Here is a 242,500-nt window from a genome sequence, read left to right as displayed (position 1 = left end):
GACGCCTGCTGGGTGTGGGGTCTCAGCCCGGGCAGGGGCGGGCTGCGCGTGCTCCTCTCGCGGCCGGGGTGCAGTGTGGGTTGTGAGCTGCCTCGGAGCTGCCGCAGGCCTGGCTGTGTAGCTTCCACGCTCAGCCACCTGGGTGAGGAGCTGGCCCCGCCCTGCCCTGGCCGCGGCTGCCCAGACACAGGAGTGGCCTCTGGCTCCTCGCTTCCCCGGCTCCCTGACGCTGGGGCCCTCTCTCTCTCTCCCTGGGGCTCTCTCTCTCTCTCTCTCTCCCTGGGGCTCTCTCTCTCTCTCTCTCCCTGACCCTGGGGCTCTCTCTCTCTCTCTCTCCCTGACCCTGGGGCTCTCTCTGACCCTGGGGCTCTCTCCCACCCTGACCCTGGGGCTCTCTCTCTCTCTCTCCCTGACCCTGGGGCTCTCTCTCTCTCTCTCTCCCCCTGACCCTGGGGCTCTCTCTCTCTCTCTCTCCCTGACCCTGGGGCTCGCTCTCTCTGACCCTGGGGCTCTCTCTCTCTCCCCCTGACCCTGGGGCTCTCTCTCTCTCTCTCCCTGACCCTGGGGCTCTCTCTCTCTCTCTCTCCCTGACCCTGGGGCTCTCTCTCTCTCCCCCTGACCCTGGGGCTCTCTCTCTCTCTCTCTCCCTGACCCTGGGGCTCTCTCTCTCTCTCTGACCCTGGGGCTCTCTCTCTCTTTCTCCCTGACCCTGGGGCCCTCTCTCCCCCTGACCCTGGGGCTCTCTCTCTCTCTCTCCCTGACCCTGGGGCTCTCTCTCTCTCTCTCTCCCTGACCCTGGGGCTCTCTCTCTCTCCCCCTGACCCTGGGGCTCTCTCTCTCTCTCTCTCCCTGACCCTGGGGCTCTCTCTCTCTCTCTGACCCTGGGGCTCTCTCTCTCTTTCTCCCTGACCCTGGGGCCCTCTCTCCCCCTGACCCTGGGGCTCTCTCTCTCTCTCTGACCCTGGGGCTCTCTCTCTCTCTCTCCCTGACCCTGGGGCTCTCTCTCTCTCTCTGACCCTGGGGCTCTCTCTCTCTTTCTCCCTGACCCTGGGGCCCTCTCTCCCCCTGACCCTGGGGCTCTCTCTCTCTCTCTGACCCTGGGGCTCTCTCTCTCTCTCTCCCTGACCCTGGGGCTCTCTCTCTCTCTCTCCCCCTGACCCTGGGGCTCTCTCTCTCTCCCCCTGACCCTGGGGCTCTCTCTCTCTCTCTCCCCCTGACCCTGGGGCTCTCTCTCTCTCTCTCTCTGACCCTGGGGCTCTCTCTCTCTCTCTCCCTGACCCTGGGGCCCTCTCTCCCCCTGACCCTGGGGCTCTCTCTCTCTCTCTCCCTGACCCTGGGGCCCTCTCTCCCCCTGACCCTGGGGCTCTCTCTCTCTCTCTCTGACCCTGGGGCTCTCTCTCTCTCCCCCTGACCCTGGGGCTCTCTCTCTCTCTCTCCCTGACCCTGGGGCTCTCTCTCTCTCCCCCTGACCCTGGGGCTCTCTCTCTCTCTCTCCCTGACCCTGGGGCTCTCTCTCTCTCCCCCTGACCCTGGGGCTCTCTCTCTCTCTCCCTGACCCTGGGGCTCTCTCTCTCTCCCTGACCCTGGGGCTCTCTCTCTCTCTCTCTCCCTGGGGCTCTCTCTCTCTCTCTCTCCCTGGGGCTCTCTCTCTCTGTCTCTCCCTGACCCTGGGGCTCTCTCTCTCTGACCCTGGGGCTCTCTCTCTCTCCCCCTGACCCTGGGGCTCTCTCTCTCTCTCTCCCTGACCCTGGGGCTCTCTCTCCCCCTGACCCTGGGGCTGGCGCGCTCTCTCTCTCTCTCTCTCTCTCTCTCTCTCTCCCTGACCCTGGGTCGCTCTCTCTTTCTCTCTCTCTCTCTCTCCCTGACCCTGGGGCTGGCTCTCTCTCTCTCTCTCTCCCCCTGACCCTGGGGCTCTCTCTCTCCCCCTGACCCTGGGGCTCTCTCTCTCTCCCCCTGACCCTGGGGCTCTCTCTCCCCCTGACGCTGGGGCTCTCTCTCTCTCTCTCTCTCTCTCTCTCTCTCTCTCCCCCCCCCGACCCTGGGGCTCTCTCTCTCCCCCTGACCCTGGGGCTCTCTTTCTCTCTCCCTGACCCTGGGGCTCTCTCTCCCCCTGACCCTGGGGCGCTCTCTCTCTCTCTCTCTCCCTGACCCCGGGGCTCGCTCTCTCTCTCTCTCTCTCTCTCCCTGACCCTGGGGCTCTCTCTCTCTCCCTGACCCTGGGGCTCTCTCTCTCTCTCCCCCTGACCCTGGGGCTCTCTCTCTCTCTCTCTCTCTCTCTCCCTGACCCTGGGGCTCTCTCTCTCTCTCTCCCTGACCCTGGGGCTCTCTCTCTCTCTCTCTCTCTCTCTCTCTCTCTCCCTGACCCTGGGGCTCTCTCTCTCTCTCCCCCTGACCCTGGGGCTCTCTCTCTCTCTCTCTCTCTCTCTCCCCCTGACGCTGGGGCTCGCTCTCTCTCTCTCTCTCTCTCTCTCTCCCCTCCCCTGACCCTGGGGCTCTCTCTCTCTCTCTCTCTCTCTCTCCCTCCCTCTCTCCCTCCCCCTGACCCTGGGGCTCGCTCTCTCTCTCTCTCTCTCTCTCTCTCTCCCTCTCTCCCCCTGACGCTGGGGCTCTCTCTCTCTCTCTCTCTCTCTCTCTCCCCCCCCCTGACCCTGGGGCTCTCTCTCTCTCTCTCTCTCTCTCCCTCCCTCCCTCCCTCCCTGACCCTGGGGCTCTTTCTCTTTCTCTCTCTCTCCCTCCCTCCCTGACCCTGGGGCTCTTTCTCTCTCTCTCTCTCTCTCTCTCTCTCTCTCTCTCTCTCCCCCTGACGCTGGGGCTCTCTCCTCCTCAGAGCACCTGTTCCTGCAGACGTTCTGGCAGACCATGAACCGTGAGTGGCCGGGCATCGACAGGCTGCGCCTGGACAAGTTCTACATGGTACGGCCACAGCGCAGGCTCAGGAGCCGTCCTGGGCGGAGAGGCCGCAGTGGGGTCCCTGGGAGCGGGCCCAGGCGCTGCCTGGGGTTCTGTGACGCCCCTGTCTCCGGGTTATGGAGTGTGCGGTGAATTCTGTCCTCAGGACGCCCCCTCCCCCACTTCCTGTGCTGCAGTGGGAAGTCCCGGGGAAGCCTCGGCGACTCTGCCCCCGAGACACAGCAGGGGAGCTGGCGCCCGTGGGAGCCCCGTCTGCCTGGGCGTGGGGGGCACTTCCTCTGTTTTCCTCCTCCCCACGATGTCCACAGAGGTTACTGCTGGGCCCGGACAGACCTGGGCTTCCCTCCTGTTGCCCTTGTCACGAAGGCAGTGGCCGCTGTGGCGTTGGTGCCGGCCCCAGGTGAAGGTGTTGCCGTGGCCCGGTGGGGACCCTGAATGGGGACTGGGGCCTTGTGGGGACAGATCGTGGTCTGCCTGTGGCTCCACTGCCAGCTCCCTGGGGCGGGATTCCACACGCAGTGTGTCCTGTCTCAGCCTGCGGCCCAGCCTGCCTGGTGAGGAGAGATGGGCGCAGAGGCGAAGGGCGTGCGTGGGCGCAGAGGCGATGGGTGTGCGTGGGTGATGGGTGTGCGTGGGCGCAGAGGCGATGGGTGTGCGTGGGTGATGGGTGTGTGTGGGTGATGGGTGTGCGTGGGTGCAGAGGCAATGGGTGTTCTTGGGTGATGGCTGCTCCCCAGGGCGTTTCCCTGCCGCCCTGCTCTGAGGGCTGGCCCTGGCTCTGCCTCGGGTGCTGCAGGAGCCCCTGGCCGCCGGGCCACTGGAGAGGCTCCCGGGGTCCTGTGGCCTCCGCCGTTGCGTTTTCCTGGGACTTGGCTCCCCCGGGGTCTCCGCCAGGAGCCCGCCGTCTCTTGCTCCGACACCTGGGCGTCTCATGCTGGGCGGGGGCGTCTCTCCAGGCCCAGGACCTGAGGGCTGGGTGTTGCGTCCACCAGCATGGCTTCTGGCAGCCGCCGCCGGGCCTGCTGTGCCCTGGGCAGGGGATGGGCAGGGCGCGCGGTCTGGGCTGGGCGCCCTCGGACGCTCTCCTCCTCCTGCACAGCTCATGCGGATGGTTCTGAACGAGTCCCTGAAGGCCGTGAAGGCGCGCGCGTGGGAAGAGAGGTGGGTGCCCCCCGCGTCCGGGTGCTGCAGGGCTGTCTTCTGAAAGGTGTTCCTGGGGCCGGCGCCGCGGCTCACTAGGCTAATCTTCCGCCTGCAGCACTGGCACACCGGGTTCTAGTCCCGGTTGCCCCTCTTCCAGGCCAGCTCTCTGCTGTGGCCCGGGAGTGCAGTGGAGGATGGCCCAAGTGCTTGGGCCCTGCACCCCATGGGAGACCAGGAGAAGCACCTGGCTCCTGCCTTCGGATCAGCGCGGTGTGCTGGCCACGGCGGCCATTGGAGGGTGAACCAATGGGAAAGGAAGACCTTTCTCTCTGTCTCTCTCACTGTCCACTCTGCCTGTCAAAAAATAAAAAATAAATAAATAAATAAATAAATAAATAAAATTAAAAAAAAATGAAAGGTGTTCCTGGGCCTGTTTTGCTCATTTCCAAGGCAGAGACAGTTCTTTGTCAGCTTATTTGCTCCCCAAATGCCTGTAACAGTTCCAGACGGCACTGTAACTACCTGCCCTGTGCCCTGGGTGGTGACAGGTGGCAGGGGTGTCCGTTCCTCACTGCGACGCGGCCCTGTGCTCCCGGGAACGCTGCCCTGGCCGCGAGTCCTGCGCAGCGCTGTCAGCCCCGGGCCCCCTCCCGAGGCAGGTTTTCCCGAGCACCCTCGCTTCGTGAGCTGTCCCTTGGTCTTGAAGCCAACTGTTTTTCTTTGTTTGTTTTTTGTTTAAGAAAAGGCATTTTATTTTTGTTTTTAAGATTTTTTAAAAATTTATTTGAGAGGCAGAGTGGTCATCCATCTGCTGGTTCACTCCCCAAATGGCCACAATGGCTGGAGCTGGGCCATTCCAAAGCCGGGAGCCAGGAGCTTTGTCCAGGTCACCCACGTGGGTGCAGGGGCCCAAGGACTTGGGCCATCTTCTGCTTTCCCAGGCACATTAGTAGGGAGCTGGATTGGAAGTGGAGCGGGACTTGAACTGGCGCCCACATGAGATGCCGGCACTGAGGCGTGGCTTCACCCACTGCACCACAGCACCCCCCCCCTTTTTTTTTCAGGAGGGAGAGGGTGTGGGGAAGGTTATATTTGGAATTACTTTGTTTTGAAAGCACAGGTTGAGGGGCTGGTGCTGTGGTGTTTCTGTCCTTGGGTTCCTACGCTGGACAGTGAGGCCAGCAGGGTCTTCCCCCTTCCGGGAGGTGGTGTCCCATGTCCCCTGTCTTGGGCTGATTTGATGTCGCTGTGGTTGCTTTCCCTGGCTTGTTGTCACGGAAGCACTGCCATCCGCGGTGTGCCCAGTGACTGAGGCAGACCCTCCCGGGCTGCCTGTGCCCCGCACCCCTCAGTCCTGCATGGCAGCTGGCTCTCGCCTCGGATTCCTTCTCTTGACGTTGCTCCTGGTCTGCTCTCCGTCTCGTCTCCGTCTCCTGAGCTCCGTGGAGCCCCCTTCCTCCCTGTAACTGGTGACTCAGACCGTGCTGTGCTGCGGCACCACCTGGGGGGTGACCTTCGGGCTGTGGGCCGTGTTGCCAGCTCCCGGCGTCTCCGTGCGGCCAGAGCTCCGATGCACAGCTCACAGCGTGCGGGGAGCCTGCCGCCCTCGGTCGCCTCCTGGACGCCACCTTCTCTCTGCCTCTGCTCTGTCCCGATGTGGCTTCTGTGTGGTCCCCAGGGTGGCAGAGGAACGCTGGGCAAGGGGACAGTCGCAGTGTCCCCCACTCACGGCTGGGGGCAGAGGGAGGAGTTGCTTGAGTGTAGGCCCACACTGCACGCAGCTGAGACCAGGCTCCGCCACCCGCTGGTGCCGGCTCCTCCGTGCTGGGCCGTGTGGCAGACGTGGCGCAGCAGAGCCCGTCACGCCTGTGTGGCCTGTGACTCGGAGCGAGCACGCCGCCCCCCAGTGCCCACGCGTGGCTGCCACGTCCTTGTTCTCTCAGACAGATCAAGCGGCTGCTGGAGCTGCTGACCACTGAGATCCTGCACCCCGACAGCCAGGCCCCCAACGGCGTGAAGAGCCACTTCACTGAGATCTTCCTGGAGGAGCTGGCCAAAGTGGGCGCCCAGGAGGTGAGCAGGCTCAGGTGGGCGGCGGCTGGGCCGGGGGGTGCGCTGAGGCTGAGCCGGCTCCTCCCGTGCCCTGCAGCTCACCGCGGACCAGACCCTGCTGTTCGTCGAGCCCTTCTGCGGGATTGCTGCCTCCACCAAGGAGTGAGTGCGCGGCCCTGCTGGGCCCTGGCGCACCCCCTGACCCCGGGGCGCTGGGGGGCCGTGCGGGGTGGGGCGGGCGCGGGGCTCAGGCCCACCGTGCTGCCTCTGACCCCGCTCCGCCCCTCAGCTCCCTGGTGTTGCATAACATCACTCGTGGCATCTTCGAGACGATTGTGGAGCAGGCCCCGCTTGCCATCGAAGACCTGGAGAACGACCTGGACATGCAGGGGGAGGATGAGGAGGAGGGGGAGGACGAGGAGGAGGAAGACGAGGAGGAGGAAGACGAGGACGAGGAGGACGAGGCGGAGGACGAGGACGAGGGGGAGGACGAGGACGAGGAGGGCGAGAGCCAGCAGGACCTGCCGTCAGAGCGGCCGCCCGCAGGTGAGCAGCTTCCTGCCCCGTCCCGTCCTGGCCGGCCTGGGTGGGCCAGCCGCCACCTCTGCTCCCCGTTTCTGCCCTTGCCCCAGAGCACAGTTGGCAGCACGTCAGCCGGAGACCTGGGAGGCCACGAGGCACGTGTGTCGTGGGGCCCGCCCCCTGGACCTGCCACAGCCTGCACTCCCCGCCCCATGCTGCTGACCCACGGCCGCCCCACGCACTGGACGTGCTGCTGCCGTGGGCTGGGGCCTCTGCCACCTGTCTGAGCGGCCCTCACCCTCTGCCCTACCTGTGCCCGCACGGCTCCTCCGCCTCCGTCAGTTTCTGCTTCCGGACGCTGTGTCCCTGCACCGTGAAGACGGGCGCTGGGTGGATCGTGGCCGGCTGCCCCCACGAAGCGTGGGCAGATGAGTGAGCAGAGGGAGCGTCCACTCAGTGGTGGCCCTGCCTGTGGTGCCCTGGCGGGGATGGCGTTTGGCTCTGTTTTCTGTCTTTGTTTTGTTTTAGGCTTATTTTATTTATTCGAAAGAGTTACAGAGAGAGGTAGAGACAGAGAGACGTCTTCCATCTGCTGGTTCACTCCCCTGATGCCGCAACGGCCGGGGCTGTGCCGATCAGGACCCAGGAGCCTCCTTGGGGGTCTCTCACGTGGGTGCAGGGGTCCAAGGGCTTGGACCATCCTGTACTGCCCTCCCAGGCCACAGCAGAGAGCTGGACCAGAAGAGGAGCAGCTGGGACTAGAACCGGTGCCCGTATGGGATGCCGGCACTGCAGGCCAGGGTGTTAACCCGCCGCGCCAAGCACCGGCCCTGTCTTTGTTTTGTGATCTGAGAGGCAGAGCGTGCCCCAGTGTCCTGGATGGCCAGGCTGTGCCAGGCCGAGCCCGGCCTAAGAACTTGATCCAGTTCTCCCACGTGGATGCGCCGGCACCGCTGCCTCCCAGAAGGCTCACTAGTAGGAAGTTTTAATTAGGGGCTGGCTGGAGCTGGCGTTGAACCCAGATATCTCATCTTTTTTTGTTTTAAGATTTATTTATCGGAGGGGCAGAGTTACAGAGAGTGACAGAGGGATCCTCCATCCACTGTTCACTCCCCAAATGGCTGCAGTGGCCAGGACTGGGCCAGGCCAGAGCCAGGAGCTTCCTCCAGGCCTCCCACGTGGGCGCAGGGGCCCAAGGAGTTGGCCATCTTCTACTGCTTTCCCAGGAGCATTAGCAGGCAGCCGAGACTGCCACCAGATGGGATGCAGTGCTGTAGGCTGCGGCTTAACCCATTACACCCAACACTAGCCCCGAACCCAGGCGTTCTGCCCGGAACGTGGGCTTCGTAACCGCTAGGGTGCACAGCCACTCCTGGTCTGCACCCCACGGATGCTGCGGTCACCGCCCACCTCTGCTGGGCGCTCGTGTCCTGCTGGTGAGAGGCCGTGTCCCCCAGCACCTGTGGGCTCTCACCTGACTCCAGGTGCCAGCTCCGTGCCCTTGTGCTTGCCCATTGGTCAGCAGACCCCACAGCACTTCACCTGGCCGTCTCGCAGGCCTCTGCACCGACCCCTGAGGCCCTGCTGACACCGTTCTGGTCACCCCCGACCCTCACACATCACAGCGACCTGCTCAGTCCAGAACCCTGGCTTTTGTAGGCATTGGGTCAGCACTGCAGGCCCAGCCGGCGTGGAGAACCCGCCTGTGGCAGGGCTCGGCTGCCCCTTCGTCACTTTGGAGCTGTGACACCGCCTTTGCTCCCCGAAATGCCCATCCGTGCCTCTCTGCAGGGCCCCCTGGGCACCTCCCTCGTCTGCAGGCCGTGGGGGGCCGGCTCCCCTCCACGAGGCCGCCTGGTGCCCAGAGCCCCCTTCTCAGCAGTGCTGTGCCGTGACCTGGTGTGGGCAGACGCGGCGCCGTGTGGCAGCGTGGGCCTCCTGAGCTGGCCCAGTCTTGGCCTCATGGGGTCCTTCTCATTCTAGGCTCCACCCGCGGGGCTGACCCTGGGGCAGGCCAGGAACCGGCAGGAGACAGCGGGGACAGCGAGGGCCCTGTCCTCCAGGTAGGCGGCCCGGACTGCTGACTGGGGGACCGACCTTCCCAAAGTTTGGCTCTGGAGTCCGGGGCTCTGTGTGTCTGCAGCGGGTGGGGCTGTTGACAGTGGGGCCGATGGCGTGGGCTGGGGGAGGGTGGGCTCTGGGTTCCCCCACACGGTCCTTTCGCCTCAGCCCAGGCGACCCCCCCAGTCCACTGCAGTCGCATCCCGCGAGGCTCTGAGTGGGCGGGGTTTGGATCTCAGCGCGGTCACAGCCCAGCCAGGGGAGCAGCTCGTCCTGAGCCTCAGTGGGCTTGGACAGCGGCGCCCGGGTTTCCCGCTGCGGGCCGCGGGTGGACGTCACAGCCCAGGCTGTGGGGGCGGATGGCCTCAGCGGCACTCCTGTGTCTCTCTCTGGAACAGTTTGACTACGAGGCCGTTGCGAACAGACTGTTTGAGATGGCCAGTCGCGAGAGCACCCCTTCTCTGAACAGGAAGCGGCTCTACAAGGTGGTCCGGAAGTAAGTGTCTCCAGGTGGCTGCAGGTGCCTCTCCCGGCCCCGCCTCTCTGAAGCAGCCTCAAGGTGGAGGGAGGCGTCCCCGGGGGCCGCGCGGGCTCAGGGTGGCCGCTTGCTGGGACGCTGCGGGCTTCCCGGCGCGGCTGTGACGATGGCGTCTGTTCTTTCAGGTTGCAGGACCTGGCCGGAGGTGAGCCCTGGGCCTGGCCCCGAGTGGCCCCTGACTCAGGAGACTTGCTTGGTGTGGGAGTGGACCGAGGGACCCCACACACTCCACTTGGCTGGGTTTCGCAGGTCTCCCAGAGCCCCGAGGTTTGGGAGCCGCGTGGGGAGGGCAGTGGCGCTGCCCGTGTGCTGGGTAGGAGCCCCCAGCGTCGCCTCACCGGGAGTGTGGGCGCCACCCTGACCCCAGCGTTCGCGCGTACTGTCCTGTGGGACCTGTGCTCCAGGCCGTGCCCTGACCGCTGAGCGGGCACCTGGAGCTGCGTCCCCCGTGTGTGTGCTGGGGCTGTGTGCAGCCGTGCGAGCCTTGTGCACACCTGGCGGGCTGGGAACATCACTCTCTCCGTCACGGCGTGAGCCTGAGAGGGCTGGGCCCGCCGCGGCTGTGAGAGCCGCCGCTCACCCTGGCCCCCTGACCGAGTGCCCCCTCAGGCATCTTCCCCGAGGACGACGTCCCAGAGGAGGCCTACTGGAAGCTTCTGGAAGGGAAGCGGGAGAGGAAGAGGAAGAAGCAGCAGCGGCGTCAGCCCAGGTCCCCGCTGCAGCAGCAGAAAGGTGGGAGGCTGGGGGCGTGAGCCACGGCCCGGGACGTCTGTCGTGAGGCTGCCTGTGCCATGGCCCCGGGGCTCTGGCATCCCCCCCCCACCCCCCGCCGTGTGCACTGCCCTGCCAGACTGTGGGGACTGCTCTCCCTGACCCTCCTCGGCCTGCGCCCTGGGGCTGCCTTGCCTCCCGGCCCTGCGTGGCCACATGGGCGTGGGGGTGTGGGCGCCCTGGACCTGCTGCAGACCGCCCGGGGCTGGGGCGTGCCTGCTTGTGGGTGGGGGTGGGCTGTGCACGTAGTCCAGGGGACAGGTGGCCGCCCCACCCCGTCGGAAGCCCTGCCTTCCATCCTGTCTGCGCCAAGCCAGCACCAGGCCTGGGCACCGGCCTCGGAGGGCGGCTGTTTGGGCGCTGCGCTGCCCTGCCGCTCACACCAGGGCGCCTGATCCCGGCTTTCCCTGACTCCACCCTCCGCACTGGCCTTTTGGAGGCCCGAGCTCCAGGCCAGACTTCCTGGAGTCGTGAGCCGGTGCAGGTGGGCCCGGGAGCCTGCTGTGCACGCTGGCTGGTGCAGGCTGCCCTGGGTGGTGGCTGTGGCTGGTGGCTCCGTGTGGCTGCGCACTCGGAATCGGCTCACACGGCCTTGCTGTTTCCACAGGGAAGGAGGCGGCGGCCTCGGACCCGGACCTGAGCCCCCGAGTTGGGAGGAAGAGGAGCAGGAGGAAGGGCAGGGGGGCCGAGCCCACGGTGCGCAGAGGAGGGCGGCCCGGCAGAGTCGGGGGCGCTACGTCCCGAGAGCAGCCCTCGGGCCCCCGTCAGGGAGGGGCGCACAAGAGAAGGCGGCGGCCCCGGCAGGCGGCCGGTGCCGGAGCTCAGGTGGCCGGTGTGCAGGAGCCGAAGAAGAAGAAGAAACGGACGCTGGCGAGCGGGGAGTGAGGCCGGGACGGGCGGCGGTGCCGGCTGCCAGCTCCGCGTAGACTGGCGCCTGCCCGGAGCGGGGCCGCCGATGGGCCTGGACTTCCGGGGCTTGTCGGGCAGGCAGGGGTGGAGTGAGAGCAGGCAGGGCTGTGGTGGCCACGGGCAGCCCTGGGCCACGGGCTGTGTGGTCGTTGGCGGAGCGGAGTTGCTGCCTGTGTGGACATGGCTGACTGCTGTGTGGGAGCGCGCAGAGCGACGCCCGGCGCTGTGAGACCCGTGGTCAGCCTGTGCCGGCGGCCCACGCCCTGCAGTACAGGGCACGGCGTCCTGACCGCGAGCCCGAGTCCCCCGCCCACTCAGTCTTTGGAAAATAAGCTTTACAGCGCGCAGTCCTGTGCCGTCCTGCTCACCTGCGAGAGCCGAGGGTTCGGGGGTTGTGTGGGGCGTGCAGCCACACGGTGTTCCGGTCCAGAACATTCTCGATCTCAGGGAGGCAGCCCTTGATCAGGGCAGGGACAGGTTCCCATGCACCGGGAGTTTACCGGAGCCGCTGGGCAGCGGAGGTGTCGGCAGCGGTGCTCCCGGGGGGGCAGCAGCTCGGGTTGTGGGGCTGTGGGGCGTCCGCTCCGTGTGCTGCCTGGGGCTGCCTGTGTCCCCGGTGGGTCTGCTGCTCGCCCGGCGGAGTGGGTGGTGCTGGGCCCTGGCTTTGCCGGGGATACCACCCGCCTGGTTTACCCCGTGTTGGGGACAGGCTCCATTCACTCCCCAGTGGGCCCGGAGCCGGTATCCCCCACGGAGCCTGGGGCCCGCGGGTGGCAGCAGGCACAGTGGGGCTGGAGCTGCTCACAGCCACGCATGGGGGTGGCCTGGACAGGGCAGCTTGGGGGCACTTCCTGGTTGTGGGACAGTGTCAGGGTTAGTGTCCGTGTGGTGGCAGAAGGTACCCAGATGGGCACGAGACCATGGACCAGGCCTGGACTCTATGCTGGGCCCACGCTGGTGGGGCCAGAGGTGGGCTGGGCAGGGAGCAGACCCCTGCGGAGTCGTGTGTCCCACAGGTGGTGGGGAGGTCCCAGGGGGGGCACCTGGGTGCCCCAGCAGCCTGGGGGGCCCCCTGTGGCCTGCAGCAGGGGGCTGAGGCCCTGGGGGCTGGGCTGGCGTTTCCACACCCGGTGCTAAGGCAGGTGGCTTCTGGAGGAGAGTCCACTTGCACGGTTGGAGATGCACCGGTTGTCACTGGTGAGAGCTGGAGGCTGGCAGAGGAGGAGCGGCTGTCCCTCATCACTGCCCCCCCCACTGGTCACTCCCTGGGCCTTGCCGCCACCCGCACCGGCAGGTCCTGCCATTGGGTGGACTGACTCCGAGCAGAGCACCACTGCCGGGCCGCGTGGCTGCTGTGAGCCCGTGGTGGGCCTCTGTGCCCGCCCTGCCTCGTCTGTGTGCGCCAGCTCCTTCATCACCCATGGGTCATCTGCCTGTCAGCCCCCCCACACACACACACGTCAAAGTGCAGGAACTGAGGCTGGACACAGGTGTCCTGGGTAGGGGGGTGGTCAGAGGTGCCTGCCCACAGCGCTCGGCGTGGCTCGGCTGGGGGTGCCCTCGGCCAGCCCATCAGTGCAGGCTCCCCACTGAGGTCCCAGCCCAGCCAGCCACCTGCGCGAGGTCCCGCATAGACCCACAGTGTGCTTGTGGGTATCTGTAGGTGGCACTGTCACCATCCCTCCATGTTCCTCTGCCCGCCTCCATCCTTGTGTCCCCTCACCTTCCTGCTGTCCATGGCCTTGGGGGACAGTGAGGGGGGGAAGCCTTGGTTCCTGTGGAGCGAGCAGCCCGTTGCCCACAGCAGTGGCATCGCCCGTGGGGCCCCTGGCTCAGTGGGGCGGGGCAGGGCACTAGGCGGACAGGCACCCATGCCCATGTCACCGCTATCCCACGTCACTTTCCTGTGCCATTTCATGCCTGTCACCTCCCACATTCTGCATCACCTGTGTTGCCCATTCCATGTCCCCTCGCCTGTCCCCCACCTCCTCCTGACCCTGTTACAGCCCCTCCTGCCCGTGCAGATCCCACCTGCCACCTCTAGGGGGGGCGCCATTGACATGCCCACCCTCCAAGGCTCTGTAGCTTCCAGGCCACCCCAGGAGCCTCTGGGGGGCGCCATTGAGGCAGACACACCCGCCCGCCGCTGTCGCTCCTTGGCCCCTCCAGGTCAGGTGGGGGCACCGCGGTGGGCCTCCCAGGCTACCCGGCAGCAAAGCAGCTTCTGTTCTCTCCCAAGGGAACTGCCCTTTTCCTGTCTCCTGCCCCTGCCAGGCCCAGCCCCTGGTAGCCCTGTGGTTTCCAAGGGAACGGATGCCCGGCCCCCTCTGAGACGCTGGTTCACGCGTGGGGCCCACAGCTTTTCGGGCCAAAGAGCTGGCAGCGGCACCACGGAGCTCGTGCTGCTGCTGTTAGGGGGCGGCCGCACCGCTGCGCCCCGCCAGGCGTGTGCGTGGGCCCTGCACAGTGGCCAGTCCTTTAGTTACTAGGACAACTGCAGTAAGTCCCGCCTGGTCGCAGGTCAAAGGGGACATCGGTCGTTTCTGGGCCAGAGCGCCACCTGCTGGTTCTCCCAGAGCCTGCAGCAGCCAGGGCTGGGCTGGAGCCAGGATCTGGGAGCTCCGACCTGGGTGGCCCTCACCCCGCCTCCGGGGGTGTGCGTCGGCAGGACATGGGTCAGGGGCTGCAGCTGGGTGCTGAGTCCCGGTACTCTGATGGAGCATGTGGGTGTCTTAACTGCTAGCCAGGTGAGGGTCTCGTCGAGTGATTGATGGCCGTCCTGTCTGGAGGAGGAAGGAGGTGTGTGCAGGTGGGGGCTGAGCCTGTTCCCACCAGGAGCTGCACAGCACGGGCTGGACCCGTGGGAGGCGGGGCCCTCTGCACCCTGACCTCTACCCAGGCCTGCTCACAGCCACTGGACGCCCCCTCCCTCTGCCCACCACCTCCAGGGTGAGCCACCACCCCTCCAATGGGCTTGGATGCCCAGCGCCCGCTGTACTCCCTGGGACCTCGCTCCAGCCCCACTGCAGAGCCGGCGTCTCGATGCCCCTCTGACCACGCCTGTGGCCGGCCAGCGTCCCTGGGGGTCGGGGCAGGACAGCCACTGGCTGCAGGTGACGGCTCACTGACCACCAGGCATTGTGAGTGCGCGTCTCCCTGAGACGGCGCAGGAGAGGATCGGTGGCCGTGTGTGGCTCCGGTGACTCGGCCCTTAGATTTGTCTTCGTTCTGTGCTGGCTGGGGCGGGCGGCCGAGGGAAAGCTCCGGAGCACGGCGGGGAGCCCGAGTGTGCAGAGCCCGCCATACCTTCCCGCCGACAGGGGCGCTGGAGGGCGGGACAGCTGCGGTTTCCTGAAAGGAAGCTGCGTGTTTTGGGAGAGGCCCCGCCCACTCAGCGTCTGCTGATTGGCCGGCTGTCTTCCGACCGCTGTCTACACCCCGCACACAGTATGAACAGCGCGGCAAGCGGGGCTGGAAGCCGCTGGTGCAGGCGCTCGGAATAGCAGCGAACCCCGAAAGCAGGGAACGCAGTGGGTCCCCTGGCCTCGGGCGCTTGAGCTGCAGGAGGGAAGGGCAGGACCGCTCCTGCACGCAGCCGGTGGCCCTGCTGGGTGACCACCGCGTCCCTGTGGCCACATCAGCCTGCCCGTCCACAGCGCCTGCTGCTACCCGGCTCCACTGGCTGGCCAGGGGTGAGTTCCAGCCCTGGAGCCCACCCACCCTCCCCGTAGTCCTGAAGGTCCACGCGGGTGTCACATGGCCATGTCGAGCCGGACCAACTGGAACCCGCCGTGCCGAGGCCTCACCAAGCTGGGATGGCGCGGGAGAGGGGCGCCCCCTGTCGAGAGCCTCCCACCCGAGCTCTCACAGACCCCTGCGTGTGTCCCCGGCGCCAGGCCCTGCACCGTGGACAGCTGGGGGGCGGGGGCAGTCGGTGACAACGCGGCGCAGGTAAAGCAGCAGGTGCAGTCAGGTGCGCGGTGCTGCGGGATCGCACCCGCACGGCCTCAGCTCAGCCCGCTGGGGCTTTGGCTTCTGGGGCACAGCGGCTGTGGAGGGGACCTGCGCGGACCCGACTCCCACAGCCGCTCTGCCTCCTGCAGGGGCGCCTCCACGCCTCACCCCTCCGCAGCCTCTGCAAGGGAGGGGGGAGTGGGGTGAACCCGAGTCACCCTGGGGATCCAGCCCAGTGGGGGCCCCGCCCTGCTGAGCTCCCCACCACCCATGCTCCCTGCTCTGCCCTGGATACGGGGCTGCGCCCTCCCACCAGGCCCCTGTCCTCGGCCCTCCACGGCGTCCTGCCAAGGCCGGAATCCCCACGGGACGCCTCCCAGGCTCTACCCTGAGTCTCCGTGTCGTCCATGTGTGGACCTGGCTCTCGGTGTCCCCGCTGATGGCCACTGGCAGTGCCCTGTACCTGCAATGCCCCCGAGCTGGACCCTCCCCGGCGGCACCGGCTCCCCACTGTGGGCCCCACCCCCAGCCCCTGTCCATCTCCTATTGGGTGTCACCCTGTCAGTCCAGTGCTGACCCGGGGCCCCACCCCCAGCCCCTGTCCGTCTCCTATTGGCTGTCACCCTGTCAGTCCAGTGCTGACTCGTCACCAGCCCGGGACACCGCGTCCCCTCTGTGCCCTGAGCCAGGATGCTCTCTGGACAGGGCTGTAGGCGGAGCCCTGCCTCCGCCTCCGGACAGGAAAGGCTGCCCTACCGTCCAGCGGTGACCACCCGGGAGCAGCCGCCTCCCACTGTTCACCACCTTTCCCCACGAAAGCAGGGCACCCCAGGAAGCCGCTGCGGGTCCTCGGGGCCCAGGCAGGAGCTGGCTAACGTCTCAGTGGCCCCCACCCCACCCTCCGTAGGCCCTGGACAGCGTCTGACCACACGGAGGCTCTGACCCGAGCTGGCCACAGTGCCCCCAGGGCCATCTGGAGCTGAGGGCGGAGGAATGGTGACCTGGGCAGGAAGGGGCAGGTGCTGCGCAGCTGTGAGTGGTGTTTTTTGTTTTGTAAGATTTACTTATTTGGAGCTGGCGCTGTGGCGCAGCGGGTTAACGCCCTGGCCTGCAGTGCTGGCATTCCATGTGGGTGCCAGTTCGAGACCCAGCTTCTCCACTTACGATCCAGCTCTCTGCTATGGCCTGGGAAAGCAGTGGAAGATGGACAAGTGCTTGGGCCCCTGCACCCACGTGGGAGACCCAGAAGAAGCTCCTGGCTCCTGGCTTCAGTTAGCACAGCTCCGGCCATTGTGGCCCACTGGGGAGTGAACCAGTGGATGGAAGACCTCTCTCTCTCTCTCTCTCTCTCTCTCTCTCTCTCCTTCTCTCTCTGTGTAACTTTGACTCTCCAATAAAATAAATAAATCTTTTTTTTTTAATTTATTTTATTTGAAAGGCAGAGCTACAGAGAGGCAGCGGCAGAGAGAGTGGGTGGGACTTGGGCCATTCTCCACGGCTTTCCCAGGAGCACTAGCAGGGAGCTGGATCGGAAGTGGAGCAGCCAGGACTCGAACCAGTGCCCATATGGGCTGCCGGCAGTGCAGGCTGCGGCTTTACCTGTGATGCCACAACTTTTCCACACTTTATAGAGTGCCCGCCTTTATCCCAGGGCAAACCGTGCAGGGGTCTGGTGATTTAGGTGATTTAGTTTACGAGTTCTGAAAGTCTGCCCTGCGGGCCACGCCCCACAGGATGCGCTGCAGTGTCAGCTCTGGGGCTGTGTGTGTGAGGCTGTGACAGTGACAGTGTCAGCGTGTGAGTGTGTGTGTCAGGCTCTGCTCCCCTTCCATCGACACCAGGGAGCCGTGCGGGGAATGTGCCGGCTCCGTTCCCTGTGACGCGGGGAGGTCGCCCTCCTGACTGTGGAAAGCTGAGGGGCCGCCACACCTGCCCTCTTGTGAGCAGGCAGAGACGCACCTGCTGGTGCAGCAGCCGGGAGCAGCCGGGAGCGGCCGGGAGCAGGCAGGAGCAGCCGGGAGCAGCCGGGAGCAGGCAGGAGCGGCTGGGAACAGCCGGGAGCGGCCCCAGCACACTCTGCTTGAGTGGCCGTGCCCCTGCTGTCCACTGTCAGTGCGGCCGTGCAGGTCTGGGCTCGTTTGCCCAGGGTTAGCGCCCAACTGGGGTGACGAGGGTTTCGAGCAGATGACCTGGGCTTCCCTCACTGGGAGTCCCAGGGCCCCCGAGAGCGGTAGGAGAGCCTGCAGAGACCGTGTGGACCCCCCACAAAGCGAGTGTTGGAAACTCGGTCCATGCAGCAGCGTGGCCAGGCTGTGAGGGCTGCTGGGCCGCACCCAGCTCCTGCTCCAGCCCCGTGCTCCTCGGTGCCCGAGAGCGTCCAGGCAGACGCCGCCTCTCAGCCCCGGCCTTCGCGCTCCGGAGCTCGGCCATCACCTCGGTTCTCTGCAGGTCACCCCGTCTCTGTCGTAGGAGCAGAAGCTGGACTGAGCCACTCCTTAGAAGAAATCCACTTATTTTTGGTTGTGGTAAGATACACTGAGGCCGGCCAGCGGGGCTGGGGTCCGTGGGCCCCTCAGACGGAGGAGGACTGTCCGTCACCACCGGGCTGCTCTGTGGCTGGAAAGCCTGGCTCAGCCCGGCCGGCGTCTCCCCACGGCAGCTTCCTGTGCTGCGTGTGTGACCCTGCAGCCTTAAATCTCACCTCCGGGGGCTGCGGGTCTTCCAGCCAGAGCTGGCGGGGGGGGGGGGGGGGGGCTGAGCCCCTGGGGAGACAGTCGGGCTGTCTCCAGGAGACCCCCCCTTCATGAGCCCCGAGCCAATCAGCACACGGATGTGAGACCCCGCCCAGTGGGCGCCCCCACAGAATGACCCGGTGGACGGACAGTGACGCCTTAGACCCGGACGCTGCCTCGGAGCCGGCGTCCCGCCCGGGCTCTCCCGCTCTCCTCTCCACCAGACGCCTTCTCTGCCGCCTGCCAAGCATCAAAAGTTTCTTTGTGGGGCCGGCCGTGGCTCACTTGGTTAATCCTCCGCCTGCAGCGCCGGCATCCCATATGGGCGCTGGGTTCTCGTCCCGGTCGCTCCTCTTCCAGGCCAGCTCTCTGCTGTGGCCCGGGAAGGCAGTGGAGGATGGCCCAAGTGCTTGGGCCCTGCACCCACGTGGGAGACCAGGAGAAGCTCCTGGCTTCAGATCGGCGCAGTGCCGGCCATAGCGGCCATTTGGGGGGTGAACCAACGGAAGGAAGACCTTTCTCTCTGTCTCTCTCTCTCACTGTCTACTCTGTCAAAAAAAAAAAAAAAAGTTTCTTTGTCAAATAAAAGTTTCTGCCTCTTTGCTAATTGTTTCCCGGCTTTTCATTTCTGTACTGAGCAGAGGAAGATTCCACCAGACTCGCTCCGGCCGCCGCCCTCCCCTCCACGACCAGTGACGTCACAGCACAAGATCTACAATTTTCACCTAATTATTTTTTAAAATATTTATTTACTTATTTGAAAGGCAGTTGGGCCGGCGCCGCGGCTCCCTAGGCTAATCCTCCACCCTGCGGCGCCGGCACACCGGGTTCTAGTCCCGGTCGGGGTGCCGGATTCTGTCCCGGTTGCCCCTCTTCCAGGCCAGCTCTCTGCTGTGGCCAGGGAGTGCAGTGGAGGATGGCCCAGGTGCTTGGGCCCTGCACCCCATGGGAGACCAGGAGAAGCACCTGGCTCCTGGCTTCGGATCAGCGCGGTGTGCCGGCCGCGGCGGCCATTGGAGGGTGAACCAACGGCAAAGGAAGACCTTTCTCTCTGTCTCTCTCTCTCACTGTCCCCTCTGCCTGTAAAAAAAAAAAAAAGAAAAGAAAAAAGAAAGGCAGTGACAGAGAGCGAGATCGTCTTCCATCTGCTGGGCGTGCCCCAAGTGCCTACCACAGCCAGGGCTGGGCAGGCGCGGGCCAGGGGCCAGGAGCTCCGCCCGGTGCCCCACACGGGTGCAGGGCCGTCGCCTGCTTCCTCCCAGGGTGCACGTGAGCAGGAAGCTGCATGGGAACTCCCAGGCCCTCTGATGAGGGACTCGGGCACCCAGAGCTCGCCGGCTGCCCCAGTGCCACCCCAGAGGGGACTCCAGGGCCCAGGGCCCAGGGCCGGGGAAGCGGAGGTGCTGCCAGCGACCAGGCTGTGGGTGGGCGTGGCCGGGCCCAGCGTGGCCACTTCTGCAGAACGTGGCACCGAGTGCCCGCCCCTGCCAACATGGCCGATCAGGACGCCGGAGTGGCTTGCACGTGGCAGGCACGCGGTTGTAGGGACTTCAGCCGGAGATGGGGGTTCGGCCCGGCCCGCCCTGCTGCTGAAGAGGCACAGCACACAGGGGGGAGGCGGGGCCAGGCGGCAGCCCGCGGCACGGGCACGCATCCAGCTCCAGCCCTGGTTTCACCGGCGAGAGCCAGGCGCCAGCGCCGTGGGGGCAGCTGAGGGAGCAGGCAGCAGCGCTGGCGCGGCCGGGGCTGGGCCTTCCCGGGCTGCTCTGGGCAAGCTGAGGGAGGGGCCCGAGCCAGCCCTGCCCCCGGTCTCCCTCCTGTCTCTGCGCTGCCGGACCCTGAATCCCCTCCGTGCTCCCTCCCCGGACGAGGGGAGCAGCTGCAGCGGCGGAGCCCTGGCGGCCCTCGACATCCTGGCGGCTCCGGTCACAGCGCCTCCCCCCGGCACCTCGGCACCTGCCGGGCCTGCGTCCTGGCCTTACACAGCAGCGCACATGCCCAGGGCTTGGTGGGCGGCAACGCCGGGCTCAGGTGCCGGAGCCCCTGGGACCTCAGAACGTGGTCCTCCGTGGGGACGGGGTCTCCACAGGAGTAATCAAGTGAAGGCGAGCACAGGAGTGCGGCAAGGACACACAGGAGGGACGGCCACGCGGGGACGCAGGGGGGGACATGTCCACCAGCCTGGGAGGGGCCGGCCCTGGACCTGCAGCCCCAGGGCTGAGCAGAGGGACGCCCACCGAGGGCCGAGAAGGCCTGACCCCACCTGTCCCCCTGACCCCGCCTGTCCCCCTGTCCCCATCTGTCCCCTGTCCCCCTGTCCCCGCCTGTCCCCCGTCCCCACCTGTCCCCTGTCCCCCTGTCCCCTGTCCCCGCCTGTCCCCCTGTCCCCACCTGTCCCCCGTCCCCGCCTGTCCCCTGTCCCCCTGTCCCCTGTCCCCGCCTGTCCCCCTGTCCCCACCTGTCCCCCTGTCCCCACCTGTCCCCTGTCCCCCTGTCCCCTGTCCCCGCCTGTCCTCCTGTCCCCACCTGTCCCCTGTCCCCCTGTCCCCGCCTGTCCCCCTGTCCCCACCTCTCCCCTTGTCCCCCTGTCCCCGCCTGTCCCCGCCTGTCCCTTCTCCCCGCCTGTCCCCCTGTCCCCACCTGTTCCCTGTCCCCGCCTGTCCCCCTGTCCCCCAGTCCCCTTGTCCCCCCTGTCCCCCGTCCCCACCTGTCCCCGCCTGTCCCCCATCCCCACCTGTCCCCCTGTCCCCCTCTCCCCGCCTGTCCCCCATCCCCGCCTGTCCCCCTGTCCCCGCCTGTCCCCGTCCCCGCCTGTCCCCTGTCCCCCTGTCCCCGCCTGTCCCCTCTCCCCGCCTGTCCCCCGTCCCCTGTCCCCGCCTGTCCCCTGTCCCCGCCTGTCCCCCATCCCCACCCGTCCAGCCGGCTGGCAGGAGCACCAGCCTGCAGGGCCCTCAGCTGCCTCAGGCAGCAGCTGCTGGGAGCTTCCTAGGAGCCAGGGGGCCAGGGGAGGGCGGGGCCAGGGAGGCACAGTTCTAGCGGGTGTGGCTTCGGGCAGGCAGGACCTGCTCAGACAGGCTGGGGTACGTGGAGGGGGATGTTGAGGGTGGGAGGGGCTGGGCGGTGGGCCGGGAAGGGCCCCCAGGAGGAGCCTTGTGGGTGACGTGGGGACAGGCCTTTGGAAACAGCTCTGATGTGGTCCTGCCTGTGGCCTACTTGATCTCCCAGAGCCTTGTGGGACATGGCAGCACCCAGTGTCCCCGCAGTGTCCATGTTTTAAAGAAATACTTTGGGTGTAGTGGGCCAAGCCTCTGCCTGTGGCACCAGCATCCCATATGGGCACCGGTCCTGGCTGCTCCTCTTCATGTCCAGCTCCCTGCTGAAGGCCTGGGAAAGCAGCAGAAGATGCCCAAGTCCTTGGGCCCTGCACCCATGTGGGAGACCCGGAAGAAGCTCCTGGCTTCAGATCGGCCCAGCTCCGGCCATTGTGGCCAACTGGGGAGTGAACCAGTGGATGGAAGACCTCTCTCTCTCTCTCTCTCTGCTTCTCCTTCTCTCTTTGTGTACTCTGACTTTCAAATAAATAAATAAATACTTCATTTGGAAGGCAGAGACAGACAGACACATCCTCCCTCTGCTGGTTCACCCCCTAGATGCCGGAGGCCTGTGGGCCTGGGCCAGGTCAGTCAGGAGCAGGGGCCTCCCTCCAGGTGCCCCTGTGGGTGGCAGGGAGCCAACCACTGGAGCCATCGCTGCCGCCTCAGGAAGCTGGCGTCAGGAGCTGAGCTGGGACTCGAACCCGGGCCCTCCGTATGGGGGAGGGTTGTCCCAGTGGCATCTTGGCCACTGCTCCAAACAAGCCTGACCATTGCTTCCTGTTGACCACACAGGAAACAGGGGCTCAGGATGATGTCTGTGTGTGTGTGTGTGTGTGTGTGTGTGAACACCTGCCTGGGAATACCCCCCACAGGGATGCCCACTGCCAGCGCCCTCACCCCGCCCCACCCCCTCGGTCCACTGCCAGCACCCTCACCCCGCCCCACCCCCCAGGGACACCCACTGCCAGTGCCCTCACCCCGCCCCACCCCCCAGGGACACCCACTGCCAGTGCCCTCACCCCGCCCCACCCCCCAGGGACACCCACTGCCAGTGCCCTCACCCCGCCCCACCCCCCAGGGACACCCACTGCCAGCGCCCTCACCCCGCCCCACCCCCCAGGGACACCCACTGCCAGTGCCCTCACCCCGCCCCACCCCCCCAGGGACGCCCACTGCCAGCACCCTCACCCCGCCCCACCCCCCAGGGACACCCACTGCCAGTGCCCTCACCCCGCCCCACCCCCACAGGGACACCCAATGCCAGTGCCGCCCCTCCTGACCAGAGGCAGAGGGGCTCTGATGCCCCTTCCCTGCCCCCACCCCTGGCTCTCTATGTGGGGAGCAGCCCTTCACCCCGACATGCCCTGGGGAAAAGAGCAGGAGGGAGGAGAATTTGGGGGCGAGGGGCAGATGAGACCGGGCTCGAGAGGAGAGCAGAGACGGAGGAGCAAGGCCCGCGCCCCCCAGTGCCCCCGGGATATGGCGGGGAGCCGGTGCTCCGTGGCCTGGCAGGGCGAGAGGGCCCAGGTGGGCTCTGAATGGCTTTTGCTTTCGCAGAGGGAACCCTTCCCTGGTGCAGAGTGGCTGGGGCTGGAGGCCACTCCCCGAGAAACCCCGTCGGGGTCTCCAGGCTGTGTCCAAGGCATCCAGGGTGGGAAAGCTCATCCGCAAGGGCACAGGGGGCAGAGCCGGGCCGCCGCCACCCCTGCACCGCGCTGACCCCCAGGTCTGCCCCAGGCTCCTCCAGTGACCTTGACGTTGACCTGCAGGCTGCTAGTCCCTCCTGTGTTCTCAAGGGACCACGTGGGCTGTGGGGCTGACTCAGCACCTGCCCCAGGACTCCGCCCCTCCAGAGTCCTTCCCGTGGGCGGGGTGCAGCCGGGGTTGCCCACGTGTTCAGGAGTCTGTTTAAAGTGGCCTGGGGCCGGCGCCACGGCTCACTAGGCTAATCCTCCGCCTAGCGGCGCCGGCACACCGGGTTCTAGTCCCGGTCGGGGCGCCGGATTCTGTCCCGGTTGCCCCTCTTCCAGGCCAGCTCTCTGCTGTGGCCCGGGAGTGCAGTGGAGAATGGCCCAGGTGCTTGGGCCCTGCACCCCATGGGAGACCAGGAAAAGCACCTGGCTCCTGGCTCCTGCCATCGGATCAGCGCGGTGCGCCGGCCGCAGCGCGCCGGCCGCGGCGGCCATTGGAGGGTGAACCAACGGCAAAGGAAGACCTTTCTCTCTGTCTCTCTCTCTCACTGTCCACTCTGCCTGTCAAAAAAAATAAAATAAATAAAGTGGCCTGGTCACCATCACCTTCCCCTTATGCCTTCCTCAAGCCGTGTCCATGTGCCGGCCAGTTCCTGCGTTTCCAGCAAAGCCTTCTTCAGTTTCAGCGAGCTCTTTGTAGACTTTGCTTTTTTTTTATTTTTTTATTTTTATTTTTTGACAGGCAGAGTGGACAGTGAGAGAGACAGAGAGAAAGGTCTTCCTTTGCCGTTGGTTCACCCTCCAATGGTCGCCGTGGCCGGTGCGCTGCGGCCGGCCCACTGCGCTGATCCGATGGCAGGAGCCAGGTGCTTCTCCTGGTCTCCCATGGGGTGCAGGGCCCAAGCCCTTGGGCCATCCTCCACTGCACTCCCGGGCCACAGCAGAGAGCTGGCCTGGAAGAGGAGCAACCGGGACAGAATTCGGCGCCCCGACCGGGACTAGAACCCGGTGTGCCGGCGCCGAAAGGCGGAGGATTAGCCTAGTGAGCCACGGCACGGGCCGTAGACTTTGCTTTTTAAAATACTCCTGGCGGGCTGGCGCTGTGGCACAGCTGGAAAATCTGCTGCCCGCGGCCTGCACCCCTGTGGGAGTGGGTTCGTGTCCCGGCTACTCCCCTTTCAATCCAGCTCCTTGGCTAATGTGCCTGGGAAGGCAGCAGAGGATGGTCCAAGTGCCTGGGCCCCTGCACCCACATGGCTTCTGCGTGGCCCAGCTCCAGCCGTTGCCTCGTTGGGGGAGCGAAGCCAAGGATGAAAGTCCTGTCTCTCCTCTCTGTAACGCTGCCTCTCACACAAACACATCTTCTAAGCAAAGGCGGCTGACGTACCCTGGGCCCAGGGCTGTGCTGGCCGCTCTGAGGCGGCGCTCCTCCACTGTAACCCAGGGCACTCCAGATGCCACGGGTGACGCTTCGGCACGGAGACAGCCGCACGGTTCTGTGCCGACTGGGATGCTCAAAGCTGTGAGCAAAGGGCCAGCAAGTGTCTACATAAGGAGGTGCATTTTAGCTTGTTTTTAACCTTACAAAATGTGCACTCACAGGAACTAAGACCCACTGGGCAGTGACCTTGTCCAAGGTCATGGCTGGGCCTTGGGGCTCAGTCCACCTGGTGTCTGTGTCCCTGAGGCTGGTCTCTGCCCAGCGGCTCCTGGAACCTGGGGCCTGATGGGAAAGTTCCCCAGTGAGGCCATCTCAGGAACGCCCCTTCTGGGCGGGCCGGGGAGGGGGAGGGGCAGCAGTCACCTGCTTGACCTTGGGTCAGTTCTCCCTGGTGGCTTTACTCCTCTGTCTTGAGGGACCCTGGTAGGTTCACGGAGAGTTCAACCAGCGAGTGAGGGAGCGGGAGCCCCTCTCCCGGCCTGGCCCGCGCACACAGCCGCCTGTCAAATGCCACTCTCCATTGGGACACCCCCTCTGGCATGAGCAGCGCCCCCCCCCCCCCCCCCGGCTCAGGAGGGCAACACTGCTCCCGGTCAGAGGACGTCCGAGTCGCCCAGCTCTGCTGCCTGTCGCGTCCCGTGCCTCAGTTTCCTTAGACGCACAACCTTGTGTTGCTAGGAGAAACGGTTAGTAGAGTCCACCAGCACAGCGCCCACCAGTCTGAGCACGCACAGAGCACAGCACAGCAGACGCGAGGGGGCTGGGGAAGGGTCCGCTCCGCGCCCACCCTCAGCCGCGTCTTCCCGGGGCTCGGCCGGCGCTGACGCAGGTGCACTGCTCCGTGCTGATCTGGATGCTCATGGCAATGGCTGGGCCCATCCAGTGTCTACACAGCCAGGTGCATTTTAATTGATGTTTAAACAGTAGTCATAAAGCCATGCTTATGAGAAACCTAAACACTCCTCCTGGCACAGGACAGCGTGCTTCCTTCTAGAACGTTCTGGACATGTTCATGTGCAGATTTCTTTTAGACAGTGGATGACGTCTGCCCACTGCTTTTTGACTTGGGGTCACAGCGTGTACACAGAACGGCCAACATCACGCTTTTGGAAAACGTCACTAAACGAGTGTTCTGGAGTGGCCTGAGCAGGCGTCTCCTGGACTTGGGGCCTGGCACAGCGCCCTGCTGTGCACGGCGGGTGCAGCGGGTGGGTGCGGGGTTGGGGTTTCACAAACATCACACTGCAAGGCCAGGGCACCGTGAGGACAGGCGCGGGCACTTCTGTTTTATCCCAAGTAACTGAGGCGGCCTCGGAGGCGCTGCAGACACATCAGCGCCCGGATTTCAGCGACATCTGCCCACGCCCAGGATGGCCACTGTGCCCCGAGTGCCCCAGGCCGGAGTCGCAGAGGCACTACAAGAGAGGTCGTGGCCCGGCCCCTCCTGGCGCTGCACCTGCTCCCTGGCAGGGTCAGGTGTGTGGGAAGCCGCCTGGGAAGCCACAGTGGTCACTTCCCGCATGTGTGGGCGGGGCTTCAGGGGGCAGCTCTGGGGTGAGGCCCCGTCCCTGCCCTCCTCAGGGCACTTCGTCCACGATCAAATATCTATACAATGCTGCCAGCCGGGCTAACCATAAATAAGTCACAGGGCCCAGCACGGGCCTGAAACTCGATCCGGGCGCGCCCGGGACTGTCCCCACTGCGGGAGCCCGGCCCAGGAGCTGACCCCAGGCTGGGGACCAGCTCAGACAGCCCCCGGGGAGGTGGGCGTCTGGGCAGGGCCCCGCCGCGCAGGACCCCTCCCCGCCTCGAGTCCCCTCCGCGCCCGGGGCCCGTCCCACCCGCCGGCTGCCCACCCGCCCGCTGGCCGGTCCCGCCTCTTGCCCCGCGGGCGGCCGCTCTCCTGCCCTGTGTGTCCCCGCGTGTCCCCCGCCCCGCACGCCTCCGCTCGCTGCGCGCCCCTCCTCGCCCCCGCCCCGCGCGCCGGCGGAACTGTGGGATCGCCGCGCACAGGAAGTGGCGGCGGCGCGGCCGAGGGCGGCGGGCGGGCGGCGGGATGGGGGCCGGGGGCGGCGGGCGCCGCACTCGCTGAGCCCGACGCGGGGCCGCCGGCCCAGGCCGAGCAGCGCAGCGGCGGCGGAGGCGACGCCGGGACGCTCGCGACGAGCAGGTGGCGGCGGCGGCGGCTGCAGGTGAGTGGCGAGGCCCCCGCCGGCGGCCTCCCCCGGTGCCGGCCGCCGGAGGTCTCCCCCAACCCCCGGCCGCCCGAGGTCGCCCCCGGCCCCGCCGCCCGCGTCTGGGCGCCCCAGGCCCGCGCCGCAGTGGCTGGCTGCGCTCCGCGGGCGCGGGCCTGGGGCGCGGGGCTGGGAGGGGTCCGCAGCCGGGGCTCCCGGCGGCCTGCTCCGGCCCGAGGCCTGGCCGCCTCCCGGCCTGCAGCCCGGGCCGCGCTGGGCCCGCGGGGGGCGGCGGGACCTCAGGCGGGGCGAGCCTGGCTCCGCCGCGCCGGGGTCCCGGGGACGCGACGCCGCCGCCCGGCTGGTGGCGCCGGGTCGCCCCCGGCCGGGCTCCCGGGGCCGCTCTCGCTTGTGGCGGTCGCGCTGAGCAGGGCCGCAGGTGGGCCTGCGCCGGCCGACGCGCGGGGACCCGGGAGTGCGCCCCGCCGGGGCCGCGATGCGGTCAGACGAGGACCGGGGGACCCTGGCCGCTCCGCAAGGCAGTGTTGTGAGCGTGGAGCTACACCGAAAAACGGTGCAGCCTTCCTAACTTTCAGAGAAGTTCAGTAGAATAAAGGGCTTCTCCAGACTTTTATTTATTTTTTTAATACAAATTGAAGCCGGCATTAAAAGTCCTGTCTGAAAATACTTGAGCAGTTGGCGTCTTCTTCCTGGGAAATATTCTGAGTTTAGGAGCGGGGACACCCGTGCTGTGGCCTTGAGATGCTGGTGGGACTCCTCGGTCCCCCCGTTGCTGGATCCAAACTCTGGGTTTCCAGTGTTTGAAAGCCTGGCCTGGCAGGCCGCTGATGGGCGCTCTCAGCTTCAGAGCCTCCCAGGGGTCCAGCGGGTGTGGGCATCCTGGTTGGATCATCTGTTCCCCTCCCCTTCTGCTGGGTTTCGGCCCCAGCCCCAGCCCCAGCCCCAGCCCCAGGGCTCTCCTGGCCCAGAGGTCCTAGCGGTTAACCTGTTACCAGTCCTGTATCCATTTCTCTGCACCCAGAGATGCGCTCCGTTACATTGTTACACAGAGCGGCTGTGCCTGATTGGCAGTCTCTGGGCAGGTAACGCGGGTTCTGAAGCAGACTTGACCAAGTGGCTGTGTGGCTGTGTGGCTGTGTCTGCCGAGGCGGGGGTCCACCAGGCCCTGTTGCCGGATGGCGAGGGAAGGGGCAAGGTGACGCTGGGTGCATCTAGACCCAGCCTGGGCCCTGCCCGCCTGGCCCACACCACAGGCTCAGCTCTGGCCCGGGTACACTGCGGGCCTGTGCGCCAGGGCTGTTTTATTTGGGGAGTTGGAGGAGGAGATCCAGCGAGGGCACCGTTGGGCCCATGGCTTCTGCCCTGTGTCGGAATCGGCAGTTAGCGGCCTCGGCACCGTCCGTGTGCATCCGTGTGTGTCTGGGACCTGCGCCCGTCTGGCACAGAGGCTGTCTGAGGAAGCACAGGGCTTGCCCAGGGCTGCATCCCAGATCGGCACGGCCCGAGGGCACACGTCTGGCTCCCAGACCCAGCCCGGCCGGTGCTGAAAGGCCTCGGTTTATGTTCTGATCAGAGGAGGTCGAAAATGTTGAATTCCTCGTAAGCAGGGAAAGGAGCAAACAGTGGTGTTTAGGAGCTTCGTCTCTGGTCTTTTGGGAGTGGAGGGGGGGCCGGTCAGCTCTGGTTGACCGGTCCTGTCCACTGCGCGCCTTCAGGCCGAGGTGACGGCCCCGTCGGCCTCTGAGCCTCCCGCTGGCAGAAGCCGGTCCTGGGCGCCCGACTGTTCCCTGTTTGGTCCGCTCAGAACCTCTGTGGCTTTGGTGCTGGGCATTTATCTGACCGATTATCTCTGAGCAGAGTGCTGGGCTGGGCTGGGCTGGGCCGGGCTGGGCTGGGCTGGGCTGAGCTGGGCCGGGCTGGGCTGGGCCAGGCCGGGCTGGGCCGGGCCGGGCCAGGCCAGGCCAGGCCAGGCCGGGCCAGGCTGGGCCGGCCAATTCCTTTCCAGTGACTCGCGCGAGAGCCCCAGGTGCTCAGTGTTGAGACATTCACTTGGGCTGCACCGTGTAGAACAGCTCAGAATTTCGGGGGCTTGTTGTTGGTTGGCCAGGGCATGGTTGGGGTCTCAGATCAGTGAAGTGGCCGAGTTAGTGTGTCGTCCCCAGAACAGCTTTGTGGTAGCTTCGCGGCGCGTTCCCAGTTACTGATTTCAGAGAGCACTTGCAGGTCAGCTCCCGCCAGCTGTTTAGGAAGTCGCCATGTTCTGGTGATCTTTGTCCGGTGGTGTTGGGAGGTGGGCCTCGGCCTTCCTGCCGCTCAGGTCGCCTGCTGGCCGTGGTTTCTGCGGCCCAGCCCAGACAGGGCCTGTCTTGGTGACAGGCCTCCCCCAGTCCCGGCCGCTGGAGGTCTCCCCCAACACAGGTGTGCGGCTGGCAAGTCTTCCTCCTGGCTGGGGCATTTGGGGTCACTTAGGACTAAGAGCCGGAGCGGAGCGGCTGCTGGCAGAGGGAGCCGGGCGCCTGCAGCCTGCATCCGGGTGACTGTTGGACGGCGGCTCCATCCTTTTCTGAGAGGGGAGGGGTGGGAATGGGGCCGTGACGGACAGCGGCGGTCAGGAGCCAGAAGCCGCAGAGGGTCCAGGGTTTCCTCTGGACTCAGGTGCGTTGCTCAGCCCCTCCTCCCCCCCGGCTCTGAGCAGGTGGCCGAGTGGCAGGCTGGGGCTCTTGCCCGGCCTGTCTGTGCCCTGGGCTGTGCGACCTGCCCTGTTGGCGCCTCTGTTTCATCTGCTTTCTGCTGCTTGGTTCTGAAAGGTGGTGCCGCCCATTTCCTGGGTGGAGACACTGAGGCCGGCTCAGCCTTGATGACTGCATTAAAGAGAAGTTCAGTCGCAGCCACCGTGTTTCTCTTTCTCTTTCTGCTTTCTGCCAGACCCCACCGGGGAGTCTGTGTTCCTGAAACAGAAACTAAGTGACTGGCGGCCGCGCTGTCCGTTCAGAGACGTCACTCGCAGCAGGTGCCGCCGACCGGCGGGCTCGGAAGTCCCTGTGGACTCAGCCCTGCTGGTGCCCGGCTTTCGCCTCTTGCAGGGCCCTTTCTGATTCAGGCCTGTGCCGTCAGTGAGCGAGTGATCGGGCGCATGCAGGGACCCAGTTGTCCCACAGTGGATTTCTCCTCCGCTCGCTTGCGATGCCGGCACCCCTGTCGGGCACTGGCTGCTCTGCTTCTGATCCAGCTCCCTGCTAATGTGCCTGGGAAAGCAGAAGACGGCACAGGTGGGCCCCTGCACCCACGTGGGAGACCCGGATGGAGCTCCTGGCTCCAGGCTTCAACCTGGCCCGGCCCTGGCTGTTTCGGCCATCTGGGGAGTGAACCAGCAGATGGAAGATCTCTCTCTGCCTCTCTGACTCTACCTTTCAAACAGATAAAACAGATGTACCCTTTGTTGGGGAGACACTCCCGTGTGCAGAGGCGCCAGCTAGGAGCTGCACACTGACGCTGGTGCTGCAGCAGCCACTTTTGCCACAGTGTGACAGAAGTTGGCCTGGGAAGCGATGACCGTGTCGGGCTGGGTTCTGTGGGGAGCAGAAGAGCTGACTGGGGATGCTGGAGGTGGGGCAGGCGCCGGGCAGGTGTGACCCTGTGTGAGGAGAGCCCCCGTCAGGCTCATCCCCAGAGGAGCTCCATATCCCTCAGGGCAGTCCTGCGCCCCCTCGGAGCTGCCCGGCCCAGGGCATCCTGGCTCAGCCCTGTGCAGGGCCCCAGGGTGCCCAGCTGGGGGCTCCTTGTCACCTCGAAGCCCAGGAGTGGCAAAGCGGCCCGGCCGCCTCGGGGCGAATTGAGACCGTCAGTCTTCCCACAGTGTGCGGTGCTTTGGTTTTTAGGTTTCATTTCTTAGAAAGGGAGAGCTACAGAGAGAGAAAGAGAGGGAGGGAGGGATGGTGGCAGGTGTCCGCCACCCGCTGCCCGCTCCCCCAGCGGCTGTCCCGGCCGAGGCTCAGGAGCCCAGAATTCTGTCCAGGTCCCCCCTGGGTGACTGGGACCCAGGAACTTACAGCAGCTCCTGGCGCCTCCCAGGCTGTAGCATCAGCAGGAAGCTGAATTGGAAGTGGAGCTGGGACTTCGGCCCGGGCACCCGTGACACAGGATTGCGGTGTCCCAAGTGGCGGCTTCACTGCTGTTCCGCGACACCTGCCCTACTTTGGTTTGGTTCCAGGAGGCACCCGGGCCGCGGCAGGCTCCCTGGGCTGCTTGGGCACCTTTGCCATCCCCGGCAGTGAGCGGTGCACAGCACGGCTGGCCGAACCGCAGAACCTGAGGCCCAGTGCCTGCAGCTGGTCCCGGAGCACAGAGGCCCTCTGGTTTCTAAGCTGGGAGCCGGCTGCTGTACCCTGAGCGCTGGATTGGTGGGAGATGTGCCTGCGGCTGGGGGTCGGTGTACCCCGAGTTCTGGACTGAGTGTGGGGAGGTGTGCCTGTACCGGGGGTCGGTGTACCCCAGGTTCCTGGTCAGCGTGGGATGAGCTCCTGTGGCCGGGGGTCGGTGTACCCCGGGTTCCAGGTCAGTGTGGGATGAGCTCCTGTGGCCGGGGGTCTGTGTACCCCAGGTTCCGGGTCAGCGTGGGATGAGCTCCTGAAGCCGGGGGTCGGTGTACCCTGGGTTCCGGGTCAGTGTGGGGAGGTGTGCCTGTACTGGGGGTCGGGGTACCCCAGGTTCCGGGTCAGCGTGGGATGAGCTCCTGTGGCCGGGGGTTGGTGTACCCCGTGTTCCGGGTCAGCGTGGGATGAGCTCCTGAAGCCGGGGGTCGGTGTACCCCCGGTTCCGGGTCAATGTGGGATGAGCTCCTGCTGCTAGGGGTCGGTGTACCCTGGGTTCTGGGTCAGTGTGGGGAGATGTGCCTGTACTGGGGGTTGGTGTACCCCGGGTTCTGGGTCAGTGTGGGGAGATGTGCCTGTACTGGGGGTTGGTGTACCCTGGGTTCCGGGTCAGCATGGGACGAGCTCCTGCGGCCCGGGCGGCGTGGGCTCAAGGCTGGCGCTGGGTTTTCCTGGAGCCCCAGCTGCACTGCGCCTTTCACGTTGAGTTTGTTGGGTCACAGCGTTTCCCTCTGCGCGCAGAGCTGTGATCCCCACGGGGGAGGCCGGAGGGTGTGAGTGGCGGGAGGGCGGGCTCAGCTGTGGCCAGTGCGGACGGGACTGGAGTTCCTGGACCTTTGGTTTTTCAAGAGGCCAGAACCTGGCTCTTTATATGCACCCTGCCCGGGCCAAATTAAAACTGTCGCCACCTGAATTCCGCCCTGGGCCACGGTCTGTCTCTCTGGTGTGGTGAAGCAGCGCTGGCGATGACGTGAGGCAGGACGAGCCCACCCAGTGCGGTGCGGGGCAGCCTGCACACGGGAACCCCCGGGATCCCCGTCCTGTGTCAGCAGGTGGGCGTGGCCGTGGCCGAGCAGCCATGGGGACACGTGAGGTCCGCGCCGCCGTGCGCGCCCCCCCACCCCGCGTTCCCCGGTGCGTGTATGTGCCGTGGCCTCGGGGCCAGTGGACCAGACGGTGGCACCGAGTTACGTGGCCTCTGACGTGGAGTGGGCCTGCTGTGTGCTCGGCGCTCGGCCGTCACTGGTGGCTGCGTCCGAGCCCTGCCGGGGTCCTCGCTCGGCGAGGTCGGTGCCCTGGGCTCCTGGGCGCCTTGGCCCACTGGGCTGTTCTCCGTTTTCCTTACATAGACGGTGCTCGGCAGCGGGTTTCTCCGACGCCTTGGGTCTGGGAGGGGCTCCCAGGGCGTGGCCCACTTCAGGGCGTGGCCCCTCTGCGTGGCATCTGTGGTGTGCGTTCAGGAAGTTAACTCTTTCCTGCCATGGGCGTGTCCGGCCCCTGTGCCCGTCGGGTCTTCCTGTGTGTCTGGACACGCTCGCCCATGGCTCCCACAGCCTCTGGATCGATGGTGGGGGTGCCTGCTGGGGTGGGGGCCTGCTGGGGTGGGGGCGCCTGCTGGGGTGGGGGCGCCTGCTGGGGTGGGGGCCTGCTGTGTGCCCTGGGACGCCCTGAACGGCAGCAGAGACGGTTAACCCTGAGGGGAGCCACCGGTGAACAGCTGAACAGCCGTGCCCGGCCAAGGGGGGACGTCCTGGCCCCAGCCCCAGATGGAGAGCACAGCGGGGTCACTCGCACGCGCCCCTCTGGGACGGGGACTAAAGGGTGAGGCCGGGAAATGCGGCCGGGGCAGGGTCAGCACCCGGGGGCTGTGACGGGGGAGCCGCGGCGAGGGTGGGCCTGAAGGTGGAGGGTACCTGCACCTGCAGAGGGCACAGCTGATGGGGCCGGGGAGGGGAGGGGGGCAGGGGCGGGGGGGGGGCAGGGGCAGGAGAGGGGCTGGGGCAGGGGAGGGGCAGGAGCAGGGGTGGGGCAGGGCAGGAGCAGGGGAGGGGCCGGGAGGGGAGGGGCCAGGGCCGTTGCAATGAGGTCTGGGGCAGCCGGTCGCGGGAATCGGGAGCGCAGGGGCTGGCCTGGTACCCTGACTCAGGTGCCGTGGCAGGGGCAGGGCGTGTGCCGGAAACGGTGAAGTCGTGGAACCGGAGCCCTGTGGTCTGGGGTCTGTGGGGGCCTCCGGTTGGCCCTCGGGTCTGTGGGTCCCAAGAGCGCTTTCCCGGGTCACCTGCGGCCCCCCGCGTGTGTGGAGTGGGCCTGGGGTCTCACACGGGAGCGCGTCTGCTTGTCTGGACCGTGGGCCGCGGCCTGTGTTGTCCTCGCGTGCCTGGGCCGCGGCGTGACCGTGACCGTGGGCCCGGCTGTGGTGCTCGCCCGAGCTCGGCGGGCCCTTGTCCCAGGTGTTTAGTCTGGCCTGGCCTGTCTGCGGGTTTCACGAGGATTCACTGATTTATCCGAGAGGCAGAGTTGGGGTAGCGAGGTCCTCCCTCCGCTGGGTCACTCCCAGAGGCCACAGCGGCCCTGCTGGGCCAGGGGTTCCATCCCCTCGCGGGCGCAGGCCCAGGCACCGGGTCTTCCCCTGCCGGCCCAGACGGGCGCCTCCCCGTGCGAGCCGTGTGGGGTGCTGACCCGGGGGCTCCGTGGCCCTGCCCCATGGCCTCATCGCTCACTCCCCAGCCCGTCCTCAGCTCTGTGGATGCCCCTGGCCCGGCGCGGGCCCCTCGGCCGTCAGTGTGCCAGGAGCCCGGGTCGGAGCTAGGATTCCCCGCACCGGCCTCCGTCCTGGGGGCCGCCGGCGACCCGCCCTGCGTGACCGGACCCTGCGTGACTGGGGCGGAGGGCTCGGCCCTGCTGCGCTTGTCCTGGGCTTTTCTAGAATTCTCTGGTGGGCCCGGTGTTGGCTGTCGCCACAGCTCCCGCCGCCCTGTGCGAGTCGTCTCATGACTCAGCAGATGTGAGGGGCGTGACCCTCATGACTCAGCAGATCTGAGGAGTGCGTGGCTGCGTGGCACTCATGACTCAGCAGATCTAAGGGGCTCGTGGTGCTCATGACTCAGCAGATCTGAGGGGTGCGACGCTCATGACTCCGCAGATCTGAGGGGCGCGTGGCGCTCATGACTCAGCAGCTGTGAGGGGCGCGTGGTGCTCATGACTCAGCAGCTGTGAGGGGCGCGTGGTGCTCCTGACTTAACAGCTGCGAGGGGTGCATGGCGCCCATGACTCAGCAGATGTGAGGGGCTCGTGGCGCCCATGACTCAGCAGATCTGAGGGGTGCGACGCTCATGACTCAGCAGCTGTGAGGGGAGCCACGCTCTGCAGCTGTGTGGCGGGAACCGGGCAGGTGCCCTCCGCAGGTTCTCCTGCGGCCTCCGGGGTGCGCGGTCCCGGTCCCACTGAGGATCTGAGGAGAGCCCGGATGAGGCAGGACTGGGGGCTCAGGGGTAGCGTCCCCTGCCACTGTGCCTCGGCCACGCCCCTCCTGTGGTGCACCGTGCCTCGGCCACGCCCCCCGTGGTGCCCTGTGCCTCGGTCACGCCCTCCCGTGGCGCACCGCGCCTTGGCCACGCCCCTCCGTGGCCCGCCTGGGCCTGTGCCCTGGCCTCGTGGGGGCGCCCGCGAGCGCGCGTGTTGGGCGGGTTCCTGGTGGGGGTTTGGCTGCTGCAGGTTGCCTGCGCGCCCCCGGGAGCCGAACCCGGCCCCGCCGTCTGCCCGGTTCCACGCGTGAGCGCGGCAGCCTGGGCTGTGCCGTCGCGGCATCTCCTCTCCAACTTCACGGAGAAGAGAAAATTGGAAGAAAAACTTTTTTTTTATGTTAAGATTTTAGTTTTACTTATTTGAGAGGCGGAGTTATAGAGACAGAGAGGGGGAGAGAGAGACAGAGAGAGAGACAAGGGGGGGAGAGAGACAGAGAGAGGGGGAGAGAGAGAGAGAGGGAGGGAGAGAGAGAGACAAGGGGGGGAGAGAGACAGAGAGAGGGGGAGAGAGAGTCAAGGGGTGAGAGAGACAGAGAGAGAGACAAAAGGAGGGAGGGGGGAGAGAGACGGGGGGAGGGGGGAGAGAGAGAGGGGGAGAGAGAGACAAAGGGGGGAGAGAGAGGGAGAGAGAGAGACAAAAGGAGGGAGAGAGAGAGGGGGAGAGAGAGAGAGACAAAGGGGGGAGAGAGACAGAGAGAAGGGGAGAGAGAGGGAGGGAGGGAGGGAGACAGAGGGGGGAGAGAAACAGAGACAGAGAAAGAGAGGGAGGGAGAGAGAGAGAGACAAGGGGGGGAGAGAGAGAGAGGGAGGGAGAGAGAGAGAGAAAAGGGGGGAGAGACAGAGAGAGAGGGAGAGAGACGGGGGGGAAAAGGGGGGAGAGAGAGACAAAGACAAAGGGGGGGAGAGAGAGACAAGGGGGGGGAGAGACAGAGAGGTGGGGGAGAGAGATACAAGGAGGGGGAGAGAGAGACAGAGAGAGAGACAAGGGGGGGAAGAGAGACGGGGGGGAGAGAGAGGGAAACAGAGACGGGGGAGGGAGAGAGAGAGACAGAGAGGGGGGAGGGAGAGAGAGAGAGAGGAAGGGGGGGAGACGGGGGGGGGGGCTTCTATCCCTGGTTCACTCCCGGGTTGGCCGCCTGGCTGAAGCCAGGAGCCAGGGGCTTCTTCCCAGTCTCCCACACGCGTGCAGGGGCCCGAGCACTGGGCCATCGTCCACTGCCTCCCAGGCCACAGCAGAGCTGGGTGGGAGGTGCAGCAGCCGCAGCCCAGCTCCCTGGGACTTCTGTTTTGCAGCCCTGAGGAAGCCGTGTTTTTAGGGGAGATGGGTTCTCTTTTAGATGCTCCGGCCCCTCCCATCCACCCTGCCTCGTGCCGACGCCGAGGGGCCAAGGCCCTGCCCAGCGGGGGCTCGGCAGATGCTGGCGCCCGGCTCCGTCCTGTGTGGTCCCTGGAGGAAGTGATGCTGGCTGGGAAACGCGTTGTTGCCATTGCCCGTTTGGCTTAGCTTCACCCTGAGAGTGGACAGTGGTGCTGGGGCTCGAGTCCCGTCGGGTGTGTCGGGCGCTGGCTGGGAGGCAGAGTGGCTGCTGCTTCGGAGAGGGGGTCCCTGGCCGGCGGCCTGAGCAGCGGTCAGTGCAGTCACGCGTGTCCTGCTGGCACACAGCCCTGAGCAGGAGGCGCTGCGGGAAGCCCGTGGGCGGGGTCGGGCGGTCACTCCTTTGCTGGCTCCCACAGGGAGGGAGCGGTTCCCAGGTCGTCTCTGGCCCGGGTTTGGAAATGCTGTGGCCTCTCGCCGGCAAGCACGTGGTTGGTCACCCCCCAGGGCCTGGGGCCCGGCCATTCCCTTAGGTCAGCTTGGCGGGGCAGTGGGGGCTGGGCCCCAGGAGGGTTCACCTCCCTCCCAGGGTGTGTGCAGGGCACGCAGTCACTCAGCCATGGAGTCTGGTGGGACCGGGGAGGAGTGCGGCTCAGCCCAGCCGAGGCCCCGTTCAAGGCCATGGTGCCTTGAACCACAGTGCGCCGAGCCACTCTTGTCTGCTGCTCTGAGCAGGCGCTGCCTGTGTGGCTGGACCAGGGCAGACCTGTCCACCCGACTGTGTGACCGCGGGGCCCAGCTCACGGGCAGACCCGTCCCCCCGACTGTGTGACCGCGGGGCCCAGCTCACGGGTAGACCCGTCCACCCGACTGTGTGACCGCGGGGCCCAGCTCACGGGCAGACCCGTCCCCCCGACTGTGTGACCGCGGGGCCCAGCTCACGGGCAGACCCGTCCACCCGACTGTGTGACCGCGGGGCCCAGCTCACGGGCAGGCACCTTTTATTCTGGAGTCGTCCTCAGGGTGGGACAGGGGCCGGGTCTCACGTCCAGACCTGCCCCGCCCACCCTCTGTCCCCCTGCCTCCCTCTCTCACGGAGGCAGTGGCTGCAGTGACACGGGAGCCCCAGGGCAGCTCCTCAGGCCCCAGCCTCCGGCCGCCCTCCCGTGGCTGGGCATCCCCCACCCCGCCTTTGTGGTGGAGGATCAGCCTCGTGGCTCGCTGCCCTGGGGGAGCCCTGCGGCCACCTGCGCTGTCCAGCCGGTACCGCCCGATGGCCACTGTCGGCCCGGGGCTGTCCTGAGCCAAAAGTGTCTGCCCCAGACCGGAGCCCACGGGGCTCCCTGAGGAGCACGGCATCACCAGCCAATCAGGGGAAGGCCCCGCCCCCGGGGAGCAGCTCCCAGATCCCAGCTCGGGGAGACGCCGCCCTCCTCCCATCACCCCCGCCGTGGCTCCCACAGCAGCCCCTCCAGCCTCCCCAGGGATGCTTGCAGACTCTCAGGTTTCCCTGCGATCTCCCCACCTGAGCCGAGGTCGGGGCAGGCATTCCCCGGCGGCCCCCGGCCTCCCGCGCCTCTCCAGGCTCTGGCTGTAGCACCGTGACCATGCTGCCAACAGAACTGCTTCTCAAAGCGTGTCGGGAAGTGAGTGTTCTCTGTGTGGGGAAGACGAGGCTCCTGGTCAGTTCTGGACTATTCAGGGTGGTGGAGGGAGGCGGGAGAGGAAGCAGCAGACCCCCCCCCCCCAGCATCGCCTGAGGTCTCCAGCATGCCAAGCGTCGCACCCAGTCTGGGGAGGGGGCGCGTCCATCTGGGGCTGCTGGGGGAGCGCTGCATTGGCCGCCCCGCAGGGTAACCTGTTTTGGATCGGAGAAAATGGAATTCAGAAAGGCAGGGTTCGCGGTGGCTGGCGGGGACCAGACGTCCACGCGCACCTCAGCCAGGAGCAAGGAGCGGGGGTGGGGCGCTCAGGAGGCGCAGGGCGGCTGGCAGCGCAGGGTGGTGGCCCCCACACCAGGGAAGCAGGCCTGGGTCTCCCACTGTGGCGCTGGAGACCTGGAGGGGCCAGCATGCGGTGAAGGGGCCCCAGGAAGGCTGGCGTGAGAGGAGCGAGCTGCACGGGCGCAGCCCTGGCCCTGCGTGCGCCTGTGATGGCCGCCGGGCGCTGAGAGGCCAGGAAGGGGTGGGGAGCAGTGGCCGCTCCCGCACGCAGCACAGCCTGGCCCGAGACCCTGCCTCTGACCGAGCAGTCGCACGGCCAGTGCCGGCCGGAAGTTCCTTGCTGCACAAGGGCACCGCAGAGGGGAGCAGCCCACAGCTGGTGCAGGGCACGAGGCGCTGGGCGCAGGGCCCTCGTCCTGAGAGTGGGGTGGCAGATGGGAGGTGGGACAGGCCCCCGCTTCAGCAATGGAAGATGGAAGGTGCCAGAAAGACCCGGGGGTCTCTGGAGGCGGGCACAGCGGGCGTCGCGGCAGAGTGTCAGTGGCACCTGTCCCCAGGGAGGAGCCCTAGAGACACTGTGGCTGCGGCTCCCGGCCAATGCAGATGCCGTGTCCAGGAGGTTCCGCCAGCCCCAGGCAGGAGCGGTGGGGCCAGAGGTGCAGACACCGAGCTGGACACTGGCTTCTTGCCAGCACCTGCGGTTGGGACAGGGGCCGTGGCAGGAGACACCTCCACGCGGCCACCGTGAGCGAAGTCGGCCCCCGAGGGAACCCCAGTCCATGGTGAGAGCCCCAAGCCCTGAGCTGCACGGGAGGAACACGGGCACCTGCTGTGATGAGATGCCACACGCCAGCCCCACGTGTGGGCCTCCTGTGAGATGCCACACCCCAGCCCCACCCGAGGGTGTGAGGAGATGCCACACACCAGCCCCACCCAAGGGTGTGAGGAGGTGCCATGTGCCAGTCCCATGCATGGGCCTGTGAGGAGAAGCCACACGCCAGCCCCACATGGTGCCTGCTGTGGGAGACTGCACACCGTGGGCACACGCCAGCCCCACATGGTGCCTGCTGTGGGAGACTGCACACTGTGGGCACACGGGGAGGCCACACAAGAGTGCACAGTGGGGGCACGGGGGAGGATGTGCACAGTGGGCGCACACTCAGAGCCCTGAGCCTGGTGGCCCAAACCTGGTTAGACTGGCGAGTGCTGTGTCGGGTGTGTTTTCCTGCCTTTTGTCGGAGCAGACCGAGGAGGGCGGCCCCGGGAGTGGGTGGTGCCGCGGGCAGTGGGGGGCCTGGGGGTGTGGGAGGCCCAGGGGAGGCCAGAAGCCTGCAGGCCCCGTCCTGCGGTGTAGCCGCCGAGTGGGGCTGGCTCACATGTGGGCTGTGATCCTGGCGTTTGCTTCAGGGCATGGGGGCAGCAGCAGGTTTCCCTCGTCCCTGCCCTGTGTGAGTGACCACGCGTGTCCCCACCCCGTGTCCCTGCCCTGTGAGAGTGACCACGCGTGTCCCCACCCCGTGTCCCTGTCCTGTGTGAGTGACCACGCGTGTCCCCACCCCGTGTCCCTGCCCTGTGAGAGTGACCACGCGTGTCCCCACCCCGTGTCCCTGTCCTGTGTGAGTGACCACGCGTGTCCCCACCCCGTGAGAGTGAACGCGCGGCGGGTGTCCCTCTTGTCGCCTTCCTGCTTCTGCAATAGCTGCCTGCACTTGCATCATGGTGTGTCCCCGTTCACATGTGTCCCCACCCCGTGTCCCCGCCCTGTGAGAGTGAACAAGCGTGTTCCCACCCCGTCCCTGCCCTGAGTATGATCATGTGTGCTTCTGCCCTGAGTGAACATGTTCACACATGTCCCTGTCCTGTGCATGTTCATTTGTGTCCCTGTTAATGTGCTCATGCGTGTCTGCCCTGAGTGTGTTCACACGTGTCCTTGTCCTGTGTCCCTGTGCTTTGTGAGCATGGTCACACATGCCCCGTCCTGTGGCTGTTCATGCGTGTCCCCATCCTGTGTCCCCACCCTGTGTGTGATCACACGTGTCTGAGTGTGCGTGTTCATGCATGTCCCCGTCCTGTGCATTTTCACACATGTCTCTGCCCTTTGTGAGCGTGTCCACACATGTCCCCATCCTGTGTGTTCACACGTGTCTCTACCCTATGTGATGAGCGTGTTCACACATGTCCTTGGCCTGTGTGAGTGATCACATGTGTTCCCACCTGTGTGTCTGCCCTGTGTGTGATCACACATGTCTGAGTGAGCATGTTCATGTATGTCCCTGTCCTGTGTGTGTTCATGCATGTCTCTGCCCTTTGTGTGTCCACACATGTCCCCATCCTTAGTGTGTTCACATGTGTCCCCACCCTGTGTTAGTGTGATCACATGTGTCCCCACCCTGTGTGAGCGTGTTCACACATGTCCTCGGCCTGTGTCCCCACCCTGTGTGAGCGTGTCCACACGTGTCCTCAGCCTGTTCACCCTGTGGCTTTGGCAAAGCTGAGCTGCCTGTGTCACCTGAGCTCACCCACGTGTCCAGGGTACAGCGCGGTGGGGACCCCTCAGGCATGTCCTGGAGCCTGGCTATAGCTGTCCTGCAGGGCCGAGGTGGCCCTGGGGTTGGCCTGCGCGTTCATTCGGCACAGGAAGCACAGCCTCCCATGGCCTCTCCTCGTGTGTCCGCCTCTGCGGGGAGCCCCGGGCTGGACGGGGTCGGAGCTCCCGGGGCCGGTGCCCGTCCTGACGTGCACTGGGGCTGCACGTGCACATGGGGCCTGCGGGGGCGGGGGACCGAGCCGCAGGCCCCTCTGTGGTCATCAGCTCAGCCAGATGTCCCCTGTCTGCCCCGGGGGCGCCCGGTCGTGCCGGCTGACCGTCCAGTACGCATGTGTGGAAGCTCACAGGCGTGACGCACGGTTCCTGCTGGCAGGCGGGTCTGCCCCCGTGCTCCAGGACCCACGGGTAGCACCCTGCAGCCTTTCCTCTGCCGCCGCGGCGCATCTGAAATAAGCTTGCTTAGATCTGCGGCTCCCACAGGAAGATGGCCGGGCAGTGCTGCGCGTCAGTTTAGTCGCGGGTTTGTTCCTCCTTGATGTCCAGCTCTGCCTGGGGCTTCAGCTGTCCCAGTGTTGCAAGCTACTTATTTTGTACCGTGAAGTTCAGCTCTGGCTCGTTCCTTTTCTCTTAATTGTCCTGGTGGTCTTTGCACCATGCACAGGGCTGGGAGCCGGGGCAGCAGCGGGCGCCCTGCACCTGGTGGGCTCGCTTCTAGGGAGAAAGCGGCTGAGCTTTGCTGGTCACGGCCGTGCTCTGGAGGGGAGAGGGGAGTCACTGAGTTCTGGGCCCCTTCCCAGGGCAGGGCGCCGGTCTGTCCTAATGGAGAGCTAGCTGTGGGAGACTGGAAACACTGTGGCTGCAGGACAGCCCTGGCTGGGGGGCTGTTCTGGGTCAGGCCTGAAACCCAGTGTCCAGCTCCTGGGACACTTGAAACAAAGTAGCCCATTCTCCACCCAACTTACACTTTGAAGAGGCAAAAAGATACAGCAAAGCCTGGCTCTGAGCTCTGCTGCAAGCCGGCACCTGTCCAAGTATCTGATAAACAGCTGCGGGGCCACAGCTGAACCACTTAAAAGGAAAACAAAGTTGCAACCCAAGTGTGGCCACCGCCTTGCCTGGAGGGGCTGGGATGAACAGGAGGGGAACGCCAGGGTCCAGGCGTGGGCAGCTTGGTCTCCTGCGTTAGAAAACCAAGCAAACCCGACTCGACTCCTGCTGTGAACCCACAGACCACTGCCCCTCAGGGCCCCGGCTGGTCGAGCCCACACACCTGCCCAGGAGGAGAGGGAGAAGGGCCCGCGGCCCGTGCTCCCCACAGGGACGTGGGCAGCACCACCGCCCCCTGTGGGTGATTGGCGATGTGGTGCCAGCTGGGCGAGGCCTGGAGCCGGGAGTGCCTGCCGTGCGGTCCCATTTCTGTGACCCTCCAAGGCAGCGAGCCTGGGTGTGCTGGGCGGGCCAGATGGAGGCCCGACTGCTCCGGGCGCTGGTCGGCTGTGATTCCCGCTGGGGAGGCCTCTCGCCCGCGCGTTTGTCCTGCACAGTAACCGGGGATCCCTGGAAGATGTGTCGTGTGAGCGTGTGTGACCGCGTGCTCTCCCCGAGACGCGTGAGCCCCTGCTCCATGGCCGGCCGAAAGGAAGACCTGCTTACAAGAATTAAACTCAGAGCCAAATCTAATAGTAATGGACTCTGAAAATTCAGGTTTTCAAATAAAAAATGCTCACCTCCGTGTAAACCCTGGATGTGTTTCTGGAGCACTCTGCGGTGTTTTGGTGCACACGTGACCTGGATGATGTCCAGTGAGGGTAAACACGTCTAGTTCTTAGGACATGAGACCTTCCTTCCTTCCTTTCTTTCTTTCTTTCTTTCTTTTTTTTTAATATTTATTTATTTTACTTGAAAGTCACAGAGAGAGAAGGAGAGGCAGAGCGAGAGCGAGAGCGAGAGAGAGAGAGAGAGAGAGAGGTCTTCCATCTGCTGGTTCACTCCCCAGATGGCCACAATGGCTGGAGCTGTGCTGATCTGAAGCCAGGAACTTCTTCAGGAGTGGCCGGGACTTGAACTGGTGCCCGCATGGGATGCTGGCACTGCAGGCGGTGGCTTTACCTGCTACACACAGTGCCGGCCCCGGGACATTTATGGTGAAAATATCCGGGGGCCGGCGCTGTGGTATGGCGGGTAAAGCCGCTGCCTGTGGTGCCAGCATCCCATATGAGCACCAGTTCCAGTCCCGGCTGCTCCACTTCCCATCCAGCTCTCTGCTGTGGCCTGGGAAAGCAGTGGAAGATGGCCCGAGTGCTTGGGTCTCCCTGCACCCATGTGGGAGACCTGGAAGAAGCTCCTGGCTCCTGGCTTCGGATCGGCGCAGCTCCAGCCATTGTGGCCATCTGGGGAGTGAACCAGCAGATGGAAGACCTCTCTCTCTTTCTCTCTCTCCCTCTCTGCCTCTCCTTCTCTCTGTGTAACTCTTACAAATAAATAAAAATCTTAAAAAATATATACAAAGCCCTGTTTTCATGTTCTTGTGTGTGTGTGTGTGAGAGAGAGAAGAGGAATTCAGGGTGCACCAGCGCCCGTGATCTCCCCGCTGTGCGGTGTGACCCGGGCTCCTCACTCCTCTCCGCTCCGGCTCCAGCTCCGCACCCTGCAGTCAGACCCCCCCTCCCTGCCCCCCATGCTGGACCCCACGCTGCCCCTGGAGGGAGCCACTGTGGGGGGAGGAGCCACTGTGGGGGGAGGGAGCTGCTGCAGAGGGAGGGAGCCTCTGCGGGGGGGGCCTTTGTGGGGGGGCCACTGGGGGGAGGAGCCGCTGTGGTGGTTCGAGGTTTATCCTTTCAGAGCTTGTAGAAATGCACGCCTGAGCACGCGTGTGCACACAGGGGTTCTGACTTCCTGTACACGCACAGCCGAGCATGTGCACACACACGGGTTCTGACTGTTTCTGTACGGGCTCGGCTGAGCACGCGTGCGCACACACGGGTTCTGACTGTGTCTCTGTACGGGCTCGGCCTAACACATGTGCGCACACACGGGTTCTGTTTCTGTACGGGCTTGGCCGAGCACGCGTGTGCACACATGGGTTCTGACTGTGTCTCTGTACGGGCTTGGCCTAACACATGCGTGCACACACAGGTTCTGTTTCTGTACGGGCTCGGCCGAGCACGTGTGTGCACACACGGGTTCTGACTGTGTCTCTGTACGGGCTCGGCCTAACACATGTGCACACACACGGGTTCTGACTGTGTCTCTGTACGGGCTCGGCCGAGCACGCGTGCGCACACACGGGTTCTGACTGTGTCTCTGTACGGGCTCGGCCGAGCACGCGTGCGCATACACGGGTTCTGACTTTCTGTACACGCACAGCCGAGCATGTGCACACACACGGGTTCTGACTGTTTCTGTACGGGCTCGGCCGAGCACGTGTGTGCACACACGGGTTCTGACTGTGTTTCTTACGGGCTCGGCCTAACACATGTGCGCACACACGGATTCTGACTGTCTCTGTACGGGCTCGGCCGAGCATGCGTGCGCACGCACGGGTTCTGACTGTGTCTCTGTACGGGCTTGGCCTAACACATGCGCACACACACGGGTTCTGACTGTTTCTGTACGGGCTCGGCCGAGCACGCGTGTGCACACACGGATTCTGTGTCTCTGTACGGGCTCGGCCGAGCACACGTGCGCACACACGGGTTCTGTCTCTGTACAGGCTCGGCCGAGCACGCGTGCGCACACACGGGTTCTGTTTCTGTACGGGCTCAGCCGAGCACGTGTGCGCACACACGGGTTCTGTTTCTGTACGGGCTCGGCCGAGCACACGTGCGCACACAGGGGTTCTGTTTCGGTGCCGTCACACGTGCCTGCCCTGCTCAGGGAAGCTGCTGCTTCCTGGTTTTTGTGTGTTGAGGAGCGTGTGTATGTAGACGCGCATGCACACGTGTGCTTCATAGGCACCGCGTGTGTTCGTGTCAGAGCTCAGTTAGCTCGGCTGCCTGTTGATGAGTTTACATGACGCTGGGTGTCCCTTGCAGGCCTGAACCGAGCTCCTGAGGTTGGTGCCGCGGGGCTGGGATGGGGCGCGGCTCCCCTGCCCTGAGCCGTGAGCCCTGAGCCCGCCTGGCCAGGCGCCCGCCTTGTTGGAAGGTGGACTTTGCTCTCTGGTGCTGCTGGTGGTGAGTGGTGAGGCTCTCGGGGGCTCCCGTGGACGGAGGCCGGGCCACGGGTTCCTTCCCCACTGAGCTGGCAGGTGAGGCTGTGCGTGCACAGCTCTGCGTGTCCCGTTGGCGCGGTCGGCGCCAGGCGGGGGCAGGGGCGGGGACCAGCTGCGGGCTCTGGCTGGCTGTGCTCAGTGCCAGTGCCCTGGGGCTGCTGGTGTGGCCCGGGGGGAGGGGCGCTCGGCCAGGTGTTGCCTGGGACAGTCGGAGTCCAGGTGAGTCCCTGGATCCCCGGGGGCCCCGTCTGTCCTCTCTGCCACCTCCTCCGAAGTCAAGTGCGCCCGTCTCCGGAGCAGGGCCTGGGCGTGGGGTGGGGTGCTGTAGTGTGGAAGCCGGGGGTCTCCGCTGCTCCCCCTTCCTCGGATTCCCTCTCTGCCTCCCCGTTGTTCTCCTTCCCCTCACTGTCAGAAGTTACACCCAGGGCTGGTGGGCTTTCCACAGCGAGCTGCGCCCGTGTTCTGGGACAGCCACGTGTGGGCACGGCGTCTCATTCTGTGTGCGTGGCCGCGTGGCTGGAGCCTGCTCGCTCACTCTCGGAGACTCAGCACGGCGGGCCGTCCGCGTGCCTGTGCGGCTCTGCCGGTCTCCTCCGTGAAATGCCGACTTCCCGGCCGCGGACGCGTGTGCCGAGGACGCGTGTGCCGAGTGCACGTGATGTCAAGTGTGTTTGCGGGAAGCGGGCTCAGTTCTGTGAGTCACTGCCTGGCCTCCTCTTTGAAGGGACAGCGTGGCTTCCCTCACAGCCCCACCTGTGTGCCCTGCCCCCAGCCCCTCCTCTCCTGGGCGACAGGGTGGACCCCGCTGTCCGTGCGTCATTGTCCTGTGTCCCTCTGGGTGTATCGTCTCAGCCTCCCTCCCCCGCTGGCCAGCCCTGCTGCCTCGGCTGCCGCCCCCTGCCCCGCTCAGTCTCTGTCCAGTGCCTGTGCTCAGCGTGTTGGGTGCACGGCCCAGGCTGCCTTCTGGCCCCACCAGCCCTCCCGCCTCCAGGAGGGCAGGCTCCCCGGCTGGGGGGATGGAGTCGCTTCGTCAGCTACTCCCCATGCCGGCGCCCCTCAGCGTGGGGCGAGCAGGACAAGCTGCGGCCTCGGAGCTCGTGGAGGGCTGGGCTGTGCTCCCCAGGGCAAGGCACTCATGTTGTGTGCTCACACTTGTGGTTACGTGCACACACGCATGAACACACATGCACTCACACCCATATATGCAGTCATATGTCCACACACATACACTCACACATGTGCACGCACTGGTACAGTACACTCGGGCATATGCCTGCACTCACACATGTGACATGCTCACACGTGTACACACCCGCACAGGACCCTTGTCACGCACATGTACGTGTGCTCACACACTTGTACAGTACTTGTCCATGCACACAACACACGTGTGCTTGCATTCCCGTGCACACAGACTCATACATATAACACACGTGCCCGTGCGCGTGGGCACACACGGGCTCTTATTTCTTTTGGAAACAGGTATGCAGTCGTTGGGGCGAACCTCGTGTTGGCAGCATGTGTGAGGTTCCTTTTGTACTTGAATTGCAAGAAACTTGTGTGTCACTGCCAGGACAGGGCCCTGTGGCAGGCGTGGCTGTGTCGGGGCAGAGCCCTGCGGGCGACAGGGCTGGTGAAACCAGGGGTGGTGAAACCAGGTGAGGATGGCAGTGCTGGGGCCCCTGCTGCGCTCGTTCCGTGGGACCAGCCCGTGGGCGGAGGACCCGCTCGGGCCAGCTCTGCAGTGGGTGCTCCCTGGCAGGGCCCTGCTTCCCTCCCAGCCCCCAGGATGGGCGTCCACACCTCGCGAGCGGTGTGCACACCTCTGGGGGCTCCGCTGGTGTGAGGGGGAGAGAAAGCAGAGGCTCCCGGGGCATTTGAGGGGGGCTGGCTGACGCGTGGGGTGCAGCCCTCGAAGGCGGGGGACCGTCCCTGTGCTGGGGTGGACACGGGGGACCTGTTCCTGGCTGGGGTGGGGGTGGGGATCCGTCCCTGTGCTGGGGTGGGTGGGGGGATCATCCCTGTGCTGGGGTGGGACAGTCTGGAGCCGTGTGCCACGTGTCCATGTGCTCATGAGCTCGGAACTCGGAACAGCCGGGACATCTGGGAAGTCAGGCCCTGCAGTTTAATGTGTGGCAGGGCACCTGATTAAAAAAAAAAACCCGCAACCATTCCTCCCCGATCGGCACTCTCCCTGGATGCCAGACAGGCAGGGCTGGCTTCCCACAAGGAGCTGCCCCCAGTGGCACCGGCAGGGCCCTGAGCCAGTCTGCGCCCACGTCAGTGCCCCAGGAGCCCCGGCGGTGGTGAGAAGTGCGCGCCTTTTAGCCTTGGTGCCTGGTTCCTCACGCCCTCGCAGCTGCACCTCTGACGCCATTGGCAGTGAGCTCCCGCCAGCACCTGTCACTCATGTCACGCCCTGGGTGGGTGGGATACAAGGAGGAGGTCACTCCTGCCCGGTGGGAGTCAGCGTTAGTGCTCCCATGTACCCAGCAGTGCTGTGTCCACTCCAGGCCCTCTGGCCGCACCTGGCCCCCGGACCCAGCACCTCCAGCGGGCCCCGGCTCCTCCGGCCACACCCGCCTCTGGGCCTGGCGTCCGTTCTGTGTCCTTGTCCCAGCCCCCACAATGCGCCGTTGAACGCAGTGTCCCTTGCGCTCCGAGAGACGTCCCAGCAGAGGGCTGGGCCCAGGGAGGAGGTTGTGGGGTCTCGTGACTGCCACCCCCATCCGCGAGTGTCCACAGGACTGGCCCTAAGCTGCCCCCTTTCCTGGCGACTGACAGGTGGGGCCAGAAGTCCAGCCCCGTCCAGGGCTGTTGGGGCCTCGCCCTGGGTCAGCTCCTCATTGAAGTCTCCCAGGAGGCCTGCGAGGGTGTGTCATGAGTGACAGGCGCTGCCCCCACTCGGGGGATGAGAGGGGTTGGAGCTCCCTGGCAGGACCCAGGAGCCAAGGCAGGAAACCCGCGCTGCTCATCTCTCCGCCTGCCTGCGTGTGACCCCTGCCCCACCCCTGGTGTCTGGCCTCCTGATTCTGGCTTGCTGACCTCAGGGCACCCCACATTTCTTTCTTTTTTTAAAAATATTTATTTTTATTTACTTGAAAGAGTTACAGAGAGAGGCGGAGACAGACAGACAGGTCTCCCATCCGCTGGTCACTCCCCAGATGGCCGCAGTGGCTGGAGTTGTGCCAATCCGAAGCCAGGAGCTTCTTCCAGGTCTCCCATGTGGGTGCAGGGGCCCAAGGACTTGGGCCATCTTCTACTGCTTTCCCAGGCCATAATAGAGAGCTGAATTGGAAGTGGAGCAGCCAGGACTTGAACCAGCGTCCATATGGGATGCTGGCACTGCAGGCAACAGCTTTACCTGCTACGCCACAGCACCAGCCCTCTGGACCCATTTTTGCAAGCAGCACACAGAACCGTTAGCAACGTAGCCAAAGCACAGATTGTATGAGAGCCAGGAGGGAGCACCATCCTAACAGCCAGAGCCGCTCCCTCGAGCCCAGCTGCCTGCCTGTGCCAGCTCCCGGCTGTGGCCCCCCGGCTGCCCTCCTGTGCCGGCTCCTGGCTGTGGCTCCCTGCTGTGTGGCTCCTGGCTGTGGCTTCCAGCCGAGGCTCCCCGGCTGCCCACCTGTGCTGGCTCCTGGCTGTGGCTCCCCGGCTGCCCACCTGTGCCGGCTCCTGGCTGTGGCTCCCGGCTGCCCACCTGTGCCGGCTCCTGGCTGTGGCTCCCGGCCTTGGCCCCCAGACTCTGAGCTTCCGTCCCAGGTCTGTAGCTTTCTTCAGGCCAGGCCCTCTCCACTGGGATTGTGTGGTGGGGAGGGACGGGGTAGACAGCGGGTGGGACAGGGTGGCGACCAGCTGAGGCTCCAACACAGCCCTAATCGCGTCCTGACGGAGTGGCAGCACAGCCCGAGGCCGAGGCCCAGTGCCCGGGCAGCTGCTCCTCACAGGAGCCCGCCCCTGGGGAGGTGTGGTGCGGTGCAAGGTGGGTCCACGGCGAAGCAAATCCTGGGGTTAATTTGGGTCGTTTTGTGTAACTGAAGCTGGGCTCTGACGATGGCTTCAGAAGTGGCTGGGAGGCCCAGCGGTCACCACAGTGCCGAGGGGCCCTGTCAGGCTGCAGGGAGTCTAACTGAGGTCACTCCTGGACACAGGTGCCTCAGGTCGTGGATGCCCCGTCCTGGGAGCTCACTGCGGAAGACGAGATTACGAGTCGCCACGGCTTTGCTCCACTCAGAAGCCTGCTGTGGTCTGTGTGCTTGCAAAGGTCACCATCATCAAGGAGGGGCCTGGGGCTGCCGGGCCCGGCTGGGGGCTCAGGGCCTGGCTGGGGGCTTAGGGCCCAGTGTGGGCTTAGGGCCCCAGTGTTGGCTTAGGGCCTGGCTGTGGCCTCAGGGCCCGGGTGTGGGCTCAGGGCCTGGTGTGGCCTCAGGGCCTGGTGTGGGCTCAGGGCCCGGGTGTGGGCTCAGGGCCTGGTGTGGCCTCAGGGCCTGGTGTGGGCTCAGGGCCCGGGTGTGGGCTCAGGGCCTGGTGTGGCCTCAGGGCCCGGGTGTGGCCTCAGGGCCCGGGTGTGGGCTCAGGGCCTGGTGTGGCCTCAGGGCTCGGGTGTGGGCTCAGGACCCGGCTGTGGCCTCAGGGCCCGGGTGTGGGCTCAGGGCCCGGCTGTGGCCTCAGGGCCTGGCTGGGGGCTCAGGGCCGGCTGTGGGCCCAGGGGCCGGCTGTGGCCTCAGGGCCCGGCTGTGGGCTTAGGGCCTGGTGTGGGCTCAGGGCCCCGGTGTGGGCTCAGGGCCGGCTGTGGCCTCAGGGCCTGGCTGGGGGCTCAGGGCCTGGCTGTGGGCTCAGGGCCCGGCTGTGGCCTCAGGGCCTGGTGTGGCCTCAGGGCCCGGCTGTGGCCTCAGGGCCCGGGTGTGGGCTCAGGGCCCGGCTGTGGTCTCAGGGCCTGGTGTGGGCTCGGGGCCTGGCTGTGGGCTCGGGGCCTGGCTGGGGGCTCAGGGCCAGGCTGTGGCCTCAGGGCCTGGCTGTGGGCTCAGGGCCCGGCTGTGGTCTCAGGGCCTGGTGTGGGCTCAGGGCCCGGCTGTGGCCTCAGGGCCTGGCTGTGGGCTCAGGCACTGACAGGCCTGGCCAGCTGTGTCCTAGGGTGGGGGCCTCTTTTGCTTGTTTTGGGCTCTGCAGGGGCTGGGGCAGGTTTGTTCCCAGAGCCTCAGGTCTCAGGAGCACCGTCGGGTGTCAGGTGAGCGAGTGTCACCCTGGACTGTAGTAAGGGGGCCCTGGGTGTTGTTCCCCGCTGGGAAGCTGGAAGATGGAGACCCCACCCTGGAAGTCCTTTCTGCAGGGCGGGGGGCTGTCCTGGGCCCTCCGCAGGGCAGGGAGAACAGCGTTGGGGCCGTCCCTTTATAGAGCAGGGCTGCTGCTGCCCTGATTGAAATCCAGTGGGGCAGAGGGTGACCTCTCACTTCCATGCCCCCCCCCCATCTTGGAGGTGCCAGGGTGCCGTGTGCACACTGGGGAACAGGCGTGCCAACCCGGCAGCCATGTTGAGTCAGCATGCTGGCGGAGGTGCCTGGACAGGCTCTGGTCTTTGCACAGAAGGAACTCAGGCGTGAGCGGAGGAGTGGACGGCGAGGCAGCCAGGTGTGGTGGGCGGGGCGCCCCTCAGGACCCAAGGCAGTGCCCAGCACCCAGGCGGGGGGAGCACGGTTTAGTGGAGAGAGCGCACCTGCTGGGCAGACGGGGGCTCAGCTCAGGGCTGGGAGTGTGGCTGTGGTCAGCCTGGGGCTCCTACGGGGAGGGGTCCAGCTCTTCCCGCCCCACCCCCTTCCCCTGGACAGTGTCTGCTGGGTGTGGAATGGGGAAAATCCCCCCCACAGTTTCAGTGCCCAGTGCCCCCCGGGCAGGGAGGACTCTCCTGGGTGCCTTCTTAGGGGAGGCTGGGACCTCCTGGAGGTTGTCAGGCTGGGCGGGGCCTTGTGGTGGGAACTGGGCTGCCCGCGTGGTGCCGCCTCCCTTTGCCAGGTACTCGGCACCCACAGAGCTGGTTCTGACTTCCCACCTGCCGGGTGCAGACGAGGATTGGCGCAGGGGCTGCTGGCCCTGTCAGCCAGCTCTGCTCGCGAGCTCCCTGCGGTCCGTGTCCCAGCGGCCAGAGTGGGGCTCCCTGGTGTAGTGCAGGGCACCCAGGTCACAGGTGCGGAGCGGAGCTGGGGAGCCCTCTGGGTGGTCTGCTTGGGGTTCCGTGAGGGGCTCCTGCACCCCCGCCCCCACCTGCAGGAGCTGGAACCCAGCCCCTCAGGGTTCACGCACCCGGCACAGGGGGACGTCTGAGCTTTGTGCTGGCCTAGTAACAGCTAGTTGTGGGGGAGGAGAAGACCCCGTAGACCGCCGACCGCGTGAGCCCTGGGCCTCCTCAGGGGTCCTGCGTCTCCTCTGAGCCCCAGGCCAGCTGCCAGGGCATGATTGATCGATGGACGTGAACGGGTTCCGGGAACAGGTTCACTCGGGCTGTGCAGGCTGCGTGTGCGTGACCCGGGCCGTGCTCCCGGGTCAGACCTGGGGTCAGAGTCTGAGTGCCACTGCGGGGAGTGGGGCTTCCTGCTACTCTAGGAAGATGGTCAGACAGGGAGGGTCTCTGGGACAGAGCCAGGTGTGTGAGGACCCAGCCAGGGGTCGACTGCCCCAGGGTGAGGCTGAATGTCCCCAGGTGTGCACAGTGGGTCTCCCCCGAGTGCCCACAGGCATTGGGGCAGTGCGTTCTCAGCTGTCCCCTCAGCCACGTGTGGCCTCCTGCTCACCTCGGTGGCTGGGCCCGGGTTGTGGGTTAGGCCGGCAGCAGCTCCCCCAGCACGTGGCGGTTTGTCAGGACAGACGCCCGGGGTTCCCCCTCTGCCCCGCCTCTCCAGTGGTGCCTGGTGAAGCTTGGGTCTCCGAGCAGGTGCCGGCCAGGTCCTGTGTGCAGACTCGGTGAAGGTCGGGACGGGAACCGGAGGACGCGCGGCGCCTTCTCAGGCCTCTCATCCCGGGCTGGGTGCTAGCCCAGCGGGTGTGGGCGGTCAGGGCCCTGGGCGCCACAGGCACTGCCGGGCACCTGCAGGTTGCTCCAGGCCATGCCGGCACCGTGTGGGACAGAAGGCAGGCGTAGTCAGCGGGGTGCCTGCCTCCTGCGCCTCCCAGCCTGGGAGGGGCCAGGAGGAATAAAAGCTGCCCGGCCTCTGTCCCTCCGCCGTCGCTGGCTGCCCTGCTGGGACGCACCTGCTCTTCAGGTCTGGGGCGGCAACCGGTAAGGGTGGAGCCGTTGTCCACAGAGCCTGGTGCTTTCCTGGTGGGTCCGGGGCATCCGTGTCCGCAGGTCCTGCCTGTTCTGTGGCTCGAACTCCCCCGAGCTTCCGGCCGCGTGAGAGCCCGGTGTCAGCTCTCAGCTGGGTCTGTTCCCGGAGCGCTTCGACGCTCTGTCAGCCCTGTCCTCCCCGGGTGGTCCCCAGGGCCGTGGTGTCCAGCCACACAGAGCAGGGGACCCCACACCGAGAAGAGCGGCGTGGGCGTCTGGTCGTGGCTGGCGTTGTGGCTGGCATCGTGGCGCGATGCGAGCAGTTCCACCCACTTGGCGTGTGCGGGTCGGGTGGAGGCGGCGTCACGTGAGTGCCATCTTCTCCGGGTCGGCCGTGCCGTGGGAGGCTGGTGCTGGCGGCTGCTGCCCATGCGCGGTGCTGCTGCCTGCAGTGTCCCCGGGGACGCCCACTTGTGACACAGTTGCCTTTCGCTGTGTTCCCTGCTGGTTGTGAAACCTGGCCGCATGCTGGAGCCAGCTGGCAGATGCCGAGTCGGTGGGCCGGCTCTCCTGCTGGCTGTGCTGAGTGTGCGCTTCCTCCTGGGCCCCCCCGGGGCACCGTCTCCAGCCTCTGTGGCAAGAGACTTCCTGTGGGCGGGCTTCTTCCACAGGAGGTGGAGCTGGGCTGAAGGCGTTGTGGGGCTCGCCCGTGGTTCTCTCTGGCCCTGTCTCCTGGTCAGTTATAAAGTTACGGTTTAGGCGCAGGAAGAGATTAATAGCAACAGCTAATAAGGAAGAACAGCTAAGCAATGCGATACGGTAAGACCTCTTTAAAACTTCGGCATTGTTTCTAGAATTTTCACTGAGGATTTCAGACTGAGGTGGATCTCCGGTTACTGAGACCTTGCAGGAGACGCCGCTGCCGGGGGCCTGCCCAGCGGTCATCCCCAGCAGACGTGGGGACCTGTCCCTTCCACCTCAGATGCTGCATCGCCGTCTCCTGGGAGCCGTCGTGGGGACGGGGCTGCAGAAACCCACCGTGTCGGCCTGCCCCAGTGTCGGGGAGCAGGCGTGGCGGTGGTGCAGGGGCCAAGCTGTGCCTCAGCCCTGTGTGAGCGCCCATGGGGGTGCACTGGGGAGGGGGTGCCTGGGTGGGGCTCCGGGGAAGCTGATGCCAGCAGGAGCCTTGGGGACCAGCCTGCACCTGGCACTGCACCCTCGGAGTGTGCGTCCGGCGGTCAGTAGGCGGGAGAGCCGGGAGGCTCAGGATGCAGCCCCCCCCCACCTGTCCGAGCTCGCAGCGGCTCTGGTGCAGCGAGCAAGACGTGGGCTCCGGGACCCCTGGGCGTGCCCCGTGCCCCCGCTCGCCTGCGCTTGTTTTCTGCGCAGTCCCAAGCTACCCCTGCCCTTGTGGGCTTTCCCCGGCTTCCTGTGTCCACCAGACAGCCCCGAGGCGTCAGCCCGTGGAGGGGGTGCTGCCTCACTCTCGGTGCGCTCCAGGCTCTCGGCGGCTTTGGCTTGGCCAGGGGCCCCTTCCTGCCGCTGTTGGTGCTCATGTTCTTTGTACTTTTTAAATAGATTATTTATTTACTTACAAGGCAGAGTGACAGAGGAAGCGAGACAGAGAGAGACCTTCCATCTGCTGGTTCACTCCCCAGCTGACCGCGGCAGCCAGAGCTGGGCCAGGTTAGAACCAGGAGCCAGGAGCTCCATCTGGGTGACCCCTGCGGGCAGCGGGGACCCAGGCGCTGCAGCCAGGTGTGCGTCAGCAGGGAGCGCGCTCAGGAGCACCGGGCAGCCAGGACTGGGCCTGTGCCGGCACCGCCCTGGCCTCCATCCTGGGTTCCTGGCCGTCAGCTTGGGTGGTTTTAAAATTTAATGTTGCTGTCCTCTGGCTGCTTCTGTGCTTAGTTTTAAGAACATTTTGTTTCTGCTGTACTCTGGTCGCTCAGGCCTCGCCGCGAGGGCCTGTTCCTGGCCCTGGGCAGGGCACTGGCTTTGCATACTCTGGGTGGACTTGGTCCTTACAGGGGTTTGCCTTTAAAGGCTATGAAAAGACTTAGGCCCATTTTCAAAAACGGGATTTTACACTTACTTCTGTATGTTCCCAGGCAGCGTTTCAGGTTCTGAGCCGTGTGATTCCCGGACAAGGAAGGGTGCATGCCCAGGGACACGGACGGGGCACAGGTGGAGGAGGTACAGGTTGGGCACAGGCAGCGCACAGGTGGGGCACAGGTGGGGCACAGGCGGCGCACAGGTGGGGCACAGGCGGGGCACAGGTGGGCCACAGGTGGGACACAGGCGGCGCACAGGTGGGCGTGTGGCTCGAGGCTGCAGGGGCAGGTGCAGAGCTGAGTGCCCGCTCTCAGGAAGCCCTTGGCCATGCCGGGGTTCTCGGTCCTGCTTTGGCGGCCGTGGTGGTCACCGTGAGGGCAGGGGCTGTTCTGTGGCGCAGGGAGTGTGGCTGGGAGAGGCAGTGCCGGCTCTGCTGGCAGAGGTTGGCCGCGAGGCGGGGAGGGGCTGGAGCGCGCCTGCATCCAGACTCCGTGGACTGAGTGGGGCTCTGCTGCTGCTGCTGGGGGGGGGGGTGGAGTCCCGAAAACCCCAGGACCTGGTCAGCTGGGCATGCTGGGCCTGGTGTCCCCTCGGTGCCGGGCGGGGAGAGGGTGGGCGGCAGGTTGCAGGGGTCACGGCCATGCTGCTTTCTCCATGGCCCTGCGGCACACACGGGCTGACCTCCTCGCTACCCGAACAACGTGGTGTTTTTGAGGACGGCCAGTGGCTTTTTGTTTTGTTCTGTTTTGCTTTCTGTATTTTTATTTGAAAGGCAGAGCAACAGAGAGAAACAGATCAAGAGACGGAGAGAGAGCTTTTTTTTTTTTTTTTGACAGAGTTAGTGAGAGAGACAGAAAGGTCTACCCTCTGTTGGTTCACCCCCCAAATGGCCGCTACAGCCGGCGCTGTGCCTATCTGAAGCCAGGAGCCAGGAGCTTCTTCCTGGTCTCCCATGGGTTGCAGAGCCCAAGCACTTGGGCCATCCTCCACTGCCCCCCCCCCAGGCCACAGCAGAGAGCTGGACTGGAAGAGGGGCAACCGGGAACAGAACCCAGTGCCCATATGGGATGCCGGTGCCTCGGGTGGAGGATTAACCCAGTGAGCCACAGCGCCGGCCCCTGAGAGAGAGCGTCTATCCATGGGTCAGTCCTCAAGTGCCCACAACGGCCAAGGCAGGGCCAGGCCACAGCCGAGAGCCAGGAACTCCATCCAGGGCCTTGCACGGGAGCTGTCGGCAGGAAGCGCCTAAGCAGCGGTGTCCCCAACAGAAGCAGCCGGCGGGGGCAGGGGCCGGGGGTCTGGGTCACCTGCTGTGGCAGTGTGTGTGACGGGTGTGTGGTTCCACGCCAGGGCCACAGCACCTCCCACAGTTCCTGGGAAGCCGACCTCATCCTGGTGGGAGACTCGCTGGGGCCTTGGCTGGGGTGCCATAGCGCTTCTCTACACTGTTCCCGTAAGGACGGAGGCAAGCGTGTGTGTGAGGACGGACGGACAGACGCCCTGCTCGGTTCTCCCCAGCGGCCACGTCCTCCGAGGGTCCCTTCAGTGTCGCGCTGCTTCTGCCGCCTGGTGCTCTTGGAGACGCCATGTGGATAAACCCCAAAAATGCCCTTTTAACAAATGTCTTTTGAAATCCATGCATTTGAGGCGTTTTAAAAAAGCTCATGAAAGAAGGGGCTGGAGCTGTGACATAACCAGCAAAGCTACCACCTAGGACCCCGGCATCCCATATGGGTGCTGGTTCGAGTCCCAGCTGCTCCGCATCCGATCCAGCTCCCTGCTAATGTGCCTGGGAAAGCAGTGGAAGATGCCCAGGTGCTTGGGTCCCTGCACCCACGTGGAAGACCTGGAGGAGGCTCTTGGCTCTTGGGTTCAGCCTGGCCATTTGAGGAGTGAACCAGGAGATGGAAGATTTCTCTCCCTATAACTCTCATGGGTTAAGCTCGCCTCCCACATCAGAGGGCCTGGGAGTGACACCTGTCCATGTTTCCAGTCCAGCTCCTTGCTGATGTGTGCCCTGGGGACAGTGGGGACTGCCCGTCACCCACCCTGGCTCCTGGCCTGGGCCTGGCCCAGCCCTGGCTGTTGGAGGCATTTGGGGATAGAACCAGCAGGTGGAAGATGTGTGTGGGTGCTGGCGGAGAGGTGGGCCTGTTGCTAGGATACGGTTGCTGTTATGGGTGCCCATGGCCTGGGTACTCTGCTGATTGACTGAACCTCTGTGCGCCTCAGTCTGAAACGGAGCCCGCAGGCGTGCGGGTGCCCAGCGTGCCACCGTGGACAGCTGGGGCAGGCCCCCGGCCCGGCCTCCTGCTGCTGCTTGCGACAGCCTAGAGTGGGCGCAGGGGGCCGGTGCGCGTGGTGCCTGCCTGGGCCTGCTGCTGCTGGGCGGGGCCGCTGCCGGGGCCACTGGACGCAGCAGGAGCAAACAGGACCCCCTCGCTGACGGGCAGGGAGGGGTTCAGGTTCGAGCTGACCATGAAGGGGCTGGGCCACGCCACGAGGGTCCACGCCTAGGAAGGGAGAAGGCCACGCCCGTGGGCTCCGTGCTCCTCCCAGGAAGGATGTTGTGCGTGGCGGCCCCGTTAGGAGAATCGCAAGAGCAGGTAGTAGAGCTCTCGGCGCTGCTGCCCGGGCGGAGCCCCGCCCTGCTGCGCTGGCCCCGCCCTGCTGTGCTGGCCCCGCCCTGCTGTGCTGGCCCCGCCCTGCTGCGCTGGCCCCGCCCTGCTGTGCTGACCCCGCCCTGCTGTGCGTGGCCCCGCCCTGCTGTGCGCTGGCCCCGCCCTGCCGTGCTGGCCCCGCCCTGCTGTGCGTGGCCCCGCCCTGCTGTGCTGGCCCCGCCCTGCTGTGCGTGGCCCCGCCCTGCCGTGCTGGCCCCGCCCTGCTGTGCGTGGCCCCGCCCTGCTGTGCTGGCCCCGCCCTGCTGTGCGTGGCCCCGCCCTGCTGTGCGTGGCCCCGCCCTGCTGTGCTGGCCCCGCCCTGCTGTGCTGGCCCCGCCCTGCTGTGCGTGGCCCCGCCCTGCTGCGCTGGCCCCGCCCTGCTGCGCTGGCCCCGCCCTGCTGCGCTGGCCTCACTCGAGGCTCCGTGGGAGTTTCAGAGCGGCTTCCTGTTGACGCCAGGAGCAGGGCACGCGGATTCCCGTGGATTCCCGTGGATTTCACGAGTCCACGTGGCTGTTACCGCAGCGTCTGAAGCTCTGCTTTCCGTGTAGGATTTTCCCCCTGGGGTGTTTCCAGCTGGGGGTCCTCACTCCCGGGAGCCGGCCAGCAGCGGCACACAGAGCGTGCCCACGGCGCCCGCCATCCTCGCCTCCGTGGCGGCCGCGTGACCGAGGAAACAGCCCCCAGCCAGGCAGCACTGAGAACACGTGTGCTCGCAGGCCCCAGGGCAGGGGGCCATGCCGCTGGCCCCGCGTCTTTCCCCTGGAGCCCCGTCCTCGGCGGGCGCCCGGGGTGCCAGGGCGCGTCCTCCTGCAGCCTTCGCAGGCGCCATGGGAAGCAAAGCTGTACACAAGGCGGCAGGTTTGGCCGGGCCTGGGCCCGCGCCGTGGCTGTTTATGCTGTGTTTGGTTTGCATAGTAACCCCGTCCCGTGTCCCCTGTGGACTGGAAGGACATTGTGCCAGCGTCCCCGAGACGCCGGCTCCCCTGGCCTCTCCACCACGTCCGCGCCTGCTCCGGAGTGCGTTTTGCTTTCCTTGTGTTACTCGCTCCTTAAAGACGTGGGAGAGGAGCAGACGTCGCCGGAGCCGGGGCCGCAGCGCTGAGCCGTGCCAGCATGGACGGCACACAGGGGACGCGTGAGAACCTCCTGGTGTCATAGGAGCCGTCGCCGGGACCCAGGTGCGGAGCCAGGTTCTAGGGCTGGCCCCTGGCCGACCCTGCCCCTGCAGCCGGCCTTGTGACCGTCTGAGCTAAATCTGGATAAACAGCTGGCGCACGGGGTGTTCCCAGGGGGCTTGTCAGCCTCCTCCGTGCACAGACCTGGGCTGTGGGTGACGGAGGCGCCAGCCGTGCACAGGTGCAGAATGGTCTGTGGGCACAGCCGAGGTGCAGGGTGTCGGGGAGACTTGGGAACGCCGTTACCCATGGCAGCTTTGCTGCAGAGGCTGCAGCAGGGAGAAGCTGGGACCAGCTCCAGGGCGTGCTGCCTGGGACCCTCAGCCTGGCGGGGGCGGAGCCAGGGGCCCTGGGGCTGCCAGGGGTCCTCTGAGGTGGGCAGGGCGTGGGGAGCTGTCACCAGAGATGGGTGGGGCAGGTGCTTGTCTTCGCGAGAGAAAGAATTCAGTCGTGAGACAGGGAGCAGTGGTCAGCGAGGTCGTGAGGTTTATCGGGGTGGGGGCATCGTGAGAACAGATGGAACGGGGGGTGGGGAGAGAGAGAGAGAGAGAGGGAGGGAGGGAGGGGCTGAAGTCCTGACCGGGAGAGGTCGGGGGCTGGGCTGGCAGGGAGGGTGGGCTGTGGCCTCTGTGTGGGGTGAGGGGAAGGCAGGGGGACCTGCGCACACCTGGGCCAGGTGAGCAGTGAGAACAGGCTGCCGGGAGGCTGGGAGAGAGGAGCTCTGGGGAGGGAGCGTGCGAGGCCAGCGCAGGGGCCAGGTGGGCCGGGGTGGCCTGGGCGCTATGGTTCTCTGGAGGCTGCAGGGGGCTCATCTCCGTGGGCACCCAGGCTGTCCCTGGAGACCACAGTGCAGCCTCCCCTCCCCCACCCACCCCCATGTTTCACTTCACACTCTAGGGCCCGCTCCACTCGACTTCTTTTCCCGGCCCCCGTGTGAGTTGCACAGGCGGGGGTTGGGGTGAGTGAGTGACGCCCGCCCGTCGGGGCCTGAGGTCGGCTCACCGTCGTCCCCTCTGGTGGTGGCGCGCACACAGGGCCCCAGGCCCCCGACTCTGTCCTGGGTTTGATGGAGCCGAGCGCCTGCCCCAAGGGCACTCTGATTCCCTGACCGCTCGGTGTCCTGGTGTGGCCGGGCCCCACCCGCTCACCAGAAGCATCGTTGCAAGGGGATTTTGGCAAAATGCGCTGACTACCATCATTTCCGACTGCGTAGCAGCAAGATCCCGAACGCCCCGGTTTGCGTGGCGGGGGTTGGGTGGTCGCAGCCCCTGCGCCCCCGTGGGCTCCTCCGGCCTGGGGAGGACTGGCAGGTCTCCATTACTTGCCTTTGATGGGCAGGCCATGCTCGGTGCATCTGTGGGGTTGAGCTGAGCCCCTTAACGCCCACCAGCTCAGCCGCCTGGCGGTGTTCTTGTGGTGAGCACGTTAAACGCGGACTCTGAGCGGCTGTTGCCATCACCGGCTCCAGGCCAACTCGGATGGGTGTCTCCTCCGAGCCACGGCCCTGCGCCCACACATGTAGGAGGGCCCGGGCTGTGTGTGCGAGTGCCCAGCTGACCTCACTTCGTGCCGGCTGGGTCCGTCCATGGTGCCGTGGTGCCGTGGTGCCGTGGTCACAGGTAAGCGGGTGGGCACGTGGTTGCTTCCAGGCCGGAGTTGCTGTGCGTGGCAGGGAGTCAGCTCGGTGCCTCCCGGGAGGCGGGTGTGCCACGGTGGCCTCGCGGGCCGTGGGGGGCTCTGTCTCCGGTTCTCCCAGGACCCTCCACGCCCATCCCCACGGTGGCTGCGCTGACGTCCTCCCCTCCGTGTGGGCAGGGTTCCCGGTTGTCCGCGTCCTCGCCAGCACCTGGTATCCTTTATTTTTCTCAACAGCCAATCTTTTTTTTTTTTTTTTTTTGACAGGCAGAGTGGACAGTGAGAGAGACAGAGAGAAAGGTCTTCCTTTTTGCCGTTGGTTCACCCTCCAATGGCCGCTGTGGCTGGCGCGCTGCAGCCGGCGCACCGCGCTGATCCGATGGCAGGAGCCAGGAGCCAGGTGCTTTTCCTGGTCTCCCATGGGGTGCAGGGCCCAAGCACCTGGGCCATCCTCCACTGCACTCCCTGGCCACAGCAGAGAGCTGGCCTGGAAGAGGGGCAACCGGGACGGAATCCGGCGCCCTAACCGGGACTAGAACCCGGTGTGCCAGCGCCGCTAGGCGGAGGATTAGCCTAGTGAGCCGTGGCACCGGCCGCTCAACAGCCATTCTAACAGGAGCCAGGAGACGTCTTACTGTGGGACTTTCATTTAAAAAGCATTTTTTTTTCTTATTTGAAAGAGAGAGAGAGAGATTGGCTGATTGATCTCCCATCTGCTGATTCACTCCCCAAATGCCCGCAACAGCCAGGACTGGGCCAAGCCGAAGCCAGGACCCTGAGACCCCATCCGGGTCTCCCACGTGGGAGTCAGGGACCCAAGGCACCCACTGCCCCCCAGGTGCACGGCAGGGAGCTGGATCAGAAGCGGAGCAGGACTGGCATGCGGGTGCTGGCTCCACCCACTGCCCTCGCTCTGGTTTTGATCTGCGCTTTGCCAGTGGTGTGAGCGTTGTTCTCCCTGCTGCCTGTTGAGACCCCGTGTGTGCTTTGTCGTGAGCAGCCCTGCTGCCGTCCGGTCCTCGAGTGCTTTGGGGGTCAGCCCGGCTCGGACGCGCGGCCCGCAGACACCTCCTGTTTCTTCGTTCTGTGGTTTCCTCTGCGGAGCGGAAACTTTCAAAGCCAAGAACCCGTTCGTCTCCGTTTGCTGCCCGTCGAGCGCTGGTTTCGGGAGTCGCACTGTCGGCTGCTGTCCTGGGCCCCTCACCGCAGTGCCCTCTCGGCTGCGCCGTGACCTGTTGGCCCAGGTGCATCGTTGTGCCTAGCTCAGAGGCAGGGGGAGCTGGAGGGGACGCCAGCAACCAGGACACTGCCCGGGCCGCCCTGCCGGTTACAGTGAGCCACGGCAGGTGTGCAGAAAACAAGAGAAAGCGAGGGGCCGTAGCCTCAGGTGCTGAGCCACGTGGGGGGTCTGTGCCCCTGAGACTGGAGGGGGCCGCCCAGGCTGGGAGGCCACAGACAGCTCCCGCTGTGTGGACAGGGTCCTGGGCTGTGGCCGAGAGGTGACGTGCACAGCGGGAAGCAGGTGGGGGGGCCAAGGCCACTGACCCACACCACGGAGCCAGGGCGCCCGGGTCAAAGGGGACCTCTGCTGCCCTCTGCTGCTGGAGTCCCTCCCTGCACACGGCTGGGAGGGGGCACTTCCTGTTCATCGCGGGAACCAGCAGGGAGGGTCTCAGAATGGGGGCCCTCGGGCCTCTCCAGACACCACTGAGGTCAGGGCAGGGAGGGTAGAAGAGACTGGCCCAGTCTTTGTTTTATTTATTTAAAAGATAGAGTTACAGAGAAAGAGGGAGGGAGGGAGAGAGAGAGAGAGAGAGAGAGAGATCTTCCATCTACTAAGTCTCTCCCAGATGGCCACAACACCGGCCCTGAGAGAGAGAGAGAGAGAGAGAGAGAGAGAGAGATCTTCCATCTACTAAGTCTCTCCCAGATGGCCACAACACCGGCCCTGGCCCAGTTTTAAGCTTTTACTCCCCAAATGCTGGGTTTGCGAGGGAGGAGGAATGGACCTGCTGGCCACAAGGAGCCAGGCCACGGGGAGCCAGGCCAACACAGGCCACAGGGAGCCAGGCCACGGGGAGCCAGGCCACGGGGAGCCAGGCCAGCACAGCAGGGCTTTCTCGTCCCATGAGCAGTGCCCCCTGCTGCGCACCACAGGCAGCTAAAAGACCACCTGGGCATCGGGATGAGGTCCCCACAGGGCAGCACTTGCCAGGGGGCACCTGGGGCTCTGCAGAGTGGCTGAGCCAGGATCGAAGGGAGTGGCGGGGCTCACGGGCCCCGGGCCCTGGTGCAGCAACACCAGCCTCTGTCCTCCTCACGGCGTCTCCTGGTTGTGACGCAGGCCTCGCTACAGAGGCTGAGCCCGGAGTGCAGCCCCACGGGGACCCCAGAGACGCTGGCTGTGCCCTGGGTCAGGATCCGGGTCGGCATGCTCATGCCAGCTCCCCCGGACGTGGGGCACTGGCCGCTCTCAGGGCTCACGGGTGGTGCCACATGGTTCTCAGGTTCTCCTGCTGAGCCTCCTCCCTGGAGGTGCCGTCCAGTCAGCCAGTGCCCGCGGCCGTGCCGGGGGTTTGTTGTTTCTGAGATTATTTTATGTAATAAAATGCTGGCTCACTTCCTGGATGGCTGCATGGCCAGGCCGAAGCCAGGAGCCTGGAACTCCGTCTGGGGCTCCTACAAGGGTGCTGGGTGCTGGGCTCCGGCACTTGGGCCATCCTCCACTGCTTTCCCAAGTGCCATAGCAGGGAGCTGGGTGGGAACCGGAGCAGCCGGGACTTGAACTGGTGCCCATGTGGGATGCTGGCACCGTAAGCAAGGAGAAGCTTAACCCGCCGGGCATTGGGTCCCCCGCCGACGTGTGTGAGGCCACGCGGCTCCCGGTGCAGGATCCGATTGGAGCTGACTGGGCCGGGCAGCGCTCGGGCTCTGCCAGCCCTGCTGTCGGCCCGTGCTGGGCCAGGCTGGACCAGGCCCCCTCTGCCCTGCCGCCCTTGTCTCACCGCTGGCCTGGTGGCCGTCGCGATGTCTCCATGTGGGGAAGGCTGATGGCAGGGCGGGGGTGGGGACTTCTGCAGCCCGCCTGGGTCTGATGGGCCAGCGCCGTGAGCGGAGATGAGTGGTGTGGGGTTCTCGTCTTCACGCAAGACGTGGGACTGAGCAGTGGAAGCCAGGCGGCAGGGCTGCTGGGGGCAGGGCCTCCGGTGGCGCGGCCCCTCTCCAGACAGGACTGAGAGTGCCCGGGGTTCCTGTTCAAGTGAACGGGTCTCATCCTTCCGGGACGAGGGTTTGCCGAGCGTCCATCAGGAAATGCCTCCCTGGGGTTTGCAGCTGTGCTGTCCGACTCTGCCCTGGCGCGTCTCGCTGCCCCAGGCTGTGCTGAGGAGAGAATTCTCCCCGGAGCTTTCCTTGGGGGCGGGGCAGCCCGGAAGGTAGCAGGGTCTGGGCTGGACTTTGGGCTGCTCCTGAGGCCCCTCTCGCGCACACAGGCTGATCCCTAACTCCCTGCCCAACAGCGGCTGTGCCCACTCAGGGCCCTGGCGCTGCACCTGCCGGGGCTCCTGGCCGCCCGACACTGCGTGTGGGGTGCTCGTGGGGGCTGAGTTCCCGCCCCGCGTCGCACGGGGCTCTGGCAGGGCTGGGAGGCTGCCGTGTGCCGACCCGGGGTCCATCCCCGTGTGGCAGCTCACGCCTGCTTCACGGCTGATGACGGAGCCGAGGGCCAGGGCTTGGGAGTGGCCGCACAGCGTCTGCCCTTGCCAGGAGCTACCAGGTCCCCGGTCCTTGGCAGGTGTGTGGTGGGGGAGGGGACGTGAGCAGGGCCCTGCGGTCCACAGCTCTTCGGGCAGCCGTGCCCAGGCAGCGCGGGTGGACACCGTGGGGAGCGGCCTGCAGCTGAGACCCGGGCCTTGTCCTGGCCTCATCCCCTGGAGGAGAAGGCACTGACCCGCGAGCCCCTGTTCCCGGCTGGCCGAGTGACCCCACAGGTTCAGCCTGTTTTCCCTGTGCCTTTGAACCCACGCACTTCAGATGCACAGTTTCCGGCTGGGGAGATGCGGGGGCGTCCTCGGTGCGCTGGGCTGGGCGTCTGGGCTCTCCTCGGGGAGGGGCGAGGGGTGCAGGGCCCCTGGGGCCTGGGTACCTCCTGCCGGAGTCTGTGCCTCCCCCAGGGCCTCGGGGTCTTTCCAGCCCGGGCTGAGCGTGGGGTCTGCCTCCTGGGGTCCTCTGGGCGGGGCCCGCTGCCCTGCGCCCTGGCCCGCCCCGCCCCGTGACTGCCTGTTGGTAGCGGCTCTGGAAAAGCCGCTTACTGGCTTAGCAGCTCAGTGGGTGCCCGGGAGCGGCGCCCGCGGGGTGGCGGGGCGGGCTGGCCGGCTCCGTCGGTGCACTGGCCCGGCCACCCGGCTCCTACTCTGCTGAGCAGGTGCTTTTTCTTTTAGCCGAGGCGCCCGCCAGGGTGGGGGTGCGGGCCTGGGCTAATCCCTGTCCTTGAACTGTCTTCCGATCCTTCTGGCCGGAGGCTGGCGCCTGCTCGTCCACCAGGCTGCTCCCCGCGACTCCGAGAAGCCTCTGGGACAGAGGGCGAGATGCTGGCCGGCTCCTCCACCTGCCTCTTCGCCGGGCTCTGCTCGGCCCTGCTGGCCGCGGCCCTGGCCTACTACTTCTACTGGTGAGCCGGGCGGGCTGGGGGCGGGGCTTGGCCTCTGCCCTCGCTGCGTCTGCCCCCTCATCTCTGTGCTCCGTCCCTCGGGGGTGCTGCGGGGTGGGGCTGCAGATGGAGGGTCTGAAAGTGGGGGGTCCCCGTCAGAGCGATGCCTCCTGCTGTGCCCGTGAGCCGAGGCGCCCGCACCCGGGGGACCTTAGTGGGGTCCGTGTGACTGTTACTGCTGAGTGCTGGGAGGGTCACAGGCCAGCCTGGCCCTGGCGCCATGTTTGCACCTCTGCCTGTCTGTGTACGGATCCAAGGACACACGCAGGGCGACCTCCTGGACACGGGTGTGGGAGGGAATAAAGGTGGGAGTGGGCGGGGTCAGCCCCCACCCCGTGATGGGAGCGAGCAGTCAGAGCCAGCCCCACCCCGTGAGCAGTGGGGTCCAGTTTAGATCCAGGCCTTCGAAAGCTCTGTCAGCACGGGCACACGGGGGTGCACACAGAGATGGCGTGTATTTAAAAGGTGAGACACACACGTGTGTGCACACATGTGCACACGCGTGTGGGTGTGGGTGTGGTTAGAGCACATGGCCCAGAGAGAGAAGGGAGGCAGCGGGAGGAGCACCCTCGGCCTCCTCTCGTCCTCGGCTCCCGGGGGAGCGCAGGCGCCTCCCGCACCGCCTTCTGTGAGGTGGCGTGGCCACTGGGAGCTTTATGACACGTTCCTGTGCACACTCATAGACACGTGTGCATCTGTGACACCACAGTCACATAAAGTCATTTACACACTCACATGTATTCACACACACATTTATGTGGCATATTCACACACGTATGTCCACACACATGTTCACACATGTGTTTGCGTGGCGACCCTCCCCAGGTCCCAGCACATAACATGGCATCCTGGGAGAGGACAGATCGACACGGGCAGGGCCTGGGGCTTTGTGACCTCCGGCTCAGCCAGCTGCCCCTCCATGTCACCTGCACGTGTGCACGTGCACACGCGTGTCAGCTATCGAGACCTCCCGGACGTCGGCTGCTCGGAAGAGTGAGTCCGAGGGAGAGGAAGGTGGGGGGAGGGCCTGGGGGGGCAGTGTTCCACTGAGACGGGCAGGTGGGTCCTGCGGGGCTTAGTGGCTTAATTATGCAGCGTTAATCGCTCAGCTTGAAAACCCTTGGGTTAATCAAAGACCTCTTGTTTGTTGAGGAAACAGCACCTTTGTGTGCTGGCCTGGGAGCCGAGTAACAGGTGGGAACTGGTGGGCTGGGAGGGGGGTCCTCAGCTCAGGTGGGGCAGGGCTGTCGGGACCTCCTGCCCCTGGGGCTCTGATGGGGAGGAGTGGCTGCCCTCCTCAGACAGGCAGCCCCCCCCCCGCCCCCATACTGAGCACCTGTGCCCTGCCGGCTGCCCGTGCACGCCACGCTGAGGGATGGCCCGGTGGAACCAGGGGCCCTGTGGGCGCCTTTGGTGTGGGCGACTCACAGAACGGCGTTCGCTTCCTCAGAGACGCTGCCCGCTCGCGGGCCACGTGTGGCCCACATGTTGCGGGGTCAGGACGGCGAGGGGGTGGGGCTGGGAGCTCCGGACCATGCAGTGGGGGCTTCCCCGCAGGTGGGGCCCCTGCCAGGCCGTCTGCTGAGGGGACACGGCTTCCTGGTGCCCGGCCCTGCTGCGCCGTTTTAGGTCATCAGCGGATAAGACAGACGGAGCCCTCGGCCCCGCAGAGGCCCTGGCGCCGCTCCTGGCACCGCCCGGCTTGTGGGGGGCGTCTGTCGTGTTGCCGTCTCACGTCAGCTTCCTGACCACGTTCCTTAGACTCTGTTGCCCCAGCGTGGACAGAAGCCACGTGACTGGCGTGACGTGGCGTGACGTGGAGTGACGCGGGCTGACAGTGCGCAACTTGTGCTGTGCAGAATCAGGCTCCTGAAAGCCCAGGGACGTTTGGGCGTTTTCATTTAATGGGAAAGGCTGGCAGCCGGGAGCCGTCCCGGTCTCCCTGGGGGGTGGCGGGGCCCAGCAGCGCCCGGCCGGGCCGCTCAGCCGCGCGTTAATCTGGCTTGCATTTGGATCATGATTTATTTGCATAGCCTGTTTATTTGATGATCCTCATTTCTTTGCTTTTAAGTATTTGGAGAAGAAACGTACGCCTTCTTCAATACTGACGCCCGCCCCGTCGTTTGCTGTCCCTTGTTCCTGACAGTGCCGGGCTGGCTTCCCGTCGTCCCGTGCACTGTCCCGGCTGGGGCTCCGCTGGGCTCCTCGCTGCGGGCCGGGCTGCGTCCTCTCTGTTGGCCCACTCTGCTGGGCTGTGTTTGTCCTCGGGGTCGTGCGGTGAGGAGGATGGGCCGGGGCCGTCCCGGGAGGCTGGGCAGGGGTCAGGGACAGTGCTGAGGATGGAGCGCTGGGGGACAGGCAGCCACAGCCTCCTGGAGTCGGAGTCGATTTCTCTCAGCCCTGGGCCCAAGTCCTGTGACCGGGCCTGGCTCGTGGGCGTCCCGGCTTCCACGGGGCCCCGCCAGGCCCTGGGAGTGCGGTTGGGAGGGCCTCCCAGGAGACCTCCCAGGCGATAACAGTTCGTTCTGGGACGAGGGGTCTCGAAATCCAGGCGGCCTTTAAGTCACAGCAGCTGTGCTGACTTTGCGGGGCCCTCTCTCTCGTGGGGAGAACGCGGAGCCTCGTGGTGGGGGAGGGGCGGCTGTGCTGGGTGTGGACCAGCAGGAGGCCCGCGGGCCACGTGCCAGTTGGAAGGCAGCGGCAGCTCCAGCAGCTTAGGCGTGGAGTGCTGGCATGTTTTAGGCATGTTTTAGGCGTGTTTCGGGTCAGAGCTGCTGGCACTTCTGAAAGACGGGTTCAGGCGGTGGAGCACATGGGCAGGGCTCCCGAATGTTCCGGAACCCGAGTGTCCTTGCCGGCCACGAGCTCTCCCCGACTGTGTCTCCTTCCGTCCGAGGAGAGCCCCAGTGTGAGAGCAGCCGCCGTGGCTCCCCGGGGCTCCGTGGCCACGAGGGCCAGCTGGGTGCTCGCCGTGGGCATGGAGCTGCGTGTCGGCGGGGGGCGGCCCCTCGTGACGCGTGTGTCACCGCCAGGGACCCGTGAAGCATTGGCGGGCGGCGTTTCCACCTCCGCCTGCCGCGAAGGCCCCAGCTGCCTGCACTCCCGTGACTGTGTAAGCCGGGGACATGGGCGCAGGACGCGCCGCCGAGCCCTGAGCCCCCGCTGTTCACAGCAGGCGACCTCTGTGAGGATGCCTCGCGGCCGCCCCTCACCCGGCCTCGGGGGCCTGAGCCGGGGCCCCAGCCCGCCTGGCAGCAGGGGGGTGTGGCCTTTGGCTTCCTCGGTAGCTGGCAGAAGTGAACTTCCAGGGCTGGATCTCAACGTGGGTGACGGGGGAGGGGCGTCTTCAGATGATGGACATGTCCCCCCACAGGGCCTTCAGCCGTGCGGCGACATGGACTGGAAGGTTCTAGAAGCTGAGCTTCATGCAGTCTGTGCCCATCCAGTTTTGTCTGGAGGGCCGTGGTGGGGGTGACAGAGACACTGGGCGCCTGGCTGGCTGCTGGGCCCAGGGTGGAGACCACCGAGGCTAGTGGGGCCTCTGTCCAGCGCTCACGGGCAGCCGCAGCGGGGAGAGGCAGGGCAGCCCCTTCCGTCTGCCCTCGTCCTGGTTCTGGTGCTGACCTGGGGGCGTAGGGAGGCCGTGGTGGCTCCGTGGTCCTGCCTGGCAGGTGTCAGTTGGCTGGCAGATGGGAGCCAGCACCAGCCAGGCTCTGTGCACCTACAAAGACTGCCCGAGAGGGGCCCAGCCCTGTGGCCACGGCTGCCCACCGTCCCCCTGGGGTGCGGGGATTGGGGTTGGGCAGTCCCTGGAGCTGTTAGGGCACTCTCCCTGCCCTGCAGCCTTCATTGAGCGCCTGCTGTATGCGGGGCGGGGCGGGGCGGGGCGGGGCGCAGCTCCAGCCTCGTCCTCCGCTCAGAGCCCCTCCCCATCTGTGTGCCGCTTCTGTCCCGTGTGTGCGGCCAGCTGTGGGCTCTCGGTGCAGGGGAGCTTTGTAGAACTCGGTGTCCCAGCCGCCGTGGCGCTGCGCTGCGCTCCCCCTGCCTCCCCTGACCCTCCCTGGGGGCCCTGCATGGAAACACGCGTGGCCAGGACATGGTGCTGGGGCGGCTGAGGGCCGGCGAGATTCTGTGTGAAGGGGGCGAGGGTGATGTCTGGCGTGGCGCTGTGTCTGAGAGGCCGGAACTGGCACTGCCGGTCGAGGCTCGGCCCCAGGGTGTCGCAGCAGGGGGTCTGGGGGCTGTCTGGGCCGGGTCTCCATGGTGTCGGGATTTCCTGCCTTTGCCCTGCTGTGCCTGCTGTGGACGTGAGCCCGCAGCAGGAGGCGCCCGGGCCCCTGACCTTCCACCTGCTTGGCAGTGTGGCCGCTAGGTCCTGGCTGGTGCCGGCTGAGCGGGAGCAGGGGAGAGGAGTGAGAAAGGCAGGGTCGCGGGTGTAGACCACGCGAGCTCTCACTGTGTGGGGAGACCGGAGGAGGCTCATTCCCCACAAAGACACAGAGGGCCGGGCTTGGCCGGGCAAACAGCCCAGAGGTCGGTGCCACCCTGCACCCCCTCCAGGGCCGAGGGCCTGGCTGCAGAGGACGGATCGCAGACGGACTTTGGGAAGTGGGGAATGCGGAAGAAAAGGGCACGGGAGAGAGACGGGCAGCGTGGGGCGGCTCAGGAGCCACGGACCCAGTGTCCACTCCAGGCCCGGGACTTCCTCGCTGACCCCTCGTGGAGGAGCCGTCCCTGCCACACGGTCAGCACCTCCCCCGGAGGCTGGGGGTCCTAGGCTGGGAGCTGTATGGGGTGTCTGTGGACATGTCCCCAGCCTGGACCCCAGGGAGACCACGGCCCACACCCTGCCCTCACCTTGATCGTCCGCCCCTGCTGCCCCATCGGCCGGCCACCCCAGGGGAGGCAAGGCCCCATCACCAGGAAGGTCAGGAGCCTGAGGCTTTGTTCCTGTTGCTGTGGGGGGCACTGAGCACCCCCCAACTGGGACAGTGGCGAGATGTGTGGGTGGCAGTGTGATGAGTGATTGGCGGCTGGCAGCACCCCTAAGAGTGACACGTCCTTAGCACAAGGCTCAGGAGAAGTCACACGCAAACAGTGCAGCAGGCCACAGAGCCGTTGCTGTGTGTATGTGCATGTGTGCAGGTGGACTCTACACGCGTGTACAACACCTGTGTGCATGCACGTGTACGTGTGTAGGTGCGTCTGCACATGTGTGCATGTGTATAGGTGGGTCTCTGCATTTGTGCAGCACGTGTGTGCATTTGTGCACATCGGTCTCCTCACATGTACAACATGTGTATGTGTGTAGGTGGGTCTCTGCACATATATGCAGCACATGCGTGTGTGCATGTGAATATTCAAGAATCTAAGTGAGCAGCTGAGTGTACGTGGGTCTTTGTGCATGTGCGGCACATGTGTTCATGCGTGTAGGTGGGTCTCTGCACAAGTGTACAGCGTGTGCGTATGCATGTGCATGTGTGCACATGGGTCTTTGTGCATGTGTGCATGTGTGTGCACATGTGTGGGTGGATCTGCACAAGTGTGCAACATGTGTGTGCATGCACGTGCATGTGTATGCCTGAGTCTCTGCATGTGTGCAACATATGTATGTGCGTGCATCTGTGTATATTCACGTGTATACATGAGTCTGCATGTATATGGACGTGTGCGTGGGGGGGTCTCTGCACGTGTGTGTATAGGTGGGTCTGAATGTGTGTATGTGCGTGTGTGTAGGTGGGTCTCTGCACATGTGTGCGTGTGTGTAGGTGGATCTCTGCACATGTGTGTGCATGTGTATATGTGAGCCTGCATGTGTGTGGTCGTGTGTGTAGGTGGGTCTCTGTGCGTGTGTGTGTATAGGGGGGTCTGAACGTGTGTGTACGCATGTGCATTGTATGGTTTGAGCGTGTTCCCCTGCCCCTGCTGTCAGCCCTGCTTGGTGGTGCCCGGGTGTGAGGGGCCCTGCCGTGCCCACAGCCCCAGGGACCTGTCACTGGCCTATTGTGCAGTCACCGGCCGGGGCTTTCCGGACCCTGCAGCTCCCACGCCAACACCACACTGCTCGGGCCGGCAGAACCTCCAGAACACCCAGGAGGGGACAGAGTCCAGAGCTGGAGACGCGGGCTAGGTGGGTGCCTTGGCGGTCGGGGCTGCCGCGGCCCCGCTGCCTGCCCAGCCCGCCTCCCGTCCCCCTGCTGCCAGGGTTCGCTCTGTGAGGAAGACCGGGGGCCTCACTCCATGCCCCCTGTGCCCTCCAGGGCCCCTCCCCCAGTGGCCTCTGACCCGTGGTGCCCAGCAGCCACGAGTGTGGTGGGAGCGGGAGCCCGGCGGTGCTGGTGCCGCTTGGTCAGCTGCCTGGGGAGGTGGGGACATGGCGGCCATCGCCGTCCTGCCTGCCCAGGGTCAGCCCTGCCCCTCGGCTCCCTGTGCGCGGCTCCTGCCGGAACGTTTTGGGATGAGTGTTGTGTGGGCCGAGCGCATGCGTGTTTTGGGCGGGACCCGAGTGCCGAGGGCGGGCCCTCAAGCCGCAGATTGTGGTCCAGCTCCATCCACCTCACTCCCTGCTCCCTGGGGTGGGACGTGGCCTGCATTGTGGCTTCACACGTGATGTCACTGAGAGGCCTGGGGCTGGAGCCTGCTCCCCCAGCCCACACGCACAGGCTCCGAGGGCGCCCTCCCAGCCTGCCCCCTGCCCTGCCCCCACAGTGCTGCCCCCCAGCCCTGCCCCCCCAGCCCTGCTCCCCCAGCCCTGCCCCCAGCCCTGCCCCCTGCTCCCCCAGCCCTGACCCCCTGCTCCCCCAGCCCTGCCCCCAGCCCTGCCCCCAGCCCTGCCCCCTGCTCCCCCAGCCCTGCGCCCCCAGTGCTGCTCCCCCAGCCCTGACCCCCTGCTCCCCCAGCCCTGCCCCCAGCCCTGCCCCCAGCCCTGCTCCTGCACCCCTCATGCACAGGCTCTGAGGGTGCCCTCGCAGCCCTGCTCGCTGTGTGGCTATGCCTGCCCCCCTCAGCCCCTCGGGCACCTCAGAGGAGCTGGGTGCACACATGTGTCCTAGGGGTGGCAGAGGTGGGAAGAGGCAGAGCCAGTGAGGGTGCCGAGGGTCAGCTGACCTCAGGCCACCTGCCGGGACCCCCTGGGGTCGCTGCCCTGTCTCTCCTGTGTCCTGGCTGTGGACCTGGGTCACCTGTGTGCCCCGTCTCTCCTGTGTCCTGGCTGTGGGCTGGAGTCGCTGCCCCGTCTCTCCTGTGTCCTGGCTGTGGACCGGGGTCACTGCCCCATCTCTCCTGTGTCCTGGCTGTGGGCCAGGGTCACCTGTGTGCCCCGTCTCTCCTGTGTCCTGGCTGTGGGCTGGGGTCACCTGTGTGCCCCGTCTCTCCTGTGTCCTGGCTGTGGACCTGCGTCACCTGAGTACCCCGTCTCTCCTGTGTCCTGGCTGTGGATGCCACCTCCTAAATCAGGCGCTTTGAGGCACCACTGTCTCCACTGCCTTTTGTTGTCAGAGCCAGGGCCATCAGTCAGCTCCCTGCTCCGGTGTTTTCTGGCTCTGCAGAGGCAGAGCTGTCCGCATGGGAGTCCCAAGCCAGGCCTCATCCTTGTCCCTGCCTGGCCGGTCAGCCAGCACAGCCTTTCCCGTCTGCACACCGGGGCTTCAGCCAAGGTGCCAAGGACCGGTTAGTGGTGGGGAGGGTGGGTGGATGTGTAGACAGATGGGTGGATGAGTGAGTAGATGTGTAGACAGACAGGTAGATGGGTGGATGGGCGTGTAGACAGATGGGTAGCTGGGTGGGTGGATATGTAGACAGATGCATAGATGGGTAGTTAGGTAGATGGGTGGGTAGGTGTGTAGATAGATGGGTAGACGGATGGGTGAGTAGATGTGTAGACAGATGGGTAGACAAGTGGGTAGATGTGTAGATGGATGGGTAGACGGATGGGTGAGTAGATGTGTAGACAAATGGGTAGACAAGTGGGTAGATGTGTAGACGGATGGGTAGACGAGTGGGTGGGTAGCTGGTAGGTGGATGTGTAGATAGATGGGTGGGTGGGTGTGTAGACAGATGGGTATCTGGGTGGGTGGATGTGTGACAGTTGGATAGATGGGTATCTGGGTGGGTGGATGTGTAGACAGATGGGTAGACTAGGGGGGTAGATGTGTAGATGGATGGGTAGATGAGTGGGTGGGTGGCTGGTAGGTGGATGTGTAGATAGATGGGTGGGTGAGTGGGTAGATGGGTGTGAAGATGTGTAGACAGACAGGTAGATGGGTAGGTGGATGTGTAAACAGATGGGTAGCTGGGTGGGTGGATATGGATAGATGGTAGATGGTAGGTGTGTAGACAGATGCATAGATGGGTAGATGGGCGGGTAGGTGTGTAGACAGATGGGTAGACAAGGGGGTGGGTAGCTGGTAGGTGGATGTGTAGACAGATGGTAGATGGTAAGTGTGTAGACAGATGGTAGATGGGCGGGTAGGTGTGTAGATGGATGGGTAGAATGTGGGTGGGTATCTGGTAGGTGGATGTGTAGACAGATGGTAGATGGTAGGTGTGTAGACAGGTGGGTAGATGGTGGTAGGTGTGTAGATGGATGGGTAGACAAGGGGGTGGGTAGCTGGGTGGGTGGATGTGTAGACAGATGGTAGATGGTAAGTGTGTAGACAGATGGGTAGATGGGCGGGTAGGTGTGTAGACAGATGGGTAGACAAGGGGGTGGGTAGCTGGTAGGTGGATGTGTAGACAGATGGTAGATGGTAGATGTGTAGACAGATGGTAGATGGTAGGTGTGTAGACAGGTGGGTAGATGGGCGGGTAGGTGTGTAGATGGATGGGTAGACGGTGGGTGGGTAGATGGTAGGTGGGAGTGTGAGAGAGGGATGGGTGGACGCAGGAGGGCCAGAGTAGGGAGGGTGGGAGCCACTGTGGGTTCTCGTCATGGACTGGGATCTGGGGCGTGGCGGTCCACGTGGAACTGGGAGGTCTCCGTTCTGTGGCGTTGGACGTGGCCCTTCAAGGGCATCTCAGTCTTTACCGGCAGCTGCCTGCTGAGGGCTGGCCCTGCTCTCCCGCAGGCCACTGGGGCGGGGCCGTGGGAGGCCATGGGGTGGGTGCACCTGCTCCCTGGACGTCGTGCCCCTTCCCTGTGCAGGGCAAACCTGCTGTGGGCACGCGTGGTGAGGGGATGATGCCGACCACAAGGAGAGCACAGGCGCCTCTGTCTGCAGCGGGAAGCCAGGGCCCGGTGGGGGCTTTGCCAGTGCCCCCCACTTCCACCTCTGTGGGAGGCAGTGCCGGGACAGCCTGCAGGTCAGACCCTCCACCCGGCCAGGCCTAAGAAAGCAGAGCCGAAGCACCAAGCATGGCGTCTGCAGTGGGCACAGGGTAGGGGGTGACCCGGGGGGTTGGCATGCAGAGGAGGCCTGGGCTACTGGGGGAGCAGGGCCACCTGGCAGAGGACTTGGGAGGGGCCTGACTGCTGTGAGCGTGCTGGGTTCCCAGATCAGAGTGCACCCTGGGAGGCTGTGGATGGCGGAGGTCCTGGGGCCGCAGTCCCAGGAGAAGGTGGGGACTTGACGGGCTCCTCCTCGGTCCTCTCGTGGGCCGTGTCCTGTGTGGGCTGTGTGCTTATGTGTGTTGTATCCTGCATGGGCTGTGTCGTCTCATGTGCTGTGTCCTCATATGTGCCGTGTCCTCATTAGGGCCATGTCCTCGTGGCCTGTGTCCTGTGTGGGCCGTGTCCTCACATGTGCTGTGTCCTGCATGGGCCATGTCTGTGTTCTCACGTGTGCTGTGTCCTACATGGGCCATGTCCTTGTGTAGGTCCCGTCACGTGGGCCATGGGCTGTGTCCTGCGTGGGCCATGTCCTCACGTGGGTCCTGTCACGTGGGCCGTGTCCCCATGTGGGCCGTGGGCTGTGTCCCCACGTGGGTCCTGTCATGTGGGCCGTGGGCTGTGGGCTGTGTCCCCATGTGGGTCCTGTCACGTGGGCCCTGGGCTGTGTCCCCATGTGGGTCCTGTCACGTGGGCTGTGTCCCCATGTGGGTCCTGTCACATGGGCCGTGGGCTGTGTCCTGCGTGGGCCATACATGGGCATGTTCCCAGTGCTCCTCACTCCCTGTCTTTAACTTCCTGTTGCCGTGGTCCCATTCCAAGGGTGCTCACTCTCCTGTGACCAGGGGTGACCCAGGCAGGACAGGCGGCCCAGTGCCTGTGCTGGGCGCTGCTGGTGCCTGCCTGGCCTGAGCCCTCACCTGAGGCCTCACCTGGAGGCCTCGCTTCTGGGCCGGGGCGAAAGGCGAGCGTGGCCTCAGTGGGTAGGGTCGGCCCGCGGCGAGGGCGCCAGGGCGGCTTGGGTCCCCGCGGCTCCGCTCGTGAAGCTGTCCGGTGTGCAGCGTGTCGGGACACGTGTGACCTCGGGCGCAAGATGCAGGCGTCAGCTTGAAACTGGGGACGCATTGGGCTTTCGAACTTGCCTTAGGTGGCGCGTGAGCGGTGCCTGTGGAGGCTGCCGAGTCTGGCCCCTCCTGACGCTGTCCTGCCCGAGGCTGTGTGGCGGCGAGTTAGCATGTGGCCGGCAGCCTACTGCTCTCCAACCACGGGGCTCAGAGCGTGGGTGTGGCGCGGCGGCAGCAGAGCCCTGGCTGGGTGGGCACTGCGGGTGTCCAGGCAAATGGTCCATGGCACCGGGAAGTGGATCGGGGTGGCCGGGGCGCGGGTGGGACTGGCCGGGACAGGCGCGTCTCCTGCTGTGCCGGCCGTGCCCTGTGACCTCAGCGTGTGCAGCCGGGCTGCGTGTGAGCTGTGCCTCAGTGATGGTGGCTTCAGAGGCCTGTGCTCGCTCCCCCCCCCCCCGGTGGACCTGGCGCCTCTGGGGCACGGGGTCACAGTTGATGCGCTGTGCGTGAGCCTTAGGGGCCCTGATGCTTCTGGGCTGGCCTCATGCCCCGACCCTGGGCTCCGGGGGGCTGGGGCAGCCCTGCCCTCCTGGGTCTCCTGGTCAGAGCCGGCTGTGGCCGGGACAGCCGCCTGGTGCCCACACCTAGGCCTCAGGAAGGGGAGACTGAGACTGCCCGTGAAGGGGCCGCCGGCGCCCCGGCTCCCCGAGCTCACCTGGAGGCACAGAGCTGAGCTCTGCGTGCAGTGGCGACTCCGGCCTGGGGAGTCCAGAGACTGGCAGGACGTCGCTGGCCTCAGTGGCCCCCGGGGACAGGCAGCAGCAGCTCCGTAGGCCCGGGCAGGCTGGCGGCTGGGGGCGGCCAGCTTCTGCCGGACAGGTGGGGGCAGCGAGTGTCCACCCAGGGTCTTCCTTCAGCTCAGGAACCGTGGGCGCTGTCGTCCTGGTCATGGCCTGTTCCTGTCCCCCACCGAGGGGCTGGCGGGGAATCGTGCGGCCCGAGGTTAGGGTCCCTCCCTCAACCTGTGGCTTCTCACGGGACCCCAAGCCAGCTGCCCGGAGGTGGAGGGGAGTGAGGGGCTCCCGAGAGCAGCCCCTGCCGGCGGATAGTGATGAGCGCCCCAGCTCAGGGAGGCACAGCCAATAGGACGGACGTCACTCCTGTCCCCTCGCCTGCCTCGTGTGCCCCATGGGGTGTGTGTGTGTGCGTGCTGTGCAAGGGGGTGTGGCACATATGTGCTATGCGTGTTTGAGTGTATACATGTGGGATTGCAGCGGTATGCATGTTTGGGGTGTGGTTCACGGGTGTGTGCTTGGTATGCATGATGCATGTATGATGTGCGGTACATGTGTGTGCATGTGGTATGCATGTTTGGGGGTATCTATGTGGTGTGTGAGTGACATGCGTGTTTGGGTTTGTGGTGCATGTGTCATGCATGTTTGGGGTGTGTATGTGGTACATGTGTGAGTGCTGTGGTAAGCGTGTTTGGGTGTGTGTGGTGCATGTGGTATGCATGTTTGGGGTGTGTATGTGGTACATGTGTGAGTGCCGTGGTAAGCGTGTTTGGGTGTGTGTGGTGGGAGTGGGAGTGCTGTGGTATGTGTGTTTGGGTGTGTGTGGTGCATGTGTTATGCATGTTCGGGGTATGTACGTGGTACATGTGAGTGCCGTGGTAAGCGTGTTGGGGTGTGTGTGGTGGGAGTGGGAGCGCTGTGGTATGCGTGTTTGGGTGTGTGTGGTGCATGTGTTATGCATGTTCGGGGTATGTACGTGGTACATGTGAGTGCCGTGGTAAGCGTGTTGGGGTGTGTGTGGTGGGAGTGGGAGCGCTGTGGTAAGCGTGTTGGGGTGTGTGTGGTGCATGTGGTATACATGTTTGGGGTGTGTATGTGGTACATGTGTGAGTGCCGTGGTAAGCGTGTTGGGGCATGTATGTGGTAGCTGGGGGTGTGCTTGGTGTGTGTGGTATGTGTGTGGCAGGTGTGAGAAGCGCAGGTGGGTGCCGCGTGTCTGGCGCGTCACAGGTCTGGTTACGGCAGGTGGAGTGGCTGCCGCAGCGGAGGCACAGGGACCTCCCGTGGCACTCGGGCACCCCAGCCCCCGCCCGCCCGCCCGCTGACCGCTGTGCCTCTCCCTGCCCCTGTGCCTGCAGGACGGCTGTTCTCAGCGAGGGGCCCTGCACGCGCTCCTGAGTGGCGACCATGGGCCTGCTCGCCTACCTGAAGACCCAGTTCGTGGTGCACCTGCTCATCGGGTTCGTGTTCGTGGTGAGCGGGCTGGTCATCAACTTCACCCAGCTGTGCACGCTGGCCCTCTGGCCCGTCAACAAGCAGCTGTACCGCCGCCTGAACTGCCGCCTCGCCTACTCGCTTTGGAGCCGTGAGTGTCCCCCACCCCGTGCCGGGCGGCTCCCCTGGGCGGGGCTCCTGAGACAGGAGGGGCCCGAGCCGGTGGAGCCCGACTCTGGCGCTGGCAGAATTGGAGACATGGGCACCGTGGGCTTGGCAGGGCTCTGCAGCTGGGAGAATAAAGAACTCGACATCCAGCGCCCACAGCCCTGGTCCATGGCCGGCCCGGCCCGGCCTGGGCACCTGGCACGTGTCTGAATGAACGCGTGCGGGTGCGTGTGTCTGCACCTGCTGCACACATGCACCTGAGGCTCGATGGCCACGCCCACGGCAGCAGAGGCCACCAGGGCTTTGCAGCGTGCCTTCGGCTCGTGGCTCAGTGACCGGGGGCCGTCACCTCTGGAGGTGTGGGGAGGTTGCCTCATTTTGTTGTCTTCTACGTTAGCACGGGACTGGCAGCAACGCATGTGCTGTCTGTGGACACCCCCGTGGCTTGTCTGCGGCACAGCAGGGTCCTGGGCAGCCTTGATCTGCCCCGAGTCCGCACAACAAAGCGTATGGCGTGCCGCCATCTTGTGCCGTGGCTGTAGCGGGTGTGTGTGGCGTGGGACGGGGTGACGGGAGCCTGCGCCTGCCTCCCCCCATCCTGGAGCCCACTCACCTGGAGCGCTCAAGGTAAAGGTCGCTCCTTTCCTTGGGAAGAGAGCGTTAGAGACCCTGCGGCCAGAGCTGGGCCAGAGCGGGCGGCCGTGCCCCCAGGCCGCAGCCGGACAGCTGAGACCAGAGACCCCCAGAGCAGGCCCTGGCGCCCCAGGGATCCGGCACCAGCACATTCACACAGGGCCACCAAGGCGACCACACCCAAGAGGAGCCGAGGAGAGCTCTGCAGGAAACTTCTAGAAGTTTTCACTACAGTCCTACTGGACGTAGTTGATTAGCCCAGCGAGTGGGTGCACCGGGTGCAGACGTGGGGGAGGCAGGACAGAGAAGGCCCTGGAGGCTGAGCAGGTGGGGGCGGGAGCCACGGGAGCCACGCCGAGGCCCACGGCGGGGCACCTGCCAGAGTTTCAGGCGGTAGTGGCTGGGTGGGCACATCCTCAGCCAGGCTGCGCCAGCGAGGGGAGGCTGGGGGCCACCCGGAGGTGCCCACGGGAGCTGCTTTTTGGTGCTTGATTGTGGGGATTTAGAATTTCAGTAAGAAGAGGAGCTGTAGAAGTGGGGTCTGAGTTCCCTGGGGCCACAGACCTCCGTGGGTCACCTCCGATGGCCACCGCCCATCCCAAGCCCCGCTGTTGAGGCTGAGATGGGGGCCACTGCGCTGTGGTAGTTAGGCCCCACTTGGGATCCGGGCACCCCAAATCTGCCTCTGACTCGGCTCCCTGCTGACTCCCCCCGGGGGCAGCGGTGGTGGCCACAGTGCTGGGGTCCCTGCACCGTGCGGGAGACCCTGTGGCCTGGCTCAGCACTGGCCGCTGTGGCGTCTGGGGGTGACCCTGTGTCCCCTGCCTCTTAGAGGAGAGAAATCACTGAGTGAAGTCACAGACGCCCGCCGCGCTGGGGTGGATTCAGTTGCGTTTTTTTTAAACAGACCAGGCTGTCAGGAGCGAGGGTCTCAGAGTCGGGCGTCGTGGACTGGCGTCCATTGGGAAGGGGCGAGGCCCCACCTGCAGGCAGAGGGCGCAGGGGCCGGACGCCCAGGGACCAGGGCAAGGGGAGAAAGCAGAGGAGAGGAGGGGGCCAATGCCCACGCCCCACGTCGGAATGCAGAGGCCCACGGGAAGCCACAGTTATCCCCTCACCCTGAGCCAGGAAGTGGAGGCCGAGATGGGAGATCTGCCTGGGACGGGGGCGCCCTGCCCCACGGGAGCACCCAGGAGTGACGGGCTGGTGTCCAGCACCAGAGGAGAGGCCAGGAGCCGCGTCCTGGTTTGTGAGGCGCCAGCCAGTGGGGGGTGGCGCTGGCTGCCTGTCTCACGCGTGCTGGGCTGGCCAGGTGCACACAACTCCGCGGCCTCTGCAAGGGACTCGCTCCCGCTGGGGCCTGTGCTGGGCAGACCCAGAGCCGGGCCCCTTGGGAAGGCGGCCGGGCGAGGGCTTCGGAGCAGTGGACAGGGGCTCTCTGGCAGTGGCTCCTCCTGCTCATGGCCCAGGGGTGCGGGGGTCCCCAAGTGCTCATCACCTGTCTCTGGGCACCGGCGGCTTTGGGCCTTGCAGCAGGTGTGCTGGGGCGGGCTGTCGGGGACCCCGGGCTGTGCGCCTGCCCACACCTGCCTGTCTGCAGAGCTGGTCATGCTGCTGGAGTGGTGGTCGTGCACCGAGTGCACCCTCTTCACCGACGAGGACACCCTGGGCCACTTCGGGAAGGAGCACGTGGTCGTCATCCTCAACCACAACTTCGAAATCGACTTCCTCTGTGGGTGGACGATGTGCGAGCGGTTTGGCGTGTTGGGGGTGAGCCAGGGTGCCCTGGGTGCAGGGGTGAGGGATGGGGCCCCGGGGTGCAGGGGTGAGCCATGGGGGGCCAGGGATGCAGGGGGTGAGATGGGGTGCAGGGGTGAGGGGTGGGGGTAGGGATGAGCCATGGGGGTCTTGGGTGCAGGAGTGAGCCATGGGGGGCTGAGGTTCAGGGGGTGCAGAGGTGAGGGATGGGGGTTCAGGGGTGAGCCATGGGGGCCAGGGGTGCCGGGGGTGAGGGTTGGGATGCAGGGGCAGGGGATGGGGCAGAGGGCCGGGGTGGGGGAGCCCGGGGCTGGGGTCTCCAGGCCTCTGGCTGTCCCCTCCTGGGAGGGTCCCTAGTTGGTGGCTTTGTGCCGGGCGCTGAGTGTGGATCTGCGGGCCCCGTCCCAGGCTGGTTCTCAGGACAGCGGGGATCTGCTGCCCCCAGTGAGTCCTGCAGACAGGCTGGGGCCTTGCACCGCACAGCAGCTGGCCCTCGGCGGGAAGCCTGGGGGTCACAGCGGGGACCTCTGAGCCCGGCACCGTCCCCTCCTGGCCTGGGCCCTGCCTCGTTTCTGGCGGTGCTGACCTGAGCGTCACCTGGCTCAGAAGCCAGGGTCCCGTCCGCCGCACTCGCTCAGAGCCGCCAGCCCTGACCTCGCCCCCCGCCCCCCGCCCCCCGCAGAGCTCCAAAGTCCTGGCTAAGAAGGAGCTGCTGTACGTGCCCCTCATCGGCTGGACCTGGTACTTCCTGGAGGTGGTATTCTGCAAACGCAAGTGGGAGGAGGACCGCGACACGGTCGTGCGGGGGCTGAAGCGCCTATGCGACTACCCGGAGTACATGTGGGTGAGTGTGCCCCCAGGCCCCGCCCCGCCCACCACCCAGGCCCCGCCCCACGGGCCAAGGCCCTGCCCCGCAGGCCCCGCCCCGCCCACCACCCAGGCCCTGCCCCACGGGGCAAGGCCCTGCCCCGCAGGCCCCGCCCCGTAGGCCCCGCCCCACGGGGCAAGGCCCTGCCCTGCAGGCCCCGCCCCTCAGGCCCCGCCCCGCCCACCACCCAGGCCCCGCCCCACGGGCCAAGGCCCTGCCCTGCAGGCCCCGCCCCAGCATGTCCCCATGGCCCCCAGGCCACACCCCAGGCCCCCACCCTGGGCTGAGGCACACCCCACCGGCCTCTATGGGTCACAGGCCACGCCCCAACACGCCCACCGGTTCAGGCCACGCCCCTTCCCCTCCGTCCCCTCTGCCCCCTCCGCCCCCTCTCCCTTCTCCCTTGTGGTCTGTTGGGTGAAAACTGGCTGCATCCGTGCATCCCTGACAACACCTGTGTGATCAGACACCCTCTTGCCTCCCTTCCTTCTGGAACATTCTAGCTGCAAAGCTGCTCTGTGTGGCTGACAAGCAGATTGCTGCCCTAAAATAAAGTGGGTCCCCCCATGCCCATGTCTCCCCAGCCTGGCAGCCCCCGCCCGGGTCACCCCGTGTCCCCCATGCCCGTGTCCCCAGCCTGGCAGCCCTCACCCCGCCCTGCCGGGTGCCCAGGTCACCCCATGTCCCCAGCCTGGCAGCCCTTTCCCCTCCCCACCAGGTGCCCTGGTCACCCGTGTCCCCCATGCCCGTGTCCCCAGCCTGGCAGCCCTCCCCCCACCCTGCCAGGCGCCTGGGTCACCCCGTGTCCCCGCAGCCTGGCAGCCCTCCCCCCGCCCCGCCGGGTGCCTGGGTCACCCCGTGTCCCCCATATCCTGTCCCCCCCAGCCTGGCAGCCCTCCCCCCGCCCCGCCGGGCACCCTGGTCACCCTGGGTCCCCCATGTCCTGTCCCCCAGTTCCTGCTGTACTGCGAAGGCACGCGCTTCACGGAGACCAAGCACCGGGTCAGCATGGAGGTGGCCGCCTCCAAGGGGCTGCCCCCGCTCAAGTACCACCTGCTCCCACGCACCAAGGGCTTCACCACGGCCGTGCAGTGTCTGCAGGGGACAGGTGCGAGTGGGCGGGGGGCGCAGGGCGCGGGGCATGGGCGGGTGGGGGTGCCGAGGCGCAAGGCGGGGGCACGCAGTTAGCCCACTGAGGGTGAAGCGCCTGGCAGGAAACCACGTCATGCCACGGTCACTCGGGGCGGGCGGGCCCCAGGCGTGCGCCAGGGCGCGAAGGCCGGCGAGCCGTGGTCACTCGGGGCAGTCGGGCCCCAGGCGTGCGCCCAGGGCAGGAAGGCTGTGAGCCGCGGTCACTCGGGGTGGTCGGGCTCCAGGCGTGCGCCCAGGGCGGGAAGGCTGTGAGCCGCGGTCACTCAGGGTGGGCGGGCTCCAGGCGTGTGCCCAGGGCAGGAAGGCCGGCGAGCTGCGGTCACTCGGGGTGGTCGGGCCCCAGGCATGCGCCCAGGGCGGGAAGGCTGTGAGCCGCGGTCACTCGGGGTGGTCGGGCCCCAGGCATGCGCCCAGGGCGGGAAGGCTGTGAGCCGCGGTCACTCGGGGTGGTCGGGCCCCAGGCGTGCGCCCAGGGCGGGAAGGCCGGCGAGCCGCGGTCACTCGGGGCGGGCGGGCCCCAGGCGTGCGCCCAGGGCGGGAAGGCTGCGAGCCGCGGTCACTCGGGGCGGGCGGGCCCCAGGCGTGCGCCCAGGGCGGGAAGGCCGGCGAGACGCACCCCTACCCTCCCTGCCCCGCAGTCGCCGCCATCTATGACGTCACGCTGAACTTCCGCGGAAACAAGAACCCGTCGCTGCTCGGGATCCTCTACGGGAAGAAGTACGAGGCGGACATGTGCGTGAGGTGCGTGCCCTCCGGTGCCACCAGGGCCCCAGCCGCCTGGCCCTGCTGACCTCTGCCTTCACCCTGGGGGGTAGCCACCCACATCTCTCCAGGGCAGGCAGCAGGCAGCCGGTTCCAGTGCGTGGCATTGTGTCTTTGGAGTGGGCTGGACCCCTGCGGCGTGGGGTCTCTGTCCACCCCAGTGGAGGGCGGTGGGCCGAGGTCCTCTCCCAGTGTCTCTAAAACCCCAGCCGGGGCTGCAGCGCGGCTGGGGGGGGAGGTGGTCCCCGGGCCCACGGGTGCCGTGGCCAGGCCAGCACATGGCAGGTGGGGTGTGCAGAGGGTGGCCTAGTCCGGGTAGACAGGTGGGGTGGGTTCTCGACTGCGTGAGAATCCAGATGGGAGATGGATCCGTGGTCAGCAGGGTAGCACGTGTGATGGGGGGTGTCCATCAGAGCGAATGGACAGCTCTCCTGACAGAATCAGAGGCCTTGATCACCTTCAGACAGGAGCGTGTAAGGGCATGGGGTCCAGTTCTTCCTCCAGAAACGAATATTTTGTAACACAAGTGCACCAGGGAGCCTATGTGTGGCATGTGATGTATGTGTGCATAAGTGCACACGTGTGTCAGGTCTGTGCACCTGCAGGGCGCCCCTCACTACAGGAGACGGCCTCGGAGGAGGCTGTGCACACACCGCTCCTGGGTGTAGCCTCAAGGAGGCTGTGCACACACCGCTCCTGGGTGTGATCTTGGAGGAGGCTGTGCACACACCGCTCCTGGGTGTGGCCTCGGAGGAGGCTGTGCACACACCGCTCCTGGGTGTAGCCTCGGAGGAGACTGTGCACACACCGCTCCCGGGTGTGATCTTGGAGGAGGCTGTGCACACACGGCTCCTGGGTGTGATCTTGGAGGAGGCTGTGCACACACCACTCCCGGGTGTGATCTTGGAGGAGGCTGTGCACACTCTGGGACCTCTGGGGCCTCATTTTCACCCCAATGTGTGAGACGCGACGGCCATGAGGGTGGCAGCCAGGCCCCTGATGGTGGCCCCCGGTCCGTATTTGTTACCCGAGGTCAGCCATTGTCCACAGTCATGGGTCTTACACCGTGCGCCGTGCTGAGCGGTGAGTGCAGCCTCACGCTGCCGCACCCCTGTGTCCGGTGCAGCCACGCTGTGCTGGTCAGCCTGCAGCTGCCCCCTCCCAGAGCCGCTGTCTGTCACAGGTGACCCAGTGATGGCCCGGAGGCAGACAGCATGAGGGTTGGGAGGAGCTGGGAAGGGGCAGGGTGCTCCTAGACCCTGCCAGTGTCACTGCTGTGTGTGCTCTGCGCCCCCTCCTGGGCATCCTGGGGTACTGCGGTTGCCCGTGGCCAGCAAGTTCTCCCCTCTGATGGCTTTAGCTCTGGTGCCCCTCCGCACCCCCGCCCTGCACGTGGGGGTGGGCGTGGGGGCGGTGCCTGCCTGTCCCAGAGATGTCCCTCTAGAAGACTAGCTGACTGCGTTTTCCTGTAACCCGTGAGCTGTTGGCAAGGTTCTGCTGTGACTTCCGTGAGTGGCAGAGCTCAGCTCCACAGCGGGAGCTGCCACGGCACCGGCCAACCTTGGCAGGCTGCGGTCGCCAGGCCTCCTCTGCCCCACCAGGGTGCTGGCGAGGCAGGGGGTGAACCTGTATCCTGGCCATGCCTCCTGTCTGAGGCCCGGGGGCTGGATTTGTGAGATGCGTAGTGGTCTTAGCCTGGTGATGGACGCCTGCAGTGCTGGTCATTCCTGGAGTGGACGTGGTCACTGCGGGAGGTGCTGTGTGACTGCCCTTGGCAGTGGCGCCGGAGGCCCGTGGGCTCATGGGGTGGCGGGCGGGCATCACTGTGTGGAACGTGTGGCCGTCTCCTCTCGGGGTGCCTCTCGGCCCCTCGGTCTCGGAGCCCCCCCGGAGCACCGGGGCTGGTTCTGTGGGCTCGGAGCAGATGCCAGCAGCCCCAGTGCCCCTCCCCGGCGTGTGCCGGCGCCGGGAGCTCACCCCCGCCGCGCTCACCCCCACCTCGCTCACCCCCACCTCGCTCACCCCCACCTCGCTCACCCCCGCCTCGCTCACCCCCACCTCGCTCACCCCCACCTCGCTCACCCCCGCCGCGCTCACCCCCACCTCGCTCACCCCCGCCTCGCTCACCCCCGCCTCGCTCACCCCCACCTCGCTCACCCCCACCTCGCTCACCCCCGCCTCGCTCACCCCCGCCTCGCTCACCCCCGCCTCGCTCACCCCCGCCTCGCTCACCCCCGCCTCGCTCACCACCGCCGCTCTTCTCCCGAACAGGAGATTTCCTCTAGAAGAGATCCCGCTGGATGAGAAGGAAGCGGCCCAGTGGCTCCACAAACTGTACCAGGAGAAGGTGAGGGCGGGGCGGGGCAGGGGCGGGGCCTCCCCTGGGGCGGGGCGGGGGCTCCATAAACTGTACCAGGAGAAGGTGAGGGCGGGGCGGGGCAGGGGCGGGGCCTCCCCTGGGGCGGGGCAGGGGCTCCATAAACTGTACCAGGAGAAGGTGAGGGTGGGGTGGGGCAAGGGCGGGGCCTCCCCTCCGCACCTGCAGCCCCCAGGCTCCCTGTCCTTCCCGTTTTTTCCCACCCCTGACCTCAGCGCAGGAGGAGTAAACACAGTGAGGCAAGCGTGAGGGCCAGGGTGCTCATGTGACCTCAGCTGGTGACGTCACACCACGCCTGCCGTGTGACCTCGGCTGGTGACGTCACACCACGCCTGTCCTGTGACCTCGGCTGGTGACGTCACACCACACCTGCCGTGTGACCTCGGCTGGTGACGTCATACCACACCTGCCGTGTGACCTCAGCTGGTGACGTCACACCACGTGTGACCTCAGCTGGTGACGTCACACCACGCCTGCCGTGTGACCTCAGCTGGTGACATCACACCACGCCTGCCGTGTGACCTCGGCTGGTGACGTCACACCACACCTGCCGTGTGACCTCAGCTGGTGACATCACACCACGCCTGCCATGTGACCTCGGCTGGTGACGTCACACCACGCCTGCCGTGTGACCTCAGCTGGTGACGTCACACCACGCCTGCCGTGTAACCTTGGCTGGTGACGTCACACCACGCCTGTCCTGTGACCCCTGCCGAGGATGTCACCCCACACCTGTCTAGGTCTGTGAGAGCAGGCTGTAGCTGCCAGCCGACGTCTCGTGGGCAGCACAGGAAGGCCAGGAGCCCCTTCCTGCCCCAGCCTGCCTGGCGCAGCACTGGTGCTTCCACAGCCCCTCAGGGCGCCTCGTGGGACCTGGGTAGCCAGGGGCCCCCCAGGGCAGAGCCTGCACCTTCTCAGTGCATTGCAGGGCTCCGGGAACAGCAGGGAGTTCTCGCTGAACCCCAGGCTGGCACTGCCGGCCCCGCTGACGCCCGAGTCTCGGAGCCCTCCGGGGAACAGAGCAGGAGGCTCTCGCCTCATTCCAGGCAGGAGGTCAGGCGTGGCCCCACTGTGGAACAGCGGGCTGTGCGCATGTGGCCTGGGAAGGACTGCAGGGCGGTGACCGATGGCACCTGCCCCCCTGGGCTCAGGGCGGTCTGCCCGGTGATCCATAGTTGTGTGGTCCACTCCATGGTCACGTGGTCCACCTGGTGACATGTGGGGATGTGGTCTGCCCCGCATGACCCATGGTCACATTGTCCACACAGTGATCTGTGGTCACATGATCTGCCCGGTGTGATCCGTGGTCATGTGGTCTGCCCGGTGTGACCCGTGGGCACGTGGTCCGCCCGGTGACCCGTGGGCACAGTCTGCCCGCAGCTGGGCTGGGTTTGAGTTGACGTGAGCACAGAGCGAGCGCGTCAGCCTGGCCGTAGATGAGCCGCTCCAGGGCTCCCGGGAGGAGCAGAGCAGCGCTGGGGGCCTGTGAAGCTGCGCTCTCGGCCACGGCACCGTCCTGGCGCTGAGGGTCAGGGCGGCACACACAGGCGGGGACTCGGACCCTCCCAGCGCAGCCTGAGCACCCTGACGGGGCCGTGGAAAGGCGAGGAAGGCGAGGGAGAGTTGAGGGAGCCCAGCCCGAGGGCGGAGTCCTGGTTCAGCAGTGGGCGGGTGCAGCTGCAGGGAGGTCGTCCACAGGCAGCCCCGGGGGGAAGCACTGGAAGCTTCTAGGAGGGAGGTGACACAGCCCTCAGGTGTGGAGGCACGTGTCCCGGGGGCGGACAAGCTGCCAAGGACGAGGGGAGGGCCTGGGGTGACGAACCAGGTGCCCCTCACGCAGGCACCCGCACACCTGCCGTGCACAGGGTCCGCCCACACGTCCTGCTCACAGCGTCACGGCACATAGGGACGCCCAGAGAACACGGACGAGCCAGCAGCCTAGACAGCGGCAGAGGGTGACAAATCCGAGCCGCAGAAGAGCAAGCCCACTGCCCTGAAGGCACCCTTTAAAAGTGCCGATAAGACGGCGACCTCGCGTAAAACTGGCGTGCACTTAGACAGGGATAGAGTAGGCCCAGCGGCGAGCGGCCAGTGAGCTGTTGCCCGGACGCCGTGAGCCGAGTCCCCATGGCACCGGCCCAGCTGGGGCTCCAGGGCTGCAGGGAGCGGGGCCGGGGGCTCCCGAGTGCGGCCTGGCCGGGGCTAGGGCGCGCGGGAGGAGCACACAGGCCTCTGTCCAGCTCTGGGGGCCTGCTCTCCAGATGTGTCTATCCTGCCATCTCTCCTGTCCTTGCTTTGTCACTGACACGAAGGCTCCACGTGCACGCAGCCTGGCCCTGGGCGGGCTGCCCGGGAGGCAGGTGTCCAGGAGGCAGGTGTCCGGGAGGCAGGCGCCCCCAGTTTCACAGCGGCAGAAGAGAAAAGCAGCCGAGGGAAAGCCGCGGCTTCTCTCCCCGGCTGTGGGTCTTTCCAGGCCCGGTACCGGGCGCGCCCGCACACTTGGGCCGGTCTGGTGCCGTAGCCTCTTCCGGCTCCTTGTCCCCAGCGCTCACCCCCCGCCCCATTCCCCCAGGACGCGCTGCAGGAGGCCTACAGGCTGCAGGGCACCTTCCCGGGGCAGCAGTTCAGACCCGCCCGGCGGCCCTGGACGCTGCTCAACTTCCTGTGCTGGGCCACCGTCCTCCTGTCGCCCCTCTTCAGCTTCGTCCTGGGCGTCTTCGCCAGCGGCTCCCCCCTCCTGATCCTCACCTTCCTGGGGTTTGTGGGAGCAGGTAACGAGCCGCCCTGCACACTGCTCACGGGGCCCCGCACCGGCCCTGGGCGGCACGGCCCGGGCGCCGTCCAGGGGTCCTGGGGTGGCACAGCCGCCGTGGGCAGGGAGGGTGGCTCTGGAGATGCAGCCAGGACCCCATGCTGGCCCCCTGACCTGTGTGCCCAGTCCTGAGCCGGGAGCCGTGCACCTGCGAGGCTCCTGGGACAGCTGGGGAGGGGTGGCCGCTGTGGGTGTTCCCTGTAAGTGGGCGGGGCCTGTGGGGGCTGGGGGAGGGGCCGTCTATGTGTGTTGTCCCCAGGCGGCTGCGGTGGTCATCACAGGACGAGGCCTCCTGCTGGGGCTTTCTGAGGCCACCGAGCCTGGTCATCTGGGCCCTCCCTGCCCACGTGGGCCCAGGCGCTGGGTGCGGGCGGTCGGCCCAGCCGGTCTGAGACCGCAGCCCCGTGGCCCAGCCCCCGTCTGACCTCCCCTCTTCTCTTCCCGTTCCCAAAGCGTCCTTTGGAGTCCGCAGACTGATAGGAGTGACGGAAATAGAAAAAGGCTCCAACTACGGCAACCAAGAATTTAAGAAAAAGGAATAATTAATGGATGTGATCGAACACGCGTTCCTCGACGGTGGTATCCAATTAACTCAATTAAAACAGCAGCAGAGCGAGGGGAGAGAGACACTTAGAAACTATTTTTCTTATTAACTGGTGACTAATATTAACAAATAAAACTTGAGCCAAGAGAAAAGAAACTCAGACGGCCTGCCAGACACACGGTCAGCGGCTGGGGCCGGGGCCCCGGCCACCGCCCCCCCAACCACCACCCCCCGCCCCCGGCGCCGCTTCCTCCTCTTAAACTCGATCGGGTCCCTGGGCACCTGGTTCAGGGGCTTCCCCCAGCCCCGGCCCTGTCTCTGCTGTCCTCCTGGGGGTGAGCGGGCTGGGGCCTGCCCTACCAAATGTAAGTGAGCCGTGGGCCTGGTGGGTCCTGGGGCCACCTCCGCCCGCCCGGGAGTGTGCAGTGCTCCTGGGTGTCAGGCAGAGACCCCCGGGGCCACCTGCACGGTTCCGCCGTGTGCAGGAGCTGGGTGCTGTGCCCTGAGAAGTGTCCCCCCAGGCCCCTTTCTCTCCAGGTAGTGGGGGCCGCTGCTGGCCACTCGCTGTCCCTGAGAGCTGCTGTGCCCATGGCTCCTCGCGCTGCGGCGGGACGGCGCCGGCCAGGGGCCCCAGCAGAGAGCAGCGCCCAGCCCCAGCCGCCCCCGGTGCCCTGCCCTTGCTGTGGAGTCACAGGTCTTCGAGAAGGGACACATGGTGTCCCCTCTCTGTATCGTGACCAGCGCCTGAGTAACAGCTGGTTGCTTGTGTTCTAGAGGAAAACGGGGGACAGAGGTGCGGAGAAAATAAGAATTTTAATCAGAAAGCTGTGTCTGGGGAGAGTCCGTGGAGACAGCACATTGGCCGGGGGGCAGGAGGGAGGGCCCGGCTGGCTCCCCGCTGCTTGCCCCTGCACGGTGCAGGCCTGCAGGCCGAGTGGACGGCCAAGCCGGGCGCCAGGATGCAGAAGCGTGGCCCTCCCACCCGGGGAGCCAGGCACGGAGGCTTCATCCCAGAACCCCCTGCTGCTCGGCCTCATCAGAGCATCAGGCCCGGGTCCTCTGCTCATGGCTAACCCTAAAAGTCTTACGGAAGCTGAAGGGCACAGCCCAGCACCCACATGGCCTGGGATCAGGAGCTCCTACCTCCCAGAGAGAACCCCCCACCCCGGCAATCGGCCCCTGCCACGTGAGCCCCGCACCGAACCAGGGACCGCGGCCCAGCCAGGGCGCCCCCAGTTCTGCGGCTCCTGACTGCGGCTCAGCCCCCGCGCCTGCGCACCACGCACTCGAGCAATAAAAATGCACCACGAATGTTCCGGGCTTCTTGCTTTTCCCGAGGGGCCGGCTTCACTCTGCCCTAGCAGGAGCGGGGCAGGGGAGCCCCTTGGATTCCTAAAGCCGCAGTGATGGGCTCCCAGGCAGGGCAGCGCCCTTGTCCCCCCCACCCCCCATCGTCGCCCTGTTGTATCCAGATCCAGACCGAGGTGGCCCAGGGAGTCTGTGCTGGTCATGGTGGGGGCTGGGGTGGGACAGCTCAGGCCTACGCTTGCTGGCCCCGTTGTCCCTGGGTCCTGGGGCGTGGTCCTGGCTGCTGGGCTGGCCCCCCCAGACGCTCCCAAGGGAACCTGGCGTGCTGGGTCCCGGGCCAGGGGCCAGGCCTCCCAGGGGCCACTGGGTGGCGGGTGTCTCAGCTCAGGCCCAGGCACCAGGTGGGGGTGGGGTCTGCGCCCACCTGCCTGGGGCCTCTGTCCTCTGCCTCCATGTCTTCGCGGTGCAAGCCCTGGCCCTGCCCAGGGAGGATGCTCGGCCTCTGGGCACCCCTGCCCTGCCCCCCCAGGCAGCTGACGGGCTGGAGCTGGGGCGGGGATCACAGCTCTCTGGGCCCTCGGTGGAGTCCCAGGGCCTTCCAAGGTGTGTATGGCATCGCACAGTGCCTTTACGGGGCTGCCCACGGTCGGCACCGCAAGCAGTGAGCAGCCCCTGGAAGAGCCTAGCTGGGGAGGGGAGGGCACCCCCACCTTCCTCTCCGAGCTGAGGCCTTAAGGAGGGACGGCGCCCGAGGCTCTCCGAGGTCCCTGTTCCACCGCGAGAGTCCGGCCGAGCTGAGGTCTGTGTAGACCGCCCGCAGCCCCCGATGAGCAGGGGCTGTTTCTGGTGTGGAAAACACCGCCGGTGTTGCCTCTCCCTGCCGGTCCCCACCTCGGCCCCGTGCCACCCACCCCAGGGGTCCTCGCTGGCCCTGCGGGACCTGGAGAGCGAGCCGGGGGCTGGGCGGAGCCGCCGCGCCCGCCGTGGCCGCTGGTCTGTGTCACGCGTGAAGGCTGAGCCTTCCTGCACGTTGCTCAGCCGTGGGCTGTGCGCCCCCTGCAGTCTCGCCCGGGAACTCGCGCATCTGCACGCTGGCTGGCTGCATGCGTTCCCGGCATGTGACGCTGGTGACACCGACCCTCCTGCCGTGGATCCAGGCTCAGGGGGGAAACAGGGAGCAGGGCCCGCCCGGCTGCCTGCCTGCCCGCCCTCCGGAAGCCGCTGTCCCTCGTAAGCCGGCCCCCAGACCAGAGAGGCAAGACGCTTGGAGCACCTCCGGCCGGCAGGCGTGGGCACTGCTGCGGGGACGCCGGTTTTGTCCGCTGGGTACCTCTGCCGTGAGCCGTCGGTGCCGTGGACACCCGGGCTCTGTGCTGCTGGCGTCGGGGCCAGGTTGCACGCAGACACTGCTTTGGGACGAGAGGTCTCCCACTGACCTGGCGCGAGCGGGGCACACACCGAGCTCTGGCGTGGCGAGCCTCTGCCGTGCGGTAATTCAGGGAAGATGGCGGCGTCCCAGGCTGCTGGGGGATTCGTGAGGGGACAAGCACTTCTAAGAGCGCCCAGGGAGTGGCCCGGGCGGTGGCGTCATCCAGCCGCAGCCACGGCCATCTCGGAGACGATCAGTGGCTTTGAAGTGTTGAACTTGGTGATGACAAAGCCCGCCTGGAGTTCTCAGCCCTCGCTCGCGTCTCCCTTTCTTGGGCTTTTATTTTTTGAGAGCATTTGGACAGAAGTCGAGTTCTGACGAGACAAATGCGCTGAGTTGTGTTCAGTTAAACTGGAGCTACTTGATACGACGGAGACCTGCGTCCGGCTCGCTCCTGTTCCTGTCTCCGACCTGTACCTTGTGACAATCAGACGTTTCTTGCCATGTGCCGGGGATCTGCCGGCTCCTCCGGCACAGCTCGCCCGCGAGTGCCGCGTGTGCAGAGACCTCCCTGACGGGCAGGTGCCTGGGCGCTCGGGTCCTGTCCCTGAGACTCGGGATCTGCCACCCCCGACTGTCGCCTGTTCCCGAGGGCGCGGCGCACACAGGGCGCGGCCGTGCCGTGTGGATGCTTCCTTTTGTACCCGTTATTTTTACGAGTTTTGCTACTCACAGCTTTGTGTCTTCGGGCTCAGAGGTATTTTTGGTCTGAAGAGTTGCCGGGGTGGGGGGGCTGTGCCAGGCCCGCGTCCCCTGGCGTCCCCGAGCCCTGGCCGTGTTGGAGGCCTGTCCTCAGGGCGGCCAGCTCGGTGTGGTTTCCGGTAGAGCTGCTGTGAGGAGGATGGAGCAGCCAGGATGCAAGGGTGGGTGCGGCTCCGCCCCCGTGCCCGCGCCCCCAGCCTGCTCTGCCCGCGCCCCCGGCCCTCTCCCTGCGCCCCGAGAGGCCCTCTGCAGGTGAAGCCGGGCGGAAGGGGCTCTGCTGGCCACGCCTGCACGCAGGCTGGACGGGGCTCCCGAGAGTCGGCCTGGAGAGCCCCAAAACTATTTTTCTTGAAAAATCACCTTTGTTCTGTGGAAAAAGCCAAGGAACCCCTTTTTCTTCTTTATTAAAAACAAACAAACTCTTGTTAGAACCAACAGATGTCCAGGTTCCGGTTTGTCTTCTGGAAATAAACGCGCTGAAAGAACCTTTGCCTCCTCCTGCTGCTGGGACACGCCCCCGGCCGCGGACCGCCAGGGGGAGGGGGCCTGGCCGCTGCCGCCCCTGCGCCGTGCGCAGCCGGGAGCCCGCAGGTGTGTGCGCGTGCCCGCAGAGGTGCACACGGGCACACGCAGATGCACAAGGGCACGTGTGCCCCAGGCCTGCACGCCCCACACACGGCCTGCACCGCCGGGGGGAGCTGGGGGGCCTCCAAGCACAGCTGGGTCAGGACGCGGACTGCCTTGTCCTCCCGGCACACGCCTTGCAGCCCTGGCCGACCCTGGGAGGCCTCAGCCGCAGGACTGGTGCGGACGGAGCTTGTCCAGAAAGGGCTCCCCAGAGCCCGAGGAACTCCACGTAGGAAGGGACGGCTCCCGTGACAGCCGGGGGTGACGTCACCGGCCCCTGTGCACACGGCTGGGCGGGTCTTGTTAGCATACAGACACCTGCACACATGCGTGTGCACACATGTACACACATGTGTGTACACACCAGCAGGGGCTTGTGCTGTCGCTGAACCCCCGAGGGGGTGACAACAATGGGTAGAGGACGGGTGTAGCTGGGAGGGACGGAGTCTCAGGGAGGGAGGGGGCCGGATGCACAGCAGCCTGTGGGGCCTCTGTGGACTCTGGGTGCTGGGGTCCCCTAGGGAGGGGCAGGCAGCTTGCCCGGTCGGTCGAGGGAGAGGAGAGGGGAGGCTTCTGGCGTCTGAGGCCTCCGGGCTGAGCCCGGGTTGGGCAGCCCAGGGCGCTCTGCCCGGCAGCGGCACGTCTGCGAGCCGGGTGGTGATGATGGGTGACGCACGGGTGCCAGTGCCCCCGCACAGACCTGGGAGGCTCCTGGCCGCTGCCCCGGGGAGGGGTCCTCACGGCAGCTCGTGTCCTCTCCTCCCACGTTTCTCACGGCTGCTCTGCTCTGGCAGAACCTCTCGTGGATTTCGCGAGTCTCAGGTTTAGGCCCCCCGAGAGTCCATCCCGACTGCCCGGGGCCTGGTGACGGACAGGCCTCTCTCGGGCCCGTGAGGAGGGTGGGCACCCAGCAAGCACGGCGAGGCTGTGCCCCTGCAGCGAGGACTCTGGCTCCTCGGGCCACAGGAGGCCGCTATCCTCAGGAGGACCTCACAGCGCGAGCAAGTGTTCCGTGCAGCGGATCAGAAGGAACACTTCCGGGAATGCCAGGCCAGCAGCCCGGGGAGCCACCAGGGACAAACCGGGAATCAGCCGTGCAGAGCTGCCAGGGATGGCCCTGTGCGTAGCTGAAGGAATCCCCCACCAGGGTTCCCTCCTCCCCGGAGGAGCCCAGGAGGGCGGGGTGTGACCCTGGGGCCAGTGGCAGCAGCTCTGTCTAGGAGGAGCCAGACCCAGAGCTGGGCTCGTTCTGCCCCTAACCTGTTCTCGTGCAGCCCACAGCCTGCAATGCCCAGCACATGGCATGCGACACGCAACATGCAACCTGTTAGGAAACTGGCGCAGTTTTAGCCAGGTGGCCACATGGCCCAACCTCTGTGGTCAAGCTCCACCCCCATCCTAGTGGGATTCGCTGCTCTTGCTTCCCTGCCCGCCCTCGGGCAAAGTTTTGAAAGGGCCTGTTGGCTCTCTCTTGGCTCCTCTCCTCCTCTCGTCTCTCTGCTCTGCTCTATCTTCTCTCCTCACTGGCTCCTCTCCTCTCTCTCTTATACTTTCTTTTTCCTTCGCCGCCCCTTCCCTCCAGCCTGCTGGGTTTTCCCCAATAAACCCTTTCCCTTACTCCGGTGTTTGGTTTGTTTTGCGACGGCTAACATTAATATATAGCACAACCCATAGCACACGCCATGCAACACACAACCGCGTCACACAAGCCCCAGCACGCAGCGTGCGCTCAAAGCCCGTGGTGGGGTTACTTCCGTACCCAGCGTACCCGAGGTGCCGCAGGCTCAGCTCCCCAGGGCCCTGTGGGCCAGTTGTGTGTGGGCCTGAGGGGTCCTTGGAGACAAGCAGGGCTCAGCGCTCGGCGAGCAGGACGGGGAGAGGCGCGCCCCGCCTGTCCGCACAGACACTGCCGGCTGCTTCCTGGTCTACTCAAGGCAGGAGGTCCAGAAGGCGGCTTCCCCACAAACTGTAGCACCTGTCGCCTTCTCCCGACACCCAGCGGGGTGTCTGTGGGCGCCTGGAGAGAAGCCTGGGCCACAGGACGCCCCTCCCCCTGTCCCGGCCGTGCCCGGGGGCAGCACCGGTCCCACTGCCGCTTCATTGAGCAGAGATGCCGGCTGCAGACCTGCCCGCCTGCCTCCCCGGCCAGCGACAGAGCACCCGGTGCTGTCCGTGCACTGGGCCCAGCAGTGCCTGGCCCGTCTCTGGGTCGCGCCCTCTCTGGTCTTCGGTGTCCTGGCTGCAACCTGCAGTGTCAGGTGCCGTCGTGCAGGGCCTTCCAGGGCGCATGTGGTCTCCCCGAGCTGGCCCCTGTCTCCAGCCCCGCCCTGAGCACCTCCAGTGCCCTGGGGTGAGGAGGGACACTTCCTGGTGTGGAAATGGCCTGTGTGTCCTGAGAGGCCAGGCGGTGACAGCCCAGGGCGCCAGCCCTGAGATCCCCCCCGCCAGAGGTCTCCGGGGGGTCACCTGTGAGCCCCCCCCCCCCACGGAGCCGCGTCGCCCTGCCCTCCCGCATGGTTCCCGGGAGCTGCTCTGGGATCTGAGGCTGTCCCGCTCTGGGGGCTCTGACAAGGGACTGGGAACCCGCCATGCGTCTCTCTGCTGGGCCACAGCCCAGGGAACAGCCGCAGGCCTCAGCTGCCTGTGGGCCCGCCTCGCTGGCTGCACCTGCTGTCTCTCACATCCTCCTCATCCCAAACACTGCTCCTGCCCGAGGGTGGCCCCCTGCCCTGACAGGCCTTGTCCATTGTCCTGACACACAGGGTCCGGGTGCTCTGTTCACAGTCACGGTGGTCAGACCGAGGCGTGGCTCCTGCCCGGGACGGCCCAGGAGGCCTTGCTCATGGGGAGGTGTGAGCCGCCCAGGGCTCTTGCTGTGTGACCCGGAATGCAAATGCTTCCCCCGCCCACAGCCTGCCCTGGAGAGAGCTCTGGGGTCCGCGGAGCCAGCAGGGCCAGGCCACTGGGCCATCTGGGTTTGCAGGAACAGAGCCGTGGGAGGTGACCCATCGGCCCCAGTCCCACAGAGCCTGGCTGTGGCCTGCTCCCCGCCCCCCAGCACCCCAGTCCCACAGAGCCTGGCTGTGGCCTGCTCCCCGCCCCCAGGCACCCCAGTCCCACAGAGCCTGGCTGTGGCCTGCTCCCCGCCCCCAGGCACCCCAGTCTCACAGAGCCTGGCTGTGGCCTGCTCCCCGCCCCCCAGCACCCCAGTCCCACAGAGCCTGGCTGTGGCCTGCTCCCCGCCCCCCAGCACCCCAGTCCCACAGAGCCTGGCTGAGGCCTGCTCCCCGCCCCCCAGCACCCCAGTCCCACAGAGCCTGGCTGAGGCCTGCTCCCCGCCCCCCAGCACCCCAGTCCCACAGAGCCTGGCTGAGGCCTGCTCCCCACCCCCCAGCACCCCAGTCCCACAGAGCCTGGCTGAGGCCTGCTCCCCACCCCCCAGCACCCAGTGTACGGGGCGGCCACCCGAGAGCCGCAGGGGGCTTTGCCCGGCATGGAGACCCGGCCCACTCCCCTTTGTTACCAGTCGTGGAGGGGAGGGCGGTGGCCGGAGCGAGTCTGGTGGAATCTTCCTCTGCTCAGTACAGAAATGAAAAGCCGGGAAACAATTAGCAAAGAGGCAGAAAATGTATTTGATTGGCAGGCGGCAGAGAAGGCGTCTGGTGGAGAGGAGAGCGGGAGAGCCCGAGCGGGACGCGGGACGCCGGCTCCGAGGCAGCGTCCGGGTCTAAGGCGTCACTGTCCGTCCACCGGGTCATTCTGTGGGGGCGCCCACTGGGCGGGGTCTCACATCCGTGTGCTGATTGGCTCGGGGCTCATGGGGGGGGTCTCCTGGAGACGGCCGACTGTCTCCCCAGGGGCTCAGCCCCCCCCCCCCCCCCCCCCGCCAGCTGTGGCTGGAAGACCCGCAGCCCCCGGAGGTGAGATTTAAGGCCGCAGGGTCACACACGCCCAGCACAGGAAGCTGCCGTGCGGAGACGCCGGCCGGGCTGAGCCAGGCTTTCCAGCCACGGAGCAGCCCGGTGGTGACGGACAGTCCTCCTCCATCTGAGGGGCCCACGGACCCCAGCCCCGCTGGCCGGCCTCACCATTGGCACCCCCTTTTCTGGGTTTGTGCAGCGTTACAGAGAGAGAGAGAGAGAGAGAGAGAGAGAGAGAGAGAGAGAGAGAGAGAGACGGAAATTCCAATCTTCCATCTGCTGGTTCACTCCTCAAATGACCCCAAAGGCCAGGGCTGGGCCAGGCCAAAGCCGGGAGCCAGGAGCTCCATCCGGGTCTCCCACGTGGGTGCTCTTTCTTAAGCACATTAGCAGGGAGCTGGGCTGGACGTGGAGCAGCTGGGACTGCGAGCCCACATGGGATGCGGGGGCCCAGGAGGCGCCGGCCCCGCTTTTGCCCCTGTCCCAGCGTTTCCGCCTGCCTTTCTCCGCCTTCTCGGTCCCCATTCTGTTCTCCCGCTGCCCGCTGCCCGGCGGCTTCGCCTCAGCTCGCCCCAGTCTTTGGCTCCGCCCACACTGCCAGGGGCTGGGGTCGAGGCACCCCCATGTGAACAGCCAGAGGCTGCCGGGACATTCTCCCGCCCGTCTCCCAGGCCCCTGGCTGCTGCACATCCCGCCCAGGAGTCGGCAGGTGTTTTATTCCTTGGTGGCTGAAGGGTCCTCTCTCTGACTCTGAGTTCTGCCTCCTCCGGGTCTTCCAGGCTCTGGCTACAACGTGTCAGAGTCCAAGTTCACTTCCTCCTGGCTGGAAAAGTGACTGCTCTCCTGACCCTGCGCACAGCGGCTCTGCGCGCCCCGCCCCCTTCCCCGGGCTCTGCCCCTGCCTCTCGGAGCTGCATCTCAGGTGACTCTCGGTCATTTCTTCTCTCCCGGGAGCTGCCAAGAGCTGCCTTCAACCGCCTGCGGAGGCTGCATCTCCGTGTTTCCGGCTTTATTACCACGTGCTGTAGCACCTCTTCTTTCCACGGTGCCGTGTTCCCTGCTCCTGCATTCGATCATTTAAAGCCTGGTTACCGCTAAGCGGCGAGGCCCGAGTGTCCCCCGCGTGCGGGCACGCCCTCCCAACCATACTGTGCTTCTTTATTTTGATTTTTATTTATTTAACAGGCAGAGAGACGGGGAGACACACAGAGAGCTTCCACCTGCTGGCTCACTCTCAAATGCCTGCAACAGCAGGGGCTGGGCCAGGCTGAAGCCAGGAGTGCAGTTTCCCGCATGGGCAGCTGGGACAGGACTCCTTGAGCCTGCTGCTGCCTCCCAGGGTGTGCAGGAAGCCGGGGTCTGGAGGGAGCCAGGACTCGAACCCAGGCGCTCTGCTTTGGGCTGTGGGTGTCTCAAGTGGCACCTTGGCTGCCACCCCCTTTGGTCCACGTCCTCGACCTGTGTGAGACCCTGCGCTTACTGCGCGCTGTGTGTGGTTTAGAACAGCAGGTGCCTGCCACCCAGAACACACAGCAAACAGCAGCACTGCTTCGGAACCCGACAAAAACGCATTTTTTTCTTTTGAGAGGCAGAGTTAGAACAGTGAGAGAGAGAGAGAGAGAGAGAGAGAGAGAGAGAGTTATAGACAGTGAAAGAGAGACAGAGAGAAAGGTCTTCCTTTGCCGTTGGTTCACTCCCCTAATGGCCACTACGGCCGATGCTGCGCTGATCCGAAGCCAGGAGCCAGGTGCTTCTCCTGGTCTCCCATGGGGTTCAGGGCCCAAGGACTTGGGCCATCCTCCACTGCACTCCCTGGCCACAGCAGAGAGCTGGCCTGGAAGAGGAGCAACCGGGACTGTTAGGTAGGAAGTCAGATATGAGCTTATGTGTGTGTGACAAAGGCCTAAAGAGAGGACATCTATGTCCAGCATCTGCATCTGCATCTCAAAGTCATCCCGATAATGTTTCAGGGGCAGCCCGGCCTTCTCATCCTGCCCTGCCCCCTTCTACCTGATAACCTGCCAGGTGGGGGCCCCGCCCCTTCTACCTGACAAATCTTTCACAGTCTCCCAGATGCAGCCCAGTATCTGCATTTCAAACACCCTGCTCCAGATCCCCATTCTCCAGGGGGTCCTGCTCACCCTTCCTCTGAACCCAGGATGGCGCCAGCTAGGCTCCTCCTGTCTGATACCTTCAAGGGAAAACTCAGATAGGAGTTTCTAGTATTTACACCCATAAAGTCTTTTGTTTCGGGAGATGTGTGAAGACAAAGACCCATCCCCTTAAAAACCCCCGGCCTCAACCAGACCGCACGCTCAGCCCTCTGCCTCTCTGCTGAGCTGCCCACCTGGCCTGTCCAGGTGTACTCTCTCCACTCAGCCATGTAACCTCACTCCCCCTGCCCCAGTCCAAGCGACTGGGCACTCTCTCTCAGGTCCTTTCTGGAGAGGTGCCCATCCATCCTTACGGATGTCCCTACCCTAATAAACCTTGCTATTTTACCTCCCACTACTATCTGTCTCACGCCTGAATTCTTTCTTGCTCGAAGACAAGAACCCTGCCATTCACCGGTAACAGGACTAGCACCTGGCGCCCCAACCAGGACTAGAACCTGGGGTGCCGGTGCCGCAGGCAGAGGATTAGCCTAGTGAGCCATGGTGCTGGCCTACAAAAACGCATTTAACCATCACTTCTCCAACACTTGACAGAGCAGGGAAAGGCAGGTGTGGCTGTTTGATTGGCGGCTGTCGGCCCTCCCTCTGCCTCAGCGCCGCACATGTGCTGGCTGCAGGGGCTCGGGGTCAGGCCCAGGCGTCCACCTGTCTCTGAGCTACCTGGTGCACCTGACCCAGGGGATCCCAGAACAGACTCTGGGAACCCTCCCGGTGCCCTGCCTGAACGCTGCCGCCTGAGCTCAGTGCCATGTGAATCCCAGGAACACCTTGACCCCAAGCGCAAGCTAGGGGTGGCTCCAGTTATTTTACAAACACAGAATTGGGAGCAGAGAGCATCAGGGGGAGATTTGCTCTCCCAGAGACCAAGGCCGTGATGCTGCCGGGACACGGCCACTGCCCGGCTGGTGCTGCCGGGGCCCTCCTGGGGGGCTGACCTGCCCCGTGGGGACCGAGAGGCCCCTGGGCAGGATGTAAGGAGGGCCTGTTCCTGGCAGACACGCGGGGATCCTGGCGGAGGCTGTGGCGCCCGGAGCTGCCGGCCCCCCTGCCGCCCAGCTGGAGCCTCTGCAGCCCAGCAGCCCATTTAGAGGGCTGACCCCGACTAATGGCCACTTAGAAATGCACGCCAGCGCTGCTGCCCGCCGGGTCTTTGGCTTCGGGAATCGATTGTGGACTCCAAGGCAGGCCCAGGCTCCCTGGAGTCAGCAACCGCTCTGCCCGCCGCCCGCCTTCCCCGGGCCTCCCGGGGCAGAAGCCTCCATCCTGAGCCTGGTCTCAGGTTTTACGGACGTCAGGATTTTTTGCCCAGTGGGACTCAGGACGTCCCGTGTCCTCCGGGCACAAGGACTGACCCGGGGCTGTGAGTGCCACGGCTGCCGTTGGCTGCTTTCCTGCTGCAAATGCTGGGCGTGCAGTCGTCTCCGCGCTGACTGGCCTCCGTGTGGGCTGCAGCTTTTGTCCAGGTCTCCCACGTGGATGCAGGGGCCCAGGCACTTGGGCCATCTTCCGCTGCTTTCCCAGGCTGCTAGCAGGGAGCTGGGTTGGAAGTGGAGCAGCCGGGACTCGAACCAGTGCCCATATGGGATGCTGGCGCTGCAGGTGGAGGCCCAGCCCACCACACCATAGCAATTGCCCTAATATGTGACATTCAAAAACATTAGTGTACTGAGTCAGAGTCACTCTGCTACACAGATTCACAATATAAGCATGGGTGGTGGTGGTGGTGGTGATGGAGGTGATGATGGTGGTGATGGTGATGTTCATGGTGGAGGTGAAGGTGATGGAGGTGATGATGGTGGTGATGGAGGTGATGATGGAGGTGATGATGGTGGTGATGGAGGTGATGGAGGTGATGATGGTGGTGGTGGTGATGGAGGTGATGATGGTGGTGATGGTGATGTTCATAGTGGTGGTGCTGGTGGTGGAGATGGTGGTGGTGGTGGTGATGGTGGTGATGGTGGTGGTGGTGGTGGCAGTGCTGGTGGTGGTGGTGGTGGTGGTGATGGTGATGGTGGTGATGGTTATGGAGGTGATGATGGTGGTGATGGTGGTGATGGAGGTGATGGTGTTGGTGATGGTGGTGGTGGTGGTGACAGTGCTGGTGCTGGTGGTGATGTTGGTGCTGGTGGCGGCGGTGGTGGTGATGGTGGTGTTGGTGATGGTAGTGACAGTGGTGGTGCTAGTGCTGGTGGTAGTGATGGTTGTGGTGCTGGTGCTGGTGGTGATGGTGGTGGTGGTGGTGGTGATGGTGGTGGTGGTGGTGATGGTGGAAGTGATGGTGGTGATGGTGGTGATGTTGGTGGTGGTGATGGTGGTAGTGGCAGTGCTGCTGGTGGTGGTGGTGATGGTGTGGTGGTGGTGATGGTGTGATGGTGATGATGGTGGTGGTGATGGTGGTGGTGATGGTGGTGGTGGTGGTGATGGTGGTGGTGGTGGTGGTGATGATGGTGATGGTGGTGGTGGTGGTGGTAGTGGTAGAGCACAAACTGATAGGAGTGTTTTCTTGTCTGGCTAGACTAGCTCAGCTCTGCTCCTGGAAGCAGTGATGAAGGAACGTAAGTGTAACTCTACACTTCATCAACGTTCCTCATCCTGCGCTCGCCTAATGCGTGCAAACAACTCTCTCACATCCATTTCACACCCCTGGATTTGGAATTCCAACTTTATCGCACACCAAACTCCAGTGTGTCCTTGGAATGACTTTGAGTTTGTGCCCCGTGGGTGCCGCGCTGCCTGAGGCTAAGGGCTCATGGGTGCTTTTCTACCTGAAGGCAGAAAGCCCGTCCACAGGTTGCCTGCAGACTCCTGTCTGCACCCGCCTTTGCACACGGCTTGGCGGTCAGTTTCTCTGGCTACAGAAAAACAGTTTGGTCCCCTTCATCCGAGGACTGCACTGTGTCCCGGACCCCGCCTTCGGAAGAGGGCGCATCCCCGGGGTTCCGCCTCGCAGCCTCCGGAGGTGCATCTCACTTCGTCAGCGGCACCGTGCGTCCCTTCATGGGCCGCCTCCTGTGTGTCCTGTGTTTCTAGGTGGCTCACCGTCGTGGTTGGGGTCGGGTCCTCTGTTCCTCCATTTCTTGTACATCCGCCCCCCACAGTCTGTCTCCTCCCGATTGTCGATAGACAGCCACGGGTAGACACTGACTGACAGGCGCACGGATAGATTCGTGACGGACCTAGTGAGCGCTTGCTTTAACACTGACCTGACCCCTGCGTCACACAGTCCTCCGGTCCCCAGAGCAGTGGTCGCCTCTGTGCCTCCGATGCCGGCTGCGGCGGCCCCGGCACGCCTGTCTCGTTTCCGATTTCAGTGGGAGTAACTCGAGTGTCCAGAGCATCTCTCCCTTGGCACGAGGGCGCCCGTGGGACCTGGACGCCTGCAGCTCCCGCGCTGCTGCCCTGGGGAGCAGGTTTCCAGCACTTGCCCTCTGGGGACACTCCCCACCAGGTAATAATCAAAGGGGTTCTCTCCTTAAGTCTGTCAGCAGGAGGCTTCCTTCAACACATCTGTCAGTGTTTGCTCACCTCTGCTTGTTGCAACAAATCCTGCTTGGCCTAAGGGATTCTGCTTCTCTCAATCAAGTCATTGGATCTGTTTTCCAGTAACTTACCTGGGAGTCGTGCACTGATATTTGTAGGTTGTGCTGGTGTCTACCTCTCTTTGTGTTCAGTCTTTACCAGGTTTGGGCGTCCACACTGCGCTTCTCTGGTGAAAAGAAGCAATAGGGGTTGGTGTTTGTGCAGGGCGGAGCCACTGCCGAGACCATCCCGTGTCAATGCCTGACTTTGAGTCCTGGCTCCACTTCCAGGCCAGCTCCCTGCTAACGTGCACCCCAGGAAGCCGCAGCTGGCGGCCCAGGCACCTGGGTCCCTCCCACCCACGTGGGAGACACAGATGGAGCTCCTGGTCCAGGCCTTGGCCGTGCCCGGCTCTGGCTGTTGCGGACGTTTGGAGACTGAATCAGGGGTGGCTTAACCCCGCTAGGCCACAACACCGGCCCCTTTGGCTCTGTCTTTATTAGCTCCTTCCTTTTGCTTGCATCCTTATCATCTGTTCTTGTTTCTAACTTTCTGACCTTTAAAGTCAGCGCAGAATTCGCTTTCTCTGATTCTTCCTCCTTAAAAGAGCTGAGAAGGGCAGGAATCTGGCACAGCAGTTAAGACGCCACTCGGGACGCCACGTCCCATGTGGGGTACTGGAGACGCCATTGGGGTGGCCACGCCCCACATGGGAGCCTGGAGACTCCATCGGGACGGCCGCGCCCCACGTGAGGTGCTGGAGACACCATCCGGGATGACCATGCCCCATGTGGGGTCCTGGAGACTCCATCCGGGACAGCCACGCCCCACGTGGGAGCCTGGAGACTCCATCGGGATGGCCACGCCCCATGTGGGGGGCCTGGGGTCCCACCTCTGCTTTGCATTCCAGATTCCTTTTTTTTTTCTCCCAAAGATTGATTTACTCATTCAAAAGGAAGAGCCAGAGAGGCCCAGGCAGAGAGAGAGAGAGAGAGAGAGAGGTCCTCCACTCACTGGTTCACTCCCCCAAATGGCCACAATGGCTGGAGCTGAGCTGATCTGAAGCCAGGAGCCAGGAGCTTCTTCCAGGTCTCCCACGCGGGTGCAGGGGCCCAAGCACTTGGGCCATCTTCTACTGCTTTCCCAGGCCATAGCAGAGCTGGATCGGAAGTGGAGCAGCCGGGTTTCGAACTGGCGCCCACATGGGATGCTGGCTCTGCAGGTGTTGGCTTTGCCTGCTACACCACAGCGCCGCCCCAGCTTCCTTTCAATGCTGACTCTGACAGGCAGCCGTGATGGCGCACGTGGTTGGGTTCCTGTGAGGAGATCTGGGTGGAGTTTCTAGCTCCTTGCTTTGGCCTGACCTGGCCCAGCTCTGGCTGTCATGGGCATTTGAGTGTGAACCTGTGGTTGGGAGATCTCCTCCCCTCGCCTTTCTCTCTGCCTTTCAAATATATAAATTAAAAAAAAAAATAAGTTGATGGACTGTTGTGGGGTCATTTAGCTACTTCCTGGGGTGCCGGCATCCCGAACGGGCACTGGTTCATGTCCCGGCTGCTCCTCTTCCAATCCAGCTCCCTGCTAATGTGCCTGGGAAAGCTGTGGAAGACGCCAAGTGCTTTGGTTCCTGCCACCCATGTGGGAGACCCGGATGGAGCTCCTGGCTCCTGGCCCAGCCCTAGCTATTGTAGTCATTTGGGGAATGAACCAGTGTATGAAAGATCTCTCTCTGTCTCTCCCTCTCCCTCTCCCTCTGTGACTCTGCCTTTCAAATAAAAAAATATTTTTTAAAGATGTATTTATTATTTGAAAGGCAGAGTTACAGAGAGACAGAGCAGAGAGAGAGAGAGAGAGAGAGAGAGAGAGAGGTCTTCTGCTCACTGGTTCACTCTCCAAATGGCTGAAATGGCCAGAGCTGACCTAAAGCCAGGAGCCAGGAGCTTCCTCCAGGTCTCCCACGTGGGTGCAGGGACCAAAGCACTTGGCATCCTCCACTGCTCTCTCAGGCCACAGCAGAGAGCGGGATTGGAAGTGGAGCAGCCGGGACTCGAGCTGGCGCCCATGTGGGATCCTGGCACTGCAGGCAGCAGGTTTACTCACTATAACACAGTGCCAGCCCCAACAAATAATCTTAAAAAATAAAAATAAGTTGACGTATTTAGATTTAAGGGTGTCTGTTTTCACCCAAGCACCGCTCACAGGCCTTGCAGAGGTTTTCAGGAATTGTGCACTTTTGGTCTATATTTATCTTTTTAACAATCTTTTTTTTTTAAGGATTTATTTATTTGAGAGGTAGAGTCACCGAGAGGAGAGGCACAGAGAGAGAGAGGTCTTCCATCTGCTGGTTCACTCCCCAGATGGCCACAACGGCTGGGGCTGGACCAGGCTGAAGCCAGGAGCCAGGAGCTTCTTCCGGGTCTCCCATGTGGGTGCAGGGGCCCAAGCACTTGGGACGTCTTCCACTGCTCTCCCAGGCCACAGCAGGGAGCTGGATCAGAAGTGGAGCAGCCGGGACTTGAACCAGCGCCCATATGGGATGCCACAGCTGCAAGCGGAGGCTTAGCTGCCTATGCCACAGCACCAGCCCAGCATCTTTAAGATGTTTCTTTACTTTATTCATTTGGAAGAGAGCAGCCTGGGCCAGAGGAGGACGGACTTGTGTCCCAGGGACACCTGCCCCCAGCTCCACCACCGGCCGTCCCTTTGGTATGGAGCTGCTGACCTGCCCGGCCGAGACCACGGGCTGCTTGCGTCGAGGGGGCTTCTGGTTCCCAGCAGCCCTGGGCCGAGGTCCGGCCGAGGCAACCCTGGGTCCCTCTGGGCCCGCGGGCTCCAAACGCTGCTTCCCCATTTGCTGGAAGGACACACGTTTGATGTCCAAAAGCCCTTTGTCCAGCAGCTTTGGAGCCAGCAGAGCTGCAGGGCGGCAGTGACACTGCCGGTGCCGTCCCTGGTGCCCCTCCCAGGGCGGGCGCTGGACGGCAGCGGGGACCAGGACACCCTTTATGGTGCAAGGTGCGGCTTGTAGGGGGTCCCAGAGAGAGGAGAGGGTGGGGGCGGAGGCAAAGCACAAGGGGCCGCCCGGGGACTGTCCCTGAGCAGGTTGCCTGGGCTCAGCCCTCCATGGCCCCCGAGAAGCTGAGCACGGTGTGGCTGTGAGCGAGGGAGGATTGGGCCTTGGCCCCGCTGTCGAGGGAAGGCCCTCAGTGTCTGTTTCTGGCACTCCCTGGCTCAGCTGGCTTCTGGGCTCTGCGGGAAGGTCCTGGGCCTAGGGCAGAAAAATGGGGTCCCCAGCAGGTGCCAGTGGGACCCCAGCCATGCCCGACAGCAGCTGAGGTGGGGGCACGTGGCCTGGCACGCCGATGCATCTGCTTGGGTTGCTTACTTGTCGCCGAGCAGGCCGCCGTGGCTGGACGAGTTTCCACTGTCCCAGTTACATAGGAAGATGTGCAGAGACCCGAGTTGGCTGACTCCTGGTTCCGGCCTCTGGCATCATGCTTTTGTCCCCTGGAGGTGAGCGCGCTGCGTGGCTGGGCCCTCCCTGGGTGCCCCCTCCACCCTCCCGGCCCCCATCACTCCAATATGAGATGTGCCAGGAGCTGGCGTGACAGCTGTTGGCGAAGCCAGCCACGGGTTCTGCCACCAGGGCTGCAGGCAGCTCCCTGGGCCTGTGGGGAGCTGGGGAAAGGAGCGTGGTGAGGCCTCCCAAGGGGCAGGCCTGTCCCCTCCCTGCCCCGACGGTGCAGACTCAAGTGAGGACCCGCGAACTCTCAGGGTGTAACCTTGCTTGGAGTGAGGGAGCGAGAACCCAGACTGCCTGGGAGCCAAGAAAAAAGGCCAGCGAGTTAAAAATAGGAGCATGAGCACAGTGCCCGGAAAGCCGTGCACGGCGCCAGGGCTGGTTTCATTCCTGCTGTCTTCCTTAAATTGCACCGTGCAGGCTCGGACCCGGGCCCAGGGCATCGGCTCCGCGCCCCGCCACAGCAGCAGTGTGCGTGGGGGACTGGGCGGGAGTGGGCGCAGGAGAAAACAGCCACGGAACCCCGGTGGGACAGCCGCACGGGAGACCTGCTGCCACCGCGGTCCCTGCTCTCAGCCGAGGGAGCAGACTTGGGAGCCGTGGACACACACGTCCCTGCCCTGCTGCAGACCCTGCCCCTGCCCACGCTGTGGCTCCATTCTGACGTCAGTGGGGAAAGGGGAGGGGGCTGTCTGCAGCCTGTGAGCCATTCCTGTTTTCCCCGATTTATTTATTTGAAAGAGTTACAGGGAAAGAGAGAGAGAGAATCTTCCATTCCCTGGTTCACTCCCCACATGGCCGCCATGGCCAGGCAGAAGCCAGGAGCCGGGGGCTTCGTCTGGGTCTGTGCAGGTGGGCAGAGCGCTTGCCCAATCCCTTCACCATCTGGGCTTTTCTCTTCCCGTCCAGTAAGTTTTTGTTAGTTATCAGGAAAGAGAGCGTTCCCCTGGCAATCCACGGTTGCTCGCCAGGCCGGCTGTTTCTGTCTTATTCCCCCTCTGTGGACCACTGCTCCCCGAGGGTGTTGTTCGTGGAAGTGCCGGCTCAGTGCACGGCAGAAACGCACATGAGGAGAGGCGGGGCCCAGCGGGCCCGGCTCCCGTGTGTCTTGTCCGGCCCAGTGCCAGGCACACAGGTGCTCCCGAGACACCAGGGGAGGGAACGTGGGGAGGAAGCGCGGGTGACGTGCTGGAGCACCCACCGCGCACTCACCTGCGGCTTATCTGAAAACTCGTCCTTACAAAGTAACCTTTTCCCTGTGCGCTCCACGTGCAGGCGAGAAATGCTGCGGCTGGCGCTGAGGCCGCGTGCCGACCAGCTCCCCGGGGGAGCAGGGGAAGAGGGCCGAAGTAGCTAGGCCCCCGCCACCCACGAGGGAGACCCAGAGGGAGTTCCTGGCTCCTGAGTTCCGCCTGATCCAGCTCTGGCTGTTGTGGCCACTTGGAGAGTGAACCGGCAATGGAAGCTCGCTCTCTCTCGCTCGCTCTCTCTAACTCTGCGTTTCAAATAAAGAATAAATCTTTCAGAGACAGAGGAGTTGCCATCCCCCAGGGGTGACACCATGTAAAACCGTGGCAATACCACCACCAGATACTGCCACCAATCCCATCCAGTCCCAGGGTCCCTCCTGCCACCCCCCTCCCTCCCCACCCCATACCCTGCGCTCCCAGCACACACCGCTCTTGGATCCACACCGACAGTTCTGTTATTTCAAGAATGTCCTGCAGGCGGACCCACGAGATCCGGGAGCTTTGGGCTTGGGGTTCCTTGGAGAGCTGTCCCACGGCACGTGCTGACCAAGCTGCGGCCCGTGGCCCTCGTCCTGTGGAAGGTGCTGGGCGGACGTGAACGTGCCTGCTGGGGAGGGGCCCCACTGGGGCTCCCTTCGTGTCCAGCCTCTGCAGAACCCGATGCATAACGCAGCAGGCTCTCGCCGCCTGCAGACAACGCGGTGGGCGCCAGGAAAGGCCCCGCGAGTTCAAGCTCCATCAGCTTCCAAACAGGAGCGCGAGACGGAGTCCCACGTGCCGCCTCCTGAGGAAGGGTCGGCGTGCAGGCGCGGCCCGGCACGGCCGCCTCCTCGCCTGGAACGTTGGCCCTTTCTCCGCGGCTTTCAGCCTTGGGCTGTGCTGTGTCGGCTTCATTTCCTCTGCAAGGATCCCCCTCAAGTCTGGCTACGTTTCTTATTTGTACATAAGTTTCTCACCAAGCGTCTGGATTTTTGGGCATTATTTTTCAACTGCCCCCTCCCGGCCTATCTCTTCTTCTCCAGGTACTGGTACTCCATGTGTGTGAGGCCGCCAAGGCCTTTTCCTCTGTCTCTCTCTTTTAAAAGTGCATTTGTAGGCCGGCGCCGCGGCTCACTAGGCTAATCCTCCGCCTTGAGGCGCTGGCACCCGGGTTCTAGTCCCGGTCGGGGCGCCGGATTCTGTCCCGGTTGCCCCTCTTCCAGGCCAGCTCTCTGCTGTGGCCAGGGAGTGCAGTGGAGGATGACCCAAGTGCTTGGGCCCTGCACCCCATGGGAGACCAGAAGCACTTGGCTCCTGCCATCGGATCAGCGCGGTGCGCCGGCCGCGGCAGCCATTGGAGGGTGAACCAACAGCAAAGGAAGACCTTTCTCTCTGTCTCTCTCTCACTGTCCACTCTGTCAAAAAAAAAAAAAAAGAAAAGAAAAGAAAAAAGTGTATTTGTAAGGCTGAGAGAGGGAAGGGGGGGGGGAGAAGCAACTCCCACCTGCTGGTTCACTCCCCACGCGGTCACAACAGCTGGGACCACTCCAGGAGGCTGGAACTGCACTCGGGCCGTCCACGTGGTGCTTGGGCCACCATCCACGGCTTCCTGGGGGCGGCATCAGCAGAGTGCTGCACCGGCAGCTGACGTGGGAGGCCGGCGTCGCGAGCAGGGCCGGGGCGGCTCCACACCCGCCCGCTCCCCCCAGCCCGTCCTGGTCTCCCACGCTGGGTCAGTTCTCCTCCTCCGTCCTCAAGATCGCGGGCTCCTTTCGTTTCCACTCAGCCACGGGGACACACTGGCCACGGCTGCACCGGCCTCTGTAAGTGTCACAGCCGGGCCCCGGCTGTTGGTGTCTACTGGCCGCTGTCACCTTGAGGACGGTCTACGTTTCCCGGTCTCTCATGTCCGGAGGGCCTGAGGTCATCTCCCCCGCAGTCCTGGGCTTTGCCGCAGCTCACGGCTCAGCCGCCCTCGGGTCTCCCAGGCTTGCGTGGGTGTGGCTTCTGCTCTGTCCAGCTGGGCTGTTTCCCTCCCTCCTGCCGGTCGTGTCAAGCTTTGCTTGACCAGGCCTTCTTTTAGGGCAGGGGTTGATAACCATGGCTCCCGGGCCACATCTAGCCCGTCCCTGTGTAGCCGTGAGCTAACAACTGCTTTCTTTAAAGAGTTGTCCCTGGGGCCGGCGCCGGGGCGCAGCGGGCATCCCATATGGGCGCCGGTTCCAGTCCCGGCTGCTCCTCTTCCGATCCAGCTCTCTGCTGTGGCCTGGGAAACAGCGGAGGATGGCGCAAGTCCTTGGGCCCCTGCACCTGCGTGGGAGACCCGGAAGAAGCTCCTGGCTTTGGACTGGCCCAGCTCCAGCCGTTAGGGGAGTGAACCAGCAGGTGGAAGACCTCTCTCTCCGCCTCTACCTCTCAAACAAATAAAGTCTTTAAAAAGAGTTGCTAACGTAATACCGGACGAGTCTCTGGGCCTTTGCAGGGAAAGCCTGCTGAACCCGAGGCTCCAGACCGGCCTGGGGCTGGGCCCCGCCTCGCTGCCTGAACTCTGGCCTCCAGCGGCCACTTCCGGGGCCCAGCTGCGGCCGAGGCCCCTCAGGAAGCGCCCAGGACCTCGGCCTTCCCCTCCCTGGGCTCCGGCCACGGCTGCAGGTGTCACTGCCCGCGCCGGCGCGCACCCCGCTGCACCTGCGGGCGGCTCAGTCTCGCCCGTGGGAGCCCCGTGGGGCAGGGCGCGGCCAGGGGCCCCAGCCGCCCAGGCCCGGGTGGGGTGCACGGAGCGAAGCCCGCCCGGTCGTGCTCCTTGGAGGGCGGGTGGCCACGAGCCGAGCCGAGCAGGCCGCTCTCGGCGACCCACGAGCCCCCGAGGAGCCGCGCCCGCGTCGCGCGGGGTCGCCCGCAACCCTCGCCCGCCGCCCTCCTCGGCCCGCCCCGCGGCGACGTCGGCCTTCCAGTCGGAGGACACGAGGCGCCAGGGCCCTCCCCTTTAAGCCGCGCGCCCCGGAAGTGGTCCTGCGGCGGCCCCGAGGCCGGAAGTGGAGCGGCCAGCGGCCGGCGGCGGGCGGCATCGGCTGCGCTGCCGGCTCCGGAGCTGCCTCGCGCGGCCGGGCGGGCGTCGCGGTCCTGGCGGGCGGCGTCGCGCGGGCGCGGGCTCGGGCTGGGCGCGGCGCGGCCTCGGGGCCGCCCATGGGGCGCGGGGGGCCGGGCCGGTGACGCCGGACGCCCATGGACGCCGCTGAGGAGCCGCAGCCGCCGGTGATCTACACCATGGAGAACAAGCCCATCGTCACCTGTGAGTGCCGGCGGGGAGGGCGCGGCCGCGGCGGGGCCCCCGGCCTCCCGGAGGCGTGGCCGGGGCGGCGGCGAGCGCACAGGTGGCCCGGGCCGGTGCGGGGCGAGGGGGCGCGGGGGCCGCACGCGGGGCGCCGCCGGGCGCTTCGGCGGCTCGAGGGCGGCGTTCTGCCTTTCCGCGCATTTGTGCGGCTTCGGGAGGAGGCGCGCGTTCGGTTGCGGGTCCGGGCGCCGGGCGGCGGAAGCGGCGGCCGTGCAGGCCCGGGGCGCGCGCGTCTCCCTCGTCCCGGGCTCCCCGGCGAGGTCGGGAGCGCATTTTCCCCGGGGCCGCTGCGCCTTCGCGCGATGGACCTCGCGGGAGCCTGGCGAGGTCCGGCCCTGTGCCCCGCCGCTGCGGGCCCTGCCCCCTCGGCCGCCGGGGACACGTGCGGGTGCTCTGGGCTGCAGCCGGGCTCCGTGCCGGTTGGGTTTCCGCGTCTCCGGTGCGGTCCGCGTGTCGGCGCGGGATGGAGCGCTCTGCGTGGCCCCCACCTGTCAGCTCGCCTCGGTTCGCGCAGCAGCAGTGTCCGCGGGCGCCGTGCGAGTGTGTGTCCGAAGGGAGAGCGGGGCGCTCCGCTGGACTCTGCCAGGCTGGGAGGCAGCGGGCAGGTCCGTGGGGTGCGCTCCGCTGGACTCTGCCGGCCCGGGCAGGCCCGTGGGGTGCGCTCCGCTGGACTCTGCTAGCCCGGGCAGGCCCGTGGGGTGCGCTCCGCTGGACTCTGCTGGCCCGGGAGGCAGCGGGCAGGCCCATGGGGTGCGCTCCGCTGGACTCTGCTGGCCCGGGAGGCAGCGGGCAGGCCCGTGGGGTGCGCTCCGCTGGACTCTGCCGGCCCGGGCAGGCCCGTGGGGTGCGCTCCGCTGGACTCTGCTGGCCCGGGCAGGCCCGTGGGGTGCGCTCCGCTGGACTCTGCCGGCCCGGGCAGGCCCGTGGGGTGCGCTCCGCTGGACTCTGCCGGCCGGGGCAGGCCCGTGGGCGCAGCTGGCTTCCCTGCAGGCGAGCCCGGGGAGTGACAGGAGCTTGGTGTGCACTGCTCGCCGCTCCCCTGGAAGCCCAGTCTTGCCACCTTTGGACTCAGAAGAGGCCTTGGCGTCAGTAAACGCTGAGAGCTGACCTAAAGAACGCAGAAGGATCACTGCTCCTGAAAGCTGTTTTACTTTTCTACGTTGAGAGCCTGGCTTGACAGTTCGGTTCTCTTGGACTCAGCTGAAGCTGTGGCAGCGCTGGTGCCCCGGCTCCCGGCACCCCGTCCTTATCGCGCGCCCCTCCTGGAGCTGTGGTCTGGGGGGGGGCGCCCTCCAGTTCCTGCAGCCGCGTCCTCGGCCAGCATCTGGGCACTGGGTCCAGGTCTCCGGCAGGGGACCTGCTGGGGTCTGGAGCCCCACGCCCTTTGTTCTGGGCGTGGTTCTCTTGTTTGGAGGCTGCCCCCCACACTGTCCTGGCGCCCGCTCAGCCTGCTGCTCGTTTGTGTTACCACTTCCCCGCAGAAGTCAGAGCGTTTGCTTTGGTGGGAACTGCGCTTCGACCGCTCTGAGAGAGGCACAGGTGTGGCTGGCAGGTTAGGAGGACCCGGCGCACGGAGGAGTCTGTGCCCGGAGGAGAATGACAGGTTCCCATGGATTACGGGAAACACAATAGATTGTTTAAAAAGTTGTTTGCTGAGTTATTTATTTTTTTTTTTGACAGGCCGAGTTAGAGAGACAGAGAGAAAGGTCTTCCTTCTGTTGGTTCACTCCCCAAATGGCCACCATGGCCGGTGCGCTGCACCAATCCGAAGCCAGGAGCCGGGTTCTTCCTCCTGGTCTCCCATGCAGGTGCAGGGCCCAGGGACTTGGGCCATCCTTCACTGCACTCCCGGGCCACAGCAGAGAGCTGGACTGGAAGAGGAGCAACCAGGACAGAATCCGGCACCCTGACCAGGACTAGAACCCGGGGTGCTGGCACCGCAGGCGGAGGATTAGCCTAGTGAGCCGTGGTGCTGAGTTTTTTTTTTTTTTTAAGATTCATTTATTTATTTGAAAGGCAGAGTTAGACTCCCCAGACGGCTGCAGCCGCCAGGGCTGGGCCAGGCCAAAGCCAGGAGCTCCGTCCCCATCTTCCCCGTAGCTGGCAGGAACTCCAGCACCAGGACCACCACCCGCTGCTTCCCAGGTGGCGTTGGCAGGGAGCTGCATGGGAAGTGGCACAGCCGGGATTGAACCCGTGTCCTGAAGTGGGATGTGGGGGTCCCACATGGCAGCTTAACCTGCTGCGCCACAGCGCCGGCCCTGCGACCTAGCGTGTCACTGGACTTTAGCCTTGGTGCGAAGTCCCTTACCCTCCTGCCTGGTGGCCCCTGGTGCGGGGGACTGTCTTGGGACGGAGCTGCCGCAGTGCGCAGCTGGCCAGCGCTGACGTGGGCTTGGGTGAGTGGTTTCTTGGTCATAGCAGTGTAAAAACCTGCCGTGTGGTTGACTGATCCTGAGAAGTGCCCAGTAAGTTTTAACAGTTTCTCCCTCAGTCCCGGCGTTGTGTTGAGAATGAAGATGTCCGTTTCCAGGCGAGGCTGTGTGCGGGAGTTCAGGGGGCGACAGTGGTCCTTTGTGGGCTGGCGGAGACGGCATCTGGAGAGTGGCCGTGCCCGCTGCCCGGCGCCTCCTCACTGGCCACGTCTTGCTGTCCCTGTGGGCGGGGTTCCAGATCTGACCTTGTCCTCTGGGAAGGGGCCGGCGACAGAAGCAGCAGGTGGTTAGAGGGTCACCAGTTGCATCAGGCCTGAAACTGGTGCTTGTTGCTGGACCTCTGTCCGTTTGATGACCAGAAAAGGAATGTCAGGCATGGGCAAGCGCAGGTGCAGTGCGGGTCCCCGCCGCGTTCTCAGGCCGGTAGGGAGCTGTGGCTGCGGGCGCGGTAGCTCCCTGGAGGCCCGTTGTCCTGCGAGAGTACAGGTGCGGGGGTGAGGCCGCACACTCCCCCGACCTGCCTGTCTCCTGATGTGGTGGTGTGGAGACCCGAGGGTTGGGTGTGTGTTGGGGGGCGAGGTCGCTGGGAGCCCGCCCTCTGACCCACTTGAGTTAGGTTGGGTCTGGGTTCTCCGTTTCCTGGCTCACTGTGCTACTGTGCCCAGACAAGGGGCTGCCGCATCCCGACCTGTACCCTGCGAGCCGTAGGCCGAAACACACCGGTTTCCTCTGAAGCAGTACCGTTTCCACCACAGCTGCGCCTTACACGCGTGACCTGGGGCGTTCCGCCGTCTCTGCACCTCACGTGCAAACACAGGGAGGTACGGCGCCCGTCTGGGGATCGTGTGTGGAAGAGTGGTGTGTGAGCCCTGGGAGGCCTGGGCTGCTCAGTGCTGAGGACGGACCCTGGATCGTCTCTGCTCAGCGGGCTGAGGCGTCCCAGTGACTTCACGCCGCCCCGGCCACGGGGAGCACCTGCTGTCCCGCTGACCAAGCGCGCAGTTCTCAGACTTGGTGAGTCTGTGAGGAATAAAACGCTGGAAGGAAAGCAATACTGGGATTTCCACGGGGAGCCTCTAACAGGCCCTGGCCGACTTCCTCGAGGTGGGACCAGTTGGACGCCGCTGCCGTCTGGGTGGGTGTGGCACTGGCCTGTTAGCAGTCGCCCCATTTGGTGGCCGTGGTGATGTCACTGACAGGTACAGAGGTGGAGCGTGGAGTGGTGAATTGTGAACACCTCAGGTGGGGTCTGTGCACCTCAAGCTTGCTGGTTCCCTCTCAGACTTAAAATGTTTCTTGGCGGACCGGTGCTGGGGCGCAACAGATTAAGCCACTGTCTGCATCCCATGTGGGTGCCAGCTGAGTCCTGGCTGCCCCGGTTCCAGTCCAGCTCCCTGCTGATGCACCTGGGAGGGCAGCAGAGGCTGGCCCGAGTGCTTGGGCCCCTGCACCCACGTGGGAGACCCGGGTGAAGCTCCTGGCTCCTGGCTTAGCCCTGGCCCTTGTGGCGATTTGGGGAGTGAACCAGTGGATGGAAGATCTCTCTGTCTCTGTCTCTTTCAATAAGTAAATTTAAAAAACTGTTTCTTGGTGTGTCTGGGCTTCGCTGAGGTCCCCTGATGAGCCTAGGAGCACAGTTTGGGAACTTACGCTGAAAGTGGATTAGCCCAACTTCAGACTGGATTTTTTTTTAAGATTTATTTATTTGAAAGGCAGAGTTAACAGAGAGGCAGAGGCAGAGTGAGGGAGAGAGAAAGAGGTCTTTCATCTGCTGGTTCACTTCCCAGATGGCCATGACGCGGGAGCTGCACCGATTTGAATCCAGGAGCCAGGAGCTTCTTCCAGGTCTCCCACGTGGGTGTAGGGCCCAAGGACTTGGGCATCGTCCACTGCTTTCCCAGGCCACAGCAGAGAGCTGGATGGGAAGAGGAGCAGCTGGGTTTTGAACTGGTGCTCACATGGGATGCCGGCACTGCAGACAGTCGCTGTACCTGCTATGCCACAGCGCCAGCCCTGTTCAGGCTGGATTTGAACTGATAATTACTGTACAGACTTTAGCTCACATGGCTAATTTAAGATGTGTTTTGAAGAGTAGCACAGTGAATTCTGGTTTATGCAGATTAAACGAGAGGGTCTGATTTTTAAAAATTTTAAAAATGTTTGTTTATTTGAAAGGCAGAGCGACCTTTCGTGTGCTGGTTCACTCTCCAGATGGCTGCAGTGGCCCGAGGCCAGGTGGAAGCCAGGAGCCTGGACTTCCATCCACGTCTCCATGTGCGTGTCAGGAGTCCAAGTGCCTGGGCCATCTCCCACTGCCTCCTCAGGCGCATCGCAGGGAGCTGGGTTGGAAGCAGCACAGCTGGGACGAGAACTCGTGCCCACGTGGGATGCGGCTTTGCAGGCCAGGGCTTAGCCTGCTGCTCCACAGCACCGCTCCCATTTTTAAAAGCTACTCCTGAGCTATCTGAGATGGGTGTGATGGACGTAGCCGTGAGCAGGCTCCCCTAGAGAGGAGTTTTATAAAGTGTTTCCACCAAAGGCCCGCCAGCTGCCATGTGGTCCTGTCCACGGTGGCGAGACAAGAAAGGCTGGGGTGGACACGCACGTGGCTGAGTGAGGATTCTTGTACTGGGAAAGGGTTTTGGCAGTTGACAGTGTCTTCACGGAATTGCGTGATGTAACCTGGTGTGTGGCCTCACCGCAGGTGCTGCTGGTGTCCAGGGGCCCCTCCCCCATTCTGTGCCCCGTCCCTAGAGCTGGTGCCTGCGCGGCTGCGGCTCCAGAGCAGGTCTTGGGGAGCGTCCCGCACGCCGCTGTGTCCACGTGCTCCGCGCCCGCCCGTGCCTGCCCCGTCCTCTGGCCTCCCCGCTCTGTCGTAATTGGCGGGGTTCTGTGACCCCCGCGCTGTGTCGTCTGTCAGCAGCTCCTTTTCATCGCCGAGTAGCGCTGTCCGGCTGTAGCGCGGGGAGAGTGAGGATGCTGGGAGGCCTCCACTTGGTGGCTCCTGCGGGTGAAGCGGCCTTGAGCAGTGGCTAGCGTGTCTGTGTGGACGCGTTACTGTTTTCCACGGGGAGGAATGGGGGGGGTCTCACAGGATAAACTGATGCCTAACTTTGTAAGAAACTGTCGGCTTGTTTTCCAGAGTGGCTGTGCCGTCCGCCCCCCCCCCCCCCCCCCGGCGGTGTGGGAGAGTTCCAGGTGTTCTGCAGCCCTGCCAGCCGGGTGTGTGTGTGTGTGTGTGTGTGTGTGTGTGTGTGTGAGAAGTGCTGTCTGCTGCTGGCTGAGGCTGGGGGTATGCAGCGTCGCTGCCTGTTCTTACCAGCTGGCTCGTGTCTTCCTCAGGGAGATGTTTATTCCCGCCTTTGCCTGTTCTGTGGGTGCACTCTTACCGAGTAAGGAGTGCATCTTGTTTTCTGTATGGGTGTTCTCTAACAGGTATGCGATCTGCAGGTATTTTCGCCCAGCCCTTGGTTTGTCTTGTTTTTCTTAGGATGTCTTTTGAATTGTGGCCGAGTTAAAATTTGATGATTTAATTACCATTTTTCCTCATTGAGTGTGCCTTTGGCGTTCAATGTAAAAGTTGTTTGTCCAACTCAGGGTTATGGCAATTGTTTTAGTGTGCATAGTCGTGGAGCTTTAAAAATATATCTGTTGGTAATTTGACCTGTTCCAAAATGCTTGTGCATTTGTGCTTACACTGGCCTGTATGAAGTACAGCCAAGAATGTGTCTAAACGATGTTTGCATTAGCAGTAGGTAGGAGGATACACATTTTATCCTTGTGTTCTGCGCCACGTTCATTGGTTTCCTAGGGTGGCTGTACAGAATCACAGGTTCTGCAGGCCGGGAGTGTGAAGTCGCGGTGTCGGCAGGCGGCCCTGCTCACGTCCCCAGAGAAGCCCGCCCTGTCCTTGCAGCTCCAGCGGCCCCACCTTGGGCATTTCTGCACTGCGGCCGGTCCCTCTGGCCTCTCCCCTCTGTTTTGTGGCTCCTACAAGGACACTTGTCATTGGATTTAGGTCCCTCCTGGATAATCCAGGTTGACTGCGTCTTGAGAGCCTGAGCTTAATTATGTCTTCAGAGATCCTCTTTCAAACAGGTCACCTTCCAGGTCTGAAGGTGAGGCTGTGGGTGTGTCTTGGGGACGCCACGCCAGCGCCTGCCTGCTCTGGGGCTGAGGCTTTGTGTTGTGGCCCCTGTCCTTGGAAGTTTGTCCTGTGTTTTTGACCAGGGGACGGTCCTTGACACAGGGGACGAGCTCTGGGACGAGCTGCCCCTCCCCTGGGAGGTACACACTTTGGACGTGTGTTCTGTGATACTTCCACTGTTTGCAAAACTCTAAAAAACTAAAGACTGGAGCAGTGATGAAGAAACTGAAAGCAGGTTTGGGTCTTGGTTTCACCAGAGGGCTGTTTTACGTTTGGAAGGATTTTTAGTTTTTGTTTTGTTTTGTTTTGTTTTGACAGGCAGAGTTAGAGAGAGAGAGAGAGTTATAGACAGTGAGAGAGAGACAGAGAGAAAGGTCTTCCTTCTGTTGGTTCACTACACTAATGGCCGCTACGGCCAGCGCTGCGCTGATCCGAAGCCAGGAGCCAGGTACTTCTGGTCTCCCATGGGGTGCAGGGCCCAAGCACTTGGGCCATCCTCCACTGCCTTCCCAGGCCACAGCAGAGAGCTGGACTGAAAGAGGAGCAACCAGGACAGAACTGGCGCCTCGACTGGGACTAGAACCCGGGGTGCCAGCGCCATAGGTGGAGGATTAGCCTAGTGAGCCGCGGCGCCGGCCAGGATTTTTAGTTTTTAACTGAGATTGTTAGCGTTGAGCTATTGCATACATTTCAGAGTTGACATTTTTGGTAGGTGCCTTGGGGCTGCAAGAACCTGTTTGGGGCCGGCGCCACGGTGCCGGCACCCCGGGTTCTAGTCCCGGTCAGGGTGCCGGATTCTGTCCTGGTTGCCCCTCTTCCAGTCCAGCTCTCTGCTGTGGCCAGGGAGTGCAGTGGAGGATGGCCCAAGTGCTTGGGCCCTGCACCCCATGGGAGACCAGGAGAAGCACCTGGCTTCTGTCATCGGATCCGCGTGGTGCGCCAGCCGCGGCAGCCATTGGAGGGTGAACCAACGGAACGGCAAGAGGAAGACCTTTCTCTCTGTCTCTCTCTCTCTCACTTTCCACTCTGCCTGTCAAAAAAAAAAAAAAAAAAAAAAAAAAAAGAACCTGTTTGGGTGGTGGTTTTTACTCCCTCCCTCGATAGCATCTTATTTGTGGTACTTGTGGTTCACTGGACCAGCTGGTAAGAGTCCAAACACCAGGTGGACAGTCGAGGGGCCAGCAGAGGTCATTTCAAAGGGGGAGCGCTGAGGACGTGTGCAGATCCCGGCCGCGCGGCCTGCATCCCCCCAGCACTGGGGCAGCCACGCCACTGCCCGCACAGAAGGGGGAGGTTTGTCCCGGAAGTTGTTCCGCAGGGAAGGCCTTTGCCTTGGAGTTAAGTAAGAATGTCCCGTTTCTTTACTTCAGCGTTCTAGGAAGTGAGTAAGCCAGCAGGCAGAGAAGCACTTGGTGTAGCCGTGCTCATCCGCGAGTTGAGTGCAGGGTCAGGGAGCTGCGGGCAGTGGTGCCGTCGCCTCTGTCCCCTGAGGGGCCCAGCGAGCAGCGTGAGGGCGTCAGCTCTACCCAGCAGCCTGCAGCCACTTGCAGTCCTTGGTCCAGGGGGCAGACAGTGCGCAGCAGCGATGCGCAGGAGAAGAACTGGGGTGGGAAATGGAGAGCGCAGTTTCCGTGTTTTATTATGGAAACCTGCAGTAGGTACTCAAGTAGGCAGAACAGGAGCCCACAGACTGCACCCGGCTTCCGCCATTGGGTGCGCGGGGCGGTCTGGCTCCCTGGAGCCTCGCTGCCCTCAGCCCTCTGTTGATTTGAAGCGAGTCCTCAGCTGTCGTCTGACTTGACGTGCACGTGTGTGCTAAGGATGGAGTGTTGGTGCCCCTTCCAGAGCCGCATGTTGGACTCGTCCTCCCAGAGGGTAGTATTTGAGGGAGGACCTTTGGGAAATGATTGCTTAGGTTGGGTCGGGGGTCGGGGCCTTGTGATGGGATCAGTGGCCCTGTAAGATGAGGGGAGGTGGGGTGGGCTTTTGGCACAGCGGGTCAAGCTGCCGTGACATGAATGACATATCAGAATGCTGGTTTGAGTGCTGGCTGCTCTGCTTCTGATCCACCTTCCTACCGATGCAACCTGGGAGGCAACAGATGACCTCCAAGTACCTGCCCCACTGCCCCACTGCCCCCTGTGTGGGAGACCTAGATGGACTTCTTGGTTCCTGCTTTGGTCTGGCCCAGCCATGGCTGTTGCAGCCATTTGGGGAGTGAACCAGTGGAACTAGTGGTTGGGTGATCTCTCCCTCTCTGTCACTCTTTTTCTTTCTTTTTTTTTTTTTTTTCTTTTTAAAGATTTACTTATTTGTTTGAAAGGCAGAGAGAGCAAGAGAGACCTTCCATCTGCTGGTTCACTCCCCAAATGGCCGCAGTGGCTGGAGCTGGGCCAATCTGAAGCCAGGAGCTTCCGGGTCTCCTACGTGGGTGCAGGGCCACAAGCACTTGGCCATCCTCTGCTGTTTTCCCTGGCACATTAGCAGGGAACTGGGTTGGAAGTGGAGCAGCTGGACTCAGACTGGCGCCCGTAAGGGATTCACCAGTCATGCCCCTGGTTTTTTTTTTTTTTTTTTTTAAAGGAGGGCTGGTGCTGTGGCATAGCATGTTAAGCCACCACCTGCAGTGCCAGCATCCCATATGGGTCTCCATCCAGGTCTCCCATGTGGGTGGCAGGTGCTCAGGTCCCTGGGCCGTCTTCTGCCTTCCCAGGTGCTTTGGCAGAACAGAAGTGGAGTGGCTGGGACTTGAACCGGGGCCATGTGGGATGCTGATGTTAACAGGTGGTGGCTTAACCTGCTTTGCCCGAATGCCAGCCTGCTGCAGTGTGTCTTAAGTGCCTTTTATGTTTTTCGGATAAGTCTCCTAAAACTTCGGGTTTCCCAGGACTGGCGTCATGGTGTAGCGGATTAAGCTGCCGCTTTTGACACTGTATCCGACATTCAAGTTCCAGTTCCTGTCCTGGCTGCTCCACTTCCAGTCCAGCTCCCTGCTGATGTGCCTGGGACAGCAGTGGAGGATGCCTTGAATACTTGGGCGCCTGCACCCAGGTGGGAGACTCGGATAGAGTTTCTGGCTCTTGGCTTCTGCCTGGCCCAGACCTGACTGTTGCAGCCATTTCAGGGGTGAACTAACGGATTTTGTCTCTGTCTCCCTCCCTCTGTCTTTCTCTTCCTCTGTGTCTCACTCTGCCTTCCATGTAAATAAATAAATCTTTTTTTTTTGACAGGCAGAGTGGACAGTGAGAGAGAGAGACAGAGAGAAAGGTCTTCCTTTTGCCGTTGGTTCACCCTCCAATGGCCGCCGCGGCTGGCGCACCGCGCGGATCTGATGACAGGAGCCAGGTGCTTCTCCTGGTCTCCCATGGGGTGCAGGGCCCAAGCACTTGGGCCATCCTCCACTGCACTCCCGGGCCACAGCAGGGAGCTGGCCTGGAAGAGGGGCAACCAGATAAATAAATCTTTAAAACAACACAGTAATCTTACTTTCCCTTCCGCCTGCGTTCTCTGCAGTTTGTCAGGGAGCCCCACCGTTTTGGGCTGGGGCTGTTTGTGGCAAGACTGACAGGCGGTGGAGCATTCTTTCGTCAGCAGTCGATTGTTTTCGCATCAGTAATTCCCTGAAGGTTGCAAAATGGTGATTCTGGTTTTGCCATTACTTCTTCATTTATGAGGTGAAGCAACTCCTGGGAGCAGTGTGTGTGTATGTGTGCAGGGATACACCCACTTAGATGTGTATGTGTGCGGGATATACCCACTTAGATGTGTATGTGTGCGGGATACACCCACTTAGATGTGGATGTGTGCAGGGATATACCCACTTAGATGTGGATGTGTGCAGGATACACCCACTTAGATGTGGATGTGTGCAGGATATACCCACTTAGATGTGTATGTGTGCGGGGATACACCCACTTAGATGTGGATGTGTGCGGGGATACACCCACTTAGATGTGGATGTGTGCAGGGATATACCCACTTAGATGTGTATGTGTGCAGGATATACCCACTTAGATGTGGATGTGTGCAGGATATACCCACTTAGATGTGGATGTGTGCAGGATACACCCACTTAGATGTGGATGTGTGCAGGATATACCCACTTAGATGTGGATGTGTGCAGGGATACACCCACTTAGATGTGGATGTGTGCAGGATACACCCACTTAGATGTGGATGTGTGCAGGATATACCCACTTAGATGTGGATGTGTGCAGGATATACCCACTTAGATGTGGATGTGTGCAGGATATACCCACTTAGATGTGGATGTGTGCAGGGATATACCCACTTAGATGTGTATGTGTGCAGGATATACCCACTTAGATGTGTATGTGTGCAGGATATACCCACTTAGATGTGGATGTGTGCAGGATATACCCACTTAGATGTGGATGTGTGCAGGGATATACCCACTTAGATGTGTATGTGTGCAGGATATACCCACTTAGATGTGTATGTGTGCAGGGATATACCCACTTAGATGTGGATGTGTGCGGGATACACCCACTTAGATGTGGATGTGTGCAGGATACACCCACTTAGATGTGGATGTGTGCGGGATACACCCACTTAGATGTGGATGTGTGCAGGGATATACCCACTTAGATGTGGATGTGTGCAGGGATATACCCACTTAGATGTGGATGTGTGCAGGATATACCCACTTAGATGTGTATGTGTGCAGGGATATACCCACTTAGATGTGTATGTGTGCAGGATACACCCACTTAGATGTGGATGTGTGCAGGGATATACCCACTTAGATGTGGATGTGTGCAGGGATATACCCACTTAGATGTGGATGTGTGCAGGATATACCCACTTAGATGTGGATGTGTGCAGGATATACCCACTTAGATGTGGATGTGTGCAGGGATACACCCACTTAGATGTGGATGTGTGCAGGATACACCCACTTAGATGTGTATGTGTGCAGGGATACACCCACTTAGATGTGTATGTGTGCGGGGATACACCCACTTAGATGTGGATGCGTGAAACATTGAGGAGCAGACAGAGAAACTTCCAGTCTGCTGCTTCATCCCCCGATGCCTGTCATGGCCCCAACTGAAGCTGGGGAGGCTGAGGCCATGACTCCCCCAGGGCTGGCAGGATCCCATTGTGTGAGGCCTCTCACCTGCTGCCTGCCAGGGAGGCGTGAGCAGGAGCCTGGCATCGGAGGCCGGAGCGGAATGTCCAGCCCAGGCCCCTGAAGTGGGGTGTGGCCTCTAAACTGCTCAGCTGATTGCCCGCGACTGTGACGGGCTGTGCGCTTGCTTTTCCCGCCACGTAGCGCTCCCAGGCTCACCCTCCCAGTGAGTTCTATCATCAGGAACAGCCTGGGTGGTTGTCAGCCCGCTGGGTTGTCTGTCTCGTGCGTGTGTGCATCGTGCTGTCCCTTTGACCACAGCCACTTTGTGTCCTGAGGTGTGGCCTCCTTGGTTAGGTTCCTAGCCCTTCGGCAGCCTCGATGTGTACGTTTCCTGCCCCTGATCTGTGTCAGGCGTTTGTCTGAGGAGTCCTGGTTCCTGCTGGTGAAAAGTGGCTTTCTGACGGTCACCCGCCTGCCTTTGCAGTGGACAGAGCTCAGAAGTGGGCCTTCTTTTTACATTTTCAAAATAAGACCTATTCAACTGAAGTTGAGTACTGCGAGGTTGGTTTTTTTTTTTTAAGATTTATTTATTTATTTCAAAGTCAGAGTTACACAGAGAGAAAAGGAGAGGCAGAGAGAGAGAGGGAAGTCTTCGTCCACTGTTTCACTCCCCAGATTACTCCAACGGCAGGAGCTGAGCTGATCTGAAGCCAGGAGCTTCTTCCAGGTCTCCCACGTGGGTGCAGGGGCCCAAGCACTTGGGCATCTTCTACTGCTTTCCCAGGCCACAGCAGAGAGGATCCGAAGTGGGGTAGCTGCGACACGAACTGGTGCCCATACAGGATGCCGGCACTGCAGGCAGTGGCTTTACCCGCCATGCCATGGCGCCGTCCCGAGCCTTGCTCTCGCCCTCATTCCCTGAACGCTGCAGCACAATGAGTGCTCAGACAGCACTGATGTGGCATCGTGTGGGTTCTGTCAGTGGTCTAGAGGTGAGTTCAAGGGTGTGGGAGGGCTGCGTAGGGGCTGTGCACATGCGGCTTCTCGTGTCATGGGAAGGACTTGAGCACCTGCGGATTCTGGTGCTGCGGGGGTCCTGGAACCAGGCCACCACAGGTCCCCAAGCTGCCCGTATTCCGTCCCCTCCACCCTGGGGGCTTCATAGGGTTGATTCTTCATTAGCAAATCCACGCATCTGTGTCCTCTCTTGGGCAGGAGGTTGGCAGCCACACACGTGTGTGCTGAGCTCTTGCCCCTTGTTTCCAGGTCTGGAGGACCCTGCTAGGTGGGTGCCTGCTCTGTGGTTGGTTCTGTGGCTCCTGTTGGTGGAACTGGGCTGTTCTCGCTGTCCCATGTGGTACAGCCCCGTGCTCACATCCGTCTGCTCCCATGGCAGGTGCGCCTGTCGGGCTAGAGTGCTGTGGGGTGGCCACGCCTGACTACATGTGTGTGTAATTCTGCCAGGTGCTGTCTCGTTCCTCTTGCTGATGGCTGTGCACTTGGGGACACTGGGAGTGGGGGCAGCTTGCGGGGTCTTCTGCTGAAGCCCTAGGGCAGGGGCAGGCCAGGAGCAGGCAGGGTCTCCTGTCATTTCACTGCTCCGCTCTGCAAGACGACAGCTCAGCGTTAGGCTCAGCTGTATCAGTCTTCGCTTTTTTCTGAACTCGTCTGGTCTCTGGGGCTGGAAAAGGGGCTGTTGTCTGCTCAGCTGAGCTGTGCCCGCGGGCCTCAGCATCCGTGGCCTGTGTGGAAGCAGGGCAAGACTTTGGGACTCTGAGTCTGTGACCGTCTGTGTGCTCCGTGTGCGGTCCTTGAGTCTGTGACCGTCTGTGTGCTCTGTGTGCAGTCCCTGAGCCTGTGACTGTGTGTGCTCCGTGTGCGGTCCCTGAGTCTGTGACCGTCTGTGCTCCGTGTGCGGTCCCTGAGCCTGTGACCATCTGTGTGCTCTGTGTGCGGGTCCTGAGCCTGTGACTGTCTGTGTGCTCCGTGTGCGGTGCCTGAGCCTGTGACCGTCTGTGCGCTCCGTGTGCGGGTCCTGAACCTGTGACCGTCTGTGCGCTCCACGTGCGGTGCCTGAGCCTGTGACCGTCTGTGCGCTCCGTGTACGGTCTCTGAGCCTGTGACCGTCTGTGTGCTCCGTGTGCAGGTCCTGAGTCTGTGACCGTCTGTGCGCTCTGTGTACGGTCTCTGAGCCTGTGACTGTCTGTGGGCTCCGTGTGCGGGTCCTGAGTCTGTGACTGTCTGTGGGCTCCGTGTGCGGGTCCTGAGTCTGTGACCGTCTGTGTGCTCCGTGTGCAGGTCCTGAGTCTGTGACCGTCTGTGCGCTCCGTTTGCGGGTCCTGAGTCTGTGACTGTGTGCGCTCCGTGTGCGGGTCCTGAGTCTGTGACTGTCTGTGTGCTCCGTGTGCGGTCCCTGAGTCTGTAACTGTCTGTGTGCTCCGTGTGCGGTCCCTCTTCTGCAGACGCCGCAGTGGCGAGCTTGGGGGACACTCTGGTACCAGGGCAGTACTGGTCACGGGGAGAGTTGTTTACGATGGAGGAGCTGGACGAGGACAGACAGAGCACAGTGAGGGGCAGGAGGAATGCCCCGGGGCTGCGCTCCACAGTCCAGGCACGGTCGCTGTGGCAGACGTGACGTGCGTTAGACCCCAGAGTCAGCCGTGGACGTTGTTCACGCGTGGCCTTTGAGGTGTGGGCCTGTGCCGTGGTCCTCAGAACCGTGCCTTCCGCTGCGGGGAGGGCGGCGTGTCAGCCGCTGGTGGTGTGTGGGCGGGCTGAACTCGCTTTCTGCTGCAGAAGCTGCGCAGCGCCGGCCTCCTTGTGCTCCGCGCCCAGCGGCAGCCCCCCAGCGTGAAGGCCCTGCACCCCCAGTGCTGCGGGGGGGCCCGCGGACGCCGCCGTCCCCTGTCCTTGGGTGTGCCGTGTTGATTTCCCCACAGAAGGCGCCGGTTCGAAGCATTAATTAATGTTCGTTATTGCATCGACCTTGTCCATGAGTTGCAGTTAGCGCAGATCCGTGTGCGCGTCATTGAGCGGGCTGGGATGACTTCCTAGTTTGCGACCTTGGGTGTTTTGCTGTGCATGTGAAAGGGCTTCCCCAGCCACCGAAGAGAAATTAATGAGTCGTCTTGGCCGAGAACACGTGTTCTTGAGCTCAAAGACGGTGCCTCCGAGGGCGCCGCTACCAGTGTGGATGACGCTGCTGCTGGCGGAGCTTTCTTCTGTGAGCAGCGAGCTGAACGAACTCACTGCAAAGGAAATATCAGGGGAGGCATATTTGACTTTTTTAAAAGATTAATTTATTTGAAAGGCAGAGCTAGAGAGAGAAAGGGAGAGATCTTCCATCCGCTGGTTCACTCCTCAGGTGGCTCCGAAGCCGGGAGCCTGGGACTCCATCCAGGTCTCCCACGTGAGTGACCTGGGCCATTTTCTGCTGTTTCCCACGTGCGTTTGCAGGGAAGTGGAGCAACCAGGACTTGAACTGATGCTCATATGGGATGCTGGGGTCACAGACTGACTTAACCCTCTGCACCACCGCGCCGGCCCCTGTGTTTGAGGCTTTTGTTCAGAAACAGAGTCACGGAATCTTGTTTGACGGGGCCTTAAAATGAGAGCCTTCCAGTCCTCGTCCCGTCCATCCACTCCACTGCTTCTTAAGGCTTCTGAGTCCTGGCCAGGCGCTCCAGAGGTGCTGGCTGCCACCCCCGCGCTCGGGGTCTGCCTGGGACAGAGCTCAGGTCCATGCCTGCCTTTGCACCCCTTCCTGCACCTGCCCGAGAATGAGTCACAGCCAAGGACGTCTTGGAGACGGCCGTGGTGTTCACAGGTGTCTTCAAGCATTTAAGGTGAAATGAGAGCTCTGTTTGATTACAAAAGTTAGTTTCACTTTACTAAGATTCTCCTAAAGGCTGAAAACATTCCAGAGTATTGAGAGCATCAACAGATACTTACATCTTCCACCCGACAGAGCCTTCACATGGAAAGTGCGCGGCTGCGCACCGCCTGAGCGCCTTGTCGTCTTTGCCTGGTTGTTTTATACAAAGACCCTTGAGGCTTTGCAAGTTCAAGAATTGAAGCAACAACAACAAAGGGACTGAAAAGCAAGTGACAGAGTCTTCCCTCTTTACAGGGGGTTTCTGGACCTGCATGTTCAGCCAGTGTCAAGACGGCGGCTGCAGATTGATTAGTACGCTTAATAAAACTGAGGAGTTGAGAAGCAGCTCAGAGCAGCAGCAAGGCACGGAGGCCAAAGCCAGGGTCTGAATCCCAATCTGGGTTTGTGGCCTGGGGCCCCTCACGGAGGTTCTCCGTGCCTGGGTTTCCAGGTGTGGAATGGCCCTTCCTGCTGGTGGTGTGGGAGCGTGGAGCTGGCCTGGCCTCTGTGCCTGCCCGCCAGCCGTGTGGGGACAGCCGGCGGCGATGGTCTCAGGAGGTAGGGCCTTTCAGAGGTGGTGAGGCGAGAGGGTGGGCCCCCAGGAGAGGGTCCAGTGCCTGAAGAGAACAGAGCCTCACCCAGACAGGGCTTGCAGCCTGCAGAGCCGTGAGCTGTGAGTTCCCAGGCTGTGTGGTGAGCGTTGGAACTGCTGGGCTTCAGGCACCAGAGCATGCGATCAGCCGTTCCCGGGTGTGATTCGTGTTTGCTCTGAGCGTGGAAGTCCTGAATCAACGCGGGTGTGGGAATCTGCTTTGCAGTAGAAAGTCGGGTCAGTTCCCTGACTCCCTGGGGCGGGAGTGGTGAGCAGACCCTGGGCGCACCTGACCAGAGCCAGGGCCCTGCCTCCCTTCCTGGGCTCCTCTGAGCTGCACTTTCCTTGGTGTCCAGGCTGCCCTCAGGGGCGCCGGACCCCTCCCCAGATGCTCTACCCTGCCCTTCCCAGGTGGGGCTCGAGGGGCTCGGGAGGCGCACGCAGGGAGACAGGCTGACGTGAGGACTCCTGCTGTGCTGTGCGTTCTCCTGGCGTGGCTTTGAGGAGTCCTTTTCCCCGCACCAAAACAGGGCCTCTTAGTCGTTGAGATACTCGCAGTGGGCTCTTGAGGGAGAGCAGGGGACTCAGTGCTTTCTGAACAGTGTTGGGACCCTCGCTGGTAGCCACTCTTGCCGCTGGTAGCCGCTGTGTGAACCCCCGGGTTCCCCGGCTTCCTCCCCTCCCTCGCCCGTGGGTCAGGTGAGCAGGCAGCCCGACAGCAGCTCTGTGACAGCTCAGACTCAGAGCACTTGGCGTGACCCGCGTGGCGTGTGTGTGGCTCTGACGACCAGCCAGTGAGCGGAGGGGAGGTGTTGGGGGTCTGCCCTTTCTTACTCTTCATGTGCTGGGTCTCTCTCTGCCCAGTTTTCAAACGCGTCTTTGCTTTTCCTAGTACTTGATTCAGAGATTGAGGAGCAGCTTAGCCGTGCAGCTGTGTGTTCAGAGATTCATGGTGCTGATTCTTAGACCTGACCTGGGTGCTGTGCTGACCGAACGCTGCCGCTCTGGAGGCTTGAGGTGCCGGATCAGGGAGTTGGCCCGCTCAGCTTCCTCTGGGGTCTGTGTCCTTGGCTGACCGCGCCGTCTTTGTGTGTCCTCCCTCGGCCCTGCTGTCTCTCTGTTCGGATTTTCTCAGAGGGAGGACACAGGCAGATGGGATGAGGGCCGTTTCAACTTAACGTGCCTGTTCACCTTTGCCATCAAATACATGGTGGTCTGAGGTGCTGGGGCTTGGTGCTTCAGTATGTGGACTTGAGCCAGACACAGTCCAGGCCTTAACAGGTCGCAGGGTAAATCCCCAGTTATGGGGCCAGTTTTGCGGTACAGCTGGTTAACCCTTGTTCTGCGATGCCAGCATCCCATATTGCAGTGTCAGTTTGATTCCCAGCTGATCTGCATTGGACCCAGCTTCCTGCTAATGAGCCTGGGAAAGCAGTGAAAGATGGCCTGAATACTTGGGCCCTGCACCTACGTGGGAGACTTGGATGGAGTTCCAGGCTCCTGGCTTCAGCTTAGACCAGACCCAGCCATTTGAGGAGTGAACTGGTGGTTGGAAGATACCCCGCCCCTCCTTCCCTCCCTCTTCACCTCTCTCTGTCACTCTGCCTGTCAAATAAGCCTTTAAAGAACTTATTTGAAAAGTCCTCAGCCGCGCCAGATGACAACTCTGCCCTTGGCCTACGTGCCGACTGAGCTGTAGCGGGCCTGGGGATTGTTGCTCCTCACAGGCGTGGTCCCGGAGGTGGCCCCTGAGAGGTCCTGAGGTCACTCGGGCTGTGGCCTGGGAAGGGGGTCTCCAGAAGAGCCCACGTTTGGGCCCAGCCGCTCCCTCCGCTTCCCGGCACGTCTGGGACCCTGCCTCCACACACGCTCCGCCACTGCCACGCTCTGAGAGCCCCCCACGCCTTCTGTCCTCGTGCGGTTACTGGCCGCAGGTCCCAGTCCCTGCTAGCAAGCAAGAACACCGTTACTTCCTAGGCTCCGTGTGGGGAGCCGTACAGTGCAGCTGGGCTTCTGGGGAGGTAAGCGTGGGAGGAGGGGTGTGGGGGCATTTCATCTCTCTTCTACATTTGAAACTTACTGAAAGGCAGTTACAGAGGGCGGGGGCGGGGGGGTACCAGAGAGGCTTCCACTGTTTCACTTCCCAGGGGCTGTGATGCCAGGGTTGGCTGGCCGAAGCCAGGAGCTCCACCCGGGTCTCCTGTGTGGGTGCAGGGCCAACACTTGGGCATCTTCCACTGCTTTCCCAGGCACATTAGCAGGGAGCTGCATCGAAAGTGGAGCAGTTGGGCCTTGAACCGGTGCCTAAATAGAATGCTGGTGTCACAGGCGGCTCCTTAATCTCTGCTGGTTCACTACCCAGATGACCGCAATGGCCGGGAGTGGGCCAGGACAACGCCAGGAGCCAGGAGCTCCATCCGGGTCTCCCACATGGGTGACTGGGGCCCAAGCACCTGGCCGTCTTCTGCTGCTTTCCCAGGTGCTGTAAACAGGGAACTGGATCAGAAGTGGAGCAGCCAGGACTCCAGCTGGCACTCTGAGATGGGTGCTGGGGTGGGAGGCAGCGACTTAGCCTCCTACGTCATGGTGCCGGCCTTGGTGTTTGTCTTTGACTCTAAATGTAGGTTGTTAGTGCACTTGTGTGATTCCCATGGGAGGGGCCGTGTGTGCAGCTTTCTATGGAAAACCAGGAGAGGAGAACGCCACCATGTAGCTGGCTTGGTTTCCATTTAGTGAAGAGTAATGCTTTTTATATATTAATCTTGGAACTTGTAATGAGGCTGCAGAAATTGGCGTTCAGAGATAGGGAGCCTGAGTGGACTCGGGGTTTTCTGTATTGCTTTCTGAGATGGATGCTAAACAGGAGAACAGCGTGAAAAGCGCTGTTAAAATGTAGAGATTGTTTTCATCTTGGCCAAACTGTAGAGCCAGTAACCCTTGGTGACTGCTCGGTGCCAGGCTTCGAGTGGCGGTGACTGTCTGGTCCCGTCCCCTCCAGGAAGCGTGTGGGAGAGCATCGGGCTCCTGCAGCCACGCCCACCCTCTCCGTCTGCAGCCACTTAACATCCCGCAGGCTTCTGTTTTTATGCGCACATGGCAAAAATAAGCAGCCATGTTAATGGCCCACATCAATTCCCAGTGATTTCTTTAAGATCAATATAAAAGCAATTAGGAAAATGGTTTTGCTTAAAGAGGACCCTCTGAGTGTAAGAACTTCAGTCATCTATATGAAAAGGTTCCTTTTGGGGCTAGGGATAATAGGGCTGAATGGTCATTTTGTGAGAGCTGGGTGGCTCTCACACCCACTTGCATTGTGTGTCAGTAGCGTCTGCCCTGGGCCAGCTTGTGCCTGGGCTGGTGACCTCAGCCCTCGGCTTCCTGGGTTGTGAGCTGGGTCCTGGGGAGGGGTGGTGAGGACCCCCGGGGAGGATGCCTGGCCCTGGCTGTGCACGTGGGGAGTGTTGTGTACGTTTTAGCTCCTGCTGGCCTTGGGTGAACCCTGAATTCATTTGGGGGAGAGTTCACATTCGTGTGTCCCGTTCCCCTCTGGAGTTTTCTGCTGTTTTCTTGTGAAGACAGCAGAGGCTGCAGGCGCCTGAGGCCAGGTGGGCGGAGCCCGCTGTGTGCTTGCTCAGCTTGGCAGCCTGGGACAAGCCACTCACCTTTGCGGACCCTCCCCTCCCAGGGGAGGTCACGCCTACCTCATGGGGGCGCTGTGAGGGTTAAGTTCAGCTGCAGATGTCAGGTGTGGGTTCTGGAGACCAGTCCTTTAGGGTCAGAAGCAATCCTGCTCTATGATGTCATTCTACTAAATGTAAGATTATCTGAAATATCAGTTTAAGAACTGGAGAGTAATTTATATTTCCTTAAAGACGCCATAACTCCATTTCTCTTTATTCCCCATGCAGGTGCTGGAGATCAGAATTTGTTTACCTCTCTCTACCCAACGCTTTCCCAGCAGCTTCCGAGAGAGCCGATGGAGTGGAGAAGGTACGGGCACCTGCTTGGGTGGCAGCCCCCTGGGTCCCAGGAGTCTGGGTGAGCGGCGCGGTGGTGCCGAGAAGCCTGGCGCCGAGCGCTGAGCGCGGGCTGCGTCTCTGCAGGTCTCGCTCTTCAGGTGTTGGGCATCTTGTGGGACGAGGGGTGTTAGAAGCAAGACAGCTCATTTTATTTATGAGTTATTTATTTATTTGAAAGGCAGAGTTACAGAGAGAGAGGGGGAGAGATAGAGACAGAGAGAGACAGAGAGAGAGATCTTTTGTCTGCTGATTCACTCCCCATATGGCCACAACAGGCGGGGTTGGGCTGGTCCAAAGTTAGGAGCCAGGAGCTTCTTCCGGGTCTCCCACGTGGGTGCAGGCGCCAAGCACTGGGGCGTCTCCCACTGCTCTCCCAGGCCACAGCAGAGAGCTGGACCAGAAGGGGAGCAGCTGGAACACGAACTGGCACCACAGCGCCAGCTCTGACAGTTCACTTTTATGGGAATGGCTTCGTCATGGCTGATCAGAGTGTCTTAAAGCCATGAGCATTTTGGAACACCCACCCTACCTGATGTAGAGGGGGAGACCCCAGTTGTTCAGGAGCTGAGCCCCTGCGCCCTTAAGAATGAGGAAGTATGCAGAAGGTGTCATTGAACAATTAGAAGAAAAAACAGACGGTGTAGAGCTGAAGCCAGGGTGGCCACTCCCGTTGCTCCTGCGTGTTCAGGGGAGGTCATGGCTGGGGGTCAGTGTCTTCACCAGCTTCCTTATGGTGAGATTCGGTTGCTGGGAACAATGTGTGGAGTTCGCTTGCCAGCACAGGTGGCCTGTGTCTGTCCAGGTTGGTGTCGTCACTCGGGTTCCAGCCGTGCTGATCCTCGCTGACCCCGGCTTGTGCCCTGGAAGCATGAGTTACCATGGCTCTCTGGGTGTGACTTAGCAGGCTCTCTGGTGAGCTGTGTGGTTCCTGCGCCCGGTCACGTCTCACTGCTGATCCTGAACATCAAGAGCGTCTGGAGAGCCAGGGGTCTGCTTGGGCAGGCAGTGCTCAGCACACGAGAGGCCCAGTGCTGTGAGGGCGAGAACGCGGTCAGCACGTGGAAGGACTTACTAGCCGGCGAGGCAGGGCGGTCTGCAGGGCTCCAAGGACGTGTGCCTCACGGCAGCTTCTGAGTCTGGGAAGCAGGAGGGGCGATGAGGAAGTGCAGCAGGGGATCTGCAGGCGCCCCTGAGGGCGGTGGCCTGGGCAGGCCTGGGCACACCAGGGCCTGGCGTGGTGCCCCTGTGTGCCGCACACCCTGCCATCGCTGGGCAGCGGGGCCAGCAGAAGTGTGTTCTAGAGGCTGAGTAGGCTGAGGGGGAGGGCCTCCCCTGATGAGGGTCTGCTGTGTCATCCCAGTGAGGGGGAGGGGCCCCAGGGCGGGCCAAGGGGGAGGGCCTCCCCTGGTGAGGGTCTGCTGTGTCATCCCAGAGAGGGGGAGGGCCCCGGGGCGGGCCAAGGGGGAGGGCCTCCCCTGGTAAGGGTCTGCTGTGTCATCCCAGAGAGGGGGAGGGGCCCCGGGGCGGGCCAAGGGGGAGGGCCTCCCCTGGTGAGGGTCTGTGTCATCCCAGAGAGGGGGAGGGGCCCCGGGGCGGGCCAAGGGGGAGGGCCTCCCCTGGTGAGGGTCTGCTGTGTCATCCCAGTGAGGGGGAGGGGCCCCGGGGCGGGTCGAGGGGGAGGGCCTCCCTCTTTTGAAAATGTTTACATGAAAAGCTGTAGATGTTTTCTATTTGAAAGAGAGAGAGGTCTTCTGTCTGCTGTTTCACTCCGCAAGTGCCTGCAACAGCTGGGGCTGGGCTAGGCTGCAGCCAAGCACCAAGAACCCAATCCGGCTGTCCACGTGGGGGCAGGGACTCAATACTTGAGCTGCCACTTGCTGCCTCCCAGGGGTGCACAGTAGCAGGGAGCTGGAGTCGGAAGCAAAGCTGGAGCTCAAGCCCAGGCGGTCCAGTGTGGGGTGTGGACGACCCAAGCCCGGGCGGTCCAGGGTGGTGTGGACGTCCCGGGCCCAGGCGGTCCAGGGTGGTGTGGACGTCCTAGGCCCAGGCGGTCCAGGGTGGTATGGACGTCCCAAGCCCAGGTGGTCCAGGGTGGTGTGGATGTCCCAAGCCCAGGCGGTCCAGTATGGGTTGTGGACGTCCCAAGCCCAGACGGTCCAGGGTGGTGTGGACGTCCCAAGCCCAGGTGGTCCAGGGTCCAGGGTGGTGTGGACGTCCCAAGCCCAGGCGGTCCAGTATGGGGTGTGGACGTCCCAAGCCCAGGCGGTCCAGGGTGGTGTGGACGTCCCAAGCCCAGGTGGCCCAGGATGGTGTGGACGTTCCAAGCCCAGGCGGTCCAGTATGGGGTGTGGATGTCCCAAGACCAGGAGGTCCAGGATGGTGTGGACGTTCCAAGCCCAGGCGGCCCAGGGTGGTGTGGACGTCCCAAGCCCGGGCGGTCCAGTATGGGGTGTGGACGTCCCAAGCCCAGGCGGTCCAGTGTGGGTTGTGGACGTCCCAAGCCCAGGCGGTCCAGGGTGGTGTGTGGACGTCCCAGGCCCAGGCGGTCCAGGGTGGTGTGGACGTCCCAAGCGTGTCTCCAGCTGTTGTGCCAGACACTCCCACAGGTCTCAGCCCTCACAGTTGCTTTGGGGACTGAATTTCCCCACGTGGACCTTGGAGGACACAGTCTGGCTGAGCAGGTGGGAAGGGAGGAGACGCAGCAGCTGAAAGGTGTGAACACGTTCTTGGTGGAGGAACTGGGAAAGACGGCTGAGAAAGCTCGCCCCGCCCGTCTGCCAGGCTGCCTCCCAAGAGCCCGAGTGTGTGCCAGACAGCCAACTGTGGGACTTGGAAGCTGAGGGCAGGGCCGGCGCTGAGGGCGGCGGGGGCGAGGCCCAGACAGGGAGCTGTCAGACGCGGGCCCCTCTGTCTGCAGTGGCGGGTGGCTCTTGTCCGCCTGCATGGGAACCCAGCAGGCCTTTGTGTGGAGAGCCCAGGGTCCTGGGTGGGAGGCACTGCAGGGGTGGGGAGGTGCCGCTCTGACGTCGGCAAGTCGGAGCTGTGAACCGTGTGGGGCGCGCTCCCGCCAGAGTGGGCACGTGTGCCAGGCAGCCACACCTGTTCTGTAGAACAGCGGTGGGACTGGACCGTCAGACTTGGGGAATGTGTCGTGTTAGAAGGACGCGTCCTAAACTCCTGGGACTCTGCAGGGGACTTGATGTAGAATGACGGTCTTCGCAGAGGTGAGAGCAGCCTGGAATAGGGTGGACTCGAAATCAGGGCGTGAGACAGAAGAGAGGACGCGGGGGAAGTCCTCTGACAGTGGGGCCACTGGCCGAGGAGCCCCAGGGTCGCCTGCAGCCAGCGGCAGTGGCACGGGAGGGCTTGCAGAGGACAGCCCTCTGGACGCCTGTGTGAGAGTGAGCGCACTGTGAAGAGGCGCCCGGGGCGGGGCAGAGGAGGGGAGGCGCCTGCCACGCTGCGTGAGGACAGCACATACAAGTGGCTTTGATGCAAACTCAGAGTCACCTCTGAGTAGACCTTGGAGATGGGGACAGAAATCAGACAGATGCTCTCAGCGGCCTAGGGCAGCCGTGTGGATGAGTAAATGCTTGAGTTGGAGGACGGGGCCCAGACGCCTGGAGAGGAGCGCTGAGCACCAGGCAGGAAGCGCAGAGGCTGGTGGGGTCCACATGCTCCACTCTGTCCCAAGGGTGGCTCGAGAGGAGGCAGGACAGGGAGTGGGGGCCGGGCAGGGCCTGCAGGGGAGAGGAGAGGGCGTGGGGCCGGGCAGGGCCTGCAGGGGAGAGGAGAGGGCGTGGGGCCGGGCAGGGCCTGCAGGGAAGAGGAGAGGGCGTGGGGCCGGGCAGGGCCTGCAGGGGAGAGGAGAGGGAGTGGGGACCGGGCAGGGCCTGCAGGGGAGAGGAGAGGGCGTGGGGCCGGGCAGGGCCTGCAGGGGAGAGGAGAGGGCGTGGGGCCGGGCAGGGCCTGCAGGGGAGAGGTTGCACTGGGAACCCAGAGCAAAACAAAGCAAGCAAAAGTCAGGTCTTGCAGTCGGCGAGAAAAGGCAGGAGAGCGACTGGGCTTGTGACAGCACTTAGAACGCAGCGTGACGTGCATTCAGTAGCGGTCTCCTCAGAGTGCTGAGAAAACCTTCGGACCTGGAGTCTCGCACACCTTGGAGCACGCCGAGGACCAGGCCAGCCCGCGGCCCCACCGAGGCCCTGAGATGCCAGCGCAGAGAGCGTTTGCGCTCGAAGGCTTTGGGATGGCTGGGGCCTGCTTCATCCTTTCTAGCTACGAATGCCGCCTGTGTGCCCTAGGTGCCACTTGTCCTCTGCCCCTCGTGCCAGGGAGGTGGCTGGGAAGCACTGCTACCCTCATCGCCTCCCGAGGGCCCCAGCCAGAAGAAAGGCGAACCCAGGAGGCACAGGTCAGAAGCAGCTGTCGGCAAACACGTCCTACAAATGTTTGCTGAACCAGAGGTATCAGTTCTTGAAAAATTAAAAATCTGAGGTTGGCGCTGTGGCGTAGCGGGTGAAGCCTCTGTCTGCAGCGCTGGCATCCCATATGGGCCCGGCTCCTCCACTTCCGACCCAGCTCTCTGCTGTGGCCTGGGAAAGCAGTAGAAGATGACCCAAGTGCTTGGGCTCCTGCACCCGCGTGGGAGACCTGGAAGAAGCTCCTGGCTCCTGGCTTCGGATCGGTGCAGCTTCGGCTGTTGAGGCCAACTGGGGAGTGAACCAGTGGATGGAAGACCTCTCTCTCTCTCTTTGCCTCTCCTTCTCTCTCTCTCTAACTCTGACTTCCAAATAAATAAATAAATCTTTTTTTTTTAAAAAGAGAAATTAAAAAATCTAAAATCTCAGCAGTGTGGGAGCAGACCAGAGAAGAGTATGCAAGGAGGGGCGTATTAGCTCAGTGGTTAGAAGAAAAGTCTAGGTTTGTGCATATTCAAAATAGCAGTGCAGCCAGCAGCAGGATGGAGGTGGGCGGCTGGGGAAGGAGAACGTGACCACTGTCAGAAAGGGCAGGAGACGGGTGCCGGCACACGGAGCGCACACAGGTCCAAACGTGCGCGCAGCCACGGTCCGCACGGCAGGCCGTGACCCACCTTAGATTGCATACAACACGCCAAATCCAGCTGCAGGTGTGAGTGGAAGACACAGCCAACACAGGCAGAATGCAGGCCTGGAGCAGACCCCTGTGCCCTGTCCCCCGGCAGCCCGCCTTGCGCTGTGCCCCGTCCCCCGGCGGCCCGCCGTGCGCTGTGCCCCGTCCCTCGGCGGCCCGCTGTGGCAGGTGCGCTGTGCCCATTCCCCTGGTGGCCCGCCGTGCGCTGTGCCCGTTCCCCCGGCGGCCCGCTGTGGCAGGTGCGCTGTGCCCATTCCCCCGGCGGCCCGCTGTGGCAGGTGCGCTGTGCCCATTCCCCTGGTGGCCCGCCGTGCACTGTGCCCCGACCCCCGGCGGCCGCCGTGCGCTGTGCCCCGTCCTCCGGCGGCCGCTGTGGCAGGTGCGCTGTGCCCGTCCCCCGGCGGCCGCTGTGGCAGGTGCGCTGTGCCCGTCCCCCGGCGCCTCTGTGGCGGGTGTGTAGCTGGGATTTCTTGATGAGTCCGGTCCTTTCTTCCTAGGTTGAGAAGCAAAGCGAGGTGTACCACATTTTATTTGTACAAATCCTGTTCTTTTGTCACCAAATAATTTCATTTTTTCGGTGATGTAGCGACTTGCATGCACGTGTGGTGTTTGGGTTGCTCGTGGAGACGGACAGGCTGAGCTGGCTCTCAGGTGTCGGCGCTCGGTGGGTGCACGGCTGTGTGCGTGTTGCTGAGGTGGCGAGGAGCTCGGGCCCGGCGGGTGGCCGTGTGGAGAACACGGCAGTGAGGACTCAGGCCGCATGCGGTAAAACTTAGGAACCCAAATGTGGTTGAATTCTGATTTTTTATTTCTGTTGCGCCTTGGGAGTTTTTCTTCTCAGTTACGTAAAAAATAAAAATAAAAATCTGTTACAGGTCCTACGGCCGGGCTCCCAAGATGATCCACCTGGAATCCAACTTCGTTCAGTTCAAGGAGGAGCTGCTGCCCAAGGAGGGGAACAAGGCACTGCTCACATTCCCCTTCCTGCACATTTACTGGACCGAGTGCTGCGTAAGTGTCCGCGGGCAGGCCTGCAGGCCCCCGGCTCCGGCTGGAGCCGCAGCTGCTCTGACTTCCGGTGCTCGCTTTCCTCCACCCTCCAGGGGTCTGTGGTTGTGCACGTGTGCCCGCCTGTCCAGCACATCTCTGCCTGTGGCCCCAGTGGCCACTGGTGTCGGTTGTTTGACCTGCTGTACTCTGGGTGTCGCTGTCCTGACGCCTGTGGTCCAGTTGCAGCAGGGGCTCAGCACAGACCACACTGTGCAGGCAGCAGAGGCCCAGTGAGGTCCTTGTTTCCCTGGTGGTGGGGCCTCGGGGGAGGGGCTCTCTGTGACCCTCAGTTCCCGTCTCACAGGTGTCTGTGGGGCTCAGCCCCGAGCATCGCCCCGACCCAGATGGCTCTTTCCTGCCCCACCTTTATCAGGGCAGCCAGCCCCTCCCTGCCGGTGTGGTCAGCCCGTGTTCTGCATCGAGGCAGAGCCGCGTGGTCCCCTCGATGCCAGTGAGGGCCACTTCAGGCCGGCCCTTGTGTCTTTGGGTGCTTCTGACTGGCAGCAGAAGACGCCGGGGCCTGCAGCAGGGCTGCCCTCTCAGGGCCCGCTGGGCTATGCGGGGATTGGCACAGCGTGCAGCCCCCGTCCTCAGGGTGGGGGACTCCCCGGTGACACCGTCTGGACTGTGGCGTCTCTGGAGCACAGTTCCTGGTGCTTCCCTGGAAAGTGGTCTGTTTCAGACAGCTGTCGACTTTGATAACCTGTGTTTTCCTTAGGTAGTGTGCCTTTCTGTTGAGTTTTAAAATTGTTTTTTATTGAGATGTACAGCGTGATCTTCCTGACTTTTTTTTTTTTTTTAACAGGCAGAGTGGACAGAGAGACAGAGAGAAAGGTCTTCCTTTGCCGTTGGCTCACCCTCCAATGGCCGCCGCGACCGGTGCACCACGCTGATCCGATGGCAGGAGCCAGGTGCTTCTCCTGGTCTCCCATGGGGTGCAGGGCCCAAGCACTTGGGCCATCCTTCACTGCATTCCCTGGCCACAGCAGAGAGCTGGCCTGGAAGAGGGGCAACCGGGACAGAATCCGGCACCCCGACTGGGACTAGAACCCGGTGTGCCGGCGCTGCAAGGTGGAGGATTAGCCTAGTGAGCCGCGGCGCCAGCTGATCTTCCTGACTTTTACATGTGTTTTGTGGGGGCCGGCGCCGCGACTCACTAGGCTAATCCTCCGTCTGGGGCACCAGCACGCCGGGTTCTAGTCCCAGTTGGGGCGCTGGATTCTGTCCCGGTTGCTCCTCTTCCAGTCCAGCTCTCTGCTGTGGCCCAAGAAGTCAGTGGAGGATGGCCCAAGTGCTTGGGCCCTGCACCCGCATGGGAGACCAGGAGGAGGCACCTGGCTCCAGGCTTTGGATCGGAGCAGCACGCAGGCCATGGCGGCCATTTGGGGGGTGAACCAACGGAGGGAAGACCTTTCTTTCTCTCTCTCACTGTCTAACTGCCTGTCAAAAAAAAAACCATAAATGTATTTTGTGGGAGCAGGCATTAAGCCGAGTGGTAAAGACACTTCCCCTGCACCCCAGACTGTGTCACTACACCTCACACTGTGACCCCACACCCACACTGTGACCCCACACCCCATACTGTGACCCCACACCCACACTGTAGCCCCTGGTTGTGGTTCCTGATGCTGGCGTCTGACTTCCCCCGATGGAGACGGCAGAAATGGCTCAAGTCATTGGGTACGTGCCTCCATGTAGCAGAGGTGCGTTCTGGGCCTGGTTTCCAACTTCGGCTCAGCACAGACCCACCATGGCTATTGGCACTTGACGAGTGAACTTCAAATGGGAATGCACACTTCGCATGCGTGTCTCTCTCTCTCTCTCTTTTTCTGGAAAAGGCAGATTAGAAAATGAAAAAAAAAAATGTGGGGTGGGCGTTTAGCTTTGCGGTCAGCTGCCGGGAGGAGCCGTGCGCCTCGGTAGTGACGCTCAGCACCTGGCTGCAGCTCCAGGCTCGAGCGCCTGCTGGTCTCACCCTGCGGGCACTGGAGGTGGCGCGGTGACTGCGGGCGGAGGCCGGGGAGCTCCCAGCTCCTGGCTTGGGCTTGGCCCGGTCCACGCTGAGCGGACTCCGTGGCAGAGCTCTCTCCGTGTCTGTCTCTTCCTTCTCTATTTGTTTCTGCCTCTCAAATAAAAAATTAAAATTTAAAAAAGCTGTGCTTTGTGTCACACTTATTTCTCCTTCATTGTTTTCTGCTTTGTCTATGTTTCTAGTGGTCTTGCTTGCTTTCTTCAGAGTGCTGGAATTTTTGTTACTCTAATTTATTATTATTATTATTTTTTTTTTTTTTTTTTTGACAGGCAGAGTGGACAGTGAGAGAGAGAGACAGAGAGAAAGGTCTTCCTTTGCCGTTGGTTCACCCTCCAATGGCCGCCGCGGCCAGCGCGCTGCGGCCGGCGCACCGCGCTGATCCGATGGCAGGAGCCAGGAGCCAGGTGCTTTTCCTGGTCTCCCATGGGGTGCAGGGCCCAAGCACCTGGGCCATCCTCCACTGCACTCCCTGGCCACAGCAGAGAGCTGGCCTGGAAGAAGGGCAACCGGGACAGAATCCGGTGCCCCAACCGGGACTAGAACCCGGTATGCCGGCGCCGCTAGGTGGAGGATTAGCCTAGTGAGCCACGGCGCCGGCCACTCTAATTTATTATTAATATGTTTTCTATCTCAATTTCTATGTTCGTTTTTATTCCTTCTTTTTGTTTTCTTATGATTTATTTTGTTTTTATATTTTTAAGTTTTGTTTATAGTTATTTTCATTCTTTTTAAAATTTAAATCTTCAAAGTTAATGAATTTTCCTCTTACTATTACCTGAAATATATCCCAGTGTTTTATCATTTTTCAGAAATTCTCCATCTTCTATTTGTATTTTTACTTTTAGCCAATACTCATTTAATGGAATTTTTTAGTTTCTAGAGAGAAAAATTTTTTTTAAATTTCATTTAACATTTTCTGGTCTTACTCATTGGGATGAGAAAGTGTTGTCTGGGGTGTTTTGCTTCGTGGGCCTCATGTGTGCTTTGACCTGATATGGCATCAGTGCCTGTGGATAGTCTGTGTGCAGCAGTCCGTTCTGCTGCTGACGGCAGTGCGACACGTGTGTCCATAAGATGGCGTCTACACATTTTTGTCTGTTTCGTCTGTCTGTAACTGATAATGGCGTGATAAAGTCATTTATTATTAGTGTGTTTCTGTTTCTCTTGTGTCTCCGTAGCTTCTCTGTTGGCTAGATGGTTGATGTGTTACCTGGTACAAGATGTTCATAACCATTCCAGTTTTTTAAAAAGTTCATTTATTTATTTGAAAGGGGGAGTTACAGAGGGGCAGTGGCAGACAGAGAGAAAGGGGAGGGTGGGGAGGTGTGTCTTCTATGAGCTGCAATGGCCAGAGCTGCACCAGGAGCTTCTTCCTGGTCTCCCACGCCAGTGCAGGGGCCTGAGGACTTGGGCCATCTTCTGCTGCTTTCCCAGAGAGCTGGATCGGAAGTGGAGCAGCTGGGACTCGAACTGGCATCCATATGGGATGCAGGGACTGCCGGCGGCAGCTTTACCCATTCTGCCACAGCACCCTCTCCCCATAACACTGACTTTCGAAATAATTATGTTCTAGCAGGAAGCCTTTTTTTTTTAATATCCTGCCCTTTTTGTATTTTTGATAAGGCAACATTTAAATAATTATTTATTTGAGAGAGTTACAGACAGAAAGAGGGAGAGACAGAGACAAAGATCTCCCATCCACTGGTTCACTCCCTAAATGGCCACAACAGCAGAGCCAGGCTGATCTGAAGCTGGGAGCCAGGAACCTGGAGCCTGGAGCTTCTCCAGGTCTCCCATGCGGGTGCAGGGGCCCAAGCACTTGGGCATCTTCTGCTGCCCTCTCAGGCCACGGCAGAGAGCTGCATTGGAAGTGGAGCAGCTGGGACTCGAACTGGTGCCCATATGGGATGCCGGCACAGCGGGCGGTGGCTTTACCTGCTACGCCATGGCGCTGGCCATCTTTTTTTTTTTTCCTTATTGTTTGGCAAAACGACTTCTAAGATAAGTGGATGCTGTTGCGGGTTTTGGACTAATGAAGGTCCTGTGTTGGGTCTGTCGGGGCTGTGGTGGGGCCCCGGTGTGCCTCTGCAGGCCTCACGTGACGTGGTGTAGAGCCTTGCAGTGTTCGGTTGACCCTGCTGCAGCCGCGGGTCCCACCAGCCGCAGAGGGAATCGCAGCCTCGTAGCGTTTTCCTGCTGACAAGTATGTGCGGCGCACTGGTGTGGTGCTGGCTGGAGTAACCTGCACGCGACGATGTTTGTGGCTCTGTGTAGCACTGCACTGTTTCACGAGGGCACTTGAGCGTTTGGAGTTTGGTGTCCACAGCCGCTGACCTCCTGCTCCCCCAGTCCCCGCTGTTATTTATTGTAAACCCCACAGTGTAGGTTTAGTTTTATTTATTTATTTATTTATTTATTTATTTATTTATTTATTTATTTATTTTTGACAGGCAGAGTGGACAGTGAGAGAGAGAGACAGAGAGAAGGGTCTTCCTTTGCCGTTGGTTCACCCTCCAATGGCCGCCGCGGCCGGTGCACCGCGCTGATCCGAAGCCAGGAGCCAGGTGCTTCTCCTGGTCTCCCATAGGGTGCAGGGCCCAAGCACTTGGGCCATCCTCCACTGCACTCCCTGGCCACAGCAGAGGGCTGGCCTGGAAGAGGGGCAACCGGGACAGAATCCAGCGCCCCGACCGGGACTAGAACCCGGTGTGCCGGCGCCGCAAGGCGGAGGATTAGCCTACTGAGCCACGGCACCGGCTAGGATTAGTTTTGTTTCAAACAGTACATTATTTAAAAAATTTTTTTAGTGTCAGATCGAGATCTTCCCTCTGCGGGCTTGTTCCCCGAGTGCCCACAACGGCCAGAGTTGGGCTGGGACCAGACAGAGGCCAGGCGCCAGGACACAGTCCAGGTCTCCCCGCGTGGCAGGAACCCGTTACCTGAGCCGTCAGCACTGCCTCCCAGGGGCAGCATCAGCGTGAAGCTGGGTCAGGAGCTTCTTAACCTCCAGCCCAAGTCCTGCTGCCCCATTATGGTTGTGTTTTTTTTTTTTTTTCATTATAAATTTTTGTTTATTTATTTGAAACGTAGAGTGGTAGAGAGAGGTGGAGGGGGAGAGCGCTTCCGTCTGCTGTTCAGTCTGCAAGTGACTGCAGTAGCCAGGATGGGGTCGGGCTGCAGACAGCGGCCAGCGTCTCCATCCGGTCTCCCATGTGGTGTCAGGGACGCAGTACTTGGGCTGCCTTCCCAGTCGCATTGGCAGGAAGCTGGATCAGAAGCTGAGTAGTTGGGACGTCAGCCAGCGTTTCCACAGGGGCGTGGGGCCTGAGCCGTGACTCAGCCCTCTGCACCACGTCGCCAGCCCTTGTTTTTGTGTTGTTCAGTGGTAGCGTACACCCAGCCCCGTCACGATCTGGGCTGCAAGCACCATGTCCTGTTACTGGTACTGTGTGCTGTCAGTCCCGCTGCGCTCTCACTGGGCTGTCGTCTGTTGCTGCCCTCACGTGCTCTGATGCAGAAGCTGTCCCGCGTTCGGCTCCTGTGACCTCTAGAACTGCACGTCCGCGCTGACGCCTCCACACAGGTGCTGGGGCTCACCTCACCGTCCTGGTCCCATTCTGTTTCTCCCAGGCCCCTGGGGTGTGGAAGCTGCACTCCGGTGTGCTCTGGGCCGCGGCCGCATCTGGAGAGCATGGAGAGAGGCACTGGCGCACTCACGCATGTCCACGTCCATGCTCACGTCGCGGCCAGGGGCTGTGTGCATGCTCGGTCCAGTGCCTGCCCGGCCCTGCCCTCTCTGTACCCGGGACCCCTGTGTGCTCGGTCCTGTGCCTGCCCGGCCCTGCCCTCTCTGTACCCGGGACCCCTGTGTGCTCGGTCCTGTGCCTGCCCGGCCCTGCCCTCTCTGTACCCGGGACCCCTGTGTGCTCGGTCCTGTGCCTGCCCGGCCCTGCCCTCTCTGTACCCGGGACCCCTGTGTGCTCGGTCCTGTGCCTGCCCGGCCCTGCCCTCTCTGTACCCGGGACCCCTGTGTGCTCGGTCCAGTGCCTGCCTGGCCCTGCCCTCTCTGTACCCGGGACCCCTGTGTGCTCGGTCCTGTGCCTGCCCGGCCCTGCCCTCTCTGTACCCGGGACCCCTGTGTGCTCGGTCCTGTGCCTGCCCGGCCCTGCCCTCTCTGTACCCGGGACCCCTGTGTGCTCGGTCCTGTGCCTGCCCGGCCCTGCCCTCTCTGTACCCGGGACCCCTGTGTGCTCGGTCCAGTGCCTGCCTGGCCCTGCCCTCTCTGTACCTGGGACACCCTTCTCTGACAGAGGTCAGGCGCTCATTTTCCTCCATAGGTTTGCTTCTTGCACCCCCACCTTTCCCCATGCCCTGGGAGGAGCACCTTCCTCTCTGCCACCATGATCCCTGAGTGGACAGCCCAGCCTTGCACTTGGCTGGCTCCCTGTGCTGTTACATCTCCCAGTGCCCCGGCCCTGCGCTGTCAGTCTCCCAGTGCCCCTGCGCTGTCACGTCTCCCAGTGCCCCTGGCCCTGCGCTGTCATGTCTCCCAGTGCCCCTGCGCTGTCACGTCTCCCAGTGCCCCTGGCCCTGCGCTGTCACGTCTCCCAGTGCCCCTGACCCTGCGCTGTCACGTCTCCCACGTCTGTGTCCTGCCTGTGCCGTCCCAGGCCTCTTCCGGGTGGGGTGGGCACAGCTCCTGCGGCAGCAGCATGCACTCTGGGACCGAGCCCGGGTGCTGCTCCTCCAGGGCTGGCGGCCCTGAGCCTCTGGGTTTGCTTCCAGGCACAGTGTGTGTGGTATCTTGGAGCTGCACCAGCACATCGGCATAGTGTGTTCTGTGGAAAAGTGCGGAGTGTGGCTACATTCCTATTGGATGTTTAGTTGCTGAAAATGGATTCTTTTACGGTGACCTTTTTTTTTTTTTTGGTAAAAAAAAGTTATTTATTTGAAAGTCAGAGTTACACACACACACACACACGAGAGAGAGAGAGAGAGAGAGAGAGAGGGAGGGAGGGAGGGAGGGAGAGAGAGAGAGAAAGAGAGAGGTCTTCCATCGGCTGGTTCACTCCCCAGATGGCTGCAACGGCCAGAACTGTGCTGTGCCGATCTGAAGCCAGGAGCCAGGAGCTTCTTCCGGGTCTCCCACACGGGTGCAAGGACTTGGGTGGCCAAGGACGTGGGCCATCTCCTACTGCTTTCGCAGGCCACAGCAGAGAGCTGGATGGGAAGTGGGGCAGCCGGGGCTTGAACCGGTGCCCATATGGGATGATGGCACTGCAGGCAGTGGCTTTACCTGCTGTGCCACAGTGCCAGCCCTGATAATTGATTTTTTAAGATGGTTGGCCTCTCAGCTTTTAAATATTATTTTTTTTCTAATTTAAACCTCAGATAGTAATTTTTAAAGTTAGGGTAAAAATGAGAAGTGCTTCCTTTTGAAATCTCATGCTTTCTGAATTAAACTGAAAGTGAGACTGGGTACAGAATGGGGGCTCTGACTGGGGGTCAGTCAGCAGAGCATGTGTGCCCTGGGGCGTTACGCGGTAGTGACCGGAACCAGAGAAGAGACGGGAGCAGGAGGTGTGTACAGGGTTACTGGGTTTGAAGTGAGTTAGAATCTGCCAAGGGGGTTATGGAGCAGAAGGCAGTTCATCCAGGGGGCGGGTAGCAAGGGAGACGTCTGGGAGAGAACTGAGCTGAACTACTCGCTCTTACGCAGGAGAAATGCTCACGTCGGGCTCGGAGTGAGACGCGGGATGACCTTCAGGCCCAGGCAGGTCCCTCCTGCCGGGCACAGTGTGGCACCGAGACGGTGGAGCGGCCTCTTCCTCCGGCTTTCTGTTGGCACCTGCCTTGCTTGCCCCTTACGTGGCCTGCATAGGCCACTGAGCTTGGGGTGGCTCCCCAGAGCTCCCAGAGAGCTGGGACACGGGCAGAAGCTTCCAGGAAGGGCTGCAGGGGTGCTGCACGTGGCCTGAGACCCCCAGCAGGGCCTTCAGCCCTGGCAGGTTGCAGTGGACACTTGAACTTGCCCACAGTACTGCCATGGGAGCCTAGCCCTCTGACCCTCAGTGCCTGCTTCCCCTGTCCTGATACATTGTGGCCACTTGTTACTGGACACCTTTTACCTGTAAATTAAAGCATGGTGACTTTTTTTTTAGGATACTGAAGTGTACAAGGCCACAGTAAAAGATGACCTCACCAAGTGGCAGAACGTCCTGAAAGCTCATAGCTCTGTGGACTGGTTAATAGTGGTCGTCGAAAATGACGCCAAGAAAAAAAACAAAACCAACATCCTTCCCCGCACTTCGATTGCGGACAAGATGAGAAATGACTTCTGTAACAAGCAGAGTGACAGGTAAGTGCATCTGCAGTCTTGCGTCATTGGCTGGTGCTGGGGTCTCTGGCGAGCGGGGGTGGGTGCCTGGTCCCTGTCTTCATGGCAGGGTGTACAGTCTGCCATCCCAAGGTGCACTCCTGGGGGCAGGGCCCTGGGGAGGTCCCCCACCAGGGGGGCCCCTGGCGGCCCCCAGTGAGGACTCTGGAGTCCTGTATCAGACACGCTTGTTTCTAGCTCTGGGGCCCTGTGTTTCTGTTACTTTTTTTTTTTTTTTTTAAAGATTTATTTATTTATTTGAAAGTCAGAGTTATGCAGAGAGAGAAAGACAGGCAGAGAGAGAGAAAGGTTCTCCACCCTCTGGTTCATTCCCCAAAGGACTGCAACGGCGAGAGCTGATCTGATCCGAAGCCAAGCGCTTCTTTTGGGTCTCCCTGGAGGGTGCAGGGGCCCAAGGACTTGGGCCATCGTCCACTGCTTTCCCAGGCCATAGCAGAGAGCTGGATCGGAAGTGGAGCAGCCGAGACTTGAACTGGCGCCCATATGGCATGCTGGCACTGGGGGCGGCAGCCTTACCCGCTGCAGCACAGCGCCGGCCTCTGTTTCCTGAACACCTGTCTAGTGCCCTGCAGAGCAGTGTGGGCTACAGAAGGCTGGCTTCACCCTTCCAGAAGCGTTGAGAAGCGTGCACTGCTTTCCCTCGGCCTGCCCTGCTGCGTCCTCCCTCCTCAGTGCCGCGGCCCCAAGCTGGGCCAGCCCGCGCACGAACTCTGGTGTTGCCGGTGCCCTGGGAGCAGTGCTGATCCCGGACCCTGTCATCCCGGGTTCCCACATGGCAGTGGCCCTGATGGGCGGCTCCAGAGCTGCGAGAGCTGAGCTCTGCGGGCTGAAGGAAGTGCCCTGGGGGTGGACGAGAAATGCAGGAAGCCAGGAGGAGGGAGCAGGAGAGGCAGCTGAGTGCCAGCCACGTGGCCCTGTGCTGCGCCAGTCTCACCCTTGCCACTCCTCAGCTCCTCAGTGGCGTCCTTGTCGTGTTCCACGGCATGCGGGCACGGGTGGTGTCAACACGTGCACTTAGCAGCTCAGCTCAGAGTTCACGCACTCTGGACTTGGGGAGGCTTTCCTGAAGTGCGTTATTCCTCAGTGAGTCAGCGTTTTCCCAAGGCGCTGCCTGGGCCGGGGCCTTCCCCGCTGTGGTCAGGCAGGTGGAGGTTTCTGTGCTGAGAGGGGCGGGGTGGGGCCAGTGCAGGTGCCCAGCGCCCCGAGGCTTGGGCCGGGCCGGGAGAGCGTGCAGGCCCACGCCTCGTGTTCAGGGTTCTGTTGAGAGGGGCAGCTGGTGGTAATGGGGTGTATCACTCGGCATTTCTGAACTGTTCACGTTGTATAATGATTTTTTAAAGTGCCTGTTGATTATTTTTAGCTCTGTGTTAAAAAGCATGCTTCCCCTTTGTCGCTCCCCCTCTTCATGGAGGAACGACACTAAACCCTGCCTAGGCTTCCTATCCGAGTCACGGCACCATTATGTCGCTCCCCCTCTTCGTGGAGGAACGACACTAAGCCCTGCCTAGGCTTCCTATCCGAGTCGCGGCACCATTATGTCGCTCCCCATCTTCGTGGAGGAACGACACAGGACCCTGCGCTGTTCTTTCGTCTGCTCGGCCCTCCCCGGGTTTGCTGCTGGTTCTTCCCGGGTTGGCTACTATCCCTTCCACCTCCGTGGAAGGGCGGTTCCCCCTGCCACTTTCCCCACTTCCGCAGGGGAGTGGCACACCACCGGCCGGCTCTCTCGGGGGCTGCACAGGTGTTTCTTCAGATAGATGTTCCTCTTAGATGTTCCTGGTGCATGCTGTCTCTCTCCCCCTTTATAGTCCTCCTCTGCCAATCCGAACTCGGCTGCCCACACGCCGAGCACGCTGCTCTCCTCCAATCAGGAGCAAGTCCTACAGTTTATTGGCTGAACTGGAGGCAGCTGTGTAAAAGCTGTTTTCTTCTCTCCCAGCGCCATATTGTGGGAGAGCAGATGCATAGAATAAGTCTTAATTCCAGTAACTTAGTCTAGTCCGAGTTGCTCCCAGTTGCTCCCCACACCCTTAGCCTACTTAGCTGCTTCTTAATGCCTTTTTAATACATAAAATTTAACTTACTGAACTTGTTAACATTTAATCTTCAGTAGGTTAAAGGTGCTTTCTACCATATTGCCTTTTGTTAATTTGCAAAGCCACCTTTTATCAGATCTCTTTTTAAACATAAATAGTTGGGCCTGTTCTCTTAATTTTTAAATTAGTAGAGTGTATTGACAGTTTCTTTATTACACAGTATAATTTCTGCCCTTTGAATAGTTTGGAACATGTAGCCCTGATGTGGCTTACTTTGTACTTTTGTTTTCTTTTTTTAAGATTTATTTATTTATTCGAAAGAATTACACAGAGAGAGAAGAGAGTCAGAGAGAGGGAGAAAAGTCTTCCATCTGCTGATTCAGTCCCCATTTGGCTCCACCGGCTGGAGCTGCCCTGATCCGAAGCCAGGAACTCCTTCCGGGTCTCCCACATGGGTGCAGGGGCCCAAGCACTCGGGCATCTGCTGCTGCTTTCCCAGGCCACAGCGGAGAGCTGGATTGGAAGTGGAGCAGCCAGGACTAGAACTGGCGCCCATGTGGGATGCTGGCGCTGCAGGTGGCAGCTTTACCCACTACGCCACAGCACTGGCCTGTACTTGTGTTTAATGTTTGATTAATTATATAATCATTATAGAATTATTAGGAAAAAGGAATGAGCAAAAAGAAAATGGGTAGTAACTCTCAGTGTTTTGGTGTGTGTCCTGGGCTTTTTTCTTACCGTGCATACATACCCACGTGTATATTTAAAGTGGTATAATACTGTGCATGTTTCATACTTGTTTTTCCATGAAAATGTTCTAAAAATTTTCCAAGAACAGTAATTGTATTTCTGTACTATTATTGTGAGTATATAATATTCCATAGTGTTGATGTAGCATAGGTATTTTTAAGAGATTTTTATTTGTTTGTTTATTTGAAAGGCAGAGCAACAGAGAATGAGGGAGAGACAGAGATCTTCCATCTACTGGTTCATGCCCCAAACGACTGCAGCAGCCACAACTGAGCCAGGCTGCAGCCAGGAGCCAGGAGCTCCATCCTGCTCTCCTACGTGGGTGCAGGGGCCCAGGTGCTTGGCCGTCTCGCGCTGCCTTCCCAGCAGAGGGACCTGGATTGGACAGAGTAGCTGGGACTTAAGTTGGTCCTCTGTAGGGGATGTGGGTGTCGCGAGTAGCAGCTGGGCCTCCTGTGCCACGGCGCCGGCCCCGTGAGTTGTTTATAGGTTATTGCATAGTTATTATTACAAATAACAATATTACCAACATCAAGTGCTATTGAATATCCTTGATTATTTCCTGTATATAAATTTCTTAAGGAAAATTGGTTGGCCAAAAATTGTGTGCATTTTTTCATGTTTTTGGTCATCTGAGGACTGACTTTTGATGGTTTGTGCCAGTCGCAGACCCAGGGCCTGCCTGGCTGAGCCTCGCCCTGTGTGGGGCGGTGTGTCCCCCCCCCCCCGGCGTGTGCCTCCTCCCCTGCACTCACTGGCTGATCTGGGCTCGCTCGCTCTCTCACCTTGGTGTGTTTCTCAAGCATAGTAAGTTTTATTACAGCGGGAAGATGATGGCCACCTAGCGGTAGTGCAAGGTGGAGGGCGTAGTAGAAGGTAGAGAGTGTAGCGAGTGTGTGTGTCCGTTCCACGCCCAGCCGCCCCGCGGCTGTGTGGGAGAGCCCAGTGTGCCCGTCGTCCCGAGAGCCCTGGCCCCAGCAGCGCCCACAGTGAGTGGCAGATGTGTATAGCTCTGGGCCTCCCAGCTTTGGGAGCACACTGGCTGTGGCCCTCGGGTTCCTTGGGCGGAAGCGGTAGCCAGTGGGATGGGCGGGCCAGAAGTAGAGCCAGCTGCCCGGTTCTGGTTTTCCTCTTGGCTTTGATTGTGCCTGTGCTGGGACTTTGCCCATGTCTGCAGATGTGTGTGGTTGTGTGGCTGTCGCCAACCCCCTGGGCTATCCCGGGCACGGATGGAGACACCTCAGGTTAAATGTTTACCTAGGAGAACGTTACAGCCGTGTTTTCAAATATTTTCTCGGATTTATTCACTGTCTTTCTAAATTACAGTTACCAGGCTAGAGAGAGACCATTTCCAACCCGTTAGACGAGTGGGTGGCCTTTTCCGCGTGCGCTGGAAGCTGTCTTGTAACTGACTTGGCTGACACCAGCTGCGGTCTCCTTGGCTAAGTGGTGTCAGTCCTCCGCCTGTAGCTGGGTGCCAAGCCTGTGGTCACTGCCTGCACTTCAGTAGCCCTGCGTCTGCTGGCTGGGCTGGGGGAGCGTGGGAGCACCCAGCGGCAGCCGGGCTGAACCCTGCCCTGCGGGTGGGAGAGCGAGGGCTCCGGAGGCCAGGCCGGTGAGAGCCCTGGGCGCCGGCCGGCCGAGGCGCGTGGTAAAGCCCTCCCGGTCTGGGGCCTGCGGCAGACCCGCCTTGCGCTCCGCGACCCTGAGCTGGCTGGCTGAAGCCGGCCATGGCGGGCGGGCCCGAGGGGTCTCTGCAGACGTCCCTTCCTGTCTTCACAGGTGCGTTGTGCTCTCCGACCCCCTGAAGGACTCTTCCAGAACTCAGGAATCCTGGAATGCCTTCCTGACCAAGCTCAGGACGCTGCTGCTGATGTCTTTCACCAAAAACCTGGGCAAGTTCGAGGACGACATGAGGACCTTGCGGGAGAAGAGGACCGAGCCTGGCTGGAGCTTTTGTGAATATTTCATGGTTCAGGTACTTGACCGGCGGCAGAGCCAGACGGCTTCCTGCTGGCCGCCCCTCCTCCTCTCTCAACAAGGGAGCTCGCGCGCTCAGTGTTTCTTCCAGGCTTAGTCCCTGACAACACAGGGAGGAGTAGCCAGAGCAGAGGTCAGAGGTCAGAGTCAGGGACATCCCGCTCACAGCTCCGGCTGCCGCGGAGCCCAGCGCCGGCCTGGGCCTCGGAGAGCCCTGGGGTGTCCACGTGACCTAGGCGGAGGCTCCAGCCGCGTGAGGGCTCCACCTGCCAGGCACTGTGCTGAACGAGGCCTCCTGGGAGCACCTGCTGTGCACGTTAGCTGTAGAACCTGGGCCCAGCTAAGCTTGGGGGAAGCCATTTCGAACTGCAATTTACAGAGATGTGTAGGATTTTAAATTGTGTTTGTGATCAGCTCTTTTTCCCATTTAAGAAAAGTCCTAGGTGAACAAAGGGATGTGGCGAGTTTCTGGGGGCAGGAGCCTTCCTACCCTCCGGAGAGTGATGGGGGCGTCGCCTTGCTTGCCGGCTCTTAATCTCCGTGTTCCGAGTGAAAAAGCCTGATTTTCACATCGAGGTGTCGGTTGTGGCTGTTACTAAGGAAGTCACGCCGTTTGAATAAATGAGAGACTCGCTCTATTAGGACTTTGGATTTTGATTTTGATTTCTTATTTGAGGCTCACTTCTGCAGGGTTTGGGAGGGTGGTCTGCTGGGGTCTGGACCCTGCTTCTAAGCCCTGTGTGACCGATGGCCCACTCCTTCCTGCTGCGTCCTGTGGACCCATGCGTGACGTGATTTTCTTTTCTTTTTTAAAAATTTCTTTCCTTTTTATTATCTAAAAGACATCAAGGCAGAGAAATCTTCCATCTGCTGGTTCACTCCCCAGATGCCAGCAACAGCCAGGGCTGTGCCAGGCTGAAGCCAGGAGCCTGAACTCTGGGTCTCACGTGCGTGGCCGAGACCTGAGCACGGGGCCTTCCGCGCTGCCTCCCAGGGTGCACCTCAGCAGGAGGCTGGCGCAGAGCAGAGCAGCTGGGCCTCGGACCAGGCCCCTGCAGCGGCTGACCGCTGCGCAGGTGCCCACCCCGAGGCCTCGGGCCGCCGGGAGTAGACTGGGGAATGGAGCTGTGTGTGAGGGTGAATACATGTTAGTACGTGTTAGCACCAGTGTTTCCTTGCTGTGTCCTCGGGGCAAGAAGCAAACCTGGTGCCCGGGTCTTGGTGCCTGGCCTCCATTCTCCAATGAGAGGAGGAGAGGCGGATTACAGGGCTTGGGTGGGAGACGCAGGACGGGGCTGTGGGTGCGGGTAGGGCCGGCCACTGAGGAGCTGCACGCGGAGAGCTGGAGCCGCTGGCGAGCGCAGCACCGCCGGGGGAGCCCGAGGGCCCGTGGGGAGTTTCAGAGACCAGGTCGCGGCAGAGCTGGATCTTAACCCCAGGAGTGATGAGTACCCGTGTGTCTGTATTGACACACGTGGTTGGTTAGCCTGAGCACACGGAGGGGAGGTTTCTGTCTTCCACACGAGAGTCCCAGTTAATAGTGGAGAAGGACAGAGAGGCACCTGCTGAGCCGGCACCGTGGGAGGTGGGTGAGGCCTGAGGGGAGGCAGTCTCAGGGCCTGCCAGCCCCTCAGCCGACCCTGCCCAGGCTCAGCGCAGAGGCTGCCACGGTGCTTCCCCGGGCTGCCCAGGGCTCGCCAGCACCTCCACGTGAGACACGTCACTGGGCGAGAGGCACAGCGAAAGCCACACGAGCCTCTCTCTGCAGAAGAATCAAGTGAGGCTACGCTGAGGGCCGTCAGACAGAAACTTCCGGCTCTGCTCCAAGGAAGAAAGACGGAGACGGTGGGGAGCGGCAGGAGGCGAGGGGCCGGCGCTGTGGGCCGGCGTGGGCTCTGGCCAGGCCCCTGGAGCAGGACAGCGCCTCCGGGGCAGCACTGCCTTGCCAGCATTGTGCCCATGTTCATTTGATGATTTTGCTGTGGTTAGAGAAGGTGTGGATGTTGGAGGACGCTGAGGCAAGGGTGATGTGGAATCTACATTTTTTTTTTTTTGACAGGCAGAGTTAGAAACAGAGAGAAAGGTCTTCCTTCCGTTGGTTCACCCCCAAATGGCCGCTACGGCTGGCGCGCTGCGCTGATCTGAAGCCAGGAGCCAGGTGCCTCCTCCTGGTCTCCCATGTGGGTGCAGGACCATCCTCCACTGCACTCTCGGGCCACAGCAGAGAGCTGGACTGGAAGAAGAGCAACTGGGACAGAACTGGGGTGCTGGCGCCGCAGGCGGAGGAGATTAGCCTAGTGAGCCGCGGCGCCGGCCATGAATTACATTTTTTGCAGTGTTTCTGCGAGTCTGAAATTAGTTCAGATTTGAAACTGAGCAAGGAAGGAACTCCTGGCACAGGCTGCGGCAGGGATGGGTGTGGACGAGGCTGTGCTAGGTGAAGCAGGCCAGTGACACAGGATGGCACTGCGAGCTGGCAGGGACCAAGGCGCCTAGCGCATGCCAGGCACGGAGGCAGTGGGGCTTGGGAGTGTTGACAACTCCAGTTTGGGGAGATGGGAAGTTCCGGAGTTGGTATACAGCAGCGTAATTGTGTGAACACCACTGAGCTGCACACTAGAACATGGTTAGGATGGTCAGTCTGAAGTGTATTTTATTACAGTTAAAGGAGAAATGAGCTTATGGGAGTGCTGAGCCTTGAAAATGCTTCACAAAGAGAAAGAAGCCGCAGGTGACTGAGCAGTCCCTCCTGAACCCCCGGCAGCACAGGGCCCTCACGGCCTGTGTTTCTGCCCCGCTGCTTGGGCGGGGGCCGGCGGGAAAAGGTGCCGCAGCCCTCACACAGGCTCCGTGACGCGGGTGGGGAAGCCGGGCTCTGCCTCCCCCAGCAGCAGCCGGGAGCTGGCCTGTGGGTGTGACCAGCCTCTCGGCGTCTCCCGTCAGCCGGTGCAGCACCGCGAGGTCAGCATGCAGGCTCCCGCACGGCGTCCTCCTGGTTGTCCGTGTTTGATGTGTGGGAGTGGGACGGTCACCCACGGTCCTTCCACGCCCTCCTGCAGTAAATTCGGGGCCCCTGTGTAGGCCACACAGCCGTGTGGGTTCTGGGCGAGATCAGGAGTCTACAGCAACCCAGGAACGAGCTTGCGAATGCCAGGGCCCCGAAGCATGGCGGTCTCGGGTGTGGGGTGAGGACGGGCAGGGGGCTGCTCTGAAGGCACTGTGGAGGGGAGGGTCGGAGGCAGTAGATGAGCGGGCCTGGTAGGAGGCTCCTAGACGGGTGGGGCTCTGCAGGGAGGGGGAGTGTCAGTGCCAAGGTTCCGGGAGCTGAGAGTAAACTCAGAAGTCGGCACTAGGAAGGGCTGGGGTCCCTTGGGGGCTTGGCTGGTGGGAGGGGCGGGGTGCAGTCTGGAGGGGTCTGCGTGGTGGGAGGGGTGGGGTGTAGTCTGGAGGGGTCCGCGTGGTGGGAGGGGCGGGGTGCAGTCTTGGGGGTCCACGTGGTGGGAGGGGCCGGGTGCAGTCTGGGGGGTCCGCATGGTGGGAGGGCGGGGTGTAGTCTGGAGGGGTCCGCGTGGTGGGAGGAGTGGGGTGTAGTCTGGGGGGTCCACGTGGTGGGAGGGACCGGGTGCAGTCTGGGGGGTCCGCATGGTGGGAGGGGTGGGGTGCAGTCTGGAGGGGTCTGCGTGGTGGGAGGGGCGGGGTGTAGTCTGGGGGGTCCACGTGGTGGGAGGGGCAGGGTGCAGTCTGGGGGGTCCGTGTGGTAGGAGGGGTGGGGTGCAGTCTGGGGGGTCCACGTGGTGGGAGGGGCGGGGTGCAGTCTGGGGGTCTGCGTGGTGGGAGGGGCGGGGTGCAGTCTGGGGGGTCTGCGTGGTGGGAGGAGCGGGGTGCAGTCTGGGGGGTCCACGTGGTGGGAGGGGCGGGGTGCAGTCTGGGGGGGGTCCACGTGGTGGGAGGGGCGGGGTGCAGTCTGGGGGGTCCACGTGGTGGGAGGGGCCGGGTGCAGTCTGGGGGGTCCATGTGGTGGGAGGGGTGGGGTGCAGTCTGGGGGGTCCGCGTGGTGGGAGGGGTGGGGTGCAGTCTGGAGGGGTCTGCGTGGTGGGAGGGGCGGGGTGCAGTCTGGAGGGGCCCGCGTGACCTGGGGACGAGCATGGCGTGTGCAGCTGGAGCCTCACGCTGTCTGCACGGCCCAGGGTCGCTGTGGGGACTGGTGCGTGTAGAGACAAGTCCTGGGGGCCTGGGCTGAGGCGGGGCTCCCGGCAGACGGCCTCGGTGCACAGGGGCCGTGAGCGGACAGAGGGGCGGGGAGGAATGCAGGGGGCACCTGGCCGCGACGCCCGGGCGAGGCCAGTGCTGCTGCTGCGCCGGCGCTCACACGTCCTGCGGCCTCTGCCCGCCCGTCTGTGCGCCCGCGGTGCTGCGTGCTGCCCGGGTCCCCGCGAGCTCATTTCTGTGTTCCGCGTCGCCTTGCTGCGCAGGAGGAGCTCGCCTTCGTGTTTGAGATGCTGCAGCAGTTCGAGGACGCGCTGGTGCAGTATGACGAGCTGGACGCCCTGTTCTCCCAGTACGTCGTCAACTTCGGTGCCGGGGGTGAGTAGAGGGGTCTCGGCTGCAGGCTGCGCTCCGCGGTTTTCCCGCTCACGTGGTCTCGAGGCGCCCTGGGGCTGCGGGTGAGGAGCCCCAGCTGCTTCCGTGCAGACTGTGTAGGACGTGTCACAGTGCCCACAGGCCGTGAAGTGAGTCAGGAGTTGGTCCCTGGGCCCGTGCTGTGGCCCAGCAGGCAAAGCCGCTGCTCAGGCCTCCAGTTCGAGTCCCGGCTGGTCCACTTCCGATCCAGCTCCCTGCTGTGGCCTGGGAAAGCAGTAGAAGATGCCCAAGTGCTGGGGCTCCTGCACCCACGTGGGAGACCCAGATGAAACTCCTGGCTCCTGGCTTCCAACTGGGCCAGCTCCAGCCATTGAGGCCATTTGGGGAGTGAACCAGCAGATGGAAACCCCTCTCTCTTTCTCTGTCTCTGCCTTTCTCTAACTTGGCCATTCAAATAAGTAAATAAATCTTTAAAAAGAAAAAACAGCAACCTGGCGTAGTAGCAGAGTGAGAGCGCACACGGGCGGCCCACGCCGACTCTGACGTCTGCAGCGGCATCCGCCTCTCCGCGTCAGGCAAGGCTCTGTATGTATGTATTGATTTCTTTGTAAAAACTTGTGTGTTATGTATTTGAAAGGCGTAGTTACATATAGAGAAAAGGAGAGACAGAGAGGTCTTCATCTGCTGATTCACTCCCCAAATGGCTGCAGTGGTCGGGTCTAGGCCAAAACCAGGAGCTTCTTCCAGGTCTCCCACGTGGGTGCAGGGCCCAGGGACTCGGGCCGTCTTCCAGTGTTTTCTCAGGCACATTAACAGGGAGCTGGATCCGAAGTGGAGCAGCCGGGACTCGAACTGGTGCTCAAACGGGATGCTGGCACTGCAGGCGGAGGCTTAGCCTTCTATACCACAGCGCTGGCCCCTGTGTTTATTTTTCAGTATTTATTTTATTTTATTTTATTTTTGAAAGGCAAAAGTGAGAGGGAGATAGGACCAGAGGGAGAAAGAGGTCTTTGATCCCTGGTTCACTCCCCAGACGGCTGCCCAGCCAGGGCCGGACTGAGCTGAAGCCAGGAGCTGGGAGCTTGGGCGTCCTTTTTGGGCCCCTCTTTGACACCCCTTGTCAGTTTCAGGGGCCTCTAGGAGGTTGGGCCTGGGAGTGAGAACCACAGTGAGCTGGCGCCCGCCCCAGAGCAGGTTCTGTGACAGTGGATCCAGCACCTTGCTGCACTTGGCTTTAAGTAGACGTCAACGTGTGACCAAAGCCAAGTGTTCACCTGTGACATAGAGAGGGGTTAGAAAGGGTAACACTGTGTTTTATGTGTAATTTTACCCATAATATATGTATATCTTTTAAATATCACATTTCTGTTTTATTTTTAGAAGCTTTATTTTATTTGCAAGGGTTGCAGAAAGAGAAGGGGAGAGACAGAGCTTCCATCTGCAGGTTTACCCTTCAGATGGCCATACATGGTCAGGGCTGGACAGGTCGAAGCCAGGAGCCTAGAACTCTGGTTCTCCCACGTGGGTGGCAGAAGTCCAGTACTTGGATCGTCTTCTGCTTTCCAAGGTGCAGTAGCAGGAAGCTGGATCAGAAGTGGAGCAACTGGGACACAAACCAGTGCCCTTATGGGAGGCTGGTGTTGCAGGTGACGTGTGACCCTGCTGTGCCACAACACTGGCCGAAAGCTCTGTCTGTCTGTCCGTCTTTTTCTTTCCTTCTATCTGTCTGTCTTTTTTTTTTTTTTTTTTTTTTTTGGACAGGCAGAGTTAGGCAGTGAGAAAGAGAAACAGAGAGAAAGGTCTTCCTTCCGTTGGTTCACCCCCAAGTTGGCCGCTGTGGCCAGCGTGCTGCGCCGATCCAAATCCAGGAGCCAGGTGCTTCCTCCTGGTCTCCCATGTGGGTGCAGGGCCCACCAGCCTCCACTGCACTCCCGGGCCACAGCAGAGAGCTGGCCTGGAAGAGGGGCAACCAGGACAGAATCCGGCGCCCCAACAGGGACTAGAACCCGGGGTGCCGGTGCCGCAGGCAGAGGATTAGCCTAGTGAACCGCGGTGCCAGCTTTCTTTCTCTCTCTCTCTCTCTCTTTCTTTTTCTTCCCTCCCTCCCTCCCTCCCTCCCTCCCTCCCTCCCTCCCTCCTATCTATCTATCTATCTATCTATCCATCCATCCATCCATCCATCCATCCATCCATCTATCTAGAAGTCAGAGTTACACAGAGAGAGAAGGAGAGAGGCAGGGAGAGAGAGAGAGTGAGAGCGCAAGCGTGAGTGCTTCCACCCGCTGGTTCACTCCCCAGATGGCCACAATGGCTGGAGCTGCGCCAGTGCAAAGCCAGGAGCCAGGAGCTTCTTCCGGGTCTCCCACATGGGTGCAGGCGCCCAAGGACTTGGGCCATCTCCTACTACTTTCCCAGGCCATAGCAGGGAGCTGGATCTGAAGTGGAGCGGCTGGGACTTGAACTGGCGCTCATATGGGATGTGGTACTGCAGGTGGTGGCTTTACCCACTATGCCACAGTGCCAGCCCTGAACACTGTATTTCTTATGTTTCACCTAATTTTTTTTCCTGATAATTTTAAAATGAATGTGGGACAGCTTAGAATCCCGGAGTAAGCCTGGGCTGTGTTTGCAGCTGAATGATGGTTTTGTTCACTGCTGACACTCACTGTGGGTCCATCATGTGCCAGCTGCTGTTCTCCGTGCAGTGAGCAACAAGACAAAAATGCCTTCCTTCCTGGAGTGCCTGCGAAGGGGAAACCAGGCACCAGAGGGCATGTGCAGAGCCTGTGTGGAGGGGGCCGAGGGGGCTGAGGGTGTGTGTGCAGGCTGCCGAGGCGGTGTGCGTGGGGGGCGCGGTGATGTGGGTGCCCCGCAGGTTTGCCAGGGTAGGGGCGGCCTCTCTGAGGAGGTGGCATTGGCACAGAGGCCTCAGTGCGGTGTGGGAAGGACCCACTGGCAAGCTGGGGGCTGGGGACGTGGAGGGGTGGATGGGCCCTCCCCTGCTGTGGGCTCTGGGAGCTCTGAGCAGGAGGTGAGAGCGGTGGAGGGTGCGGCTGGCTGCGTGGTACCTCAGATGCTGAGAGACCCCTGCGCCCGGGAGGCCGGCCTTGGAGGGAGAGACCAGGGCTCTGCCTGCGGCTCATGAGAACTGAGGAGCTGTCTTCGGCTTCCTGGTTCCCTCCCAGACTGGAGCTGCAGGACGCTGGCCCATCGGTGAGCCTTTGCTGCTCCTTAGGGGGACAGCCCTCTGCCGCCACTGCGCGTCCTGTGCTGTCCCCAGGGGCTTCCCTCGGCCTGGCCTGCTGAGTTGGGGAAGGAAGCAAGGCCAGCTCTGGAGACCAAGAGAATTTTAGACAAACCAACCCCGTGTGGCCAGGTGAACAGGCTGCGTGCGCCCCGGCCCACGGCTCGCCCGGCTGTGCTCCTGCCCAAGGCTGCTGCCTTCACTTGGCCTCAGGTCACTGTCCTTCGGCCTGTCAGTCTGGCTGGCTTCCTAACTTGAGTGTTGGGTCCTGCACGTGGTAGGACCCACGCCTTGTTGCCCAGCAGGCTCGACCTGAGTGGGTGCACTTGCAGGCACCACCGCAGCTGCTGCACCTGCAGCAGCTGGTCTTCAGCTGCCGGTTGGTCTGCAGGTGCCCTGACCTTGGACCTGAGCCTCGGCAAGACCAGCGTCTGCAGGCAGCACCTCTCACCCTGTGTGTCTGCCTAGATGGCGCCAACTGGCTGGCTTTCTTCTGCCAGCCAGTGAAGAGCTGGAACGGCCTGGTCCTGCGCAAGCCCATAGACATGGAGAAGCGGGAGCTGATCCAGAGGCAGGAGGCCACCCTGCTGGACCTGCGCAGCTACCTCTTCTCTCGCCAGTGCACCCTGCTCCTCTTCCTGCAGAGGCCGTGGGAGGTGGCCCAGCGCGCCCTGGAGCTGCTGCACAGCTGTGTGCAGGAGCTGAAGCTGCTGGAGGTGAGTGCCGCTTCTCGCTGCCTGCCTGCCGGCCCGGCTGCTGGAGGTGAGTGCCGCTTCTCGCTGCCTGCCGGGCGGCCCGGCTGCTGGTGCTCAGGGAACAGCTTGCTCGTCCCGAACGTCTGTACTGGCACTGTGTCATCTGCATAGTACTTCTCACCTTGCTTGGTTGCTCCGCAGTGTGAGTTTGTGCTGGTGCAGGGCTGACCTTGGACGTGGGTCCTGAACGTTACCCGGCTGGTGCTGTGGGAGCTGCTCTGCCCCGTGAAGGTGCCTGCCTCGTGGACGCACAGCCGGTTTTGTACACAGCTCTTTGTTCTGTTTTGGGACTGCCTGTTCAGTTGCCTGGTTTTGCACGTGGGTGTGTAGATAGCAGCGTGAGTGACACACGTGCCCGTGATCACACGATAAGCACACACATGCCTGTGGGGTGTGAAGGAAGCTTTCGATCGAGAGTGTGGATGCACTCGCGTGGACCCAGGACTCCGCCTGCACTCAGGAGCGGCTGAGCAGGGGAGGGGCGTTGCGGCCCTTCCATCAGCTGGCGCACACGTGTGTGCCATCCCGCGGCTGCTGCACGCCTCGCCCCGTTCCAGCGGTCGGAACCAGAAGCGGCTGGGCGGCTTTGCCGGGGCACAGCTGCGCTTGGAGCCCAAGTCCCTCGCAGGGTTGGTTCCGTGACAGCCCCCGGAGCTCCCGGGGCGCCTTCTGTGAGCAGTCTTAGCTACAAGTTGCCGTGCTGGCGCCCCGCCGCAGGGCTCGCGTGTGGGGTGCGGAGCCTGGGGTCTGTGGTCTCTGCAGTGCTGAGCACCAGGCACAGTGCGCGTCTCAGCTGACAGGAGAGGTGGGAACGCTCGCCCGCCTCAGTGAGGGGCCATGATCGTGTTAATTTGGAAGGAGAGGTTCCCGTTCCCCAGCTGATCTTGCTGCTCGTGAACTCGGGACTCCAGAGCCTGCAAAGCAGCCGCTCCCGGCCGCCCGTTGCTCAGCTGTGTGGCCCGGCGGAGGGCTCCGTCTCCCTTCTCCAGTGGGACACGCTGTCCGCTCGGCGGCGCCGGGAGAGCCCACCTATGGAGGGTGAGAAGCCGAGTGGGTGTTGGAGGCCAGGCAGTTCAGACGTGGTTAAGTAGGAAGCCCAGGGGGCTCGTGGGCAGTGTTGTGGCAGAGTTTGGGGCGAGCTGGTGCAGACTCAGTCCCTCACGTGTGGGGCCCAGTCGGACCCCCAACTCCACAGAGCCATGGCCTGCCGCAGAGAGGAGAGGCAGGGCCTCGTGTGGCCGCCTCCTTCCCCGTGCCTCTGGGCCCCTCCAGGCTTCTGGAAGCTGAGAGGCAAGGAGCCCACTGCCTGAGACAAACAGACCCCTGGCAGGGGCCCGCCCAGAGCCCTGCCCTCTGCTGTCCCAGCACGGTTCTCGTGTCATCCTGGCGTGGCACACGGTGCAGGTGGCCGTGGCAGAGGTGCCCCCACGCGTGGTGTTCCCCGCCCACTGCAGTGACACATCACCTCCTCCCATTGGCTCTGCTCTGGGCCTGTGGAAGGAAATGCCGTCCAGTCTCGCCGGTAGGCCTCTCCTGTGGGCTGCGAGCACGGACCTTTGGCCTCCCCCAGAAGCCTTGTGTCCCTTGTCCGAGCGGTGGCGACAGAAGCCTGGCTGTGATGTGCTTGCCAGGCTCGGTGAGGTAAGGCGTGGACAGAGCGCTGCCTGCGGTGCCCGCGGCGGTGTGGGGCCCACGTGTCCGACTGCGCCTCGTGCTCTAGGGCGTCCCTCGGGAGGGGGCTGTATCTTAAAAACGCTTCGCAGTTGGCAGTTAACCTGACAGTTTATTCTTAGAAGTCTTCGAAATTTTTGTGGAAAGATTTAAAATTCAGAAAACTGGACATTATCAGTCTTTGTGCACTCTCGATTCTGCTCTCACAAGTGGGACACCCCTTACTGTGCTGTGCTCTCTGCGTGGCTGTGGCCGTGGTGCTGGGCTTTGGGCTGTGGCAGCTGTGGCCCAGGCTCCCCCGAGGCAGCTGGGGAGCTGGTCACCTGTGGACTGCAGGGAGGCGGTCTTCTCACGGCCGGGCCCACGCAGAGCCCATGTGTTACAACTGATCTGTGTGTTTGAAGAAAAAAATTAGTTGATTTGATAGGGAGAGACAGGAAGAGAGCGAGTGAGCGCACGCGTGCCCATTGCTGTTTCAGGCCCCGAATCGGACGCCTGCAGTTGCTGGGGCTGGGCTGGCCAAAGCCAGCAGCTGGGAACTCAGTCCAGGCCTCCCACGAAGGTGGCGGAGGCCAGCTGCCTGCCATGGTGTGCACTAGCAAGGGGCTGGAACGTGAACCCAGGCACTGTCAGCGGGGTGTCGGCCACCCAAGACCAGTCCTAGCTGCTGTGCCACACCCTGTCCCTCAGCCATGCCTTCTCTGACGGTGGGGCCCCGTTTGGTCTGTGGCTGTGCCCATGGCTGGGATGTCCTCAGTCACATCTTGAACCTTTAAATCGGTCCGAGAGCTGTGTGGTTACCGCCGTGTGTGCCTTGACCGTCCACCTGTGTGTGAGTTCGTGCAGGCAGACCTTCCCGGTCAGGGACGCTCTGCGTTCCGGAAGGGTCTCCCCATTTCAGCTGACACCGGCAGTGCCTGCTGTGCTGCGTGTGGAAGGAGAGGCGTGCTGTGCCAGTGTCTTAGGCGTCACTGATCGGGAGGGAGGAGCAGTAGGGGGGTCCTTCCAGAGACTGTCACTGTGACACCTGTGACTTGTTTGTTCTTTAAAATGTGTGCACTGCGGCGCTGTTCTCTCTCCTCAGCGTAGGCTGTGGTGGTGTAGCAGAACAGGCTCCCAGCCTGTGGGTGACGTAGCCGGAGCCGTGTGTGGGACACGTCATGGCTGATAGTGGACGGTCTGAGCAGAGGCTGTGTCGGCACCCCCAGGTTGAACCAGGGAGGAGAGAAGTGGTTTGCAGTCACAGCTGGCTGTTGGCGTGGGCCTGGCTGTCGGCGTGGGCCTGGCAGAGGCGTGGGCCTGGTGGAGGCATGGGCCTGGCGGAGGTGTCACTGAGGGCATGTAGCAGCTGTTTCCCGAGGACCTGCGTCCTGCCAGACACTGGGCTGGGCTTCGTGGGGGCTGTGAGGACCTGACCTGGAGGCAGGATCTGTGCCAGGGCGCTCTGCAGGGGACTGGGTGAGAACAGATTGCTCGCGGGACAAGAGGGACGGGGACTGGCGGGGCCCTTCAGGAAGCGGGTGCTGGCCTGCCAGCGGGAGAGGCACGCAGATCAGAGGCCGTGGGCTCGCGCTCCCCTGCGCGGCACCACCGTCCCACAGTGGTTGACAGGGGCCGCGGAAAGAGGGAGGGCAGCTCTGAGAACCGCAGGTGGGGTCGGTGAACCTCGACAGAGGGCCTGCAGGGTGCTGGGGAGGTCGTCAGATGTCCCGGGTGAGCTCACTGTCAAGTCTTTCATTCAGCACTCACTGAGCATCTGTTTTGTGCCAGGCGTGTTAGTGGGCGCTGTGTTTGTGTTTGTAGCAGAGAACCAGCTTGCCTGCCCCAGGCGCTTGCCTCTTCTTGAGTGAGGGGACAAGCGGGAGTCACTGCGGGCCTGCAGGGCTACATCAGGGTGTGGGGCGAGCCTCGGCAGGCATGCGGTGGGCAGTGTGGGCTGTGAGGCCTGGTTTTGCTCTGTAGCCAGGAGGAAGCACTGGCAGGTTGAAGCCGGCATGCCCTGGAAAGCCGGGGTCGGGGAAGCAGAGAACTGGGTGGTGGCAAGGAGAGGCGTTCCTGCCCCGCCCCATGACCAGGGCACACAGGGTCTGCCCTAAAGCAGCCGGCTGGCTTTTACGTCCGTGAGTTCAAGAGACGTGGGCCTCGTGGATGAATGGCGTGCGCTTTGCTGGATGTCCCTGTGGAGCAAGGAATCTGGGAGCCCACACCATGAAAACAATTACGTTCAGATAGGGTTGTTTTTGGTTTTTGGTTTTTTTTTAGATTTATTTATTTGAAAGTCAGAGTTACACAGAGAAAGAAGGAAAGGCAGAGAGAGAGAAAAAAAGTCTTCTTCACTCCCCAATTGGCTGCAACAGCCAGAGTTGCACCGATCCGGAGCGAGGAGCTTCTTCTAGGTCTCCCACGTGGGTGCAGGGCCCAAGCGCTTGGGCCATCTTCCACTGCTTTCCCAGGCCACAGCAGAGAGCTGGATCGGAAGGGGAGTAGCCGGGTTTCGAACTGGTGCCCACATGGGATGCTGGCACTGCAGGCAGAGGCTTTACCCACTACTCCACAGCGCTGGCCCCTCAGATAGGGTTTTGATCTAAACGTGAGTGGTAAATCCAGAAAGCTCTGGAAGGTGACCTGATGTTGGCAAATAATTCTCAAATGGGACATAGAAGCACTAACGATAAAGGAAGACGTTGGGGCCGTGACAATTAGAACCTCACCCGAGTAGACCTGAGTGTGTGGAAGGCTCGCCACGGAGTGGAGGAGCGTTTCCTCCTGATGTCGTCGGGGCACTCGTCCCCGGAGCGGGAAAGAACTCAAACCACGGGGCCTGTGCTGCGGCGCAGTGGGTGAAGCTGCTGCCTGCGCTGCCGACGTCCCTGTGGGCACAGTGTGTGTCCCAGCTGCTCCACTTCGGATCCTGCTTCCTGTTAATGGCCTAGGAAAAGCAGTGCAAGATGGCCCAACTGTCTGGGTCCCGGTCAGCACACGGGAGACCTGGTCCTTGTGGCCATCTGGCGAGTGAATGGCAGATGGAGGATCTCTCTCTGTAACTCTGACTTTCAAATAAATGCCTCAGTCTTTTTGAAGACGTGGCGGGTCAGTGGAGAGGGAGTGAGGGAGTGGGCCGGCCGGCCTGGGAAGAGGCACTCGGTGCACTGGGCCTGCTGAAGTGCAGCTGAGGCCTCGGGCCGGCGGGTGTTCGAAGGGTGGAGGGCTGGAGCCCCTTCCTGGACGGCCGTGAGAGGCGCACAGCACCTTGGAAAGTCAGACTTCTAGGGAGCCGGAGAAGCCGCGGTGAGCCAGAGCCCCGCCCAGCGTGCCCGGAATCCTGCGGCAGCACACACCGGCCCTCTTGGCCGGAAATCCGAGTGACCCTCCCCTCGGAGTGTTGGCCTTGCCCTGCTGTGTCCATGCAGTGGGGCAGCAGCCAGCACGGAGGTGAGCGAGTTGTAGTGGCTGAGTCTCGCCAGCATTAGCTCAAGCTGCAGAAGTCAGACACGAAAGAATAACCTGCTTTTCGCCTCCTTACAGCTGAAGTTCAAGATTAAGCACAGCGGGTCTGCTGAGAGCTGTCATCCAGTGTCCATGAGTGGAGGGCCCGGGGCCGGCTGCGGCCACCACTCTGCCTCCAGTGGGCATGGCGGGGCGCTCTCAGGACACCGTGCTTTGCAGCGCCTGTCGAGAGAGAGAAGGCCTTCAGTCCCGGCCCCGGACGCGGCAGGCGCCGCTGTTCCTCTCACACGGGTCGGGACAGAAAGTCACCCCGTGGACTCGGGTATTGAGAATTGGGTTTTGAAGTTTTTTCCACAAAGTACACAGCCCCACTGGCCCCAAGATACACGGGGGTGTGCGTCACTATCCCCTGAAGGAAACTGGGGTGGGCAGTGGGCAGCGAGGCCGCCACCAACGCCAGAGGAATGGCGGCTCAAGGCCCTGCTGCGGGCTCTCGTGGTTGGGTGACGTGGAGTGCCGGGGTGGTGGGCTTTCCGAGGGGCTCCAACGCTCCATGGGACACTGGAGCCCGTGTCCCTGCCCTGCAGGCGTGAGGGGCTGATGCTCAGATGGGTACATTTAAAATCAGGGCACAGAGCCGTCACTCGTTCCTCAGTTTGTGGGTTTTGTTTTTTTTTTTTTTTTTAATTCTCAAGTGCCAGCAGATGGATAAAATACAATTTTATTAGGCTGTGAGTTCCGGGCGCTGATGAAGGCGTGAGAAGTTGGAGCCCTCGTGTGGTCGTGCACATGGACGTTTGTGTGAGCGCTCAGGAATCAGCAGAGGCTGCTGGAGCTTCGTCCTGTGCCTGTCCGTGCCCCGGGGGTGCATTCCCGGGTGTGTGCCCAAGAGGAGTCCACTCGGAAAACCAGCGTGGGAACACGACCCACCGGAGGATCTGACGCGGATTTATTTCTCGTCTCTGTTCCCTGGGGACCAAGCCAGGTGGTGCAACTGTGTCACCAGGCACCTTGCTTGTGGTCGCATCCCGTGGACTGGCCCCGCTGCCTCCTGTGGGCTGTGAGCCTCCGCCAGCGCTGCTCCTGCCTCGCGTGGGCACTGCAGGCTTCCCTGTGGCCTCCTGAGTGCACTCACTGGGAGGAGCCGGACGCTGCAGCCGCCCAGCACTTAGAGCAGGGGCCGGGGTCGCAGACGGACGCAGCGCACAGCAGTCATACAGAACAAGCTGCCGGCAGTCGGCAAGCGTGGGGCCTACAGGCGTGACGTGGAGCGCCGGGCGCTGTGTGTGCAGGACGCGTGGTGTGATGAGACGAGGGTCAGAGCGGGAGTTCACGTCGGGTGGTAGTCAGGTTGGTGAGTTAGGCTCTGTCTCGGGTTTGTACCCCTTGCATACCTCGTACGTGTGCTCACATTCACGCAGTGGAAACAGCATCCCCTAACCACCTGATGCGAAGTGGTCCCACTGAGGTTTCTGAAGCCTTGGGGGACTGCTGCTGCAGTCGGCTGCAGGGGGCACCCCTCCCCCGGGCCCTGCCCAGCTGTGAAAGCAGCGGGAGGCCTGGTCGTTGGGGTTTATATCTGGAGCAGGTTGGGAGCTGAGGACATGTGGTAGGTGAACGGCGCCCCGCAAGTCACTGTGCACCTCTGCTTTCAGCGGACTGGGAGTGGGGTGTGGTGATGCAGGCAGTCGGAGCCCTTGTGCCCAGCGAGGGTTCTCCCAGAGTGAGTGCCTGGGCGCCGGCAGGACGTGGGGCTGCGGGTTTCGGCTAGAAACCTGGGTGGGACCCTGCGTCTGCGCCCTGCCTGGGACCTGGCTGTGCTCCGCGCGTCCTGCGGGTTGGAAGCTGAAGTCGAAGCATGGGGTGGGGGGGCGGTGGCTGCCCCTGCAGTCTGCTCTTTGTGCCTCTGTGCTGCCGCCCTTTTACGGTCCTGTTGCTCAGACTTGCTCGTTCCAGAACGCTTCGCTGCCTGCCCTGGCGCCTGCACATCGGACGTTGTGCTCTGCTGCCACTTCCCACAGCTCTGGTTCGGGGTGTGGGGTCTTTGTGGTTCTGCTCTGTGGGAGAGACCCCAGGAGGTCTCTCTGTGGCCACGCGTGTCCAGGGCAGCGCCACTCTGAGACGGCGGCATGGGCTTGGTGCAGGTGGAGCTGTCTCGGCACCAGGAGGGCCTGCCCCGCGTGACTAGGAGGACGCTGCTTGCCTGGGAGCCGTTCGCTCTGTCCAGGGTCTCAGCTGCGTCCTGCCCCTCTCAGGGCCACCCTCATGCGTGGTCTGTTTGCTGAGAAAGTTTTGCGAGTTGATGAGTGCTTCTATAGTGTAAGTTCTTTTTGTACTGATTTTTTTTAAGAAAGGATTTGAGTAGCTTATCTTTCAAACATCGGGAAGTTGAGGCTGGTGCTGCCACCTAGTGGGCTAAGCCCCACCTGCAGCTCCGGCATCCTGATTCGTGTCCTGGCTGCTCCCTGCTGATGGCCTGGGAAAGCAGTGGAAGATGGCCCAAGTGTTTGGGCTTCTGCACCCATGTGGGAGACCTGGAAGAAGCTCCTGGCCTTGGATCAGCTCAGCTCCAGCTGTTGTGGCCATTTGGGGAGTGAACCAGTGGATGGAAGACCCCTTTGTGTAACTCTACCTCTTGAATAAATAAATCTTCAAAAAAAAAGGGGGGGGGTCTGACATGGAGTGGCAGTCCCTGGGTCTTCCTCGCTGGATGCAGGTGCTTCACTTCTTGTTTTTTTGTTTGTTCTTTTTTTTTTTTTTTTTTTTTTTTTAAGAGTTACAGACAGAGGGAAAGAGAGAGAGAGAGGTCTTCCATCTGCTGGTTCGCTCCCCAAATGGCCACAATGGCCAGAGCTGGGACGATCTGAAGCCAGGAGCCAGGAGCTTCTTCCAGGTCTCCCACGTGGGTGCAGGGGCCCAAGCACTTGGGCATCTTCCACTGCTTTCCCAGACCACAGCAGAGAGCTGGATGGGAAGTGGAGCAGCCGGGACTTGAACCGGCGCCCGTGTGGGATGCGGGCACTGTGTGGTCGCATACAGGACATGTCTTGCTTCCGATGATCCACAGCTGTGCTGTTGTTAAATGGAAGAGCGCACGTGTCCAGCAGGAGACAGCAACATAATGAACTTGCAGGTGTCTGTTCACGCTGCTGCACGTCCACCCCGCCCGCTGCCCCGGTCACTGTCCTGACACCTGGACATGGTGTGTGCCTGAGTGACAGGAGCTCTGCCCTACAGGCACAGTCCCACTCCCGAGGGGGCCTGCTGAGTCCTCGGTTCTGCTGCTGGACGTGAGTGGTCGTCCGAGGTCTCTGCCCGCCCCGTGAGCGGGTGCACGGCTGGCCAGCACGCCCGGGGGCGAGAGGGCAGTCGGCCTCTCGTGGGCCTCCGTGTCTCGGGAGGCTGGGTCCCTCGCTGTCCTGGCTCACAGAAAGCCCGACGACGACGCATCTGGGTGCAGGCGCCCCTCCTGTCGCTGAGTGTGCGGAGCCTCTTCCTGGAGGCTGGCCCGAGAGGCCGGCAGGGCTCCCTGTCCAGGCCGAGCCGGGGGGGCCGTGCCCTCCCAGGTGCCCTCACCCACCCGCGTGTGCCCCGCAGGTCTCCGTGCCGCCCGGTGCCCTGGACTGCTGGGTGCTCCTGAGCTGCCTGGAAGTGCTGCAGAGGCTAGAAGGCTGCTGCGACCGGGCGCAGGTGGACTCCAGCATCGCCCACACGGCGGGCTTGTGGGGCTACGCCACAGAGAAGGTGCGGGGCGGGCCAACTGTGGGCGGGCGGCCCTGGTGACCTTGGAGCGCGTCCAGGCGTGGCTCCCTGCAGGGAGTGGGTGCGTGCTGTGCGCGTGTGTAAGATGTGGTTCTGCACCAGGAATACGGAAGGTGGCGCACAGGTGTGCGGCCAGTGCATAGCGAGGCCGCGTGGCTCCTGGCCGTGGGGCCATCGCGTAGTGAGGCCGCGTGGCTCCTGGCCGCAGGGCTGGTGGGCGGCTGGGGTGGGGCTCACAGAGGTGCAGATGGAGCACTAGGATGTGTGCAGATGTGTGAGCTGACACCCCTGTGAGTATGTGTGTTCACACCCACGCGTGCAGATGTGTGAGCTGACAGCCCCATGTGTGTGCACACCCATGTGTGCAGATGTGTGAGCTGACAGCCCTGTGAGTATGTGTGTTCACACCCACGCATGCAGATGTGTGAGCTGACAGCCCCGTGTGTGTTCACACCCACATGTACAGATGTGTGAGCCTGACAGCCCCGTGTGTGTTCACACCCATGCGTGCAGATGTGTGAGCTGACAGCCCCATGTGTGTGCACACCCATGTGTGCAGATGTGTGAGCTGACAGCCCTGTGAGTATGTGTGTTCACACCCACGCGTGCAGATGTGTGAGCTGACAGCCCCGTGTGTGTTCACACCCACATGTACAGATGTGTGAGCCTGACAGCCCCGTGTGTGTTCACACCCATGCGTGCAGATGTGTGAGCTGACAGCCCCATGTGTGTGCACACCCACGCGTGCAGATGTGTGAGCTGACAGCCCTGTATGTGTGTTCACACCCACGCGTGCAGATGTGTGAGCCTGACAGCCCCGTGTGTGTTCACACCCATGTGTACAAATGTGTGAGCTGACAGCCCCGTGTGTGTTCACACCCACGTGTACAGATGTGTGAGCTGGGACAGCCCCATGAGTGTGTGTGTTTACACCCATGCATGCAGATGTGTGAGCTGACAGCCCTGTGTGTGTTCACACCCATGCTTCCTGTGAGTGTGTGTTCACGCCCATGCGTGCAGACGTGTGAGCTGACAGCCCCGTGAGTGTGTGTGCACACCCATGCGTGCAGATGTGTGAGCCTGACAGCCCCGTGTGTGTTCACGCCCATGCGTGCAGACGTGTGAGCTGACAGCCCCGTGAGTGTGTGTGCACGCCCACGTGTGAGTCAGGTAGGAAAGCTGAATTTCTCCCTAGCTTGGCGGGGTCTGGGCCGTCACATTTCCGGTCGTCAGCTCGCTGCTGGCTGTGCTGGCACCTTAGGGAGCTCTCTGTGGGCTTTCTCGCAGCTGAAGTCCTTGGGCTATCTGTGTGGACTCGTGTCGGAAAGAGGACCGAATTCCGAGGATCTCAACCGAACAGTTGATCTCCTGGCAGGCCTGGGAGCCGAGCGGCCTGAGACAGGTACTGCTGGGTCCTGTTTGTGGAACGAGGCTCATGTGTGCCTGCCTGGGCTGCTGCTTAGGAGACGTTCGCTTTTAGTGGCACGATGGAATCTAAGTAGACGGGAAGGCTGCAGAGCGTGGGCCGCGCTGCGTCACGGGGGAGCCCTGGGGCCGGGCTCCCACTGCTGGGTGTTAATGCCCTCTCAGGAGCGTTAGTACTTGTGTTAGTAACGTGGAGGAACAGGATTCAGCAAAACTTTGCCAAAGTATAGTGAAAGAACACCTGCAGGACTGGAGACGCTTCTAAACCAGATGCATTTTAAGGGATGATGGTATGTATGTCGCTCTGTTGAACTTGGCCATTCAGCTCACTTTGGAAGCGGTGTAATTCACTGTCATTCGTTGGTGTATTTGTAGCATGTGCTGCTAACAGTCCTGTTCTCAGGGAGACAGGAGCGGGCGCTGGGGAGCGCGTGTGTGTGTGGGGTAGCAGTCAGCCGCCCCGCTCCCGGGCTGTGTGTGCTCTGCACGCGAGCAGCTGGGGGACACGGGCCTCTCTCCCGTCTGCTTGCCTTGAAGCCGGCGCCGCCCAGAGCCCCTACAAGAAGCTCAGAGAAGCCCTGTCTTCGGTGGAAGCGTTTGAGAAGCACTACTTAGTAAGTAGCCGGCGGGGGCGGGGAGGGGGGGCAGCCCTTCCCCTGCAGGGCCGGGCTGGGCCGCCGCAGCGGCGTCGCCTGCAGTGTGGACGCAGCGTGGAGCGAGAGCTGCTCACCAGTGAACACCAGGGGCGGGATCGCCTGAAAGTGTCTGCGAACTTGTGATTCTGTTCAGGTCGATGGAGCAGAATTTGTAAGGGAGGATAGTGAGTGGTTTTCTTTTTAAAATACGGCAGTTTGGTCTTCAGCATTGCTATCCTGCTAGATTTTAAGACTTTAAGGGTGGGCGTTCAGCTCGAGCGGTTAAGGCTTCCATTGAGACGCTGCTGTTGCAGTCAGAGTGCCTGGGCTGGAGCCCAGCTGTGGCCCCCAGTTCCATTTCCTGCTGCTGAGGACCCCACGGAAGCAGGTGACGGCTCGAGCAGTTGGCCCCCCCACCCGTGGGAAAGACCTGGGCTGAGCTCCCAGCTTCAGCCTGGGCCAGCCCCAGCCGTGCTGGCAGTTGGGAAGTGAACCAGAGGATGGGAGCTCTGTTTCTTTCTTTCTGCCCCTCCAGTAAAGCCGTCTGCTCCGCCTTTGGGTGGGTGCGCGGCAGGGTGTCTCGCACTGCGACTCCGGACGTGTCACTGAGCCTCTTTCGCTTTTGTGCAGGACCTGTCCCATGCCGCCATTGAGATGTACACAAGCATCGGGAGAATGCGATCTGCTAAGCTGGTTGGGAAGGACCTGGCAGAGTTTTACATGTAATTCCCCCTGAGCTTTTCTTTGCATTTTAGGCAGTCGCACGCACAGTAAGAAGAGGTCTGCGTAAGGAGTCCACGGAGCAGTGTGCGGGGATTTGCGGGTTGAGGAGTGCGGCGTCTGTCAGCCGGTCCCCGCCGTTCTGGCAACCACCTGACAGCTTTTCAGCTACTTACCCTTAATAGCTGCTTTTTAAAAATATATTTTTAAAATATTTATTTATTCGAAAGGCAGAGTTACGGGGGTGGGGGAGAGAGGGAGGGAGCATTAGCAGGGAGCTGGATCAGAGAGGAGCAGCTGGGACTCGAACCGGCACCCGTATGGGATGCCGATGCTGCAGGCCAGGGCTTTAACCCACAGTGCCACAACGCTGGCCCCACCTTTAATAACTGTTGCCATTGAGTTTTTTTATTTAACATGAATTACAGACATAAAACATAACTACCTTCAGTTAGACGGCCTGAGAAACTTTTCAGCTCTATCCCCCGTAGCAGGTCAGTGGGCTGTCGTTGTGTGGCAGCTTTGTGGCCTGTGTCGACACCGCGGGGTGAGGGCCTCAAGGCCAGAGAGGTGGCTGTGAGCTAGCGGCAGTGGGAGGGCGTTCCCATGCAGCCTCGGGGCTCCTCCCGGACCAGGCTGGGGGTGTGGCGTTCCTAGTGAGCGTTTCCGGGGCGAGGGAGCGGACTGCAGGGCGCTGTCTGGTGCAGACGGTGCTGGAGCCCTGGCGCGGCTTTTTCACGCTGCGTTTCTCATGAGCTGTGGAGACTCCTCGTGTGCATGGATTTCAGTGGAGGCCCCTCGTGTGCGTGGATTTCAGTGGAGGCCCCTCGCGTGGGTGGATTTCAGTGGAGACCCCTCGCGTGGGTGGATTTCAGTGGAGACCCCTCGCGTGCGTGGATTTCAGTGGAGGCCCCTCGCGTGGGTGGATTTCAGTGGAGACCCCTCGCGTGCGTGGATTTCAGTGGAGGCCCCTCGCGTGCGTGGATTTCAGTGGAGGCCCCTCGCGTGCGTGGATTTCAGTGGAGGCCCCTCGCGTGGGTGGATTTCAGTGGAGACCCCTCGTGTGCGTGGATTTCAGTGGAGGCCCCTCGCGTGGGTGGATTTCAGTGGAGACCCCTCGCGTGGGTGGATTTCAGTGGAGACCCCTCGCGTGGGTGGATTTCAGTGGAGGCCCCTCGCGTGGGTGGATTTCAGTGGAGACCCCTCGCGTGGGTGGATTTCAGTGGAGACCCCTCGTGTGTGTGGATTTCAGTGGAGACCCCTCGTGTGCGTGGATTTCAGTGGAGACCCCTCGCGTGGGTGGATTTCAGTGGAGGCCCCTCGCGTGGGTGGATTTCAGTGGAGACCCCTCGCGTGGGTGGATTTCAGTGGAGGCCCCTCGTGTGCGTGGATTTCAGTGGAGGCCCCTCGTGTGCGTGGATTTCAGTGGAGGCCCCTCGCGTGCGTGGATTTCAGTGGAGACCCCTCGCGTGCGTGGATTTCAGTGGAGGCCCCTCGCGTGCGTGGATTTCAGAATCTTTTGCACAGAAACAGCTTTTGTCTTCGGTCCTCCTGTCCACAGTCTTTTGGAAGCGCCTTCGCACATCACGGGCGGGTGGGGTGCGGGGAACCGTCTGCCAGGGCCTCGTGGACACCCGCACAGCCGTCCCCTGCACGGCGGCGCTGCGGGCCTGCCGTGTTCCGAGTGCACCGGCAGCTGCCCTGGCAGGGCCACTCCAGGCGATCGTGGGGCCTTGTGCAGCTCGCGGGCCCCACGGTCCCCACCCCTGCTACAAGCGAAGAGATGCTTGTCTGTATTTTCTAAAAAAAACACAAAAACCAAAAAAACGTGTGAAATGCGATCGGGAACCTGTGTTACTTTCACTGGATGAAATTCGGACAGAATAATTTATGTGAACTCTTGAGACCTGGCTGAAAGGATTGGTAGATGATCCGCGAAGCTCGGGCAGACAGCCGGTTAGTGGGCAGTCAGGGCCGGGCCTGGCTCTCCGAGTCTCTGGCCTGAGGAGGGAGCTGTGAAGGTGCTCAGAGGCCGTGCAGCGCAGGTCCCGGCTGCAGAGCCCAGGCGTCCCGCTGCGGAGAGGAGCTGGAGAAGCGTCGCCGGCTCCGGCCCTTTAAAAGTGAGGGTTGGCAGCAAGACCACGAGAGCCTAGAACCCAGTGTGACTGCGTGATCAGTTCACAGGTTTAGGGCGATCTGACTCAAAAACTTAGGTAATTTGAGAACTTGAGCGTTCTCGTTGCTCAGGAGTGGGGGAGTAAAAACGGTGGCTCTCTGGAGGGTGCCTGGGGAGAGCGGGTGCCTGCGTTCTGTTGGCCGAGGGTCCCTGCCGTGGGCAGAGCGGGTGCCTGTGTCACGGTGGCCTCGACCCCCACCCCCCCCCGTGCAGCTGAGGGTCTCTGCTGTGCACTGAGCAGGTGCCTGCGTCGTGTTGGTCTCAGCCCCCGTGCAGGCGAGGGTCCCAGCTGTGGGCAGAGTGGGTGCCCGTGTTGTGTTGGCTTTGGCCCCCCGTGCAGGTGAGGGTCCCTGCTGTGGGCAGAGTGGGTGCCCGTGTCTTGTCGGCCTCGGCCCCCCATGCAGGCGAGGGTCCCTGCTGTGGGCAGAGTAGGTGCCCGTGTTGTGTCGGCCTTGGCCCCCCGTGCAGGCGAGCGTCCCAGCTGTGGGCAGAGTGGGTGCCCGTGTCATGGTGGCCTCACCCCCCACCCTGCCTCTTGAAGCCAAGGGTCCCTGCTGTGGGCAGAGTGGGTGCCCGTATCGTGCTGGTCTCGGCCTCCCGTGCAGGCGAGGGTCCCTGCTGTGGGCAGAGTGGGTGCCCGTGTTGTGTCGGCCTTGCCCCCCCATGCAGGCAAGGGTCCCTGCTGTGGGCAGAGTGGGTGCCCGTGTTGTGTCGGCCTCAGCCCCCACCGTGCAGGTGAGGGTCCCTGCTGTGGGAAGAGTGGGTGCCCGTGTCATGTCGGCCTCGGCCCCCCGTGCAGGCGAGGGTCCCTGCTGTGGGCAGAGTGGGTGCCTGTGTCATGGTGGCCTCACCCCACCCCCCCGCTCCATGCAGCCAAGGGTCCCTGCTGTGGGAAGAGCGGGTGCCCGTGTCATGTCGGCCTCGGCCCCCCGTGCAGGTGAGGGTCCCAGCTGTGGGCAGAGTGGGTGCCCGTGTCTTGTCAGCCTCGGCCCCCCATGCAGGCGAGGGTCCCAGCTGTGGGCAGAGTGGGTGCCCGTGTTGTGTCGGCCTTGCCCCCCACCCCGTGCAGGTGAGGGTCCCAGCTGTGGGCAGAGTGGGTGCCCGTGTTGTGTCGGCCTTGCCCCCCGTACAGGCGAGGGTCCCAGCTGTGGGCAGAGTGGGTGCTTGTGTTGTGTTGGCCTTGCCCCCTGTGTAGGCGAGGGTCCCAGCTGTGGGCAGAGCGGGTGCCCGTGTCGTGCTGGTCTTGGCCCCCCATGCAGGCGAGGGTCCCAGCTGTGGGCAGAGTGGGTGCCCGTGTTGTGTCGGCCTCGGGCCCCCGTGCAGGTGAGGGTCCCAGCTGTGGGCAGAGTGGGTGCCCGTGTTGTGTCGGCCTTGCCCCCCCCCCGTGCAGGTGAGGGTCCCAGCTGTGGGCAGAGTGGGTGCCCGTGTTGTGTCGGCCTTGTCCCCCGTACAGGCGAGGGTCCCAGCTGTGGGCAGAGTGGGTGCTTGTGTTGTGTTGGCCTTGCCCCCTGTGTAGGCGAGGGTCCCAGCTGTGGGCAGAGTGGGTGCTTGTGTTGTGTTGGCCTTGCCCCCTGTGTAGGCGAGGGTCCCAGCTGTGGGCAGAGTGGGTGCCCGTGTCTTGTCAGCCTCGGCCCCCCATGCAGGCGAGGGTCCCAGCTGTGGGCAGAGTGGGTGCCCGTGTTGTGTCGGCCTTGCCCCCCACCCCGTGCAGGTGAGGGTCCCAGCTGTGGGCAGAGTGGGTGCCCGTGTTGTGTCGGCCTTGCCCCCCGTACAGGCGAGGGTCCCAGCTGTGGGCAGAGTGGGTGCTTGTGTTGTGTTGGCCTTGCCCCCTGTGTAGGCGAGGGTCCCAGCTGTGGGCAGAGCGGGTGCCCGTGTCGTGCTGGTCTTGGCCCCCCATGCAGGCGAGGGTCCCAGCTGTGGGCAGAGTGGGTGCCCGTGTTGTGTCGGCCTCGGGCCCCCGTGCAGGTGAGGGTCCCAGCTGTGGGCAGAGTGGGTGCCCGTGTTGTGTCGGCCTTGCCCCCCCCCCCCGTGCAGGTGAGGGTCCCAGCTGTGGGCAGAGTGGGTGCCCGTGTTGTGTCGGCCTTGCCCCCCGTACAGGCGAGGGTCCCAGCTGTGGGCAGAGCGGGTGCCCGTGTCGTGCTGGTCTCGGCCTCCCATGCAGGCGAGGGTCCCTGTAGCCCCTGAGTCGGTGGCGCTGTGCAGTTTGAGCTTCTTCAGGACTTGATCTGGGACTGGGACGACCTGGGCTTGGGCCTGTGCTGCTGTGTTGCTCTTCGTGGGTGCCCACCTGGAGCTCCTGGCTGCATTCCCAGGCTGACCTCGTCTCCCTGTGCGCTGGGCCACACAGACGCTTCGTGTCGTCTGTCTCAGGGCTGGAGCAGCCCTGCACCCAGGGTTCTTGGTGCCACTGCTGACAGCTGGGCACGTGGGGAAGCCGCTGCCCTTCTCTTAGCCTCGGCCTTCTCTCAGAATGGAGTCCCTGCCCTCCTGTCCAAGGTTCTGCCTGATGCTGCCCAGCTGTGTGTGTGGAGTGTGTGGGAGCCGTTTCTGGTCTCCTTACCTTGGAGCCTTTCGTGCAGTCCTGAGTGAGGTGTGCTTTCTCACGCAAGGGGGAGAAGGGAGGCGGAGAAGAAGGTTGGAGAAGGAGGGCAGAGTGCCTGCCGTGGCAGGGGACTGGGAGAAGGCGCGCGTGGAAGGAGGTTGTGTCTGCTTGCCGGCTGTCGCGAGCCCTAATGACACCTTCTGTTTGTTGACTTTGCAAGGAGAAAAAAGTCTCCACAAAAGGCAGAAGTGTATCTTCAAGGGGCCCTGAGAACCTACCTGGCTGAGGGCTGGGCTCTGCCCGTCACGCACACGAGGAAGCAGCTCGCTGAGTGTCAAAAGCTCCTGGGGCAGGTGGAAAAGTATCCTTTGAACGCAGCAGTTTCATGAAGTAGGAACACTGCTGTCTTGTTTATGTGGCAATGCTGTTCTCTGTGTTAAGATAAACATGTAATATTAATGAGAGAAAAACCCACCTGTGTATTTATTGTGTAGGACATGAACTAAATGCCTCATGAATGCTTCTTCATCAATGCTTTTTTTAAAAAAGATTTGTGATTTATTTATTTTTATTTGAAAGTCGGAGTTACACACAGAGAGGAGAGGCAGAGAGAGGGAGAGATTTTCCATCCGTTGGTTCACTCCCCAGTTGGCCACAACAGCTGGAGCTGTGCCGATCTAAAGCCAGGAGCTTCTTCCAGGTCTCCCACGCGGGTACAGGGGCCCAAGCACTTGGCCCATCTTCCACTGCTTTCCCAGGCCACAGCAGAGAGCTGGATCGGAAGAGGAGCAGCCGGGTCTTGAACCGGCGCACATATGGGTGCCAGCACTACAGGCCAGGGTGTTAATCTGCTGTGCCACAGCGCAGGCCCCATCAATGCTTCTTTTTAAATGTAGTTTCAAGTTGCTAATAACGTATGAAACAAACAAATGCACACCCTGCAAGCTCTCTGAAGGCCGTCCCACGGCCAGCTCAGCGCTCGGGCCAGCTGCTCTCTCCCACCCCTTAGCTCCTCCCAGCTACCTTCAGACCAGCAGCCTCCTGGCCAGCGACTGCCACCTGACTGACGAGGAGCGGAGGCACTTCTGCCAGGAGATACTCGGCTTCGCCGGCCAGCAGTCCGATCCCCCAGGTAAGCTCTTACAGCGTGGCAGGCGCTGCAGAGGTGAAGAACCACACACGGCAGCAGCCCGGCACGGAGCTCCGTTTCTTTCCATTTTGTATTTTGCTGAACTTAACAGAGATCCTAGAATACGCTGTCGAGCCTCACCCTGAAACAGTTCACACACACCTTCTGGAAAGAAGTGCAGGGACAGGCGTTTGCCACAGCGCTCAGGACGCCACGTGCAAAGCCAGCGCTCCACATGCGGTGCCTGGTTCGAATCTCAGCTCCAATCCCAGCCCCTGCTGGTGCTCCCGGGGCGGCAGCCGCGATGGCTCAAGCACCTGGGCCCCTGCCACCCACAGGGAGACCTGAGTGAGCTCTGGGCTCCTGGCCTCTGCCTGGCCCGGCCCTGGCTGTTGTGGGCATTTGGGTGTTACCTAGCAGGCGGAGATCCCTGTCTGCCTCTCTGCTTCACACAAGCAAAATAAATCAATAGGAGTTTAAAACAGGACCACCTCCTCACCTCCCCACCTCCCCACCTCCCCACCTCCCCACCTCCCCACCTCCCACCTCCCCACCTCCCCACCTCCCCACCTCCCCACCTCCTCACCTCCACACCTCCACACCTCCCCACCTCCTCACCTCCACACCTCCCACCTCCCCACCTCCTCACCTCCTCACCTCCTCACCTCCTCACCTCCCCACCTCCACACCTCCCCACCTCCCCACCTCCTCACCTCCTCACCTCCCCACCTCCCCACCTCCCCACCTCCCCACCTCCACACCTCCACACCTCCACACCTCCACACCTCCACACCTCCACACCTCCCCACCTCCCACCTCCACACCTCCACACCTCCCCACCTCCCCACCTCCCCACCTCCACACCTCCACACCTCCACACCTCCCCACCTCCCCACCTCCACACCTCCACACCTCCACACCTCCCCACCTCCCCACCTCCTCACCTCCCCTCCTCACCTCCTCACCTCCTTACCTCCCCTCCTCCCCTCCTCACCTCCCCACCTCCCCACCTCCTCCCCTCCTCCCCTCCTCCCCTCCCCACCTCCTCACCTCCCCACCTCCACACCTCCCTACCTCCCCACCTCCCCACCTCCCACCTCCCCACCTCCCACCTCCCCACCTCCCCACCTCCTCACCTCCTCACCTCCCCTCCTCACCTCCTTACCTCCCCTGCTCCCCTCCTCCCCTCCCCACCTCCCCACCTCCCCACCTCCCCACCTCCTCACCTCCTCCCCTCCTCCCCTCCTCCCCTCCCCTCCCCACCTCCCCACCTCCCCACCTCCCCACCTCCTCACCTCCTCACCTTCTCACCTCCCCACCTCCCCGCCTCCTCACCTCCCCACCTCCTCACCTCCCCACCTCCCCACCTCCTCACCTCCCCACCTCCTCACCTCCTCACCTCCCACCTCCCCACCTCCCCACCCCTCACCTCCTCACCTCCTCACCTCCTCACCTCCTCACCGCACCTCCGCACCTCCTCACCACAGCCCAGGAGTTTACAGGGCTCTCCTGCCATCTGCCAGGGAGGCTGTGTTCACGTTTTCCTAGATAAGAGATTCTAGTGAGGGTCATGTGCTGGATTTAAGATCGGTTCTCCTAATTTACAACAATAAATCTTCCTGCTTCTTTCTCTTCTTTTTCTTGAAGACACTGACTTCAGAAAATGTGTACGTAACAGAATGCACGTCCCTGTTTGAAGTGTGTGTGATTCAGTGACTTTTAGTACAGTCACAGGTGTGTGCAGCCATCACCACAGTCAATTTTATTTTATTTTCTTAAGATTTTTTATTTATTTGAAAGTCAGAGTTACAGAGAGACAGAGAGCTTCCATTTGCTAGTTCACTCCCCAAATGGTTGCAAGGGCTGGGGCTGGGCCAGACCAAGCCAGGAGGCAGGAGCTTCATCTGGGTCTCCTGCGTGGGCACAGGGGCCCAAGCACCTGGGCCGTCTTCCACTGTCTTCCCAGGAGCATTAGCAGGGAGCTGGATTGGAAGTGGAGCAGCCATGTGGGATGCCGGCTGTGCCACAGCACCAGCCCCACAGTCGGTCTTATATACGTCTGTCCTCTGCAAAGAAACCGCACACTCATCTCTGCTCCCTTCAGCAAGCCCTGACGGGCAGTCGCTCCCAGTGCCGATTCGGTGCCCATCCACACAGCTGGGCGCACCTCGTGGTCTCCTGTGACAGTCGTCTCTGACTGACGCTGTTCATCAGTGTGTTGCCAGGCCGACTGAGCCAGTTGTCTGATCCTCCAGCAAACCTCTGGGTGTTCCCTCCTGGGAACCTGTAAGTGGAGGTTCGCTGTGGGCGGCCGCCGTGTTCGGGCTGTGCAAGGGTGCTTAGTGCGGAGCAGGCGCCTGGGTGGCGTGGACAGCACAGCAGTGCGGCAGTTCCAGCGCGGGCAAGGGCTGTCGGGCTGTGCGCTCCACCCTCCGCCAGGAGGACCTCACGCACGCCGCCTGTCCAACTCCTTTCCTCCCGAAGGCCCCATCTCGAGACGCTGTCGCACTGGGGGTTACGACTTCACCATCTGAATTTGGGGTCCGTGGTTCAGTCCGTGGCGGTCACTGAACAGAGCCGTCCGCACCTGTCTCTCTGGAGCCTCGGGAGGCGGCGGGCTGTATGGGTCCCCCACGGGCGCCGGCCGACTGTCGGCCGAGTCCCCGCCGTGCCTGCTGCTTAGCAAGGAGGGCAGCTGGGTTAAGGCTTCCTGGCGCCCTTCCTCGGCGTCTCTGTGAGCGGCAGGTTCCAGTTGTTTGTTGTTGTCCCGTGGTCTTAGGACCGTGGTCATGGCAGTCCTGTATTTGATGAGCATTAGTGGTCTTTTTCTAGACAAAACCAGGGTGCCTGTGACAGGGAGGGAGGGGCGGGGGCAGGAGTGCAGCGGGCCCCGGCAGCACAGCGAACTTGTGGCCGGCCACTTGGCCGCTGTCCGCCAGACTGGCTCAGGCCTGGAGTTACTCCAGACACGCAGGGGGCGCGGCCTCTGTACGTGGGAATTTCTTTAAGTAGATGGGAAACGCCTCCAGAAATCGGACAGTTTCCAAGTTTTATTGGGAATCTGAGATGAAGGTGACCTGTGTGTCTCTTACGTTCTCAGAGCAGACGTGGGCACCTTCGCTTCTGCAGGTTGTACGGCAGGAGGGGAGGCCGTGTGGCTCGCAGAGCGGGCCCGGCGATGACGCGTGACGATGTGTGTCCACAGGTCACAAAGTGGTGCTGCCCATGCACTCCTTTGCACAGCTGAGAGACCTCCATTTTGACCCTTCCAACGCCGTGGTCCACGTGGGCGGCGTCCTGTCCGTGGAGATGACCTTGTGCAGTCAGATGCCCGTGCCTGTCCACGTGGAGCAGATCACGCTCAGCGTCCACTTCAGCATCGAGAAGAACAGCTACCGAAAGACTGCCGAGTGGCTCACCAAGCACAAGACGTCCAACGGCATCATCAGCTTCCCCGCCGAGGCCGCGGCCCTCCCCGCGTCTCAGCACAGCCCGCCCGCCCTGGAGCTGCACGAGGTGTTCGAGAGGAGCCCGTCAGACAACGCCCTGCACACCGCCGGGATCATCTGCAGGAACGCGCACCTGCTGCTCCGGAGGCAGGAGAGCGGCTCTTCTCCGGACACGCCCGCGGGCCTCACCCTGGAGGACGGCGGGCACATGCTGCGCTGCAGCGGGGTCACGCTGGAGCCGGGGCCCAACAGGATCACCTTCCGGACCCAGGTGCGTCCAGAGTGGAGGGCGCAGTGCTGTGTGCGGGGCCCGGAGCCCGGGGTCCTCCGTGGAGAAGGGCACGCTCACGCCAAGGCCGTGTCTTCTGTGAGCAGTTCCAGGTGGCGTACGTGTTCTGAGTGACGTTCTGACACAGGTGGGCAAGGCTGGATTCAGTTAGCTTTTCCCAGCAGGCACTAAACTCCACGCTGAGAGAAGCCGGTGACTCCGGCGTTCGCCTCTGTTCTTGTGTGGTGGAGTGGCTGTCGCCGACACGGCGGCCCTGTGAGTTCTGTGCAGGGTGGCTCGGCCGTGGGAAGTGCAGGTCCTGGCCCTGTGTGGCTTTGGTCTGGCTGCAGAGGGGATCTCAGACCCCGGGGCCGCGTCTCCACTACATGTCCCTTTCGAGGGGCACGCCGCAGACACGGTTTCTTGGACGGAAGCCATCTCGCTAGCCGTGGAACGTCAGCGTCCGCCCTTCGGGAAGTCACGGGGTGGGAGGTTCTGGGAGCTTGGGGAGCAGCGCTGGTGCCCGTGGCTCTGCACAGAGCAGGCCTGGGGGACAGAAACCGCCGCTGGAGACCCGTACGGCACTGCCTTCCCTGGCCGCGCGCGGTGGCAGAAACAGGTGCCACCTTGGCAAATGCTTTGCTTTTGATCCTAGGCCAGGGAGCCGGGAACGTACACACTCAGGCAGCTGTGTGCCGTGCTGGGCCGCGTGTGGTTTGTCCTCCCTCACATTTACCCGCTGGTGCAGTACGACGTGTACTCCCAGGAGCCCCAGCTGCACGTGGAGCCGCTGGCGGGTGAGTGAGCCTGCGGCGGCGTGGGCGGGGTCCTGCTGCGCCCCTGCTGGGGCGTCTGCACTTCTTAGCCGCGTGTGCCTTGGAGAGAGCTGGGCAGCACAAGACCGGTGTTGCTGGGGCGCCTGACTCTGCAGTCCTGCTGCGACTCACTCCCGGGTGGACGTGGAGTCCACTGTGGGGTTTAGTGAGCACGCAGAACCGCTGCGCAGGGTCCAGGGCCAGGCCAGGGGCTGACGGGGTCCTGTGGGCTGCACGAGCCTGGCCTTGGGCGTGGCCCCTGAGATGTGGACGCTGCTGTCCTCCTAGATAAGGCCGAAGGCAGAGGCCCGTGTGCTCCCTCGCTGCTGAGTGAGGCTGGCACTGTGTGTGTGTTTGCTTGTGTCTTTCACTTGGGGGAGAATCAAGAGTTTTTTTGTATTTAATTTCCCCATTCACCCTGCTGGTCTGTGCCTGCAGCAGTCTCTCAGGTGTCTCTCACTGGCCTGGCTGGCACCCCCCCCCACACACACATCCTGCCGGCCCGCCTCCCGCCGTCATCCGTCTTCCCCGAGGCCCTGGACAGGAAAGAACAGGGAAAATCCTGAAGGCAGCAGCACGTGCGAGCGTCCCCATCCTCTCCTTGACCCCCACACCTGGTTCCCTCCTCCGGCTGCCATAGTCATCCCCAGCTCTGCACACCTAGGTGGTGGCCCAGCCAGGTCCTCCTCAACCCTCAGGCCACACCCTGCCACTGGACACCTAGGGACAGTGCAGTGGACGCAGGGGCCTTGGGGTGTCCCCACGAAGGAGCCCCTCCAGCAGGGACATGCACTCCTTTCCCTTCCTCGGCGGCCCTGGCCGCTGCGTCCCACCCACCGTGCGCTGATTTCTGTCTTTCCCCTTTAGATAGGCTTTTGGCTGGTATCCCTCAGAAGGTCAAGTTCACTGTCACTACCGGCCACTACACGGTAAAGCAAGGGGACAGCCTCCAGCTCAGCAACGTGGAAGCCATGCTCATCCTGGGTCAGGCGGAGAACAGAGCCGTGATCTATTCCAACTCGAGGGGTGAGTGCCGGCCGTGCCGAGTGCCAGGCGCCAGGCAGCTTGTCCGCGTGGCTGCCTTGGCCTGCTGGCACTTGTCCTGCCTCTGAGGTCAATGTGCGTGGGAGAGCAGACTGAGTGTGGGCTGCGTGCTAGGTGTTCCGCCGTGTTCCGCCCTCGCCGAGCACATGAGGGACTGAGTGTGGGCTGCGTGCTAGGTGTTCCGCCGGCTCCGCGGTGCTGCCTGCCCATCTCACAGCACAGCACAGCACACGCCTCAGCAGCCCTGAAAGTCTGCCGTGAGGACTAGAGAGAAGGATGGAGAGGCAGGACGGTGTGCAGGGACGCACACAGGCCGTGGCGGCCCCCTCCCCCCAGGCTGAAGACAGTGACAGCCATGTGGGCTGCAGCCTGCCGGCTCCCTGCTGTGCCCCCTGTCCTGAGCCCTGCTGTGGCCCACTGCTGGGCACAGCACCCGCTGTCAGAGAGGAAGGCACAGAGGGACGGTGGGAGCCGTTGGGCAAGACCTTGCCTGTCTTCTGCAGAAAAGTCTCGTGATGCGTGGCTGCGGATCCAGTCCTCCGACAAGGTCACCAGCATCGGCCTGCCCGCCGCCCCCGCCTACCATGCCATCGAGTTTGAGCTGGACGTCCTCTCCATGCCCCCGGCCCCCACCACCACGGGGGATGGTGATGCGCTGGGGACGTCAGAGCCCCATGAGAAGCACAGGGACAGGCAGAAGGCTGGCCTGCACATGGACTCCACCGATCACAAGGTAGGGCTGTGGTGTGGCTCCGCCCATCTTGCCTGTCACGGAATGTCACCAAGGGACTGCCGGGGCTGGGGCTGGGGCTGGGCTGGGCGGGGCTGGGCAGGGCAGAGCTGGGCTGGGCTGGGCTGGGCAGGGCAGAGCTGGGCTGGGGCAGAGTTGGGCTGGGCTGGGCTGGGCTGGGCTGGGCTGGGCTGGGCTGGAATGGAATGTCGGGCCCCTGCAGTCCCAGGCCCTTGAGCACTTGTGCTGAGCACTGTGTCTGTGCAGAGCGGGGGGAAGACAGGCTTGAGCTGTTCTGTCTCCCAGGAGGGGAGGGGTCGGAGTGGGGACGCCGGTCTGCTTGCCCTGGTCCCGCTCTGCGTCGTCTCCATGCACCGTCCGCATCACTCTCCGTGTGCTGCTGTGCACCGCCCGTCACTTCTGGAGAGATCCGTGACTGATCCAGAATCCTGGGGAAAGAACTCAGGGTGCAGGGACTGTGCGTGTCTTGCTCAGACTCAGTTCTCAGGGCGTTTGCACAGCCTGTGCCCGGAAGGAGAGGGAAGAAGGCTCAGAAGTGGTTACTTGGTCTGGGCCTCGCACATGATGGAGGCTGGACTGGGAGCCGAGCGGCCGGGACTGGAACCGAGCCTCCGGTCCGGGATGCTGGCGCCTCAGGTGGCACCCTGACCCGCTGCATCCCAGCACTGGCCCCGAGGGAGCAGCGTGAGCACTGATGGCCGCGCGTTCTCGGTGTGGGCATTTGCGGCACGTGGTCAGTAGGTGGCGCTCAGGCCTGCTTCCTGCCTGTCCTCACCGTTCCACAGGCTGATTGAGTTTCAGTTGCCTGTTCAGCGTCAGGTATCTAGTCTGGCTTGGTGTGGCTGCACACGCTGCACCCTAGACTCTCGCACGTGATCAGTGTACTTGGGGTCCCTGCCCCAGATGTCCGTGTCTGGAGCCACTGAGGCCGTCCTGGTGGCATCTGGACGCCCTGCCCGTCCGTCTCTGCGGGTGTGTGTGTGCACGGGTTTCCTTGGTGTGTTTCTGAATGGTGAATGGTGATGTCGGAATGGAACATCCAGGACCCTGTCGGCCACTGCAGGCGCAGGTGCACCTTGAGGGGTGGCGTCCGGTCTGAGTGTGTGTCCTGTTTCCTCCACAGGTGTCCATTGACTGCCCGTGGTCCATCTACTCCACTGTCGTTGCACTGACGTTCAGTGTGCCCTTCAGGACCACACATGCCCTGCTGTCTGCTGGAACCCGGTAACCGAGGCGTGGGCCAGGCCCGCTTCTTTCCCTAGGCTGTCCTCAGCTCAGTGTGCAGAGCTTGGCCTTAGTGACAGGGAACTTGCTTACGTAACGGCAGTGCCCTTGGCCAGCAGTTAAAATGTGCAGCGCCCAGTCCAGCTGTCTCAGCAGTGGCATTTCGCAGTGGGTGTGTTGGTTCGGGGTCCAGAGTCCCCGTCTGGTGACCAGGTCCTGCACGGCCCCCCGTGTTCTCTGTGCCGTGGACTTCCGGCCGCACTCAGGCCACTTGTCCTCTGGAAGCTCATCTCCGCTGCTTGCATCTGTCCCCGTGCGGTGGCAGATGCTGGGTGCCTGCAGGACGCCGGTGAGCCTGTGCTGCTGGGGTGTCCCCTTCGCCGGGGCGACACCCCAGTCTCCAGATGTTGCTCAAGCATCCACCAGGAGGTGCAGACAGGAGAGAGGCGGGCTCCCGTCCCCGCACGGGGCTGTGGTCCCACCTGCCGGGTGCCAGCCTCTGTCTCCCATCTGTGGGCGGCCATTTGGAAGTCAGGATGTACAGGTGTCAGAGCCCAGGGCACCCTAGACACTTAGGTTACAAACAGGGGCTCAGGGCTGGCGCTGCGGTGCAGCGGGTAGAGCCACCGCCTCCAGTGCCAGCATCCCACATGGGTGCGGGTTCGAGTCCCGGCTGCTCCACTTCCCATCCAGCTCTCTGCTGTGGCCTGGGGAAGCAGCAGAAGATGCCCAAGTCCTTGGGCTCCTGCACCCACACGGGAGACCCAGAAGAAGCTCCTGGCTCCTGGCTTTGTATCGGCATAGCTCCAGCCATTGCAGCCAATTGGAGAGTGAACCAGCAGATGGAAGACCCCTCTCTCTGCCTCTTCTTCTCTCTGTGTAGCTCTGAATTTCAAATAAATAAATAAATCCTCAAAACAAACCAGGGTCTCGCAGGGGAGCTGAGGGTCTTCCCTAGGGACTCCCCGTGCGGTGGCACCGAGGAGAAGCCTCTGCGGAGCTTCTGGCGAGGAGGAAGGGCGGCTGTTGGCCCGCCCGTGCCACCCCAGGCCGTCGCGGCCGGGAGCCGTCTCTGGGCCCGCAGGAAGAACAGCGTGCACCTGTGAAGTCTAAAGTAGAGTTACCTGCAGCACCCTCTTCTTGCTTGGGCACTCGCGTGACTCCCGGGCAGAAAGGGTCGTCTTAGGAGAGCTCGAGTGTGGTTGGTGAGGTTCTTCATGTCCAAGTCACGCTTCTCGTTTTCTGCTCCAGGAAGTATGTTCAAGTTTGTGTGCAGAATTTGTCAGAGCTGGACTTCCAGCTGTCAGACGGTGCCCTTGTAGATACCGGTGCCGGCACCCACCTGCAGCTCGTGCCGCTGAACACGCAGTGCCAGCAGGTAAATGTTGCTCCGCCCGCACCTGCCGTCCCTGGGCTGCGTGGCACGGCGTGGGTTCCATAGCGCGGGGGGATGGGCACTCGGAGGAGAGTTGGGCCTCAGGCCTGTGCTGCCTCCTCTGCGCACAAGCCTGTGGTCACCCGGACACCGCCACCCTAGGGAGCGGAGAGGACTCCATCTGCCTGTCTGTGGAGGAAGGAGGAGTCTGGGTGACTGGCAACGGCTCCTCTCTGTCCACACACCTGGCCTCCTCGGTCGTGCTGGACTCGGGTGACGGCTCCTCCCTGTGTCCGCACACCTGGCCTGCCTGCTCGGCTGTGCTGTTTCTGTCCGTCTGCCGTGTGTGTTTCTGGGTGGCACATGCTGACTGTTCACAGAGCTTTTTTCTCGTATCGTCAGCATTTTCAGGTTTTTCCCGTTTTCAAGGTCTGCCCGAGCCTGTCACTTCCTGTCACCCGGGAGTGACAGTGGGCCAGGCGCTGTGTTGGTTTGTGCCAGCTCCTCGGGTGACTTCCTGGCGGGCAGTGGGCAGTCGGCTTGGGGTGCAGCTGTGCTGTGGCTGGCGTGGAGCGCGTGGCCCACGCGGACACTGACCCGGTGCTCGGGCGGCTGTCCCTGCTCCCTGGTGTGGTGAAGCTGAGGGCTTCCTGGCGTGCTGAGGTGTCTTTAGCACTCGTGTGGGCTCTGACAGAAGGCAGGCGGGCGGCGCTGCTGTGGCTGGGGCCCCGGCCAGGGCTCTGCCCCCACGTGCGCGCCCTCCCTCGGGGCTGTTGTCCTTGGTGTTGCCAGTGCCAGCCCCTCTCTGCCCCCGCGTGCGCGCCCTCCCTCGGGGCTGTTGTCCTTGGTGTTGCCAGTGCCAGCCCCTCTCTGCCCCCGCGTGCGCGCCCTCCCTCCGGTGCCGTCCGCGGCGTCGCCAACGCCAGCCCCTCTCTCCGCAGCGCATCTACAGCAAGCAGTCGGTGTTCTTTGTCTGGGAGCTGAAGTGGGTGCAGGAGCCCCCCCCTTCTCTGCACTGCCGGTTCTCCGTTGGATTTTCCCCGGCTTCTGAAGAACGGCTGTCTGTCTCCTTAAAGCCGTACACGTACGAATTTCAAGTGGACAATTTTTTTGTACGTAACGTATTACTGGGGGTGGGGGTGGGGGAGAAATGAAAGGCGCGTCCTGTGCTTGCTGCTCCGAGAACGCGGCTGGACGGGCCCCGGTCCCTAGGAGCTCTCCTGCCCCGCACTGATGCCATCACCTGGGGACGTGCCCCCGGGCCCGCCCTCCCGGCCTGCTGCTCCGTGCGCCTGGCTCTCTGAGGCGTGTCTACTCCTTAAGGGGCTCCAGCTGTGGAAACTCGGCACGGGTGTGCGAAGGTGTTCGTATAACAGTTGCACCTTCTTGTAAGAAGTGGTTCTGTGTATTTCAGAGCAGAGTGAGGGAGAGCGGGAGAGGCAGCGAGCGAGTGCACGCTTCCGTTGCTGGCTTACCCCGAAATAGATGCGACGGCCGGAGCCGCGCCAGGCTGAAGCCAGGAGCTCAGAGCTCCATCCGGGTCTCCCACAGGCCGGCAGGGACCTGAGCACTGGGCCGTCGTCTGCTGCCTTCCTAGCAGGGACGCGGGTGGGAACTAGGGCTGGGACGGAACCAGCACTTGTTAGGGTGCTGCTGTCAGACGCAGTGGCTTAGCTGCGCCACAGTGCCCGTCCCCGCCGTTGCGTCTCCTGACAGAGGCCAGTGCAAGTGCGGGGCTGAGGGCCGCGCTGTGCGGGGGAGGCCGTGTCCTGTACTGAGGCTGCGTTGGGCACAAGTCCAGACGTCAGTGTCCACTTCTCTGGTGTTGCCTTTTCTCCTCCCCACTGCTGAAAGTCATCAGATGTTTTATTTGAGGTGTTTGTGTTTGTGATTTGTTATTAGCATGCTTTTCTCTTCCACATTCCAACCAAAACAGACTAATTGTTTTGACCCTTGTGTGTATGTGTGTGTAAGATTTATTTATTTATTTAAAGGCACAGTGATGGGGAGGGGAGAGAAAGATCTTCCAACCACTGGTTGACTCCCCAAAGGCCTACGACAGTCGGTGCTGGGCCAGGCCCAAGCCAGCAACTCCATCCGGCTCTCCTCTGTCAGTGGCAGGGGCGCGAGCACTTAGGCCACCTTCTGCTGCCTTCCCAGGTGCGTTAGCTGGGAGCTGGGTCCACTGGCCCGACGCGGGTGCCAGCATTCAGGCGGCAGCGGCACCTGCATCTGCCACGCACGCGGGGGCCCCTCGACCCCGTGAACTCCTAATCATTAGCCTCAGAGAAATAAACATGGTCACGAGCGTGTGTGACAGATGCGTGGCCTGTGACGTGTGGAGAGCTGCGGGCAGCCAGCCGTCCGTGTCTCAGCGGGACACAGTGAACCTGGCTGCCCGCTGCCCACTGCCCGTCGTCAGCTCGGGAGCAGATTCCGTTGCTACTTCTCTTCTTTGCTTTCTCTTCAAACTGGGAGTATAGAGAGCTCCCCGTGGCACTGGCCTGTTAGGATGGAGGCCAGAGAAAGGTCTTGAGTGGACCTCTCTTTGCAGAGGTGGTGTTCTGCACCCGTGTTGGTCGCTCACTCGGGGCGGTGGTGTGCTTAGTGGTTCCTCGCTGGCCACGGCTACCACCCAGGGCCACGGCTCCCTAAGGCGTCTCTGCGGTGGGCTGGGTTCGCAACACTGTGTGACTGTTCCCCAGTCTGATTGAAACCTTACCCCATTCACAGTCGCTCGCCTGTTCTTCGCTGTGGTCAGCCCCAGGCCCCCCGACGCACCAGCGGACCCGGCTCTGGATTCCTGTGACATCAGGCAGTGGCTCAGGCTCCCTCCTGCTCTGTGTAGCGTGCGCCAGGCCCTGCTGTGCACCCACGTAGCAGTGGCTGGAGTCTGGGTGCTGTCTGATGCTGCCCTGAGGACCTAGGTCCTGGCTTTCACGTGGCCCTGTGTACTCGGGGCAGAATCCGGGGTCACGTGGCCCTGTGTACTCGGGTCTCAGGGCAGAAACCAGGATCACATGTCCCTGTGTACTCGGGTCTCGGGGCAGAATCCGGGGTCACGTGGCCCTGTGTACTCGGGTCTCGGGGCAGAATCTGGGGTCACGTGGCCCTGTGTACTCGGGTCTCGGGGCAGAATCTGGGGTCACGTGGCGGTGCTGGGCTTCACGTCCGAGAAGCTGCCGGCACGTTTTCAGAGAGGCCGCACGTTCCTGGTTCTGCCTCGTGTTCCCGTTGGCCCCTGCGGCCAGGAGCCCCCTGTGCGGGAGCCTGTGCGTCCTCTTTGGAGAGATGGGTATTTATGCAGCGCTCATTTGTGTTTCTGCCATTGAGTTGTGCGCTCTGTGTGTCTCGCCCACCCCTCCTTACCGGGCGCGCAGATTATCCGCGCCCTTCCCCGTCCCGAGAGTGGCCTTCTCCGCGCCCTTCCCCGTCCCGAGAGTGGCCTTCTCCGCGCCCTTCCCCGTCCCGAGAGTGGCCTTCTCCGTGCCCTTCCCCCTCCCGAGAGTGGCCTTCTCCGCGCCCTTCCCCCTCCCGAGAGTGACCTTCTCCGTGCCCTTCCCCGTCCCGAGAGTGGCCTTCTCCGCGCCCTTCCCCGTCCCGAGAGTGGCCTTCTCCGCGCCCTTCCCCGTCCCGAGAGTGGCCTTCTCCGCGCCCTTCCCCCTCCCGAGAGTGACCTTCTCCGCGCCCTTCCCCCTCCCGAGAGTGACCTTCTCCGCGCCCTTCCCCCTCCCGAGAGTGGCCTTCTCCGCGCCCTTCCCCCTCCCGAGAGTGGCCTTCTCCACGCCCTTCCCCGTCCCGAGAGTGGCCTTCTCCGCACCCTTCCCCCTCCCGAGAGTGGCCTTCTCCGCGCCCTTCCCCGTCCCGAGAGTGGCCTTCTCCGCGCCCTTCCCCCTCCCGAGAGTGGCCTTCTCCGCGCCCTTCCCCGTCCCGAGAGTGGCCTTCTCCGCGCCCTTCCCCGTCCCGAGAGTGGCCGTGGCCTTCTCACTTCCTCGCTGCTGCCCCTGCAGCGCAGAGCTGTCCGTGTTGCTGAGCTCGGACGCGTCGCTGGACTTCGGAGTCCAGGTCTCGGAAATCGCGCGTGACTCCAGCGGGGAGACCCCCTCCTGTGCTTGCTTCTGCGCGTTCACAGTCTCGCTCCTCCACCGATGTCTGTGACTGCTTCGCTCTGGGTTCTGAGTGTGGTGCGTGGTCGGGGCCCACAGTCGCTCTCCACGTGCCTCCTCCGTGGCCACAGCGTTGTTTGCTGAAGGGACTGTCCCTCCCCCTCTGATGGCCTTGGCACCCTCGTGGGACGTCCTGGGCCCTGCACTGGCCCGGAATATCTGAGCTTGCTTCTGAAGACCCTGCAGCCGTCTCTGGCCATCTCCGCGCCCCGCGCCTCTGGCTCCCCTGTTCCACTCTTCCCCGCCGGGCTCGGAGCATCCCCGTTCTTCCCCACACTGGGCCCCTTGGTCTGACAGCCACTGCTGCCTGCCCCGATGGCTGCACGTGTCGGCCCGCCTTGGCCCTGTGGTCACAGCCCCTGTGGAGGTTGGTGGGCGTTTGCTGCAGCTCTGCGGGGATTGATTGGGATCCGAAGCCTGCCTGGAGCCTGGGTGGCGCTGGGAGAACGCCGTGGCCTGGTCCGTCGGGCTGGCCACAGGGGCTGAGCACAGACGCCTTTTCATCCTCAGGGCCCCCTTCGCGATCTTACGGTTCCGACAGAACCGTCTCCTGAACCGAGTCGTGCTGCGGCTTGTGGGCGCCAGGGTACCCAGGGGGAGAATGCGTAACTCCAGAAGCGAGACGCCGGCATGCGGGGGTGGGCAGGGGCGTCGTGGGCCGTGAGGGAACCTCGCCGTGCCAGCTGCGCGGGGGCTGCAGGAGCACCTGGCAGAGGGCGTGGGAGTGGGCGTGGCTGGAACCGGGGATCTGTTAAGGTCGCTACTTGTAACGGCATTGTGGTTTGGTAAGCAAGTGTCTGAGTGGTGCGGTGAGGCAGCCGCTCCAGGAGTTCGCTCAGAATATTCCTCCCATACAGAAACGTGGCCTGGCGGGAGCGCTGGGGGGAGCAGCAGTCGGTTCTCCCTGAATCTGGGGGTGGCTGTGGGCGCTCACACGCGCTCCTTTCTGCTTGGGCGTGGGAGTAGCCTGGATGTCCGAGGTGAGGTGCGGGGGCCTGCAGTGGGGCTCCCCGCCAGGACGGCTGGGCCGGCCCACGCGCCCTCCCGAGGTCATGACCGAACTTCTCTCTCCCTGCCCGCCAGACGCTGTACACCGTGAGAGCCGAGATAGCGCCCCCGGCGGGGATGGAGCACTGTCGCACGGGCGCCCTGTGCTGCCTGGAGGTGTCCATCACGCGGCTCTCGGGCCTCCTGGAGGTGGATAAGGACGAGGCGCTGACCGAGTCCAACGAGTACTTTTCCACAAAGCTCATGTATGAAGGTGGGTCTTCCGCCACGGCCCAGCCCCTGTCCACCCAGAGGAGGGCTCCCTGTCAGGGACAGGCGCCCCAGGACTACAGGCGTCCGCTGAGACCTGGCCCAAGCCCCTGTGGTGGCTCTGTCCTTGGGGCGCATCCTCGGAGGGCACTGTCTGGCAAGGCCAGGTCCGGCGGCCTCACAGGACAGCGCCTGCTTCCGCTGACTTGGGATCCTGCCAGCCCTCCGCTGCCTCGGCCCAGCAGGTCAGAGCTCATGGTGCCTGCACCTTTGTGCCCTGAAAACAAAGCATTCATTTATTCACTCTAGAACAGCCACGGTTTACCCGTTCCATGCTGCTGTTCATGAACACACAGAACGATGCTACGCCGTGTCCAGCTACCGGCAGCAGACTCCCCCTGCCCGGCGCCCGTGCTGGCTCAGAGCCCCCGCCTCCCTCACGTGTCTGAAGGGGCGGCCTTTGCCGCACGCGCAGCTTTGTGCCTTGTCCTCCGAGCGGTGGCTCCGGGGGCAGCCCGAGACCACGAGAGTGGGCAGTTCCTGCTCCTGTGCCATCGACGCCTGGTTCTGTTACCCGCACGCCGCTGTGCACCACCGCACTCTGTGGCTTGGAAGTGTGGCTTTCAGAGTCGTGCAGGGCGTCCGGGTGTTGACAGCACGGAAGGGGGACACTTATGCGCTCGCCAGGTGGGCTCTGTCCAGCTCACAGCGGCCAATGCGAGTTTGCCAAATTGCTCACTTTGGCTCAGAGTCTGCAGGAGTCGCATTGGCAGCACGCACTGCTGGCCATGCCTCTGACGTGACGGGCTCACAGCATGCGCCTTCAAGCAAGCGCCCGCCCGAGAGCTGAGACCGAGGCCCTGGGCCCTGAAGGCAGGGCCGGTGCAGCTCACAGCGTAGACCAGCGTGTGTGCTTCTCCTCGCTGCAGCCCTGGCCCAGTGGGCGGGCAGGGTGGGCCGTGACCCTGCACTGCCTTGGCAGTTGGTCACGGGAGGCTGTGTGCTGTGTGACTTCCTGTGATGGAGATGGGGGAGGTGGCAGCAGTGGGGCATCCTCCGTGTGGGCCTGGACGTGTGGTCACGTGAGACAAAGCCACACCTGCAGCAAGGCTGCGGTCCCGTGCCGCGGCCGTGCCGGTTCCCGGCTGTCACGGGGCTCCCCTGGGAAGCCGGTGATGGGAACATGTGGCATTGCTCTGCTGCCTCTGTGGTTTTCCTTTTTTTTAAGTTTATTTATTTGAGAGGCAGAGTTAGAGACCGAGGGAGAGAGAGCGAGAGATCTTCCTTCTGCTGGTTCACTCCCCAAACGGCTGGAGCTGCGTCGATCCAAGGCCAGGAACTGGGAGCTTCTTCCCGGTCTCCCATGCGGGTGCAGGGGCCCAAGCACTTGGGCCATCCTCCACTGCCTTCCCAGGCCACAGCAGAGAGCTGGATCGGAAGTAGAGCAGCTGGGGCTGGAACCAGCACCCATATGGCATGCCGGTGCTGCAGGTGGAGGCTACACGTAGTGCACCGGAGTGCCGGCCCCAGTCCATGAACCTTCCGTGTTAGTGGTGAGCACTCGACGGCGAGGCGTAGTGAAGGGACCCCCTGTTGGCTTCCTGACGGCGTCCTTGGGTCCGCGGGGTGCAGGTGCTCAGAGCCTGACTCTGAGTGCTGACGCGCAGGGCCCTGCCCCTCCTCTGCGACCTGGGCTGCTGCTTCGTGTCCCTGCGACCAGACACCATGGCCTCCTGGCCGTGCTGTCCACGTCCTGAGGGCAGGGTCCTGTTCTGCTAGCTCAGCCGTCTTGGGGCAGGCTGCTCTGCAGTAGATGAGGGTTGTGGTGCCCGCGTCTGCCGGCATGCGTGGTGCTGAGGGCCTAGGCTATGTCTCCTCTTGCCATCCTAGGCGGGCAGCCTGAGAGCCGTGGTGTCCTCACCACACACCCCACCACCACCCCGATCTAACTGTAGCCTTCTGCGCTGTCTGGCGTGATCCGGTCTAAACTAGAACTCGTGGTGTGTCGAGCTGCGTGTGTGTGGTATCTTTAGTTATGAAGCTCCAATCTCTCCTCTCTGGGCTTGCGGAGGGTGGCCGGCATGGCGCCTCCTCCCGCGTGGAGCGTGGCCGGCACGGCGCCTCCTCCCGTGTGGAGCGTGGCCGGCACGGCGCCTCCTCTCGCGTGTGCCAACTGGTGGCTCTCCCCTGTGTTTCAGTTGTCGACAACAGCAGCAACTGGGCGGTGTGTGGGAAGAGCTGCGGTGTCATCTCCATGCCGGTGGCCGCGCAGGCCACTCACAGAGTGCGCATGGAAGTGATGCCCCTCTTCGCCGGCTACCTGCCGCTGCCCGACGTGCGGCTGTTCAAGTACCTCCCCCATCACTCCGCACACTCCTCGCAGCTGGACGCCGGTAAGGGGCCATGCAGGCCGGCTCGCGGTTCGCACGTGCTCAGTGCCTCGGGTGCGGGCGCGAGGCAGCTGTGCTGCAGGCGGGGACCACGTCCAGCGAGGCTCTGCGCGTGCAGGCCAGCTCCACGTGGCTTGCCCTGACTTCCTGTGCTTTGCAGACAGCTGGATCGAGAACGACACCCTGTCCGTGGACAAGCACATGGACGACCAGCTGGACAGCAGCAGCGTCCAGAGGAGAGGCAGTGCGCACTCGGCCGCCGGCAGCGAGCACAGGGGCTTGCCCATGCCCCGGCTCCAGGCGCTTCCCGCCGGCCAGGTCTTCAACGCCAGCACAGGCACCCAGGTCCTGGTGGTCCCCAGCCAGGACGACCACGTGCTGGAAGTCAGCGTCACATGACCGCCCCTCAGGGAGCGGTGCAGGACTGACTGCGAGTGCACTTTAAGGGATCGTGGCTGGACGGCTCCCGCCGGGACTTGGCGTGGAGACACCGCGGGTGGTCGGCGTGGTCCCATTCTCGTTTCTGTGTTTGTGATCCGAGGTTCGGCCCGGCCCTGGGCTGGCGACCCACTACAGCGCTTGCTCAGAGCCCGGCTCCCTCCTCCTCACCTGTCCGTCTCTCCACGAGGACCTCCCCTGTGCTGGCTGTGTCTGGACATCCGTCTGTCTCAGCGGACCTTGTGGTCTCCTTGGTGACCTGTGGCTGCCTCCTGGTCAGGCTGCTGCCCAGTTCCTGGACCAAGGTGGACTCGTCCATCTCTCAGAGGGAGGATAGCGGCCTTTCCCCTTATCATCTCATTGTGCCCCTTCCAGGGCGCGGGCTGGGGTGGGGGTGGGGAGGGGACAGAAGCCCTCTGTGCCTTGGGATGGAGCCGGGCAGACCTGAGGCGCGGCTTGGAAGAGACCAGACCAGGGCGCGAGAACCGCTCGGCGGTGAGAGTTAGGGAGAGATGCTTCCGGTACCCGTGTCCCCCATGATGTTGATTGGAGAGCATATGCACTTGGAATTAAATATATATTTATTTTAATGATCACACGTGTGGGGTTATTAATGCTCACGTCAAGTCTTTGCTTGTAATCATCGCTGTATGAGCCGTGTTTCTCCTGTGCCGTGAGTCCCAGGACTGGAGCAGCTCCCTGGGGTCCGGCGGCCGCGCAGGGGCGAGGAGCAGCCTCGGCCGCTGAGTCCCGGGCTCACGGGGCACCTGGCTGGGTGTGACTGTATACACGGGCGACGGGTTATTTTCGAAAGTGCAGACCACTGTAATGTGTAGGTTGCACCAAACAGCGAGGCCAGTCAGCGCGTCTGCACAGCCGTGGTGCGTGCAGCCTTTGCCGGCGCTCCAGAGAGCGTGTTCTTGTACAGGCGTGTAGAACTCTTCCTCCATGCGAAGCCGGCTGGGAATTGAACTGGACGGGGAGGGCGGGGCCGAGGAGCTCTACTCAATAAAAGAGGTGTGACCCCCATGTCTCTTCTTTTGTGGAAACTGGAGAAATGTGTAAAGAAAATGAGTATTAAAGTGTTTAATTAGGCTTTTCAGAAATTGATCTAATGTGCAGCTCAAAACTAATAACTTGGTCAAACTAGCTGGGCAAGTTAGAACTAGACGATTGCTCAGGTTTTACTGTGAAAACCGACCATCGCCCTACAGAAGGGACGTCTGCACTTCCCGGGTGCAGCTCAGAGCCAAGCACCGGGCCCTGGCGGCGGCTTGGGAAGGGGAGGGGCCGCGTGGCCCCTGGGTCCTCTCCCTCCGGGGTCTGCACGTGGCCCCTGGGTCCTCCCCATCAGGGTCTGCGCGTGGCCCCTGGGTCCTCTCCCTCCGGGGTCTGCACGTGGCCCCTGGGTCCTCCCATCGGGGTCTGCACGTGGCCCCTGGGTCCTCCCCATCGGGGTCTGCACGTGGCCCCTGGGTCCTCCCCATCGGGGTCTGCACGTGGCCCCTGGGTCCTCCCCATTGGGGTCTGCACGTGGCCCCTGGGTCCTCCCCATCGGGGTCTGCGCGTGGCCCCTGGGTCCTCTCCCTTCGGGGTCTGCGCGTGGCCCCTGGGTCCTCCCAATCGGGGTCTGCACGTGGCCCCTGGGTCCTCCCCATCGGGGTCTGCACGTGGCCCCTGGGTCCTCCATCGGGGTCTGCACGTGGCCCCTGGGTCCTCTCCCTCCGGGGTCTGCACGTGGCCCCTGGGTCCTCTCCCTCCGGGGTCTGCACGTGGCCCCTGGGTCCTCCCCATCGGGGTCTGCACGTGGCCCCTGGGTCCTCCCCATCAGGGTCTGCGCGTGGCCCCTGGGTCCTCTCCCTCCGGGGTCTGCGCGTGGCCCCTGGGTCCTCCATCAGGGTCTGCACGTGGCCCCTGGGTCCTCCCCATCGGGGTCTGCACGTGGCCCCTGGGTCCTCCCCATCGGGGTCTGCGCGCGGCCCCTGGGTCCTCTGCCTCCGGGGTCTGCACGTGGCCCCTGGGTCCTCCCCATCAGGGTCTGCGCGCGGCCCCTGGGTCCTCTGCCTCCGGGGTCTGCACGTGGCCCCTGGGTCCTGCCCATCGGGGTCTGCACGTGGCCCCTGGGTCCTCCATCGGGGTCTGCACGTGGCCCCTGGGTCCTCTCCCTCCGGGGTCTGCACGTGGCCCCTGGGTCCTCTCCCTCCGGGGTCTGCACGTGGCCCCTGGGTCCTCCCCATCGGGGTCTGCGCGTGGCCCCTGGGTCCTCTCCCTCTGGGGTCTGCACGTGGCCCCTGGGTCCTCCCCATCGGGGTCTGCGTGTGGCCCCTGGGTCCTCTCCCTCCGGGGTCTGCACGTGGCCCCTGGGTCCTCCCCATCAGGGTCTGCGCGTGGCCCCTGGGTCCTCTCCCTCCGGGGTCTGCACGTGGCCCCTGGGTCCTGCCCATCGGGGTCTGCACGTGGCCCCTGGGTCCTCTCCCTCCGGGGTCTGCACGTGGCCCCTGGGTCCTCCATCGGGGTCTGCACGTGGCCCCTGGGGCCTCTCCCTCCGGGGTCTGCACGTGGCCCCTGGGTCCTCTCCCTCCGGGGTCTGCGCGTGGCCCCTGGGTCCTCCCCATCGGGGTCTGCGCGTGGCCCCTGGGTCCTCCCCATCGGGGTCTGCGCGTGGCCCCTGGGTCCTCCCCATCGGGGTCTGCGCGTGGCCCCTGGGTCCTCTCCCTCCGGGGTCTGCACGTGGCCCCTGGGTCCTCTCCCTCCGGGGTCTGCACGTGGCCCCTGGGTCCTCTCCCTCCGGGGTCTGCACGTGGCCCCTGGGTCCTCCATCAGGGTCTGCGCGTGGCCCCTGGGTCCTCCCCATCAGGGTCTGCGCGTGGCCCCTGGGTCCTCTCCCTCCGGGGTCTGCACGTGGCCCCTGGGTCCTCCATCAGGGTCTGCGCGTGGCCCCTGGGTCCTCCCCATCAGGGTCTGCGCGTGGCCCCTGGGTCCTCTCCCTCCGGGGTCTGCACGTGGCCCCTGGGTTCTCCACATCGGGGTCTGCACGTGGCCCCTGGGTCCTCCCCATCAGGGTCTGCGCGTGGCCCCTGGGTCCTCTGCCTCCGGGGTCTGCACGTGGCCCCTGGGTCCTGCCCATCGGGGTCTGCGCGTGGCCCCTGGGTCCTCTCCCTCCGGGGTCTGCACGTGGCCCCTGGGTCCTGCCCATCGGGGTCTGCACGTGGCCCCCGGGTCCTCCCCATCGGGGTCTGACCCAGGAGGAAAATTTCCAATGGGTGCTGCGTTCAGGGGAAGAAGACAGAGAAACCTGACGTACTTGTGGCCGAGGGAACAACCACAGGTGGTTCCTGTTGATCGCCCAAATTAAGTCCCCGGGTGCTTCTGTCCCCTCGGCGTCCAGAACTTCAAGCCCTTGTTCTTCTTTTTCTCTTTTTCTTAACGTTTCTCCTCAGTGAAAGGCCGTCACGGGGTCTTGGCTGTGTTTCACAGAAAGGGAGGTTTACGTGTTTGCCATGAACTTGGGAAGCCAGGACTGGATGCGGTCAGACGCTGAGGACGCACTGGCCCGCGGGGAGGGAGCGGATAGACTTCGGAGTTTCCTGGGCCCCCTGTGGCGGGAGGAACCGCCCCGGGTGGGCGGAGCGCAGTGAGCGCACGCAGGGCTCGGCCGGTCTCTGCAGTGTGCGGAGTTGTTAAGCCCTGCACGTCTGCATACAAAGTGAAAAGCCCGGGTAACTTTACCAAAGCGAGTCGCTGATCTGTTGACCCGCTCGCTTTCAGCTGTCACTGTTGGCGGAGGTGCCCGGCCGGCTTCCGGGTGGCCCCGCTAGCACCCGCAGCTCCCTGCGCTCGCCGGGCTGTGACCCGGGGCAGCTGTCCGGTGCGCGGCGGCTGTAGCCCGGCCCCCGGCCCGCCTCCCCAGGTTCTCAACCCGAGGACCCGCGGGGGCTAGCACGGGTGTCGGGGCCCCTGTCGTCGGCCTCCCACGGGTCTCGTCCTCCTTGGGCCCCTTCCTTATCTTTCCTGGATTCGTTAAGTACGGGCAATGCGGCCCCGCGGCTTCACACCGCCCCGGGAGCGCCTGCCGGTCCGGCTCGGGACCGCGGGCGGGGCCCGGGCCTGGGTACCGGCGAGGCCCCGCCTCGGTGGGTGGGGCGGAGCCTGGGGCGGGGCTCCGGCGAGGCCTCGCCTCGGTGGGTGGGGCGGGGCTCCGGCGAGGCCCCGCCTCGGTGGGTGGGGCGGGGCTCCGGCGAGGCCCCGCCTCAGGCGGGGCGGGTCCGCCTCCCCGGCCGCTGGGAGCGCAGTGGCTGCCGGCCGCGGGTGCCCGCCCCGGAAGTGCGCGCCGCGGGAGCCGGGCCCGGTCTGGTCCCGGAAGTGGGGCGGCGCGGCTTCGCGGCACGCGTGTGAGGCGCGGCGATGAAGTTCTCGTACCGGGTGAGCGAGGCTGCTGCGGCCCTGCCTCCCCGCGGGCCTAGCGGGACGGCCTGGGGCGCCGGCGGCTCCCGCCGCGGGCTGAGGGGAGGAGGCGCCCCGCGGCGTCGGCTCCTCGCCTCCGGGGAGGGCGCGTGGCCGGGGGCCCGGGGCTGGGGGCCGGGGCCGCCGCCCGGCGGTGGTCGCGCCTGCGCCGCGCTCGGGGCCGCGGGCTCCCGCCTTTCCGCCCGCGGGACCTGGCCCCGCTGCTGTCGGCCTCGGGATCGTGCGGCGGGCCGCGTGGCGCTGCGAGCGCGCAGGCCGGGAGCCGCTTCCCCGCGTGCCGCGGGTCCCGGGAGCGCCCCGCTGGGTGCGTGGGTCGGGCCGTGAGGACGGGGATGGCTGTGACGCTGTCTGGGTGCCGGGTGGGCGCGGCGCCGTGCGGTGTTCCCCGAGCTGGGTGCGGGGTGGGCGCGGCGCGGTGTTCCCCGAGCTGGGTGCGGGGTGGGCGCGGCGCTGCATGGTGTGCCCCGAGCTGGGTGCGGGGTGGGCGCGGCGCGGTGTTCCCCGAGCTGGGTGCGGGGGTGGGCGCGGCGCTGCATGGTGTGCCCCGAGCTGGGTGCGGGGTGGGCGCGGCGCGGTGTTCCCCGAGCTGGGTGCGGGGGTGGGCGCGGCGCGGTGTTCCCCGAGCTGGGTGCTGGGTGGGCGCGGCGCGGTGTGCCCCGAGCTGGGTGCGGGGTGGGCGCGGCGCGGCGTGGTGTGCCCCGAGCTGGGTGCGGGGTGGGCACGGTGCGCCGTGCGGTGTTCCCCGAGCTGGGTGCGGGGTGGGCGCGGCGCGGCGTGGTGTGCCCCGCGCAGCTGCCTGGGTGTGGGGGCGCCCGGCTCGTCTCGTCCTCCGTGAACAGGTGGCCCGCGTGCCTCACCTGCACCTTCAAATTTACTTTCTTCTCAGTTTTCAAACTTGCTGGGCACAGTTTACCGGCGTGGAAACCTGAACTTCACGCGGGATGGGAATTCCGTCCTCAGCCCTGTGGGGAACAGGGTCACCGTGTTTGACCTGAAGAAGTAAGTGCGGCCAGGCGGCCGCGGGGGCTCGGCCGGGGTCCCGGACCTGTGTGCGCTGGGTGCGGGGGCCCTGGCTGTGACCCTGTTGTTGGGTAAGGGAGCCGGGGGGCTTTCCGAAGTTAGGACCCCGCGTCCGCCCAGGGGCGTTTGGGAAGTGATGGTCAGATCCGGGAGCTGTCTAGAGAGCGTCTTCCGCCTGTGTGGCAGCCTCGCACGCGCTGTCACCGGGCAGCCCCTCGGTCTCCTGGGGTCGCGAGGTCTCGCCAGACTTCCTGCAGAGGGTGTGGTGTGAGCCGGCTGCGGCCTGGCCGGGCTCCCTTGTCTGACGCGGGAGACCCACGACGCCTTGTGGCTTTTGTTTCAGCAACAAGTCTGAAACGCTGCCCCTGGCCACTCGGTACAACGTCAAGTGCATGGGGCTGTCCCCGGACGGCCGCCTCGCCATCATCGTCGATGAAGGTATGGTGCAGGGGGAGAGGACTGTGGAGGCCAGAGCCAAACCCCGGCCCCGGTGGCCCGCTCCGCCGTGGGCCCGTGTCTGCCCTCCCTGTGCTGTGTGCCAGGGCCGCGCTGGGCTGAGGAGGGGCCTGCGGGGCAGGCGGGGGCCCCGGGTGGCCACAGGCTGTCCCCTCTGCCTCCTGCAGGGGGCGACGCGCTGCTGGTCAGCCTGGCCTGCCGGTCCGTGCTGCACCACTTCCACTTCAAGGGCTCCGTGCACAGCGTCTCCTTCTCCCCCGACGGCAGGTAAGCGGCTCTGGTCAGAGGCCACCTGCTTGGGCGTGGGGTCAGCGTCCAGCACTGGCGACCTGGGAGCAGAAAGCCGGGCGTCCGTCCTGCGGGGGACGGGCGACTCCGGAGCCCCAGGTGGAGGGTGTGGGGGCTGTCGTCTGGGGGTGGCCCCCAGAGTGACTGTTCCTGATTCCCTTGCAGGAAGTTTGTCGTCACAAAGGGCAACATAGCTCAGATGTACCACGCCCCTGGGAGGAAGCGAGAGTTCAACGCCTTCGTCCTGGACAAGACCTACTTTGGGCCCTATGACGAGACCACGTGCATCGACTGGACCGATGACTCCAAGTGAGGCCGGGAGGCGCAGGCCCCCTGCCCAGACGTCCTGCCTAGTCTGAGCGCGGCCCTCAGCGTTGGGCTGCTGGGTCCTGGCTGGGCCTGCTCTGCGCTGGAAACCAGAGCGCACGCTCTGGGCTCAGGAGGAGGGACTGGCGGGGGTGACCCTGCTGTGGTCACACGAGAGCCCCTGAGCATGTGGCCTGCCCCTCCCCGGAGACTGGCCCTGTTCTGGCTTTCTCAGCCCTGCTGCGTCCATCCCGTGGGGCTGTGTGTGGGGATGGGGGGCGGAGGCTGGCAGTGGTGTGTGGCCCCCAGGGCCCTGGCTGCACGCCCCAGGCTGCATTTGGGGGACATGGGAGGAGCCGGGCCCGGTCCTGGTGCCGCAGAAGGGAGCGGGTGTTCTGGGCTGGCCGCGCCCTGGCTCACCGCGCAGGGTGACGCCACCCCTGTGCTCCAGGTGCTTTGTGGTTGGGAGCAGAGACACGTCCACCTGGGTGTTCGGAGCTGAGCGCTGGGACAACCTCATCTACTACGCCCTCGGGGGACACAAGGACGCCATCGTGGCCTGCTTCTTCGAGTCCAACAGCCTGGATGTATGTCTGCTGAGACCCCTGCCCCGGGCTGGCTGCGCTGCCCCTGGGCTCTCGGGGTAACGGTGGCCCTGGCTATCTCTGGGAGGGGCCTTGGGACGGAGCGGACGGAGGACCCACACCCCACCGGTGCTCCCTTGCAGCTGTACTCGCTCAGCCAGGACGGCGTGCTGTGCGTGTGGCACTGTGACACCCCCCCCGAGGGCCTGCGGCTGAAGGCCCCCACGGGCTGGAAGGCAGAGCTGCTGCAGCGGGAGGCAGAGGCAGCCGAGGAGGAGGAGGAGGAGGGGGCCGAGGGGGCGCGGGAGACCACCGTCCGGGGGAAAGCCGCGCCGCCCGAGGAGGAGCGGAAAGGAAAAGTGCAGTACTCGCGGCTGGCCAAGTAGGTCCCGGAGGCGGGCTCTCGAGTGCCGGGCCTGGGGGGCTCCTGCCTCGGGGGACTGAGAACAGGCTTGGGTCTTGGCCCAGATTCCAGAACCTTGGCTGCTGGGGTGTTGAGACCCTGCCCTGTGCCCTGAGGTCCCCGTCCCTGGTGGGGGGGGGGCAGTGAGACGCTGGCAGCCCTCATGGCCTGGCCAGTGTGAGTGCTGGCTGGTGCGGGTTTGTGGCCTGGCCAGTGTGAGTGCTGGCTGGTGCGGGTTTGTGGCCTGGCCAGCGTGAGTGCTGGCTGGTGCGGGTTTGTGGCCTGGCCAGCGTGAGTGCTGGCTGGTGTGGGTTTGTGGCCTGGCCAGCGTGAGTGCTGGCTGGTGTGGGTTTGTGGCCTGGCCGGCGTGAGTGCTGGCTGGTGTGGGTTTGTGGCCTGGTCAGCCTCTTGGGGAACACTGAGGACCCAGGGGAGGGGCCGCGTGGACCTGCTGGGGTGTGGGCTGCTGCGGCCCCCCTGCCCCGGCTCTCAGGGCCATATTGTGCTGAGCGGGGAGTCGCCTGTGCTTCCTCCAGCCCTGCTCACCTGGGTGGGCTGAATCCCACTCCCCAGGCTCCGTAGCTGCCTGCAGCAGGCCCGTTCCAAGCTGGGCTCAGCCGAGAAGCTGTCCCAGAGTGGGCTGTGGGTGGCTGTGCCTGTCACGGTCTGTCCCAGCCTGGACTCCTGCAGGCAGCAGGGCTGGGTGCCCGTGGTCTGCTGGGCCCTTCCAGCCACTGAGAACACGTCACCTGCCCTTTGTGGCTTCCTCCCATCCGGGGAGAAGGGACGTGGGGTGACAGGCGGCAGTGGGCGTCACCGGCAGTTCTGTCCTGGAGGGTTCTGGGCTTTGGATGAGAGCCTTGCTGGGGAGGGAAGGGGGGGGAGTGGGATCCTTCTTGGGCCTGTGGGTGCGGGGGCTCTGCAGAGGGGAGGAGTAGCCAGCGGTCTGATCTCCTGTGGGGAGCCCTGGGAAGCAGCCGTCCCATCTGGAGGAGGTCAGGTTCCGGGAGGGGCTGCCGGCTGAGCTGGAACTGTGGTGAGAGGTTCTGTCTCCAGTCGGTCACTTGTCCGAGGGGCACAGGGGCAGGAGGGGGCAGGGCGCTGCTTTGCTACGAAGGGGACGTGGGAGGGAGGGTGGGGGAGGAGGCGCTGCTGGGGTCACGTCTGTGTGAGTGGGTTCCAGGGGCAGGCAGGAAGGCCCATGGGCTCCTCCCAAGGGCAGGCCCTGCCCTCCCCTCCCCTGCTGCCTGTCCCGCTGCGTGCCCCACCGGCCTCTGGCTCGGGGTCAGCCAGTGAGGGGAGACCCTCTCACAGGCTTCCTGGGTCTGGAGCTTGGGGGTGGGGCAGAGTGTGCAGGTGGCCACGGGCCTGGGCCGGAGGGGAGAGACTGGCCTGGCTCTGTGGCTCTTCCCACCATGCCACCTCCCTGCTAGGTACTTCTTCAATAAAGAGGGAGATTTTAACAACCTGACAGCTGCGGCGTATCACAAGAAGATCCACCTCTTGGTCACTGGCTTTGCTTCTGGAATCTTCCATCTTCATGAGCTCCCGGAGTTCAACCTCATCCACTCCCTGAGGTGCGTCTTCTGCTCACTGGGTGTCTGGGGCGCTGAGGCCTCCATGCTGGGTGGGTGGAGGCTGAGCCGTGCCTGCTTCCTGCAGTGAGGGCTCTGGGGCCGGCAGGAGGCCCAGAGAGAAGCCGGTGGGACGACGACTCCCTGGCCCTGCGCTCTGGTGCTGTCAGGAGCCGGGGTCAGGGTTATGGTGTCTGTGTCCCTGCTGTCCTGAGAGCTGGGACCTCCTAGTCCCTGGTCACAGCCGTCTGCGTCTCTCTGAGACCACGTGGAAGCTGATGAGAAGCGGACTGCGCACTGAGGCTCCGCGGGGAGGGTGCCCTGTGCGGGGAGCCCGGCCAGCTGGACGCTCCGTCTGCTCACAGCCCGAGAGGCGCACTGGGGCTCCGCGGGGAGGGTGCCCTGTGCCGGGAGCCCGGCCGGCTGGACGCTCCGTCTGCTCATGGCCCGAGAGGCACACTGAGGCTCCGTGGGGAGGGTGCCCTGTGCCGGGAGCCCGGCCGGCTGGGAGCTCCGTCTGCTCACGGCCCGAGAGGCGCACTGGGGCTCCGCGGGGAGGGTGCCCTGTGCCGGGAGCCCGGCTGGCTGGACGCTCCATCTGCTTACGGCCCGAGAGGCGCACTGGGGCTCCGCGGGGAGGGTGCCCTGGCCGGGAGCCCGGCCGGCTGGACGCTCCGTCTGCTCACGGCCCGAGAGGCGCGCTGGGGCTCCGCGGGGAGGGTGCCCTGTGCCGGGAGCCCGGCCGGCCGGATGCTCACCTGCTCACGGCTGTGCTCTGCCCAGCATCTCGGATCAGAGGATCGCCTCGGTGGCCGTCAACAGCACGGGGGACTGGATTGCTTTTGGCTGCTCAGGTACGTCCCGGGTTGTAGACGGAGCACCCTTGGGAAAGTGGGGGGGGCACAGCAGACCCTCGGCGCCAGGTGGGCGGGCAGCCAGCTGCTGTGCCCGGGGAACGTCAGAGACACTTCCACAACAGTCGCGACCGAGTCCTGAGTCCGTGTGGGTTTCCTGTGGGAGTTGCTGGCGGGGCGATCTTGAAGGAACCCTGGCCCTGGCCTCGAGGGGCGTGGCCGGTGCTCATGGCCTGGGGGCGGAGTCTCCACCCTGAGCCTGCTCAGCAGTGCTGGGGTCACGTGGAGACCCTGTGCGAGGGACTCTGTTCCTTCCACCCCTCCCCACCTGTCCCCTCAGGCCTGTGCCAGGTGGGAAGGGGGCCGGGCCGCTGAGCGGGTGTGCCCAGCCCCTCCTGTGCCACAGGCCTGGGCCAGCTGCTGGTGTGGGAGTGGCAGAGCGAGTCCTACGTGCTGAAGCAGCAGGGCCACTTCAACAGCATGGTGTCCCTGGCCTACTCCCCCGATGGCCAGTACATCGTCACCGGCGGGGACGACGGCAAGGTGGGCTCCTGAGCACCTGGAGGACAGAGGGGGTCAGGTGGCCCTGGGCCGGGGGGGGGCTGGCCTGCCTGCCCCCTCACCGCTCCCTCTCCCTCCCGCCCAGGTCAAGGTGTGGAACACCCTCAGTGGCTTCTGCTTCGTCACTTTCACGGAGCACTCGAGTGGAGTCACGGGCGTGACCTTCACTGCCACCGGCTACGTCATCGTGACCTCGTCCATGGACGGCACCGTGCGTGCCTTTGACCTGCACAGGTGACTGCTGTCCCCGCGGGGCTGGGGGCTCCAGGGCGCTGCGTGTCCCCCGCCCCCGTGACCCATGTCCGCTCCCTTCCCCGGCAGGTACCGCAACTTCCGCACGTTCACGTCTCCGCGCCCCACGCAGTTCTCCTGTGTGGCTGTGGACTCGAGTGGGGAGATCGTCTGTGCGGGGGCCCAGGACTCCTTCGAGATCTTCGTGTGGTCCATGCAGACGGGCAGGCTCCTGGACGTAAGGGCTGGCTCTGCAGGGGCTGGGTGGCTGTTTCCAGGAGGGCTCTGGCCTGCCCGCCAGCCGCCCCTCCTCACCTCTGCTCCCCACGCTGCTGCTGCTGCAGGTTTTGTCCGGCCACGAGGGGCCCATCAGCGGCCTGTGTTTTAACCCAATGAAGTCCATCCTGGCCAGCGCCTCCTGGGACAAGACGGTGCGCCTGTGGGACATGTATGACAGCTGGAGGACCAAGGAGACGCTGGCGCTGACCTCTGATGGTGAGTGCAGACGGCCGTCGGTCTGCCCTCGCCTTGTCTGGCACACAGACGCCCCCTGCCCCTGTGCGTGTGGGTCCTGAACCCGAGGGCTGGGACAGAAGGAACATGGCCTCCCTGGGGGCACCCTGGGGCACGAGGCGGCCGGGCCGGGCTGGGCTGGGGTGGGCTGGGCTGGGCTGGGCCGGGCTGGGCTGCCTCCTGTCCAGGTCAGGGCCAGCAGCTGGCCTTCTGGATTGGCTGCAGGGTGACGCTGGCTCACAGCCGTGGGCCAGGGACGGCAGAGCTGAACGACCCTGCGTCCCCACGCACTGTCCGCCAGCCTGGGTGCCGTGGGTCCCCTGCTCCTGCCGTGCCTGCCGCAGCAGGTGGGGCGTTCACTCAGTCCAGTGTCTGCAGGGCTTGGCATTCCCCCTCAGGTAGCCTTTGCTGTCACCTGGGGACTCGCCCTGTCACCACCCTCCCGCCCGTGTGTGCCGCAGCCTGGGCCACGCTGTGCGGAGTCGTGCCCGACTGGACTGCGGCCCCTCCTGCCTGCTGGGGGCAGCCGGTGTCCCGGGGCGGGGGCCCAGGCCTGAGCCCCCGTGTCTGTTGCCAGCTCTGGCTGTGACTTTTCGCCCTGATGGTGCGGAGCTGGCTGTGGCCACGCTGAACTCACAGATCACCTTCTGGGACCCTGAGAACGCTGTGCAGACCGGCTCCATCGAGGGCAGGCACGACCTCAAGACGGGCCGGAAGGAGCTGGACAAGATCACAGCCAAGCACTCGGCCAAGGGCAAGTGAGTGCCCCCACCCCCAGTTAGCCTGCCAGGGCCTGCGGGGTGTGAGCCCTCCCTCCGCACGCTGCCCCAGGGCCCGAGCTCTCCCAGCAGCCTTGCTGACGCACGGGCCGCGTGGACCTGCGGCGGCCACAGCGGCCTCTTGACCTCCGAGAGGCAGGAGTCCGCTTTTCCGTCACGATGCTGCCTCGCGGTGCTCAGTTGCTTCATGGACGTGGAGCCGCCATCCCCTCATCATGGGGAGTGGCCCCTGAGCCGGCCTGAGCCCGGTACACGCGCCGGGCAGCACCAGGCTGTGCAGCAGAGCCGGGCCGTCTCTGGGGATGCACTGAGCCCGGCCGCAGCCCCCGTTCCCAGTTCCCCGCGGGGCTCCGTGTCCGAATGAGTGAGCGCCAGCGTGCGCGGCGGCCGCAGCCTCCTCACCCACCCCGGGCTGGGGTTTGGATGGGTTTGGTTTTTCCCCGGGTGACGTGGCACGCTGGACGTGCTCGGTGCGTTTCTATGTCTCTGGGGAGAGGCGCCCCTCCGCCCCTCCCGTCCGAATCTCGCCTCCTCCCCGTGTGCAGGCACGGCCCAGGCCGTGAGCCGTCCTCACGTGTTCGCTGGGGGTCTTTGATCTGCTAGAGTTTAACTTTTGGCGCTAGCCAGTTTGTCTTGGTTCCCCCTCGTCGTTTGGGCGTCTGCCTGGTCTGAGGCCAGTGTCCTGAGTTTGGAGCCCACTGTGTGGTGAGGGCCTGGTTCCAGGTTTCCACAGAGCCATGTGGTCTCTGCAGGGAGAGCTCTGGGTGGGGGGAGGCGGCCGGCAGCTCCCTTCCCAGCCTCCTCCATGCCCGACTGCGGCGCTGCCCCTGCGGCTGCAGATGGCCACGGTGCGGAGGCTGGGTTTCTGAAGGGTCTCCAGGGAGGCAGGGAGCCTGGGGGTGCCCTGGTGAGGCGTCTGCCTTCCAGGGGCCGGGGTGGGGTCACCTCCTAGGAGCCCGTGCTGAGCCCTGCCTCCCCGCCCCAGGGCCTTCACCACGCTGTGCTACTCTGCTGACGGCCAGAGCATCCTGGCGGGAGGCATGTCCAAGTTCGTGTGCATCTACCACGTGCGGGAGCAGATTCTGAGGAAGAAGTTTGAGATCTCCAGCAACCTCTCCCTGGACGCCATGGAGGTGAGCCCGGGGCGGCCCGTGCGCCAGTGCGGGTTGGGGGGCCCTGCCGGAAACCCATGAGCCGAGGCTGCGGGGCGCCATGGAGGTGAACCCAGGGCGGCCCGCCAGCGCCAGGTCGGGGGGCCTGCCGGAAACGCGGGAGCCGAGGCTGCAGGGCGCCATGGAGGTGAGCCCGGGGTGGCCCGCTCGCGCCAGCGCCGGGTTGGGGGGCCCTGCCGGAAATGCATGAGCCGAGGCTGCAGGGCGCCATGGAGGTGAACCCAGGGCGGCCCGCCAGCGCCAGGTTGGGGGGGCCTGCCGGAAACGCGGGAGCCGAGGCTGCAGGGTGGCAGGAGGCCTGGGCTGGCCCTGCCCTGAGCAGGCGGCTCCGAGGCTGGGCTGGGGTGCAGGGCGCGTGCTTACGGCCTGCCAGGGACAGTGTGACCGCAGGGGCTGCTGGTGGGCCCTGCCCTGGCACAGCATCCTGCACACGCGTGGGCCGAGCTCCCGGCCGGTGCCGTCTCCACTCTTGGAGACCCCCGCTCGGGCTCCCAGGGTTCACAGGCTCCGCCCCCGCAGGCGAGGCGTTCTTGGGCTTCTGGGGCCAGCATCCTTGGTGACGTGCCAGCTCGCTGGTGCTGCGTGGCCGGGGCAGGCTGGAGGGGACGAGCAAGCCTGTGTCTGGACAGACAGGGCTGGGCTCATCCAGGGTCAGGGACATGACGGGGCGGTCATGACTTCTGCTCTCAGGAATTTCTGAACCGGAGGAAAATGACAGAGTTTGGCAACCTGGCACTGATCGATCAGGACGCCGGTGAGGAGGACGGCGTGGCCGTGCCGCTGCCTGGCGTGAAGAAAGGTGAGCAGAGGCCCCGCCCGCCTTGCCCAGGGGCCGTGCTGGGGGCTGGGGTGCTGCTGCCCCTCGCTCTGCTCCCGCGGCCAGCCTGTGTGGGGGAGTCTGCGGTGTGGGCTCGGGGCTCAGGGCTGAGACGCCCCCGAGAGGCTCCGAGGGCGCGCGTGTCTCCACGGAAGTGTGGGAAGCCGGGTGTCGGGCGTGCGGGGACACCACCAGCCACACTTGGGGGCGCCTCTCTCTCTGCTGGCGTTGGGCACCGTGCCGGGCGGGGGCCTTGTCCTGCAGCCGGCGGGTAGTCTGTTGGCTGTGTGCCCTCGGGATGGGGGAGGCCCTGCGCAGGGCCCAGCCGCTCGGTGTGGACGAGCAGGGCAGGCCAGCAGGCTGGGCTGGGGGTGCTGGGCGGCCCGGGCAGCCTGGTCCTCCGCTCGCTCTCCGCAGGGGACATGAGCTCTCGCCACTTCAAGCCTGAGATCAGGGTGACTTCGCTGCGCTTCTCTCCTACTGGTGAGCCCCTGGCTCGGGGTCTGGGGCCTCTCCTGCCAGGGACGAGGGTGGTCACGGAGTGGGCTGCGGGCCACGTGTGGTGCTGTGAGCCCTGGTGGGCAGCTTCCCGAGCCCCCGGCACCGCACCGCACCGCGGGGAGGGGCGCCCTGAGCAGAGGCTCTCCCGCTGCAGCAGGAGACGGGCCACGGCGCTGGGTGAGCCCGTGCCTGCAGACCCAGCTGGCCGCCTGCTCCTGCCACTCAGGGTGGCCTGGGTGCGGCCACGGTCACCGGCCTCTGTCGTCTGTGGCTGCAACAGGCCGTGGGGCTTTCGACGCCACGATGCCCTCCCTTCACAGAAGTGCCGTGTGCGGCGCGGCTCTGGGAGAGTCCGCCGGCGGGCTCCGTGCCCCTGACCCCTCTTGTACTGCGGCATTGTGGGCCACGGGGACTCAGACCGCTAGGATTCAGTGCCTGACCCCGCAGGGCGCTGCTGGGCGGCCACCACCACCGAGGGGCTCCTCCTCTACTCCCTGGACTCTCAGATGCTCTTCGACCCCTTTGAGCTGGACACGAGCGTCACCCCCGGCCGGATCCGCGAGGCCCTGCACCGGCGGGAGTTCACCCGGGCCATCCTCATGGCCTTCCGGCTCAACGAGCAGAAGCTGGTGCAGGAGGCGCTGGAGGCCGTGCCCTGGGACGAGAGTGAGCCCGCGGCGGGGCAGGCGGGGCGGGGCCCTGGAGGGGGTGCCCTGGGACGAGAGTGAGCCCAGGGCCAAGCGGGCGGGGCGGGCACGGCCTGGCCGGGGTGAGCACGGCCCCTCCTGTTGCAGTTGAGGTCGTGGGCGCCTCCCTGCCCGAGCTCTACGTGGAGAAGGTGCTGCAGTTCCTGGCGGCGTCCTTCGAAGCGTCCCGCCACCTCGAGTTCTACCTCACGTGGGCGCAGAGGCTGCTCCTGCTGCACGGGCACAAGCTGAAGTCCAGGTAGCACGCCCCGCCCGGCCCCGCCCCGCCCGGCGAGGCCCGCTGACCGCTGACCGCTGACCGCCTCCCCAGGGCCGGGGCGCTGCTGCCCGCCGTGCAGTCCCTGCAGAGGAGCATCCAGCGGCACCTGGACAGCCTCTCCAAGCTGTGAGTCGGGGGCTCGGCCCTGCGTCCCCCGAGGGCGTCGGAGTGCTCGTTCTCCCGTGCCTGACGGGGGGGGGGGCAGAGACCCCCCCCACAGCCGTCAGCTGTGCATGCTGGGGCATAGACGCCCAGGTGTCACCTGTGCCTGACGGGGTGGGGGGAGGGGCACAGACGCCCCAGGTGTCACCTGTGCCTGACGTGGGGGGGGGAGGGGCAGAGACGCCCCAGGTGTCACCTGTGCCTGACGGGGTGGGGGGAGGGGCACAGACGCCCCAGGTGTCACCTGTGCCTGACGGGGTGGGGGGAGGGGCACAGACACCCCAGGTGTCACCTGTGCCTGTCGGGGTGGGGGGAGGGGCGCAGACGCCCCAGGTGTCACCTGTGCCTGATGGGGTGGGGGGAGGGGCAGAGACGCCCCAGGTGTCACCTGTGCCTGACGGGGTGGGGGGAGGGGCACAGACGCCCCAGGTGTCACCTGTGCCTGACGGGGTGGGGGAGGGGCACAGACGCCCCAGGTGTCACCTGTGCCTGACGGGGTGGGGGAGGGGCACATCGCATCACCTGTGCGTGATGGGGGGCACAGACACCTCACGGGTGGGATCTGAGGGACTTGACCTTATCCGAGGCTGGGGCTGAGTACGCGGGCCAGCGGCAGCTGCCGGAGCTGGAGGTGGCCTCAGCTCTCGGGTCGGAGCAGTGTGGGGCGCTGAGCTGTTTGCGCGTCTGCAAGTGGGGATGGAGACAGAGCCGGGCCAGCGCAAGTGCTCCCAGCCTCGTGCTTCGTGGCGGTTCTGCACTTCAGTCCTAGCACTCCCAGGGCCCTACAGGCCAGCAGAGCCGGGCCGAGTGCCCACCAGGCGTCCCACGTGTCACGCCTTCAGGGCCCCTGGGCCTACCTCCCCAGTGCAGGAAGCTGGGTGCCTCCCCGTGCTGCACCTGGCCTTGCCTGAGGCGTCCAGGAGGAGAGGTGTCTGGCGGAGAGGGCACCGTCCCGCGGGTCGCCCCTTGGGGAGCCTTGTCTGGCCGTGTGTTGGTGGCTGGAGCTGTGGCTCTCCTGGGCGCTGACCGAGGGCACCCACAGCCACGTGGCCTGACCTGGGCTGGGGCCTTCACGGCAGGGGCAGGGCCTCACAGGAGGGGGGAGGAGGAAGCTGGTGGGGACGTCTTGTCCCGTCGTCCGTGCTGGTCGGGGCCAGGGAGGGCTGGGGTCTGCGATGGGGTGGAAGACGGTGTATCACCTGTGCTGACCTGATGTCCTGTGCTGTTGCCTGTTCTCACCTCACCCGGTGCCTCTGCTGACTGCCCCGTGTGCCGCCGACTGACCCCGGATGCCGCCGACTGACCCCGTGTGCTGCCACCTCTGCCGACTGCCCCGTGTGCCGTCGCCTGTGCCGTGCTGACCGGACCTGTGCTGTTGTGACCGGACCCCGTGTGCCCTGCTGACCGGACCTGTGCCGTCAGCTGTGACTGGAACCGCTACAACATTCAGTACACGCTGGCGGTCTCCAAGCAGCGGGGCCTGAAACACAGCCTGGAAGAAGCAGCTTCCGAGGGGGAGGGGGAGGGGCAGGGGGAGGAGGAGGAGGAGCTGCACCTGCTGGGGGCTGGGCTGGGGCTATAGAGGGCCACGCTGGGCACCCTGGGAGGGGCCGCTGCTCGCCTCTCTGGACTCGGGTTTTTTTTATCTGTGGAGTTATTTATGTTTTTAACAAAGTGTCCATGAACTCTGGGTTCTAGGGTTCTTCAAAGGGTACGGGAGCAGAGTGAGTGCACTTCCGGCCAGGGCGGCACCCTCCCCACCAGGCCGGCTTCTGCGGGCGCTCCCGCAGGGCCGAGGGTTGGGGTGGGCGGTGCGCCCTCCCGTGGGCCAGGGTGGGGTGATGCTGTGGGCAGGGGGAGCCCCTGGCGCTCAGGGAGGAAGAGCCGGTGCCCTGCGGGTTGCTTCTGCGTGAGCCTGCCTGCCCAGGGCAGTTGGCACTGGTCCCTCCGCGGGCATGGTGCGGGGCAGCCAGGACCCCCGGGGTGTCAGACCCTGCGGGTGGCCCTGCCTCCGAGGGTTCTCGGCCTAGGGGCGGGGTCTCCGAGCCTCGCGGTCCCCGGTCACTGCGAGGTCGTGGCGATGGCCACAGGACTACTGTCCGCCACCACTGTGGCCTCAACGCGGGGCGGGGGTCTCCGTTTCCTCGCTGGGCCGCACCCCAGGCTCCGGCAAGGGACAGCCGAGCTTCGAGATGGAATCGGGTTCGGGCAACTACGGCGCGGGGTCCCGCAGACAGCGAGGGGGACAGGCGGGCTGTGGAGACCACTGCGTCGGCCGCAGGCGCTGCCCCAGGCACCACTTGGCTTCTGTGCGCAGGCGCGAGCGCGCTCACGGGATAGGGCGGGCGGGGCGGGGCGGGGCACCACGGCGGCTCTGCGCAGGCGCGGGCCCGCCCTCCGGCGCGCTGTGGCCGGCAGATTGGCGGCCTGCCTCAGTGGCGGGTGACCTTAGGTCGTGGTGTCCCGCCCGCCATGGCGGCTGTTCGGGGCCTGGCTGCGTCGAGGTTGGCAGCCTCCGCATTCGTGTCCCCTTCGCACCGCCTGCGGCTTCTGTGCGCCCCGCGAGCGGCCCTTCACGGCTCCGCGCCGCGCGGCGGGGCTAAGGTCGCGGTGGTAAGTGCGGGCGGCCGGGGCCGGGGTCGCCGCCCTTCAGTCAGCGCCCGCCGCCCGGGGTCGGTCCCTCGCCCTTCAGTCAGCGCCCGCCGCCCGGGGTCGCCCCCTTTCAATCAGCGCCCGCCGCCCGGGGTCGGCCCCCTTCAGTCAGCGCCCGCCGCCCGGGGTCGGTCCCTCCCCCTTCAGTCAGCGCCCGCCGCCCGGGGTCGCCCCCTTTCAATCAGCGCCCGCCGCCCGGGGTCGGCCCCCTTCAGTCAGCGCCCGCCGCCCGGGGTCGGTCCCTCCCCCTTCAGTCAGCGCCCGCCGCCCGGGGTCGGTCCCTCCCCCTTCAGTCAGCGCCCGCCGCCCGGGGTCGCCCCCTTTCAATCAGCGCCCGCCGCCCGGGGTCGGCCCCCTTCAGTCAGCGCCCGCCGCCCGGGGTCGGTCCCTCCCCCTTCAGTCAGCGCCCGCCGCCCGGGGTCGGTCCCTCCCCCTTCAGTCAGCGCCCGCCGCCCGGGGTCGGTCGGCCCCCTTCAGTCAGCGCCCGCCGCCCGGGGTCGGTCCCTCCCCCTTCAGTCAGCGCCCGCCGCCCGGGGTCGGTCCCTCCCCCTTCAGTCAGCGCCCGCCGCCCGGGGTCGCCCCCTTTCAATCAGCGCCCGCCGCCCGGGGTCGGCCCCCTTCAGTCAGCGCCCGCCGCCCGGGGTCGGTCCCTCCCCCTTCAGTCAGCGCCCGCCGCCCGGGTCGGCCCTCCCCCTCCCCCAGCGCCCGCCGCCCGGGTCGGCCCTCCCCCTCCCCCAGCGCCCGCCGCCCGGGTCGGCCCCTCCCCCTCCCCCAGCGCCCACCGCCCGGTCGCCCTCCCCAGCGCCCGCTCCCCCGCAGGTGCTGTCCGGCTGCGGGGTCTACGACGGGACGGAGATCCACGAGGCGTCCGCGTAAGTCCAGGCACCCGGACTCGCGTCGTCCACGCCGCTCTGCCCTGGGGAGGCCGCCCGCGTCCGGCCGGGCCTGCGCCCCCCGCCCCTCCCGGCTGCGCCCACCCCTCCTGCGAGTGCTCCCGCCCCCGGCGCTCCACGGCCGCTTTGCTTTTTTTTCTCTCTTTTTTTTTTTGACCCAGCGAGGCCCTCTGGCATGAAGTCACGTGCTGTTTTTCAGAACTTTTTTTTTAAAGATTCACTTGTTTATTTGAGAGGCGGGGTTACAGAGAGAGAGAGAGAGAGAGGTCTTCCATCCAATGGTTCACTCCCCAGTGGCCACAGCGGCCGGGGCTGGGCCAGGCGGAAGCCAGGAGCCAGGGGTTCTTCCGGGTCTCCCCCGCGGGGCAGGGCCAAGGACTTGGGCATCTTCTGCTTTCCCAGGCCGTGGCAGAGAGCTGGGCCGGGAGTGGCGCAGCCAGGACTGGAAGCAGCGCCCGTCTGACGCTGGTGTTGCAGGCGGCACTGCCCAGTACAGCACGACGCTGGTCCCGTGTGTTTTTGGACACGCTGTTTTTAAAAATTATCTGTCGGGGAGGCAGCCGGGAAACAGTCCAGGTCTCCCACGGCTGCCTGAGCCAGCGGCCCCTCCGGGTCAGCCGGACGCACGTTAGCAGCCGTGTCACACAGTGGACTGCTTTGTTCTCCAGTTTTCCCGTTTGCTAGAAGGTTCCGGCGAGCGGACCTGGAGGGTGTCCGGCGCTGTGTCTCAGGCTGCCCGGAAGAGCCCGGGCTTGGCCCTGTGTGGCCGCGGCCGCCTGCCTGCTGGTGCCGCCACCTAGTGACCGAGCTCCCAGGTGGCAGAGTTCGCTGAGCTGGGTTGAGGAGAAAGAGCCGACGAGACAGGCGGTGGCCAGGGAACGGCGTGAGGCCCTGGGCAGACCCTCAAGGGCGGTGTCGGGTGCCTGTGGGTGGCTGACCTATGGGCTGCGCAGCCCCAGCACAGCTGGGCCCCACCCTGGTTTGTGAAGGAGCTGCTGGGACCAGACACCGTCTGCAGCCCGTGTGGCTCTGTCCCCGCCGGGTGACAGCTGGCGGTTAGGACCCACCCCTGCACCTGGCGCTCGGCTGAAGTCCTGACTGACGGTGCCCCACGCGTGCACGGGAGTGCTGACTGTGCCCCACGCGTGCACGGGAGTACTGACGGTGCCCCACCTGTGCACGGATGTACTGACGGTACCCCACGTGTGCACGGGAGTACTGACGGTGCCCCACGTGTGCACGGGAGTACTGACGGTACCCCACGTGTGCACGGGAGTACTGACGGTGCCCCACGCGTGCACGGGAGTACTGACGGTGCCCCACGCGTGCACGGGAGTACTGACGGTACCCCACGTGTGCACGGGTGTACTGACGGTGCCCCACGCGCGCACGGGTGTATTGACAGTGCCCCACGCGTGCACGGGCGTGCTGGGCCTGACATCTCCGCTTTGCTCTGGCGCAGGATCCTGGTGCACCTGAGCCGCGGGGGGGCCGAGGTCCAGATCTTTGCTCCGGACGTCCCTCAGATGCACGTCATTGACCACACCAAGGGGCAGCCCGCTGGGGGCGAGACCAGGTGCGAGGCTCCCCACCCCCGAGAGCGGGCTGCCTGGCTCCCCCTGCCCCCGCTCTGCTGCTCCCCCTGCTCCCCTCCCCCCTTCCCAGCTGACCCTGCTCCTCCGACTGGGAACTCCCCGCGAGCGTGACTCCCCCAGGCCGAGTGTCTGTCCTGGGAACGTTGCTGCCTCAGCTCTGGACGCCCCTCACCTCCCAGTGCTGCCCCAGACACGGGGCCCAGTGCACTGAGCGAGGCTGCTGGGGGCTCTGCTTGCCGGTTCTCGGCCCCAGATACCTTTCGGCAGCGCCAGCAGGGTCTGTCCTGCGCCAGGTGTGGCCCTGGCACGGTAGGCACAGGCCAGCCCCCGCCCTGCCTGTCTTCCCTGTGCGCCTGCACTACAGGACGACCGCGTGTACAGTGGCCAGGCTTCCGAGAGCAAGAGGCAGGGTGGGGGACCGCAGCTGTGGCCTGGGGCTCTGGTCCCCACCATTTCCTTCTCTGCCAAGCCCCTGGCTCTCAAGGCCGTGCCTGTGCCCCGTCCCACGAGGATCGTCGTGCGGGGCTGACCCTCGGCTGGCCTCCCTTTCCCCGAGTTCTGACCTGCCATGTGCCTGCTTTGGGGTCCCAAGTGGCCATTTTTTTGTTTAAAGATCTATTTTTTATTTGAAAGAATTATAGGGAGAGAAAGATACCATCCACCTGCTGATTAAACTCTCCAGATGGGCACAGCGGTTGGGGCTGGGGGCCTGGCAGAAGCTAGGAGCCGGCCGGCGCTGTGGCTCACTAGGCTAATCCTCCGCCTGTGGCGCCGGCACACCAGGTTCTAGTCCCGGTCAGGGCGCCGGATTCTGTCCCGGTTGCCCCTCTTCCAGGCCAGCTCTCTGCTGTGGCCCGGGAGTGCAGTGGAGGATGGCCCAAGTGCTTGGGTCCTGCACCCGCATGGGAGACCAGGAGAAGCACCTGGCTCCTGGCTTCGGATTAGCACAGCGCGGCGGCCATTGGAGGGTGAACCAACGGCAAAGGAAGACCTTTCTCTCTGTCTCTCTCTCTCACTGTCCACTCTGCCTGTCAAAAAAAAAAAAAAAAAAAAAAAAGAAAAAAGAAGAAGCCAGGAGCTTCTTTCTCTGGGTCTCCCACATGGGTGCAGGGGCCCATCCTCCACTGCTTCCCCAGGCCACAGCAGGGAGCTGGATCAGAAGTGGCGCAGCCTGGACTCTAACTGGTGCCCATGTGAAATCCCTGCATTGTAGGTGGTGACTTTACCGGCTGTGCCACGATGCTGCCCCCGATGGCCCTTGAACTTGTGGGTTCTGAGGGATTTGGTGTAGCTCCTCAGGACTCCAGCATAGATCTAGGGCTCTTATTTCTGGGGTGACTGTAAGTGCTGAGCTGACGGCATTAGGTTGCGTGTGTGAGTGCCTGGTCCTGGCCGTGGTGTGCGGGCTGTCCCGTGTGGGCCGCCCGCGTGCTTACCCTGCTCGCCGGCTCTGCATCTTCCAGAAACGTCCTGAAGGAGTCAGCCAGGATTGCCCGAGGCAAGATCACCGACCTGGCCCAGCTCAGTGCGGCCAACCACGACGCTGCCATCTTCCCGGGAGGCTTTGGTGCTGCCAAGAACCTGTGCGTGTCCGAGCCTCCGGCCTCCCGCTGTCTCCTGCGCGGGCCGTAGCTGGGACGGGGGTGGTTAGGGCGTGGGAGCCCCCCTGAGGGCTGGGTCTGGGAGCGCTCAGCGAGTGGGTTTTCCTCTGCTCTCCCTTCTCTGAGTGCAGCTGGTGCCTGGGCCCATCCCGGTCCCCGTGCTGGAGCCCCACTTCCCAGCCGTCAGAGCCGTGTTCTTGGCGGATCCCGGTTCTCTGGAGACGCCTGCAGGGGGAGGCGCGGTGGGGAGCTTGGGTTGTTGCTGTAGCAGCTGGCTGGTGACCCCGAGGGGCCTGGCCAGGGCCACACGGTCAGTGTCGGGTTGGACCCTGTTCACGTTCCTCTGGACCCTGCCTCCCTCCTTCCCTTGCATTTGGGGTGGGCACGGTGCTGAGTGTCGAGTAGCCCTCACGGGTGGGCACGGTGCTGAGTGTCGAGTAGCCCTCACGGGTGGGCACGGTGCTGAGTGTCCAGTAGCCCTCACGGGTGGGCGTGGTGCTGAGTGTCCAGTAGCCCTCACGGGTGGGCGTGGTGCTGAGTGTCCAGTAGCCCTCATGGGTGGGCACGGTGCTGAGTGTCCAGTGCCAGCCCTCACGGGTGGGCACGGTGCTGAGTGTCCAGTAGCCCTCACGGGTGGGCACGGTGCTGAGTGTGAACGGAGCCGTCGGGCCTTTGTCCTGGCGATGTCGCAGCTCAGGAAAACGGGTGGGGTTCAGGTGCTGGGGTGCGGCTAAACCCTCGTTTTGTAGCCGTGGCAGAGGGTGAGCACTGTGAGGCTGCCTCTGGGGTCCCTGTGGCTCTGCAGCCTCGGTGGGGCCTTGCCTCGGACCATACTCCCACCTCAGTTCCCCACGACCGGTCCTGAGCCGGCTCGGTGCCTGCTTGCAGCTTCCCGTGTTGCTTTGCCGTCCTGATGGTCCTGTGGCCACCAGTGCCGCTCACCCGCCGCCCTGGGCTTCCCGAAGCCTGCCCACCACGTGTGGGCTGCAGGGCGAGCCCTGGGCTTCCCGAAGCCTGCTCTGGTTGCTCCACTGGCCCCTGCACTCGGCAGTCCCATGGTCTCCGTGGAGCTGACTGCACCCTTCCCCACGTGCTGCCCCGAGCCCGGGTGTAGACGCGTCCTCCACAGGAGCCCTGCCCTGCCTCCCGCCGGCTCCCTCTCCCAGGCCGGCAGGAGGATGGCCACCGCTGGGCTCTCCGTTCCAGCAGGACCAGCACTCCTCCTTGGAGCGGCAGCGAGCTCACACCTCGCCTGGCGGGGCTGTGGGGGTCCCGGGCTGCCGAGCCTGCCTCGCCAGAGCCTCTTCTCTCGTGACAGGAGCACGTTTGCCGTGGACGGGAAGGACTGCAAGGTCCATCGCGACGTGGAGCGTGTCCTGAAGGAGTTCCACGGCGCCGGCAAGCCCATCGGGTACGTGGTGGGCGGGGCCCGTGCGCGGGAGTCGTGACCACCTGGGGCTTTCCCCTGACTCTTTCCTGGGTGCCTTCCAGCCCCGTGTTTCCGTGGTCACGTGCTGCGTCGGTTCTGAAAACGACTCCCACGGAATCCCCAGCGTGTCCTTGCCTCCCTCGGCTGCCCCGTCCGCGTGGGGCATGGAGGCAGTGACCTCCGTGTCACAGACAGTGTGGCCGTTCACTTAAGGAGCTGCCGGCCACTGTCGGGACACATGTGCGCCGTCTCCATCGACAGTGGCCCGTGTCCTCCTGCACTCGTCTGCTTGGTAGCCACGGTGCCCACGTGGCCTGTCCCTGGGAGAGGCTCTGGCTCGGGGCACGCTGCCCCGGGGAGGAGGACAAAAGGCCGAGGCGGCCACTCGCTCATCCCGGTGAGCAGACGCCACAGCCGAGGAGCACTTGGCGACTGGCCTGACTGCTGGCTCCCATGCGCGGTGGACCAGAGATGCCGGTGCCGCCGCTTCCACCGGGAACACAGAATCAGCCTCCTCCTTCCAGAGCCGACACTGGGCGCGCGCGTGCCCGCAGCCCCACCGTGCCATGCGGGACGGTCCTGCAGGAGGTCAGGTGGGCTTAGCAGAACCAGGCGGCGTTTGCCTCCCACAGTGTGGCCCCGCTGGCTTCCTGCCTGCTCGGGGGCCACGGGAGAGTTGGCCTTGGGTCAGTAGGCAGGAGTTGTTTCGGTCGTGGGGTGTTTGACAAGTGCGTTCTTTTTTTTTTTTTTTTTTTTTTTTTTTTTAATTTATTTATCTTTTGACAGGCAGAGTTAGACAGTGAGAGAGAGAGAGACAGAGAGAAAGGTCTCCTTTTTCCGTTGGTTCACCCCCCAAATGGCTCCTATGGCCGGCGCACTGCAGCTGGCGCACTGCTCCAATCCGAAGCCAGGAGCCAGGTGCTTCTCCTGGTCTCCCATGGGGTGCAGGGCCCAAGCACCTGGGCCATCCTCCACTGTACTCCCGGGCCACAGCAGAGAGCTGGACAGGAAGAGGGGCAACCAGGACAGAATCTGGCGCCCCAACCGGGACTAGAACCCGGGGTGCCCGTGACGCAGGCAGAGGATTAGCCTAGTGAGCCACGGCGCCAGCCTAAGTACGTTCTTAACGGCATCTGTCGGGGGCTGGGCCCAGTGGGACCAGACGGGTGAGAGCGGGACTGTGACAGAGTGTGGCAGGTGCAGTGGGGACAGCGTGAAATCCGGGGGCTGCTGTGCTGGGGTGGCCCCTGCCCTCTGTGCTGGCGCCCTTGTAGCTCTAAGGCGCTGGGCAGCGCTGCTTCTGGGGCACTGCTTCCCGGGGCACAGGGCCAGCAGTGTTGGCTGAACAGGGTGGGCTCCGGGGGACCAACAGAGCAGGTCCCAAGGGCAAGGCTCTGGGTGGTCTCGGGCACGCCGTCTGAGCAGCGCTCCATGAGGGGGACCCGACAGAGTCGTGGGCCTGCTTCAGAGTGTCCCGGCACGGGTCAGAGGTCAGAGATGGGACGAGGCTGCCCATCTGGGCTTCCCTCTGGAGAAGAGCATGTGATGTGCCCAGGAGGCACAGCTGTGTGACCTGCTGTTGTGTGGGGACAGAGCACCCCGGAGCCAGGGCGGGGCCCTGGGGCCCAGGTGCCGTGAGTGCCCTGCGTGTGTAGGGCAAGCGGAGCAGCCTTCGCCACAGGCCTCATGTGGCCCCTCCCCGGGGGGCCTGACTTGTCTCCGCCATCTGCCCCCTCCCCGGGGGGCCTGACTTGTCTCCGCCGTCTGCCCCCTCCAGCTTGTGCTGCATCGCGCCCGTGCTCGCGGCCAAGGTGCTCAGAGGTGTCGAGGTCACCGTGGGCCATGAGCAGGAGGAAGGCGGGAAGTGGCCGCACGCGGGGACGGCGGAGGCCGTGAAGGCCCTGGGCGCCAAGCACTGTGTGAAGGACGTGACCATATCCTTGCTGTGGCCTGGCACCGGGTCAGTGTGTGGCATGCAGGGGCACCTCTGGGGGTGCGGGGTCCGCACGTGGTGTGCAGAGGGCACCTCTCGGGGCACGGGGTCTACATGGGGCCTGTGTATGGCGTGCAGGGGTCACCTCTCAGGGCACGGGGTCTACATGGGGCCTGTGTATGGTGTGCAGGGGTCATCTCGGGGCACGGGGTCTACCTGGGGTCTGTGTATGGCGTGCAGGAGCACCTCTGGGAGTGTGGGGTCCGCACGGGGTCAGTGTGTGGCATGCAGGGAATACTTCTAGGGGTGCAGGTTCAGCGCGTGGCGTGCAGGGGGCACCTCTGGTTCTGGTCACGTGGCCTGTTCCATCAGGAGCTGTAACTGTGGTCTTGCGTGGGAGGTCAGCACAGTGTCCCCACGGCACACCCAGGCCTGCTCTGAGCTTCATGGCCATGCATGGAGTACATCCAGCGGGCTGTGTGAACAGTGCCAGGCGGGGGCCCCCGGGCTAGGGGCTGGGCTGGGGGCGTGGTCAGTGTTGCTTCCCTCCCCGCCCCCCACTATGTGGGAGCTGCTGCTCGGTCTGGCTCGGGCGGGGCAGGAGGGGAGTGGGTGGGGGCCGAGGGGCCTGTGCCCGTGTGGGAGCTGGGCTCGGTCTGGCTCGGGCGGGGCAGGAGGGGAGTGGGTGGGGGGCGAGGGGCCTGCGCCCGTGTGGGAGCTGGGCTCGGTCTGGCTCGGGCGGGGCAGGAGGGGAGTGGGTGGGGGGCGAGGGGCCTGCGCCCGTGTGGGAGCTGGGCTCGGTCTGGCTCGGGCGGGGCAGGAGGGGAGTGGGAGGGGGGCGAGGGACCTGCACCCGTTTGGGAGCTGGGCTCGGTCTGGCTCGGGTGGGGCAGGAGGGGAGTGGGTGGGGCCGAGGGGCCTGTGCCCGTGTGGGAGCTGGGCTCGGTCTGGCTTGGGCGGGGCAGGAGGGGAGTGGGTGGGGCCGAGGGACCTGCACCCGTTTGGGAGCTGGGCTCGGTCTGGCTCGGGTGGGGCAGGAGGGGAGTGGGTGGGGGCCGAGGGGCCTGCGCCCGTGTGGGAGCTGGGCTCCTGCGGTGTTTTCCCTGACTCTGCACACGAAGCCCACGTGGACGGGAAGAACAAGGTGGTCACCACCCCAGCCTTCATGGGTGAGGCCGCGCTGCACCACATCCACGACGGCATCGGCCTCATGGTGAAGAAGGTGCTGGAACTCACGGGGAAGTGACGGCGGCCCCGCCCCACGGCCCCCCGGCTCCCCAGCCACGGCCCTGGAGCGGGGCCCCCCTCGCTGAAGGGGCGGGGGTTATTTTTCCGCTTCCATCTGTAGCTGCTTTCCCCAGGGAGGGGCCCCGTGACACCTGGGCGTGGGGGGCCCGGACCCTCGGTCCCCTCCCAGGCACACGGAGCGGGCAGCTGCCAGTGTGCCCTGCCCCTCAGCCGTGGGTCCTGGCATTAAAGTCAGCTCTTTCAGGAGAATCAAGTGGAAAAACACGACTCCAGTCTTGGGCTGATGGCTCAGGAATCTTAGTTTTGGGAAGAAAAAAATTTGTAGGTTTACAGTGTAATCAAGAAACCAGAAACACCATTTACTGAAGAAAGCCCCCCGGGTCGCCACCCGTGAGGCCGGACCCCAGGTCCCTGGCAGAGCGCTGGGCCCAGTCCCGGCTGCTCCAGCCTGGCTCCCTGCACCTGGGGAAGCAGTGGAAGACGGCCGGGTGCTGGGGCCCTGCACCCGCGTGGGAGACCTGGGAGGAGCTCCTGGCTCGGCCCTGACCTCCGTGGCCATTTGGGGAGTGGACCATTGAGGGGAATATTTCTGCCTCTCTCTGTCCTGCCTTTCAGAAAATAAATCTTTAAAAGAAAAAAAGGCCTCTGGTCTGGAGTGCATGGTTACAGCGCCGGCACCAGGCACGTGGCCCCGGGGACTCCCTCTCCCAGACAGCCCGCACAGCCGCCCTCCAGGCCGTGTGCAGCCCGCGACGCCCTGCCCGGCCACACTGTGAGGTGGCCCTGGGCCGTGGTTCTCCGCTGGAGCTCACGGCGCGTGGGAATGGGGAGTGTGGGGCTTGGGGAAGGCATTTCAAGTCGAAGCCTGGGCACCCGTCTGGAATGTTCTTTGCCAGCCCCGCTGGGGTGGCTGGACGGGTACAAAGGTTCCTGGAGTCAGCGCCACTGCCTGTCCTGTGTGTACGTGCCTGTCCAGTGCCGGCCTGACTGCATGGGGGTCCCTTGGAAGTTTCTGGTTCCTCCCAGGGTCGCAGCTCTCCCTGTGCGCCTCACCCCGCCAGGTGGGGCTTCTCTCCTGGGCGCCCTTGGCGGGACACTGGGGGTTGGGGATGGGCTGGTGGGGTCCCTGGCACCCTCACACCTGCCCCTCTGGGTGCTTGTTAACCCACCGGCGTGTGTGCAAGCCCACCTTGGCGTGTTTGGGGCTGTTGGCTGTGCTCTCTGGCAGTGCCGCCCAGCCCGGGAGCACCCAGCAGACATTCGGCTGTCCTATTGGTCAGCCGGAGCCCCGGGCTTTCCCCCGGTGTGTTCCGGTCACAGAGGCCCCTTCCTGGAGGTTCCGGGGTGCCATGTTGCCCCACCCGCCTGTACCACTAGAGGGTTGCCCTGTGTGGCTGGGCGTTCTCGGGCTACAGGGGCCGTGCCAAGAGGCGGCAGCCGCCTGGGTTTCACCCCCGTGAGCCTCAGGGCAGGTACTGCGGGAGGGAAGTGAGAACGGCTGAGAAAGCCCCGAGAAGTGTTCGCACGGCCCCGCAGGCAGGCCTGTGTCCTGTGGCCTCGACTGTCCACGTGAACTGGGGCTGTGCTTCCCTCCCAGGCTCCCGTGGGGCGGGTCGAGTGGCAGTGCTGGTGTTTCCTGGTGCCAGCAGCCCCCGTGGCCCAGAGGCTCTGGCTGCGCAGGCCGTCGCGGGGGGCGGCCCTGAGCTCTGCTCTGGGGTGGATCTGCAGCGCTGGGGGGCCTGGACCACTGGCCTGCCAGGCGTGAGCCAGTGCCCGCTGCCGGCCAGCACTGCCCCGGTGCCCCTCACCAAACACAGGTGGAGCAGCCAGCACACAGCCCCGTGGGCCCTGCAGCCTGCTGGGCAGGGGGCCGTGTGGACAGCTGGGAAGGAGGGAGGGAGGGCAGGGAAGGGTCAGCCTGGGAGTTTGAGGACAGCACGGGGTGTGGGTGGGAGGTGACCACCGCAGAGGCTGGGCCCCCTGCAGGGTTACACCAGCAAAGCCTGAGTTGAAGCTCCACCACCAGGGGGCGTGGTGGATCCGTCAAAGCGCCCGCAGGCTCCGAGGGCCAGCCAGGGTGGGTGTGTGTCCCCAGCCGCCTGCTCCTCTGCCCGCAGGTTCTGGGCTGGTCTGCAGGAAGCCTCGGCCCTGTCAGGCCCCTCACACCGCCTGTCCTGGACCCCAGGCTCCCGCTGGTCCCGGCCCCCTCCCTCCTCTCTGACCCCTCGCTCGCAGCCTCCACCCAGCCTTCTCCTGGACGGTGGAGCCGCTGTTCCCGGGGGGTCTGCTGGGGGTGGGGCAGGCACCTGTGTCCTACCGCCTCTTCCCTCTGCAGCCACTCTCCCGGGCACCCCAGACCTCACCCTCGGGCTGCCACCTACCTGGCCACATCCGACCACAGGTCCAAGCCAGACCCCAGCATACCCCCGAGGCCCCTTCAGCCCAGTGTCCAGCCCACCTGGCTCATCCAGCGCACACACACAGCACACACACCGTGTGCACATGTACACACATAGCACACACATTCACATACAGCACATGGCACACCCACAACACACAGTGTGCATGCACACATACAAGAGTCACACACAGTACACACACAGCACACAGGACACAGCACACACATTCACACACAGTCACATTGTGTAGACTGTCTCCCCTGTGTAGACTGCCTCCCCCTGTGTAGACTGCCTCCCCCTGTATAAACCGTCTCCCCTGTGTAGACTGCCTCCCCCCTCCCCCTGTGTAGACTGTCTCTCCCTGGGTAGACTGCCTCCCTCTGTGTAGACTGTCTCCCCTGTGTAGACTGTCTCCTGTGTAGACTGTCTCCCCTGTGTAGACTGTCTCCTGTGCAGACTGTCTTCCCTGTGTAGACTGTCTCCCCTGTGTAGACTGTCTCCTGTGTAGACTGTCTCCCTGTGTAGACTGTCTTCCCTGTGTAGACTGCCTCCCCCCGAGTAGACTGTCTCTCCCTGTGTAGACTGCCTCCCTCTGTGTAGACTGCCTCCCCCCGAGTAGACTGTCTCCCTGTGTAGACTGTCTCCCTGTGTAGACTGTCTCCTGTGTAGACTGCCTCCCCCTGTGTAGACTGTCTCGCCTCCCTGGTTGTTTCTTACCCTTGTCTCTGCCTGTGTGGCTGTAAGGAGCATTTTGTTCCATTTCTCTCGTTTCTCAGCCTCTCAGTTACATTGCTCTGCTCAGGTTGTATTTTTTTTTAATTTTTAAAAAGATTTATTTATTTGAAAGAGTTAGAGAGAGAGAGAGAGAGAGAGAGGTCTTCCACCCGCTGGTTCCCTCCCCAGATGGCCGCAATGGCCGGAGCTGGGCCGATCCGAAGCCAGGAGCCAGGAGCTTCTTCCAGGTCTCCCACGCGGGTGCAGGGGCCCAAGCACTTGGGCATCTTCTACTGCTTTCCCAGGCCACAGCAGGGAGCTGGATTGGAAGTGGAGCAGCTGGGACTAGAACCGGCGCCGATATGGGATGCCAGGGCTTTGACCCGCTGCGCCATAGCGCTGGCCCGAGGTTGTATTTAAGAGGCAGAGACAGAGTCCTTCCTTCCACTGTCCATTCCTCAGACGCCCGCAGTGGCCAGGACGGGCCGGGGCTGAAGCCAGGAGCCAAGAGGTCAAACCAAGGCTCCCCCGTGGAGAGCGGGAGCTGGCAGCAACTCGCTCGGGCAGAGCCGGGACTCGGACCCAGGCACCCCAGGGGAAGTGGGCGTGTCGTCTGGTGCCTGCAGGATGCGTGCACACGCGCTGGCGGCACTGGCAAATGCCTGGATGTCGAGAATGAGGGTGGTGCAAGTGTTTCTTCGCCTGCGCCCGTTCCTCCTCGGAGGCTGCTTTTGTGTAGATCTTAGTTTCTGATCTGTGATTTTCCTGTTCTCGGAAAAGGTCACTTGTTTTAATGTGAAAGGCAGAGAGAGAGAGAGATTTTCTGCCCGCTGCTTCACTCCCCAGATGGCCGCAACAGCCAGGGCTGAGCCAGGCTGAAGCCAGCAGCCTGGAGCTGCATCGGGGTCTCCCACCATGGGCGTAGGGGCCATCAGCAAGAAACTGGATCAACCACGGCTCCAACACGGGTGCCGGCGTGGAGGTGGCAGCGGCTCATGTGTCCCAAGGCACGTGGACGGCCAGCACATTCTCCGATTTCCATTTGTCTGAGAAGGTCTTTGCTTCTCCTTGCTGGACACGGAGCCCTGGGCTGGGTCTCTGGCTGGGCTTCAGCTCCTGTCGCCCTCGGCGTGGCCTCTGGGAGGCGCTGTGGCTGAGAGTGGCTCCCCGACTTGCTGCCCCTGCCGCGCCGTCTGCCTGGCTGTGCAGTTCCTGGCAGACCTGGGAACATGCAGCAGGATGCGGGTGTGCACAGAGGCGCGAGCAGGAGTGTGTGTGTGTGTACAGGGGTGGGCACACGCGTGTGCAGGTGTGCGTGAAGATGTGAGCAGCAGTGTGTGCAGAGGTGGGAACACACGTGTGCAGGCGTGCATGGAGATGTGAGCATGAGTGTGTGCAGAGGTGGGCATGCGCATGTGCAGGCGTGTGTACAGAGGTGGGCACACACGTGTGCAGGTGTCTGGAGATGTGAGGAGTGTGTGTGTACAGAGGTGGGTACACACGTGTGCAGGTGTCTGGAGATGTGAGGAGTGTGTGTACAGAGGTGGGCACACACGTGTGCAGGTGTGCATGGAGATGTAAGGAGTGCGTGTGTACAGAGGTGGGTACATGTGTGTGCTGGTGTGTGTGGAGATGTGAGGAGTGTGTGTGTACAGAGGTGGGCACACACGTGTGCGGGTGTGCATGGAGATGTGAGGAGTGTGTGTGTACAGAGGTGGACACACGTGTGCAGGCATGTGTGGAGATGTGAGGAGTGTGTGTACAGAGGTGGGCACACACGTGTGCAGGCATGCGTGATGTGAGGAGTGTGTGTATAGAGGTGGGTACACACGTGTGCAGGCATGCGTGGGGATGTGAGGAGTGTGTGTATACAGGGGGCACACACATGTGCGTGCGTGGAGATGTGAGCAGGAGTGTGCGCGTGCGTGGAGGAATTCCTTGACTTGGAACCTGCGTGGCGCTGCCCTGCCTCACACCCACCAAGCCTGGGTCTCGGCCTCTCCTCGGGGGGCCCCGCAGGGGTGCGGTGACCCCCGTGCTCAGCTCGGCTTCCCAGGGCAGCTGGCAGCAGGGCTCCGGTGTCCTGCCGGGACGGTGCTTGCCCGGCCGGCAGCTCCCCGGAGCTCCAATCTGAAGCCGCTCCCGATGTTTCCCGGGGGCACTTGCCGCTGAGGTTTGGACCCAGCCCCCACGCAGCCCCGTAGAATTGGGCTGTCCTGCCAGGGTGGGAGGGGGCCGAGCCCCGGCTCGGCAGGAACTGTGGAATTGCTGCCCGGTAGCCGTCTGGCCACTCGCGACTGCCACGTCCTTGTTTTCATGCGTGCCTGCACTTCCTGGGTTGGGCCGAGGGGTAGCAGAAGTGTTGATCACTCACTCCTTCCAGCGTACCCGAAGCCGGAAGCCCATGAGCCACCCCCGGTGCCCACCGCTGCCCACCGTCCCCCCGGAGGGGCTGTGGGTGCCAGGCCCTGGCCGGCTGCTCCGTCCTGCCTGGCAGTGCCCGTGAGCTGGTGTGGGCAGCGCCGTGGAGGCTCTGCTCGCCCGGGCGTGGGTCCAGGTACTTCCTGTTGGCACTGCCGTCCCCGGCGTGAGCAGTCCCGAGGGGAGCCCCAGGACCCACCCCCAGCCCTTCCTGCCCGTCTCGGTCCTCGGGCCTCACGCGAGCCGTGGCTGCCGGGCTGGCTGTCCTGCAGCCGCTGAGGTGAGCTCCGTGCCCAGGCAGGAGCGGGGAGTGCTGTCTGGACCACTGTTAGCGCAGACGATGGGGCAGAAGTCCCGAGGTTCTACATCCCACCGTGCGCCGGGCCTGCCCCGTCTCGTCTCTCGGGGGAGTGGAGCAGCTGCCCTGACCCAGGGCTGTGCCGTGCTGGCCCGGGCAGCCATGTCAGCCACGGTTCTGGGGACACAGGGGCCACGGCCCCTGGGAGCAGCTCTCGGCCCAGGAGGGGCTGCGGCGTTGGCTGCTGGAAGCCACAGTGCCCATGGCGGGGGCCGGGCTGTCGTCGCGGGAGGCACAGCTTTATCGGGGTGCTCTCAGAGGGAATGTGGAACACAGGGACCCCTGTCCCTGGGCCCCAGCCCTCACCTGGCCAGGCGGTTTCTGTGGGAGGGGCAGGGCCACTGCCCAGAGGAGCAGGTGACAGGGACGCTGTGGCCGCCGTGCTCTCTGGAGAGGAAGTTGGCCTTTTCGGGGGATTTCCAGCCAGATGGCCTTATCGAGGACCCCGAGAGAGAGAGAGGAAGGCACAGAGGAGCCACAGCGACCTCAGTCCCCCACCCCCAGACCCCACCACGGCGCCGGGAGCAGCAGCGCCAGGGAAGGCGGAGGGCGAGGCCACCCCCGCCCCCTGAGTGCCAGAACCCCGGGCAGGAGCCCACCACAGCCACACCAAGCCCAGAGCCAGCCCTGGCGCGGCCCCTCCCACTGCGGGCTCTGGCTTTCCTCCCTGGGAAGGGGGAGGCTGCTGTGGTGCCCCCGCACGGGGCACGCGAAGCCGCTGCAGGCCGCTTGGTCACACCAGAGTCCCTGCTGCGCGCGCGGGCGCCCCGGGTGGGGGCGCTCAGGTGGCGCCCCTGCTCCGACGTGTCTGGGAAGCAGGGGTGCTTCCTGCAGGTCCCAGGCCAGCTCAGCCAAGGGAGGGAGGAGCACAGGGGTGGGGTGGGGTGGGGGATGGTCACGTGCTGTGGCCCAGCTCCCGGACGCCTGCCTGGCCACCTCCCCTGCCCCTGGCCCCACCAGCACATCTATGTCACATCGGCAGAGCCTGGACAGTGCGGCCATGCGCCCAGGAGACCAACGGCCGCGGTGACACCAGGCCTGGAGGGCCACAGGAGCCAGCCCTCCTGTCCCTGCTCTGACAGCTGCTGGCCGATGGGAGCCGGGTGCGCCCTAACCAGAGGCCCAGACCCCTGCTGATTGCTGGGGAAGCCGCACCCTGTACCCTGCTGAGACTGCCCGGGTATGTGGGCAGGGTGGGCCTAGACATTGTCGGGACAAAAATGCAGCTCCCGGGGACCCCCTGTGGACCTGACACTTACACTGCCCAGGCCAGCCTCTGGGCTCGGAGCTCCTGGGGCAGTGCTGGCCACCCGCACTGGGAGACGCCGGCTGGAGCCTGGCTCCCCTGGGCTCGGAGCTCCTGGGCAGTGCTGGCCACCCGCACTGGGAGACGCCGGCTGGAGCCTGGCTCCCCTGGGCTCGGAGCTCCTGGGCAGTGCTGGCCACCCGCACTGGGAGACGCCGGCTGGAGCCTGGCTCCCCTGGGCTCGGAGCTCCTGGGGCAGTGCTGGCCACCCACACTGGGAGACGCCGGCTGGAGCCTGGCTCCCCTGGGCTCGGGGCTCCTGGGGCAGTGCTGGCCACCCGCACTGGGAGACGCCGGCTGGAGCCTGGCTCCCCTGGGCTCGGGGCTCCTGGGGCAGTGCTGGCCACCCGCACTGGGAGACGCCGGCTGGAGCCTGGCTCCCCTGGGCTCGGAGCTCCTGGGCAGTGCTGGCCACCCGCACTGGGAGACGCCGGCTGGAGCCTGGCTCCCCATGGCAGATGCAGCCGAGGCCATGGACGCGTCAGCGCTTCCGTCCAGGTGGTCCCAGGGCTAAGTGGGTCGGCGTGAGGACAGGAGGCCGGGCCGGCGGGAGTCTGTCCGCTGCCGCACAGGCTGCTGTGGTGGCGCAGGGGCAGGGGCAGGTGGAGAGTCCTCCATGCCCAGCCTCACTCCAGGAGGCCCAGGGTCTGGAGCTGGCTGCCTGGGGAGGTGGGGACAACCCATAGGCAGCTGGCCTGGCCTCTGACGTCAGGGGAGGATCTTCTGTGCCTGGGGTATTGACCTTGGACAAGGCTGCAGGGCTGGGTTGCGAAATCAAGGCCTTTTATTGCTGCCGGAACACTTGCTGGAACCTTCCCCTCGGGGCTCCCAGGAGCTGCTGTCCATGCCCCTCCCTCCTTGACCGCTGACCCCTGACACTTCTGCAGGCGCCTTTGAACGTGGGTTCTGGAACTTCCAGGTTCCGAGAGGGAGTCAGGGCTGCAGCGCGCGCACTCGCCGCCCCACGGCTGCCTCTGAGGCCCGCGTGTCACTACCCAGGGTCAGAGCCTGGGGCCTGGGCTGCTAGGATCTCCTAGCAGGGTCTCCTAGGGGCTGTGTGGCTTCCCAGCAGGGGAGCCCCCATGGCCATGCCCCGGTGCCTGCCTCGCCACTGGACAGCCCCTGTCCTCGGGCCCTGGGGTGACCGGGCAGCCGGCCTCTGAGGGGCTCCCATGGGACTAGAGTGGGTGGAATCTCCGCCCCCGGGTGCCCGGCCCCACAGGGCAGCACCTCCAGTGACCTGGGCAGTGGTCTCCTGGGGCCAGAACGCCCTCCCTTCCCCCGCCCCCTCCATAACACGTGCTGCGGGCAGTTGTGGGGCGGAGCCAGGCAGGTCAAGTCATCAGTGAGTGTCCCTCGGAGCCCCTTCTGGGCTGGCCACGTGGCCCCGGAGCGTGACTGACAGGCACATTGGCCATCCCCTGCCTGCCACCACCACCTGCCTGGAGCTGTCCAGTGTCTGCCTCGTGTGACGGCCCAGCCTGTGGGGTCAGAGCGGGGCCTACCCGCCCCTCCTAGCCGCCCGTCAGCACCCGCGGCCTGCGGCGGGGCAGCCCGAGCAGCGGCCGCCTCTGTTTCTGGGCAGGACTGCTGGCCGGGCTCTCTCCTCCCAGCTGCTCCCTTCCTGGGGGGCCCGTGGACTGGGGGGCTGGTAGGGGGTCCACACTGGCACGGCCTTGTCGGGGGGCAGTGGGCCATTGAGCACCATGGCCAGAGGAGGCGAGGTCCCTGTGGGGTGAGGGGCAGGTGTGCACCACTGCGGTCCACGGGGCCAGCACCAAGGGCACCCCCGCCTGCTGCACTCCCCCAAGACGACACCGCGGACTGCCATTCCCAGGGAGCACAGTGCAGACGGCGCGCCTGGGGGCCTCCTGGGCTGTGGCCGGCACACCCTCCTGGAACCTGCGTGGTTGCTGGGTTTTGAGGTCGCCGTCACCCCTCCCTTTATTGGAGACTGGGAACACAGGGCCCGCAGCCGCAGCCCCGGCCCCCGGCCCCGACCACTACCCTTGGCCACGCACACCCCCATAGTCACAGACCACCCCGCCACTGCCTGCCGTGGCCGCCGAGGGGCTGTCCCCGCTGCTGAGGCCCGTCCGGTCTCTCCCCCTTGCAGCAGGGGTCAGCTCCCCCCGGGGCATCTCCCCCGCGTCTCGGTGCCCACAGAGGAGCTGGTGGCCAGGTCAGAGCGGCTGGCCCAGGGCTTGGGAGTGGGGCGGGCCTGCAGGTGGGCCCAGCCTGGCCGCAGCCTGGGGCTCGTTTCCTGGTTCACTTGTGGTCTGGGACTTTCCTGGACAGGCCCCTGGCCACACAGACGCTGCTGGGGAAACCCCAGGGTGAGAGTACAGTTGTCCTGGTCAGCGGCAGCCACGGGCGGTGCTGCTGGCCGGCCAGTGCCCTGCGGCCCCCGAGAAGGCCCCCAGCCACGTCAGGAGTGCACGCACCCAAGCAGGGATCACAGCCCCGAGGCCCCCTGACCACGACAACTCCACTGCCCCAGGGCCTGGGCTCGGCTCCCGCTCTCACGAGAAAGGGCAAAGGGCGCTGGGGACAGGGACAGCCGCTGTGCATGATGGGGGCCTGGGGTGGGCCACAGCACTGGCACCAGGCCTGCCCACGACCCCAGGAGACCCCATGACCCCCAAGGGCACATCGTGGGCTCCTGTGGACACGTCCAGGACCCTCCTGTGCTACTGTCCCCACCAGAGTCCCCAGGGCCCCACACTAGCCAGGCCAGCGACCTTGTGACCTGGAGCCCAGACTTCCTGTCTCCCCACACAGCCACTCCTACTTCTGTGGCCTCCTGTGGCCAGCCTTGTGGGCAGGTGTCCCAGACAAGTGGGGCCCGGCCCCTCTGCCCCAAGATGGGTGAGGGAGGGGGAAATGCAGGCGCGGAGGGGTAGTCAGGGAAGGGGGCACTGAGTAGGGGTGTTTGTGGTCCCCAGGATGGGGGCTGGTGGCCGGAGGTCACCTGCCCAGCACTGTTGGGGTGTGGTCTCTGTGTGTCGGGGTCGCCCTCCCCAGCACTGTTGGGGTGTGGTCTGTGTGTGTCGGGGTCACCCACCCCAGCACTGTTGTTGGGGTGTGGTCTCTGTGTGTCGGGGTCGCCCTCCCCAGCACTGTTGGGGTGTGGTCTCTGTGTCGGGGTCGCCCTCCCCAGCACTGTTGGGGTGTGGTCTGTGTGTGTCGGGGTCACCCACCCCAGCACTGTTGTTGGGGTGTGGTCTGTGTGTGTCAGGGTCGCCCTCCCCAGCACTGTTGGGGTATGGTCTGTGGATCATGGTCCATCCCCTGGATACTGTTGGGCTGTGGTCTGTGTGCATCGGGGTCAGGGTGTGGTCTGTGTGTGTCAGGGTTGCCCTCTCCAGCATTGTTGTTGGGGTGTGCGTCAAAGTCGCCCTCCCCAGCACTGTTGGGGTGTGGTCTGTGTGTGTCAGGGTTGCCCTCCCCAGCATTGTTGGGCTGTGGTCTGTGTGTGTCAGGGTCGCCCTCCCCAGCACTGTCGGAGTGTGGGTCAGGTCCCCAGCCCCTGGGTGCTGTTGGTGTCCTCTGGCTTCTCTGGGTTCCGCATTCACTGACTCTGTCCCTCCTGGGTCCTTGGAGCTCGGCCAGCAGGCGCGGAGGCCGTGTGACAGGATCCAGAATCCCCCTTGGAGCTGGGGCAGGAGCGGGGCGCCCGCAGGCCTGGGGCAGGGGGACTTCGGGGGAACTTCCCTGGGGAGCGGTCGGGACGTGCCTCACTTTCAGTTTCTCCAGGTTGGAGCCTGACCGCCTGGCCGCTGGCTGGGAGGAAGTGAATTTCTTGCAGAATCTTCCAGATCTTTCCGGCGGGGTAGAAACGACGCGGGCACAGACAGCAGCCCCAGACGGGGCTGCAGGGGGCTCCTGGCAGAAGTCTAGTGGCTGGGATGGGGGTGGCCGAGCCGGGCTACGCCCCCGCACCGCCCCGGTGAGGCTGACGCCGGGCTGGCTCCAGGGCCAGGAGGTCGGCTCCCGGGCCCTAGGCCCACGCTCAAGCCCAGCTCCTGACCTCTGCCATGCGCGGGGCTCCTCCCGAGCCTGGGTCCCCACTGTGAGGAGGGCCAGGTGGGCGCCCCCAACAGGGACCCTGACGTCCGACTGTGACGTGCGCAGGGCAGGGGCAGGCTGGCCCCGCTGCGTCTCAGGGCGGTGCCAGCCCCAGTGCAGCGGGAAAGCCGAGCAGGCACCGTGTTCTTGCCGGGCAGGGCAGGGCAGGTGGCACCGGCAGAGCCCTTGGGCTCCAGCTCCTCTGTGGCACGGCTGGCACAGCCACCCACACAGCCACGCTCAGGTCACGTGTGTTTACTTCTGACTCCACAGAGCTCCTTGCGAGCTCGCGACTGACAGGTTGATAGGAACGGCTGAGCCCTTCCCTGGCTGAGGGGACTCACCCAGCGAGGCACCGCCCCCACGGCTGGGCAGGTGTGTGCTTGGCAGGTGTGCGCTGGGCAGATGTGTGCTGGGCAGGTGTGCACTGAGCAGGTGTTCACTAGGCAGGTGTGTGCTGGGCAGGTGTGCTCTAGGCAGGTGTGCTCTGGGCAGGTGTGCGCTGGACAGGTGTGCTCTGGGCAGGTGTGTGCTGGGCAGGTGTGCTCTGGACAGGTGTGTGCTGGGCAGGTGTGCGCTGGGCAGGTGTGCTCTGGGCAGGTGTGCTCTGGGCAGGTGTGTGCTGGGGTCTGAACCCCAGGCCGCTTCTTGTGGCTCACTCCATGGGGCTCCGAGTGCACTCCCAGTGACGCTGGCCGGCATGGCCATGTGGGTTGTGGGTGTCTGCCCTGCCTTGGGGGATACGTCCCTTAGCTCGGGTCCCCACCGAGGCCCCACCTCTGGCCAGGCTCATGCTGTGGTTAGGGGTGGGGGCTGGGGGTGTGTGTCCAAGCCGCACGCCTGAGTCTTGGACATGACCTCACCTTGGAGTGCGGGCACAGCCACCAGGCTGGACACTGTGTCCTGCACTGGGCACCTCTCTCATTCCTGGGCCCCTTCTGCAGGTGTGGCCACCACGGGGTGGGGGGGCTCCTGAGCCCTCATGGCAGGGCCGCGTCCCCTGCTCAGTCCTGGCAGCTGCAGAACCCAGGGCAGAGGTGGGGACCTGGGCCGGCCAGGGCTCGCTGAGTGTGGCTGACGGGAGTTCTGGGGCAGGCGCCTCCTCGGAGAGGGCGGGGAGAAGTGTCCCCCAACCCCACCCCACTGAGGGCAGGGGAACCGTACCCCCAAGCTCCGCTCCCTTAGTGAAGGGCAGGGGAGCCACACCCCAGCCCCGCCCCTCAGTGAGGGCAGGGGAGCCACACCCCAGCCCCGCCCCTCAGTGAGGGCAGGGGAGCCACACCCCAGCCCCGCCCCTCAGTGAGGGCAGGGGAGCCACACCCCAGCCCCGCCCCTCAGTGAGGGCAGGGGAGCCACACCCCAGCCCCGCCCCTCAGTGAGGGCAGGGGAGCCACACCCCAGCCCCGCCCCTCAGTGAGGGCAGGGGAGCCACACCCCAGCCCCGCCCCTCAGTGAGGGCAGGGGAGCCACACCCCAGCCCCGCCCCTCAGTGAGGGCAGGGGAGCCACACCCCAGCCCCGCCCCTCAGTGAAGGGCAGGGGAGCCACACCCCAGCCCCGCCCCTCAGTGAGGGCAGGGGAGCCACACCCCAGCCCCGCCCCTCAGTGAGGGCAGGGGAGCCACACCCCAGCCCCGCCCCTCAGTGAGGGCAGGGTATTCACACCCCAGCCCCGCCCCTCAGTGAGGGCAGGGGAGCCACACCCCAGCCCCGCCCCTCAGTGAGGGCAGGGTATTCACACCCCAGCCCCGCCCCTCAGTGAAGGGCAGGGGAGCCACACCCCAGCCCCGCCCCTCAGTGAGGGCAGGGTATTCACACCCCAGCCCTGCCCCTCAGTGAGGGCAGGGGAGCCACACCCCAGCCCCGCCCCTCAGTGAGGGCAGGGGAGCCACACCCCAGCCCCGCCCCTCAGTGAGGGCAGGGTATTCACACCCCAGCCCCGCCCCTCAGTGAGAGCAGGGGAGCCACACCCCAGCCCCGCCCCTCAGTGAGGGCAGGGTATTCACACCCAGCCCCGCCCCTCAGTGAGGGCAGGGGAGCCACACCCCAGCCCCGCCCCTCAGTGAGGGCAGGGTATTCACACCCCAGCCCCGCCCCTCAGTGAGGGCAGGGTATTCACACCCCAGGTGGAGCTGGGTGGCCGTGGGCTGGGGTGGGTTCTGTCCCCTCCCTCGCTCGCACCGCTGTGCCTCTGGGTGAGGCCCGTCCTGTGGGGCTGTGGCCGTGTGGCCCAGTGGGTGAGGGGTGACCCAGGCCGGGGCCAGGACAGAAACTCCAGTCTGGCAGGGCCACCAGCGTGAAGCCCCCGCCCCAGCCACGCAGGGGCCTCTGGGCCTGTGCAGAGGCCAGGCCACTTCCTCGCTGTGCCGGGCCTGCGGCGGCCGGGGCTGTTCCGAGACAGAACTCGAGCGCCGGCCTTGGGTGTGCACTTTGCCCAGACACGGAGAACGCGGCGCCCTGCCCAGCACAGCCAGCAGCTTCCCCAGCCTAGAAGACACGGGCCCACGTGCCCCGGGCTGCCTCCCGTGGGGTCCCAGGTCTGGTGCCGCGGCCTGGGCTGACGGCAGTGGACGCTCACTTGGACCAAAGGTCAGTCCTGCTGGCACCGCCTCGAGGCTCCCTGTGGCTGCATGGTTGGCTCCCTGCCTCTCTGGGTGGCCATGCCTCACTCCCAGGATGCCCTGGGGGCCAGGACTCTGTGTCACTCCTCCCAGGATGCCCTGGGGGCTGGGACTCTGTGTCTCCCTCCCTCCCAGGATGCCCTGGGGGCCGGGACTCTGTGTCTCCCTCCCTCCCAGGATGCCCTGGGGGCCAGGACTCTGTGTCTCACTCCTCCCAGGATGCCCTGGGGGCTGGGACTCTGTGTCTCTCTCCCTCCCAGGACGCCCTGGGGGCTGGGACTCTGTGTCACTTCTCCCAGGATGCCCTGGGGGCTGGGACTGTGTCTCCTCCCAGGATGCCCTGGGGGCTGGGACTCTGTGTCACTCATTCCCAGGATGCCCTGGGGGCCAGGACTCTGTGTAACCCATTCCCAGGACGCCCTGGGAGCCGGGACTCTGTGTCTCACTCCTCCCAGGATGCCCTGGGGGCCGGGACTGTGTCTCACTCCTCCCAGGACGCCCTGGGGGCTGGGACTCTGTGTCACTCATTCCCAGGACGCCCTGGGGGCTGGGACTCTGTGTCACTCATTCCCAGGACGCCCTGGGGGCTGGGACTCTGTGTCACCCATTCCCAGGACGCCCTGGGGGCTGGGACTCTGTGTCTCCTTCCCTCCCAGGATGCCCTGAGGGCTGGGACTCTGTGTCTCCTTCCCTCCCAGGACGCCCTGGGGGCCAGGACTCTGTCACTCCTCCCAGGACGCCCTGGGGGCTGGGACTCTGTGTCACTCCTCCCGGGATGCCCTGGGGGCTGGGACTCTGTGTCTCCCTCCCTCCCAGGATGCCCTGGGGGCTGGGACTCTGTCACTCATTCCCAGGATGCCCTGGGGGCTGGGACTGTGTCACTCATTCCCAGGATGCCCTGGGGGCTGGGACTCTGTGTCACTCCCTCCCAGGACGCCCTGGGGGCCGGGGCTGTCTCCCTCCCTCCCAGGATGCCCTGGGGGCCGGGGCTGTCTCCCTCCCTCCCAGGATGCCCGGCTCTGAGCCGTGCGGCTGTGCTGCAGGCCCGTGCGACCCCCGAGCCCTCTCCGTGCAGCACGTGTCCCTTTGCTGCAGTCGCACACAGGCCAGGCTCGCCCCTGGAAAGAGCGTGTCCCACGCGGACCTGTGTCAGTAGGGTCCTGCGAGGTGGAGCTGACTGCGGCCTGGCCCCTCCCGTGAGGAGCAGTGCCTGGGTGGTGCTCGGGGTGGACCGGCACAGAGCCACGGCTGCGGCCCACGGGGCTGGGGGTGACACGAGCCGCCTGCCAGCCACAGGCGGCTCCTGGAAGGGCCTGGAAGCTGCCATCTCACCCCGTGTCCCCTGCTCTCAGCCTCAGAGCAGGGGCTCCCACAGCCCCAGCCACGGCGCCCTGAGATGCGGGGGCTCTGCTGCCTGGTGTCGCCCACAGACTCACTGCAGTGCGCGGCTGCGGGGTCTCTGGGGCTGTCTGTGCGCTGGGCACGGCACGGGGCCGGAGGGTGCGGCTGGGCAGGGCAGGTGCAGGCAGGCAGCCGTGGCACCACCCACATGGCCTGCTGCGTCACCTGCTCCAGGCCTCAGGCCCCACGGCGCCTCGACTGATGGCACAGAGCCTGCGGGAGCCTGAATGCGCACCTCCGTGAACTAGCGGGGCCCGCCGGGCCAGACGGCTGTGCGCGGCCGGGAGCTGAGCCCGTGCACACCTGCGGCTGCTCTGAGGCCCCGAGTTTGGGGCTCGTGTGTCACGTGTCGTGTGTAACATGTTCACGTTACATGTCGATCATGACACATGAAGACGGTCAGGTGGCTGAGGCCAGCTGTGCATGTCCCCGGCTCCTGTCCGGCATGCCCCCAAGCCACCCTGCAGGCTGTAGCCGCGGTGCTCACGGTGCCCAGCCAGACCGGGGCCGACACAGCTCCCGACAGCCGGCAGCGCCCCCGCCCCGCACCCCTGCTCAGGGTCCGCAGGCCGGTGGCTGTGCTCACCCCGGAAGCCGGCACACGCTGCGGCGGCCGTGTGGGGGCTGGGTCTGTGGGTGGGGCTCTTGAGCCCCACTCTGGCTCACCACCAGGACCTGCCTGGCCGCCTCTGTTCTGTGCCCCCACCCAGGCCCGCTAATGCACCTGGGAAAGCCGTGCCAGCTACCGGCTCCATGACCAGCACTGGGTTGACGCGGGGTCAGAAAGGGGCGACCGCAGGGGCTGAGACGAAGGAGCAGACGCGGATGCGGGGCGTCCGGGTCCACGTGTGCTCACCACTCGCCCGTACAGGAAAAGGCCGCCCTTCTCCAAACACAACTCAGTAAACAATTTTAAAGAAGAAAAAGAAGAGATGTGCTTATTTATTTGAAAGGCAGAAAGAGGTCTTCCATCCGCTGGGTCACTCCCCAAATGGCTGCAATGGCTGGGCTGGGCCAGCCGAAGCCAGGAGCCAGGAGCTCCACCCCGGGTCTCCCACGCGGGTGCTGGGGCCCAGGCACTGGGGCCGTGTTCCGCGCCGTCCCAGGCTTGCCCTTTGTTGGGAGTCGCCCCAACTCCATGTGCCTGGATTCATGAACCCTGCTTTTCCAGAAAGGCGATGGTATGAGCGACTTCCGAGCCTGGACACGAGTGGCGACGCGGCCGGGGCAGTGCCCTGGCATGCAGCCGAGGCCCCGAGGCCCCGAGGCCCCACAGCCTCCTGCTTCGCGGTGACGCCCTCAGGCTGCTCGGTGCTGCCGGGGCTTGTCCGATGTCCCAGGCTGTGGGCGGGCGATGGTCACGGGGACATGACCCTCGCTGCCCTGTGCTGGGTGAGCCCTGGGGGACGCCTCGGGCGGCTGCCTGTCTGCGTTCCTGGGCCGCGTCTGGAGGTCAGCTCTCCCGGGCTTCATCCAGACCCCCCTGACCCGGCCCGAATGTGGGCCTTCACCACGGCTTCCTTCTCCAAATGTGATTGCTGGGGCCGGCGCTGTGGCTTAGTGTTAAGGCTGCTGCCTGTGGTCCTGGCATCCCATACAGGCGCCGGTTCAAGTCCCGGCTGCTCCACTTCTGATCCAGCTCCCTGCTAATGCACCTGGGAAAGCAGTAGAAGAAGATGGCCCAAGTGCTTGGGCCCCTGCACCCGCATGGGAGACCTGGAAGAAACTCCTGGCTCCTGGCTTCAGATCGGCACAGCTCCGGCCGTTGCAGACGTGTGGGGTCAGCGGGGCTGTCTGGTGACCTTCTCAAGGACAAAGCTACAGAGCCATTCTGGCCTCAGTGTTCCTGAGGTTCACTGTGCCGTGTAGCAAAGTGAACGCATTCATGATGAGACTACCCGTGTAGTGTGTGTACTGCTAGACCGAGAGGTCTCCCATCCGCTGGGTCACTCCCAGAATGGCTGCCAAGTCAGAACTGGGCGCGCCAGAGCCAGAGCCAGGAGCCAGGAGCTCCACCCGGTCTCCCACGCCGGTGCCGGGGCTGTTTGCTGCTGCTTCGGCAAGGAGCTAAACCGGAAGTGCAGCAGCCTGGACAGGAACCAGCGGTCCACGGCGCGCGGTGTTGCAGGCAGTTTAACCTGCGGCGCCGCAGCACTGGCCCCAGAGACGGCCACGCCGTCGTGGCCCGGGGGGAGGCCTGCGTGCGGGCGCCACCGCCAGCAGAGTGCCCAGGAGCCGGGAGCCGCGTGGGGCCCACCCTGGGGACCCTCTGTAGCCCTGACCACCGCCCAGGGGCCCTGCCTGCCCCTCACACACCTCCCCCTGGCCCGCCCCCCCCCCCCCCCCGCCCCGCAGTGCCAGCCGGAGGGGAAGTTCCCGGCCCAGCCGCTGGGAGCGCCGCTGCTGCTTCTGCCACTTGGCAGAGCTGGGACCCCCGCCCCCTCCGGCCCTGCCCGGCTCCGCGCGGCGCCCACTTGGCCTCCCCGCCGGCACTGGCACCGGCACTTCCTTCCTTTTCATGGCTGAGTCATATTCCTCTGCTGCTGCCCGGGGGGTGGGAGCCGCTGCGTGGGCGCTCGGGCCGAGGGCTATTTTTGCTTTTTTGAGGAAGCAGAGCAGTCCCCCCCTCGCTCACTTCCAGGGCGGTGACACGAGGCTCCGGCCGCCGCTGGTTTTCATTTCGGTCACCGCCTCCCCTGGGCGCAGGCCCCGCCCTGTCTGGATTTTCATTTCCCTGCGGAGCAGAGCCCTGGCCGGGCGGGGCCTGCGCGGCCCCTCCGCCCCGCCCAGATCCGCGGCCTGCCCGGCTGCCTTCTCACTGACCACGCGGTGCCCTGTTCTCGCTCCCACAGCCCCGGGCTCCCCTCTGCCGCCCGTGCCTTCGCACCCCAGGGTCCCGGAACTTTCTCCCAGGTTCTGTGGCCTCAGCTCTTGGCGCCAGGGCTTTGTTCCGAGTCCACTCGAGGCGGGGGTCACGCGGGCGCGGCCAGGAGCTCCGGCCGGGCTGCCCCCTGAGACCCCTGCGTTTGTGTTTAGCCTCCAGCAGCGTGGCGGGCAGGCCCTCAGTGGGACCCTGGGAAAGTTTACAGACACACGTCCAGGCCACAGTCAGGCCCACAGCACGCGGACACCTGGCCTGCAGCTGCGTCCTCCCCACTGGCCGCCTTGTGAATCCTGCTCTGGGCTCCGTGGCTGCCTGCGGAGGCAGTGCCGTCTGCCCGTCCTCAGCTCCCAGGCATCGCGTGGATCCGTGTCTCGGGGGTCCCGGCCCGGGTGGTCCCTGTTGGCTGGAAGCCTGGCCCCGGCGCCCGCGCCCCCATGCCCGCCCCGGGCCCAGGCTGGGGACCTTCAGCCGCTCTCTGGGGCTTGCACACTGGGACCAGGCGGGGCCGGGCCCTGCCCGCATCAGACGCCAGTGGGAAGGGCTGGGATGTGGGCGCTGCCGGGGCCGGGGGCCGCGGGAAGCCATCTTCGCCATGCCTGCCTCTCCGGGCTGTGCCCTTGGGGTGGAGGGGTCGGCCGTCTGAGGCTGGGGCGGGGGGTCTCAGGCTTCGCAGCAGGAGACCCTCCCCGAACCAGGCTGACGAGGAGGTGCAGTGCCTCGTGGGAGAGAATGGGGGGCGAGGCCTCTGTGCAGGGCTTCACGGGACAGAATGGAGCTGCCTTAGCTAGGGCCATGGTTGGGGTGACTCTGCCCTTAGAGACAACCATGTAACTAGCTAGTACAACCAGTATAACTAGTGCAACTAGTACAACTAGCATAACCAGGATAACCAGTGTGACTAGCATAACCAGTATGACTAGCATAACCAGGAGAACCAGTACAACTAGCATAACCAGGAGAACCAGTACAACTAGCATAACCACTATGACTAGCATAACCAGCATAACTAGCACAACTAGCATAACCACATGACTAGCATAACCAGGATAACCATACAACTAGCATAACCAGGATAACCAGCATGACTAGCATAACTAGCCTAACCAGTATAACTAGCATAACCAGTATAACCAGCATAACCAACGTGCCTAGCGTAGCTGGTGCCTAGCGTAGCCGGTGTAGCCGGTGCCAGTGCCCCGCCTGAGCTTCCTCCGTCCCACCGTGCCTGCTCGGTGCCCCAGTAAACGGCGCCGCCTCTCTGCCAGCTCCTATGGTGTGGAGCGGCCGGTTCTGAGGCGACACGGAGCGCGCTGTGCCGCCTCCCTGAGCTGCAGTCCCGCCTGGGCACACGGGCACACCGGACTTTCTGTGGACACTGCTGGATTCCGCTGCCCACGCGTGTGCACGCTGATGGGGACCTGGCCGGGGCACAGGCCCGGGAGCTTGCACGCTTCTCTGGTGCTTGGCAACGCAGTGCGTGCACAGCCGGTACAAGGGGCCGTGGTGTTTGTGTGTGTGTGGATGCGTGTGTGGGTGTGTGCATGCGTGTGTCTATGAAAGTGAGTGCATGTGCGTGTATGTGGGGTTTGTGTGTGTGCGTGTGCGTGTGGTGTGTCTATGTGTGAATGCATCAGTGTGGTGCGTGTGCCTGTGTGTGCATGTATGTGGGGGTGTGTGCGTGTGGTGTGTGTGTGTGTGAATGCATCGGTGTGGTGCGTGTGCATGTGTGCGTGTATGTGGGGGTGTGTGCGTGTGGTGTGTCCGTGTGTGAATGCATCAGTGTGGTGCATGTGCCTGTGTGTGTATGTATGTGGGGTGTGTGTGTGAGCGTGTGAATGCACGCGTGTGTCCCGGGGTGTTGTGTGCATGTGTGAATGCATCGGTGTGCGTGTGCCTGTGTGTGCGTGTATGTGGGGTGTGTGTGAGCGTGTGAATGCACGCGTGTGTCCCAGGGTGTTGTGTGCGTTTGCGAATGCATCGGTGTGCGTGTGCATGTGTGCGTGTATGTGCAAGTCGCGGGGTGCTGTGTGTGCGTGTGTGACGTGACCTCTCGCCCAGCCTGGAGGACCAGGTGCAGGTGGGTGCAGCGCCGCTGTGTGCGCGGGACGCGGTCCTGCAGGGGTCGGGGTGGGCTGTAAGACGCAGCTTTTCCCAGGCCAGCAGAGGACGGTGAGCCTGGGGACCCGCGCCTGTCCCCGGGGACGTCAGCGTTCGCTCCCTGCTGGGTGTGGGAGGCCCAGGTCACACCCATGCTCCTTTCTGTGGCTGAGCCTGACCGCAGCGAGGGTGGCCCCAGTGCTGGGCCCCTCAGGCCGACTCATCCCGCCCCTGGGAGAAACCGGGCACTGGCGCAGGGCCGCAGAAGCCCTGTCCAGGGCAGGCCTCGCCCCGGCCAGGACACGGGGGCCCCTGGGCTCTCGGGGAAGAGGCTGGCCCTTGTTCAGAGGCCACAGGGCCCGAGCCTCCTGGGACCTGGGACTCAACAGCCTCCCCCTCCCCGGCCATCCCACCCGGTCCCCATCCCTGCTGCTGTCGCCACACCTCTCCCATTCCCAATCCTCGGCAAAGTCTCCCGTAGGTGGGGGGGGGGGGGCGGGATCCGGCCCCGAGTGACGCCCTCGTCCACATCCCCAGAACCTGTGTCTGGGACCCTCCCCACAAAGGGGATCTTGCAGATCGAACTTGGGATTCGGAGAGGTGGCTGGGCTGTCCGGGGGAGGCGGCAGGTCAGGGTCAGAGGGAGGAGGCGAGGCAGGAGTGGAGGTGGGGGGGGGGGTGGCGATGGCCTGGGCTGCAGTTTGAAGATGGAGGAGGCGTCTCGAGCAAGCAGCACTGGCGCCTCCAGACCGGACCCCAGCACCCTGCGCAGGAGCCCCAGTTCCCCCAGCTCTGGGAAAGCCCAGGAAGACGACCCAAGTGTCTGGGCCCCTGTGACCTACGGGATGGAGCTCCCGGCTCCAGCCGACCGAGGGCATCCGGGGAGCCAACCAGCGGGTGGAAGTCGCTGTCACTCTGCCTTTCAAGGAAATAGAGCGAATCTTTGTAAAAAGTTAGTGTGAAAACGTCCGTCACGCGTGGTGGAGCAGTGAGAATCCTGGGGACGTGAAACTCTCCACAAGCTCCCATCTGGGAGAGGCTGGAGCCGAGCCCGCGGCCAGCAGGGGCCTGGCCCGAGCAAGCGCCCACGCCGCGGCTCCCAGACCCCAGGGAGCGGGCAGAGCCGGGGACACAGGGAGGAGGCCCCGGGGCCCCCACAGCGCTCTCTGCACCCGTCTCCGGGCGGCGCCGCCCCTCCCCCAGGGCAGATGTGCTTGGAATGCAGCTTGTGGCTTGGCGGTGACGTTTGTTTTAATTGTTCCCATTCCTGGGGCTTCTGAGGAGAAAACAGAACCGCGCTGGCCGGCGGGATGCGTCCAGCTGTCTCGCTGGGGCAGAGCGACAGAGGGGGCTCCGCCTGCCAGGCCTGCAGGGGGCGCTGTGCAGGCGCCCGGCTCCCGAGCGCCCTGGGTCCGAGCCCCTCCGTCCCCGATCCTCTGTGGATGGGGCCGGCGCTCCCTACCCTTGATGACGTGGCGCCAGCACCGCGAAGAAAAGACGTACGCAGCGCACATTTTTGCCCAAAAAGAATGAAAAGAGCAAAATTTCGAAAAATACTGCAAGATGGGGCCGACGCTGTGGCACAGTAGGTTAATCCTCCGCCCACAGTGCTGGCATCCCATATGGGCACTGGTTCTAGTCCCGGCTGCTCCACTTCCAATCCAGCTCTCTGCTGTGACCTGGGAAAGCAGTAGAAGATGCCCAAGTCCTTGGGCCCCTGCACCCACGTGGGAGACCCGGAGGAAGCTCCTGGCTCCTGGCTTCAGGTCGGTATAGCTCTAGCCATTGCAACCAACTGGGGAGTGAACCAGTGGATGGAAGACCTCTCTCCCTCCCTCTCTCTCTCTCTCTCTCTCTGTAGCTCTGCCTTTCAAATAAATAAAAGAAAAAAATTTTTTTGACAGGCAGGGTTAGACAGTGAGAGAGAAAGGGAGAGAGAGAGAGAAAGGTCTTCCTTTTTCCGTGGTTCACCTCCAAATGGCCGCTACGGCCAGCACATTGTGGCCAGCGCATTGTGGCCAGCACTGCGCTGATCCGAAGCCAGGAGCCAGGTGCTTCTCCTGGTCTCCCATGGGGTGCAGGACCCAAGCACTTGGACCATCCTCCACTGCCTTCCAGGGCTACAGCAGAGAGCTGGCCTGGAAGAGGAGCGGCTGGGACAGAATCCGGCGCCCCAACTAGGACTAGAACCTGGGGTGCCTGCGCCGCAGGCGGAGGATTAGCCTAGTGAACCGCGGCACCGGCCTAAAAGAAATATTTTTTAAAAGCACTGCAAGGAAGCCCCAACTCTGTACAAATTTCGGACCTGCGCTTTCGTCCGTGAGCCGCGGTGTCTGAAAGACTGAGGTGGGCGCTGCGCTGGCCGCCGCGTGGGCTCCCGCACCCCGGGCCAGGTGGCTCCTCCTCCGGCCCAGCACAGCACAGCCCGTGCGCTCGAGTCCCTGCCTCCCCCATGGGAGACCCGGACGGAGCTCCTGCTCCTGGCTTCTGCCTGGCCCGGCCCCGGCCGCTGTCGGCCTCTGGGGAGCGAGCCAGAGTCGGTGACCACCTCCGTCTTCCTGTGTCTCAGTGACCAGCAGACACGCAGCGTGGGGAAGGCTGCGCCCGGCAGTGTGCAGGGCGGCCACCCACTCCCCCAGGCCCCTCGGCTTCGGCCAGCTGGGATCAGTCTCTGTCGCAGGCCCTGGTGGAAGCCACAGCTCCCGGCCCCTGAGCCTGGCAGCTCCAGGGACGACTTTGCTGTGTCGGGGAGACCTGGCCCCGGGCCCTTAGAAGCCCCCGTCTGGGCATAGAGAGCGCCCAGCGCTCAGTGCTCGGCCCCTGCCTGCCCCGCCGGGTCTGTGCTCTGTGCTCCCAGCTGAGCCAGGCGACCTTGCTCTCCGATGTCTGAGTGACCAGGCGCTGGCTCTCGGGTTCTGACCCCACCGACCACTGCGCTCTGTCCCTCACCCATGGGTGCTCCGGGTGGAGACCCGGGGGAGAGGTGTGGGTGGGTGAGGACGAGGTGCCCAGTGTCCGTCCCAGCGTGCACCAGGAGCGCACTTCCAGGAACAGGGCCCGCTGTGGCACGAGGGGAGGCAGAGCGGGAACGGGAGAAAGGCAGAGAACCGAGGGCCCCCGCAGTGCCCGCATGCCCAGCCACCGAGGAAGCCAGTGAGACCACAGAGGGGACATGCAGCATCTCGCCGAGCCATCACAGAAGAGCGGGCTCTGGCACCCAGGCCACCGCAGGGGGTGGCCGGGGCTGCCTGCGCCGACTGGGGCGTGTGGTGAGGACAGACAGCTGCCCACAGGCCCCAGCCGGCCCTGGCTCCCTGTCCCGTAACAGGACCAGGAGGCAAGGTGGGCACAGCACGCGGGAACGGGGAACGCTTCCATCCGGGGCCTCCTGGAACCTCCCCCAGCCGCTGCCCTTTGGCTGGGTGGCCTTCGCGGTTTGTCCACCTGCTCGCAGTGGGCTGTGGGTACAGCGAGTTCCTGGGCTTCCCGGCGGCAGTGGCACGGCCTCTGAGCTGCCTGGAGAGGAGGAAGCCCCGACCTGGCGGGGGCAGACTCCTGTGGGAGA

General features: G+C 64.0%; 5 protein-coding genes and 2 long non-coding RNA genes across 17 annotated transcripts in view; 5 read left to right on the top strand and 2 right to left on the bottom strand.

Moving 5' to 3' along the window:
- Nucleotides 1-11,253, top strand: part of RRP1 (ribosomal RNA processing 1) — a 12,897-nt gene extending 1,644 nt beyond the window's left edge. The window contains exons 4-13 of the mRNA XM_070073115.2: nt 2,828-2,913; nt 4,010-4,071; nt 5,997-6,126; nt 6,203-6,267; nt 6,395-6,651; nt 8,611-8,690; nt 9,087-9,184; nt 9,352-9,371; nt 9,836-9,958; nt 10,605-11,253. Of these exons, the coding sequence (XP_069929216.2) occupies nt 2,828-2,913; nt 4,010-4,071; nt 5,997-6,126; nt 6,203-6,267; nt 6,395-6,651; nt 8,611-8,690; nt 9,087-9,184; nt 9,352-9,371; nt 9,836-9,958; nt 10,605-10,882 (1,199 nt within the window). The 3' untranslated portion in view covers nt 10,883-11,253. The remainder of the gene's footprint in view (nt 1-2,827; nt 2,914-4,009; nt 4,072-5,996; nt 6,127-6,202; nt 6,268-6,394; nt 6,652-8,610; nt 8,691-9,086; nt 9,185-9,351; nt 9,372-9,835; nt 9,959-10,604) is intronic.
- Nucleotides 11,254-25,525: 14,272 nt separating this feature from the next.
- AGPAT3 (1-acylglycerol-3-phosphate O-acyltransferase 3) lies at nt 25,526-87,274 on the top strand. 8 transcript variants are annotated; one of them, XM_051831405.3, is made up of 9 exons: nt 25,526-26,011; nt 75,969-76,195; nt 78,446-78,615; nt 79,286-79,447; nt 80,426-80,579; nt 81,262-81,364; nt 83,657-83,732; nt 86,335-86,533; nt 87,028-87,274. In XM_051831405.3, exons 2-9 carry the CDS (start codon nt 76,018-76,020, stop codon nt 87,114-87,116), a joined length of 1,131 nt encoding a protein of 376 aa, XP_051687365.1. In that variant the 5' UTR covers nt 25,526-26,011; nt 75,969-76,017; the 3' UTR covers nt 87,117-87,274. The 8 variants fall into 8 exon arrangements, with proteins under 8 accessions (XP_051687365.1, XP_051687368.1, XP_051687369.1 ...); XM_051831408.3 differs by lacking the exon at nt 25,526-26,011 and adding an exon at nt 43,923-43,963; XM_051831409.3 differs by lacking the exon at nt 25,526-26,011 and adding an exon at nt 49,406-49,561.
- Nucleotides 87,275-94,795: 7,521 nt separating this feature from the next.
- Nucleotides 94,796-108,517, bottom strand: LOC149126870 (uncharacterized). 2 transcript variants are annotated; one of them, XR_016232206.1, is made up of 4 exons: nt 107,051-108,517; nt 105,995-106,961; nt 100,890-100,984; nt 94,796-98,912 (listed from the first exon to the last, which is right to left on the bottom strand). It is a non-coding gene; the product is annotated as an uncharacterized LOC149126870 (long non-coding RNA). The 2 variants fall into 2 exon arrangements; XR_016232205.1 differs by lacking the exons at nt 94,796-98,912; nt 100,890-100,984 and having other exon boundaries at nt 105,027-106,961; nt 107,051-108,423.
- Nucleotides 108,518-108,578: 61 nt separating this feature from the next.
- Nucleotides 108,579-192,262, top strand: TRAPPC10 (trafficking protein particle complex subunit 10). Of its 2 annotated transcripts, none has more exons than XM_070071770.2 (23): nt 108,579-108,838; nt 128,932-129,013; nt 135,033-135,168; nt 143,401-143,597; nt 148,205-148,400; nt 152,875-152,986; nt 156,696-156,943; nt 165,698-165,844; nt 167,150-167,264; nt 167,825-167,901; nt 168,553-168,644; nt 173,581-173,721; nt 174,380-174,492; nt 177,695-178,209; nt 178,862-179,003; nt 179,889-180,047; nt 180,569-180,798; nt 181,940-182,040; nt 183,292-183,418; nt 184,357-184,527; nt 188,665-188,842; nt 191,037-191,231; nt 191,389-192,262. In XM_070071770.2, exons 1-23 carry the CDS (start codon nt 108,772-108,774, stop codon nt 191,625-191,627), a joined length of 3,780 nt encoding a protein of 1,259 aa, XP_069927871.1. In that variant the 5' UTR covers nt 108,579-108,771; the 3' UTR covers nt 191,628-192,262. The 2 variants fall into 2 exon arrangements, with proteins under 2 accessions (XP_069927871.1, XP_089186595.1); XM_089330469.1 differs by lacking the exon at nt 108,579-108,838 and adding an exon at nt 108,902-108,920.
- Nucleotides 191,779-195,878, bottom strand: LOC149126869 (uncharacterized). The gene is made up of 2 exons (XR_016232207.1): nt 194,971-195,878; nt 191,779-192,715 (listed from the first exon to the last, which is right to left on the bottom strand). It is a non-coding gene; the product is annotated as an uncharacterized LOC149126869 (long non-coding RNA).
- A 54-nt stretch (nt 195,879-195,932) lies between these two features.
- Nucleotides 195,933-209,002, top strand: PWP2 (PWP2 small subunit processome component). The gene is made up of 21 exons (XM_051829285.3): nt 195,933-196,088; nt 197,017-197,129; nt 197,494-197,588; nt 197,774-197,873; nt 198,060-198,203; nt 198,652-198,787; nt 198,928-199,166; nt 200,621-200,764; nt 201,545-201,615; nt 202,022-202,158; nt 202,262-202,410; nt 202,498-202,645; nt 202,752-202,902; nt 203,498-203,678; nt 204,685-204,832; nt 205,562-205,670; nt 206,106-206,171; nt 206,637-206,855; nt 206,984-207,134; nt 207,207-207,281; nt 208,740-209,002. Exons 1-21 carry the CDS (start codon nt 196,071-196,073, stop codon nt 208,897-208,899), a joined length of 2,754 nt encoding a protein of 917 aa, XP_051685245.2. The 5' UTR covers nt 195,933-196,070; the 3' UTR covers nt 208,900-209,002.
- A 749-nt stretch (nt 209,003-209,751) lies between these two features.
- Nucleotides 209,752-219,307, top strand: GATD3 (glutamine amidotransferase class 1 domain containing 3). Of its 2 annotated transcripts, none has more exons than XR_016232199.1 (7): nt 209,752-209,930; nt 210,789-210,841; nt 212,325-212,438; nt 213,921-214,040; nt 214,190-215,469; nt 217,265-217,421; nt 218,538-218,657. XR_016232199.1 is itself a non-coding variant. In XM_051829286.3 (7 exons), exons 1-7 carry the CDS (start codon nt 209,790-209,792, stop codon nt 218,664-218,666), a joined length of 807 nt encoding a protein of 268 aa, XP_051685246.2. In that variant the 5' UTR covers nt 209,752-209,789; the 3' UTR covers nt 218,667-219,307. The 2 variants fall into 2 exon arrangements, 1 of the variants encoding a protein (XP_051685246.2); XM_051829286.3 differs by having other exon boundaries at nt 215,377-215,469; nt 218,538-219,307.
- The last annotated feature ends 23,193 nt before the right edge of the window (nt 219,308-242,500 follow it).

This window comes from Oryctolagus cuniculus, chromosome 4, assembly GCF_051225735.1.
Source record: "Oryctolagus cuniculus isolate XC-2025 breed Fujian yellow rabbit chromosome 4, ASM5122573v1, whole genome shotgun sequence".
In the NCBI taxonomy this organism is placed as follows: Eukaryota; Metazoa; Chordata; class Mammalia; order Lagomorpha; family Leporidae; genus Oryctolagus; species Oryctolagus cuniculus.
Note: the sequence above shows the minus strand (reverse complement) of the source record. Positions and strands in the feature narration are given on the sequence as shown.

What these genes read in the sequence shown, in the direction of transcription:
- AGPAT3 (XM_051831405.3), top strand. Translation starts at nt 76,018, where the DNA reads ATGGGCCTGCTCGCCTACCTGAAGACCCAGTTCGTGGTGCACCTGCTC. An exon ending in ACTACCCGGAGTACATGTGG is followed by an intron (nt 79,448 to 80,425) that starts GTGAGTGTGCCC and finishes CCTGTCCCCCAG; the next exon opens with TTCCTGCTGTACTGCGAAGG. An exon ending in ACAAACTGTACCAGGAGAAG is followed by an intron (nt 83,733 to 86,334) that starts GTGAGGGCGGGG and finishes CCATTCCCCCAG; the next exon opens with GACGCGCTGCAGGAGGCCTA.
- TRAPPC10 (XM_070071770.2), top strand. Translation starts at nt 108,772, where the DNA reads ATGGACGCCGCTGAGGAGCCGCAGCCGCCGGTGATCTACACCATGGAG. An exon ending in GAACAAGCCCATCGTCACCT is followed by an intron (nt 108,839 to 128,931) that starts GTGAGTGCCGGC and finishes TTCCCCATGCAG; the next exon opens with GTGCTGGAGATCAGAATTTG. An exon ending in GACCTGGCAGAGTTTTACAT is followed by an intron (nt 168,645 to 173,580) that starts GTAATTCCCCCT and finishes TGACTTTGCAAG; the next exon opens with GAGAAAAAAGTCTCCACAAA.
- PWP2 (XM_051829285.3), top strand. An exon ending in TCCTTCTCCCCCGACGGCAG is followed by an intron (nt 197,874 to 198,059) that starts GTAAGCGGCTCT and finishes ATTCCCTTGCAG; the next exon opens with GAAGTTTGTCGTCACAAAGG. An exon ending in CAGTACTCGCGGCTGGCCAA is followed by an intron (nt 199,167 to 200,620) that starts GTAGGTCCCGGA and finishes CCTCCCTGCTAG; the next exon opens with GTACTTCTTCAATAAAGAGG.
- GATD3 (XM_051829286.3), top strand. Translation starts at nt 209,790, where the DNA reads ATGGCGGCTGTTCGGGGCCTGGCTGCGTCGAGGTTGGCAGCCTCCGCA. An exon ending in TTTGGTGCTGCCAAGAACCT is followed by an intron (nt 214,041 to 215,376) that starts GTGCGTGTCCGA and finishes CTCTCGTGACAG; the next exon opens with GAGCACGTTTGCCGTGGACG. An exon ending in GGCGCCGGCAAGCCCATCGG is followed by an intron (nt 215,470 to 217,264) that starts GTACGTGGTGGG and finishes TGCCCCCTCCAG; the next exon opens with CTTGTGCTGCATCGCGCCCG.